Genomic DNA, 242,529 nt, shown 5'->3' with positions numbered 1-242,529 from the left:
ATGAGAAGATAAATGGCCAGGCATAGTGGCTCACGCTTGTAATCCCAGCACTTTGGGAGGCTGGGGCAGGAGGATTGCTTGAGCCTAGGGGTTTGAGATCAGCCTGGGCAACATAGTGAGACCCATCTCTACAAAAAATATAAAAATTAGCTGGGCGTGGTGGCACGTGCCTGTATTCCCAACTACTTGGGAGGCTGAGGTGGGAGGATCACTGGAGCCTGAGAGGTGGAGGCTGCAGTGAGCCATGATCATTCCACTGCACTTCAGCCTGGTCAACAGAGTGAGACCCTGTCTCAATAAAAAGAGAAGAAAATGATTGGATGGAGGGAAGGAGTGGAAAATGGAGAGAGATCAATAGATTCTGGCTTTATCATGTATAACCCTAGCAAGTTACTTAATTTCTCTCTGGATCAGTTTTCTCATCTTTAAAGTAGAGTTAATGATAAAGTACTAACGATAGTACTTATAGAGCTGGAGTGAAGATTTAAAGTGTTAATGCAACCAACAAGTAAAACACTGAAGTCTTGGTTTCCTTTCAAATCTGTCCCCTTCCCATGAGGGTTTTCCCTACCTCCTTAAATAGCACGATTACCACCCAGTAAGTTCAGCAGCAAGAAAATAGGGGAATTATTCTTTTTTTTTTTTTTTTTTTTTTTGAGATGGAGTCTCGCTCTGTCGCCAGGCTGGAGTGCAGCGGCACAATCCTGGCTCACTGCAACTTCTGCCTCCCGGGTTCAAGCGATTCTCCTGCCTCAGCCTCCCAAATACCTGGGATTACAGACGTGCACCATCATGCCCAGCTAATTTTGTATTTTTAATAGAGATGGGGTTTCACCGTGTTGGCCAGGCTGGTCTTCAACTTCTGACCTCAAGTGATCCACCTGCCTCAGCCTCCCAAAGTGCCGGGATTACAGGTGTGAGCAGCCCCCCGCTCGTCTACATTTATCTTTTGATCCAGTGATCTCACCACTATGAATCCAACTTAAAGATACATTGGCAATAAAAGGATGTAAGATGAGGCAGGAGAATAGAGTCTAGAGGCAGGAAACCTAAGGCTGATTTGCACTGACTTCCTAGAACAGAATCAAAAGGAAAATCCCAACTTTCCACACCCAAGTAACAAAAGGATCAGAAGCTACTCCCTTTGCAACCCCCAACACCGGCGGGATTCCCCTCCCCTCCCCGTGTGGCCGATGAAAGATGGAAAGTGCCTCTGATTGGTAGTCTCCCACAACCAGTCAGACTGGTCATGGGCCTAAGTCTTCATTTGCATAGGGATGTAACTCTGTAACTTCACTTCAGCCTCTGATTGGTCCCCTCCCGGGACCCATCAGATGTTTGCACAGAGTGTAACTTTGTACCTTCACTTCAGCCTCTGATTGGTTGCTTCCCGGTCTGTGGAGTGTGTCTGTTCAGCCTGCTCCCACCCTGTGGAGTGTACTTTTTATTTCAATAAATGTATGCTTTCTTTGCTTCATTCTTTTGTTGGTTGCTTCGTTGGTGCGTTTTGTCCAATTCTTTGTTCAAAACGCCCAGAACCTGGACACCTTCCACAGGTAATGAGCCCAGATTGCTCACTGCAACACTGTTTGTAAGGAAAAAAGACTGGAAACAACCAAGTCAATTTGCTGTTGGTAGACTGGCTGACTAAACGACGTTTCATCTACACAGCAGACTACTATCCAGATAAAGGAAATATAAGAAAGATCTCTATAAACTGTTCTGGGGTGATCTTCATAATATATTATGAAGTGAAAGAAGCAAGGTTAGAACAGTGTACACATGAAAAGACCCCTAAGAGTAGAGCCAAAAGGGGAATTTGGGGGTACTGGTCATGTTCTCTTTATTGACCTGAGTGGCAGTTATGTGGTTTCTTCCCTTTTTGATACTTCATAAAACCATAGTTACATGTACTTTTCTCTTAGCATGTTGTACTCCCCCCAAAAAAGATCTAAAGTAAATAAATTATAGCCTGGCATTTCTCATGCCTGTCTGTATTCCCAGTGCTTTGGGAGGCCAGGTTGCATTGCTTGAGGCCAGGAGTTCAAGACCAGCCTAGGCAACATAGTGAGACCCTGTCTCTATGTAACAAATAAATAAATTATAATCTCTGAAGACTCTTGGCTAAAAAGCTTATATGTATGTGTGCATGCAAGAGAGAGAACACACACCAAATGAAGGGACTTTGTTTTGATCCTGATTTAAACAAGCAGTAATTTTTTATTTATTTATTTATTTATTTGTGAGATGGAGTCTCACTCTGTCACCCAGGCTAGAGTGCAATGGTGTGATCTCGGCTCACTGCAAACTCTGCCTCCCAGGTTAAAGTGATTCTCATGCCCCAACCTCCAGAGTAGCTGGGACTATAGGTGTGAGCCACCACACCTGGCTAATTTTTGTATTTTTAGTAGAGATGGGGTTTCACCATGTCGGCCAGCCTGGTCTCGAACTCCTGATCTCAAGTGATCTACCTGCCTTGGCCTCCCAAAGTGCTGGGATTATAGGCATGAGAGCCACCATGCCTAGCCAGCAGTAATTTTTTAAATCACTGTTTCTTTTTTTTTTTTTTTTGAGATGGAATTTTGCTCTTTTCGCACAGGCTGGAGTGCAATGGTGCGATCTTGGCTCACTGCAACCTCTGCCTCCCAGGTTCAAGCGATTCTGCTGCCTCAGCCTCCCGAGTAGCTGGGATTACAGATGCCTGCCACGATGCCCAGCTTATTTTTGTATTTTTAGTAGAAACGGGATTTAACCACGTTGGCCCAGCTGGTCTCAAACGCCTGACCTCAGGTGATCCATTCCCCCATCAGCCTCCCAGAGTGCTGGGATTACAGGTGTAAGCCACCGTGCCCAGCCTAAATCACATACTTTAAACCATTGAGGGAATATGGATATAGACTGGCTACTAGATTATAAAAAGGACTTCTTGTTAATTTTGTTAGGTGTGATAATGGAAGAAAATGTTCTCTTCTTTTTCTTAAGAGATGCGTACTTAAGTACCTGGAAGTGAAATGGCATATTATCGAGGTTTGCTCTAAAATACTCCAGAAAAAAATAAAAAGATGGGGCAAAAGATAAAACAAGGCTGTTTTACATGTTAATAGTTGTTGAGGCCAGGTGGCGAATAAATGGGGACTTCTCATATTCTCTACTTTTTGTGAAAAGTTTAAAATTTTGTTATATACGTTAAAAAGAAAATTCATCAAGTCATCAAGGTCCTAGTCATAACGGCCTCTGCAAAGTTTTGCACACTTGGTTCTAATTTGATTTTTTGCTGACAGGTGTACTCAATGCTAGCTCTTATGACCCTGCTGTGGACATTCCTTCATTCATTCAATACATGTGTTTCTGCCAGGCACGATGGCTCACACCATAATCCCAGCACTTTGGGAGGATGAGGTGGGAGGATCGCTTGAGTCCGGGAGTTTGAGACCAGCCTGGACAACATCTCTACAAAATAAAAAATAAAATAAATCAATGAATAAATAAATGTGTTTGAGCACCTACTATTAAGCTTGAGATGTTTTGTGGTAGGTTGAAAAATGTCCCCACCCCCGCAAAGATATCAGATCCTAATCTCTCGAACCTGCAAATATTGCCTTATGTGGGTAAGTGGTCTTTGCAGGTGTGATTAAGTTAAGGCTCTTGGCCGGGCGCGGTGGCTCACGCTTGTAATCCCAGCACTTTGGGAGGCCGAGGCCGGCGGATCACGAGGTCAGGAGATCCAGACCACGGTGAAACCCCGTCTCTACTAAAAATACAAAAAATTAGCCGGGCGTGGTGGCGGGCGCCTATAGTCCCAGCTACTCGGAGAGGCTGAGGCAGGAGAATGGCGTGAACCCGGAAGGCGGAGCTTGCAGTGAGCCGAGATTGCGCCACTGCACTCCAGCCTGGGCGACAGAGCAAGACTCCGTCTCCAAAGAAAAAAAAAAAAGTTAAGGCTCTTGAGACAGGGAGATTATCCTGGATTGGATTATCTGGGTGAGCCCTAAATGTAATTACTTGTATCCTTTTTCTTTTTTTTTTTTTTTTGGAGATGGAGTTTAGCTCTTGTCACCCAGGCTGGACGGCAATGGTGCGATCACTGCAACCTCCACCTCCTGGGTTCAAACGATTCTCCTGCCTCAGCCTTCTGCGTAGCTGGGATCACTTTAGGTGATCCAACCGCCTTGGACTCCCAAAATGCTGGGATTGCAGGCGTGAGCCACTGTGTCTGGCCAATTTCGTGTATCCTTGTAAGAGGGAAGCAAGCACAGAGAAGGCGAAGTGAAGATGGAGACAGAGATTGGAGTGATGCCGCCACAAACCAAGGAATGTCAGCAGTCCCTAAGAGCTGGAAAAGGACAGAAATGGACTTTTGAAGTCCATTTCGAGCTTTTGAAGGCAGTGAGGCAGGGCCTCGCTGCCTTGACCTTGACTTTGGACTTCTTACTTCCACAACTTTGAGAGAATAAATTTCTGTTGGTTTAAGACAGCAAATTTGTGGTTTAAACTACCAAGTGCATGCAAATTACATTCATTTTTTTGTTTTGTTTTGTTTTTTTGAGATGGAGTCTTGCTCTGTCGCCTAGGCTGGAGTGCAATGGCGTGATCTTGGCTCACTGCAATCTTTGCCTCCCAGGTTCAAGCGATTCTCCCGCCTCAGCCTTCCGAGTAGCTGGGATTACAGGCACCCGTCATGGTGCCTGGCTAATTTTTGTATTTTTGTAGAGATGGGGTTTCACCATGTTGGCCAGCCTGGTCTCAAACTCCTGACCTCAGAGGATCCACCCGCCTCGGCCTCCCAAAGTGCTGGGATTACAGGCATGAGCCACCGCACCTGGCCTACATGCATTTGTTAATGCATGTCTACATCAGAGTAGAAATGTCAATTAGGCAGTTGGACATGTGAGTCTGGAGTTCAAGGAAGAAGTGTAGGCTGGAGAGATAAATGTGGGAGTTGCCAGTTTTTAATACAATGAAAAAAATGGTTGGATCATCAGAGGAGCAGTATGGATAGAAAAGAGAAGGAGGCTGAAGCATGAGCCCTGGGGCACCCTAAGGGAACAAGACCGGGAAGATGAGGGGAGCTAGTGAAGAAATAGAGAGGGTGGCTAGTGAGGTGGGAGGGCTCTAGGAAAAAGTGGGAGTCCTGAAAGCTAAGTGGAAAAAGCATATTAAGCAGGAGGCAGTGTGAAATGCCACTGATGGTCAAGGAAGATGAGGATAAGAAATTGATCACCGGCTTTAGCAATATGGAGGACCTTGGTGACCTTGAGAAAAGCTATTTTGGTGGAGCGATGGAGAAGAAAGCCTGATTGGAATGGGTCCAAGAGAAAAGATGAAGAGAAGTGAAGACAGTAAGTACAGAAAATTCTTTCAAAGAGTTTAGTTATGGAGAACCCAGAGAGGCCGGGTGCGGGGGCTCACATCTGTAATCCCAGCACTTTGGGAGGCCAAGGCAGGTGGATTACCTAAGGCCAGGAGTTCGAGACCAGCCTGGCCAACATGGTGAAACCCCGTCTCAACTAAAAATACAAAAATTAGCCGGGTGTGGTGCATGGTGGCAGGCATCTGTAATCCTAGCTACTCAGGAGGCTGAGGCAGAATTGCTTGCATCCAGGAGGTGGAGGTTGCAGTGAGCCAAGATCGTGCTACTGCACTCCAGCCTGGGTGACAGAGCAAGACTGTCTCAAAAAAAAACAAAAACAAAAAAAAAAAACAAAAGAAAAGAACCCAGAGAGATGGAGGTGATGGCTAGAGGAGAATGTGAAATCAAGAGAAGTTGTTCTTGTTGTTTTCCAGTGGATTTTAATGTATTTTTTTTTTTTTCTTGAGACAAGGTCTCATTCTGTTGTCCAGGTTGGAGTGCAGTGGTGCTATCACAGGTCACTGCAGCCTCAAACTCCTGGGCTCAAGCAATCCTCCCGCCTCGGTCACTGGTCATCCAAAGTGCTGGGATTACAGGTGGGAGTCATCATCCCTGGCCTTGAAGGTAAATTTTTATTTTTAAAATTTTTATTTATTTATATTTTTGAGACATGATCTCACTCTGTTGCCCAGTCTGGAGTGCAGTGGTGCAGTCTTGGCTCACTGCAGCCTCAACTTCCTGGGCTCAATCAATCCTCCTACCTCAGCCTCCCGAGTTGCTGGGACTACAGGTATGTGCTACAATGCCAGCTAATTTTTGTATTTTTGTAGAGACAGGGAGATTATTCCTGTCTTGATATGTTGCCCAGGCTGGTCTTGGACTCCTGGGCTTAAGCGATCCTCCTCTCCTGGCCTCCCAAAGTGCTGGGATTACAGGCATGAGCTGTCACACCTGGCCAATTTTTAAAATAAACTTTTTTAAAGAGCAACTTTGTGTTCACAACAAAAGTGAGTGGAACATATGGAGAGTTCCCCTAGATCTCCTGCCCCATACTATACACCCATGCACAGCCTCCCCGCGATCAATATCAAGCACCAGAGTGTCACCTTTGTTATCATCAATGAACCCACATTGACAGTCTTCATCACCCAAAGTCCATAGCTTACATTAGGGTTCACTCTTGGTGGTGCATATTCTGTGTCATGATATGCATGCTTTATTAGAGTGACATCTAGAATGTCTTCAATGCCCTAAAAGTTCTCTGTGTTGCACCTAATTAAATCCCTCTCCTCCCTTTTCTTTTTCTTTTTTCTTTTTTTTTTTTGAGATGGAGTCTCACTCTGTTGCCCAGGCTGGAGTGCAGTGGCACAATCTCGGCTCACTGCAACCTCCGCCTCCCGGGTTCAAGTGATTCTCTTGCCTCAGCCTCCTGAGTAGCTGGGACTACAGGCACATGCCACCACGCCCGGCTAATTTTCTGCATTTTTAGTGGAGACGGGGTTTCACCGTGTTAGCCGGGATGGTCTCAATCTCCTGACCTCATGATCCACCCGCCTCAGCCTCCCAAAGGGCTGGGATTACAGGTGTGAGCCACTATGCCCGGCCCTTTCCTCCCTTTTCAAACATGCAGAAAGTTTAAAGAAATATACAGTCAGCACTCCTGGTATGGTCTGAAAGTGTCCCTCAAAATTCACGTGTTGGAAACTTAACCCCAGTGCAACATTGTTGGGAGGTGGGGCCTAATAGGAGGTGTTTAAGTCATGAGGGCTCAGGCTGCAGCCTTATGAGTGGATTAACACTGCTGTAATCCTTGGGATTGGATTTGCTCTCTTCTGATCTTCTGCCATGAGGTGACACAGCATTCCTCCCTGCTTGCCCTTCTGCCTGCCGCCATGTAAGGACACAGCAAGAAGGGCCTCACCCAACACCAGATGCTGGTGCCTTCGTCTTAGGCTTCCCAATCTCCAGAACTGTGAGAAATAAATTTCTCTTCCTTATAAATCACCCACTCTCAGGAATTCTGTTATGGCAGCACAAAACAAATGGAGACAACCCATCTAGCCACCATGTAGAGTCTGTAATTAACATTTTGCTATACTGGTTTTATTATGTATCCATCCATTGATCCATCTCTTCCTGCAGCCTTTGATCCCTCTTTTAAAATACACATTTCATGCCAGGTGTGGTGACTCACGCCTGTAATCGCAGCACGTTGGGAGGCCGAGGCAGGCGGATCACCTGAGGCCAGGTTTTCGAGACCAGCCTGGCCAACATGGTGAAACACCATCTCTACTAAAAATACAAACATTAGCTGGGTGTGGTGGCAGGCGCCTGTAATCCTAGCTACTCAGGAGGCTGAGGCAGGAGTATTGCTTGAACCTGGGAGGCAGAGGTTGCAGTGAGCTGAGATCTCAGCATTGCACTCCTGCCTGGGCGACAAGAGTGAAACTCCACCTAAAAAAAAAAAAAAAATATATATATATATATATATATATAATATATATATGTGTATGTGTGTGTATATATTTATATATGTATATGTACATTTATACATGTATATATATTTGTATATGTATATATATTTATATATATGCACACACACACTTCAAAATAAGTTGCAGACATCATTACGCTTCCTTCTAAATACTTCAGCATGCACGGCATTAACTGGAGCTCAAGTTTGTGTACAGTTCCTTTTTGGGGGTAAAATTCACATACAGTGAAATGTACACCTCTAAAGAATAACATTTGTTGTTTTGAAATGAACCCAAAGCTCTGCCAAAATACAGAATGTTATGGCTGGGAGTGGTGGCTCATGCCTATAATGTGGCACTTCGGGAGGCTGAGGCCAGGAGTTAAAGACCAGCCTGGGCAACATAGTGAGACTCCACTGCTACAAAAACATTTTAAAAATTAGCCAGGCGTGGTGGCATGTGCCTGTGGTCCTAGCTACTCGGGAGGCTGAGGTAGGAGAATCACTTGAACCCATGAGGCGGAGGCTGCAGTGAGCCGAGATCATGCCACTGCATTCCAGCCTGGGTGACAGAGTAAGACTCCGTCTCGAAAAAAGAAAAGAAAAGAAAACCGATCTATCAGGTACTATGCCTATTGCCTGGGTGACAAAATAGTCTGTGTATCAAACCCATGACACACAATTTACCTATATAAGGGGTACGTGTGCAGATTTACCTATATAACAAACCTGCACACAGCTAGGCACTGTGATGGGTAACAGAGGGTCATCCACAGTCACACATGGGAAGCCAGCATACATGGTAACAGGTGTGGGGCGGCTGATAGGTATTGGGATAGAAGGATGTTGGTGTTCTCTTGTCATTGCTTCTATCTCCTTGGAAGCAAGGTCAACAACAAAGAGTGAGAAGGGACGAAAGTTTTAAGGTTTGAAGAAAGAGGAGAAAGTGTAAAATAATTCTTAATAAAAATGGGTCTGGGCTGGGTGCAGCGGTGCACGTCTGTAATCCCAGCACTTTGGGAGGCAGAGGCAGACAGATTGCTTGAGCTCAGGAGTTTGAGACCAGCTGGGCAACATAGTGAGACACCCGTCTCTAGAAAGAACACAAAAATTAGCCAGGCCTGGTGGCGCGCACCTGTAGTCCTAGCTACTCGGGAAGCTGAGGCAGGAGGATTGCTTGAGCCTCAGATATCAAGGCTGCAGTGAGCTATGATCATGCTGCTGCACTCCAGCCTGGATGACAGAGCAAGACCCTGTCTCAAAAAATAAAAAAAAGAAATTAAAAGAAATAAAATAGGTCCAATCACTTTGGAAAAAAGTGTTCCCATGTCTTCAAAAGGTAAACATGCTCAGCATATGACTCAGCCGTTTTACTCCTAGGGCTTGTCCCAAGAAAAATTAGAGTAAATCTGCACAAATATTTGTACGTGAATGTTCATGGCAGCATTATTCATAATAGCCCAAACTGGAAACAACTCAAAAGCCCATCAACAGGTGAACAGACCAGTGAAATTCCAGAGAATGAAATACTCAGGCATAAAAAAGAAATTTGCAACAATGTGGAACATTATGCTAATGAAAAAAAAGGCTGCATATTGTATGATTCCATTTGTATGAAATGAGGTGTTGGCAGTTTTCTGAAATTGGATTGTGGTGATGGGTGCCCAACTGTAAATTTACCAGAATTAAATGAATAATAGAATTAAAATGGGTGAATTTTTTTTTTTTTTTTTTTTTTGAGACGGAGTCTCACTCTGTCGCCAGGCTGGAGTGCAGTGGCGCGATCTTGGCTCACTGCAACCTCTGCCTCCCGGGTTCAAACGAGTCTCCTGCCTCAGCCTCTGAGTAGCTGGGACTACAGACATGCACAATCACACCCGATAATTTTTGTATTTTTAGTAGAGACGGGGTTTCACCATGTTGGCCAGGATGGTCTCAAACTGCTGACTTCGTGATCCGCCTGCCTCGGCCTCCCAAAGTGTTGGGATTACAGGCGTGAGCCACCTCACCAAGCCAAAATGGGTGAATTTTATGGTATGTAAATTATACCTTAATAAAGTTTAAAAAATTAATACATGTGTGTTTGTTTGTGTGGGCTGTCTTCAAATACCATACACTGAATGGTTCCGATAACAGAGATTTATTTCTTACAGCTCTGGAGGCTGGAAAGTCCAAGATCAATGTGCTGATTGATGTGATTCTCTGTGAGGGCCCTCTTCCTGGCTTGCATCTCTCCCTGTCTCCCTCTTAAAAAGTCACTAATCCTGGCCAGGCATGGTGGCTCACACCTATAATCCCAGCACTTTGGGAGGCCAAGGTGGGTGGATCACCTGAGGTCAGGAGTTCGAGACCAGCCTGACCAACATGGAGAAGCCATGTCTCTACTAAAAATACAAAATTAGCCAGGCATGGTGGCTCAGGCCTGCAATCCCAGCTACTCCAGAGGCTGAGGCAGGAGAATCGCTTAAACCTGGGAGGTGGAGGTTGCCGTGAGACGAGATCATGTCATTGCACTCCAGCCTGGGCAACAAGAGCAAAACTCCGTCTCAAAAATAATAATAATAATAAAGTCACTAATCCCATAATGAGGGTTCTACACTCATGACCTCCTCCAACCCTAATCCCTCCCAATGTTGTCACTTCCAAATACCATAACAATGGGGGTGAGAACTTCAACAAGTGAATGTGTGGGGAGACACGATTCAGCCCATGGCAATGTGTTATCTATACCATTAGCAGGGTGGGAAAAAATGGAGAATGAATAGACAAGGGGCAAGTGATAGGATTGCTGGCCAGCATTAAGCATTTGGGTTTGTAGTCATGAATCAAAACTGAGACCAGCCAGGGTTATTCTGTATTTTTCTCCATCCACATTCAGCTGCCAGGGGTGCAGGTACAGAATAAGTGGAGGGTTGAATTCAATTCATAGTTTGGAGGTGTGCAAAGGTGTGGTGATAATGATGGTGGGGAATCTGGCTGGGTAGTGAGAGTGGTGTGGCCATGATGGGGGGAGGGATAGCAAAAAGTCAGACAGCTTAATGGATGGTTAGGGCTGAAGGCTCACTGGTGCAATCTTTAGAAGGAGTGAGCTGGAGAGATAGGAGGTGACGGGCAGAACATGAGATGCATGGAGCTGAGATTCTGTAGGGGCTGTGGTTATGCGGCTGTTGCCATCTAGAATGGGTCTTTCTCCCCCACCAGGCTGGGACCTCTGGGACTGTCACAGTTATGTGTTGTTGTGTGTTCCCAGCACAAGGTCTAGGTGTGATCATGGGAAAGAAGGGTTGGGTGGAGGACAAGAGCAGTAGGGGAGAGGAGGTCAAAGCGCCAAGAGGCCAGAGTGGTAAAAGGATCATTTACCCGAATTTGAAAATCACCAAGAATAATGATGGGAGTGGTGTGGGTGACAGTGAGCCTGGAGCTAAATGACAAGGTGAGCAGAGGTGACTTGGGAGTCAACGGGTCTAGCAGCACAAAGGGGAGCAGGTGCTACAGTGTGACTGTGTAAGTTTCAGACCTAGGGGTTCAGGGAGCAGGCAGAGACAATGGTTTAGAAGTGCCAGTGAGGAGCAACGACGCTCTTCTCCCATCTACAGATCCAGTGGACATGAGGGCCGAGAAGGAGAAAACAGCCCTGCTTGGAAAGGGAGGTCTTCAGGGCAAAGTTCTGCTTAGAGCAAGAAGGTCACAGGAAGGTTCAGAGGGAGTTGAGGAAATGGGGAATATTGGGTAAAGCCCTCAAGGGCTTCGCTATCCCTGCCCTGCCCTGCCCTGCCTGCCAGTGTCTCCTCCATCCACCTCCCACCTTTCTGCCTGGGCCTCCCCCATCGCCCTCCTACCCCTCTGCCTGTCCCAGCCCTGACCCCTCTGGGCCTACACTGTCTGGGAACCTGTCTGTCTCTCCTATTGGACTGGCAGCTCTAGGAGGACGGGACCCGGGTCTGTTTTAGCCACCATTGTGTCCCCAGCACAAGACCAGCAGGCACCTCCACCACTAATTACTCACCGATAGAGCCAATTTCAGGTCTTCAGAGCAAGCTGGCAGGCAAAGTATCTCGGAAGCAGGAGATGGTGCCGGGATTCCAAGAAATAGGGCTGGAATCCCCTAAATCTGCACTGCACTCTGAGTACTTTTGTCCTTTAGAAAAAAAAGTATTAATTAGAAGGCAAATAGTAAAATCCATGTGAAATAGGTAACATTATCCGGAATTGGACCCACTGGAATCATTGCACATCTAGAAATCCAGAATAGACTCAACTATTTCATCTCATAGTTTTTAAAAAGGTTTTTTGTTTGTGTTTTGTTTTTGTTTTGAGACAGGGGTGTCACTCTGTGACCCAGGCTGGGGTGTAGTGGTGCAGTCATGGCTCATTTCAGCCTCGACCTACTGGGCTCAAAGGATCCTCCTGCCTCAGCCTCTTGAGTAGCTGGGACTACAGGTGCAAGCAACCATGCCCAGCTAATTTTTTATTTTTTGTAAAAATAAGGTCTCACTCTGTAGCCCAGGCTGGCCTTAAGCTCTTGGGCTCAAGCGATCCTCCTGCCTCGGCCTCCCAAAGTGCCTGGATTACAGGCGTGAGCCACTGCCCCGACCAGTTCTGAAAAGTTTAAGCAGATTTTCCATCATAATATCTAAACAATTTTTCAGGAATGTTTCTGTGCGAATTGGTGGCATTCCACAGCTGGAACACTGTACACAGAGAACTCACAACAGTATGAGGCCATCCATTCATTCAACAAACATTTACTGGGCACCCAGAGGCCTGTCGTAGGCCTAGAGTGATACAGCAGTGAATGGAACAGAGTCAACATCTAGGCTCTGGACTGGTAGGTTCTTCTGGAGTTTTTCAGTAACTTCTCATAACAGCAGTTGTCTTGCTTTGCAGAATGAATATAGGGATGGATATTGATATTATACAACTACAAAGCACAAAATTCTTAATACTTAAGCAGAATCTGTTGACCCCTGACGCCGCTCTCTGCTCCCACTCTGATCTTGTCCATCCTTGTCTTCTTCTGATTCACGGCAGCAGCCAGTCCTTGGTTTTCCTGCTTCCACCCTCACACCTGCAGTCTGCTTCCCACATGCAGCCAGAGGGACCTGCGTCAGATCACATTTCTTCTCTGCTTGGAACCCTTCCATGGTTCCATCTTACTGCCTAAGTCCTCACTATGTCCCACAAAGCTCCGCACAATATGCCCTTGTTAGCTACCCGCCCTTATCTCCTCTTACTCTCCACTTTGCTCACTTTGCCCCACCCACCCTCCTCATTGTCTCTCCAACTTCCCATATCTTTCCTTCCTCAGGGCCTCTGCATCTGCAGATCTCTTCCCTGCCTGGAACTCTCTTCCTCTAGATAGGTGCATGCCTCACTCCTCACTTCCTTCAGCTCTTTAGCTCAAGTCTCCTGATGCATTCCTTGACCACCATGCCATAAAAACAAAAATCATTTGCCCTCCAAAATCTCTATCCCCTTTCCCTGCTGTTATTTTCTCCAAAGCACTTATCGCCTTCTAACATTCAACATGTTTGGTGTCTATTTCCTCCACTAAAAAGATGAACTCCAGGAGAGTGGAGATTTTTGTCTTGTACACCGCTGTATTCCCAGCTCCTAGAACAGCGCCTGGTACACACGAGGTGAACTGTAAATGTTTTTCAGATGTATGAATGGAAGCCCAGAGTCGGTCACTGTTCTTGGGGCTGGAAATGTAACGGGGAAGCCTTTTTGGGTGTACAGGGGCCAGAGAGATTTAGCTAGGAATACAAAAGAGGGCACAGCCCGTGCGAAGGCCTCGCTATGAGCCCTGATTATTGGAATGCTCGCATTGGGGAAGAGGGAACCGGAAGCGAGTTTAGGGCGACCGCTGCACAGGCAAAGGCTGGGAAGGCAGAGAGCGAGGGCAGCGGGCGGCGTTTCGATAGGCTGGAGAATCCACGCCCATTGCGCGTGCACCGAGCTCCGGGCGGGGAAGGGGCCCGGGGGCGGGGCTACGTGGTTGCGTCACGCGGCGCACGTCGCCGCGCGCCTGCGCTCTTTTCCACGTGCGGAAGCCCCGGACTCGTGGAGTTGTGAACGCCGCGGACTCCGGAGCCGCACAAACCAGGGCTCGCCATGAAGCCAGGTCAGGCTGGGGTGAGGGTCCGGGGTCAGGGACGGAGGCCGGGCGGGAATCCGGGTGCCAGGCCAGAATCGGAGGAGTGGGGCCTTGGCCTGGGGGCAGGGGTTCCAGTCTCATGTGGGAACGGGGATTCTGATTCCAGCAGGTCTAGGGGTTTGTGACTGGCTTCAGAGGTCACGGTCGTGAGTCGAAGAAGGCCGTGGGCCTGGCATTGGGGGTCTTGACGTGGGGTTCGTCTCACTGAGGCCGTCTAATAGGGATTTTGGATATTGGGCAGGAGGCAGCACTCAAGGGTCTTGGACTAGTCTGGATCCAGGCATCTGGAGTCTTGGATCGCTGGGCGTGTTTTGGGAATCAGGCTTGGGTCGGAGATGGAGAGTTCCTGACCTTGGGTCCTGGAGCTGTGTATGGGAAGCCCCCATTTGCCTCCCCTGTCGCTGCTACCACCACCATCCCCTTATCCCGCAACCCAGCTTTTCCGAGTGGGCCGGAGTGGATGAGGACTCCCCGGTTGGCCGTGTGCGGCGCTCTACGGTTCACTTTCCCGCCTTCTGCACTTACAGGGAGGCGGATCCCCGGGGATGGAGTGGAGATTTGGGGATTAAGATTTACACCTCCTGGGCGAGATTTAACAAGCTCGGCATTAGACTGGGTTGGTGGGGCGGGTGGTTGTCACAGGAGGTAAGTAGTTTTATTCTTTCGATTTTCCACTAGATTCTGATGAACCCACTCCCTTAATGGTGGAATGATGAGGGGGTCCTCGCTTTGACAGCGGAAGGGCCTCAGTTCAGTGTTTCAGTTCTTGCCCAGCTTCTTAGCCTGCTGTGTGATCTTGGGCAAGTGGTTTTACCTCTCTGAGCCTCTGTTTTCTCATCAATAAAATGGCGCCAGTTAGGATTAAGCGACGTTAAAAAAAATAGCACAGTGCTTCACGTATAATAGTATTGGCTCTAATTGTTACCTTTATCTTTCTCAAAGAGAACAAAATTAGAATCCTTCTCGGTGGTGTCTGAGCACTTCCTCCATCTGGCCTGCCGAACCCCCACTCATCTGTGAGAACTTGCTTCATTGAGTTTGGAGAATTTCCACCATGGCCCAAAGGGTCTGTTTTCCTAGTACAGGCTTTCTTTTTCTTTTGTGTGTGTGTTTGTGTGGAGAGATGGGGGTCACCTGGCAGGAGATTTGTGGATCCGTGCCCTTCTGCCAAGTTCCCTTTCTCTTCCGTGTTTGGGGATCTCTTGATGAAGTGGGGTGGGGTATTGTAGGCCAGGTATGCTGAGATCCTGGCTTGCCTGCAGGCATTCTGGTCTGTGATTCCCTCATAAATGGAGGAAACCCCTTCTTCCAACCTTCCTCCATTGTGTGGTAGAATGTGAAGTTGTAAAAGTTGTCAGGTGTTAGCTCTTTAGTAAGGATTTTAGCCTGAGTGAGCAAAGAACCCTTTGGGAGATTCTGAGCAGGGGCGTGGTGCAGTCTGACATTTTTAAAAGGGATTCTTCTTGCTTCGATGTGTGAAAGACCTCAGGGTGGTAAAAGTGGAAGCAGGCACATTGGTGGGAAGCTTGTTGCTGTAATCTAGGAGATGGTGTGGTGGACCAGGATGGGAGCAGTGGACATGCTGACAGTTTTACATGCTTTTGAAGACAGAACCAACAGATTGTATGTGGGTGTGTGAGCGGAGTCAAGGATAACTAAGGGTTTGGGGGTGTGTAACTGGAAGGATGGAATTGCCATTTTTGAGATGGAGAAGGCTGTGGAAGGAGAGCAGATTTTAAATCAGGGGGTTTGTGGACCCCCTTCCCCCCAAAAAAAGAACTTACTGGAAAAGTTTGTGTGAACATGTGTTTTTTCTGAGGAGTGGGTACATTTTTCCCCAAAAGCTCCAGGACCTGAAATGGATTGAGATGTTTTGAGTATCTGGGATTGAAAGTTTACACTCATGCCCACTCTGCCCCAAGCACATGCCAATACTTCCTTTCTGTTAGGCCTGGGTTGAGACTTTCATAAGCCTAGCTGTGGCATCTCCCCTAAATGAAGGTCCTGGCTTTGGCAAACTGTTGGAGGGCTTGGGCAAGAAAATGATGAGATCTGAGTTGCTGCTTCAAAAACAGCACTTATTAGTTGCTGTGTGGAAAGTGGACTGTAGGGGGAGTAGAAGATAAAAAGTGAACGACTCTTAGTTATGTTCTAGAGTTTTGAAGAGGAAACTGTTCATTTTAAAAGATCAAATTAGGAGTAGCTATTAAAAGTTACATTTTCATCTTTAATAGAAAGATGAAAGAAGAACTTACTGGAAAAGTTTGTGTGAACTTGTGTTTTTTCTGAAGAGTGGGTAATTTTGGTACATTTGGTACATGAGGAGGGAAGAGGAGACGCGTTCCCCTGAGTTTGAATGATGATGTTCAAAGTAGGTGCCAGATAGTATATATGTGAAGTGCTCTGTGTGTACAAGTCATTTAGTCTTTACAACCCTATAGGATGAGCACTGCATTTTTTTTATTTTTATTTTTTTGATACAGAATCTCTCTTTGTCACCCAGGCTGGAGTGCAGTGGCACCATCTCAGCTCACTGCAACCTCCACCTCCTGTGTTCAATTGATGCTTGTGCCTCAGCCTTCGGAGTAGCTGGGATTACAGGCATGCGCCACCACGCCCAGCTAATTTTTTGTATTTTTAGTAGAGACAGGGTTTCACTATGTTGGCCAGGCTGGTCTTGAACTCCTGGCCTCAAACTGTCCGCCTGCCTGGGTCTCCCAAAGTGCTGGGATTACAGGCATGAGCCCCGGCACCTGGCCTGGCACTGTATTGGCTCCATGTCTTACAGATGAAGTTTTCAAGACCCCTATGAACCTTCCTTACTAGGGTCGAGAGTGGCAACAACATTGCCTATCTCTCCATATGGGATACTTGAGGGGAGTGACCGGCACTTCCCTGGTCACCATCTGATGGATCGTGTGCTTTCTGAACAAACAGAGGGTGCTTTCTCCTTGAGGCAGGGCCCAGGGTTTAGGAATCATCAGTTCAGTTCTCATTTAACATTTATTGAGCCCATACTTTGTGCCAGATGTTGTGCAAGGTTTTGGGGATGCGGTGGTGACCAAAACAGTTAAAAATCCCTGCCCATTTGGAGCTTGATCTTAGTGGGGGAGGCAGGCGGTAGTAATATTAAAAATGCCATGTGTGGGCCAGGCGCGGTGGCTCACGCTTGTAATCCCAGCACTTTGGGAGGCCGAGGCGGGCGGATCACGAGGTCAGGAGATCGAGACCACGGTGAAACCCCGTCTCTACTAAAAATACAAAAAATTAGCTGGACGTGGTGGCGGGCGCCTGTAGTCCCAGCTACTCGGAGAGGCTGAGGCAGGAGAATGGCGTGAACCCGGGAGGCGGAGCTTGCAGTGAGCCGAGATTGCGCCACTGCACTCCAGCCTGGGTGACAGAGCGGGACTCCGTCTCAAAAAAAAAAAAAAAAAAAAAAAAAAAAATGCCATGGGTGATCATTGATTTGAAGGGAAATAAAGCGGGGTAAGGGTACTGTGGCCAAAGTAGGCCCTTCTGGGGAACTAACATTTTATCAGAGACCAGAATGCAGTGAAGGAGCGAGTGAGCCATGCACACGTCTGCGGGAGCCAGGCAGTGGGAACAGCACGTGGTAAAGATTTAGAAGCTGGACTGTGTATGCTTGGTGGGGAAAAGCATGGGGCCCAGCGTAGAGAGAATGAAGTCAGGGAAGTCAGCACAGGCCAGATCCTTAGGATGATGATTCTCAATGTGGGCTGCACCTTGGAGTCACCTGGAGAGCTTTAGGGGAAGACCTTGCGCCCAGAACAATGAAATCAGAATTTAAAGCCTAAAGATTTTAGGCTTTGATTTCAGGCTTTGTAAGCCAGGGAAAGGAATTTTTATTTCATTTTGGATGTGGTGGAAAACCACTGGAGGGATTTAGGCAAGGGCATGATGAGATCTTACTTGCTGTTTTAAAAATAGCATGTATTAGCTGCTGTGTGAAAAGTGGACTGTAGAGGGAGTAGAAGATTAAAAGTAAACAACTTTTGGTTATGTTTGGGAGTTTTGAAAATGAAACCGTTCATTTTTAAAGATTAAATTAGGAATGGCTGTTAAAAGACACATTTTTTTTATCTTTAATACCATTAAGGTGCATGAAGGGTTTGTAGGACGAGATCATAGTGTATCTTTACAAAAAACATGAGCAAGGCCGGGCGCGCTGGCTCACGCCTGTAATCCCAGCACTTTGGGAGGCTGAGGCGGGCAGATCAAGAGGTCAGGAGATGGAGACCTTCCTGGCTAACACGGTGAAACCCCGTCTCTACTAAAAATACAAAAAAATTAGCCGGGCGTGGTGGTGGGCGCCTGTAGTCCCAGCTACTCGGGAGGCTGAGGCAGGAGAATGGTGTGAACCTGGGAGGTGGAGCTTGCAGTGAGCCGAGATGGCATCACTGCATTCCAGCCTGGGTGACAGAGTGAGACTCCATCTCAAAAAAATAAAAAATAAAGCAAGCTTATGATTGAATAGATTACATCATGTGAGAATGTGAGATAATTTTAAACCACTAGTTTTCCAACTATTTTTTTTAACTTGTGTGATTTAGTACTTCTGAGTTTTTGAAACCAAATCACAGAAAATATTGAATCTGTTAGCACCAGAGTTCTGTTTTAAACATTGTTTTGTGCTACTGGTGTTTGCTGTCCTGAACTGGTAAGAATAAAGCCTGTTTATTTCTTAAACATTTTGATCTTATTGACAAGCCACAAACTACTTGTAAAGTGCAGCCTATCCTTAAATGACACTTTGTTCTGCTTTTTCTTGTTTTTCCCCTGAGCTGAGAGGGACTTCTTTAAGCTTGGAAGCAGGGAGATGAGTTAGGGCTGACATCATCGTGTATTCCCGTCTGTTTTGGGGCTGGGGTTGAAACTTTTCTTCCAGCTCCAAGGTCAGGAGTGGGAGAGTATGAAGACGTTTGCAGAGTCTAGGGGGCCCTATTGTCACAGCATGTGCTCGTATGCAGGGCTCACTCTTCACAGTAATTAATATTGACATGGAATGAATTCTGTGAGTCTGCTATGCAACCAAGGAAACCAGGATATTAACAGTAACCTACATCTATTCATGTACTCCTCCCCTGTCCCAACCCCATATTAATATCTCCTTCCCATTCACCAATAACATGAGTTTTACATTTCTCATTCCCTTGCTCCTTTTCTTGGGCAATATGATTGTGGCTGGGTGTGGTGCCTGACACCTGTAATCCCAGTACTTCAGGAGGCCAAGGCAGGAGGATCACTTGAGCCAGGAGCTGGAGACTAGCCTGGACAACATAGTGAGACCCCCGTCTCTACACTACGGGAGTAGTGGCACACACCTGTAATCTAGCTACTTCAGAGACCAAGGCAGGAGAATTTCTTGAGCCCAGGAGTTCGAGGCTGCGGTGAGCTATAATTGTGCCATTGCTCTCCAACCTGGGCAGCACAGCGAGACCCTGTCTCAAAAAAAAAGCACTAAGCAAAAAAAATTATTATGATTTTAACATTTATTAGTCTGTTGTGTATAACTGAACGTCATTTTCGTGATCTTGATTGTGAATATCTTCTATTTTATTTGTCCATTCTATTGATGGACATTTGGGTTAGTCTTCACTTTTCTTTTCCTGTGGACATTCTTGGAAGTGTGTCCTGCTGTACACGGGCACATGTATTTCAGGTTTCTCGCCTGAGAGGTATTGCTGGGTACAAGGTGGTTTAACCTTTTAAGCTTCATTGCCCTGTTTCCTATTTTGTTTCCACCACAGGTTTCAGTCCCCGTGGGGGTGGCTTTGGCGGCCGAGGGGGCTTTGGTGACCGCGGTGGTCGCGGAGGCCGAGGGGGCTTTGGCGGGGGCCGAGGTCGAGGCGGAGGCTTTAGAGGTCGTGGACGAGGAGGAGGTGGCGGCGGCGGCGGTGGAGGAGGAGGAAGAGGTGGTGAGTAAGGGTGGCTCGGGGTTATGGAGGAGGCCTTCCTGAGGCGGGGAGTGGGGAGGGCGGAGATTTAGGATCTTTCTCTCCTGTTGTACCTCTCCTTTATAGGTGGAGGCTTCCATTCTGGTGGCAACCGGGGTCGTGGTCGGGGAGGAAAAAGAGGAAACCAGTCAGGGAAGAATGTGATGGTGGAGCCGCATCGGCATGAGGGTGAGTGAGGAAGGCAGGGAGCCGGCTGAGCTTTGGGGCAGGGAGAGGCCAGGGATCCTCATTCCTGCTCTGATCCCCTCACCCAGGTGTCTTCATTTGTCGAGGAAAGGAAGATGCACTGGTCACCAAGAACCTGGTCCCTGGGGAATCAGTTTATGGAGAGAAGAGAGTCTCGATTTCGGTGAGAACTGGGCCCCTGTCCAAGCCACCAGGGTCGCAGCTGAGGGTGTAGTCAGTAGTCTGTGTCTGCCCTCACCATGTGTCCTGCACGTGACAGCTGGAGGATTGTCATAATATGTAAACCACACTCTTTACTCCCTCATCCGCCTTCTGTGACTCCCCACTGCCTTCAGGTTAGACTCCTGAATCTTCACTGTGGCCTCCAAGACCCTGTGCATTCTAGTTCCCCCTCCCTGCCCCCGGCTTTGTCTCCTTCACTAACCCTCTGACCAAGTGTCCTCCAGCCACCCTGGCCTTGCTATTCACACTCCCAGCTCCGTGGGAGGCTGCGTCCTTATCGTCTGCTTCTCCAGGCTGCCTCACACTACTTTGCTGGTCAAGGCATCCCTCACTGCCCTCCCCTGTCCTGTTATCCTGTGTCATTTTCTTTGAGGCCAGGGCGTGCCTGCCTTGGGGACTTCCTAATCACTCTCCCTCTGGTGGGAATGTCCTTCCTCAGATAACTTGAATGGCCCCTCGCCTCCTTCAGGTCTGATTTGGAATCTGCCTTTCAGCCCCTCCCTGGCCCTTTTTCCCATTTTCACCTGCTCCTTGCCCTGCTTCCCAAACTTCGTATCTTCTCTCCTGGCTTTGTCTTCTCTCCTTAACACCTGTCACCATCTCATATGCCATGTTATATTTAGTTAGTTCGGTGAATACTTATACTTTACTGGGCAGGGATCCTTGTTTTGTATCCCCAGCGCCTAGAGCAGGGTCTGGCACACAGTAGGTGCTGGCACAGTGCATGTTTGTTGAACGAGTGCTGGTTTTACTGTTACTCTTTGTGTTTATTCTCTGTTGCTGCCCTTTGAGTCAGTCACCTCCATGAGAGGGCAGCAACGGCATGTGCATGGTCACTGCTCTTTACTCATGTTGAGTTCTTGTGCAGTGACAGGACGGCCCAGTTCCTTTCAAGGGTCCTAGGGTTAAAGGCAGTGAGGTCCTGCAGAAGAGCCTAGCACTGACTTCCGTCCCCATCTCTCATCTAGGAAGGAGATGACAAAATCGAGTACCGAGCCTGGAACCCCTTCCGCTCCAAGCTGGCAGCAGCAATCCTGGGTGGTGTGGACCAGATCCACATCAAACCGGGGGCTAAGGTTCTCTACCTCGGGGCTGCCTCAGGCACCACCGTCTCCCACGTCTCTGACATCGTTGGTCCGGTGAGTGAGTAGATGGAGAGTCAGGCAGGAGGTAAAGGCTGCCTCCCCTCTGCCAACCTGGAATATCAGGGTTTGACTGCTTTCCTGTGCTGTGTGACTTAGGGCCAGGCCCTTTTTTGTCACAGTGTCTGTGAGTAAAAGGAGTGGCTTGAGCCAGATAATGTCATTCAACGTTGCTTCTGGGTTCTTGGCCTCAAGGGAAGAGACGTGGGTTTGGGGTGACCAACCTTAGAGAGACAGCTGGGAGTACAGATACCAGATTATTCAATTTGATGGGCCTCTTTAAAATTTTATGCTGCTAAAACCTGCTCTTCTGGTTTCTTTAGAAAGAACCAGGAGATCTCATGGTTTCTGAGCCTGTGTAGGCTTCCCATTTGGAGGGTCCCTGGCACCCACATGTCCCACTCTGTTACCCTTTGTTACTTTACGTGTTTATAAGCTGTTAAGTGTAGTGCCTTAAAACCTCAGGCTTTGGCCAAACAAGGTGGCTCATGCCTTTAATCCCAACACTTTGGGAGGCCGAGGCAGGTGGATCACCTGAGGTCAGGAGTTCGAGACCAGCCTGACTAACATGGTAAAACCCCGTCTCTACTAAAAATACAAAAATTAGCTGGGTGTGGTGGCGTGTGCCTGTAGTCCCACCCACTTGGGAGACTGAGACAGGAGAATTGCTTGAACCTGGGAGGCGGACGTTGCACTAAGCTGAGATCACACAACTGCACTCCAGCCTGGGTAACAGAGCGAGACTCAAAAAAAAAAAACCAACCCTCAGGCTTTAATCAGGCAAGTTACCTAACCCATCCAAGCCTCAGTTTACCTGTCTGGAACATAGACTTGTGAAGATTAAATGAGTTAATTTCTGAAAGGTGCTTAGAGCAGTGGTTGGCCCATTGTTACATCATCTCTGTGCCTTGGCTTCCTGGTTTTAAGCCTCTGTTGGGAGCCTGGGCTCTCAGGCAGATGGGATTGGGTACTTTTCCTACTTGCTGAATAACCCTTGGCCAGTGACTTTGTCTGGACCTCAGTTTATTCATGTGAAAAATGGACATGATAACAATAGTCATTATATGGTAGGGTTTTGATTTGGGGATTGGAAGAGATGCTGTGTATAGCGTATGGGCCTAAAGTAGGCTCTCCATGCATGAGAAATAGCATCATTGTTCATTAATTTTTAATTTATTTTAGGATGGCCTAGTCTATGCAGTCGAGTTCTCCCACCGCTCTGGTCGTGACCTTATTAACTTGGCCAAGAAGAGGACCAACATCATTCCTGTGATCGAGGATGCTCGACACCCGCACAAATACCGCATGCTCATCGGTGAGGGGTCTGGGGGTGGCTCGGTGGGGTAGGACAGGCCACCGCAGGCTTCCTGGAAGAAGCCAGTGGACCTCTGATACGGATGGAGTTGGAGTGGATGAGCAGACCTCTTGAGTCTGCAGGAATAGAAAGGGGTAAGGGGAGCTAGGTGAGGTTGTGGAGGTGGCAGCTTGGCTTCAGAGTCTTGGAAGCCACCCTTGGAGGGCCAACCTCCTCTCCTTCAGTCTCCTCCCCATCTCCTAGGTCTCCTGTACTTCCTGTATTTATTACACTGCCCCTGCATAAAAAGCCTCCTTTTGGGGGTCCTTATTGTCTGGTGAGAGCATAGCCCAGAAAACTAAGCATGGCTTGACCTGGAGGGGCCCACTGTGAATACTAATTACTTTGTTTAAAAAAACATTCAAAGGTATAATATAAAAGCTGAAAAGCCTTATAAACCACCCCCAGAAGTAACTGATGAGAACAATTTGATGTCTGCTTTTCCCAGGTTTTAAATAATCAGTTTTCATTATACCACCTTTTCATTTTTGAAAAGTCACACTGCCTTAAAAATATTATTTTTCATTCTGCTCATTTTTCTTTCTGTGTTTTATTTTTCCCATGCACTCATACCATCCCCTTTGTTCAGCAACTTGTTTTCATTTCACAGTCCTGCGGACACTCTTGCCTATAAGTGCTCACTCACTCTTACTTGTCTTTTTGATGACGTGTCTGTCTCCCCACCAGACCCGGGAGCGTCTCGAGGGCAGGGTCCGGGTCTGACTCGTCTCTATGTCCCCCACGCCCGGCCCAGGGCTGGCCACAGAGTAGGTGGCAACCATGGTTTACAAGAAGAGTGGATGAATGATGTGACTGTGGGTTTTGGACTCATCTTGGGACACTGGAGGGAGGGGGACCAGTGGAGGTGGGGAGTGAAACTGGAGGCAGGGAGAATCTCCCAGGAATCTGCTGGTGATGGGCATAGGCCCCATGGGAGGATCTGGGGTGATCCCTGTGACTCCAACTTTTAACTGCTGCTCTTTCTCTTTAGCAATGGTGGATGTGATCTTTGCTGATGTGGCCCAGCCAGACCAGACCCGGATTGTGGCCCTGAATGCCCACACCTTCCTGCGTAATGGAGGACACTTTGTGATTTCCATTAAGGTGCGGGGTTTGGAAGAGTCTAAGATGGAGTGGCAGTGTTCTAGGGTGGTATCTTCTCTATCTGTATCTGTCAAATAGTCACCCAAAACAGAGGGGCTGAGTCTGCAAAACTATAGCTTTGGATTTAAAGAGGCAGAAGAGTGCAGTGGTCAAGTGCAAAATTGAGTCTGACCACCTGAGTTTAATTCCAGCCTGCTTTGTGACTGAGCAAGTTACTTAACCTATATGCCTCAGTTTCCTCACTTATGAAATAGAAATATTAGTCTAGTCTTTTTCAGGGTGGATGACAGGATCAAATTAGTCAATATATATGAAGTGTTTAGAAAAGATCCTGGCATAGAATAGATACTAGATAAAAGCTAGGTGCATCTTTCACAATGTTTTATTTGGAAATAATGGAGAACTCTCCCATACACCCTTCACAAGGTTCACCATTTGTTAGCCTTTTGCTACATTTGTTTTATTATTCTCAACTGCATTATTACTATTATTAAAGAAGAGGAACTAGAAATAAACCAAACAATTCCTGGGTATAAAATTTAAGCACTGGCTTTTAGATAAATAGGACTGTTTAAGGCCTCCTGCTTCAAATCCAAAACAAACTAAAAACTTTTTTTTTTTTTTTTTTTTTAATTTGAGACAGAGTCTCGCTTTGTCACCAAGGCTGGCGTGAAGTGGTGCAATCTCAGCTCACTGCAACCTCTGCCTCCCAGGTTCAAGCAGTTCTTATGCCTCAGCCTCCTAAGTAGCTGGGACTACAGGTGTGTGCCACCACACCTGGTTAACTTTTATATTTTTAGTGGAGACGGGGTTTCGCCATGTTGCTCAGGCTGGTCTGGAGCTCCTGAGCTCAGGCAATCTGCCTGCCTCAGCCTCCCAAAGTGCTAGGATTACAGGCACGAGCCACTGCACCCAGCCAAAAACTTCTTTAATTAAGCCTTTCATCACATTTCCTAAACCCAAGTGTCTTAGCCCATTTTATGCAGCTATCACAGAATGCTATAGACTGGGTAATTTATTTATTTTTATTTTTATTTTTATTTTTTTGAGATGGAGTCTTACTCTGTCACCAGATTGGAGTGCAGTGGTGCGATCTTGGCTCACTGCAACCTCCACTTCCTGGGTTCAAGCGATTCTCCTGCGTCAGCTTCCTGAGTAGCTGGGACTACAGGTGTGCACCACCACACCCGGCTAATTTTTGTATTTTTAGTAGAGATAGGGTTTCACTGTGTTGGCCAGGATGGTCTCCATCTCCTGATTTCGTGATTGACCCACCTCGGCCTCCCAAAGTGCTGGGATTACAGGCGTGAGCCACCATGCCCAGCCTTAGACTGGGTAATTTATAATGAATGGAAATTTATTTGGCTCCCAGTTCCAAAGGCTGGAAAGTCCAAGATTGGAGGTCTGATCTTGGCAAGGGCCTTCTTGCTGTCATCCATTGGCAGAAGGGTGAGAGCAAGATAGAAAGGAGGCATAATCATCCTTTTAATCAGGAACCCACTCTTGTGATAATAGCATTACTCTATTCAGGAAGGCAGAGCCCTCATGACCTGAATCATCTCTCAAAGGTCCCACCTCTCAACTCTGTTGCATTTAAGGGTTAAGTTTCCAACACATGAACTTTGGGGGACACATTAGAACCACAGCACTGAGTTTTACTTGAATTAATAATGAAAACATCTGGTTTAAAGAGCACACAAGAGGAAAACAGCCCAAAGCCCTGTTGTAGACATTAGTCCTTTCTCCTCTTTAGGCCAACTGCATTGACTCCACAGCCTCAGCCGAGGCCGTGTTTGCCTCCGAAGTGAAAAAGATGCAACAGGAGAATATGAAGCCGCAGGAGCAGTTGACCCTTGAGCCATACGAAAGAGACCATGCCGTGGTCGTGGGAGTGTACAGGTGAGCAGGGGCCCAGCAGTACACCAAGACAGACGTCTCTATCCCTTGCACCTCGAGTGCCATCATCCTGGGGACCCTCCTTCATAACCTATCTTCCTCTCACAGGCCACCCCCCAAGGTGAAGAACTGAAGTTCAGCGCTGTCAGGATTGCGAGAGATGTGTGTTGATACTGTTGCACGTGTGTTTTTCTATTAAAAGACTCATCCGTCTCCCATGTCTGCTGCTCATTCCTCCCCTTGACCTGCTGACACAGGGCGCACGCACCCCTTGATCAATTTTGCGGGGTTGTGGGGTAAATTCTCACTCGGTCACAGAGCGCATGCTCCGTTTCTAGCTGCCTTTTGCGCAGCGGCAGCCTGGATTTCGATTCTTGGGTGGGATTGGTAGCTCGCTGCGCATGCGTGCAGGTAAGCAGCCATCTTGCGCAGGCGGAGTGTCAGTGTGGGTCACGTGAGGGGAGCGGAGAGGGAGGGATGGGGGCGGAGTCCAGGGCATGGGGGGGCCGGTTTGTTGTGGTCGCCATTTTGCTGGTTGCATTACTGGGTAATCGGGGCCCTGGCTTGCCGCGTCCGCCGGATACCCTCAGCCAGTGGGCAGGTCTGAGCTCGGGCTTCCCGAGCAGTTTGAGTCCCCTTGCCCGCTCCTTCAGGTAACGGCGCGGGGACGGGTGGGGCGGCACGCGGTCGCAGGGAGGTGGGCAGGACGGGATCCGCCCTGTCCGCGTCGCCTTGAGACTTAGCACGAGGCCAGGGGAGGAGAGGAGGGGGGTGGCGGGCAGGTGCGGGCCCTGCTGGGCTATTCATAGTTGAATTCCTGGAATCAGCCAAGCCCGAGGGAGCAGTTGCAGGAGGGAGGCTGGGAGGGGGTAGCCGGGCCCCACTCCCGCCCTTTGTTTGGGCTCGGCTCCGCGGGCCGCTTCTTCGTCGCCTAGCAACAGCTGCCCTAGGCTGTGATTGGCTGAGCTCTTGGCACCAGCGACCAATGGCACAGTTGTTGCCATGGCAGGTGCCGATTGCCAAGCTCAGTCGGGCCCCGCCTTCTGGTCTCGGCAGGCCCAGGAGGGCCTCCTGGGTGGGGGGGCGGGACGCTGGGTCCCTAGGGGCTGGTGGCCACTCAGGGTGGGGCGTGTCGCCCCTCCCCCGTCCACCTGCTCTGCTCTTCCCCCGCGTACCCGGGCTGACCCTTGTCCCCTCCTCTCCCCGCCCCCGGTGGCAGCGGCGGCTGCTGTTGTCACCCACCGGGCCTCCTGTCCCGCTTGCCCTCCCCGCCGCGGGGCCGGCCGGGCCAGGGACAGGCGGTCGCCTTTTCAGCGCCGCCACCGCCGCCATGCTGGCCGCTCGCCCACCCCACTGGGGGCCCCACCGCGCCCCAGCCCCCCGTGGGCCCCGCGCCAGCCCTGACCCGGGTAGGGGGTGGGGGCTGGGAGAGATGGTCCTGGTGTGGGAGGGCCCCGGAGAAGAGGTGGTTTTGGGGGGAAGCTCCAAGGGTGGAGGAGTCGTGGAGTGGCAAGGCATGGAATAGGAGAAAGGGATTTGACGTGGGGGAGAGAGTGGCCCATGGGGAGAAGATTTTTGCTGTAGCTGACAACTCTGGGAGGAGAGAACCCTATGTGATACTTGGGGATTTGGCTTTGAGGCCCTCTAGGAGTCGGCACAGTTGTGGAATGAGCCTGGTATAAAGACGGGTGCCTGGAGAAAGGTCTCTGGTAGGAATATTAGGGTGTGTGTGTGTGTGTGTGTGTGTGTGTGTGTGTGTGTGTGTAGGGGGACAAGGAAGCAGTATAGGGGAGAAAAGGATGATCACTCTAAACTGTGGGAAGAGACACCTCCCCCTCCCATCAGGAGGAGTGGGCCTTGATTGGGATGGGGTATTGGAGTAATATGGGGAAGAACCCTGTTGTGGTAGGGGGAATTGGGATATGGTACAGGGAGACCACCTGGAAGGCTGGTTCCTAATATGGAGGACCTGATACAGGGAAGCGGTCTTGGCATGATATGGAGAGGGTCCCCTAGGAAAGTCGTGCCCTGGTGGATGAGAATGCTGTAGAGATAGGACTGTGTTCTGTAGAGGTTCTCAGATAACTTTGGTGTGGTTGGGAGGTCCCCAAGGACGCTAATGTGGTTTTAGGGTTGCAGAGGACTCTGCTGTGGTTTGGGAGAGGAAGACTCATGTGGTTTGGGAATCCTAGAGTTCTCTGGGTTGAGGGAATCCACTGAGAAGGATAGATCTTGAAGTAGTGGCCCTTGCTGTGCGACGGGCTGAGATCCTGATGTTCAGGGAAGACTACAGAAGGTGGGATTGTGTTAGGGGCCCTGGGGAGGGCCACGAGTAGTGAGAAAAGAATGAAGCCTACTCCTCTGCATACTGTCTGTGGTTTCTATCTTTTTTCTTTTCCTCCTCCGAATTATTGGTGTCTTCCTGTCCTCCTTTCCCTGTGATGGCTCATATCGACCCCTGCCTGGCCCCCAATCATTGTCTTTTATGTGTTCTCTTTGTGCTGCCTTAATCATTTACTTGATCATTATTTGTTGAGGGACTGCTGTTCCACCCCCCTCCCCCCCCCACCTGGCTGCCACTTCTCTGCCGCTTCTCTTCATTGCTGTTTGTTGCTCCACTGTGCCCTTTCCCTCTTCTCTCTGTGCCCTGCCTTTCTCATGCCCACCTCTTCCCCACCTGGCACTATTCACATATCCCCTTGTTCCATGTTGTTTTCCCACCTCCTGTCTACTCTCAGGTCTCAGCGGCGGTGGCAGCCGAGGTGCAGGATGCAAGAAGGCGCCCCCCGGCCGGGCTCCCGCTCCAGGCCTCGCTCCCCTGCGGCCCTCTGAGCCCACCATGGCCGTCCCACCGGGCCATGGTCCCTTCTCTGGCTTCCCAGGGCCCCAGGAGCACACGCAGGTATGCATTCAGCTGGCTCCTCACCTGCGTGGTGGTAGGGGGAGGCTAGGGATAGAAGGGTCTCCAGACCAAAAGGTAGTGTGGTTGCCGAAGACAGTCTCCTGGGCACATAATGGGTCCCATGGGATTGGAAAATAACAGAGGAGTTTTCAGGCAGAGTCAGGGTTTGGAGAGGCTGGGTTCAAATCCTGACCCAGTGGTTAAATTACGTAGGTTCTCCATACTTGAGTTTTCTATTCTGTGAAATAGGGCCAATAATGATACCTACCTCACAGGGTTGTTGTGAGGATTAAATGAGTTAATGGTATGCATGTAAAACACTTAGAATGGTGCCTGGCACATAGTAAATACCCAATAAATGCTCACTAAGAAAAGTTCAGAGTGAAAGATCTGGAGGGGGTGAAGGTGAATGGGGAGGGGTGTTGAGTCTAAAGGGTCTTGAGGCCAACAGGCATGGGTGGTGAGGGCAAAGCTCTCCAAGGCTAGAGGCAGTGAAGGCAGTGACATGCAGAGCTTGAAGCAGGATGGAGTGGGAGGGCCAGGGGCCAGATCCAGATCCAAGAGCCTTGGGGTGAAAGAACTGTGCAAAGAGTTGATGGGGGTATGGGTTGAGGCCCAAGGGATGAGGGTAAATTGAGATAGCGGTACTCAGAGGATACCCAAAATGGCTGGCTTCAAAATGAAGAATGGGGAGGAACAGAGCCCAGGTTTTCCGTATGATCTCTTCCTCTGAGGTTCAGAAAGGAGTAAAGGTGAGGGGTGAAAGGTCAGAGTTCAGTCATTCACACCACAGATCTCTAAGAGCATCCATTGTGTGACAGGCCCTGCTGTAGGCACTGGAGGTACAGTAAGAACAAGAGAAAGTCTCAGCCCTGGGGGAGTTTCTTTCCTAGAGAGGTGGAACAAATACAGACAGCAACCAAATACAGACAGCAACCAAATACATGATGTGCCAGCAGCCCTTACAGTTCTTCCTCTTGAGGTCAGAGGTGAAGGCCCGTCCTCATGCCCACCCCTCACCCTGCCCTGCAGGTATTGCCTGATGTGCGGCTACTGCCTCGGAGGCTGCCCCTGGCCTTCCGGGATGCAACCTCAGCCCCGCTGCGTAAGCTCTCTGTGGACCTCATCAAGACCTACAAGCACATCAATGAGGTGGGCAGGGGCTGGGGGATCCTGGGCTGGGTGCCGAGGGTCTTGGCTGCTGGCATGAGTCACTCACCAGTCCCCATCTCCTGGCTGGCTGGCTGGGCAGGTATACTATGCGAAGAAGAAGCGGCGGGCCCAGCAGGCGCCACCCCAGGATTCGAGCAACAAGAAGGAGAAGAAGGTCCTGAACCATGGTTATGATGACGACAACCATGACTACATCGTGCGCAGTGGCGAGCGCTGGCTGGAGCGCTACGAGATTGACTCGCTCATTGGCAAAGGCTCCTTTGGCCAGGTGTGGGACACCCCCCTCCCACCCTGATCCAGGGCCCCGCTAACATTGACCACACACCCGGTGGTTCAGTGGCTTCACGTCCCATGCTGGGCCACTCCCCCTAGCCCACTTAGTTTCCCTGTGCCTCAGTTGCCTTTTCTGTAAAATAGTTTAAATAACAAGACTCAAGGTCGTTATGTTATTTCATGTCCAGCGTTTACACCAGTGCCTGACTAATGGTGCACACTCAGCTGCGAAGTATGCATAGTGTTCTTGGTGGGTCTCCTTGCCTGGAGGGAGAAGAATGGTGCCTGGCTCTGCCCTGCTCCCACCCCTTTCTTCGTGACATGCCCTGCCCCAACAGGTGGTGAAAGCCTATGATCATCAGACCCAGGAGCTTGTGGCCATCAAGATCATCAAGAACAAAAAGGCCTTCCTGAACCAGGCCCAGATTGAGCTGCGGCTGTTGGAGCTGATGAACCAGCATGACACGGAGATGAAGTACTATATAGGTGAGGCCTGGGACTGGCAGGGCTCTGGGCACCTGGGATAGCGGGAGCTGGAGCCAGTAGGGATGGGTCACACCCGCGCCCTACCCTCAGGAGGAGGCTGATGTCCTCAGAGCAGGGTTTGGTCTGTGCTTCACTGACATCAGTGATTCTCCTGCTGCTTTTATGATTTTTGTCCTATTTACTTGGTAATGGTCAGAGGTTACTGAGTGCTCACCAAGGGCCAGGCTCTCTTGGAAGCACTTGGAAGTTAACTCACCACAGCCCATAAGGGGAAGGGCATTATTACCAACATCTTGAAGATAAGACACCCGGGCTTCCATCCTAGTTTCTTCTTCAATAAAACAAACAAAACAGGCTGGGCGCGGTGGCTCATGCCTGTAATCCCAGCACTTTGGGAGGCTGAGGTGGGCAGATCATGAAGTCAAGAGATCAAGACCATCCTGGCCAACATGGTGAAACCCTGTCTCTACTAACAATGTGAAAAAATTAGCTTGATGTGGTGGTGCGTGCCTGTAGTCCCAGCTATTCAGGAGGCTGAGGCAGGAGAATCGCTTGAACCTGGGAGGTGGAGGTTGCAGTGAGCTGGGACCACGCCACTGCACTCCAGCCTGGTGACAGAGCGAGACTCCATCTCAAAAAAAAAAAAAAAAACAAAACCCAAAACAAAAAACCAAACAACCAAATAACAACAACAACCAAAAAAAACAAAGAAGAAAGGAAAAAAGAAACCCAAGCATTCAAGTGCTGTCACTTGCATGAAGTGGCAGTTTATACTAATTGTGTTATAATTTGATGAGGTCATGGACTCCAGAGCTGTTACTCTTAGCATCTGTGCCAGTCTTTCTCCTCCCTTAAACTGACTCCTCCTCATAGACATAAACATCACAACATAATCATAAACAGCAAGTGGATTTTAAAATGGTTTCGTTTGAAAGGAAAATGTACATCCTTAAAGTAAATGGAAAACCAGTGTCCTTTGCCACAAAAATGAATACAAGGGAGATGAAAGCAGTGTTATGAAATTAAACGAGGAAGTGTAGAATGTGTTAGAGCTAGTAAACTAATGAAACTTTCTCTTTGGTTTAATTGGAGGGTTTGAGAGACTTGGAAAGAGCATTAACTTCTTGTGTGAATCTAGTTGTTTGTTAGATAAAAAGATTTTGACTAGCAGATGGTGCCCGTCGGCACAGCACAATGTGGCTAGTAATCAAAGAGCACTGTGTGACCCCAGGCCACCACCTGCCCTCTCTGAGCCGTTTCTTCTCTGGCCCATTTCTTCCCCTCCCCCGCAGTACACCTGAAGCGGCACTTCATGTTCCGGAACCACCTGTGCTTGGTGTTTGAGCTGCTGTCCTACAACCTATACGACCTCCTGCGCAACACCCACTTCCGCGGCGTCTCGCTAAACCTGACCCGGAAGCTGGCGCAGCAGCTCTGCACGGCACTGCTCTTTCTGGCCACGCCTGAGCTCAGCATCATTCACTGCGACCTCAAGCCCGAAAACATCTTGCTGTGCAACCCCAAGCGCAGCGCCATCAAGATCGTGGACTTCGGCAGCTCCTGCCAGCTTGGCCAGAGGGTAGGGGGCGGCCTGGTCCTGGGAGCAGGGCTAGTAGTTTGGGTGGGGCAGAGCCAACGGGAGGCTTAGGGGCGGGGCTTGGCTGGGATGGGATTATTAGGAGCCGTGGGAACTGAGGGATAATGCTTGGGGTGGGGGTGTGGATATACTGCCCACTAGGATGGGAAGGGTGAAGTCTGAGGGGCAGGGCCCATTTGGAAGCTGCCAGATGTGAACAGGGTGAAGTTGGGTTGGGTTTGAGCCAGGGGTGCTGCCTCGATAAGTTTTTGTATTCTCTGTTCTTAAAGCTGGGGATGGAGGTGGAAGGCTTCAACTTTGCATCTCTGTGTGAGCTGCCACTAAAAGTGACAATGGTATAGGGCTTGTGGAATGTCAGCCTCTGCCTGGTGACCCAGAAGGGCCCAGGATCAGGGTTGGGGGTGGAGATCAGGGTCTGTCTAGGCCAGCAGACTCCCCAGATTGATAAACAAGATGGCACCAGTGGCTCCCAGAAAATTGGTGCTGATAATGGCAGGATTTGGAGCCTCAGTCCCCATTTTGTCAGCAAGAAGCCTGTCCTCAGTTGGGTCCTCTTAGCTTTGAGGGTGTCAGTGGGACCAGTAGGGGAGGCTGGGACCCTTGACGATTACCCTTTTCCCAGATCTACCAGTATATCCAGAGCCGCTTCTACCGCTCACCTGAGGTGCTCCTGGGCACACCCTACGACCTGGCCATTGACATGTGGTCCCTGGGCTGCATCCTTGTGGAGATGCACACCGGAGAGCCCCTCTTCAGTGGCTCCAATGAGGTGTGCCCCCAGGAAGGGGTGTGCTGGAGGTGGAGGGGGTGGAGCCTGGCCGGCCTGATGACCCTGACCCCTGCCTGCTCACAGGTCGACCAGATGAACCGCATCGTGGAGGTGCTGGGCATCCCGCCGGCCGCCATGCTGGACCAGGCGCCCAAGGCTCGCAAGTACTTTGAACGGCTGCCTGGGGGTGGCTGGACCCTACGAAGGACAAAAGAACTCAGGAAGGTGCGGCCCCTGCCCCACGCCACTCCTCCCACCCCGTGGCCCCTCACTCACACTTGGGGCTCTCTCCCCCTGCTCCCTCTCCCTTGTGTCTTTCCCTTCCTTCCACTCCCCCTTGTCTGTCCTTTCCTTCCTCCCCTGCCCACCCCATCTCCCATCTCTCCTTCCCACCCCACAACTCTTCTTAGCTTCTCTTTCCACTTTCTCTCTTGTGCCTCTGTTTCCCCGTGTGTGTCTCCCTGCCCCTCCTGCCCACTGACGGCCACTCTCTTGCCCCCCCTCCCACCCCCTCCCTGCCAGGATTACCAGGGCCCCGGGACACGGCGGCTGCAGGAGGTGCTGGGCGTGCAGACGGGCGGGCCCGGGGGCCGGCGGGCGGGGGAGCCGGGCCACAGCCCCGCCGACTACCTCCGCTTCCAGGACCTGGTGCTGCGCATGCTGGAGTATGAGCCCGCCGCCCGCATCAGCCCCCTGGGGGCTCTGCAGCACGGCTTCTTCCGCCGCACGGCCGACGAGGCCACCAACACGGGCCCGGCAGGCAGCAGTGCCTCCACCTCGCCCGCGCCCCTCGACACCTGCCCCTCTTCCAGCACCGCCAGCTCCATCTCCAGTTCTGGTGGGTGCCCAGGTGCCCAAAGGGGGTACAATAGGGGTGGGGGCTGCTCAGGTTTGGCCTGTCCTGGGGGACCTGGTTACTGGGTCTTCACACAAGAGCTCCGAAACTGTCTGATCCTGAACTCTAAGATGACGTGTGGGATGGGAGAGCTCCAACTGGCCCTGACACAATCTCTGAAATTGGGCTTGGGCTCAGATCCCTGAAACTGGTTCTGACTCTAAAACCCAAAACTGAATTCCAACCCAAAATCTCAAAATTGGGCCTGGTTCTTCAGATGGGCTCTGATCTTGAAGCCTGAACCTGAGCCTGGGCCATGAACTTTACTCAGCCATCCCAAAACCCACTTGCTACCTTATCTCACCTTGTGCCCCTTCACCTCTCCTCCCTGGCACTTCCAGGAGGCTCCAGTGGCTCCTCCAGTGACAACCGGACCTACCGCTACAGCAACCGATATTGTGGGGGCCCTGGGCCCCCTATCACAGACTGTGAGATGAACAGCCCCCAGGTAATGGGGCTTTGGGGGCTTTGGAGGTGGGTGGTGGTGCCTGGGGCTTAAAGACTGGGGTCTCCATCACCCATGGCTCCTTTGCCTTTTTAGGTCCCACCCTCCCAGCCGCTGCGGCCCTGGGCAGGGGGTGATGTGCCCCACAAGACACATCAAGCCCCTGCCTCCGCCTCTGCCTCGTCACTGCCTGGGACCGGGGCCCAGTTACCCCCCCAGCCCCGATACCTTGGTCGTCCCCCATCACCAACCTCACCACCACCCCCGGAGCTGATGGATGTGAGCCTGGTGGGCGGCCCCGCTGACTGCTCCCCACCTCACCCAGCGCCTGCCCCCCAGCACCCGGCTGCCTCAGCCCTCCGGACTCGGATGACTGGAGGTCGTCCACCCCTCCCGCCTCCTGATGACCCTGCCACTCTGGGGCCTCACCTGGGCCTCCGTGGTGTACCCCAGAGCACGGCAGCCAGCTCATGACCCTGCCCCCTCCCTGGGGCCCCTCCTGAAGCCATACCCTCCCCCATCTGGGGGCCCTGGGCTCCCATCCTCATCTCTCTCCTTGACTGGAATTGCTGCTACCCAGCTGGGGTGGGTGAGGCCTGCACTGACTGGGGCCTGGGGCAGGGGGGTCAAGGAGAGGGGTTTGGCCGCTCCCTCCCCACTAAGGACTGGACCCTTGGGCCCCTCTCCCCCTTTTTTTCTATTTATTGTACCAAAGACAGTGGTGGTCCGGTGGAGGGAAGACCCCCCCTCACCCCAGGACCCTAGGAGGGGGTGGGGGCAGGTAGGGGGAGATGGCCTTGCTCCTCCTCGCTGTACCCCCAGTAAAGAGCTTTCTCACATGCCTGCCTGAGCGTTTGCAGGGCCTCGGCTCTCCTCACCCGACCCTCAGAGTCATGGTGGGGGAGGGGGTGCTGGAGGAGCACTGGTGTGGAGACGTCTCTTGTGGGGAAGCTGTGGCTCTTGTTGCAGGCATGGGGCTGAAAGTCTGGGGCACCAGCATTCTAGATAGATCGTGGATAGGATCCTGGCCTACATTTGCCTTTTCCTGGGTAAATAGACCCTGAAAGGGTAAAGGCTCAGCTCTGGCCTGTCTCTGGGAAACAGGTTCCCTAATAAGCCCGGGCGTCCGCAGAGTCAGCACAGGAGTGGCTGCTCATGCCAAGCAGGTGTCCAGTAGCCGCTGAGTACACTTAGCAGGCTTTGTTGGCGCCGTCTGGGGAATAGGCAGACAATAGGTACAGACTCTGCCCTCACGTGTACTGTCCAGCCCTTTGGAATCATCGCGAAACAAAGTGTTTTGAGATTCTGAGACAAAAAGATTTTCCCGGGGTTCCAGGTAAGTGGTTCTGTTTCCATGGTAATTTGGAAATGTACGTCTCACAGCCGGCCAATCAAGAGCCCAGTTCAAAGGGTACCGTCTGCAACCATTGGGGCGCGGCGCCTTCTGGGAAATGGAGTTCCACTTAGCAATAGCTTTCTGCGGTGTTCGTTGGGGAACTACAACAACCAGAGTTCTTTTCTCTCAGGCTTGGGGATGGGTTTTCAGGCGGCCAATGAGCAGTCTGAGGTAGCCGGGGGGCCTGGATGTTCATGGTGTTTAGGAGGTGGAGAAAAGGCTGTGATTGGGTGGCTTTGGCGCAGGTGTTGAGGTCTTCGAGGTGTGCAGAAGGTGGGCGCGGCGCCGTCCCGGGAGAGCGTGCGGGTTGTCGCTCACAGTTCCGGAGCGGGCAGTAGACGCCGAGGCCTGAAGGGGCCCCAGCACGCGGACGTCACTGGCCGCTGTACCTGGCCCGGCTTGCGGGAAGCCCCGCTTAGTGGGAGAGACAGGCAAGGACCCCGTTGTGGACCTATGTATGTTCACTAATGGAGGCGGCATGGAACGCGGTGGGAACCTGAGGAGACCCTGGTAGGAAAATCATCCCGGAAGACTAGGAGCTGTCTGAGCTGAAACCTGAAGACGGAAGGATGTTTTGGGGGTCGGGGGCGGTGTGGTGGAATGACTTGCGCAAAGGCAGAGAGAAACAGTCTGTTGTGTGGACATGGACTGCAGGTGATCTGGTGTTGGTGATCATACTGAGAATTCTGTATGAATGAGATGTGGAAGATTTTCTTGATCATTTAGGAAACTTGGATTTTGTCCTGAGGGCAATGAGCCATGGGAGGATTTTTAGTAGGGAAGGGGTACGGCCCAGTTTGCTGTGACGTGAGAATAGATTAACGGGAAGGTGACTGGGGTCAGGAAACCCAAGGTGGCAGATGTGACAGATTCCTAGGCAAGAGGTGTTGGGAATGGATCAGGGCAGGGGCCACCGTAGGGAGGGCAAGAGGGGATGGAGAGACGTCCAGAAGATTGACAGGCTGTGTGGGAGGGGGAGGCAGAGAGGAGTGCGGAAGGGATACCTCCAGCGCATAGAGCAGATGCTCAGTAGCTAATGTCTTGAATGAACAATCCTAGGAGGCAGGTGCTGATGTGATCTCCCATTTGTAAATGATACCTCGGACAGAAAAGGTTAGGTAACTTGACCATTATCAATAGCTAGAAAGGGGAGGGCCCAGGATGTGTGTGTGTGTGTGTGTGTGTGTGTGTACCATTAACTTACCAAGGAGACATCAGCAGGGCCAGATCACGTAGGTCTTGTGAGGAATTTGGGAGAGGCATGGAAATGTATATGTCACTTTTTTTTTTTTTTTTTTTGAGACGGAGTCTCAATCTGTTGCCAGGCTATAGTGCAGTGGCGTGATCTCGGCTCACTGCAACCTCCGCCTCCCGGGTTCAAGCGATTCTCCTGCCTCAGCCTCCCGAGTAGCTGGGACTACAGGCACACGCCACCATGCCCAGCTAATTTTTGTATTTTTAGTAGTGACTGGATTTCACCATGTTGGCCAGATTGGTCTCGATCTCTTGACCTTGTGATCTGCCTGCCTTGGCCTCCCATTATACGTCACATTTCTATGTCTATCCCAGAATCTCTCCCCTGAGCTCCAGACTGGCTGCCTACCTCATACCTGTTGGTAATCTAGAGGTATCTCCAGAGTAATTTTGATCAAATTGAGCTCCTGCTCCTTTCCCCAAAATTTATTCCCCCCCATGTTCATTTCAATAAATGCTCCCTCCATCCTCTCCAGGCCCAAACCACTGGAATTGTCCTTTACTCCTCTTTCTGTCTTATATCCATGTCTGTCAGCTAATATACCTGACCACTTCTCCCCACCTTCACTCCTGTCCACCCTTATCTCCTTCCCAGACCATTATAGCAGGCTCCTCAGTGATCTCTCTGCTCTCACCCCTGCCCCCAGAGTGTTCCTCACATGCAGCTGGAGGGATGCTGTGAGCACCTGTATCAGGTCATATCCCTCCCCTGCTCGGAACACTTCCAAGGCTCCATCTCGCTCGGGGTAAAACCCAGAGTCCTCTGCAAGGCCCTGCATTGTCTGCCCTCATCACCTCTCTGACATCATCTACTCTCCTTACTCCCTGTGCTCCAGCCACACTGGCCCGAGGGCCTTTGCGCTTGCTCTTTTCTTTGCCTAAAGAACTCATCTACCAAATAGCCCAGACTCGTTCCTTCCTCTTTAGGTCTCCCCTGAGATGTCACCGCCTTCCCGAGATCTTCCCTCACCACCCTTCTAAAATTGTACCACTTATAGTCACATCTATCTTTGCTTCTTTAACTTTATCCTTAGCATTAATCATATTACTGTGTAACACTCTATAGAATTTATCTATGTTTATGGTCTGTCTCCTCTGACCCTTACCTCTAGGAGACTGCTGACTTCGTGAGGGAAGGGGCTTTTGTCTACTTCCTCCGTTATCTGCAACACATAGAAAAGTGCTTGGCACACAGTTAGGGCTCAGTAACTACTTATCAAATAAACTATTGAAGAGCACACATCTGGATCCCAGCATGCTGGAGACTCTGCTGATCCCCTTTCTACAGAACTCGAAGGGGCTGCCTTAAAGTTTTCTGAGGGCTCAAGACATTCAACAAGTATTTCACCTTGCCTCTTCTTTCTACTCAGCATTGGGAACACAGCAGAGAACAAAATATTTCCCTACCCCCATAGAACCTACAGTAATAGGGATGGTAATTTAGACTATCAAATAATCACACGCGTGAAATTACCAAGAAAGGTAGAGAGTATTATAAGAACACTTGATAGGAAATCAAATCCGGATCCTAGGAAATGAGGTTTGAGGTGATGAAGGAGTAGGCATTAACTCCTTTAAGAGATAAGAGTTTGTGATGGTTGGAGCCTAGAGGCTGATGCAGAGCAAGAGATCAGACCTTGTGTATGCCATAAGGAGTTTGGGTGTTTACCCCACATGTAGTGGGAAGTTGTAGAATTTTCAGCTGGGGATGGGAGCGTGGTCAGGTGTGTGTGTGTGTGTGTGTGTGTGTGTGTGTGTGTGTGTGTGTGTTTCCCTCTAAAAGTCTTCATACTAAAGTGTACTTTAAAAGACTCCTCTGGCTTGTCTGTGGGGAATTGACTATAAGGCATTAAGGATTGAAGTAGGGAGACCAGTGACAAGGCTGTTACTGTGAGATTAAAATAGCTGTGATTAAAGACAGCCACACATTCTTTGCTGTTTTTCCTATCAAGAGGTGGAGTCTCCTTCCTTCTCTGTATATCTGAGCTGGCCCTGAGATTTGTTTTGACCAACAGAATACAATGAAAGCAGGCTGGGTGCGGTGGCTCATGCCTGTAATCCCAGCACTTTGGGAGGCTGAGGCAGGTGAATCACTTGAGGAAAGGAGTTCGAGACCAGCTTGACCAACATGGAGAAACCCCATCTCTACTAAAAATAAAATTAAAATAAAAAAAATTAGCCAGGTGTGGTGGTGCACTCCTGTAGTCCCAGCTACTCTGGAGGCTGAGGCAGGAAATCACTTGAACCCGGGAGGTGGAGGTTGCAGTGAACCAAGATCATACCACTGCACTCCAGCCTGGGTGACAGAGTGAGACTCTGTCTCAAAAAAAAAAAAAAAAAAAAAAAAAAAGAATACAATGAAAGTGATGTTGTACTAAATGGAGGGCTAGGCCTTAAGAGACCTGGCAGATTCTGCTTCTACTCTTGGAGCCCTGCCCTTTCTATAGATCTGCCCCCAGCCCGTGGCTGTTCCAACTTCTAGCTGATGTGCCAGGCGTGCAAGTGATGCCATCTTGGGATGGCCTCACCCCCATTCCAGTTGACACCACTTGGAGTAGGGATGAACCATCTCAAATCCCCTCACCCTTTGAGCCTTGTCCAAATTGCAGGATCATGAGCAAAGAAATGGTTGCTATTTTATGCCCCTGTGGCTTAGGATGCTTTGTTACACAGCAATAGCTAACTGAAACAAGTTAATATTTTTTTGAGATCTTACCATTTTATGTATTAGCTCATTTAATCTTCAGTCACTGTATGTGGTGCTATTACTGTTCCCATTTTACAAATGAGGAAATGAAGGCACACAGAAGCTAATAAAGTACTAGTAAGGTGCCTGGCACAAAGCACTGAATATGTGATAGCTATTATTATCAGCATCATGTTCATCAGCATTACAATTTTCACAATTGTTGAAGAAGTGGCAGTCAGATGAATAAACACATTAGTAACCCACTTCCACTTCTTTTTCCTCTTCTTTTTTTTTTTTTTAAACAGGGCCTGACTCTGTCACCCTGGCTGGAGTCACTGCAGCCTTGACCTCTTGGACTCAGGTGATCCTCCTGCCTCAGTCTCCTGAGTACTTGGGACCACAGGCATGCACCACCACACCTGGCTAATTTTTGTATTTTTTGTAGAGATGGGGTTTCACCATGTTTCCTAGAGTGCTCTCGAACTCCTGGGCTCAAGTGATCCACCTACCTTGGCCTCCCAGTGCTGAGATTACAGGTGTGAACCACTGTGTCCAGCCAACCCACTTCTTAGCGATGTGATTTTAGCCATTTTCTTGGAAGGACTAGTAGAGAGATGGAAAGACATCGAGTCTTTGGTGATGTTTTTGAAGTGCTGGATCAGGCCTCACTTGGAGTGAGTTACCTCCAGACTTTCTCATTAGGGAATTCAACATATCTCTATCGTTTATGCCAACTATATTGTTGAATTGAGTTTTCTATTACTTAGAACCAACAATATCCTAACTGATTCCAGGGTTTTCTTTACTTATTTGTTGAGTCATCAGATGCTGGCTATTTACTACATGCCAAGCATTTTTAGGTGGTGGTATTATTAACAGTAGCAAACAAGACCCCCAAAAGCCCTGTCCTCCTGAAGCCTGCATTCCAGTGGGCAAGATGAATGCTAATATTAGTGAACAGAGCTGTGGAAGTTGAGGGTTGGAGGACTAGAGAGTGGGAAGAGGTGCTATTTTAGATAGAGGGGTTAAAGAACACCTCTTTGAGAAAAACGTTAATGGACCTCACAGAAAGGGAGGACACCAGCTGGGTGTATATTCTGGGAAGAAGGACATTCCAGGTAGAAAAAAACAGCAAATTCAAAGGCCCCGAGGCATGCTTGGTGTGCTGGAGGAGCAGAAAGGAGTGAACTGGACCTGACTGGACACGGTGGGAGGGAAGGAGACCAAGGCAAGGTCAGGTGGGACCAGGAGGCCATGGGAAGGACTTGAATTTGATGCTGATGAGATGTGTGGCAGTGAGAGCATGGTGAGCTGAGGCGATGTGATCTACCATGGTAAGAGGGTTCCTCTGGCTCCCACATGGCTACTAGGGCGGAAGCAGGATGCCAGTGAGAAGGCCACTATATAGTCCAGCTGAGATGACTGTGGCTTGGCCAGGGTGCTAACGGGGAGGTGGGGAGATGTGGTCAGATTTTGCATATAATTTGAAGGGAGAATCAGGTATGTAGGGTAAGAAGAGTCAAGGACCACACTACGGCGTTTAGCCTGCACAGAGGAAGGAGGGAGTGCCATTAACTGTATGGACAAGACTGAGAGAGAGTGTGGGCATGTTTAGCCTCTGAGTGGACTCACTGGCCAAGCAAGAGCTTATACGAGACTGGCATTGAAGGGTGAGATCTGGGCTGGGAGTAGTTGGCATGTTTATGGTATTAAAGCCCAGGATGGGATCACTAAGGGAGGGTGTATAGATGGAAGTGTGGTCTGAGAATGAGAGCAGGGAGGCCCATGAGGAGGTTGCTGCAATAATCTAGGTGATATGACAGTGGCCTGTACCAGGGCAGGGGCAGGAGTGAGTAGTCATTGGAGTCTGGGTGCATTTTGAAGGCAGAACTCACTGTGATTGGTTGTGGGTAGTGATGGAAAGAAGCCAACAAGGGCTTCATGAGAAGAGAATAGAAGCAGAAGAGAGACAGTGGTTTGACATTCTTCCTTTCCACTGGGCCCTGTGGTCTCTGCTTCTCCTTGCATTGGCTGCTTCCTGTTCTCAGGCAGCTGGGTAGGCCCTGGGTGGACTCTTGCCCCAACTCTATGTGACCTTCCAGCTCAGTTATCCACAGCCGCTCAGTCTTCATTCCAAATTTCCCAGATAGGAATGGGGTTTCCAGGGTCGGGTATCCAACCCTGCTCAACTCACTGGAGCTGGAGGATTCCTATAGTGATGACTGTCTGCTCAGAAGGGCTGTGGACTGGGCAGGCCCCCCAAACATTCACAGTGACCATGTGTTTCTGACACTTGGTGTACAGGGTGGACATGTGGGTGGGTGGGTGTGGCAGGGGTTGGAGATGATTTGACCCTCTTTTGGCTGATGGGTGGGACAGACCATTTATATTGCCTCAGATGTGTCCTGGATTGGGCAAACAGGAAAGGGGATACCAGGAAGGTGGATCTGGCAGGCCTTGGGCTGTGAAGCGTTAAGGGTCATTTGGGAGGATTCAGGCGCAGCTTCTGCCTGTTCATGCGTATTCCCAGAGGAGTCAGGGAGACACCCATTACTCTGAACTCAAGAGAGACACAGCGATGGCTGAGACAGCCTCCACCTTGCCCTCGCAAAGCTCACAGTCCAGTGGGGAAGACAACCCCAATGGCAGACAGTGACCAGGGCTGGGGTGGGGAGGCAGAGGGGTTGGGGCCAGGATAGCGGAGCCACGGGGACTGTGGGAGCCAGAGGCAGCTCCTGACCCAGTCTGCGGTGTCAGGTGGGACTTCCTGGCATGGGGGGCATGTAAGATGAGATCTGAAGGATGAGTCAAACAAAGCGTGCTTTGGAACTCCGCTGAGGACCACCTCAAGCCATATTGCAGAGGACACTTAAAGTTTTGTGAACGTTTTAAAATTTAACAATTTTAGATTTACAGACAAGTTGCAAAGATGATACAGGGACTTCCCTATACCTACACCCAACTTCCCCCTAGTGTTAGCATCTTACATAATTATTGTATATTTGTCAAAACTGAGAAGTTAACATGGCTTAGTATTCTGTTAAACTCCAAACTTGAATCCTATTTCTCCTGTTTTTCCACTAATGTTCTTTTTCTGTTCCAGGATCCAATCCAGGATACCATGTTGCATTTATTGGTCATTTGTCGTTGGCCTCCTCCACACTGTGACAGTTTCTCAGTCCTTCCTTGTTTTTCATGACCTTGACAGTTTTGAGGAGTACTGGTGAGATGTTTTTGTAGAATGGCCCTCAGTCTGGGGTTGTCTGACATTTTGCTCGTGGTTAGACTGGGATTTTAGGCTTTGGGAAGAATGCTCACTGAGGTGAGGTTAACCTTGATCACTTCATGAAAGTGGTGTCTGCAGATTTCCCAATTATAATACCACTATTTTCCCTTTACTCATTTGTTAGAAGCAAGTCACTAAATCCAGCCCACACTCAGTGGAGAGCTAAGCTCTGATTCCTGGAGGGAAATAGGAAGATACTTGGAGGCTGCACAAATACCCCATTTCTCCTTCAAGTTTACCCACGCATTTTAGCATTCATCAGTGGACCTGGCCTGTAGCAGGTATTACCGTGGTATTATGATGACGACTTTCTGTTTCCCTCATTTCTTTACATTTACTATTTAGATTTCCATATGGAAGATTTGTCCCTTCTATTATACTTCACTTATTTTATTTATACGATCATTAGTTTATTTCCGTGTGGACTCATGAATATTTATTAGTTGGGCATCACCCAACATTATTGTAATCAACTTTTTTTTGCTCAAGTTGTTCTAGCCTTGGCCATCAGCGTTCATCTTTCAGATTGGCTCCTGTATTCTTTACTCTTTTTTTCTCCAATGCCTTCTTACTTTCTGGTACTGCAAGATATTCCAGGCTCATGTATTTTCCCTGCACCAGCCCTAGAATTGGCTGTTCCTCCAGAGTCACTGGTTCTTTTCATTGGAGAATGGTGTGTAAAAATAAGCATGAGTTCATACTGATACCTCTGACACTAATCTAGTACCAGAGGGTTCATTCTCACCATCCCCCCTTGCTTTCTTTATAACTCCTTCCTCTGCCAGTGAGAGGCCTGGCTCAGTGGGCTCTTTTTGTGCTCATCTTATTGGTCATCTTGGCAAAAATCGGCTGTGGTGCCCCTGCCTGCCTTTTGTGAGCACACCCTCCCCTTGGTTTCTGTGAGTCTGCTATCCCCTGACATTTCCTCTACGTTTTGCTTCCTTGCGGGCTCCTCTGTTTTCACCAGTCTTTTAAATGTGGTGGGGCTATGTTCTCTCTTCTCACCTTGGGGCCACCTTACCCTCTTTTATGGTCTGTTTCCTATCTCTGTGCAGATGACACACTCTGTCCTTAGCCCTGACCTCTACTCTGAGCCCTAGACCTGGAGGATCCGGAGGCCTCATGGACAATCCCCCAGCCCCAACTGGGCAATCCTTGGGCCCCAACACTCACCATGTCCCAGATTCCAAACCTGCTCTCTCAGCCTTTGTCTCAGGGGTGGCTCCTCCGGGCTCTAGGTTCCCAGAGAGAGCCATGGGCCTCATTCTAAATGCCTCCCTCCCATCCCTGCCCCCCGTCCAGCCCATCAGCTTCCAGGGCTTGTCCTCTGGGACTGCTGGACATCTCTCACATCTTCTCCCTTCTCCCATTTTCCACTCTGCCTTGGTCTAACCCGGTCCTCTCCTACCTTGCCTCTGCCTGGCCTCCTCCCTGGGCTCCTGGCCTCCCATCTCACCGTTTAGCCCAATTAAACCTGTTGTAGGGGGAAAAGTAAACAGGAAAATAAATCACATTGTGTGTCAGCTTAAGATGAAAACAACTTTCAGGAATCACTTTATTACTTTGAAAAGTCTACAGCAGTAGGAAGAAAACTGAGGCCCATTTCTCTTTACACTATGGTTGTCACACCAGAATGAAATTTTAGGGAGCACTTATAAGCTTCCTTTTGAGTCACATTGATTAAGATAATTTTCTGTATTAATTTTCACAATTATCCTTATAAACATGACTTACAAGGTATCTAAACAATGTCTCACAAGCATTTAGAACAACTGAATTGTATAAAAGGATTTTGTATGTGCAAGAGGGAAGTTAACTAGATTATTAATATTGGCATTGGGAGAATTCTTCCACTCTGATATCAGTGGCTGTTGGCACAGTGAGTTCAGTAAAGAGACTATTAGTGGGCTGGGCACAGTGGCTCATGCCTGTAATCCTAGCACTTTGGGAGGCCGAGGCAGGCGGATTGCCTGAGCTCAGGAGTTTGAGACCAGCCTGGGCAACATGGTGAAACCCCGTCTCTACTAAAATACAAAAGAAATTAGCCGGGCGTGGTGGCGTGTATCTGTAGTCCCAGCTACTCGGGAGGCTGAGGCAGGAGAATTGCTTAAACTCAGGAGGTGGAGGTTGCAGCGAGCCGAGATCGCGCCACTGCACTCCAGCACTCCAGCCTGGGTGACAGCGAGACTCTGTCTCTACCAAAAAAAAAAAAAAGAGAGAGAGAGAGACTATTAGTGGATGTGCTTTGGGACATTTTGCAGTTTTAAACCTGGCTAGTGTAGGCTTTCACAGTAACTGCCCACGTTTGTATGATGCCTTCTTCATGCCAGGCACTGTTCTAAACCCCGAACATGCATAAATCCAGTAATCCTCACATACCCCTTAGGAGGTAGCTACTGTTATTATCCCAGGTTTTCATTGAGGCATTTGGAGTTTAAATCAGTTACTTCAGGTTCCATAGCTAGTAAGTGCCTGCACCAGAATTTGAACCTAGGAGTCTCAGTTCTATCATGCGTGCCTTTAACCACCTTCCTCCTTGACTCTATTCTGAAAGGAGAAACTCATATTTCTGATCTTATAGTTTCTTCCTTTGGAAGAGAAGCTTAAATTACTGTCTTCTCCAGCGACTAGAAACCTTTCAACATCACCAATTATTTGTAAAGAGAAACATTTTTAAAATGCTGGGCACTATGGCTCATTCCTGGAATCCCAGCACTTTGGGAGGCCAGGGCAGAAGGATTGCTTGGGGCCGGGAGTTAAGACCGGCCTGGGCAGCATAGTGAGACCCCTTTCTCTACAATAACTAAAAAAATTGCTGGGCGTGGTGGTGCAAGCCTGTTGTCCCAGCTACTTGGGAGGCTGAGGCAGGAGGATCGCTTAAGCCCAGGAGGTCGAAGCTGCAGTGAACTAGGCAGTGATTGTGCCACTGAATTCCAGCCTGAGTGACAGAGCAAGACTCTATCTCTAAAAAGAAGAAGAAGAAAAAGTAAAACACTTTTAACTTATTTTAAGGGAAAATTTCAAACATACATAAGAGCATAGAGAAGAGGCTGATGAACTCCCACGTTCTCATCACTAGCTTCTACAGTTACCAGCATATGGCCACTGTTGCTTAATCCATACCTTGCACATCTTTTTCTGCTGCTCAGTTTTATTTATTTATTTATTTATTTATTTATTTATTTATTTATAGACAGAGTCTCACACTGTTGCCCAGGCTGGAGTGCAATGGCACGATCTCTGCTCACTGCAACCTCCGCCTCCCAGGTTCACGCAATTCTCCTGCCTCCTGAGTAGCTGGGATTACAGGCGCATACCACCACACCTGGCTAATTTTTTGTATTTTTAGTAGAGACAGAGTTTCACTATGTTGGCTAGACTAGTCTTGAACTCCTGACCTCATGATCCACCCGCCTCAGCCTCCCAAAGTGCTGGGATTATAGGCGTGAGCCACCGCGCCCAGCCTCAATTATTTTTAAAGCAAATCTAGATATGTTTTGTTAAGGGACTTTTAAATTTTCCTAAGAAAAGATAACCTGCAATTTCTTGCCCCAAGTCATTCCCTACTGACAGATTGCCCACCTTCCTGATTCTCTGATCCCCTCCTTTCTCCTCATTTTCCAAATTCAGACAAGTCTGTGCATGGGGCGATATCACCGCACCAGCTCTGTCCCTGGCTCATTTTCTGTAACCCTATACTCCAGGTGTTTCTCCACATTTCTCTGAAGCCTGAAAACGATCCTTCTTAATGACCATGAATGGGCTGGAGTAGCTTGGCAATCCTGTCGTCTGCAATAGGACATTTAATCTGCTTGTGGCCTTTCGCCATGATGGTGGCCTCTTCCCTTATTTGGATTATTTTTCTGGATCCCTTTCCACTCAAATCAGGTCAGACCTCCCCTGACACTCCTTGTACACTACAAATTCACATGAAGCATATTATGTTTCACATAGTGCAAATGAAACAGTGATTTGGCTACTCATTTATTAACTGTCTGGGAGTTCCAGCAGGGTCAGAATCAGGTCTGTCTGTACTGTCGGTGAGTCCCCAGCATCACCCAGCACAGGGCCTGGCACGCAGTAGGTGCTCAGTAACCATGCACTGAATGAATGAGTAAATGAAGGAGTGAATGAACAATTGCCAAGCTCAATAGCTGGACATTTATCATGAGGGCAGTAGGAAGCCACAGAAGTATTTTAGGCAGAACTGGACCCATTTCTCTCAAACTCTGATGTGCATCTGGAATTTTGAATGTAGATTCCGCTTCAGTGGGTTGAGGAAGGGGCCTGAGATTCTGCATTTCAAGCTCCCAAATGATGCCAAGGCTTTGAGTAGCAAAGGTGTTGGCCTACTGTTCAGTACAGGAGCCACTAGCCACATGTGGCTCCTGGGCACTTGAAATGTGGCTCGTGTGACTTGAGATATATTTTAAGAATAAAATACCCACCAGATTTAAAGACTTGGTACAAAAAAATGTTTTATATTGATCACATACTGATATGGTAATATTTTGGATATATTGAGTTAAATAAAATATATTATTAAAATTAAAATTAATTTTATGGTTTTTTTTAACTGGGCTATTAGAAAATGTTTAATTACATTTGCAGCTCACATGTATGGCTCGTGTTACTTTTCTGTTGGATCATGCTGGTCTAGAACACTCCAGAATCCCCGTCACCTGTGAGCATTTGTACATGCTTCTCCCTGTTTTTGGAGCACCCCTCTTTCTCTCACCTACCTCCCCACAACTAATTCCATATACTGTTCAGGTCTCAGTAAAGATGTCTCCTTTAGGAAGCCCCCTTGGTCCCCCAGGGTGGGTCAGGGGCCCATTCTGGGCTTCCACAGCTCCTGGGGTTTCTCCCATCCCAGCCTTGACCCATCTGTCTGCCTCTCCCCTATCCCACCTTGACCAGCTGTGATGTCAGCATCTCTGCGTCTGTCTCATCTTTGGACGATAAATCCATGAGCATGGGGGCAGAGTCTATCTTGGTTGCCACATTATCTCCAGAGCCTGGCACATAGTGAATATACTACATTAATAAATGACACGTGAGCTGTGGGTCGTGCACGTTTCGCAACTGGACTGTGAAGCCAGCCTCGGAGGCCTCATTTTGATGGTCCAGCCACCGGCGCAGCATCTCCTGCTGCTTCGACTCGTGCTGGGCATGCAGTAGCCATGCTATGGATCACGTCTGCCTTCTGTAGAATCGCTCTGCCCACCTGTCTCTGAGCCCTTTACCAATGGCGCATTTCTGAATGGGGGCTTGGTCTTTTTGTTAATTTATGTCAGTTTTGGGTACAACATAGATTGTGATAAAGAGATTTTTTTTTCTCCAGAGATTTCCCTTATTTAAATTGCATGGAAACATTGCTTTAAATAAAGTAATTTTAAAAATAGTCTGTCGGTCTTTTCCTTTGAGATTCTTGGTTGCTTCAGTAGTTTTGTAATTGACATGAAAAGATGTTCCAACTCATCACTAATCAGGGCAAGACAAAGATCAGGAAACTGAAATCCACTTCCTCTCATTCCAGCTTGCTTGTTCAAGTACCACCTCTGCTTCTAGTGCAACCTCCAGGCCACGTTCCCACACTCTCCCTGTCCATGGCCCTCCTTTTTCCATCCCACCCTGCCCACTGTCCCCTACCAATTATAGATTCATCATTACAGTCACCCTCTAAATTCCCTTCCTCCTCAATCTTTTGGTCCTACCCATCTGACTAAAAGCCAGCCCCTAATTATATGAACATCTAAAGAAAAAAGGCCACACTAAAATTCTGTTTCACACCCTCAAATTGACAAAAGTTAAGATGGCTGTAGTTGAGGATGGGGATTCACAGGACATCTCATATGTTGTTGATGGGAGTTCAAATTAGTACAACCCTCTGGGAAGTAGTTTGTTGTTATTTTGAAAAATTGAACCAAATTGAAAATCTGAATCCCATATGCTCAGCATTCCTAGGTCCTTACCCAAGAAGAGATACTTGACCACGTGCATCGATTGAGATGTTAAAGTTCATAGTATCTCTTCTAAGCCTTTGGCTAAGATCAAGTATACAAAGTTCATTTGTCTACTTTTGTATGCTTTTGTAAGGCATTTATCTGATAGCAAAAAGAAACACACCTGATGTCCATTTAAAGGAGAATTGATAAATTTTAGTATATCTCACATGGCGGACGATTACACAGCAGTGAAAATGAAGGAACAACAGATGTACAAGAAAAAGATGGATTTAAGCTGGGCATGGTGGCTCGCGCTTGTAATCCCAGCACTTTGGGAGGCTGAGACGGGAGGATTGCTTGAGGCCAGAAGTTCAAGACCAGCCTGGGGAACATGGTGAAACCCTATTTCTACAAAAAATGCAAAAATGAGCTGGGCTCAGTGGCGTGTGCCTGTAGCTCCAACTACTCGGGAGGCTGAAGTGGGAGGGTTGCTTGAGCCCAGGAGGTGGAGGATGCAGTGAGCTATGATCCTGGACACTGCACTCCAGCCTGGGCAACAGAGTGAGAGTCTGTATCAAAAAAAAAAAAAAAATTACAGAAACAAAACGTGAATAAAACAAAAGACTCCACATAGGATGATACTACTTATAAATCTCAAAGCCAAGCAAAAGGAAACATCTTAAGCATACAAAAATATGTGATAAAACTGTATCTTAAAATCACAAGGGATGAGGGAAACTTTTGGGATTTATTGCATTTTATACTTAAAGTGGGTATATTTTATTGCATGTCAATTATATCTCAATAAAGTTGAATCACAAAGAGAGAGGCTAGAGCAGACTCCCTGTTCTGTCCCTGGAAATGCTGTGTAAGGAGGTGATGCTGGGGCGGTTGCCACCATCTGGTGATGCAGGTGTCATGCTGAAGATGGCAGTGCAGAAAAGACAAAGGACCTAAGTTCTTGATAATGTCACCGAACCACCTAAGAGACTTTGCTTTCTTCTATGCTGTGTCTCCAGATCCTGGAACAGTGCCTGACAATCGGTTGGTACTCATGTATTTTTAAATAAAATTTTTACTGAAGTGGAACTAAAATGTTTGAATAGATAAATTAATGAATTTAACAACCCTGGAACCCACTTCTGCATTTCTTGCTATGTGAAACAATGCAGTTCCTTTGTTTCAACCCCTTTTGGTTTTGGTTTTGTTTTTGTTTGTTTGTTTGTTTGTTTGTTTGTTTTTGAGATGGAGTTTTGCTCTTGTTGCCCAGGCTGGAGTGCAGTGGCATGATCTCGGCTCACTGCAACCTCTGCCTCCTGGGTTCAAGCGATTCTCCTGCCTCAGCCTCCCGAGTAGCTGGGATTACAGGTGTGCAACACCATGCCTGGCTAATTTTTGTATTTTTTTTTTTTTTTTTTTTTTAGTAGGGACGGGGTTTCCTCATGTTGGCCAAGCTGGTCTTGAACTCCTGACCTCAGGTGATCCACCCACCTCGGCCTCCCAGAGTGTTGGGATTACAGGTGTGAGCCACTGCACTGCTGATTTGGGGCCATTTAGCTGCAGTCAAACATATGTTAACTAGTGATCCACATGATACACACGTTAAAATTAACATTTTAGGAGGCACCTACTATGCATCAGGACCTGCGTCGCAGGCTTTAACTGCATGAATCCTTACAGAATCCCTGTGAGGTTGGTTCCACGTCCCCCATTTTACCGAGTGGGCTCTAAAAGAGACCATAGTTTATCATGCTTGGTCTTGCCATCCATTGGAAGCTTTCTGGGCCTAGACACACTGCTGTGTCCACCCATCACTTTTAAGAGATTTCCAACATTGCAGTCACACATTTAAGATCAGGAGATAGTTTTCTATATTTACAGAAGCTGTTGGAGGCAGCCCACGGTTTAAGTTATCTACTGCTACACCAAGTTTTGCTGTTGAAAACAACTTAATTATTATCACTCATGGTTATCTAGGTTGACTAGGCTCAGCTGGGAGGTTCTCATGCCATTGCAGTTGGGTATCAGCTGGGACCACAGTCATCTAAAGGCCCCACTCTGAAGGTCAAGATGGCTCGCTCACGTGGCTGGAAGCTGATGCTGGCTGTGGCCTGGAATGCCAGACATAACTTCTCCAGGTGACTTGGGCCTCTCACAGTATGATGACTGGGTTCCGAGAGGGAGCATTTCAAGACTGAGCTTTCCAAAAAGCCCAATCAGAAGCCACACATCTTATGCTCTAGCCTCAGAAGTCCCAGAATGCCACTTCCTCTGAATTATATTGGTCAAGTAAGTCACTAAGGGCAACCTGGATTCAAGCCAAGGTATGCCAACCATCCCTTGATGGGAGGAGCAATATGTGTGCCCCACCAGGGATTTATTTATTTTTTTTGAAACAGTCACTGCAACCTCCACCTCCCAGGTTCAAGCGATTCTCATGTCTCAGCCTCCCAAGTAGCTGGGATTACAGGCGCCCGCCACCACACCCAGCTAATTTTTGTATTTTTAGTAGAGACAGGGTTTTACCACGTTGGTCAGGCTGGCCTCGAACTCCTGACCTCAGGTGATCCGCCTGCCGCAGCCTCCCAAAGTGCTGGGATTAGAGGCGTGAGCCACCGCGCCTGGCCTTCACCAAGTGTCTATTTACGTTGACCATTGACTTTTTACAGTCAGTTATGACTCATCACCAAGAACTACCTAGCACCAACCCCTTCTTTTATTGCTTCCCTTTCTCTCCACAGTGCCACCCCCTCTCCAGGGCTCTTGGCCGCAATCTTCGTCTGGCATCAAGCCTTCTGATGGGAGGGCCAGAAGTGGCTTAAGTTTCATGTTTTTTTACTATATCCTAACTTTTTCTCTGATGTCCTCTAGCTTTGAAAATTTTACCTGTTTTTTCTTAAGTAAGCTTTTAAAAATTATTATTAATTTTTCCATTTTTGTGGGTACATAGTAGGTGTACTTATTTATGGGGTCCAGGAGATATTTTGATATAGGTGTGTGTGTAATAATCACATCAGGGTACATGGGGCATCCGTCACCTCAAGCATTCATCGTTTCTTTGCGTTATGAACACTCCAATTGTACTCCCTCAGTTATTCTAAAATGTACAACAAATCAGTTCTGACTGTAGTCACCCTGCTGTGTTATCAAATACTAGATATTCATTTTGTCGAACTGTATTTTTGTACCCATTAACTATCTCCACTTCCTCTCCCCTCCACTACCTTTCCCAGCCTGTGGCAGCTATCCTTCTACTCTCTATCTCCATGAGTTCAGTTGTTACATTTTAGCTCCCACAAATGAGTGAAAATAAGTCAAGTTTGCCTTTCTGTGCCTGGCTTATGTCACTTAATACAATGTCCTCCAGTTCTATCCATGTCCTTGCAAATGACAAGATCTCATTCTTGTTTATGGCTGAATAGTACTCCATTGTGTATATGCACCACGTTTTCTTTATCCATTCATCTGTTATGGACACTTAGGTTGATTCCATATCTGGGCGCTTTTAAACAATGATGCAACAAACATGGGAGTAGAGATGTCTCTTCCATATACTGATTTTCTTTCTTGTGGATATATACCTAGCAGTGGGATTCCTGGATCATATGGTAGTTCTATTTTCAGTTTTTCTTTTTCTTTTCTTTTTTCTTTTTGAGATGGAATCTCACTCTGTTGCCCGGCTGTAGTGCAGTGGTGCGATCTCTGCTCACTGCAACTTCCATCTCCATGGTTCAAGCAATTCCCCTGCCTCAGCCTCCGGAGTAGCTGGGATTACAGGCACACACCACCACGCCCAGCTAATTTTTTTGTGTTTTTAGTAGAGACGGGGTTTCACCATGTTGGTCAGACTGGTCTTAAACTCCTGACCTCAGGCAATCCACCCGCCTCAGCCTCCCAAAGTGCTGGGATTACAGGCATGAGCCACCATGCCCAGCTATTTTCACTTTTTCTGAGGAACGTCTATACTGTTCTCCGTAGTAGTTGTACTGGTTTACATTCTCACCGTGTAAGACGGTTCCCTTTTCTCCACCTCCTCACTAGCATTTGTTATTGCTTGTCTTTTGGATGAAAGCCATTTTACTTGGGGTGAGATGATATTGTAATTTTGATTTGCATTTCTCTGATGATCAGTTATGTTGAGCACCTTTTCATGTGCCTGTTGGCCATTTGTATGTCTTCTTTTGAGAAGCCTGTTGGCCATTTGTATGTCTTCTTTTGAGAAATGTCTATTCAGATCTTTTGGCCGTTTTTAAATAAGATTATAAGTTTTTTTTTTCTTATTGAGTTGTTTGAGCTCCTTCTGTATTCTTGTTATTAATTCCTTGTGAGACGGATAGTTTGCAAATATTTTCTCCCATTCTGTAATACATGTTTGGTGTACAATTGAATACATTTTCACATCTCATTCAGTGGCTGGGATACTGAGGTGAGTAAGACAGATTGTTACCTGTCCTTGTGGAATTTGTGGTCATGGCAATAGTCTCTGAAGATGGTCCTGATTCTCTGGGGCTTTTCAAGACAAACATTTTAGGTGTAGGAAAATATTAGAAAGTCTATTTACAACCATGTTTTTTTTTTTTTTTTGATATGGAGTCTTACTCTGTTGCCCAGGCTGGAGTGCAGTGGCACCGTCTCGGCTCACTGCAACCTCCGCTTCCTGGATTCAAGAGATTCTCCTGCATCAGCCTCCTGAGTAGCTGAGAATACAGGAGCACGCCACCACACGCGGCTAATTTTTTTTGTATTTTTAGTAGAGACGGAGTTTCACCATGTTGGTCAGGCTGGTCTCAAACTCCTGACCTCGTGATCTGCCTGCCTCAGCCTCCTAAAGTGCTGGGATTACAGGCGTGAGTACAACCAATTTTGTCTCATCCTTTAAGCATTTCTGTCTTAGCGCATGTTTTATATTGTGCCTATTAATACAGTACAGTTTGTAAATTACCACTGTATCCATATATATGTATATGCACACATACATACAGTGGAGATGCAGCTCATGGATGTAGTCAAAAATCTTTGAGGACGGCCGGGCGTGGTGACTTATGCCTGTAATCCCAGCATTTTGGGAGGCCAAGGCGGGCAGATCACCTGACGTTAGGAGTTCGAGAACAGCCATGGTCAACATGGTGAAACCCCATCTCTACTAAAAATACAAAAAATTGGCCGGGTGTGGTGGCAGGCACCTGTAATCCCAGCTACTTGGGAAGGCTAAGGCAGGAGAATTGGTTGAGCCTGGGAGGTGGAGGTTGCAGTGAGCTGAGATCCGCCATTGCACTTCAGCCTGGGCAACAAGAGTGAAACTCCACCTCAAAAAAAAAAAAAAAAAATTGAGGACTTCTGGCCTAGGGTGGAGGGTAGACACATAACCTGGACAATTTAAGGTAATATTTACTATAATAGAGGTATCACTAGGCCTCATGGAGCTGAGAGAGCAGAGGTTATTGAGGGAGTGTAGGATGTCATTAGTGGTTTTGTGAAGGAGAGGACAGTAAAGGTAAGATTTGAAGGAATTAATGGAAGTCTGGAACTCTGGAAATGACATTGTGGTGTAGTTTAAAAATTAGGCAACTGGGTTGGGCACAGTGGCTCACACCTGTAATCCCAATACTTTGGGAGGCCGAGGTGGGCAGATCACTTGAGGCCAGGAATTCGAGACCAGCTTGACCAACGTGGTGAAACGCCCTCTCTACCAAAAATACAAAAGTTTGCCAGACGTGGTGGTGCACGCCTGTAGTCCCAGCTACTCGGGAGGCTGAGGCACAAGAATGGCTTGAACCTGTGAGGCGGATGTTGCAGTGAGCTGAGATTGCACCACTGCACTCCAGCCTGGGCAACAGAGCAAGACCCTGTCTCAAAAAAAAAAAAAAAAAAAAAAAAGCAACTGGCTGTGAGCAGCATGCAGATTTAAAAAACACAGCACTAATAGCCCCCCAGAATCCCCCGCATGCCTTCCTTCCAGTCATTGCCTCCCTGTGGCATATTATTTTACAAAAATGACGGTGACAATTGATGTCTCCCATTCGCCCTGCTCTTCTGATCATGTACCACTCCCATTCCCAGAGCTGGAGTCTGTAACCACTCCTCTTGATCCTAGGCATCAAGACAACCAAGAGAGTATGGTGGAAATGACACTGTCTGACTTCTGAGGCTAGGTCATAAAAAGGCAACACAGCTTCTGCCTGGTTCTCTTTCTTGGAATGCTCACCCTTGGAACCCAATTGGTATAGAAGGAAGCCCAGGCTGCATGGATAGTTCACATGAATGTATTCTGGCCAGCAGCCAGCATCAACTGCCAGACGTGAGTGAGGAAGCCTTCAAGATGACCCCAGCTCCAGTCACTATCTGACTATAGCCACGCGAGAGACCCCAAGAGAAAACCTGAAGTGCAGTGACACTATCATAGCTCACTGCAGCCTCAAATTCCTTGGCTCAAGCAATCCTCCCACCTCAGCCTCCCTAGCAGCTGGGACTACAGGCATGTGCCACCATACCCAGCTAAATTAAAAAAAAAAAATTTTTTTTTTGAGACAGAGTTTCATTCTTGTGACCCAGGCTGGAGTGCAGTAGCACAATCTCAGCTCACTGCAACCTCTGTCTCCCAGGTTCAAGCGATTCTCCCACTTCAGCCTCCTGAATAGCTGGGATTATAGGCACCTGCCACCACGCCCAGCTAATTGTTTATATTTTTAGTAGTGATGGGGTTTCACCATGCTGGCTAGGCTGGTCTCGAACTCCCGACCTCAAATGACCCACCTGCCTCAGCCTCCCAAAGTGCTGGGATTACAGGTGTGAGCCACCATGCCTGGCCTTTTTTTTTTTTTGTAGAGATGGGGTCTCACTATGTTGCCCAGGCTGGTCTTGAACTCCTGGCCTCAAGTGATCCTCCCACCTTGGGCTCCCAAAGTGCTGGGATTACAGGTGTGAGCCACAGCGCCTGGCCTGGGTTTTCCCTTTGATCATGATCTCTGTGCTTGGGCCCCTCCTTTGAGAGTTTAATGTTGAACGTGTTTTGTCCTTTGAGGATGGTGTAGTGGACATTGGTTATACTTGCCTGCTCAACATTCATTTCCTTTTTTGGCCCCAGCACCCGATTCTTCTACCCCACTCTTGACCTGTGTGCTTTTAGTGCAGCTCAGCCCACTTTCTGGCTCTTTAGAGATGAGCCCATAACCCAGGCCTAGCTAATAAGAACATTGCATTTCCTTGACCACAATGATTGTTCAGAAATGCGCCTGTGATTCACGTCTGGCCAATGACAGCCAGAGTGTGCTTCTGATGGGATAATAGGAAGGGGTACTTGTGGGTTTCCAGCTGGTGGAATCTAAGGCCAGAGTTGCTGGGGGCCATTGTGAGGGGAGAATGAAGACAACAGAATGAAGGCAGAGAGGAAAGCTGAGCTGAGAGATGGAGAGCAAAAGAGGGAATCCTAACTATTAATACCTCCTGGATCCTTAGGTCCAGCTGTGCCTAGGGGCAGATTTAGCCTGTTTCAAGTAGCCTATAGATACCATTTTTGCTTAAGACAATTAGAACAGGGTTTTCTGTCATTTGTAGCCAAAAGAGTCCCGGCAAGGGGCTCTGCACATGGATTTTCTCAAAAAGCCTCAATCGACATTTCCATTTGCTGGGCTAAATCCTCTGGTGGGGAAGGTGGTAAAACAGGGCACAGTGGTTCTCATAGCGTGAAATTGGACCAGGGCTTCTGAATCATCTGGCCTTGTGAGAAATGCAAATTCTCAGCCCCAGTTCTAGTGAATCACAGACTCTACCAAGGGGTTCCAGCAGGAGTATTTTCAGAAGCCCCCCAGGAGCTGTGTGCTAAGGTCTGAGCAACACTGCAGTAGAGCCCAGTGGTGAAGGAAGAGCGCGTGCTCTTGAGGTTCAAATTGCATCTCTCCCTCTGTCTGGCTCTCTGATTTTAGGTAAGTTACATAAATTATCCTGTCTCACAGCTCCCATCTGTAAAATGGTTCACCTTCTATTTGATAATGCCGTTATGTGGAATATTCAGTTAATAGAGGCAAACACTCAGAATAGCCCCTGGTACGTAGTCCACGCTCAATTAAAGTTAGATTTATGGCTCTCAGAATTTATCCAACATTGGAAAAGTCACCTTGGAGGGCTTGTTAAAACATGGATTACTGGTCCCTCCCTGTGCCTTAGAGTTTCTGATTCTCACCAAGGGGAGCCTGAGAACGTGCACTTCTAACCAGCTCCCTGGTCAAGCTGATGCTGCTGGTCTGGGGATCTGGCTTTGAGAACCAGAGTTAGATATTTCTGTTATTGATCTCCAACTCCTTTCTGGTGGTTCGTCAGTTACCTCAGGTGCTCTGGAATCGCTCTTTCCGCTGAGTCAGGCCTCTGTCTCCTCCTCTCCCTCCCCTCTGGCATCAGTTTTGATAGTTGGATTGCCCATGGCTGGTAATTGGAGCTCTGAGCCTGGCTTTCCGCTGAGAGTAGCCCCAGCCTCCACCTGTTCAGGGCACCTGATTGATGGTTCCTTCAGTTGCAAGTGTTCCTTTTTTGGCAGCCTTCAGAACTGTCTCCAGCTTTCTTATATAAGCAGATGTCTTTCCTCCTCAACTCTGGGAGGCTGCAGTTGCCACATCACTCCTGACATTGTGGCTGCCCATTCCAGTCCTCATGCAGCCCCCATCGCAGGCCTTTCTTTGCCTCGCTAATACAAATGGTTTTAAATGCAGGGCCAATTAAACATCCTCCAACAAACAGCTCTGTAACTTGGCACTGCTGGCTGGAGCAAAAAGGTCAGTGTGACTAGAGGTGACAGTGAGAGGGGGAGACTGGCAGGAGATCAGGTCCCAGATAGGCAGAAGATGGTTTGTACAAGGCTTTGTATATCACGGAACGAGCTAGGGCTTTTTCCTAATAGTGGTAAAAATTTTTTAATCATTTTAAAGAATTGTGAAATACAGCATATATGTGTATACTTATATACATACACACATGTGCACACTTGTACCTATAAATAGGGTCAAAAAATTTTACAGCGAACACACATGTAGCCATCACATAGCTAAGAAATGGGACATTACCAGTCAAAGACCTCTCTAGCATTTGTGGATCCTGGACAAAGAGTACAAATGGAGGAGCCCTATCTATAGCCTACACCCTTCTCTTGCCTTCCTTGTTGATGTCCTGTACCCCTAAGGAGTTATTCATGCATGTATGTGGATACCAAGCCTGCACATTGGAGCTTGGTGCATGTACCCCACATCGCCTCTTGCCTACCCCTTGGGTTTGGGGTGTGCATACCAGCATGATCTGTTCTGGGTGTTAGATAGAAGATGGACTAGGAAGAGGCCCAAACAGTTGCTGGAAGCAGGTTTGGGAACATTTGAGTAGGGAATTCTAAGGAATTGGTACTCTGAGCATGGTCTACAATTGCATTGTTCAAGAAGATAGCCACTTATCTTCTTGAAGTTGAATATGGCTATTTATGCTTAATCAAAATGAAATAAAATTTAAAATTCACTTTCTTAGTTACACTAGCCACATTGCAAGTGCTCAGTAGCCAGAGTGGCTAGTGGCTATTCCATCGGACAGTGCAGACATAAACATTTCTATCACTACAGGTGTTTTACTGGACAATGCTAGTTAGGAAAGAGAAGTGGTATGGGTTCTGGAAGAAATGAAATATTACCCTTACACTGGAAAAAAAGCGAGCAACAGAAACGCCCAGTGAAAGCGACCAGTTGTCAGATTGAGCACACAAAGCCTTCAAAGTAGCCATTATAAATCTGTTCAAATAACTAAAGGAAACCCATTTTTTTAAAAAATAAAGGAAAGGTATGGTCAAATAAAAAATATCGCTAAAAAGTTAGACATTATAAAATAGAACCAAATAGAAATCGAGAGCTAAAAGTATAATAACCGAAATGAAAAAATATACTAGAGAAGCTCAATAGTAGATTTGAATTGACAGAAGAAAGAATTAGTGAACTTGAAAGTAGAAATAAGGCTGGGTGCAGTGGCTCACGCCTGTAATCCCAGCACTTTGGGAGGCCAAGGCAGGCGGATCATGGGGTCAGGAGATCGAGGCCATCCTGGCTAACATGGTGAAACCCCGTCTCTACTAAAAATACAAAATTCAGCCAGGCATGGTGGCACACATGTGTAGTCCCAGCTACTCGGGAGGCTGAGGCAGGAGAGTCGCTTGAACCCAGGAGACGAAGGTTGCAGTGAGCTGAGATTGCACCACTGCACTCTAGCCTGGGTGACAGAGCGAGACTCCATCTCAAAAAAAAAAAAAGGAAAAAAAAAAAGAAAAAGAAAAGAAAATAGAAATAATGCAATCCAAAGAATGGGGGAAAAGGACAAAGATAAAAAAATAAATAGAGCCCTAGAGAAATGTGGAACACCATTAAGCAAAACAATAGGAGTGGCAGAAGGAGAGGAAAGAGAAAGAAGCAGAAAAATTATTCTAATAAATAGTGGCTTAAAACTTCCTAAGTTTATTGAAAAACAATAAAATACCTATCCAAGAAGCTCAATGAACTTCAAGTAGAATGAACACAGAGACACACACACACAGACACATCTTGGTAAGAATACTGAAAGCCAAGGACAAGGAAAAAAAAATTGAAAGCAGAAAAAGGAAAATGCCTTGTCACTTACAAGGGAACCCCCAGTAAGATTAACAGCTTCTTCTCGTGGTAAAATTAACACGCCTGTAATCCTGGCACTTTGGGAGGCTGAAGCAGGCAGATCACCTGAGGTCGGGAGTTTGAGACCAGCCTGACCAACATGGAGAAAACCCGTCTCTACTAAAAATACAAAATTAGCTGGGCGTGGTGGTGCATGCCTGTAATCCCAGCTACTAGGGAGGCTGAGGCAGGAGAATCGCTTGAACTTGGGAGGCAGAGGCTGCACTGAGCTGAAATCGTGCCATTGCACTCCAGCCTGGGCAACAAAAGTGAAACTCGGTCTCAAAAAAAAATTGTATAAAATAATAATTGTAACAGTGCATTCCTGGGTTTATAATGTTTAATGCAATATGTATAACATCCAACAAAAAGTGGGAAAAGGCAATAGAGCTTCATAGGAACAACGTTTCTATATCTCACTAGGATTAAGTTAGTATAAATCTGAAGCTCATTTTGGTAAGATGTATATGATAAGCCCTAGGGCAACCACTGAGGAAATAATTCAAAAATTAGTGAAAAAATCAGTAAAGAAATTAAAATGCTCTATTAGAAAACTTTCACTTAATATAAAAGAAAACATAAAGGAGGAATAGAAGAGCAAAAAAGACATAAGACATAGAAGAGAAAAAGTGAAATGGCAGATGTAAATCTAACTATATCATTAATAACATTAAAAGTGAATGGATTGAATAACTCAATCAAAAGGCAGAGACTTTCAGACTGTATTAAAAAACAATATCCAATGATATTCTGTCTACAGAAGACAAACTTTAGATTCAAAGATACAAACAGATTGAAAGTAACAGAAAGAAAAAAGATATATCATGCAAACAGCAACCACAAGGAAGCTGGAACAGCTATACTAATAATGCAAAATAGACTTTAAAAAACGTTACCAGACATAAGGAACATGTTATGATCTACAGGTCACTGTATCTGGAAGATGTAACAATTATAAACACATAGGCATCCAACAACAGAGCCCCAACATGCATTAAATAAATACTGACAAAAATGAAGAAATACACAATAAGCAATAATATTTGGAGATTTTGATACCCAACTTTTAAAAAATGTTGTAACTATATGAGATGATGAATATGTTAATTAGCTTAGTTGTGGTAATCATTTCGCAATGTATATCAAAACATCACATTGTACATCTTAAATATATACAATTTTTATTTGTCAGTTATACCTCAATTCAGGAAAAAAATAATGAATAGAACGATTGGGCAGAAAATCAATAAGGAAATAAAACACTTGAGCAACACTATAAACCAACTAGATCTAGCAGGTATCTGTAGAACAGCAGAATTTGTACTCTTCTCAAGTGCACATGGAACACTCTCCAGGATAAACCACATGCTAGGCCATAAGCCTTGATAAATTTAAAGGAGTAGAAATACAATGCATACTTTCTGATAACAACATAATGAAATTAGATATAAATAAACGAAAGAAATTTGGGGAACTCACAAGTATGTGGAAATTAAACAATGCACTCTCTTTTAAATTTTAATTTAATTTTATTTTAAGTTCTGGGATACATGTGCAGGATGTGCAGGTTTTTTACCTAGGTAAACCTGTGCCAAGGTGGTTTGCTGCACCTGTTAACCCATCACCTAGGTATTAAGCTCCGCATGCATTACATTTGCTATCCATCCTGATGCTCTCTCTTCCACACCCCCAGGCCCCAGTGTGTGTTGTTCCCCTCCCTGTGTCCATGTATTCTCATAAACAATGCACTTTTAAATAACCAATAGGTCAAAGAAGAAATTAAAAGGGACATTAGAAAATACTTTGATATAAATGAAAATGAAGACATAATATACTTTATAACTTGTGGGATACAGCAAAAACAGTGCTTAAAAGTAATTTGTTAGATGTATATGCCTATATTAAGGAAGTGATTGAAAATAACCTAAATTTTCACCTTAAGACACTGAAAAAGAAGAGCAAGCTACACATAAAGCAAGTAGAAAAAGAAAATAATAAAAGATTAGAGCAAAAATAAGTGAAATAGAGAATAGAAAAATAGAGAAAATCAACCAAACCAAGAGTTGACTCTTTTACAAACCAAAATATTGGGAAAACATTAGCTAGATATACCAGGAAAAAATAGCAGACTGAATTACTAGAATCAGAAATGAAAAAGGGACTTCGAAATATACAATAAATTATTATTTATTATAATTACCATTTTGTGCAATAGATTACTAAAGTTTATTCTTCCTGTCTAACTGAAACTGTACCTTTTGATCAACAGTTTCCCCTTCCCCATCCATCTTCCTCCCCAGCCTCTGGTAATCACCATTCTACTCTCCACTTCTGTGAGTTTGACTTTTTTAGATTCCATGTATCCCACGTATATATGGAGTCTATTTGTCTTTCTGTGCCTGGCTTATTTCACTTATCATAAATGTCATCACGAAAAATGATAAGTATGCGAGGTGACAGATTTATTAGTTTTATGTAATCATTTAACAATATAAACATAGCAAAACATCACATTGTACCCCATAAATATATACAATTATTATTTTTTCAATTAAAATAAAATTTAAATTTTTAGAAAAAGAAATGAAAGAGGAGACATTACTACCAACCTTATAGAAATAAATGCTATGAGCAACTATTTGCTAATAAACTAGATACTTGAGATGAAAAACAAATTTCTAGAAAGACACAAACTACTGAAACTGAGTCTAAGAGAAATAGGACATTTACATAAATCTATGGCAAGCAAAGAGAGTGAATGAATAATCTAAAAACTACCCACAAAGAAAACCCTAGGCCCTTCACCACTGACTCTACCAAACATTTGAAGAAGAATTAGTATCGATTCTTCACAGAGGTTTCCAATAATCTAGGGAACACTGCCCAACTCATTCCATAAGGCCAGTATTACCCTGATACCAAAACCAGGCAAAGACATCACAGGAAAACTACAGCCCAATATCTTTTTACCAATACAGATGCAAAAATCCTCAAATAAATACTAGCAAATGGAATTCAGTAATGTATAAAAAGAAGTACATACCATGAAAAACGAGATTTATCACAGGATGAATGCAAGATTGGTTTTACATCCCCAAATCAATTAATATAGTATATCTTATCAATTGAATACAAAACAAAAACCACATGATCATCTCAATAGATACAAAACAAGCATTTAGCAAAATCCTATTCATGGCAAAAGCTCTTAGGAAGTTAACAATAGAAGAGAACTTCTCCAACCTGACACTGGGGCCTCTACAGAGCACATCTAACATCATACTTAGTGAAAAAAGACTGGATGCTTTCCCCCAAAGATCAGGAACAAGGCAAAGGTATCTTCTTCCACCACTTCACCATTGTACTGGAGGTTCTAGTCAGGATAGGCAAGAAAGAAAGAAAAAAAAAGCATCCATCCAGAATGAAAGGAAGAAGTAAACTCTTTGCAGATGACATGATCTTGTATATAGAAAAATCCTAAGAAGTCCAGCAAATAACTATTAGAACTATTGAACAAGTTCAGCAAGGTTGCAGGATACCAGGTCAATATATAAAAATCAATTGTATTTCCATATGCTTGCAACAAATAATCTGAAAACGAAATCAAGAAAACAATTCCATTTACAATAGCATCAATACCAATAAAAAAAATTCGGAATAAATTTAGCAAAAGAAATGCAAAACTTATACCTAAAAATGGTGAGATTTTGTTGAAAGAAATGAAAGAGGATCTAAATAAATGGAAAAAATCTCTCTTGTATATGGATCAGAAGCCTTGCATTGTTAAAATGGCAATACTCCCTAAATTCGTCTACAGGTTCAGTGGAATCCCTGTCAGAATCTCAGCTGACTTTGTAGAAATTGGCAAGCTGAATGTACAATTCATGTGGAATTGCAAGGGACCCAGAATAACCAATATAATCTTGAAAAGGAAAAACAAAGTAGGACTGGCACTTCCCAACTTCAAAATTTACTGAAATTACTTTTGTACTAACCTAAGGCAAAAGTAATCAAGACAGTGTGGTACAGACATGAAGACAGACATATAGATCAAAAGAATAGAAGTAGAATCTAGAAATAAAACCACGTGTCTACGGGCAACTGACTTTCCACTAGGTTGCCAAGATTACTCAATGGAGAAGCAATAGTCCTGTTAACGAATGGTTCTGGGACAACTGGATGGCCACATACAAAAGAATAAAGTTGGGCTCTTATCTCAAGTTTGTGTCATTTTAAAAAACAAATTCATTGAGATACAAGTCACAGACCATAACATTTACCCATTTAGTATACAATTCAATAGTTTTTCATATATTCACAGATACAGGCAACAATCACCATGATCAATTTTAGACCAAGGAACACGTGGAGCCACCAGGCACTGGGGGAGGCAAGAAAGGATCCTCTCCTAGAGCCTTTAGAGGGGGTGCAGCCCTGCCAACACCTTGATTCCTGACTTCTACCCTCCCCTCCAGATTTGCAAGACAATAAACTTCTGTTAGTTTAAACCACCCAGCTTGTGGTCCTGTAATTGCAGCAACCCCAAGCTAACACAATCACTTTCTACCCTTAAATTAGAAATCAGCTTGTTACGCCTATTTACCACAGGGGATACAAATTCAACTCACCAGTCAGTAGTCTGTCCCAGCTAATACTAGCTCTCTAAGCTACCTGTGTGTCTGAGCTACTAACACACACACCCCTTACCATTATGGTGAGTTTTCCTGTAGCAATTCCTAGATCCTCTCATGACAGCTGACCACTCTGGTTTAATAGAAATGTTTTAGAACTTTTGTATCTCAAAATGAAGGAGTGTGGCTGTCAATCTGTTTCCTCCCAGAATACCCACATCCCTTAAGAAGATTTTCCCTTCCTGGTTCCTTAGCAATCGGGGTAAACACTTGCTTTACATGTGGGTGACTGAAGAGTTATTCTAGTGACTTTTTCAGAAGACAGAAGATCTGTTCCAAGAAGGCTAGTTATTTCCGCTATCCAGAAACAACTAGCTGGAATCCTTAACAATATCTTTCCAATAAAGTAAAACATTAAAGTGACAAGGTTTTTTTTTTTTTTTTTCTTTTTTTTGAGACGGAGCCTCGCTTTGTTGCCCAGGCTGGAGTGCAGTGATGTGATCTTGGCTCACTGCAACCTCCGCCTCCCAGGTTCAAGCAATTCTCCGGCCTCAGCCTCACAAGTAGCTGGGATTACACCATGCCCGGCTAATTTTTGTATTTTTAGTAGAGACGGGATTTCACCATGTTGACCCGGCTGCTCTCGAACTCTTGACTTCAGGTGATCTGCCCGCCTCGGCCTCCCAAATTGTTGGGATTACAGGCATGAGCCACCATGCCTGGCCTGAAAATGACAAAGTTTTTAAGTACTGAAGAATATAAAACAAAAAGCAAAACTTCCCCCAACCCTTTTTTTTAAAAAAAGAAGTCTCATCAGGAAAAAAAAAATTAATGCACAGAACCTCATGTATATCGAAAAATAATATAAATATAGCTGGCCATGGTTGTGAGTGCCTGTAATCCCAGCTACTTGGGAGGCTGAGGCAGGAGAATCACTTGAACCTGGGAGGCAGAGGTTGCAGTGAGCTGAGATTATTGCTCCACTGCACTTCAGCCTGGGTGACAGAGTGAAACTGTCTCAAAAGAAAAAAAAAAAGGAAAATAATATAAATAAAAGTATTTATACAGTGCTCTATGTGTGTCAGGCACCATTCTAAGGGCTGCATACATTTTAATTTATTTAATTATCATGACATTTTTATTTAGTTATCACGACAACTTCATGATGTAGACATTAACTGTTATTATCTCAATTTCCCAGATGAGGAAACTGAAGCTCAGAGAGGTGAATCACTTGCTCAAATTCATCCAGGTAGAAGTTGCAGAGATGGGACTCTCATTTAGGCTAACCCCACGGTCCAGGCCCTTAACCACAACTGTGTCATCTCAGGTGGAGGAAAGAGAGAAGTGAAGCGCCTAGCGGCTGGTTGCAGAGAGGAAGTGGCTAACATTACCCCAGCACCTCTTGACACTTCCACTGAGACATGAAGCAGAAAGGACCAGTTTCCAGTCACTCTTCCCGCTTCCCACTGAAGTCACCCTCCAGGTCCCCCTCGCTTTAGCCAAGAGGCTGCAAACTGTCAAAGGAGAACACATGATAAAAGTCAAGCCAGGCATGGTGGGTCACAGCTGGAATCCCAGCTACGCAGGAGGCTGAGGAGGGAGGATGGCTTGCAGCCAGGAGTTCGAGGCCAGCTTGAGAAACATAATGAGACCCTCATTTCCTGAAGAAAAAAAAAAGAGAGAGCAGGTGGGGTGGTATGATGTTCTCTGAACATCTCTTCCCTGGGACTCCTCTCTTGGCACCCTTTCCCCCGAGCTTTAGAAGAGTGCCCAATTTTTTTGTCCGTCAAGCAGTGTAATAAACCTACTCTTAAAAATTAAGACAGCTCGGCCGGGCGCAGTGACTCGTGCCTGTTAATCCCAGCACTTTGGGAGGCAAAGGCGGGTGGATCACGAGGTCAGGGGATAGAGACCATCCTGCCAACATGGTGAAACCCTGTCTCTACCAAAAATACAAAAATTAGCTGGGCGTGAGGCCGAGGTGGGAGAATCGCTTGAACCCGGGAGGTGCAGGTCGCAGTGAGCCAAGATCACGCTGTCTAAAAAAAAAAAAAAAAAAAAAAAAATTAAGACGGTTCATTAAGCAGACGTGGAGACAGCCTGGAGTATGACAGGATTTTAGGATTTTTTTTTAAAGGCAGGAGACAAAGTTGTTAATCACAATTTGCCCATTATGTAGATTCTATGTGAATACAGACATGGAGAGGGCCAGGGAAAGAAGGAGACAGTTGCTTTGGACATTGTAAGAAAACTCACGCTTCAATAGATGCTCTCTCTCTCTTTTTTTTTTTTTTTTTTTTTGAGACAGTCTCCCTCTCTCGCCTAAGCCGGAGTACAGTGGTGCGATCTCGGCTTACTGCAACCTCCGCCTCCCAGGTTCAAGCGATTCTCCCACTTCAGCCCCCTGAGTAGCTGAGCTGGTATTACAGGCGAGGGCCGCCACGCCTGGCTAATTTTTGTATTTTTAGTAGAGACAGGGTTTCACCATGTTGGCCAGACTGGTGTCGAACTCCTGACCTCAGGTGATCCGCCTGCCTTGGCCTCCCAAAGTGCTGGAATTACAGGCGTGAGCCACCACGCCCTGCCTTCAATAGATAGTCTTAAACAAAAACCTTTACAAAATAATCAGAGATATTGAGGGTTTTTAAAGAAAACTTTAGCATTTCAAAGGTTTGGACGAGGGGGATTGGATACATTTTTAAAATAGTTTTTTTTATTTTAGAATGGTTTTAGATTTACAGAAAAATTAAGGAGACAGTACAATTACGATTTGTCGGAATGTATAGCAGAATTTGCCCATAAAACCTTCTAGGACTTTCTTAGATCTTTTACTTCCTTTGCAAGTTCTTCTTTGGTTATTGGTCCATTCAGACTTCCTATTTTTTCGTAGACTAATTGTTGTCATTAAAACTTCCATGAAGAATCTCCCATTTTCATCTTCATTTAATTTTTTAGGTTTAAAAAAAAAAAGAACCCTCTGCCTCCCCAGGCCTCTGGGGATCCAACCCTCGCTCCTGATTGGGCATCAAGGATAAGGGGCGAGGCTTATGCGCTGAGTGATATATTGAAAGTCGAGCGGGGAACTTGGACAGAACCTCTTGTTAGAAAGCAAGTTGGGACTGCCGGGTCAACTCGTGTTTCTCGACCAGTTTGTGGACCTAGGAAACAGGGGTCCCTGTGCACAACAGGAGTGCTGCCCACCGGCCGGAGATGGCACAGAGGACCACAGCCTGGCTCAGTTCCCCTGCAAACATCATCCCAAGCGCCCCGCGCACTTTCATGTGATGTTCGCGGAGCGCCCTCTAGAGCTCAAAGGCTGGTGGTGACCCTGGAGTTAGGCATCTGGGCTACTTAATACATTCATTTCCCAAACTCTCAGGACATGGCTTAGTCCCACGCTTCTAGAATTGCCCCCCAGGCTCAGTTCCCACTTCCCAGTCACGTTCCACCACCACGACCCCTTGCTTTACCGCGGGGTGAGATGCAGCTCACCAATTCCTCCGAAGACAGACATCCCTGTTACATGCAGGGAACAGGTTTTATTGTTGTTTTTCAAAAAAGCTCCCACCACGCCTGCCACCACCAATTCTCAATGTTTTATTTTTCTTAAATGTTCATGCAAACAGAATAACAAAGTAAACAACCGTGTACTCACTATTTCACCGCTTAATACAGTCGTTTATTAAATTTCACAAGTAAAAAAATGCCTAAACATTACGGAAGTCAAAAGCAAAACTCCAGGCTGTGGTCTTATCCTCCAGCTCATAGGTCCCTTCTAGAGAACGTGGTTGTGTTTGCAAATCTGCACTCAGGGGATGGGTGAGTTTCAAGAGAGCACTCTATACCAGGGGTCCCCAACACCCCCGCTCCCCACCCCCACAGACCGGTACCCATGGTGGCCTGTTAGGAACCAGACCGCCACAGCAGGAGGTAAGCAGCGGGCCAGCCAGCAAAACTTCATCTATATTTGCAGCCACTCCCCATCGCTGGCATTGCAGCCTGAGCTCCGCCTCCTGTCAGGTGAGCTGGGGCACTAGATTCTCACAGGAGCGCAAACTTTATTGTGAACTGCGCATTCGAGGGATCTAGGTTGCATGCTCCTTATGAGAATTGAATGCCTGATGATCTGTCACCGTCTCCCATCACCCCCAGATGGGACCGTCTAGTTGCAGGAAAACAAGTTCAGGGCTCCCATTAGATTTGACATTACGGTGAGTTGTATAATTATTTGATGATATATTATAATGTAATAATAATAGAAATAAAGTGCACAATAAATGTATTATGCTTCAATTATCCCCAAACAAATCCCCACCCCAACCCACCCACTCCACTGCTGCAGTCTGTGGAAAAATTTTCTTCCACGAAACCGGTTCCTGGTGCCAAAAACGTTGGGGACCGCTGCACCTCACAGTTCCGCAGCTGCTACCATCCTGGTTTATCAATACATCTTGCGGCCTCCAGGTCAGCCCCTGCAGCTTTACCTTCTTCTTGTTTATAGCTGCATAGACTTAGATGTTCAGAGAATAGTCCAGTCTCTGTTCCATCCAGCTTTAGAGCCTCAGCGTTTCTTCACATCAGTCACTTACTTATTAATTATTTAAAGGTTCTTGCTTCTTCTTCCTGAAACTAAAGGAGAGGTCCCTGATCAAGTTGAATTTTGCAAAGGTGAGTAGTGACTTTTACAGCTAACTCCTGGGATTGGCTGGTGGAACTCAAGGCCTCCAGCCCTCCCTAAGTTCTCTTAGGGAATCATTCATTCCTTTAAAATCAAGCTAGACATTTTTTTTTTTTTTTTTGAGACAGAGTCTCGCTCTGCCACCCAGGCTGTAGTGCAGTGGCATGATCTTGGCTCACTGCAACCTCTGCCTCCTGGGTTCAAGTGGTTCTTCTGCCTCAGCCTCCCGAGTAGCTGGGACTACAGGCGCATGCCACTACAGCTGGCTAGTTTTTTTTTTTTTTTTTTTTTTTTTTGAGTAGAGACAGGGTTTCATCATGTTGGTCAGGCTGGTCTTGAACTCCTGACCTTGTGATCTGCCCATCTCGGCCTCCCAAAGTGCTGGGATTACAGGCGTGAGCCACCGCGCCTGGCCTGCTAAGACATTTTCTTAGTTGCCTGGTGTGTAGGAGTCTCTCAACTCACTTCTGACTTTCTTCCAGAGAGAACTGATCCAGGCATAGATGTTTATTCAGTGCATCAGAGTCAGGAACCTCCTATGTCACTGTGTTCCTGGCGTCACTTCTCTGAATGCGCTCTTTAATGCTGAAATTTGGGAGAGGAGGCACTCAAATGGAGTTCAGAAAATGCAGGCAATGATGAAAGGTAGGGGAGTTCCTTTATTGTTTTTTCTACAGAAAAAGATAAATTCCCAGCCCCTGATCTACTTGGACTGGGGTCAAACCATTAAAGATGTTTGGAAATATGTCTCAGTGGGTCAGATCCAAACCTCCCCTAGAAGCGGTGTGTAAGAAGTTACACTGAAGATTGAAGCTGGTCATACTCAAGGCATACTGGAAAAAGATATTGATTTAGGCTGCTGGTGTCATCTTCCCCTGGCAAGTCATAGATCTTTACAAATTCATCTATTTCATAGAGAGTGGAGGCCCAAGGAGGATTTGAAGCCCCCAGACATAGCTGTTCAATGTCATATGACTGAGAATCCCAGGATGAATCCCTCAGAGAGGCGCCGGCTCCTCCAGGATTCTTGATACCAGAAGGCTCATATAGATCACGGTCATTTGCATCAGAGATTCCAGGACTTATTGGATGAATGTTTGCGGTAGTTATGGCTGAGGGAGTCTCCTCCTTCTTCACTGAAATGGTCTGGTTTGCTGGTCCTAGTGGTGGCCATGGCTTCACTTGCTGTCGCCGCTGCCTGTTCCATTTGGCACGCTGGTTCTTGAACCAAGTCTAGGGAGGGAGGAGGGGGGAGGTTAATAATGGAGGTTGAGTATAAAGGGGCATCCTCTTGTTCCTCAGGAATTCGGTTTTTTGGTGTGAGAGAGAGTCTCACATTTGTTGGAACAAGGGAAGCTCCTTCTAGCTGCTGCTGTCCTGGGTTTCAAGGGAAAAGTGGGTGTAGGATTGTACTAGCAATGGGTGGAATATGACCTAGATCATGATGTATTAAATAGAAGGGTGTTTGTATTAGTGGTGTATTTTTTTTTTTTTTTTTGAGACAAGGTACCACTCTGTCACCCAGCCTGCAGTGCGGTGGTGCAATCATAGCTCACTGCAGTCTTGAACTCCTGGGCTTAAGCAATCCTCCTATCTCAGTCTCCCAAGTAGCTGGGACTACAGCCATGTGCCTCCTTGTCTGGTTAATTTTAAATTTTTTTTTATAGAGACATGGTCTTGCTATGTTGCCCAGGCTGGTCTTAAACTGGGCTCAAGCGATCCTCCTGCCTCCGCCTCCCAAAGTGCTGGGATTACAAGTGTGAGCCACCATGCCTGGTGCCCAGAGAAAGTATTTTAAAGTCAGAGTATGGGGTGAGAGTTTATCTTGGGTTGTCTTTAGGGTTCATCCAGGTGTTCTCCCATGAATACTTTGTGGGAACTTAGTGACAGGCATCTGGATGACTGTGATCGTCCTGATTAAGCAGAACCCATCCTGAATACACAGGAACAGACCCAAATGGGAGTATCTGAGATCCAGCCTCAAAGAGTCCTGTGTAGCATGGTGGGTCTGGAGTTGGAAAGGTCTAGGTTCAAATTCCAACTCTTGTGTTTATAATGCTTGGAAGACAGCTCTTCTATGTGAGCTTTAGTGTTCCTCAATAAAGTGGGTGCTCATGACAATAAAAATATAAAGTGCTTAACATTTGTCTTTACACATAGCAATTGCCAATAAATAGGAACTGTTATAACAATGATCAAAAGTGTGTGTGAAGCTCTGGGTTAGGCGTGCTACCTACAGACACACTTGGGAACAGACCTTTACTACGCATAGATCAAGTTGTAGCTTTGAAGCCAGTTTCCCCATTGTAGCCAAACTCGGGTGCATGGTCTTTTCAAGCAATTCTCTCAATGCTGCGAGTTGTTTGGAGAGAAATCTTGTGCGTGGCCGACGACCACGCCTTGGCCCTTCTGCAGAGGGAAGAGATAAAAGGCTTTCATTAAAAAAAATTCAGAGGAAAATGAGGAGAGTACTACATCAAGGGAACACCTGTGGGACAAAAGAATCTGAACAACAGCCTTGAGCCCTAGACCTTCCCTCTGACAGAGCCTACACAAATGAGAATGAACCAGAAAACCAAATCTGGTAATACGACAACACAAGGTTCTTTAACATCCCCCAAAAATCACATTAGTTCATCAGCAATGGATCCAAACCAAGAAGAAATCCGTGATATACCTGAAAAAGAATTCTGAAGGTCAGTTATTAAGCTAATCAAGGAGGCACCAGAGAAAAGTGAAGCCCAATTTAAGGAAATTTAAAAAAAATGATATAAGAAATGAAGGGAGAAATCTTCAGTGAAATAGAGAGCATAAATAAAAAATAATCAAAACTTTAGGAGACAATGGACGCTCTTTTATCTACTAGACCTAAGAAATGAGATAGACAGCAACACAATGACCAAGAACCCAAAAGCAAATGCAATAAAAACAAAGATAAGTAGCTAGGATTTAATTAAAAGAGATTTTGCATGGCAAAAGGAACAGAGTAGCGGAGTAGACAGAGTCAGCAGAGTAGACAGACAACCCACAGTCTAGAAGAAAATCTTCACAATCTATACATTTGACAAAGGACTAATATCCAGAATCTGCAACGAACTCAAACAAATTAGCAAGAAAAAACCAAACAATTCCATCAAAAAGTGGGCTAAGGACATGAATAGATAATTCTCAAAAGATATACAAATGGCCAACAAACATATGAAAAAATGCTCAACATCGCAAATGATTAGGGAAATGCAAATCAAAACCACAAGAATGGCCATAATAAAAAAATTTAAAAACATAGATGTTGGCGTGGATGCAGTGAACAGGCAACACTTCTACACTGCTGGTAGGAATGTAAACTAGTACAGCCACTGTGGAAAACAGTGTAAAGATTCCTTCAAGAACTATAAGTAGAACTACCATTTGATCCAGCAATCCAACTACTGGCTATCTACCCAGAGGGAAAATAAGTCATTATACAAAAAAGATACTTGCACATGTATGTTTATAGCAGCACAATTCGAATTGTAAAAATGTGGAACCAACCCAAATGTCCATTGAGTGGATAAACTGTGGTGTGTGTGTGTGTGTGTGCGTATATATATATAATTCATGTATAATATATATAAATTATATTGTATATAATTACACATAATTATATACAATATATAATTATATATAATACAAATATTATAATTTATATATATTATATATGTAAATTATATGATGGAATGCTACTCAGCCATAAAAATGAATTCATGATATTTGTAATAACCTGGATTAGATTGGAGACCATTATTCTAAGTGAAGTAACTCAGGAATGGAAAACCAAATATCATATGTTCTCACTCATAAGCGGGAGCTAAGCTATGAGGATGCAAGGGCATAAGAATGACACAATGGACTTTGGGGACTCGGGGGAAAGGGGTGATGGATAAAAGACTACAAATATGGTGCAGTGTATACTGCTCGATTGATGGGTGCACCAAAATCTCACAAATCACCACTAAAGAACTTACTCATGTAACCAAACACCACTTGTTCCCCAATAGCCTATGAAAATACAAAAAAATTTAAAAATGTTTTATTAGAATGCAAATATACATATTCCAAAGGTAAGCTTCTTTCCTGAGCTTGACCTATGAATCAAGAGCTTAGGCTAAACATTTGACTCACAAGACCCACTCCTCACCCTCTTGCTGGGAATGTTCTGCATTCCTAGAAAATCAGTGCCAACTTCCACTGAGCAGGACACGTTTTTTTAGCCACAGATGGGATAAGCTTATTTCTGTGGCCTCATCCTACAGCCCCCTGGAGGAGGAACATCAACCTCTTCATGACGTTGGGCACCAATATGTTTTCCTAGCAACTTGGGGACGTCTTTCTCTTTCTCATGCTGCTAATAAAGACATACCTGAAACTGGGTAATTTATAAAGGAAAGAAGTTTAATGGACTCACAGTTCCATATGGCTGGGGAGGCCTCACAATCATGGTGGAAGGCAAGGAGGAGCAAAGCCACATCTTACATGGTGGCAAGCAAGAGAGGGAATGAGAGCTAAGCAAAAGGGGAAACCTCTTATAAAACCATCAGATCTTATGAGACTTATTCATTACCATGAGCACAGTATGGAGGAAACCGCCCCATGATTCAGTTATCTCCCACCGGGTCCCTCCCACAACGCATGGGAATTATGGGAGCTACAATTCAAGATGAGATTTGGGTGAGTCCTTATTGAGATAGAATAGAATGGTGGCATGATATTGATACCAGGTTTATATGAGTCTATAAGATTCAGAGTATTTGAGGCCCTATTATCCTAACTGGTCATAGACTCAGTGGCACTGCTGTCTGTGTTGGTTGGCTTTTGAGACCCTGAAGCTATTGGTTTGGCCATTTATTAATTGGGTCAGTAGGGAAGCAGATATGAAGCTTAGTGACCTGAGAACGAATGTCGATTCTCTCATTTACTAGCTCTGTGACTTTGGCAGCCTCAGTACACTTCTACTGTTTGCCTCCGTATCTTTAACAGTAACATGGTCCCAGAAAGTTCACTCCTTTAGGGAAGATGTGAGTAACCAAAGAAGCCAGTCTGTTAATTACAGGCTTGGTGCATGTGTTAGTCCATTTTGCATTTATAAAGGAATACCTAAAACTGGGTAAATTAGAAAAGAGGAATTAATTGGCTCACAGCTCTGCAGGCTATACACAAAGCATAGTGCTGGCATCTGCTTCTGGTGAGGGCCTTAGGAAGCTTCCACCCATGACAGAAGGCGAAGGGGAGCCAAGGTGTTACATGGTGAGAGTGGGAGCAAGAGACAGCAGGGGAAAGTCCCAGACTCTTTCAAACAACCAGATCTCAGGTGAACTTAGAGGTAGAGAACTCACTCATTACCATGAGGATGGCACTAAGCCATTAAGAAGGATCTACTCTCATGATCCAAACCCCTCCCACCAGGCCCACCTCCAACATTGGGGATCACATTTCAACATGAGATTTGGAGGGGACAAATATGCAAACTGTATTAGTGCAGAATGGGAGTTTTTACTATGGTTTAGAATATAAATAAGACCTCATCATCTAGCAAAATCTGATTCTCATGGTCATCTATTTTATAGGAAAGTTTATATTTTCAGGATGCTCTTATTCCTTGTGCAAATACATGGGAAAAAAAAGCCAACATGCTGCCCAGTCATCGCACAGTGAAGATAAGTGATCAAGCACACGGATTTTTCTTAGCTTCTCAGCATTTGTTTAGACACAAAGGCAGAACAAAAATTTACAGGACATTGAAGAAAAATTCTCAAACAGAAAGGGGACAGCAAGAAAGGGAGGGAGGGAGAGACAGAGACAAAGAGAGAAAAAAGAAAGGGAAGGTGGAAGAGAAAAAGAAAGAAGAGGAGGAAGAGGAGGAAAGCAGCAAATAAACACATTTTTTCTTAAGAAAAGAAATAAGGCTGGGCATGGTGGCTCATGCCTGTAATCCTAGCACTTTGGGAGGCCAGGGAGGGTGAATCACTTGAGATCAGGAGTTCAAAAGCAGCCCGGCCAACATGGTGAAACCCCATCTCTACTAAAAATATTAAAAAATTAGAAAAAAATTACCAAAAAAAAGAATATCTATAAATATTAAAATTAATATTCTCAGATAAAAGATATTGCACTCATACATCAAGAAAGTCTTGAAAAGAAAGGAAAGTCTGATAAGACAAATGTTCTTTGAAATCAATAGCTAGAAAGAAACCCTTAGGCAATAATAGAAGAGTTGGAAGACAAAGCTATTCCAGGAAGTAGAAAAAATATACAAAAGTGGACAAAAAGAGTGAAAAGATCAGAAAAAAATAAGGTCTCAGCTCAGGATGTCCAGCACTAGCAATATTTATGTGACTAAAAATATCTCTGACTAAAAAATGTTTCAGAGAGTATCATGAAAATATTTATTTAAAAAAATCAAGATTTAAGAGATGAGGCACAGGGGTTTCCAGATTGAAGCCGTTCCACGATGAGCACAATAAATGAACAACAGGATCATTGTTGCAAAAATATCAGAATACCAGGAATACATAGAAATTTCCAGAAGCTTCTAAAGGGAAGTAGAATTTCCCTTCAAAGGAATGGTAATTAGAATTCTACTGGTCTTTAGAAAAGCAACACTGCACATTGATAAGTTATAGGAGGTAAAATCGAGGAAGGATGTGGCTTTGAGTTTAAAATCGTCTACCAAGCTGAGAGGTCAATATGTAAAATCAACTAATTAGTATTTTTGTATGTTTAGTATTAAACAACAGGAAAACGTATTAGAAGAGCCAGGTACAAGTTTTGATAAGTCAGCTTGTTGATGCATAATTTTTCTATTAGAATCAAATCATTTTAAGAAGTTAAAATAAAATATAACTAAAATTACATTTATGTCCCCAGCCAGGAAATACACTTCTTTTTTTTTGAGACAGAGTCTTACTCTGTTGCCCAAGCTGGAGTGAAGTGGTACAATCTCAGATTACTGCAACCTCTGCCTCCCAGGTTCAAGCAATTCTTGTGTCTCAGCCTCCCAAGTAGCTGGGAACAAAGGCACATGCCACCATGCCTGGCTAATTTTTGTATTTTTAGTAGTGACAGGGTTTTGCCATGTTGTCCAGGCTGGTCTCGAACTCCTGGCCTCAAGCGATCCGCCCGCCTTGGCAGGCATGAGCCACCACGCCCAGCCAGTAATACACTTCTAAACTACGTCTTACAAGTACAATTATAAAAGGAAAATGTTGATAAATTTCACAACAACAACTTTTAGAATATTTGTACAACAGTACTCATAAGTATATTGAAAAACACAAGCCAGGCTGGGAGAATATATTTGCAACACATATAAGAGATAAATTATTAGTGTCTAGAAGACAACAAAAATATTCTACTAAGCCTCAAGAAAAAAAAGCATACTAAAAACTGGGAAATGATAGAAATATAAAAATTAGCATAAGGGAAAAACAGAATGGCCTTTAAAATAGAGTGAACAGATTCAATCACACCGGTTAGTAAAGAAATGGGAATTAAAGATCACATACTATTTTATACCCATCAACGGACTGACATTTAAAAAGTATGAAAGTTACCAGGCATTAAAAAGGATGTGAGTTCAAGAAGAGCTTAGGCAACAGAGTGAGATCCTGTCTACAAAAAATTTAAAAATTAGCTGGACATGGTGGCACACACTTATAAGTCCCAGCTACTCCTGAGGGTGAGGTGGGAGGATCATTAGGGCCTAGGAGCTTGAGGCCAGCCTGGGCAACATACCAAGACCCCTTGAAAAAGAGATGTGGAGAAACAAACTCCTAAGTTACTACAATCCCTTGCAAATTGTTTTTCAAACAATCCTTGTTGGTATAACCCGGTGGTTTCTAAATTTACCCAGTGGTTTCTAAACCCAGTGGTTTCTACCTAGGGTTGACAAAGCCCAGAAGCCACCACAAGGTCCCACACCTCTCACTTGATTTGTCTGCAACCCAATCACTGAAACCCCAGCCTCTTGCCTTCGCCCAACTCACCCAACATGGTGTCTTCTAGAAATGAGTGGGTTCGATCAGCTGTGTGCCGCAGAGCTACTGAGCTGACTCTGTGTGACTGCTGGGCTAAAAGACCCGCTTATTTAAGCAGAATTTTAATGTAATCATGTCCCCACCCTGTCCTACCCTAATATCACGCCCTCCAATAATCCATTCAGTATCTGTTTATTGAGAACCTATTCTATGCCTGATGCTGTGTAGGCCACTGGGAATAAAACGATGATTTAAGACTAATCCTTGACTCCAGAGAGTGGAAGAAAACAAAGGAAAGTGGAGTGAACAGAAAATGGATAAAATGTTCAAAAATGTCACTTGGGATCAATGAGTAAATAAACAAGGTGCTGAGAGAAAAATAAGTTGGTAAGATGACTCAAACTTGGAAGGTGAAGGAGGTGCCCTGTGTGTGGACGGCTTCCAGTGAGACCCAGAGTGCAGCAGGAGGCATCCTGCTAGGAGTTTGGGATGATGGGAGGTTAAGCCCTTCACCCACCCATCTCGGTCCAACCTCTTCCAGTCGAGACAGCAATGGATGACGGTGAAGAACTTGGCAGAGCCTAAACCATAGGGGATCCTGTATCTTCTTTTGAGTATGGATTTGGGGGCAGCTGGGGAGCCCATAATGAGTTTTCAGCAAGGAAACTTAAAATATAAATTGCATTAAAAAAATCATGCTTCTTTCTTTCCTCTGAGCATCCCTCTCTCTGTCCCTCTGTTACTCATTTACTCCACCTTTCAGGCACCCTATTAACTCGTTTATTTATTCCTCCCCCTAATGTTCTTCTCCATGATGGGTCTTATTTGTGGGGTGAGTGTAATTTGGTGGATGAGACAGATCTAGTCTCTATCCATGAGATATGGCCTCCCCACACTCAATGTGGACCCAAGCTTTCTGAAGCACAGATGGGACGCTGGTCTTGGCCCATCTTATACTACCCCCCAACTCTGTCCTCTCCCGCAACCTCCACACCCCCACCAGGTTGGTTTGGAGAAGTCTTGGACAAGCGAAAGAACCCTGGCTCTGGGAACATTGCAGGTAGACTGAAGGCCAAATGATTGAAGGACCCATCTGTGTCTTTTTACGTTCTGTTTTAGGGTCTCACTCTGTTGCCCAGACTAGAGTGCAGTGGTGCCGTCATAGCTCACTGCAGCCTTCAACTCCTGGGCTCAAGAGATTGTCCAGCCTTGGCCTGCCAAAGTGCTAGCGAGCCATTGCACCTGGCCCCATCTATGTCTTTTGCAGGAATAAAATTCAGGAAACTTCTAACACGGTCAAGGGTAGAAACTCCCAAATCCTATTGGAAAGGATAAAGTGGGCCTCAAATTTTCCTTATAAATTTTAGAATGAGTCCCTGGAGTTTCCCTGTGGCACTGATGAGGATGGAAAGAGAGTGATATAGTCAAAGGGTATGACTTCCCCAATAGCAGGGAATTTTGCAGAACTTAACGTTAAAACACCTCTGACACTTCTTCATTTGCTTGCTTAATTATTTGAATGCCTGCTCTGCTAAGATTTGTTCCAGTGAATAGGAAATTGGGATTTACAAAAATAGAACTCACCACCGCCTTCCCAAATGCTGGCATTCTAGGGAGGGAAGCAGGAAATAAAAAAGGAAACAAGACAATAGACAGTTCTGATTATGATACTACTGGTGTTACGAATGCCACCAACAGCACTGATTCAGAGGATGTGCAGTAGTTTTAAGGTAAGGTAAGATATCTCTGAGGAAGTATCATTTTCACTGAAGGAGAGGGAAGAGTGTTCTCAGCAAAGGGAACATCAAATGCAAAGGCCCAGAGACATGAAAAACCTTTTCATGTCTGAGGTGCAGATAAGAGGCCACTGTAGTTGAGGCGTATTGTAGGAGAGGAATATAGGGAAAAGCTCAAACTGAAAAGGCCAACCGAGGTCAGAGCAAGGCGAAGAAGTTTGAATTTTATTCCAAGTGAAGGACAAAGCCATTCAAGGGGACTTGGGAGACCCAGAACACTCAGTTCACTTTTCTTTCCCTTTTTTTTTTCTTTTTTTGAGATGGGGTCTCGCTCTATCACCCAGGCAGTGGTGCAATCTCGGCTCAGTGCAACCTCCACCTCCCAGGCTCAAGCAATCCTCCCTCCTCAGCCTCCCAAGCAGCTGGGACTACAGGAATGAGCCACTGCACCCAGCCTCAGTTCACTTTTCTTACCACAAGCTACTTGAGAAATGAAAGAAAAAAATAGCCTCACCTTGAGAAAGTTGCTTGAGATTCCAGGTGCCCACCTGACAGGCAGGTTCCATGGAGGCATGAGGCTGAGAAGAGTTTGCAGTTACAGTTTCTCAAGATTTTCTCTTGCTGTTGTATTTGTTTTGAGCACACCCTCCCCTTACTTTTGGGGGACTCATTCCCTACTTTCTCATCAAAGGCTTCTCTGATCCCCCCAGGCCAGGTCAGAACTTCTGTGTGGTGCTGCAACGCTCCCTGAACTTCACCATACTTTGCTATGATTATTTGCGTGGGTTTTCTGGGAATGTTGGTCTCCATGAGGGAGGATGTGGATCTTTCCCTGTGATCCTCAGAGCCCTGCACAGGACCTGGCCCATGGTAGTTGCTCATTATAAGAGTTTAGGAGACATGAATAAAATATTGGACTCTCCCTGGGGGAAAGTGGCTGTAGTTGACCTTGCTACTGTGAGATTTCGAATGCAGATCAAATGTTTGCCTATTTTGGCATGCACTGAAGTATTAGGAACATGTTTCTACATCACTTAGGATGGGACGGGGTGGTAGAGGATGCTGTCCACTAGCCTTCTCCAGGCATGCCTAGCATGTGAACCGCAATTCCATTTTCTTATTCTAAGTTGCACATACCTGCAGAAAAGTTGACGAGTGATTAGTTTAACATCTGCGATTTTAAACCCCCCATGTAGCCAGCACCCAGATCCAGAAACAGAATATTTCCAGCATCCCACAAGCTTCTTTCCATCTCTGCGTATGCAATGGTACCAACTTCCCTGACTATGTCATCACAGATCAGTAATGCCAGCTTTTGAACTTCATATACATGGATTATACAGTGAAGACTCTTTTTTCTCTTTGATTTTTAATTGACATGGAATAATTGTACAAATTATCTTTATAGAATACAGAGTGTTTTTATTTTTTTGAGACAGGGTCTCACTCTGTCGCCCATGCTGGAGTGCAGTGGCACCATCTCAGCTCACTGCAGCTTTGACCTCCTGGGCTCAAGCAAACCTCCCACCTCAGCCCCTGAGTCTCTAGGCATGGTGACAAAAGAGACTAAAGAAGCATAGCAATGAAAGGCATGAAATCTGATTGGATGATGGATTTTAAAACAGCTATAAAGGACATGCTTTTGGACAACTGGGGAAATTTAAATAGTACTGTGAATTAGATGCTAACTTTTAAGTGATGGCAGAGTAGAACCTCTATCAGTCTTGTGGAGCTGAATGTACAAAAATGGTAGGTTGGTGCCTGCCAAGTGGGAGAGGGAATGTCAGGCTTTTATCTATTATTATTACTTTGAATTTTTGTTTTAAAACAATTCTTCATCTTTTCTGTTGTATTCTTCTCAGACTGCTTTCAGGAGCTACCAGAAAATAACACGCAAAGTTTGAGACTCTGGAAGATTTTGCTTTACCTAAGTCACACTGATGTATTAAATTTATCATTTTAGCATTCCCTGTAGATCTTGTCATTCCTTACAAATGATACCCTTTGTCTTGGAGAAGAATACTAAGTTAGAGCTGGTGGGTTTCTAGTTTAGGAGAGTAGCTCGAAAATATAATCTTTAACAAATTGAAAAATAAAAGATGAAATAAGAGGGTGCTTTCTCTTTTTGTGCTCACCTATATTAAGCAATTTCCTTTCATAGATAGCTCCCTTAAAGGGAAATCCTTTTAATTTTATTTTATTTTTGGATGATGATTATTCAAAGTCTATGTATGTATTTATTCAATTAATTAAAATTTTTTTGAGGTGGAGTTTCGCTCTTTCACCCAGGCTGGAGTAAAGTGGCATGATCTTGGCTCACTGCAACCTCCACCTTCTGGGTTCAAGAGATTTTCCTGCCTCAGCCCCCCAAGTAGCTAGGATTACAGGTGTCTGCCATGACACCCAGCTAGTTTTTTGTGTTTTTAGTAGAGATGGGGTTTCGCCATGTTGGCCAGGCTGGTAGTGAACTCCTGACCTCAGGTGATCCACCCACCTCAGCCTCCCAAAGTGCTGTGATTACAGGTGTGAGCCACCGTGCCTGGCCTATTCATTTATTTTTAAATATTTGTTTCAATAGGTTTTTGGGGAGCAGGTGTTTTTTTGTTACATGAATAAGTTCTTTAGTGGTGATTTCTGAGATTTTGGTGCACCCATCGCTGCAGCAGTGTACACCGTACCCAATGTGTAGTCTTTTAACCCTCATCCTCCTCCTGCCTTTTCCTCCAAGTCCCCAAAGTCCATTGTATCATCCTTATCCTTTTGCATCTTCATAGCTTAGCTCCTGTGTTACACTTTTAGTTGGAGTGCTGAAAGGACTGTACCCTACATGAACAGGTGTACCAATCAGTACTTAAATCAACTAAACTCTGAATCTAATCAACTTAATCCCTATTTAAACTAATAGACCCCCATTCTCACTGCCTGAAATGTTAACCCACTCTAGAAGCAGATAATGTCTTGTACTTTGCATATATTATGCACCATTAAACATGCAGACACAATGACTGTCTTCAATAAAATTTAGCAGGCATTCCAGATTTATTTCACAAGTCTACTTGTACGGATTGGATTTGTAAAATCTAATTGCATTCAACGGCCTCAAAACTCTGAAACCATCATTCTATGATTATTTTATCTAGTTGAGGAGATAACACACACTCTTCTATAATGAGAGTTAATATTTACTGGGCACAGTTCTAAGGCTAAGGTGCTTTTCACATATTATTTCTTTTGATCTTCACAGAAATCCTGTGATGCAAGTCCTAATATTATCTCTAGTTTACAGATGAAAACTTTAAAGCACAGAGAATTTAAGCATCTTGTTACTATTCATGGGCTAACAAGTGGCAAAATCAGGCTTTGAATCCAGCCAGCCTGATGCCAAAGTTTGCAGTCTTTTTTTTTTTTTTTTTTTTTTTTTTTTTTTTGAGACAGAGTGTCAGTCTGTTGCCCAGGCTGGAGTGCAATGGTGTGATCTCAACTCACTGTAGCCTCCGCCTCCCAGGTTCAAGAGATTCTTCTGCCTCAATCTAACAAGTAGCTGGGACTACAGGCGCCCGCCACCACGCCTGGCTAATTTTTGTATTTTCAGTAGAGACAGGGTTTCACCATATTAGCCAGGATGGTCTCGAACTCCTGACCTCATGATCTGCCCGCCTCGGCCTCCCAAAGTGCTGTGATTACAGGCGTGAGCCACCGCACCCGGCTACAGTTTGCAGTCTTTAACTGTAGTGGTGTAATTGTCATCAGCCTCTCCTCTGAGCTTAAGACTTGTACATCTCATATGCCTTAAATTACTATAGGTTTATAAAGTCATGGCATCCTGTTAAGCCAGGTTGTCGTTCTATCTTGTTCTTATTGATGTATGTCATGGTCCTTCCATTTAGACTTGCCGGTTACCTCTGCACTCATAATTCACATTCCTATTAATGCCACTTACAGAAAGTGGCAATATGTTTGTCATGGGTGGGGTAGAGAAGAATTGATGAGTAGGAGGCTTCTTAGAAAAATGTTGCCTGGTGTCCAGATGTGTGCTACATGCATCAACATGTATTTAAAAAGTAAACTAGTTTTCCCTTCTTGTTATGCTTTGAATATGTTCTCCAAAGTTGATGTGTTGAAAAGTTAATCCCTAATGCAACGGTGTTGGGAGATGGGGCCTAATCAAAGGTGATTAGGTTAGGAGAGCTCGGCTTGCCTGACTGGATTAATGGATTGATGTCATTATCTCAGGATCTCGGGGGTGAGTTTGTTAGAACATCGAGTGTCTCTCTCTCTCTCTCTTTCTCTCTCTCCTTCCTTCCCTTCCTTCTGCCTTCTATCATGGGCTGATGCAGCAAGAAGGCCCTCCCTATATGTGAGCCCCTTGACCTTGTACTTCCCAGCCTCCATAGCTATAAGCAGTAAGTTTCTTTTCACTATAAATTGTCCAGTCTGTGGTATTCATTATACTTTAGGATAAGATACTTTAGGATAAGATATGATAAGAAGTTGTATGTGGATGAAAATAAGTGTGAGGAGTATCAATTTAAGGCAAATAATGTTGAAAGACAAAATTATAGCACCTTTAGATAAAGATCTAATTGGCTTTTATTCGTAATTCATGAATCCTTTTATTCATCCTTCATTCTACGAAATAGAATGAGAGCTGCCACTGGCCAGTGGCAGAACAGTTAATTTTGTAAGCTGGGAAAAAGGAAACAGAAAAATAGGAAAAAAAGCTGATTGGTTCACGTCAGATTACTTCCGGTTACTTTTAAAAGAAGGGTTAAAGCAGAGGGGACGTCCTTCTTACCCTGACTGAGGTAAAGTGGGATCTCCCATTGTCAGGAAAAACTGATCTGTTTGGGGATTTTTCTGCCATGGTAAAATTTCAGTTGGATAATGTGGCATTTAGCATGAGTGACTCTATTTTGGTTTGGTCTGGTCTGTTGGGTCCAGTATAGGAACTCAGTCCAAAACAATGGCCTTCTACAACTTTTGCTTGACATTATCAAATGATCTGTATGAGTTTCTTCCCTGTGAACCTTCATATACAGAATATTGAAGAAAGATACATCTGATTTAGCATTGAAATTCAAAAGCAATGCCCTGAGTGAGAGACTGAAGGGATTTGCAACAGAGGTGGCCTGGAATACCTCCGAAGTGAAGTGACTTCTGTTTGACCAAGGACAACTCTCCAGAGTGGGGGGAGCCAGCTTCTCGTGACAGCATCTGAGGGATGAGTGCCCTGATGGGTAAGAAGATCTGGGAGGAAAGTTAATAGCATGCACTACAGATGCAGGACACAGAGCTCAAGAAGGCATGAGAAACAGTAAGGAGGACTTTCCTCCTTCTTCCCTTTAACGGAGTCCCAAGGACATGAAATATAAGGGATTTCTGGACAAAACAGGGTAATTTGGGAGAAAGTCTCATGTGCAGGCCCCCAAATTCAGATTAAAAATAGAATTTCTGTAAAATTCTCTGGAACGTTTGGGCTTGGGGAAGTCAAAAGGAATGCAGCACACTGTATTTAGAAAATACCAGAACATAGGGAGTCGCTTAAATTTCCTGTGGATCTGAGAGTAAGTTTGAGGGGGTTATTATATCCATCATCGGCCCACAAAGAATAGCTTCGAGCTTCTTTTTTTTTTTTTTTTGAGATGTAGTCTCACCCAAGCTGGAGTACCATGGCCCAATCTCGCCTCACTGCAAGCTCCGCCTCCCGGGTTCACGCCATTCTCCTGCCTCAGCCTCCTGAGTAGCTGGGACTACAGGTGCCCGCCACCATGCCTTGTATTTTTAGTAGAGACAGGGTTTCACCATGTTAGCCAGGATGGTCTCGATCTCCTGACCTCGTGATCCGCCTGCCTCGGCGTCCCAAAGTGAGCTTTTATGCATTCTCAAAACGCGACCCTCTAGGAGTGAGGTCACATGCATTGGAGACATTTTCAGGCTCTAGCCATCAAGGGCAAGAGGATGGGTAAATTTCTATTGGATCTTCCTTTCCTGGAAACGGAATGAGAAACGGTGCCATCTTCCAGAGCAAAGGCATCAGCTAAGACAATCTACCAAGAGGCCATCAGCAGCTGAGGTTAGAGCAGTCCCACCCTTTTTCTGCATTTCCTGGAGCTGTAGTTATATCCGTTGTATAGGTTGTAAAATTCAGCATTATGGAGAGAAGAGGGTGGATAAAGCTCAGATATGAAATTCTAATCTGGACAAGAAAACAATTAATGACATTCAATTTATTTTATTAACGAAAGACATGTACATGGTCTTTTTTGAAGAATAAAAAATCAACTTATGTAATTTCATAACATAACTAAGAGGTAGTTGGTATTATCCCCATTTTACAGATGAGGAATTAGCATGAATATGTTAAGAAATAACTTGCCGAGGGCACATTTCAGAAGATGACATGGAATTGCACCCAGGCAGTGTGTCTCCAGAGCCTGGGCTGTTAACCAGAAGACTATATTGCCTGTTGTGACCAAACCAAAAATAAAGACTTGGTCTTTGTCCAGGTTCCTGGCACACAGCTCCAAACTCCTTGGATTCTCCGGAGTAAGGAGTGTCTTTTGCATGCGAATGAGATGGCTGGCGGCTGGGGGCCCCTAGGTAGCTTCAGGATGAGGGCTGGTCATTGGAAAGATCAAGACATGATTAGAGGGTTGGAATTTTTAGCTCCACCCCGACCTCCAGGGACTGCAGATTGTCTGCAAAAAAAAAAAAAAAAAGACTAAAAGACTACATTATTGGGTACAGCGTACACTGCTCGGGTGATGGGAGCACTAAAGAGGGACTGTAGATTGAGTTAATCACCCATGACCAGTGATTTAATCAATTATGCCTAAGGAATAAAACCTGTCAGTGAGTTTCCAGGTGGGCTAACACTTTAAGGTGCTGGGAGCATGGCACACTCAGGGCCTGAGAGTTCTGCACCATCCACCCAGCCCCCATTTCTTCCTCTATACATCTCTTTCATTTGGCTGTCCTAAGCCGTATCCTTTATGATAATTCAACAAATCTAAGTAAAGTGTTTTCTGAGTTCTGCAACCATTTTAGCAAATTATTCAACCTTTGGAGAGGGTCATGGGAACTCCCCAACTTATAGCCAGTTGGTCAGAAGTGCAGGTGGCGGTTGAGACCTTGTGACTGCCACCTGAAGTGGCAGCAATTATGTGAGTCTGAGCCCTTTAACTTGTGGAGCCTGATGCTGCTATTGTTGTTGGCTGGCCAGTTCAGGTTCTTGACTTCACCGCACAAAAGAATTTGAGAGCCAAGTGCAGAGTAAAAGTCAGCAAAGGAGTTTATTGCAGAGTGAAAGTGCACTCTGAAAGCTGGGTCGGAGGCGGCAGCTTGAGAATGAGACACACCAGACTCGCACTGGGAAACTCCCTTTATGGGAGTCTTCCATTATTCATGAGGGCGTGGAAAGGTGTATTATTGTTAAGCATGCTGCGGGTGGTCTCCTGGATGCGCGTGTGCTATTGCTGTACATACGAGTACATACATCACATGTCTTAACTGGTATTTTATTTTATTCATTTTTATAATGTTTTCTAAATTTCAATAGTTTTGGGGGTACACGTGGTTTTTGGTTACATAGATGAGTTCTTTAGTGGTGAATTCTGAGATTTTAGTGCTCCCATCACCCGAGCAGTGTACGCTGTACCCAATAATGTAGTCTTTTAGTCTTTTTTTTTTTTTTTTTTTTTTTTTTTGAGACAGAGTCTAACTCTGTTGCCCAGGCTGGAGTGCAGTGGTGCGATCTCAGCTTACTGCGATCTCTGCCTCCCGGGTTCAAGTGATTCTCCCGCCTCAGTCTCCTGAGTAGCTGGGACTACAGGCGCCCACCACCACGCCTGGCTAATTTTTGTATTTTTTTTAAGTAGAGATGGGGTTTCACATGTTAGCCAGGCTGGCCTCAAACTGCTGACCTCAGGTGACCTGCCTCGGCTTCCCAGTGCTGGGATTGCAGGCGTGAGCCACCATCCCCAGCCCAATATGTAGTCTTTTATCCCTCACCCCTCTCCCAAGTCCCCCACCCCCTGAGACCCCAAAGTCCATTATATCACTATATACGCCTTTGTGTACCCATAGCTTAGCTCCTACTTATAAGCGAGTACATGCAATATTTGGTTTTCCGTTCCTGAGTTACTTCACTTAGAATAATGGCCTCCAGCTCTATCCAAGTTGCTGCAAAACAACATGATTTCATTCCTTTTTATGGCTGCGTAGTATTCGATGGTGCATATATACCACATTATCTTTACTCACTCGTTGGTCAATGGAGGCATAGGTTGGTTCCGTATCTTTGCAATTTCAAATTCTGCTGTTGTAAACATGCATTCCACGTCCTTTTTTTTTTTATTTTATTTTAAGGGGAGTCTCACTCTGTCCCGCAGGCTGGAGTGCAGAGTGGCGTGATCGCCGCTTACCGCAAATTTCCGCCTCTAGGTTCAAGCGACTCTCCTACCTCAGCCTCCTGAATGGCTGGGATTACAGGTGCACACCAACACGCTCAGCTAATTTTTGCATTTTTTTTTTCTTTTTTTGAGACGGAGCCTCTGTCACCCAGGCTGGAGTGCAGTGGCGCGATCTCGGCTCACTGCAAGCTCCGCCTCCCGGGTTCACGCCATTCTCCTGTCTCAGCCTCCGGAGCAGCTGGGACTACAGACGCCCGCCACCGCGCCCGGCTAATTTTTTGTATTTTTAGTAGGGACGGGGTTTCACCGTGGTCTCGATCTCCTGACCTCGTGATCCACCCGCCTCAGCCTCCCAAAGTGCTAGGATTACAGGCGTGAGCCACCGCGCCCGGACTAATTTTTGCATTTTTGATAGAGAAAAGGTTTCGCCCTGTTGGCCAGGCTGGTCAAAATATCGCTGATGCATCCTCTTCCACCGCTAGAGGGCAGCATTTTGGGAATTCGTTTCCAAAGGGCTGGAATTGAGTTTTTAGAGGTCACAGACCCTTTTGGTAAACAAATAAATGCTATGGACTCCTAATTTTTAGGGCATTTTCTCATGTTTACGGGTTCTTCTATATTCAGAATTTTTAAATATCATCCTCATCAGAAATTGGAACTTACTGAGAAAGAAGGGAGTGAAAGAATTTCTGAGCCAGTGGGAAGCCTGGCCATGTAGTGCAGTGGAATGAAAACTAGGACTCCAGGGGGCAAATGAGGGTAAGCGCTGCTCTTGAAGGGGGGCGTAATTAAGAGAGGACGATCACTACCTTAGGTGGAAGGTTGGTGAATTTAGCCCATGAGATAATATGTGTGCTTCTCTTTTGCGGTTAGGAGTTGAGCCGCAAAATGCTTCAAACTTCAATTTAAGAAGAAAAAGGTGAGAACACGTGGGACATTATTTTCCTTGGTAGCTAATTCTGTTTTCCTAGCCCAAATTTGATTTTTTTGGTTACGTAGTGTTTGGCTTCCCCTAGTGGCTTCTGAAGACATATTGAGCCAATTTTCACTAGATTCCCACTGTGACATTATGTTGTCCATGTAATAGTTCAACAATCAGACTCAGATTTGCTAAACATGAAACCTCATTGTTGCATCTGACATTAAATTCTGATTCTTCTCAAATATAACCTGCCTTCTTCTCAAGATAGCGTATACGTGGCCCCTTCTGGAAAAGAAAATGTTCTTTCCAGAGAATTCTTGATTTAAAAAAAATCCGTAAGAGACTGGGCGCGGTGGTTCATGCCTGTAATCCCAGCACTTTGGGAGGCTGAGACCCCAAAAGAGAAGCACATATATTATCTCATGGGCTAAACTCACCAACCTTTCACCTGAGGCAGTGATTGACCTCTTTTAATTGATCCCCGCTTTAGGAACAGCATTTACCCTCATTTGCCCCCTGGAGTCCCAGTTTTCATTACACTGCAGTGCATGGCCAGGCTTCCCACGGACTCAGAAATTCTTTCACTCCCTTCTTTTTCAGTAAGTTTCGATTCTTGGTGAGAATGATATTTTAAAATTCTGAATATAGAAGAACCTGTAAACATGACAATATACTCTAAAAATTAGGAGTCCACAGCATTTATTTGTTTACCAAAAGGGTCTCTGACCTCTAAAAACTCAATTCCAGTCCTTTGGAAACGGATTCTTAGGATGCTGCCCTCTAGCGGTGGGAGAGGATGCATCAGAGACATTTTCAGGCTCCATCCATTTCCAGCCTTGGAAAAGAAACTGTGTCCTAATACTTAGTAAGACAGACTGTCTGTCCAGTGATGCCTCTCCAAGACATAAAGTTGTCTTATAACTATTTCTTACTTAGACTATGTCTTTGTCAATTCAGGTTGTTACAACATCATACCACAGACTCAGTGTCTTATAAACAACAGGAATTTATTTCTCACAGTTCTGGAGGCTGGAGGTCTGAGATCTGGGTGCCAGCATGGCTGGCTTCTGCTGAAAGGCCTCTTCCAGGTTGCAGGCTGCTGATTCCTTGTTGTATCCTCACATGGTAGAGAGAGGGCGAGAGAGCTCTGTGGAGTACTTTTCAGAAGGGCACTAATCTCATTCATGAGGATCCCACCCTCATGAGCTAATCACCACCCTAAGACCCTACCTCTTAGTGCGATGACATTGGGTGGGGGGTTATAATTTCAATATAAATTTGGGGGGACACTAGCATTCTGTTTATTGCAGACCATTGCCATACCTTAGATATTCATCTTATGAGCTGAGACATTAAATGAGGGAGTGAATGAGCCTGAGCTTTTATTACAATAATTAAATGGGGACCTGGGAAATCCAATCAAGCTGTAAGTACCCACTTCTTTTACCTGAAAAGCTAGTCCTGATTTCCTAATTTAACTCTGCTCAGATGACCAAGAGCTACATGGGTCTTTATTGACCCCAAGGCATCTAGCACAATCGGCGTGTCTGTAGAAACAAGGAGAAAACTTTTTCCAAATACTTCCTGGATGTCTTCTGATGTCCACATCCTAGTCCCATAAATACTATTTGCTTGAGGAAATCCATGTGATAATCTTAAGGCAAGACAGGTAGTCAAGGAAGTGGCCATGTTCTTGGGATGCAGCAACCTTGGTGGCCATGCAATCAACACAGTAAGCCTCAGCGTTCACATTGTAATAGAGCTCATTCAAGCAAAGCTCTCTTCAGTAGAGGATTTCCTTTCTAGAGAGAAGGTGCATTTTTATTTTATCTGTCCTCAAGCAGACCTGTTGCTCATTATAACAGTAAAAAACACATCTCTGGGAGGAGATTTAAGATGCTAATGAGACATATGATGCATGAACAAGCATGTACAGCTACTGTGCACGTGCACCCAGAGGACCACCCAGAACATGCTTATTAGTAACACCTTTTCCCACCTTATGAATAATCATGTAAGTCTGCCAGAAATGAGGTTTCTCCAGCAAAACACAACGCTGTCTCATCCTCATGAGCCACCCACCCCGACCTCTCTCTCTTAGGGTGTACTGTCTCTTCTGCACTTAACTTTCAAAGTATTCTTTTGCAATAGATTACTCTGTGCTGCATATCTTTCGCTGTGTGTCTCTTGTTTAAATTCTTTTTTCTTAAATCAACTTTTATTTTAAGTTCCGGGGTGCATGTGCAGGAATTGCAGTTTTGCTACATAGGTAAATGTGTGCCATGGTGGTTTGCTGCATGGATAATCCCATTGCCCAAGCATTAAGCCCAGCATTCGTTAGCTATTCTTCCTGATGCTCTCCTTTCCCCTGCCCCCCTGACAGGTTCCAGTGTGTGCTGTTCCCTCCCCTGTGTCCATATGTTCTCATCATTTGCCTCCCACTTATAACTGAGAACATGCAGTGTTTTGTTTTCTGTTCCTGCATTAGTTTGCTGAGGATAACGGCTTCCACCTCCATGCATGTCCCTGCAAAGGACATGATCTCGTTCCTTTTTATGGTGGCATAGTATCCTATGGTGTATATGTACCACATTTTCTTTATCCAGTCTATCACTGATGGGCATTTGGGTTGATTCCATGTCTTTGCTATTGTGAATAGTGCCACAGTGAACATACATGTGCATGTATTTTTATAATAAGAACAATTTATATTCTTTTGGGTATATACCCAGCAATGGCATTGCTGGGTCAAATGGTATTTCTGGTTCCAAGTCTTTGAGGAATCGCCACACTGTCTTCCACAATGGTTGAACTAATTTACATTCCCACCAACAGCACAAAAGCATTCCTTTTTTTCTGCATCTTGTTTAAATTCTTTTAAACTAAGAAGACAAGAACTGAGTTATCACAACAGCCGTCAACAATCTCTGTGTGTAGACAATCAACAATTTGTTGTTCTTCAACTCCTCTGGAGCCGGAAGTTGTCAGATGAACCCTCATGGGTCAGCTGTAAGGTGAGGCAGAGCCTGGGCCAGTGCTTTGAGCCTGTATGTATAGTGTGGTGGGTTGTGCCCTATATAAAGTGCCTCACTGGGAAGGGACACAGACTTATCATCAGTAACATAACATTGCATACTTTTGAAACATGCTAATTGGCTGGGCCCATTGGCTCACACCCGTCATCCCATCACTTAGTGCTGGGATGACGGGCGTGAGCCATCGTGCCCAGCCTATGACAATTTTCTATCAGACGAGAATAAGTTTTCTTGAGGAATAGTTATTTTTTCAGTTGCTACACTGATGTTTAATTTAAAAGATATTGCTCTTTCTCCTCTTTTCTGCTGGTGCTCAGCAATTCTGTGCCATCCCATTTCTTTGTCTCAATCTTAACAGTTGCCTTGAGGGTGGGGTTTTTACCTTCTAAGGGTATATATTTTTTGGGTTCTGCTTTGCAAGGCCCTTTCTGTATTCCTAGATGTTCCCTGCTGTAAATATCATTGCATCCTTGTCATGCTGCTGTCTGCCGTAAGTCCCAACACTGATTCTGCGGGTTCCAAGTATGGTTGTTATTTGATGTTGTGGTGGGGCAGGGGGTGGGGGAGGGAATTTCTCATTCCTAGAGCCTTATTCTATTCAATTCTTAAGGATCAGCCTTTCGAAGGGCTCGGTCTTGGGTTCCCCATGTTTCCACATCTGTGTTAGTCTCCTTTAGGCCATATCAAGTCTGCACATATTTAAGATATGTGCTGAATATGCGAAGTTTATCTCTACCATAGACCTCAACCTTTTCTACTGGAGCCCCAGACATATTAACATGTAATTTCTGCCTTAACATCATCACTCACATTTCTTCTGGACACCTGTCACTATTATTCCAAATCAGGTTCTCCTCCATTTTTCCCTGTACCAATTTATGGAAACCCTCTCCACTTAGTTGTTCATGAATGGGAGTAATCTTTGACATTCTCTCCCTCACATTGAATAAATATAAATCCTGGTCTCTCTCTTTCTTGCTCTCTCTTTTTTACCATGTGAATGTTTTAAAAATCTGGTCTACTGGCTGGGTGTAGTGGTTCACACCTGTAATCCCAGGATTTCGGGAGGCAGAGGCAGGTGGATCACTTGAGGTCAGGAGTTCAAGATCAGTTCGACCAACATGGTGAAAACTTCTCTCTACTAAAAATACAAAAATTAGTCAGGTGTGGTGGCACATGATTGTAGTCCCAGATACTTGGGAGGCTGAGACAGGAGAATCGCTTGAACCTGGGAGGCAGAGGTTACAGCGAGCCGAGATTGTGCCACTGCACCCCAGCCTGGGCAACAGAATGAGACTCCACCTCAAAATAAATTAATTAATTAATTAATTAAAGAAAGAAAGAAAAATCTGGTCTATTTCTATCTCCTTTGAAACTGGTATTGACTCCTTGGATGTACAATTTAATGTGGATGTTCTCTCAAATTGATTTAAGAATGGTTCATAAAAGTAGGTGACTGACACTACCAGTGAGAAAAGATGGATGTGTCTATCAAAGCCAGTATGCCAGGACTAATAGAATAGCACATGCTTTTTTTTGCATTGTTTTTAATTTTTAATTTTATTTATATGGGAACATTGTAGGTGTATATATTTATGAGGTTCATCAGATGTTTTGATCCAGGCATGCAATGCATAATAATTGCATCATAGAAATTTGGGTTTCCATCCCCTCAAACATTTATGCTTTCTGTTATGAACAATCCAATTATACTCTTTTAGTTTAGGTTTTTTTTTTTTTTGACAAAGTCTTGCTATGTTGCCCAGGCTGGAGTGCAGTGGCACAATCTTGGCTCACTGCAACCTCTGCCTCCCAGATCCAAGGGATTCTTGTACCTCAGCCTCTCTGGGTAGCTGGGACTACAGACATGTGCCACCACACCCGGTGAAATTTTTGTATTTTTTGGTAGATACAGGGTTTCACCATGCTGGCCAGGTTAGTCTCCAACTCCTGGCCTCAAGTGATCCACCCACCTTGGCCTTCCAAAATACTGGGATTACAGACGTAAGCCACCGTGCCTGGCCTCTTTTAGTTATTTTTAAATGTATAGTTATTGATTGTAGCCACCTTGTGTTATCAAACACTAGGCATTATTCATTCATTCTAACTATTTTTTGTCCCCATTAACCATCTGCATCTCTCATCCCCAGCCCTCTACTATCCTTCCCAGCCTCTGGTGACCATCCTTGTACTCACTGTTTTCATGAGTTCAATTGTTTTTGATTTTTACATCTCACAAACAAGTGACAACATGTGATGGTTGTCTTTCCGTGCCTGGCTTATTTCACTTAGCATAATGACCTTTTGCTATTTCCATTTATGTTGTTACAAATTGCGGGATCTCATTCTTTTTTATGGCTGAGTAGTACTCCCTTGTGTATAAGTACCACATTTTCTTTATCCGTCCATCTGTTGCTGGACACTGAGGTTGCTTCCAAATCTTGGCTGATGTGAACAGTGCTGCAATAGACATGGGAGTGCAGATATCTCTTCAACATACTGATTTCCTTTCTTTTGGATATAGACCCAGCAGTGGGATTGCTGGATTTCCATCTTTAGTTTTTTGAGGAATCACCAAACTGTTCTCCATAGTGTTTGTACTAATTTGCATGTATTCTTTAATAAAATTTTACTTTACCGTGGTAAAAATGCTTTACATGACATCTACCCTCTTAACACATTTTTATGTTTGCAGTATGGTGTTGTTAACTATTGGCACAGTGTTGTACAGACAATTTCTAGAACTTAGTCATCTTGTGTAAGTGAAACTTTATGTCCGCTGGTTAGCAATATCCCATTTACCCCTCCTCCCCACCCCCGGTAACCACCATTTTACTCTCTGCTTCTCTAATTTTGACTATTTCAATCACCTCATGTAAATGGAATCCTGTAGTATTTGTCCTGTGACTGGCTTATTTGCTTAGCAAACATTAGTCTTTAAGGTTCACCCATGTGGTTGCATATTGCAGGATACCCTTCTTTCTAAAGGCTGAATAATTTTCCATTGTGTGTATACACCACATTTTCTTTGTTGAATCATCTGTCTATAGTCATTTAGGTTGTTTCCATATCTTGGCTATTGTGAATAGTGCTGCAATGAACAATGGGATGCTAATATCTTTTTTAAAATCCCGATTTCAACTTCTTTGCCTTATACCCTGGAGTGGGATTCCTGGGTCATATGGTAGTTATATTTGTAATTCTTTGCAGAAGTTCCATACTGTTTTCTACAGTGGCTGCACCATTTCGCATTCCTACCCACAGTGCACAAGGCCTCCAATTTCTTCACATCATTGCCCACACTTGTTATCTTTTGTTCTTCTGAAAAAAGCCATGCTAACAGATGTGAGGTAATATCCCACTGTGGTTTTGATTTACATTTCCTTGGTGATTCAGCATCTTTTAAAAAAATGTATTGATTCACTTGATGCTCACAACAACTTTATGAGGTAGATAAAACTGTCCTCATTTTTCAAAAAAGGAAACTGAGGTATAGAGAGTTTAAGAAACTTGCACAAGGTCACAGAGCTAAGAATTAAGAGAGCAGAGGTTTGAACCAGGCTTGCTCCAGAACCTGAACTATTTTTGTTTGTTTTGATTCAGCATCTTTTCCTGGTTATTATTGTGGTAATAGATAGACACATAAGGAATGTCAAAACTTCTTGGGGAGCCAGACATAGCGGCTCACTCCTGTAATACCAGCACTTTCAAGGGCTGAGGTAGGAGGATTGCTTGAGTCCAGAAGGTTGAGTCTGCAGTGAGGTATGATCCTGCCAGCGCATTCCAGCCTGGGCAACACAGCAAGACTCTGTCTCTACAAAGATAAAAAAAATTAGCTGGGCATGGTGACATGTGCCTGTAGTACCTGCTATTAAGGAGGTTGAGGCAGGAGGATCACTTTAGCCCTGGGGTTCGAGGCTTCAGTGAGCTGTGATCACACTGCTGCAAGTCAGCCTGGGTGACAGAGAAAGAGCTTGTCTCTAAAACACAAAACAAACAAACAATAACCAAAAACACAAAAAAAATAAACAAAACTTTCTGAGGAAAATCATGGAAGAACACTCTGAGGGCCCAAAGATGACAAAAGCAGCCATTCTTTTTACATGAAGTGTCTGGGAGTTTGTGGAAACTCAGGGACCACAGAAACTTGGAGGATAATTAGGTCTACAGGTTTTGGTTTTTCTGTATGTCTCCAGAGGACCTCAGGCTAGAGAGGTCTGGAAGGGTCTGAGCCCAGTCTCCTGGATCACTCTTTGTGACCCCTGAAAGCTTTTGGGTGTGCCCTGAGTGGTCCTGAGTGGAGGGAGGGGAGATAGACCTCCAGAAAGCCATGCATCAGGGTTCAGGGCATGTCTGCCTGACCGTCTGACACTTAACTCCTGAGTTCAGGAGCCCCTCTAGGAACAACTTCATCCCTAACTCATCAATATCAAGTTCCTTTTGCCAATAGTATCATTTCCTGGTCCTGTCAGCTTCTTACACCAGTCATATGGGAATGTCTGGCATACATAGAGGTATGTGACAGTAAGGGGCCAATAAATATGTGTTGAATGAACAAACAACTCAAAAGAGACTCACATGCCCAAAGCCATATTTCTTCCTTCCATAGCCCAACACCCTTCCATCTTCTGCATAATAGCCTAAGATGCTTTGACTCTGTCTCTATTTCAGGGGCAACCATTGACATTTTAACCACCTGCACCTTTCCCAAGCCAGACTCTGTACACCCTACCCAGAATGTATTTCCACATGTGCCAAATCTTCCCTTGGGATCTTTCCTATTAGCAACAGCCAAGTCCTGGTTAATACTAGGAAGATTTTACTATCATTAGCTTAAGTGTGGGGATTGGAAGACACCCTGGCACCTTCTGGGAGATGCTGTGATCATGCACATTATAAAAGAGTGTAATGAGGTGGATCTTTTTATTGCGAGATTCTCTGCCCCAAACAACATATCCACTAAAGTCAGGAAAGTATCTCCCTTCACCTGCACCATTTTCACAGACTGTGGTGAAAAGGAGTGGGCAAACATATAGGTGGACTTCCCATTCACAAACACCTGGGGAAAGAGATGTACTGTTTGTGAGCTCAGAATATTCAGACCTCCACCTTCCCTTTCCTCAAATGCCTTTCCTCTCATTGCCTGTAAAATTTCTATTCTCCCTCAAAACAAAACAGCTCAAATATCTCCTTCTCCAGGAAACCTGGCCAAGCCTTGGTTGCAGTAAATCATCCTCCATTGTCCCACTTCTTTGCTTCCAGAGCTGCTCATCCCTGGTCTACCCTGATGACAGTGAGCTTGTAATTTTCCCTCAACATTCCTGACTGTCCTTGAGGACGGGAGATGTGTTGGATTCACCTCTGAATCTCTGCTTGCACAGCACACACTGTAGTGCTTAAAAAGTTGTGTTCAATATTTTCCTCAGGGTCAAGACCTCTGCCACGCACAGGAGACATGTCCTCCACCCTCAGGGATGAAGGACTGCAGTGGGGAATGTGTCTGTGATCTGTGTTTTCTCAATGAGAAAGAGACAGTGACAAATAAGGTTCAGAGTTTTGATGTTTCAGCTCCGTCTGCAAGAATGAGCATGTTTTATGGAGAAGACAAGGAGAGCACCAGAACCAGAGGTCAGCTTTTGTGGCTGGGGCTTGTGTGCAGCAAAGGGCATGGTAGGATATGGAATCCAATTTTTCTACTGAGATCAGATCACAGTTGGACTTAGTTCCTCCACAGCAGCCCCACCCCAGCCACTGAAGTCCACGGCCCTTACCCCTTCGGGCCCACTTACCTGGTACTGATCGTCCAGCACCAAAACTCACAGCTCAAATGACTTCCCTGTCACAAAGGAGCCAGAGAAAGCAATGTTTTTCTTATTCCATGACCCTTTCTGGATGCTGTTCATCACTACCACATTGTTCGTGTACACTGGGAAGTGGAATGTGATGGTGGCGTCTTCCTTGGGATATTCATAGAAATCCACCTGGAATTCTGGATTCTTTCTGCAGAGACAGGAAAACGACTTTCTCCATAAAGCCATTACTACAGGAGATGTAACCTCCTGAGAGCAAACACAGTCCTGCTTGCTCTCTCTGTCTCAAACATCTACCTACCTTTCTTAGTGTGCTCCCACCCCAACACACACAGGCACACACATGTGGAAAGGAAATCCTGCCTGGAGCGTATCTCAGGCTCTTACATCAGCCACCTCCGCTCCTTTTGGTGACTGGAGAAGTCTGAATTGTCTCTAATATGGGTCCCCGAAACGTGCTAATACTTCCCCCTTTCCCTTCACCCTCCATTACACACAAACTGTGGTCTACTCCCTTAGAGGGGGACATAGGATTTGTCATGGTCTTCATCATATGACCCACAGTCAGGGAAACAGTCAGTCAGTAGGGGTTGAGATGTGGGAGAGATGGATGCATCAGTAGGTGAAAGCCAAGGCTTTGTTTCCTGCATCGATGCCGGGGTAGAATCAGGACACAGAGCGTGGTTTCCTCTTGCAGCTAAGAGACACAGGCATGCCCCTGACAAGGAGATATTAATCTGAATCCAGACACACACACTCAGGGGCACAGACACACATTGTATACACAACTAATTCCAAACTTAGATAAAAATACATAAAAACAGAAAATTATGCAAATCCAGCCATTCTCATTGACAAACATATACACATTCTCTTTTGCACTATAGGCCAGTATGTGGTAACCAAATCCAGGTTCAGTTGCATGCCACTCAAAAGCCAAACTCAAAAGACCAGAGTTGGTGGGAGGAGAAGCAGGTCTATTGGGAACCAGCAACCCAAGGAGGTGGCAGGCTCGGGTTGCAAAGACCATCTCAAGTTTCTTAGGCTGGCTGGAGGGTTCTTATGGGAGGGCGATATGAGGAAACTACGCTCAGGGGTTGGGATCAAGAGGCGACTGAGGACTGCAGACATCTGGATACCGGCGAGGCTCTGAGAAGATTGGGAACTTCTTTGTCCTTGGTCAAGTCACAATGCTCCTATAAATCTTTAGGAAAACACAGTTAGTTGTTTCCATATCTCCCCTTTAATTGCACCATTCATTTAAAAAACTACATGGTTGCTTTTGTGTTTTATCTCAGTGCTTTACAGTTATCTTAACTTACGTGCATGAGTGGGTAAAAGCCTCTTCAAAAAAAGTGGAGTTTGTTTTGGTAGTTCCTTTGCTGTTTCACTGTTACATGTGTTCAATGATTTGTGCCCGGGTGACCTCCTCACTCAGAGGGAGATGTAGGATTTGCCTTGAACTTTATCAAATGACTCAGGGAAACAGTCAGTGAACCTTGGAGAAAAAGGTTCCAGACAGAGATATTAGCTACTGACAAGGACCATTATGAGGAAGTGTCAATAGAAGTTTTAAGGGGCAGCAAGGAGGCCACTGTGTCTGGAGTAGAGGGGGAAAGAGGTAGGAGATGAAATTGAAGAGAATATGGAAAAATAGATCACAGAGAAACTTTTGGACCATTGTTAAGGACTTTGGCTCTGAGTGAAAGATGGGAGGCATGGACAGAGGGCAGATATGATCATGCTTATATGTTAAAAGGATCCCCCTTGCTGCTGTGTACAGAATGGACTATGGATAGGCATGGACAGAAGAAGAAAGAGTATTTGTAAGGCTACGACAGTAATCCTCCAGTGACAATGGTAACTCAGATCAGATTTGTGGAAGTAGAGCTGGTAGAATTGGTCAGAATATTTATATGTTTTACAGGAAGAGCAAACTGTATTTCCTGGTGAATTAGATGTGGGATGTGATAAAAACAGAAGAATCGGGAATGACTATCGGGATTTTGGCCCAAGACACTGGGCGGGTGAGGAAGTCATAAATTAAGATTGGCAAAGCTGTGGATGGAGCATGTTTAAGGGGGAAGAATATCAGGAGCTCAGCTTTGGGAATCTTGAGTTTGAGATGCCTGTTGTATGTCCAAGTGCAGGGAGTTGAATACATGAGTTTAGAGTTTGGTACAGAGGTCTGGATTGGGGATATAAATTTGGAGTTTGTAATAGATAGATACTATTTAAAACGTGAGAGACTGAGATCACCAAAGGAGTAAGTACAGCTGAAAAAGAGAAGGGAAACAGCATTGGGTTAACCCAAGATAAAGAAGTCAAGAGAAAAGGAGGAAGCAGTAAAGGACATTGAGATGGAGCAAACAGCGAGATAAGAAGAAACCAAGAGAGTTCAGTGTCCTGGTGGCTAAGTGAAGAAAGTTTATCAAGCAGGAAGAAATAATCAACTGGCAGGTTAAGTAAGATGAGACCTGATAACTGACCATTGTGTTTAGCAATACGTAGGCCATTAATGACTTTAACAGAATCATTTCTATGAGGTGGAAGGAGAGAAGGCCACTTCAGACTCAGTTTAAGGAGAACTGAGTGAACAAATTAGAAGAAAGTATGACTATGCAGTTTATTTTCTTCATATTAAGTAATCAATATAATTTTTTCATCTATTATATGAAAACTTGCATGGCTGTTCTTTATTTTATCCTTTAAATCCTTTACAAAGATGCTCAAGATTCTGTTTTTCAAAAATTTTAGATTCGGGGGTACCTGTGCATGTTTGTTACATGGGGGTATTGCACAATGGTAGGGATTGGGCTTCTAGTGTACCCGTCACTCAAAAGCTGAACACTGTGTTCAATAGGTAATCTTTCAATCCTCACTCCCTCCTCTCTCTGCCCTTTTTTGGAGTCTCCAGTGTTTATTATTTCCACTTTTTATGTCCATGTGTACCCATCGTTTACCTCTCATTTTAAGTGAGAACATGCAGAATTTGATTTTTTTGCTTCTGAGTTAGTTCTCTTAGGATAATAGTCTTCAGCTTCATCCACATTGCTGTAAAGGATATGATTTTATTCTTTCTATGGCTACCTAGTATTCCACAGTGTATATGTAGCATATTTTCTTTTCTTTTCTTTTTCTTTTCTTTCTTTTGAGATGGAGTTTCACTCTGTTGCCCAGGCTGGAGTACAGTGGCATGATCTTGGCTCACTGCAACCTCCGCCTCTTGGGTTCAAGTGGTTCTCCTGCCTCAGCCTCCCGAGAAGCTGGGATTTCAGGTGCGTGCCACCACACCCGGCTAATTTTTGTACTTTTTGTAGAGTCGGGGTTTCACCATGTTGGCAAGGCTGGTCTCGAACTCTTGACCTCAAGTGATCCACCCGGCTCGTGATCCTCCCAAAGTCCTGGGATTACAGGTGTGAGCCCCTGTGCCTGGCCATATGTAGTATATTTTCTTTATACAATCAACTGTTAATGTACACTTAGATTGGTTCCATGAATTTTCTATTGTGAATAGTGCTGGAATAAACATAGGAGTGCAGGCCTGGAGTTGTGGCTCACACCTGTAATCCTAGTACTTTGGGAGGCTTAGACAGGTGGATCATCTGAGGTCAAGAGTTCAAGACCGGTTGGGCCAACAAGGCAAAACGCTGTCTCTACTAAAAATAGAAAAATTAGCTGGATGTGGTGGCATGCACCGGTAATCCTAGCTACTCTACTCGGGAGGCTGAGGCAGGAGAATTGCTTGAACCCGGGAAGCAGAGGTTGCAGTGAACCAAGATCACGCCATTACACTCCAGCCTGGGCAACAAGAACAAAATTCCATCTCAAAAAAAAAAAAAGTAAATAAAAATAAACATAGGAGTGCTGGTGTTTCTTTTCCTTTGGGTAGGTACCCAGTAGCGGGATTGTTGGGTCGAAGGGGAGCTCTATGTTTAATCCCTTGAGATATCTACATACTGATTTTCATAGAAGTAGAACCAATCTACCTTCCCATGAGCAGTGTACAAGCATTCCCTTTTCTCTGCATCCATGCCAACATCTGCTGTTTTTTTGGCATTTTATTAATAACACCCAAGAGGAAGCAAAGAAGTGGAGCCACAGCTAGCAGAAGAATGAGATGAAAAGATAGACTTCTCTCTATTGTCTGGATTGAAAGTTTTAATTGATGGAGAAGTTGCAGTTTTATTGAAGCAACTGTACAAATGGAAAGGCTTTTATTTTTTGTTCACTATTTGAAGAAAATTTTTTCACCATTTTTTGAGAAGCAGTCTTAAGATTGTTGGCCTCACTAAATTTTTACTTGCTAATATCCTTAAATCAACTTTCTGCTTCAGACAAGCATTGAAAAAAGTGGTTTATAGACCTTGAATCTGGAAACATGTCAGTGGAGAAGTTTAAATGTCTTTCTTTTTAATTATTTCAATTTCTTTGTTAAATACATTTGAAAGCATTCTGAATTCCATCTTTGTGTTATCTTGAATTTCTATGAGTTTCCTCAACACAGCTATTTTTCTCTGCCTGAAAGGTCACATCCCTCTGTTTCTCCAAGATTGGTCCCTGGTGCCTTATTTAGTTCATCTGGTGAGGTCATGTCTTCCCGGATGGTGTTGATGCTAATAGATGTTCTTCAGTGTCTAGGCACTGGAGGATTAGGTATTTGTTGTAGTCTTCACTGTCTGGGCTTATTTGTAGCCATTCTTCTTGGGAAGGCTTTCTGGATATTTGAAAGAACTTGGGTGTGGTGATCTAAGCTGTATCTGCTTCAGAGGATACCCCAAGTCCAGTAACATGATGCTTCTTGCAGACTCTTAGAGGTACTGCATTGATGGTCTTGGACAAGATCCAGGAGAATTCTCTGAGTTATGAGGCAGAGACTCTTGTTCTTGTCCCTTAATTTCTACCAAACACACAGAGTCTCTCTGTGCTGGGCTGCCTGGGGCTGTGGAAAAGGTGACACAAACACCATTGTGGCCACCACAACTATGACTGCTCTGGGTCAGACCTGAAGCCAGCACAGTACTGGGTCTCCCCAAAGGCTTTCTGTAACCACTGCCTGGCTTGCTCAAGAACCTGGGGCTCAATATCAGCAGATGGCAAAGTCTCCCAGGCCCTAGGTGGGTCCAGAAGTGCCATCCAGGAGTCAGGGACTGGAGTCAAAGACCTTAGAAGCCTACCTGGTGTTCTATTGTATTGTGGCTGAGCTGGCACTCAGACCACAAGACATAGTCCTTCCCACTCTTCCCTGCTCTTTCCAAAGGCAGTGGTCACCCCATAGCCACTGCCACTCCAGGCCACAAGGAATACTGCCAGACTCCCTCTGATATTCTCTTAGGGCTCAACAGCTCCTAGGTCAGCTTGTAGTGAATGCTGCCTGGCCTGAGGCTCACCCTCCAGGACAGTGGGCTCTCCTCTGGCACAGGGCTGGTTCAGAATTGCAGTTCAAGAGTCAAGTCCTAGAGTCAATGACTCTAAGACCCCGATTGGTGCTCTACTCCCTGTGGCCATGCTGGTACCTAAGGTGCAAGACCAAGTCCCCTTTATTTTTCCCTCTGCTTTACTCAAGCAGGAGCCTTGCCCCGTAACAACCACAGATGGGAATGTGCTGAGTCTCAGCTGAAGCCGCAGGTCTCAGAGGCTCACCCAAGGCCCTCGACGTAGTACCTGGGTATCGCTGCCAGTTATTCGGGGTCCAAGGTGATAAATAAATATTCAGTTAGCAGGTGATGAATGCCTCCAGGAATGGGTCCTTTCCTTGAAGACAGCAAGTTTCCTTCTGGCGCAGGGTGTGTCTAGAAATGCCATCTGGGAGCTAGGGCCTGGAACGGGGGCCTCATGACTCCAAGTGCCCTATCCTGCTGTGGCTGAGCTGATATCCTAGATGCAAGGCAAAGCCTTCCCCACTCTTCCCTCTCCTTTCCTCAAGTGAAAGAAAGGGGTCTGTTTTGGAGCTGTGAGCTGTGTGCAGCTTGGAGTTAGGGAAGGAGATGCCAGTACTCCCTTGGCTGCCCAAGCTGGTGTTTTCTTTTTTTTTTTTTTTTTTTTTGTTTTTTTTTTTTGAGACGGAGTCTCGCTCTGTCACCCAGGCTGGAGTGCAGTGGCGCGATCTCGGCTCACTGCAAGCTCCGCCTCCCGGGTTCACGCCATTCTCCTGCCTCAGCCTCTCCGAGTAGCTGGGACTACAGGCGCCCGCCACCACGCCCGGCTAATTTTTTGTATTTTTAGTAGAGACGGGGTTTCACTGTGGTCTCGATCTCCTGACCTCGTGATCCGCCCGCCTCGGCCTCCCAAAGTGCTGGGATTACAAGCGTGAGCCACCGCGCCCGGCAAGCTGGTGTTTTCGTGTGCACCCCAAGTCCCCTATTTCTGGCCCTAGTTCAGCACTAGGACTAGCCTAAGAGTTGCAGTCCTTACAGCCTAGACTGCCTTTCCAGGTTACTTGGAGACACAGAATGCTGTAGCTCTCAGTGGTGAGATTCACAGGCACTCAAGTTCACTCAAGTTCAAGATCACTGGGATCTGTGATTCCTTTCTGGCTAGCGCTAGTTTAAACGCTTCCTCCATGAGCAGGCGTCAGCTGAATTTGGTCCAGTTTTCCTTTCTGCTCTAACAGGACAGCACTGAGTTCAGTGCTTCACAATTGCTGTGTTCTTCCTCTCCCAGCGTACCACTCTGCTGCTGCCAGAAAGTGTGGGGGGAGGTGGCACCTGAGATTCAGGGCTGTTTTTTTCTCTCTTCAGTGCCTCTTTCAGCAATATAAAGTTAAAACCAGGGACTATGAGTGCTCACCTGATTTTTGGTTCTTATGAAGGTTTTTTTTTTTTTTTCTGGTTAGATACTTGTTAACTTGGCATCTTTGCAGGGGGGATGATCAGTGGAGCCTTCTATTCCACTATCTTGCTCCTCTGCCTTTGTAATTGGCTTTCAAACTAATAAAACCATCTTTACATCTTCACCTGTGTCTCAGGTTTACTTATGCACACACTGATTGCATTATGTTCCCTGGAGTGGAGAACAATAGAAGGGTCCTTATGGCAGCCACCAGGAAAGAAATACTGGCTCCCAGAAAATACATCAGTGGCATTCCTTTTTCAATGGGTCCTGACAAACAAACAACTCTCTCGGAAAATAACCATTCGATGTATTTAATCCTGATTTTTTGGCATCATAGAAGTGTATCTGGTAGAATTGGTCAGAATATTGATATGTTTTTTAAAAAGTGCAAACTGTATTTCCTGGTGAATTGGATGTGGGATGTGATAAAAGGGGAAGAATCGAGAGCAACTAGCAGGATTTGGCCCAAGGCACTGCACTGTTGAAGAAGCCATCAACTGAGATTGGCAAAGCTGTGGATGGAACACGTTTAAGGGGGAAGGGTATCAGAAGCTCAGCTTTGGGAATCTCGGACTTGAGATGCTTTTGTATGTCCAAGTGCAGAGACTTGAATATATGGGTTTAGAGTTTAGCAGAGAGGTTTGGATTAGGGATATAAATTGGAGGCTTGTAACAGATAGATAACATTTCAAATTTGAGAGATTACCATCACCAATGGCGTAAGTACAGCTAAAAAAAAGGAAGAGAAACAGCATTGGGTCAATCCAAGATAAAGAAGTCAGGAGAAAAAGAGGAAGCAGTAAGGGACGCTGAGATGGAGCAAACAGTGAGATAAGAAGAAACCAAGAGAGTTCAGTGTCCTGGTAGCTAAGTGAAGAAAGTTTATCAAGGAGGAAGGAATAATCACCTGGCAGGTTAAGTAAGATGAGGCCTGACGGCTGACCATTGTGTTTAGCAATATGCAGGCCATTAATGACTGTAACAGAATCATTTCTATGAGATGGAAGGATAGAAGGCCATTCAGACTCAGTTTGAGGGGAGATGAATGAAGAAATTAGAAGAAAGTAAGACTATGCAGTTCTTTTTTACTTTTGAGTAATCAATATATATATATTCATCTATTATTATATGAAAGCTGGTATAGTTATACTTTATTTTATCCTTTAAACCCTCCAAAAAGAGGGTTAAACTTCTTTTTAATTTTAGATTTGGGGGCACATGTGCATGTTTTTTTCGTGAGTGTATTGCATAATGGTAGGGATTGGGCTTCTAGTGTACCCATCACTCAAATACTGAACATTGTGTTCAATAGGTAATCTTTCAACCCTCACTTCCTTCTCTCTCTGCCCTAGTTTGGAGCCCCCAGTGTCTATTATTTCTATTTTTATGTCCATATGTACCCATCGTTTACCTCCCACTTGTAAGTGAGAACATGCAGTATTTGATTTTCTGCTTTTGAGTTAGTTCACATAGGATAAGAGTCTCCAGCTCCATCCATGTCACTGCAAAGGACAGAATTTCATTCTTTTTATGGCTACTTAGTATTCCCTGGTGTATATGTAGCACATTTTCTTTATTCAATCAACTGTTGATGGACGCTTACTTTGATTCTGTGACTTTCCTATTGCGAATAGCGCTGCAATAAACATAAGGGTTTAGGTGTCTTTTAATATAATGATTTCTTTTTTGGGGTGCATATACCCAGTATTGGGATTACTGAGTGTAATGGCAGGTCTTTTTTTAATTCGTAGAGATATCGCCCTACTGTTTTCCATAGAGCTAGAATCAATTATGTTCCCACCAACAGTGTACTAGCATTCCCTTTTCTTTGCATCCATGCCAACATCTGTTGTTTTTTTTGATATTTTATTCGTAATAATACTTAAGGAATAGGCACTTCTTTCAAGGAGATTTGTGGCAAGAGAAAGTGAAGAAATGGAGTCACAGCTAACACAATAATAAGATGAAAAGGTGGACTTTCCTTCATTGCCTGTATTTACAGTTTTAATTGATGGTGAATTTGCAGTTTTCTTGAAGCAACTATGCAAATGGAAGGGCTTTTTTGGTTCACTATTTAAAGAAAATTCTTTTGCAGTATTCAGAAGCTTTCTTAATATCGTTGGCCTTGGTTGGTCCTGGCAGTCAAACTACTCCCTTTAAAAAAAACCATTAGATTCATTTGATCCTGTTTGGTTGGCATCGTGGAAGTAGAGCTGGTAGAATAGGTCAGAATATTGATAAGTTTTAAAGGAAGAGCACATTGTGTATCCTGGATTGAAGATTTAACATGATTGGAAGAGAAGAAGAAAGAATGACTACCAAGATTCTCTTGTTATAGTTTTATTAACTGTCTGTCCATTCTTTATTTAGTTATTTGAAATTATTAATGGATTTTTTTCCCAGAAAAGGAAGATTTTATAAGGTCAATCCAGCTTGTAGCGTTTTGCTGTTGCAATAATAAACATGTATGTATATTTTCAGTGGCTGATAGAACAATGAATTTAAACTATAGCTTGGACTTACCAGATATTTGAACATTCAACCCAGAGCTGCAGAATATACATTCTATTGGTCAGCAGATGAAACATTCTCCAAGATAGACCATATGATAGGCCACAAAACAAGTCTCAATAAATTTAAGAAAATTGAAATTCTATCAACTACTCTTTCAGAACACAGTGGAGTAAAATTGAAAATCAACGCAAAAAGGAGCCCTCAAACCCATGCAAATACATGGAAATTAAATAACCTGCTCCTGAATGATTGTTGGGACAAGAATGAAATCAAGATGGAAATTTAAAAATTATTTGAATGGAATGATAATAGTGACACAACATATCAAAAACATATAAAAACCTCTGGGATACAGCAAAGGCAGTGCTAAGAGGAAAGTTCATAGCCTTAAATGCCTGCATCAAAGAGTCTGAAGGAGCACAAATAGACAATCTAAGGTCACACCTCAAGGAACTAGAGAAACAAGAACAAACCAAAGCCGAACACAGCAGAAGAAAAGAAATAACCAAGATCAGAGCAGAACAAAATGAAATTGAAACAAAAATATTACAAAAGATAAATGAGACCAAAAGCTGATTCTTTGAAAAGATAAATAAAATTGATGGACCATTAGTGACATTAACCAAAAAAGAAGACAGAAGATCCAAATAAGCTCAATTAGAAATAAAATGGGAGATATTATGAACACTACCACAGAAATACAAAAAGATCACTCAAGGCTGCCACGAACACCTTTCTGTGGGTAAACTAGAAAACCTAGAGGAGATGGATAAATTCCTGGAAATATACAACCCTCCTAGATTAAACCAGGAAGAATTAGAAACCCTGAAAAGACCAATAACAAGCAGCAAGATTGAAATCCTAATAAAAAAAATTGCCAACAAAAAAAGTCCAGGACCAGATGGATTCACAGCTGAATTCTATCAGACATTCAAAGAAGAATCAGTACCAATCCTGTTGACACTATTCCACAAGATAAAGAGGAAATCCTCCCTAAATCATTCTATGTAGCCAATATCACCCCAATACCAAAACCAAGAAAGGACACAACAAAAAAAGAAAAGTACAGACCAATATCACTGATGAATATACATGCAAAAGTTCTTAACAAAATACTAGCTAACCAAATCCAACAGCTTATCAGAAAGATAATCCACCATGATCAGATGAAACCCACTGCATCCCTGCATGCCCAAAAATGCAATCATGGTTTAACATACACAAATCAATAAATGTGATACACCACATAAACAGAATTAAAAACAAAAATCACATTATCATCTCAATAGATGCAGAAAAAGCATTTGACAAAATCCAGCACCGCTTTATGATTACAACCCTCAGCATAATAGTCATAGAAGGGACATACCTTAAAGTAATAAAAGCCGTCAATGACAAACCCACAGCCAATATAACACTGAACGGGAAAAAGTTGAAAGCATTCCCTCTGAAAACTGGAACAAGACAATGATGCCCACTCTCACCACTTCTATTCAACACAGAACTGGAAGCCCTAGCCAGAGCAATCAGACAAGAGAAAGAAATAAAGGGCATCCAAATCAGTAAAGACGAAGTCAAACTGTTGCTGTTTGCTGATGATAAGATTGTATACCTAGAAAACTTTAAAGACTCCTCCAAAAAGCTCCTAGAACTGAAAAATAAATTCAGCAAAATTTCAGGAGACAAAATTAATGTTCACAAACTAGTAGTTCTGCTATACATCAACAGCAACTAAGCTGAGAAACAAATCAAGAACTCAACCCCTTTTACAATCGCTGCAAAAAGTAAATAAATAAATAAAATACATAGGAATATACCTAACCAAGGAGGTGAAAGACCTCTACAAGGAAAACTACAAAACACTGCTGAAAGAAATCACTGATGACACAAACAAATGGAAACACATCCCATGCTCTAGCATCCCATGTGAAAATTTCAACATTGTGAAAATGACCATACTCCCAAAAGCAATCTACAAATTCAGTGCTATTCCCATCAAAATACTACCATCATTCTTCACAGAACTAGGAAAAACAATCCTAAAATTCATATGGAACCAAAAAAGAGCCCACATACCAAAGCAAGACTCAGCAAAAAGAACAATCTGGAGGCATCGCATTGCCTGACTTCAAGCTATACTGTTAATATAAGGTCATAGTCACCAAAACAACATGGTACTGGTACAAAAATAGGCACATAGACCAATAGAACAGAATAGAAAACCCATAAAAAAAGTCAAATAGTTACTGCCAGCTGATCTTTGACAAAGTAAACAAAAATATAAAGTTGGGGAAAGGATGCCCTATTCAACAAATGGTGCTGGGATAATTGGCAAGCCACATGTAGAAGAACGAAACTGGATCCTCATCTCTCGCCTTATAGAAAAATCAGCTCAAGATGGATGAAGGACTTACATTTAAGACCTGAAACTATAACAATTCTAGAAGATAACATCAGAAAAACCTTTCTGGACATTGGCTTAGGCAAAGACCTCATGACCAATAACTCTAAAACAAATGCAACAAAAGCAAAAAGATAAATAGATGGGACTTAATTAAACTAAAAAGCTTCTGCACAGCAGAAGAAACAATCAGGATAGTAAACACACAACCCACAGAGTGGCAGAAAATCTTTGCAACCTGTACATCCAACAAAGGACTAATATCCAGAATCTACAAGGAACTCAAACAAATGATCATGAATAAACCAAACAGTCCTATCAAAAAGTGGGCCAAGGACCTGAATAGTAAATTCTCAAAAGAAGATAAACAAATGGCCAACAAACACATGAAAAAATGCTCAACATCACTAATGACCAGGGAACTGCAAATCAAAACCACAATGCAATACCACCTTACTCCTGCAAGAATGGCCAAAATAAAAAAATAAAAAAAAAAAAGAAAAAAGTAGATGTTGGTGGGGATGCATTGAAAAGGGAACACTTTTACACTGCTGGTGGGAATGTAAACTAGTACAACCACTATGGAAAACAGTGTGGAAAGTCCTTCAAGAACTAAAAGTAGAACTACCATTTGATCCAGCAATCCCGCTACTGGGTATCTACCCAGAGGAAAATAAGCCATTATTTTAAAAAGATACTTTCACACACACATTTATGGCAGCACAATTTGCAGTTGCAAAAATATAAAACCAGCTCAAATGCCCATCAATCAACGAGTGGATAAAGAAATTGTGTTGTATATATATATACCATGGAATACTACTCAGCCATAAAAAGGAAAACTATTGGCATTCGCAGCAACCTGGATAAAATTGGAGACCATTATTCTAAGTGAAGTAACTCAGGAATGGAAAACCAAACATTGTATGTTATCATTCATAAGTGGGAGCTAAGCTATGAGGATGCAAAGGCATAAGAATGATACAACAGACTTATGCAAAGGCATAAGAATGATAAGAATGATACGATGGGTTTTTTTGTATGTCAAAGATATAATTAATATTTGGATTGTGAATTACAAGATTTTCATCAGAACAAAGGTCAGCCCAGCTGGTAAACACTATCACATTCATGACAGCCTGCCCACACTCTGCATCTTTTCCCCAGAATGTTCCCTCACTTGTTCTACTGACTGAACTTTTCAACAGAGCTGAAAATCCATTTTTGTTTCATTTTCTCTTCTAGCCATAAAACTATTAATAGATTCAAATGAAATGCATAGTCCAGACATATCTCACCACTCAATCAACTGATAATTCCTGAGAAATACTCTCTGGTTTGAATTGCAGGAAGAAGTTACAGGAAGAGATATTTATTTCTCAGAAATGGAGTTATCGAGCATCTGCTCTGAGCCAGACCCTTAGTAGCAAACACAAAGCTGCTGTCAGTGAACTGGCAGACGATGAGAAGTGGCCATGCCGTGCCTGTTCTATGAGAGTAGAGGCATGGGATTGTCCCGTCAGTCATGTGAAGAGTGTGATGGAAAGAGAAAGGCCAGGAATCACACTGATGTTTCTGTATAAAAGAAAGGAAGGGAGGGAGGGAAGGAGAGAGGGAATAAATGTGGATCTCCTTAAAAGAAAACACCGGGTTATCAGTACATGGCATAAAACCATGGCACTGAAAGTTATGTATTCAATGAACATTTATTGAGCACTTACCTTGTGACAGGCAATTTATGAGGTGCAGGGATGTTCCAGGATAGAGAGGAGACCGAGCAAACCCACCTTGCTGTATAGAGTGTTAGAACCTCGCTGGAGGAACAAGAAAAACAGAATATAAAATAGTCAGAAAGAGCTCTCTGTAACAAGGAGCATGGTTGCTGGGTTCCAAACTGTGATTAAATTTTTTAAAAAATTTTTACTGTATTATGACCTTTATTTTTTAAATGTTTATACAAGTCATTTAAGTAATATAATACCTTCTTGTGTGTAAAATTCAAACATTACAGATTTATACCTTGACCTCATTTCTTCTAAACCCAGGGTCCCCCTACAAGGAATGCCTTCTTTTGACGTCTTCTAGTGCATTTATGAATGTTTCTGTGTACCTATGAGATCAATTTTATTTTTTTGTCTTTAAAATAATTGGTCTCATATTATGCATGTTTTCTTCATGCCTTTTCATACTATAGCATTTCTTGAAGATATAGCCATACCAGTACGGATAATTTTGTTTTTCTTTTATATATAGTCTATATATACTGGCTACTTAATTAAAAACTGTATTGTAAAAAATTTCAAATGTTTGCAAAAGTAGAGAACTGTCATCCCCAGATTATTTTAAAGCAAATCCCAGATATGATATAATTTCATACACAAAACCTAAAGTTCTTCAGGGGAACAGTGTGTGCTGGGAAAGACGTAGTTGAAAAGAAAGACTGGAAACATACATTTTCATTTCTCTTAAGTAAATAACTAGAAGTAGAAGAGCTAGGTCACAGGGTATTTATGTAAAACCATTGTCAGACTGATTTCCCATTCAACACTTCCATTTACTCTGTATCGTTATTAACATTTGCTGTTGTCCTTTAATTGTACTGATGGGCATATAGTGGTATCTCATTATGGTTTTAATTTGCATTTCCGTTTCCCTCATAAGCAATTTTTCATATATCTCAGTAAGAAGGGCCTGTTCCGAGTATTTTGCCCATTTTTAATGGGGTTTTTGTATTTTTATTATTGACTTGTAGCAGTTCTTTTTAGTCTTAAAACGAATCCTTTTCAGATAAGTATTTTGAATATTTTCTTCCCGTCTGTGACTTGTCCGTTAACTTTTAATGGTATTATTTGATGAACAGGTACTTTTCATTTTGATGAGGTCCAATTTATCATTTTATATTTTTATAACTATTGCTTTCTGGACCCTATCAAAGAAATTTGTCTACCTAAAGGTTGTGCAGATACTGCTCTGTCAAATTCTACAAGCTTTTAGTTTTAGCTTTTCCATTTAGTTCTGTGATCATTCTTAAATAATTTTTGTGTGTAGTGTGAGGTAGGCCTTGAGATCCACTCTCTCCTTCATGTAGCTTTCTCATTGTTCTGGATTCATATATTAAAAAGCCTTTTCTTTCATTGATTTTCTAAAATTGATATATTTTTAACAGTAGTTGTAGGTTTACAGGAACCTTTTATATATCTGAAAATATATGTTTTCAATAGCTTTGTTCATAAAAGCCCCAGCCTGGAATCAATCCACCAATGAAGACAAATAATTATATTGTGATATAGTCATATAATTGAATACCATGGGCAATAAAAAGGAACAAAGTACCAATACACACAATAGCATGGATGAAACTCAAAAACATGCTGATCAAAAGAAGGCAGATTTTAAGAGTGTATAATGAATAATTACATTAATATGGAATCATGGAATAAGCAAAACTAACATGATAAACAAAATCAGAAGAGTAATTATATCTGCAATAAAGAGAGGGAACCGGGCAAGGAAAGGTCATGAAGGCCCTTTCTAAGGAGGTGAAATGGTATACGGACCTGACAAAATTCACTGAACTGAACAATATGGTCTTTGCATTTTATTATATGTAAATTTTATCTCACCAAATATTAATAATAAAAATTGAAGAAAAAGTGGGTGGTCAAAAGTATTTGAGGACTGGATCTTGTAGTAGGTAGAATAAAAGGGACATTTTTCATTTAAAAAAATGAAAAGAAAGACTGAAAGCAAGTCATAGGGCATAATGGATTTCTGAAGAAATAGTTGTAACCAGCAGAAGTATGGGCTATTGTGCAGAGGATATGGAAGTTAAAGAAGATCAATCTCTCTGGATCACTGACAGGATTGCTGGAATGCCTGAGAAGGAAATAACATCAACATCTTTAACCACAGCTTACTAGGTGGCCAGACGCTCTGAACTGATATTTCTTCCCCAGTTCAGACGAATAACTGGGATATTACTCAAAATTCTATTGCATATCTGTTGCAAGGAAAAGCAGTTCCTCTTTCCCTTCTGTGGTAATTTCTTACAAGCTACAGTGGTGGGCAGGGTGTGAGGGGGGTTGCCCAGAATGGGGTTTCCAAAGCTCCTTAATTGTGGCCTCTGACCCTTTTCATTGCTTCCATGTCCATACCCGGAGTCAAAACCCAAGGAATGCAGTGGGATGACATTACAAATTAATCTGAAGGAAATACCTTATATACCAAAAGAACTGTGTGATTGTGCTGATTTATATGAGCAGAAACTTGGAGTGCATGCTTGGAAATGAATTGTCAAGGTTTTAGATTAGGGAAAGTGGAATTTATTGTTGAGTCAAGCACAACTAATAGTAATGCTAATGCATCCTCATCGCTTAGCTCCCACTTATGAGTCAGAAATCTCACCTTTCTCTAAGAATCTGCAGGAGAACGAGAGCCTCAGATTTTGATTCACATGAAAAGAAATAGAGAAATAAGAGGGCATACCCAAAGCCCAGGTGTCGAGAGACAGAGTGGGGGTGGCTCTCACCTGGCAGAGCCAAGGGGTCTGAGGGTGGGTAAAGAAGACACAAGTGTTTTCTCTACTTCTGTCCCCAGGTCCTATGAATGATCAAGATCTATGCTATCCCAGAACCACTAGAGAAGAAGGAGGAGGATTTTCTTTCAAGGCCAAATGCCTTGCCCCCAGGATCTCCAGCTTTTTACCATTGCACAGGTTAGGAAAATGCACACCTTCCTGGTAGATTCTGCACAGTGGAGAAAAGGCTTCATGAGAAGCATGGAGGCTGGAATTCACACCCCTCCTCCTCACTCCATCATCTTTGTCTGTGCATTTCCCTGGTGACCCCTTCCTCCCCCAGTACCTCCCTCCCTGTCTTTTCTGCTGCATCAGAGGCACAGGCCTCCAAACAGGTGTGGTTGTGACTGAGTCTGTTACTGACACCCCACCCCTTCTCACTGTGTGGAGAAACCTTCCTGGGAGGGGCTTGGAATCAGGAATAAAGCCAGAGGGCAGAGCTGACAGGGGCCATTTAAATTCTGCAACTCAGAGATTCACACAGAAGCCTGGACACCATTCAGAAGAGCCACCCAGAGGGAGACAGCAATGTCACTGCTATCCGTGAGTTAAAAAGGCACAGCCTTCAATAACCTCAGGTCACACAAAAAAGGGAAGAGGGAGATTTTATGGGATGAAAATATGAAAATTTCTGCTGTGAATGCTTTACTGAGAGTTGGGGGTGTGGAAGAGAGACCCTAGGGCTATGGTATCTGAGATGCTTGTGGGGTATGGCACGTGGATGCTGGACCATTGTAACCCTCTGTGAGCATGTGATGGTGTCTGATGAGAGTAAACTCTGCTAAAAATGATGTGACTTTACATGGAATGTGTATGGCCCACCAGGATATGGGTGGGTGTGTAAGTGATTGTAATCAGGTGACTGTGCTTTGTCTTCATGACTGTGATGTGAGTGTGTGTGTGAGCACAGCCGGACTAGTGCATGAGCATCTTTATATGCACAGTGAGCAGGTGTGTGTGACTCAGTGAGTGGCATGACTGTGTGTGACTGTGAGCGTGTGTGCTGGGATGTGACTGGGTGTTGAACTGGGAACATGCATGTGGCCTTCTGTGCATGTGAACGTTCCTTCCCACATAGCAGTACCTCTGACTAAGCAGGTGTGTAACTTCCCTTGTGCATCACTGTGGATCCCCGGTGGCAGAACTTGTGGGATCTTGGGGCCCTTGAGTTACCGAGGACTTATCTCTGAGCATTTATGAGAGCAGAATGCGTGAGTCCTCAGGTGCCTTTTCCCAAGCAGAATGGGGGTGAGAAACAGACTATGGGGCTGATGGTTCCTTAGGTGGAATCTGCACATAGTGACCACCGGCTCCTGCCTCCAGCCGCAGGTCTCTCCCTGTCTCCCATCCTAGCCTGGCCTTCCCATTGAGTGCCAGGATGCTAGAGAAGGACATTGAGGGACTTGATTTAAGAGACTGAATCACCGCAAACCAGGAAGGTACAAATTTAGCCTCTGTTTGGGCAGAGCTTACAGTGGATATTCATCAAGATGTTTGCTGAGGCCTGTAATCCCAGCACTTTGGGTGGCCGAATTGAAAGGATCATGTCAGGCCAGGACTGGTGGACCAGCCTGGGAAACATAGCAAGATTTCATCTTTCCAAAAATTTAAAAATTTATTGAATGTGGTGTTGCATACCTGTAGTTCCAGCTGCTGGGGGGGCAGACGAAAGAGGTTCAACTGAAGCCCAGGCCTTCAAACCTGCAGTAATTTTTTTTTTTTTTTTTTTTTTGAGACGGAGTCTCGCTCTGTTTCCCAGGCTGGAGTGCAGTGGTGCAGTCTTGGCTCACTGCAACCTCCGCCTCCCGGGTTCGAGTGATTCTTATACCTCAGCTTCCCAAGTAGCTGGGATTACAGGCATGTGCCACCACTTCTGGCTAAGTTTTGTATTTTCAGTAGAGATGGGGTTTCTCCATGTTGGCCAGGCTGGTCTCAAACTCCTGACCTCAAGTGATGCGCCCGCCTTGGCCTCCCAAAGTGCTGAGATTACAGGCATGAGCCACCATGCCCGGCCTGCAGTGAGTTTTGATGGTGCCACTGTATTCCAGCCTGGGTGACAGTGTGACCCTGTTTCAAAAAAGAAAAATATCATCCACTTACAGATTCTAGCCAATAACTTCCCTGACCCACAATCTTCATTTGTGCAAGTACTGCAGTTGTGCTCTCAGCAATGCGTGCCCCTTCTGGGAAGGACGTCCATTTCCCGTGATGATTGTGATGCATGTGCCTCACACACACAGGGGTTTCCTGTTCTTTCCTGTTCATTTCCCTCTCTCTTTCAACAAGTGTTGTTTCTTTCTTTTTTTTTTTAGTGGTTAAAATGATAATAAAAAATAAAACTCACAATCTCAAGTTAGAAAAGACGCAGAGTACCTGAAACACTCAAACAATGCTAGGAGGGATGTAAAATGATACAGCTACAGTGGAAAACGCTTTGGTATTCCCATAAAATTAAACATAAAAATCACCAAACAAACAGAAACACTTTACTCACCAGATTTTAGCCAAGTAAACACTTTAGTTTATGGAAAATCCTATACAGAAATGTTTATAGTGTCATTATTTGTAGCTGTTCTCAAATTGAAACTAACCCAAAGTTGTTGTTTCTTACTGGAGTGAATCCCTCTACTGTTACATCCTCACATCCTGTTTTCACAGTTTCAGAGTTGAAGATGATCACAGGTCAGTGTTCCACAAAGACCCTCCTTGTTTGGATAGAGGACCCCCAACAGGCCCTATACATGCCAGGGATTAGGCTAAAGTGTTTACATATATTAACTACTGTATAACTGAAAACATGATACAAAGTAGGTATTTTGGATTATCATCTTTGTATTGGGGAAACTGAGGCAAGGAGCGTTTAAGCAATAGATCTAAGGTCCCATTGCTGGTTGGTCAAAGTGGCTCACCCCTGTAATCTAGGAGTTTGGGAGGCTGAGACAAGAGGATCCCTTGAGACTAGATGCTTCAGACCAGCCTGGGCAACATCGTGAAACCCCAACTCTCCAAATACATATGAAATTAGCTGGGTGTGGACTGGTAGTCTCAGCTACTGAAGAAACTGAAGTGAGAGGATGGCTTGAGCCTGGGAGGTTGAGGTTGCAGTGGGCTGTGATTGTGCTAGTGCACTACAGCCTGAGTGATTCAATTAGACCCTGTCAAAAAAAAGGTTCAAAACATGTTAACATCTCACTGCTAGTAGTCAGCATAGTAAAGGATCTAATTGAGGCAGCTCAGTTCCTGAAGCTCTGCTCTTAACCATGGGCTCATTGTCTTAAAAAATACGGGGTCCTGACTGAGGTAGGGTGGGAGCAGGGAGGCCTGAGTCTACTGTTTGATCTCTAACTGGCTGCACCATGGGAATCTGTAACAGGAGGGGAGGCCACACCTGGCCCTGCCTCTCTCACCCACTCTCAATCCCCTGGCAGGTGCCACACACACAGGGTGTGTCTTTGTCTGTTGGTTCTGCTGTGACAATCAAGGGGAGACCGCTTGTCTGTTTCTTGTGAGTACTCCATGGTGCAAGGATGGGAGGTGGAGAAGAGGAAGAATATTTTCTAAGGGGGTGACCTCATGTGTGAGTCATGTGGAAAGTCTAGTTGGCAGGATGGAAGTACCATGAATGTGCAGGTCCTGGAGACCCTCCAGCATCAGGAACAAAACCTACAGTGGCTGCACTGGGGGCTAGTCTAGGAGAAAAGGACACTCAAGGCTTGGGGCTGTGATACTTTATCTATTAAAGGGCATATAATATTCAGAAAATGGGCAATTCATATGACCAATTCAGTGACTATGGTTCAGTTTCCATCTGTGGATGAGGGCTGGAGTATCTCTTTCCACCCATGGAGAACACAAGGAGCTGAAGCAGCCCCACAATGACAAGCCCTAGAATACCAACAAGTCTTTGCTCGACCATGGAAGGGGCAAAGAGACTTGTGTGTGTGTCTTGTGTGTGCCCCACAAGAAAGGGACCTGCTCAACACTGTGTGCTCTGCCCTCAGCAATGAACCACATCTGCAGGTGGATTTCCACACTGAGATGAACGAGGAATCAGACATTGCCTTCCATTTCCAAGTGCGCTTTGGTAGTTGTGTGGTCATGAACAGCCGTGAGTATAGGGCCTGGAAGCAGGAGGTGCAATCCAAGCATATGCCCTTTCAGGATGGCCAAGAATTTCAACTGAACATCTCAGTGCTGCAAGATAAGTACCAGGTGAGCACCCCAGGAGCTCCCCGCACCCAGCTTCCATGGGCTCTCAGAGCAGGAGGCTTCATGCCCTAACTCCAGATAACTCCCTCTGTCCCCGGCTTTTCATCACCCACAACTCCCCTTATCCCAGGCTTTTCATCACCCATAACTCCCCCTGTCCCAGGCTTTTTATCCCACATACAGGGCTTCCCTTTACTTTTATCATTTCCCTCTCTCATTCAACAAGTGTTGTTGCTTGCTCTGCCATCACCTCTCCTTGCACTGCCACCCTCAGCTCTTTTCCCATACCTGACCAGGGTCAATGTTGGTTCACTTGCCATTTTCCCCAAATGGAGAATATCCTCTATCTTCCCCTTATGATGTTATTTAAATTTTCGTGTAGCTAAATGGATAAGATATACACATGAATAAAATTGTTTTAGTCAGTCCAATATGAAGACTTCTTCTCACTCCTCAATCCCAATCCTCAGAACAATATTACTAGCTTCTCTACTCTTCTTCCATAGATAGTCTATCCTTATAGAAGCATATACATACACCCATATATACACTTTCATTTCTTTTTAAACAAATGCTGGTATCAATGTCTCTACACATTACACTTTAGGAATGACAGTTGAATTGTACTCAAAGAGTATGTATTGGAGAAATAATCTATCCATGGTGCTGCCTCATTTTTTAAGGATTACATAGTATCCCCCTAGAAGGATTTCCCCAACTTGCTGTACTCGACCCTTTACAAGAGCACTGAGTTGGTTTCCAATGTTTTGCTCTCACAAATGTTACTGTATTAAGCTTTCTAATCAACCCTTTTGTCATTGCCAACTTTTCCCTATTTATATTGGAACATGATTATAAAGAAATGGAATAACTGGTTCAAAGTTGTATGGATTTTAAATTTGAGAATGAAACCTAAAATATGACTCCCTGTATAGCCTCAGTAATAAAGAATGTGATCAAACTTTCTGGCATTTCAAATGGGTAGGCCAAAGCATTCACATTTTATTCAGATTAAAGTCAGAGGTGTTTCTCTATGTTTATAGGCTGTTAAAGATAATATCCTATGTTTTGCAACATTAATCCAGCCCCACCTCTCTAGGAACACTTGAGTTTCATTCCTTGCTGCCACTAGCTCAAATATGAGCAATTCCAGAGAGAAACTGGGTCATCAGCAGCAAGCAGCAGTCATAATTTATGTAACTGAAATGTATGTATTCAGTGGACATTGTTGAGCACTTACCCTGTGGCTGGCCCTGTGCAAGATGCAGGGATTCAAGTTTATGAAACACAGTCCCTGGCCTTGGAGATCTTCCAGGATAGAGGTGAGGCTGAGCAAATAAGGCCCATGTGACACAGAGTGATGGAGCCTCACTGGAGAAATGAGAGGAAACACTGAAAATACAGTGAGCAACTGTCTCAGATAGTTACAAAAGGTAGTCTGTAAAAAAGAAGTGTGTCTACTGGGTTCAGATATATAATGAGACATTTTCTGGTTGGATGTTTCAGGTACTAGGACACCATAGAGAGCAGGCTGAAAGCTTGTTTGGTGGAATACTGTTTTTCTGATGTATTTTCTTCCTTCTGTAGGTAATGGTCAATGGCCAACCCTGTTACAGCTTTGACCATAGAATCCCACCTGGGGCTGTGAAGATGGTGCAAGTGTGGAGAGATATCTCCCTGACCAAATTTGAGGTCAGCAATTGAAAGAGATAACCAGACTTCATATTGCCAAGGAATTCCTGTCTCTACGTGAGCATGGGATTCCCAAAGCCAGCTAACAGCTTGATCTTTTCTCACTTCAATCCTTACTCTTGCTCATTAAAACTTAATCAAACTTCACAGAATTTGGTTCTTGCTTTCATGGGGAGAAAGATAAAGTGGTCATCATCAAGAGGGCTTGGGGGATTTTATAGATGGTGTGAACAAGTCGAGGAGGATAAATCTTCCTGAGACACAAAAAGTAAGTGAAAAGGCCACTGAAATGTTTGAGAAGGCATTAGCAACCACATCCTTCTATAGCATCGACTATATGTCAGACACTCTGAACCAACCCTACCCAATTTCATATGAGTCACTGAGTTGTAAGCAATGGGACTGGGGACTTGAATAACTGATCCATGATAGGGTGGGTGGGGCTGGGTCTGAGCTGAGCAGAACTGATTAGGAACCACAGTCTTTACACTGAAAACAGAGGAGTAGGAACACTTGGGGGCTCCCATTACCCTACCCGAACTCCAAATTTCATATGTCCCTTCACTTTACTAGGAAAAATGCCAAGAAGAAAATCTCCAGAGAAAGAAACTCATGTGCTCGTCCCCTCAGTTCAGGAACAAGGGGTATACAACACCATTTCTCGAAAGGTAGAGCCCAGGTGCAGAAATCTGATTTGTTCATTTAAAGAGTGCTCATGGGTGACCATGCCCTTCTCCCATCCTCTCTGCAAACTGAGAAAGGAAAAAGTCACTCACAGAGAAGAAGCTGTAGGCTCAAACAGTGAAAAGGGGAGATACTACTTTACAGAGTGTAAATCTTGGTCATAGATGGATAGAAGGCAAACCCTTTGATCAGGGCACACAATGACAGCTCTCACTGATGGTCTCTCCCATAGGCCTCATTCATCTCCACCCACAGACACAAGGTTAGGACACCTCCATTTCCACTGCCTCCCCTCACCCAGTAAATCCTAACCATTGATCTCAGAAAACCCCTCCGGATGTCCCAGCCTTATCAAGAGTAAATGTTCTCCTTGGAGTGTCCCATTTGGGGAGAATTCTGGGCCAGCCCCCTCCATCTGAAAGGCTTTAAAGACTTTAATCCTCAGAGTTTCTTGATCCCTGTCTTCCCAGTAGGTCTCTGTGCTTATTTTGGACAATTTATTTCTATTCACCAGTCAGAAAGGCAGACACCTTCTTGACATTTCAGGGATTCAATTGGCTTTTTGGCCACTCTCCTTGAAATAAGAAATTATCAGCATGAGGAGATCAGGAGAATTTCACAGAGAAGGCAATGTTTCAATAGCCTCAAGCTGGAAGTCAAGCAATATTATCAAGAGTAAACTGCTGAGTATGTCTTGGCCAATTTATAAAACTCCAGAGTGGAGATAAGTGAAAAGAAAGGATCTATAGCTCCACACGGCAACATAGCTGAATCCTAAAAACAGAAATGTTTTAGAAAAGATGCATGACCCAATTAAAAAAAATCCAAGATAAACACCTACAGGCAAAATTAAACAAAGTGATAAAACTAAAGCAAAGCAAAAAAGAAAGGCACGAGCATGGTTGCCAGTAGGGGCAAGAAGGTCACGTGGTAGGGAAGGCACACATAGGAGTCCATGTGTGTTAGCAACAAGCCACGACTACAATTGTGGTGGCTACATGAGTGCCAGTTTAATCATGAATTTATCAAAATATACATTTTTTTGTTAATTTGGATCAAGTTTTCAAAAATAGTTTAAATTCACAGTCAATAAAACCGAACAGTAAAATAAAAAGAGAGGAGGGAGGGAGAGGGATTTGAATTCATTTCTTCTGTAAATTCCTATACAGATTTTAAGGATGTTTTCTGTTATAACAAAAACAGAACTTGAGGAGGGGTCCTGAGTCCTCCACCCCAAGTGAAGACTGCGTTGTAGCTGAAGTCTGATCACCTGCACCTGTCCCTGTTTTCATGCAGGTTTTGAGCTAAGTAGCACACACATCAAGGGTTAGACTTAGAATCTCACCTTTCTCTCAGAATCTGAGTATCTGAGATTTTATTGCACATGGACACCCACAGAAAAATGAGAGAGTGTAGATGGAGCCCAGGTGTGTGAGAGATGGAGTGTGAATGGCCCTCACCTGGCAAAGGCAAGGGGCCTGGATGGGGTCAGGATGACACAGAGACTCTCTCTACCTCTCCCCAGGTCCTGTTGAGGATCAAGGTCTATGGTCTCCCAGAACCTCTGGAAGAGAAAGACAGCATTTTTTTCCAGGGCTGGGTGTTCTGCCTTGAGAATTCCCATTTTTAAAATATCGTACAAGTGAGAAAAATGCATGCGTTCCAGGTGAATTCTGCACAGTGGAGAAAAGGCTTCACAATAGGCATGGAGGCTGGTCTTCACAACCCCTCACCCTAACTCCATCATCCTGATCTGTGCATTACCCTGGTGACCCCTTCCTTCCCCTGGCACCCCCCTCACTGTCATTTCTGCTGCATCACAGACACAGGGTTGCAAACGTGTGGTCGTGACTGAGTCTGTTTCTGACACTCTACCCCTTCTCACTCTGCAGGGAAACCTTGCTGGACGGTGCTTGGAATCAGGAAAGAAGCCAAAGGGCAGGGCTGACAGGGATCATTTAAATGCTTCAACTCCAAGAGATTCACACAGAATACTGGACACCATTCAGAAGAGTCACTTAGAGGGAGACAACAATATCACTGTTACCCATGAGTTGAAAAGGCACAGCCTTCAATAATCTCAGGTCACCCTAAAAAAGGAAAGAGGGAGATTTTATGAGATGAAAATATGAACATTTCCATTGTGAATGATTTACTGAGAATGGTGGGGGTGTGGAAGAGAGATCCTGGGGTAATGGTATCTGAGATGCTTGTGGGGTGTGGTGTGTGAACCCTGGATCAGTGGGCATGTGATGATGTTTGAGGAGAGGAAACTCTGCTGAGATGATGTGACTTTAGGTGGGACATGATTAGCCCACCAGGATGGGGGACCGTGTGAGTGAATGTAAGGGGGTGACTGTGCTTTGTCTTCATGACTGTGATGTGAGTGTGTGTGTGAGCACAGCCGGACCAGTGCATGAGCATCTTTATATGCACAGTGAGCAGGCCTGTGTGACTCAGTGATTGGCATGGCTCTGTGTGACTGTGAGTGTGTGTGCTGCGATGTGACTGGGTGTTGAGCTGTGAACATGCATGTGGCCTTCAGTACATGGGAAGCTTCCTCCTCACACAGCAGTGCCTCTGATGAAGCAGCTGTGCATCTTCCCATGTGTGTCAATGTGGATCCCCGGTGGCAGAACTAGTGGGGATCTTGGGGATCATGAGTTACTAAGGACTCGTCTCTGAGCATTCATGACAGCAGAACTCATGAAGCCTGAGGTGCCTCTTCCCAAGCGGAGTGGGAAAGAGGGACACAGTCTATTGGGGCTGTTTCTTCAGGTGGGATCTGCACAGAGGGACCACCAGCTTCTGCCTCCAGCCTCAGGTCTGTCTGTGTCTCCCAGCCCAAGCTGTCTGTCCCATTCTGGGAGAAGAGTGTGAGCAGATTCTGGTTTACTAGGGAAGTACATTGGGGGACATGGTTTTAGAGACAGAATCATCCAAAACAGAGAAATAACCAGTTTAGCTTTAGCTCAGGAAGAGCTTACAGTGGATACTACTCAACAACTTGCCAGAGACTGTGGCTCATAGCTGTAATCCGAGCACTTTGGGAGGCCGAGGTGGGAGGATCGTATGGGGTCAGGAGTTCCATACCAGCCTGCATAAAGTAGTGGGACCTTGTATGTACCAAAAAATTAAAAGCTAGCCAAACCTGTTTGTGTGCATTTTTATTTGTAGCTACTCAGGAGATTGAGGTAAGAAGATCACCTGAGTCCAGGAGTTTGAGGCTGCAGTGAGCTCTGATCATGCCACTGCACTCCAGCCTGGGTGACAGAGTAAGGCCCTGTATCCACAAAAAGAAAGAAAAAAAGAAAAGCAAACCAGACAACAACATTAAAAAAATTGTAATTTGCATATTCATTCAACACACAAGGGTTCTCTGTTCTTTTATTATTTCCCCATTTTTATAAAAGCATTCTCACTGGGTGAATTTCTCTGTTTTTACATCCTCAGGTCTTGTTTTCAGCACTTCAGAGTTGAAAATGAACGCAGGTTAGTGTCCCACAAGGACGGTCCCCATTCTGTGGTGTAACCCCTAACCGGCCCTGTACATACCAGGGATTAGGGCAAAGGTTTCACACATATTAACTCCTCTGCTACTGGGAAAACCCTACAAAGTAGGAACTCCTTATACTCCTCCTTGTTCTGGAGAAACGTAGGTGGGGAGACTTCAAGTTATGGATCTGAGATTGCACTGCAAGTAAGAGGCAGAATCAGAACTGGAATCCAGGCAGCTTGGCTCCAGAACCCTTGCTCTTACCTACAGGCCCCCAATTTCTTAAAAAATATGAAACCTTGACTGTGGTAGTGTAGGGGGAGCAGTCCTCAGAATTTGCCCTTTGATCTCGAACCTCTTGCACCATGGGAATCCGTTACAGGAGGGGAGCCCACACCTGGTCCTTCCCTTCTCACCCACTCTCAATTCTCAAAAGAAGATATCTAAATGGCCAACAAACACATGAAAACATGCTCCACATCACTAATTATTAGGGAAATGCAAATCGAAACAATAATGCAATACCACCTCATTCCTGCAAGAATGGCCATAATAAAAAATAATAAATAAATAAAGATTTCGGCATGGATGAGGTGATCAGGAAACACTTCTATACTGCTGTTGGGAATGTAAACTAGTATGACTGCTATGGAAAACAGTGTGGAGATTTTTAAAAGAACTAAAAATAAAACTACAATTTGATCCAGCAATCCCACTACTGGGTATCTACCCAGAGGACAAGAAGTTAATATTTGAAAAGAATACTTGTACATGCATGTTTCTAGTGGCACAATTCACAATAGCAAAATTGTGGAGCCAACACAAATGTCCATCAATCAAAGAATGGATTTAAAAAAACATATATATATATGTATATCCATTGTGTGTGTGTGTATGTATGTATGTATATATACATACATACACACACAATGGAATACTATGCAACCACAAAAAGAAATGAATTATCAGCATTTCAGTAACCTGGATGAGATTGGAGACTATTATTTTAAGTGAAGAAACTCAGGAATGGAAAACAAACATCATATGTTCTCAATGATATGTGGGAGCTAACCCATGAGGACACAAAGGCATAAAAATAATATGACGGGCTTTGGGGACTTAGGGGGAAGAGTGGGAGGGGGATGAGGGATAAAAGACCACAAATATGATGCAGTTTGAGTGATGGGTGCACCAAAATCTCACAAATCACAAATAAAGGACTTACTCATGTAACCAAATACAATCTGTATCACAATAACTTATGGGAAAAAATGAACTAAATTAATGAGTTAAAAAAACATAAAAATAAAATAAAATTTCAGTACAAAGACAAAAAATATGTAAAAACTGCCAATAAACATACGAAAAAACTGTTCAACATCACTAATCATCAGGGAAATGCAAATTAAAACCATAATACCAAAGACATGGAATCAACATAAATGTCCATCAATTACAGATTGAATACAGAAAATGTGTTACATATACATCATGGAATATTATGCAGCCATAAAAAAGAACAAGGTCATGTCTTTTGAGGGAACATAGATGGAGCCAGAGGCCATTATCATTAGCAAATTAATGCAGGACCAGAAGAAAAATACTTCATGTTCTCACTTATAAGTGGAAGCTAAACGATGAGAACTCATAAACACAAAGAAATAAATGACAAACACTGGGGCCTATTTGAGAGTGGAGGGTGAGAAGAGGGAGAAGAGCAGAAAAAATAACTATTGGTACTTTGCTCAGTACCTGGGTGGTGAAATAATCTGTACAACAAACACCTGTGACAAGGGGGTTTGCCTATATAACAAACCTGCACATGCACACTTGAACTTAAAAGAAAAATTAAAGAATGGTAAAAATAAATAAATCGGGGAAATTTTTTTTAATTTCTTTTTTATTCCATCTTCTTGGTCCATCACTTGCAAATAGAGGCCCACATATACCAATGTTTAGCAGCATCATGGATGGCATCCCAGAGGAATCGCAACACTGAGAGAGTTAGGCATCAAGGACATTATTATCACAGAGTATGTTTATTCTTTGGGGGCTTCTGTTATAACTGGAAAGACCAAAAGACTTTTGAGATGAGGAAGCTTTAGAGTTCATTAAAGAGTTTCTGCTTTTTGAGCAATCCCCTTTTTGCTGGGAGAAGACAATGAATTTTGATTGAGCAGGAGGAGGAAAGATGAGTAGATTTTCAGAGGCAATTCAAAAATTATTAGTTGAACATTCACCCTGGACTCTCTGTAATCTCTTTGTATCTGAGATGTAATTCCTGACCACCATGAGCACAGAGTAGCAGCTGAATAAAGATGAATGTAACGAATAACCTTTAGGAAGTGCACTGAGCTGGTGAATATCATTCAAGAAAGGACAATCACTGTGTGTTTGCCTAGCAGGGCCGGCATGTAAAATTATGCCGGTTATTCAAATAAAATGACTGCCAGGCAAGCGGCAAGTCGATGTGAAATCCAAGTCGTTTTCTGCTCAGGAAGCCAGTGGTTTCAGGATAGTTTTCATCCACTCAGAGCACCAATTACATAATTCCCCCAAAAAATGAATTCCATGCTGGTGATAGGGCCTATAATTCATTATCAAAATAGAGAAGTGATCAAGACTGTGACAGGGAAAGTGTAAGGAGGACAGTGTATCTAATCAGAACACAAGAGTTTCCAGTGAGAGGGGAGGGAATTTCATTCCATGTTGAAAAGAAACAAGGAAGAGAGGCATGAAGAGGGCCATTCACTGTGCGTTGGCACCTCAAGGTATCTGGATGTTAGGTTAAAGGAGGGGTAAGCAGAGAGGCATACCCATGAGTGAGGGTGGAGTTGCAGAAACTGTTGCAGTGACCATGGGGAGAGAAAATGAGAATGATTAAAATGACACCTGAGATGGTCCTTGCAAACAAAGAGGCTATTTGGTAGGACTCTCTTCATCCTGCCTTCATTGATTTTTAGATAATATTTTGTTTCTCTTCTCCTAAGTGGTTCTCCATACATGCTATGAAGCAGATAATCACAGCTCTTACAGTAGGAAAAGGGCTGCCATTCTGCCGTTTTGGTAAGAACTCCAAGAAACTGAGAATGGAGGGTGAGGACAAGTGCTACAGAGAAACATTCCCAGAGAAAATGAAAATAGGTGTCTGGTTGGTTTCACCAGTGATATGGATTAGTGACTGCTGTCTATTTCATTTTGCCTCTCTAAAATAGTTGTGTTCATTGCCTTTTCCTATCTCTTTTTGTCTTTTTTGTTTGATTTGTATAAAGCAGATACTATGTGCCTTTTGTGCATATGTTGAGAGAGATTGCAAGTGACAATTTGTAGTCACCTTATAGACACCATATCCTGATTAGAGAAGATACGGCACTTCACTCTGAGCCTTTTCCTGTTATAGTAATGTCTTCAGAGATTCCTTACAGGGTTAGTGTTGTTGGTATGTGGGAAGTTATATAAGCCAGTTACGACTGAGTGGAACTAGTTGCCAAAGATGGCTCCTCGTGACTACAGCCACAGTAACCACAGCTTATGGAGTCCTCTCCTTTTGATTAGGGCTCTCTGTGTGACTCAACTTGCTCAATGCAAAGTCATAGAAGTGACACTGTCTGCCATTCAAAGGTAGGTCCTATGATGCCGTGCACTGTCTCCATGAGGCTTTTGGAAGGCTTTCTTTGCTGAAAGCCAATCACCATTCTTTAAGTCCAAGAACCATGAGACTCTCCTGATTTGAACATATTCAAGGCAGGAATGGAAAGGTGTGGTAGTGAAAGAGATAACCCACCAGTTTCTAGGTGTTCATCCAGCCCTAGTGTTGAGTTGGACAGGAGGGAAGCATCCTCTGAAATCACAGCCTAAAAGATTTATCTGTAAACGTGACTCCCGTCACATGACCTACCACTCACATGAGTTCAATAAACCTGTAAAGCTGGGAGAGATCAAAATCAATGATTGATTTTAGTCAATATGTGTTGGGAGGTTTGCTATGCTGCAATTTGTCACTGGAACAGCAGCAAAGCAGGGTCTGCTCACTGTGTCCAAGTACATGGACTGTGTCTATTCCAATAATAATCTACATGTTCTCTGATCTAAAACCATGACCATTTATTTCCAAAGAGAAACCCCTGAATTCTGCACACATAAAATGGAAAAATCTTTGAATATTTGGAAATAAGAATAATTGAGATTCTTTAAGGAAAACACTGGGCTCCAATATTTCCCTACTACTTAGATTGAAAACTTCACAATGTGCCTACACAATAAGCATCCTGAGAACAATGAAAATAATTAAGGAATTCCACATGATTTCCCTCAAGTTACAGGTTCTGCCCAAAGCCACTAGGTATACCTGTGTGGCTGTAAACAGCTACCTAACATTTCAGTGTGGTGAGTCATCTGACATTGGGTAAGGATTTTGGTTCAGACTGTCTGACATCAACTACGTACTATAGAAGAATGTTGTTTCTAATGTCTTCTCAGACATTCCAGGGACCTTGTCACTCACTCCCTTTGTCACAGGAAGGTTCATCCCCTTTGATTTCCTGATGCCTCCCATAGAATGTCCTGGACCCTCTTGGGGATGACCACTTCCTCCTTCCTCTTTTCCCCTCTTAAAGCAAGAACCAATCATGTGAGGTTTGGTGCTGTTTTAATGATCAAGTGTAGGGGAAGGGGTGAGGAGGGATTATTCTGTTAGCAGGCTCTGGGAATCCCATGGTCAGGTAGAAAGAGGGATTCCTCAACAATGAGGAGTCTGATCATCTCCCTCAATCGCTGATAAGTGCTCTGGTCAGGGAGATATCTCTCAACACTTGCAGCATCTTCACAGATGCTGGCGGGAATCGATGGGCAAAGTTGTAAATGTGTTGGCCATTTACCATTACCTACAAGAGGAAAAATGCGTCAGAAAGACAGTATGCCACCAAACAGGTTTTCAGCCCTTTCTCCTCTCTGCCCAATTACAAATAACCTTCTCCATGAAAACTCCTAGTTACACAAGTGAGCCTGCCTGCCTGCCTGCCTGCCTGCCTTCCTTCCCTCCCTCCCTCCCTCCCTCCCTCTCTCTCTCTCTCTCTTTCTTTCTTTCCTTTCCCTCTGTGGCCCAGGCTGCAATCTACTCAGCTCGCTGCTGCCCGCACCACGGACGGCCTGGGACTGCCGCCGCGCGCCACCGCTGCCTGCTTTTTCTCGTTTGGCTGCAGGCGCGCGGTCGCCATGTTGGCCACGCTGCTCACCAGCTCCTGACGCCGAGTGCTCTGCCCGCCTCAGCCTCCCGAGCCCCCGCCCGGCCACCGCCCCGTCTGGGAGGTGGGGAGCGCCTCTGCCCGGCCGCCCCGTCCAGGAAGAAGTGAGGAGCGCCTCTGCCCGGCCACCCCATCCGGGAGGAAGTGAGGAGCGCCTCTGCCCGGCCGCCCCGTCCGGGAAGAAGTGAGGAGCGCCTCTGCCCGGCCGCCCCGTCCGGGAAGAAGTGAGGAGCGCCTCTGCCCGGCCGCCCCGTCTGGGAAGTGAGGAGCGCCTCTGCCCGGCCACCCCGTCTGGGAAGAAGTGAGGAGCGCCTCTGCCCAGCCGCCCTGTCTGGGAAGAAGTGAGGAGCGCCTCTGCCCGGCTGCCCCATCTGGGAAGTGAGGAGCGCCTCTGCCCGGGCGCCCCGTCCGGGAAGAAGTGAGGAGCACCTCTGCCCGGCCGCCCCGTCCGGGAAGAAGTGAGGAGCGCCTCTGCCCGGCCGCCCCGTCCGGGAAGAGGTGAGGGGTACCTCTGCCCGGCCACCCACCGTCTGGGAAGTGAGGAGCGCCTCTGCCCGGCCACCCACCGTCTGGGAAGTGAGGAGCGCCTCTGCCCGGCCACCCACCGTCTGGGAAGTGAGGAGCGCCTCTGCCCGGCCACCCCGTCTGGGAAGTGAGGAACGCCTCTGCCCAGCCGCCCTGTCTGGGAAGTGAGGAGCGCCTCTGCCCGGCCGCCCCATCTAGGAAGTGAGGAGAGCCTCTGCCCGGCCACCCATTGTCTGGGAAGTGAGGAGCGCCTCTGCCCGGCCACCCATCGTCTGGGAAGTGAGGAGCGCCTCTGCCCGGCCACCCATCGTCTGGGAAGTGAGGAGCGCCTCTGCCCGGCCGCCCTGTCTGGGAAGTGAGGAGCGCCTCTGCCCGGCCACCCACCGTCTGGGAAGTGAGGAGCACCTCTGCCCGGCCACCCACCGTCTGGGAAGTGAGGAGCGCCTCTGCCCGGCCGCCCCGTCAGGGAAGTGAGGAGCGCCTCTGCCAGGCTGCCCCATCTGTGAAATGAGGAGCGCCTCTGCCCGGCCACCTATCGTCTGGGAGGTGAGGAGCGCCTCTGCCCGGCCGCCCCGTCCGGGAAGAAGTGAGGAGCGCCTCTGCCCGGCCGCCCCGTCCGGGAAGAAGTGAGGAGCGCCTCTGCCCGGCCGCCCCGTCCGGGAAGAAGTGAGGAGCGCCTCTGCTCGGCCGCCCCGTCTGGGAAGTGAGGAGCGCCTCTGCCCGGCCGCCCCGCCCGGGAAGAAGTGAGGAGCGCCTCTGCCCGGCCGCCCTGTCCGGGAAGAAGTGAGGAGCGCCTCTGCCCGGCCGCCCCGTCTGGGAAGTGAGGAGCGCCTCGGCCCGGCCGCCCCGTCTGGGAAGTGAGGAGCGCCTCGGCCCGGCCGCCCCGTCTGGGAAGTGAGGAGCGCCTCTGCCCGGCCGCCCCGTCTGGGAAGTGAGGAGCACCTCTGCCCGGCCACCCATCGTCTGGGAAGTGAGGAGCGCCTCTGCCCGGCCACCCATTGTCTGGGAAGTGAGGGGCGCCTCTGCCCGGCCACCTATCGTCTGGGAAGAAGTGAGGAGCGTCTCTGCCTGGCCGCTCCGTCTGGGAAGTGAGGAGCGCCTCTGCCCGGCCGCCCCGTGTCTGGGAAGAAGTGAGGAGCGCCTCTGCCCGGCCGCTCCGTCTGGGAGGTCTACCATGGAGGCCAGAAGCAATGTGGGGGCTGGACATGGTGGCTCACACCTGTGGTCCCGGCACTCTGGGGGGCGAGGCGGGTTGATCACTTCGGGCTAGGAGTTCGAGACCAGTCTGGCCAACTTGGCGAAACATGAAAAATACAACAGACAAACCAACCAACCAATTCAGTGACAACAAAACAGGTCTACCCTGGAGTCATACTCTAATTTTTTCTATTTTCCTCCCTTTCTGATCCTTTATCCCACTTTCTTTTTCTTCCTCTTCCTTCTCCCTCTTCTTTGTCAAATAGAGGATTGAGTTATTATCACTGATCCACATAAAGTCCCTCTCTACCTTATTTTAACTCCCACCCCCCATTTCTATTCCCCGACTTCCCATGTGTAACCTTCCTAATATGTTTGATACGCATCTTTTTGTTTGTATGTATTTTTAGAAAATATTTATTGTTTTTGTGTGCAAAAAAAAATTAATAAAAAAAAAGAAGTTAAAAACTTTGAAAAAAAATTAGACGAATGGATAACTAGAATAATCAATGCAGAGAAGTCCTTAAAGGACCTGATGGAGCTGAAAACCACGGCACAAGAACTACGTGACGAATGCACAAGCCTCAGTAACCGATGCAATCAACTGGAAGAAAGGGTACCAGCGATGGAAGATGAAATGAATGAAATGAAGCATGAAGAGAAATTTAGAGAAAAAAGAATAAAAAGAAATGAACAAAGCCTCCAAGAAATATGGGACTATGTGAAAAGACCAAATCTACGTCTGATTGGTGTACCTGAAAGTGACGGGGAGAGTGGAACCAAGTTGGAAAATACTCTGCAGGATATTATCCACAAGAACTTCCCCAATCTAGCAAGGCAGGCCAACATTCAAATTCAGGAAATACAGAGAATGCCACAAAGATACTCCTCGAGAACAGCAACTCCAAGACACATAATTGTCAGATTCACCAAAGTTGAAATGAAGGAAAAAATGTTAAGGGCAGCCAGAGAGAAAGGTCGGGTTACCCACAAAGGGAAGCCCATCAGACTAATAGCTGATCTCTCGGCAGAAACTCTTCAAGCCAGAAGAGAGTGGGGGTCAATATTCAACATTCTTAAAGAAAAGAAATTTTCAACCCAGAATTTCATATCCAGCCAAACTAAGCTTCATAAGTGAAGGAGAAATAAAATCCTTTACAGACAAGCAAATGCTGAGAGATTTTGTCACCACCAGGGCTGCCCTAAAAGAGCTCCTGAAGGAAGCACTAAACATGGAAAGGAACAACCCGTACCAGCCACTGCAAAAACATGCCAAATTGTAAAGACCATCAAGGCTAGGAAAAAACTGCATCAACTAAGGAGCAAAATAACCAGCTAACGTCATAATGACAGGATCAAATTCACACATAACAATACTAACCTTAAATGTAAATGGGCTAAATGCTCCAATTAAAAGACACAGACTGGCAAATTGGATAAAGAGTCAAGACCCATCAGTGTGCTGTATTCACAAAACCCATCTCACGTGCGGAGACATAATAGGCTCAAAATAAAGGGATGGAGGAAGATCTACCAAGCAAATGGAAAACAAAAAAAGGCAGGGGTTGCAATCCTAGTCTCAGATAAAACAGACTTTAAACCAACAAAGATCAAAAGAGACAAAGAAGGTCATTACATAATGGTAAAGGGATCAATTCAACAAGAACTAACTATGCTAAATATATATGCACCCAATACAGGAGCACCCAGATTCATAAAGCAAGTCCTTAGTGACCTACAAAGAGACTTAGACTCCCACACAATAATAATGGGAGACTTTAACACCCCACTGTCAACATTAGACAGATCAACGAGACAGAAAGTTAACAAGGATACCCAGGAATTGAACTCAGCTCTGCACCAAGTGGACCTAATAGACATCTACAGAACTCTCCACCCCAAATCAACAGAATATACATTCTTTTCAGCACCACACCACACCTATTCCAAAATTGACCACATAGTTGGAAGTAAAGCACTCCTCAGCAAATGTAAAAGAACAGAAATTATAACAAACTGTCTCTCAGACCACAGTGCAATCAAACTAGAACTCAGGATTAAGAAACTCACTCAAAACCGCTCACCTACACGGAAACTGAACAACCTGCTCTTGAATGACTACTGGGTACATAACAAAATGAAGGCAGAAATAAAGATGTTCTTTGAAACCAATGAGAACAAAGACACAACATACCAGAATATCTGGGACACATTCAAAGCAGTGTGTAGAGGGAAATTTATAGCACTAAATGCCCACAAGAGAAAGCAGGAAAGATCTAAAATTGACACCCTAACATCACACTTAAAAGAACTAGAGAAGCAAGAGCAAACACATTCAAAAGCTAGCAGAAGGCAAGAAATAACTAAGATCAGAGCAGAACTGAAGGAAATAGAGACACAAAACACCCTTCAAAAAATCAATGAATCCAGGAGCTGGTTTTTTGAAAAGATCAACAAAATTGATAGACCGCTAACAAGACTAATAAAGAAGAAAAGAGAGAAGAAGCAAATACATGCAATAAAAAATGATAAAGGGGATATCACCACCAATCCCACAGAAATACAAACTACCATCAGGGAATACTACAAACACCTCTCTGCAAATAAACTAGAAAATCTAGAAGAAATGGATAAATTCCTCGACACATACACTCTCCCAAGACTAAACAAGGAAGAAGTTGAATCTCTGAATAGACCAATAACAGGCTCTGAAATTGAGGCTTAATAATCTGAAATTGAGGCTTACCAACCAAAAAAAGTCCAGGAGCAGATGGATTCACAGCCGAATTCTACCAGAGGTACGAGGAGGAGCTGGTGCCATTCCTTCTGAAACTATTCCAATCAATAGAAAAAGAGGGAATCCTCCCTAACTCATTTTATGAGGCCAGCATCATCCTGATACCAAAGCCTGGCAGAGACACAACAAAAAAAGAGAATTTTAGACCAATATCCTTGATGAACATTGATGCAAAAATCCTCAATAAAATACTGGCAAACCGAATCCACAGCACATCAAAAAGCTTATCACCATGATCAAGTGGGCTTCATCCCTGGGATGCAAGGCTGCTTCAACATATGAAAATCAATAAACTTAAACCAGCATATAAACAGAACCAAAGACAAAAACCACATGATTATCTCAATAGATGCAGAAAAGGCCTTTGACAAAATTCAACACCCCTTCATGCTAAAAACTCTCAATAAATTAGGTATTGATGGGACGTATCTCAAAATAATAAGAGCTATCTATGACAAACCCACAGCCAATATCATACTGAATGGACAAAAACTGGAAGCATTCCCTTTGAAAACTGGTATAAGACAGGGATGCCCTCTCTCACCACTCCTATTCAGCATAGTGTTGGAAGTGCCGGCCAGGGCAATCAGGCAGGAGAAGGCAGTAAAGGGCATTCAATTAGGAAAAGAGGAAGTCAAGTTGTCCCTGTTTGCAGATGACATGATTGTATATCTAGAAAACCCCATCGTCTCAGCCCAAAATCTCCTTAAGCTGATAAGCAACTTCAGCAAAGTCTCAGGATACAAAATCAATGTGCAAAAATCACAAGCATTCTTATACACCAATAACAGACAGAGAGCCAAATCATGAGTGAACTCCCATTCACAATTGCTTCAAAGAGAATAAAATACCTAGGAATCCAACTTACAAAGGATGTGAAGGACCTCTTCAAGGAGGACTACAAACCACTGCTCAATGAAATAAAAGAGGATACAAACAAATGGAAGAACATTCCATGCTCATGGGTAGGAAGAATCAGTATCATGAAAATGGCCATACTGCCCAAGGTAATTTATAGATTCAATGCCATCCCCATCAAGCTACCAATGACTTTCTTCACAGAATTGGAAAAAACTACTTTAAAGTTCATATGAAACCAAAAAAGAGCCTGCATTGCCAAGTCAATCCTAAGCCAAAAGAACAAAACTGGAGGCATCACGCTACCTGACTTCAAACTATACTACAAGGCTACAGTAACCAAAACAGCATGGTACTGGTACCAAAACAGAGATATAGACCAATGGAACAAAACAGAGCCCTCAGAAATAATGCCACATATCTATAACTATCTGATCTTTGACAAACCTGACAAAAAGAATAAATGGGGAAAGGATTCCCTATTTAATAAATGGTGCTGGGAAAACTGGTTAGTCATATGTAGAAAGCTGAAACTGGATCCCTTCCTTACACCTTATACAAAAATTAATTCAAGATGGATTAAAGACTTAAATGTTAGACCTAAAACCATAAAAACCCTAGAAGAAACCTAGGCAATACCATTCAGCACATAGGCGTGGGCAAGGACTTCATGTCTAAAACACCAAAAGCAATGGCAACAAAAGCCAAAATTGACAAATGGGATCTAATTAAACTAAAGAGCTTCTGCACCGCAAAAGAAACTACCATCAGAGTGAACAGGCAACCTACAGAGTGGGAGAAAAATTTTGCAATCTACTCATCTGACAAAGGGCTAATGTCCAGAATCTACAAAGAACTCAAACAAATTTACAAGAAAAAAAGCAAACAACCCCATCAACAAGAGGGCAAAGGATATAAACAGACACTTCTCAAAAGAAGACATTTATGCAGCCAAAAACACATGAAAAAATGCTCATCATCACTGGCCATCAGAGAAATACAAATCAAAACCACAATGAGATACCATCTCACACTAGTTAGAATGGCAATCATTAAAAAGTCAGGAAGCAACAGGTGCTGGAGAGGAAGTGGAGAAATAGGAACACTTCTACACTGTTGGTGGGAATGTAAACTAGTTCAACCATTGTGGAAGACAGAGTGGCAATTCCCCAGGGATCTAGAACTAGAAATACCATTTGACCCAGCCATCCCGTTACTGGGTATATACCCAAAGGATTATAAAGCATGCTGCTATAAAGACACATGCACACATATGTTTACTGCGGCACTACTCACAATAGCAAAGACTTGGAACCAAGCCAAATGTCCAAAAATGATAGACTGGATTAAGAAAATGTGGCACATATATACCATAGAATACTATGCAGCCATAAAAAATGATGAGTTCATGTCCTTTGTAGGGACATGGATGAAGCTGGAAACCATCATTCTCAGAAAACTATCACAAGGACAAAAAATCAAACACCACATGTTCTCACTCATAGGTGGGAATTTAACAATGAGAACACATGGACACAGGAAGGGGAACATCACACACGGGGGCCTGTTGTGGGGTGGGGGGAGGGGGGAGGGATAGCATTAGGAGATATACCTAATGTAAATGACAAGTTAATGGGTGCAGCACACCAACAAGGTACATGTATACATATGTAACAAACCTGCACGTTGTGCACATGTACCCTAGAACTTAAAGTATAATAAAATATACATATATATATGTATATATATGTATATATACATATATATGTGTATATATAAGTATATATACATATATATATATGTATATATACTTTTATATATATAAAGAAAAATTAAGTCCTTGTTTCACTCCTGGACCCAATCTTACTCCTGAGAGCATTACCAGTGCTCTGCTCTCCTTCCACAGGAAATCTTTGCTTATGGAAGCATAGAGATCTATAATTTCATTTGTTTTTAAGAAAATCCTAGTATACATTGCTCTACACATTACACCTTAAAAACTGAGTTGATTTGTTGTCAATGAGTATACCTTGAAGATACCATCTAACGGTGCTTCCTTAGTTTTTAAAGACTGCATAATATTGCATTAGAAGGATTACCCAAAATTGCTGAACTTGACTGTTTTGATGGGCCTTGAGGTTATTTCCAATATTTTGCTCTCACAAATGGTGCTGTATTAAGGCTTCTAGTAATTTCTTTTGTCATTATCCACCTCCCTTACTTATATTGAAAGGTAATCATAAAGAAAAAAATAACTGGTTCAAAAATGTGTGCATTTTAAATTTAACAAATTGACACCTAGAAGGTTACTTTATAGCCTCAGTAATAAAGAATATGTCCCAATGTTCTGGCCCTTTCTAATGGGTAGGCCAAAAGATTCACATTTTATTCAGATTCAAGTAAGGGATCTCTTTCCATGCTTAGAAGCTGTTCAAAATAACAGCCTGTGTTTTGCAACACTTGTCCGGTTGGGCCTCTCCAACAACACTTGAGTTTTATTCTTGGCCACCATCAGCCCAGATCTAGGCAACTCCAAAGATAAACTAAGCCATCAGCAGTGAATGGCAGTCATAGTTCATGGAACTGAAAGATATGCTTTCAGTGAACATGGTATAGCGTTAACCCTGTGTGAACCCCTGTACAAGATGCAGGATTCAAGTTCATGAAACAGTCACTAGCCATGGGGATTTTCCAAGCTAGAGAGGAGGCTGAGCAAACTTAGACCATGTGACACAGAGTGGTAGAGTCTTGCTGGAAGAATGATATTAAACATTAGAAAGAAAGTAAGCAACTGTATAAAATAGGCACAAAAGTTAATATGTAAATAGAAGTGTGTGTCTTGGGTTCAGTTATATAACTAATAGTTTTCTCAGGGGATGTTGTAGGTACTAGGACAGAGTGGAGAGGAGGCTGAAAGCTTGTTTGGTGGCATACTGTCCTTCTGATGCATTTTTCTTCTTGTAGGTAATAATAAATGGCCAACACTGTTACATCTTTGCCCATCCACTTCCACCATGTTCTGCAAAGATGGTGCAAGTGTGGAGAGATGTCTCCCTGACCTCAATGTCTGTCTGCAATTGAGGGAGATGACCACACCCTTCACTGTTGAGGAATCCCTCTTTCTATGTGACCACAGGATCCCCAGAGCCTGCTAACAGCATGGTCTCTCCTCACCCTTTCCCCTGCACTTGGTCATTAAAACATCACCAAACTTCCCAGATTTTGGTTCTTGCTTTAAGGGGGAAAGAGGAAGTCATCATCCCCAAGAAGGCCCAAGGAACTTTATGGGAGGCATCCAGAAATCAAAGTGGATAAGCCTTCTCGTGACTCCGGGAGTGAGTGACAAGGTCCTTAGAATGTCTTAGAAGTCATTATGTACGGCATCTTTCTATAGCACGTTGTTGACATCAGAGACTCTGAGACAAATACGTTACCCAAGTTTAAATGACTCACTGCACTGAAATGTTAGGTAGCTGTTTAAAACCACACAGATGTACCTTGAGGCTTTGGGGAGAAATTTTGTAACTTGAGGACAATCTAGTGGAATTTCCTAATTTTTCCATTGTTCTCAGGATATTTATTGTGTAATCACAGTGCCTGGCTCTGTACAGGCTACCGTGCAAAAACTTTAGAAATAGACACATTTCCCACGTGAAAACTTCAATCCAAGCAATAATTAGAGAATCACAAGAGTCCCAAGATTTCTCTTAAAGAACCCCAATTGTTGATGTTTAAAAATAATTCTGAGATTTTTCCAATGTAAATGGCAGAATCCTTGGATTCCTATTTAAAAACAAATGGTTATGGTTTTAGATCAGAAAATATGTAGTTTATGGTTGGGATGGACACAATTCATACACATGGACACAGTGAGCAGACCTTGCTTTGCTGCTGTTTCACTAGGCTTTGCAGCGCAGCAAACCTCCCAACACATGTTGGCTTAGAGCAATCATTTGTTTCTGATCTTGCTCAGTTAACTGGACTCATGTGGGTGGTAGATCATGTGGTGAGACTGATGTTTTCTGAAGGATATTTTAGGCTGTGATTCCAGAGGATGCTTCACTCATGTCTGACTCAACACTAGGGCTGGGTGAACACCTGGGGCTGGCTGGTTATTTCCTTTCCTGCCTCACCTCCAAATTCATGCCTTGAATTCCCTCAAATCATGAGAGTCTCATGGTTCTTGGATTGAATGAATGATGATAGGCTTCCACCAAAGAAAGCCTCCCAAAAGGCTCAGGAAGGAGGTGCAAGGTATCATAGGACCTGGCTTTGAAAGGCAGACAATGTCACTCCTATGACATTATATTGATCAAAGTGAGCCATACACACAGCCCAAATCAAAGGGAGGGGACTTCATAAGCTGTGGTTATTTTGACATGTGGTCATGAAGGGGCATCCTTGGCAATTATTTCCACTCAGTCTTCACTGGCTTACAAGCTTCTCATATATCAAAAACACCAATCCTGTAAGGAACCACTGAAGGCAACACACTTACAGGAACAGGCTCAGATTGAAGTCTAGCATCTTATCCTCCAGTCAGCATCTGGTGTCCATGAGGTGACTACAAATTAGCAGGTGCACTTTCAACATATGCACTAAAGAAATACATTATCTGCCCTAAAAAATTAGACATACAAGACTAAAACAGATATAGGAAAATGCAGTGAACACACTTATTTTAGAGGGTCAAAAGATAATAAACAACAACCTGAAAGCAAGATGGGTCACCAATAGCTCTACTAGAGCCACCTGCAAAAATTCAGCCAGGGTTCTCACTCTTGTTGCATCTGCTCAAACCAGCATGACCTTATCCGAAAATATCGTCTCGATATGTGCCGCTTCTGTTTCCATAAGTACTTAAAGGATATAGGTTTCATTAGGCTAGAATAAGTGATCTTCCTTCAATTTATAAGCAAGACATCCACTCAATGAAAGAAACCGTGCTAGCTCTTTGTACATGAAAAAAATTAAAACAAAGAAACTAATTTAAAAAAAAAGGAAAAAAAGGCAGCCATCACTGGTCCATATCATTGCTGAAACCAACAAGACCCCTATTTTCATCTTCTCTGAAAATGTTTCTCTGCCACAGTTGGCTCCACCTTCTACTGTCAGTGTCTTAGAGCTCCCACAAAGATGGCACAATGAAAACCCTTTTCCCGCTACAAGAGCTGTTGCCACCTATTTCATGACACAAATAGAGAACCATTTAGGAAAAGATAAACAGCATATTACCTAAAGCCAAGCAATGCAGATTGAAGAGGGTCTCAACAAATAGCCTCTTTGTCTTCAGGGCCCATCTAAGGCATCATTTTGATCATCCTCATTCTCTCTTCCCATGTTCCTTGCCACAGTCTGTTCAACTCCAACCTAACTCATGGGTATGCCTCCCGTTTTGCCCTCCTTTAACCTAACATACAGATACCTTGTGGTGTCATGCACAGTAAATGGCACCTTCACGCCTCTCTTTCTTGTCGCTTTCCTGTATGAACTGAAATTCCCTCCGCTCTCACTGGAAAGTCTCAGGTTCTTGTTAGGTACACTTTTCCCCTTACATCATCCCTCTCACAGTTTTGGTCACCACTTTATTTTGATGGTGGATCATAGGCTCCCTCATCAGCATGGAAATCATTTCTTGGGGAATTAGACAATTCTTGCTCTGAGTGGATAAAGACAATCTTGGAACCCATGACTTTCTGATCAGAACATGAGTTTGATTTCATATCTACATGTCCCTGGATGATGCCTGTTGTATATGAATAACCTACAGGGTCCTACATGCTGTCCCTGCTAGACAAACACACAGTGACTGCCTTTTCTTGACTAATATTCACCAGCTCAGTTCAGTTCATATAGGCCATTTGTTACACTTATCTTTATACCAGCTGCTACCCTGTGCTCATGGTGGCCAAGAGAGACGTCTGAGATGAAAAGAGAAGGCATAGAGTCCAGGAACCAATACTTAACAAACGATTTTTTATTTGCCTCTGGGGACCTACTCAACATATTTTTTATACACGTAAACCCAAATTCATGGTCTTCTAGCAAACACAGCATTGCTCAGAACACAGTATTTCTGGACTCTAAAGCCTTGCCTTCTGAAAGGTCTATAGGGCTTTTCAGTTTTTGATGAAAGCCCTCAAAGAATAAATCTACTCCGATAATGCTGTCCTTGATGCCCAAGTCCCCTAAAGCTGTTTCCTCTATGGTGCTGTCCGTGGACTGAGCACTGGTGCTTCCAGGCCTGTATTTGCAAGTGGGGGGCCAATAAGACAGAATTAACAGAGAAATTTTTTGTTTTGTTTTGTTTTGTATTTGATAAATCACAGCTCAAAATATGTATAATGAATGGAGCAGGAATTGAATTTGGATTTTCAGACCCCAATTTCTGCAGTGCCCTCTCTCACCCCTCCTATTCAACATAGTTTTGGAAGTCCTGGCCAGAGCAATCAGGCAAGAGAAAGAAAGGGCATCCAAACAGGAAGAGAGGTCAAACCATCCCTGTTTGCAGACATGATTCTTTATCTAGAAAATCTCATAGTCTCCACCCAAATGATCCTTAAGCTGGTAAACAACTTTAGCAAAGTTTCAGGATACATAATCAAAGTGCAAAAATCACTAGAACTCCTATATGCCAACAACACCTAAGCATATGGCCAAATCAGAAATGCAATTCCATTCACAATTGCCATAAAAAGAATAAAATACCTAGGAATACAGCTAACCAGTGGGTGAAAGATCGTTACAAGGAGAATTACAAAACACTGCCTAAAAAAAATAGATGACCCAAACAAATGGAAAAACATTCCATGCTCATGAATAGCAAAAATCATTATCATTAAAACAGCCATACTGCCCAAAGAAATATACATATTCAACGCTATTCCTATTGAACTAACAATGACATTTCTCACAGAATTAGAAAAAAAACTATTTTAAAATGCACATGGAACTAAGAATGAGTTGATTAAAAAAGACAATTCTAAACAAAAAGAACAAAGCTAGAAGCATCACTTTACCCAACTTAAAAGTATACTACAGGGCCACAGTAACTGAACAGTATGGTACTGGTACAAAAACACACATAGACAAGTGGGACAGAATAGAAAGCCCAGAAATAAGGTTACACACCTACAACCATCTGATCTTTAACAAAGCTGACCAAACAAGCACTGGAAAATGGACTTCCTATTCAAGAAATGATTTTGGAATAACTGGTAGCCATATGCAGATGACTGAAACTGAATCCCTTCCTTGCATTATGTAGAAAAAAAATCAATTCAAGAGGGGTTTGAAGACTTAAATGTAAAACCCAAAACTATAAAAACTCTGGAAACTACCTAGGCAATATCATTCTAAATGTAGGAATGGGAAAAGTTTCATAACAAAGATGCCAAAAGCAATCACAAGAAAAGCAAAAATTGACAAATGGATCTATTTAAACTAAAGGGCTTCTGCACAGCAACGGAAACTATCAACGGAGTCAACAGACAACATACAGAATGGGAGAAAATATTTGCAAATTATGTATCTGAAAAAGGTCTTATATCTACCATCTATAAGGAATTGTAATTACTTTACAAGAAAAGAACAAACAACCCCATAAAAAAGTGGGCAAAGGGGTTGGGCGTGGTGGCTCACGCCTGTAATCCCAGCGCTTTATGAGGTGGAGGAGAGCGGATCACAAGGTCAGGAGATTGAGACCATTCTGGCTAACACAGGGAAACCCTTCTCTACTAAAAATACAAAAAATTGGCCGGGTGTGGTGGCACGCACCTGTAGTCCCAGCTACTCGAGAGGCTGAGGAAGGAGAATCGCTTGGGAAGTGAGCTGAGATCGCGCCACTGCACTCCAGCCTGGGCGACAGAGCGAGACTCCATCTCAAAATAAAAGTGGACAAAGGGCTGAACGCAATGCCTCATGCCTGTAATTTCAGCACTTTAAGTGGCTGAGGCAGGTGCATCGCTTGAGCCCAGGAAAGACCAGCCTGGACAACATGGTGAAACCTTATCTCTACAAAATTAGAAAAATTAGCCGAGTGTTATCGCGCGCACCTGTAATCCCAGCTACTCAGGAGGCTGAGCTGGGAGAATAGCCTGAGCCCAGGCACAAATTGCAGTGAGCCGAGACTGCACAGCTGTACTTCAGCCTGGGTGTCAGAGTGAGACCCTATCTCAAAGAAGACAAAGGACAGGAACAGACACTTCTCAAAAGAAGACATACATGTGGCCAAAAAGCGTATGAAAAGAAGCTCAACATTCCTGAATGTTAGAAAAATGCAAATCAAAACCACAATGAAATACCATCTCTCACCAATCAGAATGGCTAGTATTCAAAAGTCAAAAAATAACAGATGCTAGCAAGCTTGTAAAGAAAAGGGAACACTTACACATTGTTGGTGGCGTTAGTTTAACCATGGTGGAAAGCAATGTGATGATTCTTCAAACAGCTAAAATAGAACTACCATTTAACCCAGGTATCCCATCACTGGGTATATACCCAGAAGAATATAAGTCATTCTACCATAAAAACATGTGCATGTGAATGTTTATTACAACAGTATTCACAATAGCAAAAGCATGGAATCAACCTCACTGCCCATGAAGGACAGACTGGTTAGAGAAAATGTGGTCCACATACACCATAGTATTCTATGCAGCCTCAAAAAAGAATCAGATTGTGTCTTTTGCAGAAACATGGATGGAGCTGTAGGCCATTTTCCTTAGCAAACAAATGTGGAAACAAAAAATGAAATGCCGCATGTTCTCACTTAGAAGTGTGAGCTAAATGAGGAGGCTCATGGACACCAAGAGGGGAACAACACGCTCTGGGGCCTACTTGAGGGTGGAGGGTGAAAGATGGGACAGGAGCTGAAAAAATGACTATTGGGTTCTAGGCTTAGCAACTGGATTATTAAATGATCTGTACCACAAACCCCCATGACACGAGTTTTCCTGCACATGTACCCCTGAATGTAAAATAAAAGTTTAAAAAACAAAGAAAAAAATAATCTCACCTTTCTTCTGGAATCTGCAGGACAAACAGTATCTCTGAAGCTTTGATTTACATGGACACCAAGAGAAAGGAGAGGGTATAGCTAGAGCCCAGATGTGTGACAGACAGATGAGAGCAGCCCTCACCTGGTAGAGCCAATGGGCCTAGGGTGGGGCAGGTTCATGCCAGGACTTACTCTACCTCTCTCTCAAATCATCCTGAGGATCAAGATCAGTGCTGTCCCAGAATGTTTAAAGGCAGAAAGAATGATTACCTTCTAGAGCCAACGACTTTACCAAGAATCCTCACCTTAAAAAAATTATTTTTGTACAAATTGGGAAAATGTATATCTTCCGGGGAGATTCTCTCCAGTGTAGAAAAGGTTTGAGGGGCACAAAGGCTGTGCTTTAAAGTCATTCTTCCTTACTCCCTCATCATTATCTATGCATTTCCCTGGTAACCCAATCCACAGCCTGGTACCTCTCTCAGTATAATTTCACTGCATTACAGACACAGGCCTGCAAACAGCTATAGTTTTAACTGAGTTTCTTCCTGACACCTGAGACTTTCTCACCCTGGAAGGGAAGCTTGCTGAGAGGAAATTGGAATCAGGAATGAAAGCAGAGGGCATGGTTGACAGGGACCATTTAAATGCTACAACTCAAAGATTCACACAGAAGCCCGGACACAATTCTGAAGTTGCCCAGAGGAAGCAAAAATGTCAGAGCTACAGGTAAGTTGAATACACTTTATTTCTTTCTCCTGCCTGATTGCCCTGGCCAGAACTTCCAACACTATGTTGAATAGGAGTGGTGAGAGAGGCATCCCTGTCTTGTGCCAGTTTTCAAAGTGAATGCTTCCAGTTTTTGCCCATTCGGTATGATATTGGCTGTGGATTTGTCATAAATAGCTCTTATTATTTTGCGATATGTCCCATCAATACCTAATTTATTGAGTTTTTAGTATGAAGTGCTGTTGAATTTTGTCGAAAGCCTTTTCTGCATCTATTGAGATAATCATGTGGTTTTCGTCTTTGGTTCTGTTTACATGCTGGATTACATTTATTGATTTTCGTATGTTGAACCAGCCTTGCATCCCAGGGATGAAGCCCACTTCATCATGGTGGACAAGCTTTTTGACGTGTTTCTGGATTCAGTTTGCCAGTATTTTATTGAGGATTTTTGCTCGATGTTCATCAGGGATATTGGTCTAAAATTCTCTTTCTTTGTTGTGTCTCTGCCAGGCTTTGTTATCAGGATGATGCTGGCCTCATAAAATGTGTTAGGGAGGATTCCCTCTTTTTCTATTGATTGGAATAGTTTCAGAAGGAATGGTACCAGTTCCTCCTTGTACTTCTGGTAGAATTTGGCTGTGAATCCATCTGGTCCTGGACTTTTTTTTGGTTGGTAAGCTATTAATTCTTGCCTCAATTTCAGAGCCTGTTATTGGTCTATACAGAGATTCAACTTCTTCCTGGTTTAGTCTTGGGTGGTTGTATGTGTTGAGGAATTTATCCATTTCTTCAGATTTTCTAGTGTATTTGCATAGAGGTGTTTATAGTATTCTCTGATGGTAGTTTGTATTTCTGTGGGATTGGTGGTGATATCCCCTTTATCATTTTTTATTGCGTCTATTTGATTCTTCTCTTTTTCTTCTTTATTAGTCTTGCTAGCAGTCTATCAATTTTGTTGATCTTTTCAAAAAAACAGCTCCTGGTAATGGAGTAATGGATCTTTTCATATGCTTAGAAGTTGTTAAAGATAATATCCTGTGTTTTATAATACCTGTCCTGTTTTACCTTTGTAAGAATGCTTGGGTTTCATTTTCTGCCACCATTAGCCCAAATTTGGGCTACTACTCAGCAGTGAATGGCAGTCATGGTTCATGGAGCTGAAATGAATGCATTCAATGAACATTGTCGAGCACTAACCCTGTGAGTGGCCATGTGCAAGATGCAGGAATTCAAGTTCATGGGCACAGTCCCTTGCCATGGAACTCTTCTAGGCTAGAGGGGAGGCTGAGCAAACAGGGACCTTATGACATGGAGTGGTAGAGCCTCAACAGAAGCTTGTCTACTGGGTTCAGTTGTCTAACTAAGAGTTTTCTCAGGGGAAGTTGTAGTACTAGGACAGAGTGGAGAGGAGGCTGAAAGTTTGTTTGGTGGTGTACTCTCTTTCTGATGCATTTTTTCCTCTTGTAGGTAATGGTAAATGGCCAACACTGTTACATATTTGCCCATCGACTCCTGTCAGCATCTGTGAATATGCCGTGGATGTGGAGAGGTCTCCATGACCTCAATGTCTATCTGCAGTTGAAAGAGATGACCACAATCCTTGTTGTTGAGGAATCCCTCCTTCTACAAGACCATGGGATTCCCAGAACCTGTTAACAGAATAATCCCTCCTCAATCCTTTCTATACACTTGGTCATTAAAAGTTCACCAAACTTTCCAGGATTTGGTAGTCATCTCGAGAGGGGCTGAAAGATTACATGTGAAGCATTAAGACTTCAAAGAGTAAAAACATTCCTATGACTCAAGGAGTGAGTGACACGGTCCCTGGAATGTCTGAGAAATTAAAAATGGCATCCTTCTATAGCACATAGTTGACATCAAGCACTCAACTAAAACCCTTACTCAATCTCAGATGACTCACTGCAAATGTTGGGTAGCTGTTTACAGCCACATAGGTATAACTGGTGGTTTTAAGAAGAAACTGTAGCATTAGGACAATCAGGTGGAATATCATAATTCTACCCATTGTTCCAAGGATGCTTACTGTATATGAACACTGTGCCTCACTCTGTGCAGACTGCCATGAGGGAACTTTAGAAACAGATGACAAATTCCTGGCCAGGCATGGTGGCTTATGCCTGTAATTCCATCAGTTTTGGAGGCCACAGTGGGCAGATCACTTGAGGTGAGGAGTGTGAGACCAGACTGCCCAACATGGTGATGCCGTCTTTACTAATAATACAAAAATTGGCTGGGCATGGCAGCAAGCGCCTGTAATTCCAGCTAGTTGGAAGGGTGAGGCATGAGAGTCACTTGAACCCAGCAGGCAGAGGTTGCAGTGAGCTGAGTACACGCCACTGCACTCCAACCTGGGTGACAGAGTGAGACTCTGTCTCAAAAAAAAAAAAAAGGCAAATTTCCCACATCAAAATTTTGCTCCAAGCAATAGTTAGAGAACCACAGTTTAATGATTTCTTTCAATGATCCTGATTATTCTTGTTTCTAAATACTTGAAAGATTTTTCCAATTTATGTGGACAGAATTTTGGGATTTCTCTTTGGAAACAAGTGGTCATGGTTTTCAAATCAGAAAATATGTAGTTTATTGTTGTAATAGACACAATTCATACACACAGGCACAGTGAGGAGACTCTGCTTTGCTGCTATTACATTTAGGCATTGCAGCACAGCAAGCCTTCCAACACATATTGGCTGAAAGCAACCATTTATTCTGATCCCTTCCAGCTTTGCAGGTTTACTGGACTCATGAGGTTGGTAGATCATGTGGTGGGAGTCACGTTTTCCAAAGAATCTGTAGTCTGGGATTCCAGGGGATGCTTCACTCATGTCTGACTCAACACTAGGGCTGAGTAAACACCTGGGGTTGGCTGGTTATCTCTTTCTTTGTCTAAACTCTCCATTAGTGCCTTGAATTTCCTCAAATCATGAGAGTCTCACAGTTCTTGGACTTAATGGATGGTGATTGGCTTCCACCAACTAAAGCCTTCCAAAAGGCTCAAGGAGAAGATGTAGGGCATTATAGTACCTAGCTTTGAAAGGCAGACATTGTCACTTATATGACATTATATTGATCAAGTTGAGTCATGCAGGCAGCCGAAATCAAAGAGGAATCCACAAGCTGTGGTTATTTTGACTTGTAGATCCTGAGAGGTCATCCTTGGCAACTATTTCCACTCAGTTCCACGCTTATACGTGTAAGTGTGTATATGGGCTTACACACTTCCCACATACTAAAAACTCTAACCCTGTAAGGAACCACTGAAAGCAATATAATTACAGGAGGCAGCTCAGATTGAAGTCCAGCATCTTACCATCCAGTTACTCTCAGGTGTCCATGAGGTGGCTACAAACTATCAGGTGCACTTTCTCTCAACATATGCACTAAAGGGATACACTTTTACCCTATACAAATCAATCACACAAGACTGAAACAGACAAAGGAAAATGCAGTTAACATACCTATTTTAGCGGGGCAAAAAATAATAAATGGCACCTTTTGCCGCATAGCACTCTGAGAAGCAAGAGGGCTCACCAGCAGCTCTACTAGAGCCACTTGTGAAAATTCAGCCTGGGTTCTCACTCTTGTCGCATCTGCTCAAACCAGCATAGTCTATTCCGGAAATACTACCTCAATATGTGCCCCCAGTGTTTCCATAAGTACTTAAAGAATATACACTTCATTAAGTTGGACTAAGAGGTCTTCCTTGAATGGATAACCAAGGCATCCACACAATGAAAGAAACTATGTTAGCTCTTTGTACATAAATTTAAAACTCAAACAAACAAACAAACAAGTACAGAAAAGAAAATAGACCACAGTCATGGTCCATATCACTGAGGAAACCAACAAGATCTCTTTCTTCATTTTCTCTGGGAATGGTTCCCTGCAGCAATTGGCTTCATCCTCTATTCTTAGCTTCTTGGAGCTCCTACCAAGATGGCAGAATGACAATCCCTTTTCCACTACAAGAGTTTTGATTATCTACTCCATAGTGTATATACAGAACCATTTAGGAGAAGATAAACAACATATTTCTTAAAAGTCAACGAAGAAAGATTGAAGAGGGTCTCATCAAATAGCCTTTTTTTCTGCTGGGCCCATCTCAGGCATCATTTTGATCATCCTCATCCTGTCTCCCCAGGTTCATTGCCACAGCTCATTCAACTCCAACCTTACTCATGGGTATGCCTTTCTCTGTACTGCTTCTTTAACCTAACATCCAGATACCTTGAGGTATCAATGCACAGTGAATTACACTCTTCATGCCTTTCTTCCTTGTTTCTTTCCAGTATGAAATGAAATTTCCTCCCCTCTCATTGGAAACTCTCAGGTTCTGATTAGGTACACTCTCCTCCTTCCACCATCCCTGTCACAGTCCTGGTCAATTCTGTATTTTGATAGTGGATTATAGGCTCCATCACCAGCATGGAATTCATTTGTTGGGGATTTAGGCAATTCTTTTTCTGAGAGGATGAAGACTATCCTGGAATCTATGACTTCCTGAGCAGAACATGAGTTTGATTTCACATCTGCTTGCCTCTGGATGACACCCATTTTATCTGAATAGCCTACAGAGTCCTACATACTGGCCTTGCAACACACAGTGACTCCCATTTCTTGACTGATATTCACCAGCTCATTTCTGTTCACATGGGCCATTTGTCACACTCATTTTTATCTCAGATAATACCTTTTGCTCATGGTGGCCAGGATGACATCTCAGACACAAAGAGATGACATAGAATTCAGGAGCTAATGTTCAACAAAGAATTTTTGAATTGCCTCTGGGGACCCACTCAACATCATTTTCATACTTCTCAACCAAAATTCCCTATCTTCTCCCAGCAAATACGGCATTGCTCAAAACACAGAAAGTCATACTTGGACTCTAAAGCTTTCATTCTCAAAGATATTTAGGATTTTTAGTTTTTGTTGAAGCCTCCCACAGAATAAATCTACTTGGTGATAATATTGTCCTTGTCCCTCAAAGCTGGTTCCCCTGTGGTGCTGTCCGTCGTGCTGAGCATTGGTACATTAGGCCCTGTATTTGAAAGTGAGGGGCCAATAAGACAGAGTAAGAGCGGAATTTTGTTTTGTTTTCTTTTGTATTTGATAGACCATAGACAAAATCTCCATGATGAATAAAACAGAAATTCAACTTGGATTTTCAAACCACAATTTCTTCAGTGCCCTCTCTCCTCACTTCTATTTAACATAATATTGGAAGGCCTGACCAGAGCAATCACGCAAGAGAAAGGAAGAAAGGGTATCTAAATACAAAGAGAGGTCAAACCATCCCTGTTTGCAGATGTCACAATTCTATATCTAGAAAACTCCATAGTCTTCACCCAAAAGATCCTTAAGCTGGTAAACCACTTTAGCAAAGTTTCAGGATACAAAGTCAATATGCAAAAATCACTAGAATTCGTATATGCCAACAACAGCAACAGGGACAAATCAAGAATGCAATTCCATTCAAATTTGCCATAAAAAGAATAAAACACCTAAAACTACAGCTAGTCAAGAGGTAAAAGATCGTTACAATGAGAATTACAAAACAGTACTCAAGGAAACCAGAGATGACACAGAGAAATAGAAAAACATTGCATGCTCATAGATAAGAAAAATCAATTATCATTAAAACAGCCATACTGCCCAAAGAAATTTAGATGCAAGGCTATTTGTATCAAACTATGAATGACATTCTTCACAGAATTAGAAGAAATACTATTTTAAAATTCACATGGAACCAAAAAAAAAAAGCCAAATAACTGAGGCAATTCTAAGTGAAAAGAACAAAACTGGAGGCATCAAATTACCCAACTTCAAAATATACTACAAGGCTACAGCAACCAAAACAGCATGGTATCGGTATGAAAACAGACACACAGACCAATGGAACAGAATGGAAAGCCCGAAATAAGGCCACAAACCTACAAACATCTGATCTTCGACAAAGCTGACCAAACAAGCAATGGAAAAAGGACTCCCTATTCAAGAAATGGTGCTGGGAGAACTGGGTGGCCATATGCAGAAGATTGAAACTGGACCCCTTCTTTACACCATATACAAAAGATAGATTAAAGACTTAAAAGATTAAACCCAAAACTATAAACACCTTGGAAAAGAACCTAGAAAACACTATGCAGGACCTAGGCATGAGCAAAAATTTCATGATGAAGATGTCAAAGGCAACTAGGAGAAAACCAAAAATTGACAAACAGAATCTAATTAAACTAAAGAGCTTCTGCACAGCGAAGGAAACTATCAAGAGAGTAAACAGACAGCCTAAGGAATGGGAGAAAATGTTTTCAAACTATGTATCTGAAGAAGGTCTAGTATCCGAGCATCTATAAGAAATTTCAACAAATTTACGAGAAAGAAACAAACAAACCCATAAAAAAGTGGGTAAAGAGCTTGACACAGTGGCTTGGGCAACCAAGGCTGGTGGATCACTTGAGCCCAGGAATTTGAGAACAGGCTGGGTAACATGGCAAAAACCCATCTCTACTAAAAATAGAAAAAAAAAATAGCCTAGCATGGAGACATGCACCTGTAGTCCCAGCTACTCAGGAGACTGAGCTGAGAAAAATCACCTGAGCCCCGGAGCCAGAGGTTACAGTGAGCCAAGATGGTGCCACATCACTCCAGCCTGAGTTTCAGAGTGAGACCTGTTTTAAAACAACAACAAAATGATGAGCAAAGGACAAGAACAGACATTTTTCAAAAGTAAGCATACAGGTGGCCAAAAAGCATATAAAAAAGCTCAATATCGCTGAACATTAGAGAAATACAAATCTAAACCACAATGAGATACCATCTCACACCAGTCAGAATGGCTGTTATTAAAAAGTCAAAAAAGGACAGATGCTGCAAGGTTGTGGAGAAAAGGGAGCACTCACACATTGTTGGTGACAGTGTAAATTAGTTCACCCATTGGGAAAGCAGTGTGGTGATTCCTCAAAGAGCTAACAATAGATCTACCATTCAACCCAGTAATCCCATCTCTGGGTGTATACCCAGAAGAATAGAAATCATTCTGGCATAAAGACATATGCACATGAATGTTCACTGCAACACTATGCACAATAGCAAAGACACGGAATGAACCCAAATGCCAATCAATGACAGATTGGATACAGAAAATGTGGTACATGTACACAATGGAACACTATGCAGTCCTAAAAAAGAATGATATTATGTCTTTTGCAGGAACATGGATGGAGCTGGAGGCCATTATTCTTAGCAAACTAATGCAGGAACAGAAAACCAAATACTGCATGTTCTCACTTACCTGTGTGAACTAAATGATGAGACTCATGGACACCAAGAGGGGAACAACACACACTGGGGCCTCCTTGAGGGTGGGGGGTGAAAGGTGGAAGAGGAGAAAAAAAAAACTCTTGAGTACTACGCTGAGTAACCAGGTGAAGAAATCATATATACCACAAACCCCATGACACGACTTTATCTGCATATGTACCCCGAACCTAAAATAAAATGAAAGAAAAATCAAATAAAAACAACAATCTCACCTTCCTCCCAGAATCTGCAGGAGAAACAGTGTCTCTGAAACTTTTATTTACATGGACACAAAGAGAAAGGAGAGAGTGTAGCTAGAGCCCAGGTGTGTGACAGTCAGGTGAGAGTGGCCCTCACTTGGCAGAGCCAAGCAGCCTAGTGTGGAATAGGTTCATGCAAGAACTTTCTCTAATTCTCTCCACAGATCCTCCTGAGGATCAAGGTCAGTGCTCTTCCAGAACGTTTAGAAGCAGAGAATCATTACCTCCTAGGACTAATGTATTTCCCCAAAATCTCCAACTTTTTTTTTTTAGCCATTGTACAAATTGGGAAAATGTACACCTTCTGGGTATATTCTGCATAGATGAGAAAAGGCCTGAGAGGCATAAAGGCTGGGCTTTACAACCACTACTGCTCACTCCATCATCTTTATCTATGCATTTCCCTGGTAACCCAATCCACAGCCTGGTACCTCCCCCACTGTCATTTCTGCTGCATTACAGACACAGACTTGCAAATAGCTATGGTTGTGGCTGAGTTTCTTCCTGACACCTAAACCTTTCTAAAGCTACAAGGAAATCTTGCTGGGAGGAGCATAGAATCTGGAATGAAGCCAGAGGGCAAGGCTGAAGTGGGTCATTTAAATGCTGCAACTCAGAGATTCACTCAGAAGACTGGACACAATTCCGAAGGAAGCCAAGAAGGAGAGAACAATGTCCTCTTTACCCGTGAGTTGAAAAGACACAGCCTTCAAAAATTTCGTGTCACACAAACCAAGAAAGAAATGGGAGATTTTATGAGATGAAAATATGAGCATTTTACTGTGAATGCTTTACTTAGCGCTATTGACGTGTGGAATAGAAACCCTGAGGCTACGGTATCTGAGATGCTTGTGGGCACTGGGGTACGGACCCTGGACCAGTGTAACCTTCTGTGAGTGTGAGGTGGTGTCTGATGAGCATAAACTCTGCTGAGATAATGTGACTTTAAGTGGGAGGTGGATGACCCACCAGGACGAGCAGGTGTGTGAACGGAGAGTAAAGGGATGAGTGGGCTTTGTTTCCTGTCTATGATGTGAGTATGTGTGCACAGCCAGACCAGTGCATGAGCATCGTTATGTGCACAGTGAGCAGGTGTGTGTGACGCAGTGAGTGGCGTGGCTCTGTGTGACCGTGCGTGTGTCTGCTGGGATGTGACTGTGTGTTGAAGTGGGATCATGCATGTGGCTTTCTGCACATGTGAATGTTTCTCCCCACACAGCAGCACCTCTGATGTGAATCCCAGGTGGCTTAACTGGTGGGGGTCTTGGGGATTGTGAGTTACCAAGGACTTGTTTCCAATCACTTGTGAGAGCAGAATGTATGATCAGTAGGTGTCTCTTCCCAGTAAGAGTGGGGAAGAGGAATGCAGACTATGGGGGCGATGGTTCCTCAGGTGGGGTCTGCACAGAGTGACCACTGTCTCTTGCTTCCCAGGCTCAGCTTGCCTGTGCCTAGCCCATCCAGTTCTTCCCACTGTGTGACAGGAGGGTGTGCAGAAACTGGTTTGTTAGGGAAGGACATTAGAGGCCGTGGTTTCAGAGACTGAATCAAACAAAATATCCACTGTAAGCTCTGTCTGAACTGAGACTAAACTCGTTCTCCACCCATGAAAGAACAAGTTAAGTCTCAGTTCAGAAGGAGCTTACAGTGGATATTAATCAACCAAGCAGCTGGGTTCACTGGCTCATGGCTATAATCCCGCCAATTTTGGAGGCGAAGATAAGAGGATAACTTGAGGCCAGAAGTCTGAGACCGGTCTGGGCATCATAGTGAGATGCTTTCTTTAAAAAAAACTTTAAATATTTGACTGGCAGAGAGGCAGGCACCTGTCTTCCCAGCTATTCAAGAGGGGGCAGATGTGTGAGGTTCACTGCAGCCCAGGAGTTTGAGGTTTCAGTGAACCATGATTGCATCCCTGCATGTCAGCCTGGGTGGCAGAGCAAGAACCTATCTCAAAAGTACAGAAAAATCATCTCAACTACTTGTAGTCATCATAGAAATCAATCATTCCCTCCAGTTATGTCCCTGACCCACAGGCTTCATTTGTGCAAGTCCTGGGGCTGTGCTCTCAGTAGTGTGTGCCCCTTCTTGGAAGGACGTCCATTGCCGTTGATGATAGTGATGCATGTGCATTCCACACACAGGGGTTTCCTGTTCTTTCATCATTTCCCTCTCCCTTTCAACAAGTGTTGTTTCTCACTGGAGTGAATGTTTAAATTCTTACATTCACAAGTCTTGTTTTAATTTTCAGAGTTGAAAATGAAGGAAGGTCAGTCTTTCCAGAGGACTCTCCTGTTCTATTAGGTCACCCCTAAGAGGCCCTACGCATGACAGGGATTAGGGTAACACTTTTACATGTATTAACTCCCTATTATGGAGAACATCCTACAAAGTAGAAATTCCTGATAATCCTCCTTTTCCTAGGGAAAATGAGGAAGGGAGAGTTCAAGTAACACATCTAAGACTGCACTGCTAGTAAAAGGCAGAATGAGGACTGGAATCCAGGCATCCTGGCTCCTGAAACCTTGCTCTTACCTATGGGTCCACCATATCTTCAGGAATATGGGGCCCTGACTGTGGTAGAGTGAAAGGGGAAGAGTCCACAGAGTCTGCCCTTTCATCTCTAACCTCCTGCGCCATGGGAATATGTTACAGTAAGGGAGACTGCACCTGACCCTGCACCTCTCACTTACTCTCAATACCCTGGCAGGTGCCATACAAACTGCCTGTGTCTTTGTCTGTTGGTTCCTGTGTGATAATCAAAGGGACACCGATTGACTCTTTTATGTGAGTACTCCATGGTCCAATGGAGGGGTTGGAGAAGAAGGGAGAATATTTGCTAAAGATTTGTCCTTACGTGTGGGTGATGTGGAAATGTCTAGTTGGCAGGATGGAGGCCCCACGCAGGTGCAGGTCCTGGAGAACCTCCAGCACCAGGCATGAGACCTGCAGCAACTGCATGTGGGCCAGCCATGGGGCCAATGGGAGGAGGACACTCACTGGGTTGGGGCTGTGGTTCTTTATCAGGGGGCATAGAATTGTCAGGGAATGAACAAGTCATAGGCCGAGGTCAGTGACTGTGGCTCGGTTTTCATCTGGGGATGACGAGCACAGAATCTCCCTGCCTGGGGGCACGAGGAGCTGAAGCATCCCCACAGGGACCTGGCCATCAGTATTATCAGGGAGACTTTTTCCCTAGGTAAATGGGGGAAGGGACTTGTGTGTGTGTCAAGCTTGTGTCTGCGCAAGGGAGGGGCCTGCCCAACATTCTGCGTGCTTCGCCCTCAGCAATGACCCACAGCTGCAGGTGGATTTCTACACTGACATGGATGAGGATTCAGATATTGCCTTCCGTTTCCGAGTGCACTTTGGCAATCATGTGGTCATGAACAGGCGTGAGTTTGGGATATGGATGTTGGAGGAGACAACAGACTACGTGCCCTTTGAGGATGGCAAACAATTTGAGCTGTGCATCTACGTACATTACAATGAGTATGAGGTGAGCACCCCAGGAGCTCCCAGCACCCAGGCTCTGTGGGCTCCCAAAACAGGAGGCAGCTCTCATTGACCTGGCCTCAGTAGTCTGTCGGGGTCCATCTCCCATAACTACTCCTGCCCCTGGTTTTCATCACAGGGCACCCCCTGCTTGCACTGCCATCCTCAACTCTTTCCCAAATCTGACCAATATCAAGGTCAGCTCACCTGACATTTCCCCCAAAGTAGAGAATCTCCTCTGTCTTTTCACATAGTGCTCATTTCTATTTATGCCATTATTTAAATTTTCATTTAGCTGAGTGAATACAATATACTTCAGGAAAAAAAAGTTTAAAAAAAAAAGCTTGTTTTAATCAGTCACAAATTAAGTCTTCGTCTCATTTTGGGGCCCGAATTCTACTCATAGGAAAAACATTATCAGAGCTCTGCTTTCATTCAAAGAGGTTTTGTTTGTTTGTTTGTTTTCTTGAGACAGAGTCTCATTTTTCATCCAGGTTGGAGTGCAGTGGCATGATCTCAGCTCACTGCAACCTCCACCTCCTGGATTCCAACAATTTTCTCGCCTCAGCCTCCCAAGTAGCTGGGACTACAGATGTGTGCCAGCACACCTGGCTAATTTTTGTATTTTTAGGGGAGATGGGGGTTCACCACTTTGGCCAGGCTGGTTCTGAACTTCCAACCTCAAGTTATCTGCCCAACTTGGCCTCTCAATATACTGGGATTACAGGCTTAAGCCACCGTGCTCAGCCCTTCAGAGGAAATTTTTGCTTATGGAAGCATATAGATATGTCTATGATTTCATTTGTTTTTAAGCAAATCCTGGTATAAGTTGCTCTACACATTACACTTCAAGAACTAAGTTGATTTGTTGCCAAATAATATATATTGAAGACATTATCAATCTATGATGCTGCTTCAGTTTTTAAAGATTGCATTAAGTTTACCCAAAGTTGTTGAACTTGGCCCTTTTGGGGGCATTAAATTTCCTTCCAGTATTTTGCTCTCACAAATGATGCTGTATTAAGTTTTCTAATCAATCCTTTTGTCATTACCAACCTCCCAATACTTGTACTAAAAGATAATTACAAAAAAAATGGAAAAACTGGCTCAAAAATGTGTGCATTTTAAATTTGAAAAATTAATACTAATAAGGTGACTTTCTCTGTAGCCTCAATATAAAGAATATATCCATACTTTCTGGCTTTCTCTAACGAGTAGGCCAAAACATTCACATCTTATTCAGATTCAAGCGAGGGATCTTTTCCTATGCTTAGAAGTTGTTGAAGGTAATATCCTGTTTTATAAGAACTGTTCTCCTTTCATTCTATAAGAACCCTGGGTTTCCTTCTTTGCCACTAACACCTCAGATGTAGGTTACTCCAAAGCGAAACTGTGCCATCAGTAGTGAAAAACAATCACAGTTCATGGAACTGAAAAGTATGCATTCAATGAACATGGTCTAGCACTAACCCTGTGGCAGGTCCTGTGCGAGATGCAGGGTCTCAAGTTCCTGAGGCACAGTCCCTGGTGATGGGGATCTTCCAGGTTAGAAAGGAGGCTGAGTAAGCAAGGACTTTGCGACACAGAGTATAGAACTTCACTAAAGGAATGAGTGGAAACATTAGAAATAAAGTCGGCTACTGTCTCAAATAGGCACAAAACGTCATCTGTAAACAGAAGTGTATCTAATACGTTAACTTGTATAACTAGGCATTTTCTTGGGGAATGTTATTGGTACTAGGACAGAGTGGAGAGGAGGCTGAAAACTTGTTTGGTGGCATGCTTTCTTGCTGATGCATTTTTCCTCTTGTAGATAAAGGTCAATGGCATACGCATTTACGGCTTTGTCCATCGAATCCCGCCATCATTTGTGAAGATGGTGCAAGTGTCGAGAGATGTCTCCCTGACCTCAGTGTGTGTCTGCAATTGAGGGAGATGATCACACTCCTCATTGTTGAGGAATCCCTCTTTCTACCTGACCATGGGATTCCCAGAGCCTGCTAACAGAATAATCCCTCCTCACATTTTCCCCTACACTTTGTCATTAAAACAGCACGAAAACTCACATGATTTGCTTCTTGCTTTCAGAGGGGAAAAGAGGAAGTTGTCATCCCCAAGGGGGATGGCATCAGGAAATCAAAGGGGATAAACCTTCCCTGTGACAAAGGGAGTGAGTGACAAGGTCCGTGGAATGTCTGAGAAGACATTAGAAACAGCATCCTTCTATAGCATGTAGTTGACGTCAGACAGTCTGAACTAAAATACTTACCCGATATCAAATGATTCGTGGCACTTAAATGTTAGGTAGCTGTTTACAGGCACGCAAGTGTACATGGTGGCTTTGGGGGAATATCTGTAACTTGAGGAAAATTATGTGGAATTTCTTATTTTTTTTCCATTGTTCTCAAGATGCTTACTGTGCATGAACACTGTGCCTGGCTTTGTGCGGGCTGCTGTGAAGGAACTGAAGAAAAAGATAACAAGTTTGCATGTGAAGTTTTCAATCCAAGTAATAGTTTAGAGAATCACTGGAGCCCAGTGATTTCCCTTAAAGAATCCCAATTATTCTTATTTTCAAATGTTTGAAAATTGCTTCATTTTATGTGGGGAGAATCCAGGGGTTTCTCTTTGGAAATAAATGGTCATGATTTGAGATCAGAGAACATATAGATTATTATTGGAATAGATACAAGTCATGTACATTGACACAGTGAGCAGACCCTTATTTGTTGCTTTTCCAGTGATGAATTGCAGCACAGCAAACCTCACAACACATATTGGCTAAAAGCAATCATTTATTTTGATTTCTCCCCACTTTACAGGTTTGCTGAACTTGAGTGGTAGATCATGTGATGGGAGTCGCGTTTTCTGAGAGATCTTTTAGGCTGGGATTTCAGAGGATGCTCTACTCATGTCCAACTCAACAGCAGGACTGGGTGAACACCTAGAAACTGGGAAGCCATCTCCTTCAATACCTCACCTTCCCATTCATAACATTAATTTCCTAAAATCATGAGAGTCTCATGGTTCTGGGACTTAATAAATGGTGATTGGCTCACTAAAGAAAGCCTTTCAAAAGTATCATGGAGAAGGTGCACGGCATCATAGGACCTACCTTTGAATGGCAGACAGTGTTACTTCTATGGCTTTACATTGATCAAGGTGAGTCACAAAGACAGCCCTAATCAAAAGGCGAGGACTCCACAAGCTGTGGTTATTGTGACTGTAGTCACGAGGGGCCATCCTTGGCAACTAGTTCCACTCACAACTAGTTCCCACATACCAAAAGCACTAACCATGTAACGAGACTCTGAAGGCATTACAATTACAAAAATAGGCTGTCTGTTAACTCTATGATAGAGTTAACAGGCATTCTGTAGGTTGCCTGTTAACTCTATGACAGTTTCTTTTGCTGTGCAGAAGTTACATCCCATTTGTCAATTTTGGCTTTTGTTGCTATTGCTTTTTGTGTTTTAGTCATAAAGTCTTCGCCCATGCCTATGTCCTAAATTGTATTGCCTAGGTTTTCTTCTAGAATTTTTATGGTTTTAGGTCTTACGTTTAAGTCTTTAATCCATCTTGAGTTAATTTTTGTATAAAGTGTAAGGGAGGGGTCCAATTTCAGTTTTCTGCATATGGCTAGCCAGCTTTCCCAACACCACTTGTTAAATAAGGAAAACTTGGGTACCAGTACCATGCTGTTTTTTGTTTGTTTGTTTGTTTACTGTAGCCTTGGAATATAGTTTGAAGTCAGGTAGCTTGATGCCTTCAGCTTTGTTCATTTTGCTTAGGATTGGCTTGGCTATTCAGGCTCTTTTTTGGTTCCATATAAAGTTTAAAGTAGTTTTTTCCAATTCTGTGAAGAAAGTCAATGGTAGCTTGATGGGGATAGCATTGAATCTATTAAATTACTTTGGGCAGTATGGCCATTTTCACAATATTGATTCTTCCTATTCATGAACATGGAATGTTTTTCGATTTGTTTGTGTCCTCTCTTATTTCCTTGAGCAGTGGTATGTAGTTCTCCTTAAAGAGGTCCTTCACATTCCTTGTAAGTTGTATTCCTCAGTATTTTATTCTCTTGACAGCAATTGTGAACAGGACTTCACTCATGATTTGGCTCTCTGTTTGTCTGTTATTGGTGTATAAGAATGCTTGTGATTTTTGCACATTGATTTTGTATCCTGATACTTTGCTGAAGTTGCTTATCGGCTTAAGGAGATTTTGGGCTGAGACAGTGGGGTTTTTAAATATACAATCATGTCATCTGCAAACAGAGACAATTTGACTTCCTCTTTTTCTATTTGAATATCCTTTATTTCTTTCTCTTGCCTGATTACCCTGGCCAGAACTTCCAATGCCCCCATCCCCAGTTGTTAAAAAGTCATCCTGTTGGCATTAAGTCTCCCACAACTTTCGTTTGCAAATGCATGGGTGCTGAGAGGATTTCTGCAAGGGTCCTATCCTACCATCTCAAAGGAGCCCAGTGCTGGAAAGAGGAAGGTACCGGAAAGATAGATACTAAGGAAAGGCACTGTCAGTGTGCACCTGCATGAAGCTAGTGAAAAACTGTCTAGACCTGGTCAACTTAGAAATGGCTGGATGAAGAGGTGGGGCTGAAAGGATATCATGTGGTACAGGAAAAGCCTAATATACTGACCTTCCTTTAATTTCTCATACACACCAAGCTCATTTTCATTTTTGGGGCATCGTATATGACAAATTCAAAAAGCATCAAAAATGTCATAACAAGGGAGGGAGAATGTTCTAGTTTAAAAGAGACTAAAAAAGCATAGCAACAAAGTGCATGAAACCTGATTGAGTGATGGATTTTATTTTTTTTTTCCTTAGTATTTATTGATCATTCTTGGGTGTTTCTCGAACAGGGGAATGTGGCAGGGTCATAGGATAATAGTGGAGAGAAGGTCAGCAGATAAACACGTGAACAGAGGTCTCTGGCTTTCCTAGGCAGAGGTCCCTGCGGCCTTCCGCAGTGTTTGTGTCCCTGGGTACTTCAGATTAGGGAGTGGTGATGACTCTTAACGAGCATGCTGCCTTCAAGCATCTGTTTAACAAAGCACATCTTGCACAGCCCTTAATCCATTTAACCCTGAGTTGACACAGCACATGTTTCAGAGAGCACGGGGTTGGGGGTAAGGTTATAGATTAACAGCATCCCAAGGCAGAAGAATTTTTCTTAGTACAGAACAAAATGGAGTCTCCTATGTCTACTTCTTTCTACACAGACACAGTAACAATCTGATCTCTCTTTCTTTTCCCCACATTTCCCCCTTTTCTTTTCGACAAAACTGCCATCGTCATCATGGCCCGTTCTCGATGGTCGCTGTCTCTTCGGAGCTGTTGGGTACACCTCCCAGACGGGGCGGCCGGGCAGAGGCGCTCCTCACCTCCCAGACGGGGTGGCCGGGCAGAGGCGCTCCTCACTTCCCAGACGATGGGTGGCCGGGCAGAGGCGCTCCTCACTACTTCCCAGACGATGGGTGGCCGGGCAGAGGCGCTCCTCACTTCCCAGACGATGGGTGGCCGGGCAGAGGCGCTCCTCACTTCCCAGACGGGGCAGCGGGGCAGAGATGCTGCTCACATCCCAGACGGGGTGGCGGCCGGGCAGAGGCTGTAATCTTAGCACTTTGGGAGGCCAAGGCAGGCGGTTGGGAGGTGGAGGTTGTAGCGAGCCGAGATCACGCCACTGCATTCCAGCCAGCATATTTTGTAGTGTTAGAGTCATCCATGGACCAAAAGCAATAATCAAAGGCAAATACCTTGGGAGGTTTCCTTTCTCCCTGTTTGGTGTTAGAAGGAGGAGGATGCAGGACCGTTTGATTCCCTTCCATCTCCACCACGCACTTGGTGTTCAGTTCCAGTTCTCGTCGGTTCATGGGCCGGACCCGGACGGCAACTTTTACCTTGGTATCCGACACGTTGGCTGCGCTTGCCCGGCCACTCGTCGCGCCCGCTCGGCCTTAGGCGGCCCCTCATGCGCTGCGCCGCCGCCGCTGCAGCCGCGCGCCCCTCGAGCGCCGCTCCGCCGTGAGCTCCGAGAGGCAGCGCCGAGGTGCGCGGGCCATCCCGGGGGAGCGCGACCGAATGATGGATTTTAAAACAGCTATAAAGGACATGCTTTTGTACAATTGGGGAAATTAAAATAGTACTGTAAGTTAGATGTTGATTCTTAGGTGGTGGCAGAGTAGAACTTCTATCAGTCTTGTGGATCTGAAGATACAGAAATTGCATGTTGGTGCCTGCCAAGTGGGACAGAGAGTTAGGCTTTTAGCTGGAACCCTGAAAGGGATATACCCCAGAAAGAGGGTCCCCAACTCGCAAGCCACAGACCAATAACCATCTATGACCCGATAGGAATGGAGCCACACAGCAGGAGGTGAGCATCAGATAAGCATTACCCCATGAGTGGCCTTCTGACAGATCAGCCAGGCATTAGATTCTCATAGCAGCACGAATTAGAATTTTACAACCAGAATTCCACATTATGGGTGCCACAATGTATAGTTTTATTGCAAATAGTAGCATGACTATAACAATTGCCACAAGAGTGGTGTAGCAAAAAAAATTATTTAAAATTTTACTTGCCCAAGGTAAAACATTTCCCTTTGGGGATTTACAGAGTTACAATAGCAGTTTTATGTATAATTAAAATTTCCTGCAAATATGAACTAAAAATAAGTTTTATTATTTGGTGGCAAATTTTGAGAGTAAAGTGTGGAAATGACAAATATTATCTGTTGAAGTAAATGTGGGACTGAGTAAGATGAGTAGCCCTTAGTTAATTTTTGTGATTTTTAGCTTATGATTTTTTATTTTTCCACAAATGATATTCTGGACAATTCTCTGGGCTGTTAGGGGTTGCTCCCTCAGCTTTTTAGGCTTTGACTTGAGTGTGATGTATTTAGGGGTTGATTCCTGTAACTTTTGCTTCTAAGACGGTTGAAATAAGAACAATGTAGGGCCCTTCCCAGCTTGGCTTAAGGAAGAAGAGAGAAAGACTAAATTTCCTGGGTTAAATAGAGGTGGTTTTATTTCTTTGGACTTTTGCTAGTTGTGTTAATGGCTTGAGGCTTCCTTGCCTCTGGCTTAGCTGGCTGATCTGCTGATTTATTTCCTTTGGCTACCTTATTTATTCTCTTTTGATGTTCTCTACAATGCATCCCTGCTATTTCATGTGTAAGAAAAAGTAAGGATAATAACCTGTTAATTTCCTGGTGATATTTTATGGGAGATTCATTAGTGGTAAGAAAATGCCTTTCCTTTTAAATGGCAGCATGAGCATGGACAATTAGGAAAACGTACTTGGAGTTAGTAGAAATGTTAGCTACCATTTCCTTGCTTAACTTAAGTGCTCTTGTAAGAGCTATTAGCTCAGCTAATTGAGCGCTTGTGTTTGGGGAGAGTGACTACTGCTTATCCTACCTTATGTACTTCTTGCTTTACCGGCTGTTTACTAGCTAAGAGCTCCCCCTAGAGGACAGTGATTCTGCCACATTATGTGGGCTATAAACAGTTGAATTATTTCCTAGGGTTAACTTGGAGGCTTTTCTGACTAGTAGAGCTATTATGACAATGACTTGGAAGCACGTGTAAATAGGTCTTTCTAACTACAGGTAAGGTTGAGAAAACTATTGGATTCAAGTTTTTCCTGAGATGCCCTTTACTGTTATGCTATCTTAAAGAGGAGGTCTGGATTAGAGAGAAGAAAAGAGAGAGATGGGCTCTAGTGTTTAGGAGGAGGTTTACTTTCCTACCTTTAATTTCCAGAATTATCCAGGGCTCCTGTGCTATAATGGCAATTTGAGCCCCTAGAGCTAAGTTTTAAGCCCTGGGACCCATCAGTCCTGCTGAACCATCTGTGAGACTGATTTTGAACCCAGTGACCTCTGCCTCTGGGGGCAGTTCTGTTTCCGGTGGTTTTTGCCACAGCCTGGACAGGGTTGAGGTTGCTTCATCTTGCTGCCTGGGCATTTCTTTTAAAAATGCCCTGGCCTGCCATGTCAATAGCAACTAGCAGATGCACTTTGGGGATTCTGGACTTTACAAGCTTGTAAAGCTGCTGCTGAAGACTCTGTTGTTCTCCTGAAATTTTCCTCTTTTGGGGGGACACTTCCTGGTACCTATTATAAAAGAAAAAAGTCGCCACCTTCAGGAGGTTCTCTTAGGTGCTACTTGGTCCTATAGCTTGCTTTTGTAGTTTTCTTTTAATATTGGGAACTACCTGTGTAATAAACTTCTTTTTCAGAATGAGCTGCTCCTCCACTGAATTAGGGGATACGAAGGTGTACTCTATTAGTGCCTCTCTTGGCCTTTCCATAAAGGCTACAGAATTCTTATCTGGCTTTTGGTTCATTATGGAGAGATTAGAGTAACTGAGAGGTTTGGCCCTGGTTTTTCATAGGTCTCTTTAAATGCATTTAAAAATTGGTTTCTTTTTCATTCATTTCCTGAGCTAGTTGGGTTTTAGTTAGGGTTGTTTACCAGAACTGCTTTCCTGCCTATTGGGAATGGTGGGGTTTTTTTGTTTGTTTGTTTGTTTTGTTTTGTTTTGTTTTAAGTTATAAAAATATTTTATTTAAATGGTACAGAAGAAATTATGTGTACTTAAAAATGATTAAAAATTCATGTTAGGAAATGCTAAAAACCCAATAATTTACACAATGATAAAATCTAAAGTAATGAGAAAACATAAAATACTTTCATTTGGTTCTCTGACCTAACAAAACTATTATAAATACGAGATTATAGTAATTACTGAAGTTGGGTTAAAAGCACAAGACAACATAATTCCTTTATACACATCCAGCCATTTTATACAAGAAACTGTTATACCTTAAATGGAAGAGTGAACAATTCGTTTAAAATATTGAGTGCATTATGCACCTATAATGAAACCACTTTCTCCAAAGATTCAAACAGATTAACATTGCAAAATGGTATTTCTATGTAACACTGACTTCTGAAAAATTTAATAATTCATTTAAGAATATGCAAGTGAAATGTAGTTTATTCTGATTTCAACAACGGATATTCAAAGTCACAATTTTTTCCGAGAAATCATTCACTTTATACTTTCAAAAACACATTGTAGTTTTTCTGTTACCAGTCAGCCATATTTTCAACTAGCTGCATGTTTAATCATTCACTTCAAATTTACATGTCCAGCCCAGCACGGTGGCGTGGGCCTGTAGTCCCAACTACTTCAGAGGCTGAGGCAGGAGGATCGCTTGATCCCAGGAGTTCAAAGCCAGCCCAGTCAACATAGCAAGACCCTGTGTCTTCAGAAATCACCCAAGGAGTGAGATAAACATGACAACCCACATATACTGGGTAAACAACAAGGGAGTGAAAAATGACCTCACATGCCCTAAAGCAATGTTGACGCAAACTCCTGATGCAATAAAGGCAGCAATTGTAATGGGTACCTGGAATGGTATCGTGGAATTGGAGAACTTATTTTTGTAATGAAAGGAAAGCTAGCTTGAAAGAAATGTTTTTGAGGTTTTCTCTTGTTTTTCTCCTTTTTGTTTGGTTCAGGTTTGAAGTTTAGATTGGCTTGGGTTAAATTTGGGTAGGCAAAAAAATATTATCTTTAGGGGAATTAATATTTATCAAATATTCTCTTTTTTCATGTAAACCCCAATGAATGATATGAAATTTGAAGAAATAGGAGACAGCAAGAACCATAGAATGAAGTCAGAAAAACCCTGCTCTTCTTTAAAATAGAGAGACTAATTTTAAAATATTGAGTTTAGGACCTGGAATGCGAAACATCTCAAATTAGCACTTCGAACGCTTTCTCCTCCCAAGCCCATCGCATTCCTTTCTCTATCTTCATGTTAAGGCTGGGTGGAAGGTTCATCAATTCCTGGATATGATCCAAAATAGACTTAGATTTGTACCTATGAGAACCAATGATCTTAGCAGTACGTGACTTATATCCAATTCTCAGAACTTAATGCTTACCATTGTAACATTATGATAATAAAACACTGGCAGATATAAAGACATGTCATTTATTTTAGTCATACTGAATCACTTAGAATAAATTATTTATTTTTTAGAAAATATCTTTGAGAGTAAAATTTACATAAATCAAAGGTATTCCTGTTATAATTCTAAATGAACATCCATCTACCCCCAATGCTTTAAGTATTAGAGAGTAGACTTGATGTCCATCTAAGACTCCTTCCAGCTTTACATAGGGTCTCATTACTATGCTGCTTTGGATCCTATTGTTCTCTGTTTTCTTCACGAAATCATGCTCACAGAGGTTAGGTAAATTGGCCAAGGTAACACAGTAATGGCTGCACTACATTTAAACTGCAGCTTTTTAAATCCATGTTTAATACTTTTTCTCAACACCTCCCAATTGCCTCACATTATTTCAGATTCTTCTTTGGGACTCCTTGAATTCACCCTACATAGCATCTCCCTTGGCAAAACAAAAAACAAAAAAAAAGTTAAAATGTGCCTTCTTAATAGGCAAAAGGGAGATGTATATTTTTTCGAATAACTGAAAAAGGGGAGTCCATATTTATTAAGTGAAAAGAACAAGTGCAATCACATTAGCTTGAAAGGGAAATAAGTGATTACATGATATACTTGGACTGCTGGACAGGAACAGACAGGGGACTTTTCCGTGAGCTATTTATTTTGGTCTTTTATTTAAAGCAGCCCTAATTTTTAGATTGTTTGAATAACAGACAAATTAGAAGCTCAGCAAATTTCTTAGTGGACAGTTTTAACTTTCCAAAAAATATCCTTGCATTTCCTCTACCTTCTTTAAAAATGAAACCTATCTCTCTTCAGGACACTGGTCCCAAGACAGATCATCTAGAAGTACCCAAATACCTCCAAACAGATCAGGACCAATTCAACTATTTCCAGAAAAAAAACAAAGTCTGTGCTTCATATTGGATGCCCACAATGTGTTCTCCCTGCTCTTCTAGATTACTTATTTCCTTTTTTTTATTATTATTATACTTTAAGTTCTAGGGTACATGTGCACAATGTGCAGGTTTGTTACATAGGCATACATGTGCCATGTTGGTTGCCTGTACCCATTAACTCATCATTTATATTAGGTGTTTCTCCTAATGCTATCCCTCCCCCATCCCTCCACCCCATGACAGGCCCCGGTGTGTGATGTTCCCCGGCCTGTGTCCAAGTGTTCTCATTGTTCAATTAGCACCTATGAGTGCGAACATGCAGTGTCTGGCTTTCTTTCCTTGTGATAGTTTGCTCAGAATGATGGTTTCCAGCTTCATCCATCTCCTTACAAAGGACATAAGCTCATGATTTTTTAGGGCTGCATAGCATTCCATGATGTATATGTTCCACATTTTCTTAATCCAGTCTATCATTGATGGACATATGGGCTGGTTCCAAGTCTTTGCTATTGTGAATAGTGCCACAATAAACATAAGTGTGCATGTGTCTTTATAGTAGCATGATTAATAATCCTTTCCATATATACCCACTAATAGGATCGCTGGGTCAAATGGTATTTCTAGTTCTAGATCCTTGAGGAATCGCCACACTGTCTTCCACAATTGTTGAACTAGTTTCCACTCCCACCAACAGTGTAAAAGTGTTTCTATTTCTCCACATTGTCTCCAGCATCTGTTGTTTCCTGACTTTTTAATGATTGCCATTCTAACTGGTGTGATATGGTATTTCACTGTGGTTTTGATTTGCATTCCTCTGATGACCAGTGATGATGAGCATTTTTTCATGTGTCTGTTGGCTGCATAAATGTCTTTTCTGAGAATTGTCTGTTCATATCCTTTGCCCACTTTTTGATGGGGTTGTTTGATTTTTTCTTGTAAATTTGTTAAAGTTATTTGTAGATTCTGGATATTAGCCCTGTGTCACAAGGGTAGATTGCAAAAATTTTCTCATTCTGTAGGTTGCCTGTTCACTCTGATGGTAGTTTCTTTTGCTATTCAGAATCTCTTTAGTTTAATTAGATCCCATTTGTCAATTGTGGCTTATGTTGCCATTGTTTTTGGTGTTTTAGTCATGAAGTCCTTGCCCGTGCCTATATCGTAAAAGGTATTGCCTAGGTTTTCCTCTAGGTTTTTATGGTTTTTGATCTAACATTTAAGTCTTTAATCCATCTTGAATTAAGTTTTGTATAAGGTGTAAGGAAGGGATCAGTTTCAGCTTTCTACATATGACTAGTCACTTTTCCCAGCACCATTTATTAAATAGGGAATCCTTTCCCCATTTCTTGTTTTTGTCAGGTTTATCAAAGATCACATGGTTGTAGATGTGTGGTGTTATCTCTGAGGCCTCTGTTCTGTTCCATTGGTCTATCTCTCTGTTTTGGTACCAGTACCATGCTGTTTTGGCTACTGTAGCCTTGTAGTATACTTTGAAGTCAGGTAGCATGATGCCTCCAGCTTTGTTCTTTTGGCTTAGGATTGACTTGGCAATGCAGGCTCTTTTTTGGTTCCATATGAATTTTAAAGTAGTTTTTTCCAATTCTGTGAAGAAAGTCATTGGTAGCTTGTTGGGGATGGCATTGAATCTATAAATTACCTTGGCCAGTATGACCATTTTCATGATATTTATTCTTCCTATCCATGAGCATGGAAAGTTCTTCCATTTGTTTATGTCCTCTTTTATTTCATTGAGCAGTGGTTTGCAGTACTCAGTAAGTTGGATTCCTAGGTATTTTATTCTCTTTGTAGCAATTATGAATGGGAGTTCACACATGGCTTGGATCTCTGTTTTTCTGTTATTGGTGTATGGGAATGCTTATGATTTTTGCACATTGATTTTGTATCCTGAAAATTTGCTGAAGTTGCTTATCAGCTTAAGGAGATTTTGGGCTGAGTCAATGGGGATTTCTAAATAAACAATCATGTCATCTGCAAACAGGGACAATTTGACTTCCTCTTTTCCTAACTCAATACCCTTTATTTCTTTCTCTTGCCTGACTGCCCTGGCCAGAACTTCCAATACTATGTTGAATAGGAGTGGTGAGAGAGGGCCTCTCTGTCTTGTGCCAGTTTTCAAAGGGAATGCTTCCAGTTTTTGCCCATTCAGTATGATATTGGCTGTGGGTTTGTCATAAATAGCTCTTATTATTTTGAGATACGTTCCATCAATACCTAGTTTATTGAGAGTTTTTAGCATGAAGCGCTGTGGAATTCTGTCGAAGGCCTTTTCTGCATCTATTGAGATAATCATGTGGTTTTTGTCACTGGTTCTGTTTATGTGATGGATTACGTTTATTGATTTTCGTATGTTGAACCAGCCTTGCATCCCAGGGATGAAGCCCACTTGATCATGGTGGATAAGCTTCTTGATGTGCTGCTGGATTCAGTTTGCCAGTATTTTATTGAGGATTTTTGCATCGATGTTCATCAGGGATATTGGTCTAAAATTCTCTTTTTTTGTTGTATGTCTGCCAGGCTTTGGTATCAGGATGAATGAGTTAGGGAGGATTCCCTCTTTTTCTATTGATTGGAATAGTTTCAGAAGGAATGGTATCAGCTCTTCTTTGTACCGCTGGTAGAATTTGGCTGTGAATCCATCTGGTCCTGGACTTGTTTTGGTTGGTAGGCTATTAATTATTGCTTCAATTTCAGAGACTATTATTTGTCTATACAGAGATTCAAATTCTTTCTGGTTTAGGCTTGGAGGGGTGTAAGTATCCAGGAATTTATCCATTTCTTCTAGATTTTCTAGTTTCTTTGCATAGAGGTATTTATAGTATTCTCTGATGGTAGTTTGCATTTCTGTGGGATCGGTGGTGATATCCCCTTTATCATTTTTTATTGCATCTATTTGGTTCTTCTCCCTTTTATTCTTTATTAGTCCTGCTAGCGGTCTATCAATTTTGTTGATCTTTTCAAAAAACCAGCTCCTGGATTCATTGATTTTTTGAAGGGTTTTTTGTGTCTCTATCTCCTTCAGTTCTGCTCTGATCTTAGTTACTTCTTGCCTTCTGCTAGCTTTTGAATGTGCTTGCTCTTGCTTCTTTAGTTCTTTTAATTGTGATGTTAGCATGCCGATTTTAGATCTTTCCTGCTTTCTCTTGTGGGCATTTAGTGCTATAAATTTCCCTCTACACACTGCTTTAAATGTGTCCTAGAGATTCTGGTATGTTGTGTCTTTGATTTCACTGGCCACAAAGAACATCTTTATTTCTGCCTTCATTTTGTTATGTACCCAGTAGTCATTCAGGAGCAGGTTGTTCAGTTTCCATGTAGTTGAGAGGTTTTGAGTGAGTTTCTTAATCCTGAGTTCCAGTTTGATTGCACTGTGGTCTGAGAGACAAGTTTGTTATAATTTCTGTTCTTTTACATTTGCTGAGGAGTGCTGTGTTTTGTCTTCCTGTCTGTGATGTGAGTGTGTGTGTGAGCGCACCCAGACCAATGCATGAGCATCTTTATATGGAGAGTGAGCAGGCATGTGTGACTCAGTGAGTGGTGTAGCTCTGTGTGACTGTGGTTGTCTGTGTGCTGGGATGTGACTGGGTGTTGAACTGGGAACATGCACGTGGCCTTCTGTCCATGTGAAGTTTCCTCCTCACACAGCAGGGCCTCTGATGAAGCAGCTGTGCATCTTCTAGTATGTGTCAATGTGGATCCTGGGTGGCAGAACTGGTGGGGATCTTGGGGACTGGGAGTTACCAATGACTCATTTGTGAGCATTAATGAGAGCAGAATGTATGATCTGTAGATGTCTCTTCCCAGGCAGAGTGGAAAAGAGGAATCCAGACTATGGGAACAATGGTTCCTCAGGTGGGGTCTGCACACAGTGACCATCATCTCCTGCCTCTCATCCTCAGGTCTTTTCCTGTCTCCCACCCAAGGCTGCCATTCCCATTGTAGGTCAGGAGGGTGTGCAAGTCCTGGCTCTCTGAGGAAGAACATTGGAGACTGTGGTTTCAGAGACTGAATCAACTCAAACCAGAAAGGAACAAGGGTAGCCTCAGTTCAGATAGAGTTTATAGTGGATATTAATCATCAAAGTAGCTGGGTTTGCTGGCTCATGCCTATAATCTTACCATTTTGGTAGGCAAAAATGGGAAAATAACTTGAGGCCAGGAGTATGAGAGCAGCCTGGGCAAAATAGTGAGACACTGTCTTTACAAAAACTTTAAGTGTCAGACAGGCAACTTGGTGGGCATTTTTTTTTTTTTTTTTGAGACGGAGTCACTCTGTCGCCTAGGCTGGAGTGCAGTGGTGCAATCTCGGCTCACTGCAACCTCCGCCTCCCGAGTTTAAGTGGTTCTCCTGCCTCAGCCTCCTAAGTAGCTGGGATTACAGGTGCACACCACCACGCTTGGCTAATTTTTGTATTTTTAGTAGAGACAGGATTTCACCATGTTGGTCAGGCTGGTCTTGAACTCCTAACCTCAAGATCCACCTGCCTCAGCCTCCCAAAGTGCTGGGATTACAGGCTTGAGCCACCGCACCCAGCCTTGGCGGGCATCTTTCACCACAGCTACTCAGGAGGCCAAGGTGTGAGAACCCCTGCAGCACAGGAGTTCGAGGCTTCAGTGAGCTATGGGTACACCACTACACATCAGCCTGGGTGACAGAGTGAGACCATGTCTCAAAAAGGAAGAAAAATTATCCACTTGTAGATTATCTCTAATTACTTCCCTGACCCACACTCTTCATTAGTCCAAGTGCTGCAGCTGTGCTGTCAACCACCTTTACAGCTTCTGGGAAAGATGCTCATGGCTCTTGATGACTGTCATGCCTGTGCATCCCACACACAGGCGTTTCCAGTTCTTTTGTTATTTCCCTCTCTCTTTCAACAAGTGTTGCTTCTTACTGGATTGAATTTCTCCACTGATAGATCCTCAAGTCTTGTTTTCACAGATATTAATTTCTCTATCACTAAGATCACCCATTAGTAAGAATTACTAATAAAGACAAAAAATAAAAAGTAAAGAAAGTACAGGAAAAAATAATTTTAAATAATCCTCCTTGTACCTGGGAAACTAAGTTAGGCAGAGTTCAAGTATGGATCTAAGATGGCACTGCCAGTAAGAGGCAGAATCAGGACTGGAGTCCAGGCAGCCTGGCTCCTGAATCCTAGCTCCTAACTATAAGACCCTCATGTCTTTAGGAATATGGAGTTCTGACTGTGATAGGGTGAAAGAGGGAAGTCCTCACGGTTTGCCTGTTGATCTCTAATTTTCTACATCATGGGAATCTGTCACAAAAGGGGAGGCCACACTTGGCCCAGCCCCTTTCACCCACTCTCAATCCCCTAGCAGGTGCCACACAGAAGGCCTGTGTCCTTGTCCATTGGTTCTTGCATGACAATCAGAGGGACACCGATCCTCCCTTTCATGTGAGTACTGCATGGCACAGGGGTGGAAAAGAAGGGAGAATATTTACTCAGGAGATGGTCTTATGTGAGTGATGTGGAAATTTCTAGTTGGCAGGATGGAGGAACCATGCAGGCGCAGGTCCTGGAGACCCTCCAGCACCAAGCATGAAACCTACAGTGGCTGAACTGTGGGCCAGTCATGAGGCCTAAGGGAGGAGAACACTCAGGGGTTAGGGCTCTGGCTCTTTATCAAGGGTCACAGAATTTTCAGGGAATGGACAAGGCATAGACCCAGGTAGGTGACTGTGGCTCACTTTCTGTCTTGTGAGGGGCAGAGAATCTCCCCACCTGGGGGATATACAAGGAGCTAAAACAGCCCCACAGGGACCAGGCCTGCAGTATCACCAGAGAGACCAGGGAGGCTTCTTTCTGCCTTGGGGAAAAGAAGGAAGGGATTTGTGTGTGTGTCGAGTGTGTGTCCCACAAGGGAGGGGCCTGCCCAACACTCTGTGTGCTTTGCCCTCAGCAATGACCCAGAGCTGCAGGTGGAATTCTACACTGGGATGAATGAGAACTCAGACATCGCCTTCCATTTCTGAGTGCACTTTGGTCATTGTTTGGTCATTGACAGCCACATGTGTGGGGCCTGGAAGTGTGAGGGGAGATGCCGCAATGTGTTCTTCAAGGATGGCAAACAATTTGATCTGAGCATCTTGGTGCTTGGACAATGAATACCAGGTGAGCGCGCCAGGAGCTCCCGGTATCCAGCCTCTATGGGTTCTCAGAGCAGGAGGCAGCTCTCCCTGGCCTGACCCCAGTAGATTTTCAGGACCCATTTCTCATAACTACTCTTACCCCAGGCTTTTTACCACAGAGCACCCTCTGCTTGCATTCTATCCTCAGCTGTTTTCCAAAATCTGACCGTGATCAGCATCAGCTCATCTGGCATTTCCCCCAAGGTGAAGAATCTCCTCTGTCTTTTCTCACTGTACTCATTTCTACTTATGCTGCTATTTAAATTTGCACTTTGCTGAATGAATACAATATTCATAAGAATAAAATTGTTTTAGTCAATGAAAAATTAAGTCTTTGTCTCACTCCTGGACCCAATCTTATTCCTGAGAGCATTACCAGTGCTCTGCTCTCCTTCCACAGGAAATCTTTGCTTATAGAAGCATATAGATCTATAATTTCATTTGTTTTTAAGAAAATCCTAGTATACATTGCTCTACACTTTACACCTTAAAAACTGAGTTGATTTGTTGTCAAAGAACATATCTTGAAGATACCGTCTATTAATGGTGCTTCCTCAGTTTTTAAAGAATGCATAATATTGCATTATAAGGATTACCCAAAATTATTGATCTTGACTCTTTTTAAGGGCCTTGAAGTTATTTCCAATATTTTGCTCTCACTAATGGTGCTGTATTAAGACTTCTAGTCAATTCTTTTGTTTTATCCACCTCCCTTATATTGAAAGATAATCACAAAGAAGTGAAATAACTGGTTCAAAAATGTGTGCATCTTAAATTTAACAAATTGACACTTAGAAGGTTACTTTATAGCCTCGGTAATGAAGAATATATCCAAATGTTCTGGCCCTTTCTTATGAGTAGGGCAAAAGATTCACATTTTATTCAGATTCAAGTGAGGGATCTCTTTCTATGCTTAGAAACTGTTCAAAATGATAGCCTATGTTTTGCAACACTTGTCCACTTCTACCTCTCCAACAACACTTGAGTTTTATTCTTGGCCACCATCAGCCCAGATCTAGGCAACTCCAAAGAGAAACTGGGCCATCAGTAGGGAATGGCAGTCAGAGTTCATGGAACAGATATATATGCATTCAATGAACATAATCTAGTGTTAATCCTGTTTGAACCCCTGTACAAGATGCAGGGATTCAAGTTCATGAAACACAGTCACTAGCCATGGGGATTTTCCAAGCTAGACGGGAGGCTGAGCAAACATAGACAATGTGACACAGAGTGGTACAGCCTTGCTGGAGGAAACAGAGGAAACACTAGAAATAATGTGAGCACTCTCTCAAATAGTTAATCTTTAACAGAATTGTGAGTCTTAGGTTCAGTTATATAACTAGCAGTTTTCTCAGGGGATGTTGTAGGTACTAGGAGAGAGTAGAGAGAAGGCTGAAAGTTTGTTTGGTGGCATACTGTCTTTCTGAGGCACTTTTCCTCTTGTAGGAAATAATAAATGGCCAACATCATACATCTTTGCCCATCCACTCCCACCATGTTCTGTGAAGACTGTGCAAGTGTGGGAAGATGTCTCCCTGACCTCAATGTCTGTCTGCAATTAAGGGAAATGACCACACACCTTATTGTTGAGGAATCCCTCTTTCCATGTGACCATAGGATCCCCAGAGCCTGCTAACAGCATGATCTCTCCTCACCCTTTTCCCTGCACTTGGTCATTAAAATATCACCAAACTTTCCAGAATTTCGTTCTTGCTTTAAGAGGGAAAAAGGAAATGGTCATCCCCAAGAGGCCCCGAGGAAGTTTATGGGAGGCATCCAGAAATCAAATAGGATAAACCTTCTTGTGACTCCAGGACTGAGTGACAAGGTCCCTGGAATGTCTTAGAAGATATTAGGTACAGCATCCTTTGACAGCATATTGTTGACATCAGAGACTCTGAGACAAAATCTTTACCCTATCTTAGATGACTCACTGCACTGAAATGTTAGGTAGCTGTTTACAGCCACACAGATGTACCTCGTGGCTTTGGGGAGAAATTTTGTAACTTAAGAACAATCTAGTGGAATTTCCTAATACTTTCCATTATTTTCAGGATATTTATTGTGTGTGAACATGGTGCCTGGCTCTGTGCAGGCTGCCATACAGGAGCTTTACAAAAAGACATATTTCTCACTTGAAAATTTCAATCCAAGCAATAGTTAGAGAATCACAGGAGTCCAAAGATTTCTCTTAAAGAACCCCAATTGTGGAAGATAGTGTGGCAATTCCTCACGGATCTAGAACTAGAAATACCATTTCACCCAGCAATCCCATTACTGGGCATATACCCAAAGGATTATAAATCATTCTATGATAAAGACATAAGCACACATGTGTTTATTACAGCACTATTCACAATAGCAAAGACTTGGAACCAACCCAAAAGTCCACGATAAGAGACTAGATTATGAAAATGTGGCACATACACACCATGGAATACTATGCAGCCATAAAAAGGATGAGTTTATGTCCTTTGCAGGGACATGGATGAAGCTGGAAACCGTCATTCTCAGCAAACTATCAGAAGATCAGAAAACCAAACACCACATCTTCTCACTCCTAAGTGGGAGTTGAACAACGAGAACACATGGACACAGGGAGAGGGACATCACACACCGGGGCCTGTTTGGGGGTAGGGGGCTAGGGAAGGGATAACATTAGGAGAAATACCTAATGTAGGTGACAGGTTGATGGGTGCAGCAAACCACCATGGCACGTGTATATCTATGTAACAAAACTGCACGTTCTGCACATGTAGCCCAGAACTAAAGTATAATTTTTCTTAAAACTAAAAAAAAAAAAAAATTGTGAGATTTTTTCCAAAGTATGTGGCAGAATCCTGGGATTTCTACTTAAAAACAAGTGGTCATGGTTTTAGATCAGAAAATATGTAGTTTATTTTTGGGATGGACACAATTCATACACATGGACACAGTGAGATGACCTTGCTTTGCTGCTCTTTCATTAGGCATTGCAGCACAGCAAATCTCCCAACACATGTTGGCTTACAGAAATCATTTATCCTGATCTTTCTTGTTTAACTGGACTCATGTGGGTAGTAGATCATGTGGTGAGAGTCATGTTTTCTGAAGTGTCTTTTAGTTTGGGATTCCAGAGGATGCTTCACTCATGTCTGACTCAACACGAGGGCTGGGTGAGCACCTACGGGCTGGCTGATTATCTCCTTCCCTACGTCACTTCCCTATTCATGCCTTGAATTCCCTCAAATCATAAGAGTCTCATGGTTCTTGGACTTAAGGAATGATGATGGGCTGCCACCAAAGAAGCTGTCCAAAAGGCTCAGGAAGAAGATGAAAGGCATCATAGGGCCTGGCTTTGAAAAGCAGACAGTGTCACTTCTATGACATTGTATTGATCAAAGTGAGCCATACACAAGCCCAAATCAAAGGGAGGGGGGTTTCATAAGATGTGGTTATTTTGGCACGCAGTCATGAGGGAGCATCCTTGGCAACTATTTCCACTCAGTCCTCACTGGCTTACATTTTTCCCACACTAATCCTGTAAGGAACCACTGAAGGCAATACACTTATAGGAACAGGCTCAGATTGAAGTCCAGAATGTTATCATCCAATCAGGATCTGGTGTCCATGAAGTGACTAGAAATTATCAGGTGCACTTTCTTTCAACATATGCACTAAAGAAATACATTATCTCCCCTATACAAATTAAACATACAAGACTAAAACAGATATAGGAAAATGCAGTGAACACACTTATTTTAGAGGGGCAAAAGATAATAAACAGCACCCTGAAAGCAAGATGGGTCACCAACAGCTCTACTGGAGCCACCCACAAAAAAATCAGCCAGGGTTCTCACCCTTGTTGCATCTGCTCAAACCAGCATCTCCTTTATCTGAAAATATTGTCATGATATGTGCCACTTCTGTTTCCACAAGTACTTAAAGGATATAGGTCTCATTAAGTTGGACTAAGTGATGCTCCTTGAATTAATAAGCAAGACATCCACTCAGTGAAAGAAACCGTGCTAACTCTTTGTACATGAATAAAAATTAAAACAAAGAAACCAATACAAACAAGAACAAAAAAAAATAGGCATCCATCACTAGTCCACATCTTGCTGAAACCAACAAGACCCCTATTTTCATCTTCTCTGAAAAAGTTTCTCTGCAACAGTTGGCTCCACCTTCTACTGTCAGCTTCTTAGAGCTCCTACCAAGTAGGCACAATGACAGCCCTTTTCCCTCTATAAGAGCTGTTGTCATCTGGTTCATAGCACAAATAGAGAACCATTTAGGAGAAGATAAACAACATATTACCTAAAAGCCAAACAATGCAGACTGAAGAGGGTCTCATCAAATAGCCTCTTTGTCTGCAGGGCCTATCACAGGTGTCAATTTGATCATCTTCATCCTCTCTTTCCATGTTCATTGCCACAACTTGTTCAGCTCCAACCTTACTCATGGGTATGCCTCTCTCCTTGCCCTCCTTTAACCTAATATCCAGAAACCTTGAGGTGTCAATGCACAGTAAATGACACCTTCATGCCTCTCTTTCTTGTTGCTTTCCTGTATGAACTGAAATTCCCTCCGCTCTCACTGGAAAGTCTCAGGTTCTTGTTAGGTACACTTTCCCCCTTATATCATCCCTCTCACAGTTTTGGTCATCACTCTGTTTTGATGATGGATCATAGGCCCCCTCATCAGCATAGAAATCATTTCTTGGGGAATTAGACAATTCTTGCTCTGAGTGGATAAAAACTATCTTGGACCCCATGAGTTTCTGAGAAGAACATGAGTTTGATTTCATATCTACATGTCGCTGGATGATGCCCATTGTATTTGCATAACCTACAGTGTCCTACATGCTGCCCCTGCTATACAAACACACAGTGACTGCCTTTTCTTGACTGATATTCACCAGTTCAGTTCAGCTCATATAGGCCATTTGTTACACTCATCTTTATACCAGCTACTACCCTATGCTCATGGTGGCCAGGAGTGATGTCTCAGATAAAAAGAGAAGACATAGAGCCAAGGAACCAATGTTGAACAAACGTTTTTTATTTGCCTCTGGAGACTTACTCAACATTTCTTTCATGCTTGTCAACCCAAATTCATGGCCTTCTCCCAGCAAATACATCATTGCTCAAAACACAATAGGTTATTTCTGCAATCTAAAGCCTTATCTTCTGAAAGGTCTGTAGGGCTTTCCAGTTTTTGCTGAAAGCCCCCGAAGAATAAATCTACTCTTTGCTAATGTTGTCCTTGATGTCCAAGTCTCCCAAAGCTGTGTTTCTTCTGTAGTGCTGTCCGTGGTGCTGAGCTCTGGTGCATCTGGGCTTGTATTTGCAAGTGAGGGGCCAATAAGACACAATTAACAGAGAAATTTTTTGTTTCGTTTTGTTTTCTATTTGATAAATCACAGCTCAAAATATGTATGATGAATGGAGCAAGAATTGAATTTGGATTTTCAGACCACAATTTCTGCAGTGCCCTCTCTCACCCTCCTATTCAACATAGTGTTGGAAGTCCTGGCCAGAGCAATCAGGCAAGAGAAAGAAAGAAAGGGCATCCAAACAAAAAGAGAGGTCAAACCATTCCTGTTTGCAGATGTCATGATTCTATATCTAGAAAACATCATAGTCTCTGCCCAAATGATTCTTAAGCTGGTAAACAACTTTAGCAAAGTTTCAGGATACAAAATCAATGTACAAAAATCACTAGAACTCCTATATACCAACAACAGCAAAGCATAGGGCCAAATCAGGACTGCAATTCCATTCACAATTGCCATAAAAAGAATAAAATACCTAGGAATACAGCTAACCAGGAGGTGTAAGATTTTTACCATGAGAATTACAAAACACTGCTTAAAAATTCAGAGATGATCCAAACAAATGGAAAAACATCCCATGCTCATAGATAGCAAGAGTCATTATCATTAAAACAGCCATACTGCCCAAAGAAATGTACAGATTCAATGCTATTTCTGTTGAACTACCTATGACATCCTTCACAGATTTAGAAAAAAACTATTTTAAAATACACATGGAACCAAGAATGAGTTGAATAACCAAGACAGTTCTTAGCAAAAAGAACCAAGCTGGAAATATCATATTACCCAACATCAAGCTGTGCTACAGGGCCACAGTTACCAGACAGTATGGTACTGGTACAAAAACAGACACAGAGACCAGTGGGACAGAAGAGAGAGCCCAGAAATAAGGTCGCACACCTACAACCATCGTCAGACCCTTCAACTAAGCTGACCAAACAAGCAATGTAAAAAGGATTTCTTATTCGAGAAATGGTTCTGGGTAACTGGCTAGCCATATGCAGATGATTGAAACTGAACCCCTTCATCACATTATATAGAAAAATCAACTCAAGATGGGTTAAAGACTTAAATGTAAATACAAAACTATAAAAACCCTGGAAGACTACATAGGCAATACCATTCTGAATGTAGAAATGGACAAAACTTTTATGACAAAGGTGCCAAAAGCAATCACATGAAAAGCAAAAATTGACAGTGGATTTATTTAAGCTAAAGAGCTTCTGCACAGCAACAGAAACTATCAACAGAGTCAACAGACAATCTACAGAATGGGAGAAAATATTTGAAAATTATGTATCTGAAAAAGGTCTTATATCTAGCATCTATAAGGAACTTCAGTAACTTTGCGAGAAAAGAACAAACAACTCCACTAAAAAGTGGACAAAGGGGCAGGGCGCAGTGGCTCACGCCATAATCCCAGCTCTTTGGGAGGCTGAGGTGGGCCGATCATGAGGTCAGAAGATAACCTGGGACCAGCCTGCCCAACATGGTGGTCTCAGACACCTAGACCAATGGAACAGAATGGAGAACCCAGAAATAAGGCCACACACCTACAACCATCTGATCTTCAACAAAGCTGACCAAACGAGCAATGGAAAAAAGACTCCCTATTCAAGAAATTGTGCTAGGAGAACTGGCTAGCCATATGCAGAAGATTGAAACTGAACCCCTTCTTTAAACCATATACAAAAATCAATTCAAGATGGATTAAAGACTTAAATGTAAAATCCAAAACTACAAACACCCTGGAAGACAACCTAGGCAAACCCATGCAGGACATAGGCATGAGCAAAGATTTCATGATGAAGATTTCAAAGGCAATCACAACAAAAGCAAAAATTGTCAAACTGAATCTAATTAAACTAAAGTGCTTCTGCACAGCAAAGGAAATTATCAACATAGGAAACAGACAGCCTATAGAATGGGAGAATATATTTTCAAACTATGTATCTGAAGAAGATCTAATGTCTGAGTATCTATAAGAAACTTTAACAACTTTACAAGAAAGAAAAAACAAACCCATAAAAAAAAGTAGGTAAATGGCTTGGCACAGTGGCTTATGCCTGTAATTCCAGCACGTTGGGCAGCCAAGGCTAGTGGATGGCTTGAGCCCAGGAATTTGAGAACAGGCTGGGTAACATGGCAAAAACCCATCTCTACTAAAATTAGAAAAAAATAGCCTGGCATGGTGACATGAGCCTGTAGTCCCAACTACTCAGGAGGCTGAGCTGGAAGGATCACCTGAGCCCAGAAGCCAGAGGTTTCAGTGAACTGAGATGGTGCTACACCACTCCAGCCTGTGTGTCAGAGTGAGACCTGTTTTAAAACAACAAAAAAAGGTGAGCATAGGACAGGAACAGACACTTTTCAAAAGTAGATATACAGGTGGCCAACAAGCATATAATAAAAGCTTAACATCACTGAACATTAGAGAAAAGCAAACCAAAACCAAAATGAGATACCATCTCACACCAGTCAGAATGGCTCTTATTAAAAAGTCAAAAAAGGACAGATGCTGACAAGGTTATCAAGATAAGGGAGCACTTACACATTGTTGGTGGAAGTGTAAATTAGTTCACCCATTGTGGAAAGCAGTGTGGTGATTCGTCAAACAGCTAACAACAGAACTACCCTTCAACCCAGCAATCCCATCACTGGGTGTATACCCAGAAGAATAGAAATCTGCCATAAAGACATATGCACATGAATGTTCATTGCAAAACTATGCACAATAGCAAAGACATGGAATGAACCCAAATGCCCATCAAGGACAGATTAAACACAGAAAATGTGGTACATGTACACAATGGAATACTATGCAGTCCTACAAAACAGTGAGATTATGTCTTTTGCTGTAACATGGACGGAGCTAGAAGCCATTATTCTCAGCAAACTAATGCAGGAACAGAAAACCAAATACTGCATGTTCTCACTTATAAGTGTGAACTAAATGATGAGACTCATGGACACCAAGAGGGGAACAACACACACTGGGGTCTACTTGAGGGTGGAGGGTGAAAGGTGCAACAGGAGCAAAAAAATAATTATTGGGTACTATGCTTAGAACCCAGATGAAGAAATCATATTTACCACAAAACCCATGACACAACTTTATCTGCATATGTACCACTGAACCTAAAATAAAAGGAAAAATAAATCAAAGAAAAAAACAAATCTCAATTCTGTTCCAAGATGGCTGAATAAGAACAGCTCTGGTCTGCAGCTCCCAGTGTGATCAATGCATTTCCAACTGAGGTACCTGGTTCATCTCACTGGGACTGGTTGGACAGTGGGTGCAAGCCAAGGAGGGTGAGCTGAAGCAGGGCAGGGCATCGCCTCACCCAGGAAGTGCAAGGGGTTAGGGGATTACCCTTTCCTAGCAAAGGGAAACCATGACAGACTGTACCTGGAAAATCAGGAAACAACCAACCAAATACTGTGCTTTTCCAGTGGTCTTAGCAAACGGCACACCAGGAGATTATGTCTCACACCTGGCTTGGTGGGTCCCATGCCCACGGAGCCTTGCTCACTGCTACCACAGCTGTCTGAGATTGACCTGGGAGGCAGGAGCCTGGCAGGGGAGGGGTGTCCGCCATTGCTGAGGCTTGAGTAGGTAAACAAAGTGGCCAGAGAAGCTCAAACTGGGCGGAGCCCACCACAGCTCTGCAAGGCCTGCTGCCTCTGTAGACTCCACCTCTGGGGGCAGGGCATAGCTGAACATAAGGCAGCAGAAACTTCTGCAGACTTAAACGTCCCTGTCTGACAGCTGTGAAGAGAGCAGTGGCTTCGCAACATGGTGTTTGAGGTCTGAGAAAGGACAGACTGCCTCCTCAAGTGGGTCCCTGACCCCCGTTTAGCCCTACACCTCCCAGTAGGGGCCAACTGACACCTCATACAGATGGGTGCCCCTCTGGGACAAAGCTTCCAAAGGAAGGATCAGGCAGCAATATTTGCTGTTCTGCAGCCTCCACTGGTGATACCCAGGCAAATAGGGTCTGGAGTGGACCTCCAGCAAACTCAAACAGATCTGCAGCTGAGGGACCTGACTGTTAGAAGGAAAACTAACAAACAGATAGGAATAGCATCAACATCAACAAAAAGGACATCCTCACCAAAATCCCATCTGTAGGTCACCAGCATCAAAGACCAAAGGTAGATAAAACCAGAAAGATGGGGAGAAACCAGAGCAGAAAAGCTGAAAATTCTAAAAACCAGAGTGCATCTTCTCCTCCAAAGGATCACAGCTCCTTGCCAGCACCGGAACAAAGCTAGATGGAGAATGACTTTGATGAGCTGACAGAAGTAGGCTTCAGAAGGTCGGTAATAACAAAATTCTCCGAGCTAAAAGAGGATATTTGAACCCATTGAAAGGAAGCTAAAAATCTTGAAAAAAGATTAGACAAATGGCTAACTAGAATAAACAGTGTAGAGAAGACCTTAAATGACCTGACGGAGCTGAAAGCCATGGCACGAGAAATACGTGATGCATGCACAAGCTTCAATAGCCGATTCGACCAAGTGGAAGAAAGGGTATCAGTGATCGAAGATCAAATTAATGAAATAAAGCAAGAAGTGAAGTTTAGAGAAAAAAAGAGTAAAAAGAAATGAACAAAGCCTCCAAGAAATATGGGACTATGTGAAAAGACCAAATCTACGTTTGATTGGTGTACCTGAAAGTGACAGAGAGAATGGAACCAAGTTGGAAAACACTCTGCAGGATATTAACCAAGAGAACTTCCCCAACCTAGCAAGGCAAGCCAACATTCAAATTCGGGAAATACAGAGAACACCACAAAGATACTCCTCGAGAAGAGTAACCCCAAGACACATAATTGTCAGATTCGCCAAGGTTGAAATGAAGGAAAAAATGTTCAGGGCAGCCAGAGAGGAAGGTCAGGTTACCCACAAAGGGAAGCCCATCAGACTAACAGCGGATCTCTTGGCAGAAACCCTACAAGCTAGAAGAGAGTGGGGGCCAATATTCAACATTCTTAAAGAAAAGAATTTTCAACCCAGAATTTCATATCCAGCCAAACTAAGCTTCATAAGTGAAGAAGAAATAAAATCCTTTACAGACAAGCAAATGCTGAGAGATTTTGTCATACCAGGCCTGCCTTACAAGAGCTCCTGAAGGAAGCACTAAACATGGAAAGAAACAACTGGTAACAGCCACTGCAAAAATATGCCAAATTGTAAAGACCATCGAGGCTAGGAAGAAACTGCATCAACTAACAGGCAAAATAATCAGCTAACATCATAATGACAGGATCAAATTCACACACAACAATATTAACCTTAAATGTAAATGAGTTAAATGCTCCAATTAAAAGACACAGACTGGCAAATTGCATAAAAAGTCAAGACCCATCAGTGTGCTGTATTCAGGCGACCCATCTCATGTTCAGAGACACACAAAGGCTCAAAATAAAGGGATGGAGGAAGATCTACCAAGCAAATGGAACACAGAAAAAAAAGCAAGTGTGGAAATCCTAGTATCTGATAAAACAGACTTTAAACCAACAAATATGAAAAGAGACAAAGAAGGCCATTACATACTGGTAAAGGGATCAATTCAATAAGAAGAGCTAACTATCCTAAATATATCTGCACCCAATACAGGAGCACCCAGATTCATAAAGCAAGTCCTTAGAGACCTACAAAGAGACTTAGACTCCCACACAATAATAATGGAAGACTTTAACACCCCACTGTCAATATTAGACAAGTCACTGAGACAGAAGGTTAACAAGGATATCCAGGACTTGAACTCAGCTCTGGACCAAGCAGACTTAATAGACATCTACAGAACTCTCCACCCCAAATCAACAGAATATACATTTTTCTCAGCACCACATCACACTTATTCCAAAATTGACCACATAGTTGGAAGTAAAGCACTCCTCAGCAAATGTAAAAGAACAGAAATCACAACAAACTGTCTCTCAAACCACAGTGCAATCAAATTAGAACTCAGGATTAAGAAACTCACTCAAAACTGCACAACTACATGGAAACTGAACAACCTGCTCCTGAATAACTACTGGGTACATAACGAAATGAAGGCAGAAATAAAGATGTTCTTTGAAACCAATGAGAACAAAGACACAACATACCAGAATCTCTGGGACACATTTAAAGCAGTGTGTAAAGGGAAATTTATACCACTAAATGCCCACGAGAGAAAGCAGGAAAGGTCTAAAATCGACATCCTAACATCACAATTAAAAGAACTAGAGAAGCAAGAGCAAACAAATTCGAAAGCTAGCAGAAGACAAGAAATAACTAAGATCAGGGCAGAACTGAAGGAGATACAGACACATAAAAAACCATCAAAAAGTCAATGAATCCAGGAGCTGGTTTTTTGAAAAGATCAGCAAAATTGATAGACCGCTAGCCAGACTAATAAAGAAGAAAAGAGAGAAGAATCAAATAGACGCAATAAAAAATGATAAAGAGGATATCACCACCGATCCCACAGAAATACAAACTACCATCAGAGAATACTATAAACACCTCTACGCAAATAAACTAGAAAATCTAGAAGAAATGGATAAATTCCTGGATCCATACACCCTCCCAAGACTAAACCAGGAAGAAGTTGAACCTCTGAATAGATGAGTAACAGGCTCTGAAATTGAGGCAATAATTAATAGCCTAGCAACCAAAACAAGTCCAGGACCAGATGGATTCAGAGCTGAATTCTACCAGAGGTACAAAGAGGAGCTGGTACCATTCCTTCTGAAACTATCCCAATCAATAGAAAAAGAGGGAATCCTCCCTAACTCGTTTTATGAGGCCAGCATCATCCTAATACCAAAGCCTGGCAGAGACACAACAAAAAAATAGAATTTTGGACCAATATCCCTGATGAACATCAATGCAAAAATCCTCAATAAAATATTGGCAAACCGAATCTGGCAGCACATCAAAAATCTTATCCACCACGATCAAGTCAGCTTCATACATGGGATGAAAGGCTGGTTCAACATACTCAAATCAATAAACGAAATCCATCACATAAACAGAACCAGTGACAAAAACCACATGATTATCTCAATAGATGCAGAAAAGGCCTTTGACAAAATTCAACAACACTTCATGCTAAAAACTCTCAATAAACGAGGTATTGATGGAATGTATCTCAAAATAATAAGAGCTATTTATGACAAACCCACAGCCAATATCATACTGAATGGGCAAAAGCTGAAAGCATTCCCTCTGAAAACTGACACAAGACAGGGATGCCCTCTCTCATCACTCCTATTCAACATAGTGTTGGAAGTTCTGGCCAGGGCAATCAGGCAAGAGAAAGCAATAAAGGGTATTCAATTAGGAAAAGAGGAAGTCAAATTGTCCCTGTTTGCAGATGACATGATTGTATATCTAGAAAACCCCATCATCTCAGCCCAAAATCTCCTTAAGCTGATAAGTGACTTCAGCAAAGTCTCAGGATACAAAATCAATGTGCAAAAATCACAAGCATTCCCATACACAAATAACAGACAGAGAGCCAAATCATGAGTGAACTCCCATTCACAATTGCTTCAAAGAGAATAAAATACCTAGGAATCCAACTTACAAGGTATGTGAAGGACCTTTTCAAGGAGAACTACAAACCACTGCTCAGTGAAATAAAAGAGGATACAAACAAATGGAAGAACATTCCATGATCATGGATAGGAAGAATCCATATCGTGAAAATGCCCATACTTCCCAAGGTAATTTATAGATTCAATGCCATCCCCAACAAGCTACCAATGACTTTCTTCACAGAATTGGAAAAAACTACTTTAAAGTTCTTATGGGACCAAAAAAGAGCCCGCATTGCCAAGACAACCCTAAGCAAAAAGAACAAAGCTCGAGGCATCATGCTACCTGACTTCAAAGTACACTACAAGGCTACAGTAACCAAAACAGCATGATACTGGTACCAAAACAGAGAGATAGACCAATGGAACAGAACAGAGCCCTCAGAAATACACCACACATCTATAACCATCTGATCTTTGACAAACCTGACAAAAACAAGAAATGGGGAAAGGATTCCCTATTTAATAAATAGTGCTGGGAAAACTGGCTAGCCATATGTAGAAAGCTGAAATTGGACCCCTTCCTTACACCTTATACAAAACTTACTTCAAGATGGATTAAAGACTTAAATGTTAGACCTAAAACCATGAAAACCCTAGAAGAAAACCTAGGCAATATCATTTAGGAAATAGGCATGGGCAAGGACTTCATGACTAAAACACCAAAAGCAATGGCAACAAAAGCCAAAATAGACAAATGGGATCTAATCAAACTAAAGAGCTTCTGCACGGCAAAAGAAACTACCATCAGAGTGAATAGGCAACCTACAAAATGGGAGAAAATTGTTTCAATCTACCCATTTGACAAAAGGCTAATATCCAGAACCTACAAAGAACTTAAACAAATTTACAAGAAAAAAACAAACAACCCCATCATAAAGTGGGCAAAGGATATGAACAGACACTTCTCAAAAGAAGACATTTATGCAGCCAACAAACACAGGAAAAAATGTTTATCATCACTGGTCATTAGAGAAATGCAAATCAAAACCACAATGAGATACCATCTCACATCAGTTAGAATGGCGATCATTAAAAAGTCAGGAAACAACCGATGCTGGAAAGGATGTGGATAAATAGGAACGCTTTTACACTGTTGGTGGGAGTGTAAACGAGCTCAACCATTATGGAAGACAGTGTGGCCATTCCTCCAGGATCTAGAACTAGAAATACCATTTGACCTGGCGATCCCATTACTGGGTATATACCCAAAGGATTATAAATCATGCTACTATAAAGACACATGCACACGTATGTTTATTGCAGCACTGTTCACAATAGCAAAGACTTGGGACCAAACAAAATGTCCATCAATGATAGACTGCATTAAGAAAATGTGGCACATATACACCATGGAATTCTATGCAGCCATAAAAAAGGATGAGTTCATGTCCTTTGTAGGGAGATGGATGAAGCTGGAAACCATCATTCTGAACAAACTATCACTAGTACAGAAAACCAAATACCGCATGTTCTCACTCATAGGTGGGAATTGTACAATGAGAACACTTGGACACAGGGCAGGGAACATCACACATGGGGGACTGTCATGGGGTGGGGGGGGCAGGGGAATGGATAGCATTAGGATAAATACCTAATGTAAATGACGAGTTAATGGGTGCAGGAAACCAACATGGCACATGTATACCTATGTAACAAACCTGCACGTTGTGCACATGTACCCTGGAACTTAAAGCATAACAATAATTTTTTTTTAAATCTCACCTTTCTCCCAGAATCTGCAGAAGAAACAGTGTCCCTCAAACTTTGATTTACATGGACACCAACAGAGGGTGTAACTAGAGCCCAAGTGTGTGACAGTCAGATGAAAGTGGCCCTTACCTAGCAAAGCCAAGTGGCTTAGTGTGGGGCAAGTTCATGCAAGAACTTTCTCTACTTCTCTCCCAGATCCTCCTCAGGATCAAGGTCAGTGCTCTCCCAGAACATTTAAAGGCAGAGAGAAGAATTACCTTTTAGGGCTAACTTGTTTCCCCCAAAATCTCAAACTTTTTTTTTCTTGTTTAGCCATTGTACAAAATTGGGAAAATGTACACCTTCTGGGTAGATTCTGCATAGTGGAGAAAAGGCTTGAGAGGTACAAAGACTGGACTTTACAATCACTACCCCTCACTCCATCATCCTTATCTATTCATTTCCCTGGTAACCCAATCCACAGCCTGGTACCTTCCCCACTGTCATTTCTGCTGCATTACAGACACAGACTTGCAAATAGCTATGGTTGTGACTGAGTTTCTTCGTGACACCTGACCCTTTCTCATGCTGCAAGGAAAGCTTGCTGGGAGGAGCATGGAATCTGGAATGAAGCCAGAGGGCAAAGCTGAAAGGGGTCATTTAAGTGCTGCTACTCAGAGATTCACTCAGAAGACTGGACACAATTCCGAAGGTCACCCAGAAGGAGAGGACAATGTCATTTCTAACCGTGAGTTGAAAAGGCACAGCCTTCAATAATCTCAAGTCACATAAACCAAGAAAGATGTGGGGTATTTTATGAGATGAAAATATGACCATTCCCACTGTGAATGCTTTACTGAGAGTTGTGGGTGTATGGAAGAGAAACACTGAGGCTAGGTACCTTGAGATGCTTGTAGCATGTGGGTTGTGGATCCTGGACCAATGTAACCCTCTGTGAGCATGAGGTGGTATCTGATGAGAGTGAACTCTGCTTAGATGATGTGACTTTAGGTGGGAGGTGGATGACCCACCAAGTCAAGCAGGTGTTTGTGTGAGTGTAAGGGGGTGATTGTACTTTGTCTTCCTCTTTGTGATGTGAGTGTGTGTGCACAGCCAGACCAGTGCATGAGCATCCTTATGTGCACAGTGAACAGGTGTGTGTGACTCAGTGAGTGGCATGGCTCTTTGCGACCATGGGTGTGTGTGCTGGGATGTGACTGGGTATTGAAGGGAAAACATGCACGTGGCCTTCTGTGCATGTGAAGGTTCCTCCCCACATGACAGCACCTCTGATGAAGGAACTGTGTGGTTTTTCATGTGTGGCAATGTGGATCCCAGGTGGCTTAACTGGTAGGGATCTTGGAGATTGTGAGTTACCAAGGACTTGTTTCAGATCACTTATGACAGCGGAATGTATGATCAGCAGATGTCTCTTCCCAGTAAGAGTGGGGAAGAGGAATGGAGATTATGGGGGTGATGGTTCCTCAGGTGGGGTCTGCACAGAGTGACCACTGGCTCTTGCCTCCCAGGCTCAGCTTCCCTGTCCCCAGCTTATCCTGTCCTTTTCATTGTGGGACAGGAGGTTTGCTAGAGAAGGATATTAGAGGCCGTGGTTTCAGAGACTGAATCACGTAAAATATGTACTGTAAGCTCTGTCTCAACTGAGTCTAAACTTGTTCCTCCACCCATGAAGGAACAAGTCTAGTCTCAGTTCAGACAGAGCTTACAGTGGATATTAATCAACAAAGCAGCTGGGTTCACTGGCTCATGGCTATAATCCTACCAATTTGAGAGACAAAGATGAGAGGATAACTTGAGGCCGGAAGTTTGAGGCCAGTCTGGGTATCATAGTGAGACCCTTTCTTTAAAAAACTTTAAATATCAGACTGCCAGAGTGGCAGGCACCTTTCGCCCCAGCTACACAAGTGGGGGCAGATGTGTGAGGATCACTGCAGCCAGGAGTTCAACGTTTCAGTGAGCTATGATCGCACCACTGCACATCAGCCTGGGCAACAGAGCAAGACCCTATCTCAAAAACACAGAAAAATCATCAACCAGTTGTATTCGTCGTAGAAATCAATTATTCCCTCCAGTTATGTCCCTGACCCACAGGCTTCACTTGTGTAAGTACTGGGGCTGTGCTGTCAGTAATTTGTGCCCCTTCTTGGAAGGACGTCCATTGCCCTTGATGATTGTGAGAGTTGAAAATAAGGCAGTTCAGTGTTTCAGGAGGACTCTCCTGTTCTGTTAGGTCACCCCTAACAGGCCCTACACATGCCAGGGATTAGGGTAAAAGTTTTACATGTATTAACTGCTTTATTATGGAGAACTTCCTACAAAGTAGGAATTCATGATAATCCTCCTTGTTTTAGGGAAACTGAGGAAGTCAAGTAACCGATCTAAGATTGCACTGCTAGTAAGAGGCAGAATGAGGACTGGAATCCAGGCTTCTTGGCTCCTGAACCCTTGCTCTTACCTATGGGTCCACCATATCTTCAGGAATATGGGGCCCTGACTGTGGTAGAGTGAAAGGGGAAGAGTCCACAGAGTCTGCCCTGTGATCTCTAACCTCCTGCGCCATGGGAATATGTTACAGTAGGGGAGACTGCACCTGACCCTGCACCTCTCACTTACTCTCAATACCCTGGCAGGTGCCATACAAACTGCCTGTGTCTTTGTCTGTTGGTTCCTGTGTGATAATCAAAGGGACACCGATTGACTCTTCTATGTGAGTACTCCACGGTCCAATGGAGGGGGTGGAGGAGAAAGGAGAATATTTTCTAAGAGTTTGACCTTATGTGTGGGTGATGTGGAAATGTCTAATTGGCAGGAAGGAAGCCCCATGCAGGTGCAGGTCCTGGAGACCCTCCAGCACCAGGCATGAGACCTGCGGCAACTGCATGTGGGCCAGCCATGGGGCTTAGGGGAGAACACTCAGTGGGTTGGGGCTGTGGCTCTTTATCAAGGGGCATAGAATTGTCAGGGAATGAACAAGTCATAGGCCCAAGTCAGTGACTGTGGCTCAGTTTTCATCTGGGGATGAGGAGCACAGAATCTCCCTGCCTGGGGGCAGGAGGAGCTGAAGCATCCCCACAGGGACCAGGCCTGCAGTATCATCAGAGAGACTTTTTCCCTGGGTAAATGGGCGAAGGGATTTGTGTGTGTGTCAAGTGTGTGTCTACGCAATGAAGGAACCTGTCCAACATGCTGTGTGCTTTGCCCTCAGCAATGAACCACAGCTGCAGGTGGATTTCTACACTGAGATGAATGAGGACTCAGAAATTGCCTTCCATTTGCGAGTGCACTTAGGCCGTCGTGTGGTCATGAACAGTCGTGAGTTTGGGATATGGATGTTGGAGGAGAATTTACACTATGTGCCCTTTGAGGATGGCAAACCATTTGACTTGCGCATCTACGTGTGTCACAATGAGTATGAGGTGAGCACCCCAGGAGCTCCCAGTACCCAGGCTTTTTGGGATCCCAGAGCAGGAGTCAGCTCTCATTGACCTGGCCTCACCAGTCCCTAGGGGCCCATGTCCCATAACTACCCCTGCCCCAGGTTTTCATCACAGAGCACCCTCTGCTTGCACTGCCATCCTCAGCTCTTTCCCAAATCTGACCAATGTCAAGGTCGGCTCACCATCCATTTCCCCCAAAGTGGAGAATCTCCTCTGTCTTTTCACATAGTGCTCATTTCTACTTATGCCATTATTTAACTTTTCATGTAGCTGAATGAATACAATATACTTAAGAAAAAAGTTTTTTCTATCAATCAAAAATCATGTCTTCGTCTCACTTTTGGGCCCCAATTCTACTCATACGAACAACATTACCAGATCTCTGCTCTCCTTCAGAGAGAATCCTCTTTTTTTTTTTTTTTTTTGAGACAGAGACTCACTTTGTCATCCAGGTTGGAGGGCAGTGATGTGATCTCAGCTCACTGCAACCTCCACCTCCCAGATTCAAGCAATTCTCTTGCCTTAGCCTCCCAAGTAGATGGGATTACAGGTTCATGCCACCACACCTGGCTAATTTTTTTATTTTTAGTAGAGACGGGGTTTCACCATGTTGGCCAGGGTGGTCTTGAACTCCCAGCCTCAAGCTATCAGCCCAACTCAGCCTCCCAATATAGTGGGATTACAGGCACATGCCACCATGCCAACCCCTTCAGAGGAAATCTTTGCCTATGGAAGCATATAGATATGTCTATGATTTCATTTGTTTTTAAGTAAATCCTCGTATAAGTTGCTCTACACATTACGCTTTAGGAACTAAGTTGGTTTTTCATCAAAGAATATATCTTGAAGACATTATCAGTCCATGTTTCTGCTTCAATTGTTTATTTGGGCATTGAGGTTGTTTCCAGTATTTTGCTCTCACAAACGATGCTGTATTAAGCTTTCAAATAAATCCTTTTGTCATTACCAACCTCCCAATACTTACATTGGGATATAATTACAACAAATGAAAAAACTGGTTGAAAAACATGTGCATTTTAAATTTGAAAAATTAATACTAATAAGATGACTTTCTCTATAGCCTCAATATAAGGAATACATCCATACTTTCTTACTTTCTCTAAAAAGTAGGCCAAAAGATTCACATCTTATTTGGATTCAAGTGAGGGATCTTTTCCTATGCTTAGAAGTTGTCAAAGATAATATCCTATGTTATACAAGACCTGTCCTCCTTTAACTCTCTAAGAACACTGGGTTTCATTCTTTGCCACTAACACCTCAGATGTAGGCTACTCCAAAGAGGAACTGTGCCATCAGTAGTGAAAGACAGTCACAGTTCGTGGAACTGAAAAGTATGCATTTCAGTGAACATGGTCTAGCACTAACCCTGTGGCAGGTCTTGTGCGAGATGCAGGGTCTCAAGTTCCTGAGACACAGTTGCTGGTAATGGGGTTGTCCAGGTTAGAAGGGAGGCTGAATAAACAGGGACTGTGTGACACAGAGTGTAGAACTTCACTAGATGAGAGGAAACATTAGAAATAAGGTCAGCAACTGTCTCAAATAGGCACAAAACGTAATCTGTAAACAGAAGTGTATCTACAACATTCGCTTGTATGACTAGGAGTTTTCTTGGGGAATGTTATTGGTACTAGGGCAGAGTAGAGAAGAGGCTGAAAACTTGTTGGGTGGCATACTGTCTTTCTGATGCATTTTTCCTCTTAAAGGTAAAGGTAAATGGTGAATACATTTACGCCTTTGTCCATCGAATCCCGCCATCATATGTGAAGATGATTCAAGTGTGGAGAGATGTCTCCCTGGACTCAGTGCTTGTCAACAATGGACGGAGATGATCACACTCCTCATTGTTGAGGAAACCCTCTTTCTACCTGACCATGGGATTCCTAGAGGCTGCTAACAGAATAATCCCTCCTCAACCCCTTCCCCTACACTTGGTCATTAAAACAGCACCAAACCACACATGATTTGGTTCTTGCTTTAAGAGGGGGAAAGAGGACGTGATCATCCCCAAAAGGGGCCAGGGCATTCTACGGGAGGCATCAAGAAATCAAAGGGGATAAACCTTCCTGTGACAAAGGGAGTGAGTGACAAGGTCCGTGGAATGATAAGACATTAGGAAGAGCATCCTTCTATAGTATGTAGTTGACGTCAGACAGTCTGAACCAAAATACTTACCCAATCTCAGATGACTCACGGCACTTAAATGTTAGCTATTTACAGCCACACAGGTGTACCTAGTAGCTTTGGGGAAAACCTATAACTTTAGGAAAATTATGTGGAATTTCTTAATTTTTTCATTGTTCTCAGGATGCTTATTGTGTATGAACACTGTGCCTGGCTTTGTGCGGGCTGCTGTGAAGGAAGTGAAGAAAAAGATGACAAGTTTTGCATGTAAAGTTTTCAATCCAAGCAATAGAGAATCACTGGAACCCAGCGATTCCCCTTAAAGAATCCCAATTATTCTTATTTGCAAATATTTGAAAAGTTTTTCATTTTATGTGGGGAGAATCCAGGGGTTTCTCTTTGGAAATAAATGGTCATGGTTTTAGATCAGAGAACATGTAGATTATTATTGGAATAGACACAATTCATGTACATGGACACAGTGAGCAGACCCTGCTTTGCTGCTATTCCTGTGATAAACTGTGGCATAGAAAACCACCCAACACATATTGGCTAAAAGCAATCATTTATTTTGATCTCTCCCAGCTTTACAGATTTACTGAATTCACGTGAGTGGTAGATCATGTGATGGGAGTCACGTTACTTGAGAGATCTTTTAGGCTGGGATTTCAAGGGAGGCTTTACTCTTGTCCAATTCAACACTAGGGCTGAGTGAACACCTGGAAACTGGCTGATTATTTCCTTCACTACCTCACCTTCCCATTCACACCTTTAATTTCCTCAAATAGACTCTCACAGTTCTTAGACTTAATGAATAGTGACTGGCTTTCACCAAAGTAAGCCTTCAAAAAGGCTCATGGAGAAGGTGCACAGCATCACAGGACCTACCTTTGAACGGCAGACAGTGTCACTTCTATGACTTTACATTGATCGAGTCACACAGACAGCCCTAACCAAAAGGAGAGGATTCCACAAGCTGTGGTTATTGTGACTGTAGTCATGAGGGGCCATCCTTGGCAACTAGTTCCACTCAGAACTACTTCCCATATACCAAAAACACACCCTGTAAGGAATCTCTGAAGGCATACAATTATAGGAACAGGCCTCAGAGTAAAGTGCAGTGTCTTATCTAATCAGGATATGGTGTCTACGATGTGACTACAACTTATCACTTGCAATCTCTCTCAACATGTGCATCAAAGGAACACATTACCTGCTTTATACAAATCAAGCAAAGAAGACTGAAGGAGACAGGAAAAAGGCAATGAACACACCTATTTTAGAGGGGCAAAATAAAATAGACAGCAGTCACTAATCTGTATCATTGGTGAAACCAATCAGACACCTATTTTCATTTTCTCTGGGAATGTTTCTCGGTAGCACTTGCCCTCACCCTCCATTCTCAGCTTCTTGGAGTTCCTACCAAGATGGCAGAATGACAGCCCTTTCCCTATACCTCGCTAATTTTGTATTTTTAGTAGAGACAGGGTTTCACCATGTTGGTCAGGCTAGTCTTGAACTCCTGACCTCAGGTGATCTGCCCGCCTTGGCCCCTCTCAAGTGCTGGGATTACAGGCATGATTCACCTTGCCTGGCCTCTAAATTCATGTTATGGAGACTCATTTTCATGGTTAAAATGTCCTGAATTGACTGTGGCCTGTTGGGAGGTGGGATGGAGGAAGCTACTTATGGAAAATGAAGAAGAAAGGGAAGCACACCAGAAGTAAGAAAGTATCATCAATTTTTACATCAAAGACTCCATGACAAAGAGAAAGTACAAGTAGACTGTTTTCATAGCTGACCATTGAACTGCAGACTGCACCTGCATCTACCAGGTTCTTCTGAATAATCCCAGTTTTAAATTTTTGACCTGATATTCATGAACGAAGTGCTACTGGTCAGACCTTTGTCCAGGTTTAAGCTTCAGAAAATAAGGTCTTCATGCAGTAGGAGGCCTGGTTAGGGTTATGATTCTGCCCTGGGGCATCTGCCACTTCTGACCTGGAGGTAACCTTGGCATCTACTATTTACCTCCACATTTGAACGGCCAATGATGGGCTGAGCACAGTGGCTCACATCTATAACTCCAGTACTTTGGGAGGCCAAGGCAGGAGGATCACTTGAGGCCAGGAGGATCACTTGAGGCCAGGAGTTCAAGACCAGACTGTGCAATATAGTGAGACCTTGTCTCTGTAAAAACAAACAAACAAACAAGCAAACAAAACCGAGGATGGGTGGGTGGCAGGAAGCGGATCAACCTGGGAAACCATTAATCTGAAAGCTGGAAGGAACCTTAGACCAGTCCCCCATTAACAGATGAGACTCTGCCCTGGGATTATAGCCTAAGGTAATACATTGAGCTTTTCTAGAGATTTGAAAATAATCAATCCTAAAACTCCCAAGCATACTGCTACTGTTTGCTATTTAATAATATTTTCTTGTCCGGGTGCGGTGGCTCACACCTGTAATCCCAGCACTTTGGGAGGTTGAGGTGAGCGGATCACCTGAGGTCAGGAGTTTGAGACCAGCCTGGCCAACATGGTGAAACCCCATCTCTACTAAAAATACAAAAAATTAGCTGGTCATGGTGGTGCATGCCTGTAATCCCAGCTGCTTGGGAGGCTGAGGCAGGAGAATCCTTTGAACCCGGAAGGCAGAAGTTGCAGTGAGCTGAGATCATGCCATTACACTCCAGCCTGGGCTACAAGAGTCAAATTCTATCTCAAAAATAGTAATGATACTAATATGTTTTCTACAAGTAAGGGGTTACTTTGTATTACGAACTGGTGTGAAGGGATCCACCATGTGTAAGCTTTTGGATTGATGACAGTTATTTCTAGATCATGGAGGTGGGAGTGGTTGTTGATCATCTTCTTTGTTCTTTGTTATATTGATTGATTTTTTTAAAAACTAGAATGTTTATAACAATAAAGTCATAAAAATAAGTAACTAAAATAAAGTAAAATAATCTAAAAAGCCTGGGCGTGATGGCTCACGCCTGTAATCCCAGAACTTTGGGAGGCCGAAGTGGGTGGATCACCTGAGGTCAGGAGATCGAGACCAGCCTGGCCAACATGGTGAAACCACATCTCTACTAAAAATACAAAAATTAGCTGGGCATGGTGGCAGGCACCTGTAATCCCAGCTACTCAGGAGGTTGAGGCAGGAGAATCACTTGAACTCAGGAGAAGGTGCTTTCAGTGAGCTAAGATCATGCCATTGCACTCCAGCCTGGGTGACAAGAGCTAAACTCCATCTCAAAACAAAACAAAAAGAAATCTAAATATAATTGAGTTGAATATTTGAACTTTTTATTGACATTTCAAATTAGATTCTAATTCAATTTAAAAGAGCATCTCATAGAAGCAGATGTACTCAATTATGTTAACTCTGTGGTTTCATTTAGGCAATTTGTTTTGTGAAGGGACACAAATCCAACCAGATTTTAACAGTGTATAAATGTGTATGTGTTAATTTAATTACAATGACAATACTCTCAACTCCCCATTTGAATAAAGGAGAGCATCTGATCTCTGTTCTGGGGCATCGTGCACTGTATGTGTGTGGAAATACCGATGCCTTCAGCTGTGGGGCAGGCTCAGTGGGACCTGGAGTGCTGGAGCCCCTGGGCCATTCACCTCTGGCCACAAAAGTCATTGTCTATTTACCCCCAACTGCTATAGAAATATTATTTTCAGTGGTTGTCATGATGCAAAAGAAAAGAAGCATGGAGATTTATTAAACCTTTACATATAAGTTATGTTAGTAAATAAAGTGAACTTTCTTCTGGCTTAACTAAAAAATCTATACTAGTATTTATGCCTTTTGGAACATAGAGATGCCAATTTAAATATTATGAAGCAAAGCAACTGATTATTAGGTAAGACAATCAATTACAACTGCAGAATTTTAGAAGTTATGGGTTAAATGTATAAGAATATTTCATAGCAATAATCTTTTAAGACTATGTGAAGAGACTCCACAGTGAAGCAGAAATAGAACAGAATTAATAATACTGTGTATGCTCTCAGTTCACCAATTTATCAGAACTAGCTTTATGATTCAGGAGGGCGTCTGCTCTTTTGCAATTGGAAGAAAAGAAAGAATATTTTATTTTTTGACTCTTTAGATTTTCTTCACTAACAGTATTTCCACGGCTAAGTAAGGGAGTTGCAAGTAGCACCAAGAGAAAAAAGCAGGCTTCAGCAGCTTTTAAAATATGGTCTTAAAGGCCGGGCGCGGTGGCTCACGCCTGTAATCCCAGCACTCTGGGAGGCCGAGGCGGGCGGATCACGAGGTCAGGAGATCGAGACCATCCTGGCTAACACAGTGAAACCCCGTCTCTACTAAAAATACAAAAAAATTAGCCGGGCGACGTGGCGAGCGCCTGTAGTCCCAGCTACTCCGGAGGCTGAGGCAGGAGAATGGCGGGAACCCCCGGGGGGCGGAGCCTGCAGTGAGCCGAGACCGCGCCACTGCACTCCAGCCTGGGAGACAGCGAGACTCTGTCTCAAAAAAAAAAAAAAAAAAAAAAAAAAAAAAAAAAAAAAAAATATGGTCTTAAAATATGGAAAATGGAGACATGTGTGGTGGCTCACGCTTGTAATCCCAGCACTTTGGGAGCCTGAGGTGGGAGGATTGCTTGAAGCCAAAAGTTTGGGACCAGCCTAGGCAGCATAGCAAGATCCCCATCATTACAAAAAAAATAATAATTTTTTAAAAAATTAGCTGGATGTGGTGATGCATACTTTAGAGTCCTAGTTACTTGAGAGGCTGAGGTAGGAGGAGCTCTTGAGCCCAAGAGTTCAAGTCTGCAGTGTGCTACAATTGCACCACTGTACTCTAGCCTGGGAAACAAAGTGAGACCCTCTCTCTCGCTCTCTCTCTCTCTCTCGCTATATATATATATCTATATTCCATATATCTATATTCCATATATCTATATTCCATATATCTATATTCCATATCTATATTCCATATCTATATTCCATATCTATATTCCATATATCTATATTCCATATCTATATTCCATATATCTATATTCCATATATCTATATTCCATATCTATATTCCATATATCTATATTCCATATCTATATTCCATATATCTATATTCCATATATATATGGAAAAGAGAAGGGGCCAAGAATATCGAAGACATTATTGAAGAAAAGGAAAGATTTCTCCTGCCAAATATCAGAAGTTTTATAAAGCTACAGCAATTAAAATAATGTGGTCTTCACTGATAAACTGACCAATGAAACAGAATAGAGAGCTCCCAAACAAACCTCCACAAATTTAATCTTTGATATGTGATGCAGGTGACATGGCAGATTAGCAAACAAAGAAAGGACTTTTCAATAAATAGAAAAGAAAAATAATGATTACTGATACAGGAAACAAAATGAAATTATATTCCTTCTTCGCTCTATATACGAACATTAAATTCCAGATGGGCCAAAGACTTACATGTCAGAAACAAAACTTTAAAACTTTTAGTAGAAAATGTAAGTGAATGAGACACAAAAAGCCATTTAACCATTAAAAAAGATTAGATGTTTTGACTATCACAAAATTAAGAACTTTTTACATCAAAAAGTGAAAAGATAGGCTGGGCATGGTGTCTCAAGCCTGTAATCCCAACAGCAGATCACCTGAGGTCAGAAGTTTGACACCAGGCTGGCCAACATGGTGAAACCCCATCTCCACTAAAAATACAAAAGATTAGCCAGGCATTGGTGGCAGACACCAGTAATTCCAGCTACTCGGGAAGCTGATGCACGAGAATCATCTGAACTTGGGAGGCAGAGGTTGCAGTGAGCCACCGTACTCCAGCCTGAATGGCAGAGTGAGACTCTGTCTCAAAAAAAATGTAAAAATTAAAAAATAAAAGTAAAAAAGTGAAAAGATAAACTATAAACTAGAAGAAGATATTTGCAGTACCTAAAACCTATGAAAGATTAATATCATATCAACAAAGTAAAAGGAGCTCCTATGAATTAATTTTAAAAATAGCAACCCAAAATAAAATTGGGAAAAGACATGAACAGGGATTTCACAAAAGCAAATGCCCCCAAAACATAAAAATTTTCTCACCCTCATTAGTAATCAAGAAAATGCACAAGATACTACATATCTATTCTCTCCACAAATATTAAGAAGTTTGACAATACCAAATGTATTAGTCCACATTCACACTGCTGATAAAGACATAACAGACTGGGAAGAAAAAGAGGCTTAATGGATTTATGGTTCCACATGGCCGAGGAGGCCTCAGAGTCATAGCAGTGGATGAAAGGCACTTCTTACATGGCAGTGGCAAGAGAATATGAGAAGGAAGCAAAAGAAGCAAAAGACAAAACCCCTGATAAACCCATCAGATCCTGTGAGACTTATTCACTATAACAAGAATAGCATAGGAAATTCCAGCCCAAGGGATTCAACTACCTCCCCCTGGGTTCCTTCCTCAACACACAGGAATTCTGAGAGATACAATTCAAGTTGAAATGTTGGTAGGTACATAGCCAAACCATATTAATCTGCTCCTAGCCCCTCCAAATCTAATGTCCTCACATTTCAAAACCTATCATGCCTTCCCAACAGTCCCCCAAAGTCTTAACTCATTTCAGCACTAACCCAAATGTCCGCTGTCCAAAGTCTCATCTGAGATAAGGCAAGTCTCTTCTGCCTATGAGCCTATAAAATCCAAAGCAAGCTAGTTACTTCCTAGATACAATGAGGGTACAGGTAATTGAGGAAATACAGCTATTCCAAATGGGAGAAATTGGCCAAAACAAAGGGGTTACAGGCCCCATGCAAGTCAAAAATCCAGCCAGGTAGTCAAATTTTAAAGATCCAAAATGATCTCCTTTGACTCCATGTTTCACATCAAGGTCATGCTGATGCAAGAGGTGGGCTCCCATGGCCTTGTGTGGTTCTGCCCCTGTGGCTTTGCAGGGTATAGACCACCTCCTGGCTGTTTTCATGGGCTGATGTTGAGTGTCTGAAGATTTTCCAGGCTCACAGTGCAAGCTATCACCATTCTGGGGTCTGGAGGACAGTGGCCCTCTTCTCACAGCTCCACTAGGAAGTGCTCCAGTAGGGACTCTGTGTAGGGGCTCCAACCCCACATTTCCCTTCCACACGGCCCTAGCAGAGGTTCTCCATGAGAGCCCCACCCCTGTAGCAAACTTCTGCTTGGACATCTAGGCGTTTTCATACATCCTCTGAAATCTAGCTGGAGGTTTCCAAATCTCAATTCTTGACTTCTGTGCACGTGCAGGCTCAACACCAGGTGGAAGCTGCCAGGGCTTGGTGCTTGCACTCTCAAAGCCATGGCCTGAGTTCTATGTTGGCCCCTTTCAGCCATGGCTGGAATGGCTGAAACACAGAGCACCAAGGCCCTAGGTTACACACAGCACAGTGATCCTGGGCCCGGCCCAAAACCATTTTTTCCTTGTAGGCCTCTGGGCCTGTGATGGGAGGGGCTGCTGTGATGACCTCTGACATGCCCTGTAGACATTTTCCCCATTGTCTTCAGGATTAACATTCAGCTTCTTGTTACTTATGCAAATTTGTACAGCCAGCTTGTATTTATCCTCAGAAAATGGCATTTTCTTTTCTATCACATTGTCAGGCTGCAAATTTTCCAAACTTGTATGCTCTGCTTCCTTTATAAAACTGAATGTCTTTAACATCACCTGAGTCTCCTCTTGAATACTTTACTGCTTAGAAATTTCTTCCACCAGATACCCTGAATCATCTCTCTCAAGTTCAGAGTTCCACAAATCTCTAGGGCAGGGGCAAAATGCTGCCAGTCTTTTTGCTAAAACATAATGAGAGTCACCTTTGCTCCATTTCCCAACAAGTTCCTCATCTCTGTCTGAGACCACCTCAGCCTGGACCTTATTGTTCATAACACTATCAGCGTTTTTGTCAAAGCCATTCCACAAGTCTCTATGAGGTTCCAAATTTTCCCACATTTTCCAATCTTCTTCTGAGTCCTCCCAACTGTTCCAACCTCTGCCTGTTACCAAGTTTCAAAGTCGCTTCCACATTTTTGGGTATCTTTTCAGCAGCACCCCACTTCACTGGTACCAATTTACTGTATTAGTCCATTTTCACACTGCTGATAAAGACAAACTCAAGTCTGAGAAGAAAAATGGGTTTAATTGGATTTACAGTTCCACATGGCGGGGGAGGCTTCAGAGTCATGACAGGAGGCAAAAAGCACTTCTTACATGGCAGCAGCAAGAGAAAATGAGGAGGAAGCCAAAGCAGAAACCCCTGATAAACCCATCAGATCTCATGAGACTTATTCACTATCATGAGAATAGCGAAGGAAAGACTGGCCCCCATGATTCAATGACCTCACCCTGGGTCCCTCCCACAACATGTGGGAATTCTGGGAGATAGAATTCAAGCTGAGATTGGTTGGGGACACAGTCAAACCATATCACCAAATATGGAGAGACTGTGGATCAACAAGATCATCTCAAATTAATACAGGAGGTGAGAGTTTAAATTAGAACAACCACTTTGGAAAATAATTTGGATTAGCTTATAAAAATAAGCATTCTTATATTTTATTGCACAGTAATTCCTCTACCATAGGCCCTGGAGAATCTCTTGCCCGTATGTACCAGAAGCAGTAAAAAAAAGATAATAAATGCTCCTGTAATGCCATTCATAATAGCAAAAATCTGTAAATAAGCCAAATGTTCATTAACAGGAGAATGGGTAAATTAATAGGAGAATGGGTAAATAAATTATACCCTTAAAAAATTAAATAATGGCCAGGCGCGGTGGCTTATGCCTGTAATCCCATCACTTTGGGAGGCTGAGGCGGGTGGATCACGAGGTCAGGAGATTGAGACCATCCTGGCTAACACGGTGAAACCCCGTCTCTACTAAAAATACGAAAAATTAGCCGGGTGTGGAAGCGGGTGCCTGTGGTCCCAGCTACTTGGGAGGCTGAGGCAGAAGAATGGCGTGAACCCGGGAGGCGGAGCTTGCAGTGAGCCGAGATCGCGCCACTGTACTCCAGCCTGGGCGACAAACCGAGACTCCGTCTCAAAAAAAAAAAAAACTAAATAATATGTCATTTAGGGCAATCATATATATGCAATCAAACAATTTTTTTTTTTTTTGAGACGGGAGTCTCGCTCTGTCGCCCAGGCTGGAGTGCAGTGGCGCGATCTTGGCTCACTGCAAGCTCTGCCTCCCGGGTTCACGCCACTCTCCTGCCTCAGCCTCCGGAGTAGCTGGGACTACAGGCGCCCGCCACCGCGCCCGGCTAATTTTTTGTATTTTTAGTAGAGACGGGGTTTCACCGTGGTCTTGATCTCCTGACCTCGTGATCCACCCGCCTCGGCCTCCAAGTGCTAGGATTACAGGCGTGAGCCACCGCGCCCGGCCGAAACAATTTTTTTAAAGGAAGGGAATGCTAAACATAAATTCAGGGCAGTAGTTACCCCTGGGGCTGAAGGGTGTAAATCAGGAAAAGGGACAGAGGAGGAGCAGATGTTAGGATCAGAACCCTAGTTCTTGGGTTGTGTTGTGGGTTCACAAGTGATTACCATATTATTCAAATACATTTACATAGAGGCCCTGGCACAGACAAGGATGAAATAGGAGTCAAGGTATGCTATGAGCCAAAGATTATGATTAATCCAATTTTGTGCACTTAAAGCCATTTGAAAAACAGAAAAGTGAAACAACAAAATAATTTTTAAGAAATTGAATATAGGGTGCTGTATTCTGAATGTGTCACCCTAAAATTACTCACCAATGTCACAGGATTAGGAAGTAGGGCCTTTAGGAAGTGATTCAGTCATGAAGGGAGAGTCTTCACGAATGGGTTTAGGGTTCTTACACAAAGACTGGAGGGAGTAGCCTTCCCCTGTTTTGCCCTTGCACCCTCTGCCATGTGAGAACACAGCACATCCTCTCCTGAAGACACAGTGCACAAGGCGCCATCTTGGATGCGGATACCAGGCCCTCACCAGACACCAATCCTGCTGGCACCTTGATCTTGGACTTCCAGCCTACGGAACTGTGAGAAATACATTTCTGTTCTTCAGAAATTACCCAGTCTAGTGTATTTTGTTACATAGTAGCACAAACCCAGTAACGCATAGTGCCTCTTGTCATTTTCTTCTACAGTTTTCTTTGTTGCCTCTTTAGCAGTGCGTCATTTTATATTTGATCCTTCATAATATCTTACTTTTGGTGTTTCACATTTCTGTTCCAAGAGTATTCTTAGATACATATTTTTCACTATTTGTTAGTGTCCAGGTCAGAAAGTCAAGAATACATTCTTGTAAGGGTTCAGTTTCTGCAGCAACATAAGTATTAATGCCTCCTGTAAACTAGGTATTTCCTTTCCAATTGTAACTGTCATCTGGAAGCAAAGTGGAATTATAGCCTATGAGTGTGGGGTTGATTTTTAATGTATCTAGGGTATGGTTAAATGCCGGTTTTTAATCACACAGATACATCAATGGCTTGGCACACTAGGGTATCAGTTGCTAGTTGTCTCTGTATTTATCCATGCTGTTAGAGAGGGAAAGTACAGACCCTGAAGTTGGACCAGCTGTCAAACCCACAACATTTGGGAAGCTTTTATTTTTTTTAACCTTTAGCTGTCACACGTAGCAGCTCAGGTGAAAGGCACTTTTATTGTAGGGACTTTCCCTTAGTGCTCTGTGGCGCAAAAGAGCAGACCTATGTAGAAGCATATAAGTATTTTGTGCATCAACAGGACAATTAAAGGAACCAATTCTTATTGTATCTTTTAGTCCCTGAAGACAAAACCAAAGTGACAGTAACTAGGTCAAGGCATTGTATTCAGAGAGGGTCAGCCTTGGTCTTTGAGAGTGAGTCTCCTTTACTTCACTGTCAAGACTCACTGAGCAGATGGGAAATTTCAGGTGGAACATGCAGTGAATAGCAAACACAGTGGGGGGCACTCACTGTCATGCGCTGCCATGCCTGACGTGGTCAACAGACCTGTCTTCTACCTGACAACAGGCAGGTTGATAAACATTTTCCTGGAGAGTTTCTTGATTCCTCCCAGTTGTGGCAGGATGGACTGACTTAGAGGAGCTCAGGAAGGTTGTTAAACAACACAGAAACACAAGATGAATTGTACTCCTCAGCAGGCCTAGGTTAGAGCAGCAGGTCCTTGAAGCCTCGGCCACTGCTGGGACACAGCATAATGCCTCTAATAAGTTGAAATTTGGTGGAGAGTGGGTTGCTAATCTCTTTGTCCAGGGACAAAAAGAGACATAAACAGCAAAAAGTTATAAAATAAGTGGGACTAACATCTGCTTATTGTGAGAGGTATGGATTTAAGATATAAGAATTTAGCTGCACGTGGAAGCTCACACCTGTAATCTCAGCACTTGGGGAGGCCAACGCAGGAAGACGGCTTGATTCCATGAGTTTGACATGAGCCAGGCAACATAGTAAGTCCCCATTCGTACAAAAATGTTTTTGAAGAAAAGTAGTTGAGTGTGGGGGAACATGCCTGTAGTCCCAGGTACATGGGAGGCTGAGGCAAGAAAATCGCTTAAGCCTGGGAGATTGAGGCTGCAGTGAGTTATGATCACACCAATGCACTCCAGCCTGTGAGTCCGGAGACCCCAGCTGGCGCCCTAAAACTCCCCTCCACCGGTAGAAGTCGGCTCAAGGAGGTCCTGAGGACAGGACTCCCGGGGATCCGGCCCTGGGAAGCCCGAAGCCCCCACTCCCACAACGCTTCCTACTACATCCCCGCTCCAGCCACCACCGCGACTGCCACAGAAGCCCCCCACGCGCGTCACCTAACCTGTTTAAAGGGGCCGCAGCCGGACTTCCAAGAGCAAAGCAGGAGTCTGCCTGGGCAATGCGCATGCGCAAGGCGCGAGCCCATTCTCCTGTCACAGTGACTCCAACGGTTGGCTGAAGACCACTCCCTGAGCCTTGACAAAGCAGGAGCCCTCCGTGGCAGGGCGTCGGTGCCGAGGCTCCAGCCTGACCAATCCAGGGGGTCGACAAAACTGTTTCGGGACACCACAATAAACGGAGGGCCGACCAGGATGCAGAAACAGCAGACGGAGTCCAAAGAAAGCAGCGCGGCATCCCAGCCTCAGGCCTGCCCGTAAGGTGTTCGGGTGAGTCCCCCCAAAAGTCGTGCTGCCCCCCGTGATCTCGAGGACAGGTCTGCCTGTGTGCCCGTGGGCTGCTCTCTCACCCAAGAGTCGTTGTCCCGAAGAGCAGAACCCCACAGCCTCAGGGATTGCCTGGAGGTGTGTATTTCTGTGCCACTGCTGTATGTTTGTGTGCGTGTGTATCACATTCTTTCTTCTCTCTCTGTCTCTCAATCTGTCTGTCTCTCTCGCTTTCTCTGTCTCTCTGTCTGTGCGCCTGTGTGCGTGTGAGTGTTGGGGCAAATGTGCCCTATGCGCCACAAACCAATTTCTGGCATGTCGGCCTGTCTTTAGTGAGCCTCTTTCTGCGTCTCTGGCTGGGTCATGTGGCCGGTTGTCAATCTTTTTCGCGGCGGTTCCACTTTGGGTTTGTGAAGGCTTCGACAACGTGTGGAGATGCATCGGTCCCAGAGAAATTGAAATCTCATTCCTATCCTGAGCGGCCTCTTTTGTAGGATCAAGATGACCACACTCCAGCCAAGGACAAAAGCCTCACAGGAGTTCATTGTCCTGCAGGAGGGGAGCAAACCGAAGTCAAAGAAGATGGTTCTATCTCCTCGCGGCTTTTCTCTGAGAAATGAAGCCACATCACGACCCAATCTTAAAAAGAAGCGGGGAAGGTGACATGGCAAGAATCCCTGTACTGGGACGCTGGACTCTTTGGACAACTCACCAGTTTGGCACTCCTTTCCTTATGCCAGTGGCGGTGAAACTGTGCCTGTATCCTGCCTGGCGGTGGCACTGTGCGTTATCTTGCCTGGGCTCTGGCCTCTGCTCTGTCGTCCCTCTTGCTCTGTCTGCCCTGTTTTGAGGGGTCTAGGTGCTTCTTGGTCTGGATCAATGCTTACAACAAAGAACACTTCTCAGTCCCTCAGGGAGAAACTTCATGGAGATCCGCGTCATCAATGTTTCTCTCTCCAAACCAGTTTCTGGTTGATTAGGCAGTTTTGACGATCCTGGAGCTCTGAACTTCCATACCTGTCTCAGACAGAGAATCTCCCTTGGTCTCCATGTTTCACCTGATGGCTGGGTAGTTTGCCTAGAATGAGCGGTAGGTGATAGTGACTGGCCTTGGCTTCTAGGAAAGGCGGTGTCGCATTCCACTGCACTTCTTCCTGTCTCATTCTAAGGGAACATCCTCTCCTCTGTTCCTGGGTGGACTGCGTCCCACAACCGAATATTTTGGCTATCACGAATGTCAGGGAACCAAAAGGACAGGGCTGGGGCTGGGTGCAGGTGAGGTTGCGTCAGGGCTACCTAGGCGGTGGAGGGGTGGTGGTGGGGTGAACTTTGCAGAAACCTCTCCGCTCCGGTGCAGGCATCCCAAAATGTGGCCTGGTCTCATTCACACGCTCTCTCCTGGTTCCCAGCTGTGCTTTGCTTTTCCTTGGTGTTAACGGGGAGGTCACCTGGGCCTTTCTTCCACCGCGCACACGCCTGAACACCATTGTCTTTCTCGCCATCGCCCCATATGGCCTCAGTGACACACACTTACCCCATCTGCTCTGAGAGACGCCAGTGCCACGTGTGGTCGCATTGGCTCCACATCGGACTCTCCCTGAAGCTCCCCCTCCAACCGTGGAAGACTACTCAAAAAGGTCCTGAAGACAGGACTCCTGGGGGTTTGGCCCTGGGACACCCGCGACCCCCTCTCCCACGCCGCCCCCTACTGGACCCCGGATTCGCTGCAAACCGTGGCTGCAGCGGAAGCCCCCAGGCCGCCGCGCAGCCGCCATAGTTTAAAGGGTCCGCAGCCTGACGTCAGGAGTGGAGCGCCAGTCGCCACAGCCAATGCGCATGCGCGAGGTGCGAGCTCATTCTGCCGTCACAGTGATTCTCACGGTTGTCTTAGAAACCTGTCCCTGGGCCGGGCGCGGTGGCTCGCGCTTGTAATCCCAGCACTTTGGGAGGCCGAGGCGGGCGGATCACGAGGTCAGGAGATCGAGACCACGGTGAAACCCCATCTCTACTAAAAATACAAAAAAATTAGCCGGGCGTGGTGGCGGGCGCCTGTAGTCCCAGCTACTCGGAGAGGCTGAGGCAGGAGAATGGCGTGAACCCAGGAGGCGGAGCTTGCAGTGAGCCGAGATCGCGCCACTGCACTCCAGCCTGGGCGACACAGCGAGACTCCGTCTCAAAAAAACAAAAAATAAATAAAAAATAAAAGCTAGTTCTGGCCAGGCGCAGTGGCTCATGCCTGTAATCCCAACACTTTGGGAGGCCGAGGCAGGCAGATCGCTTGAGGTCAAGAGTTCAAGACCTGCCTGGCCAACATGATGAAACCTTGTCTCTCCTAAAAATACAAAAATTAGCCGGGCATGGTGGTGCACACCTTTAATCCCAGTGACTCGGGAGGCTGAGTCTGGAGAATCTCTTGGAGGTTGCAGTGAGCCAAGATCACGCCATTGCACTCCAGCCTGGGTGACAGAGTGAGACTCCAACTCAAAAAAAAAAAAAAAAAAAAAAAACCTAGTCCTGCACCTGAGATGGGACATCTTCACATGACCGAGCTGGTGGAGCCCTGGAAATTTCATTCAGTTGGAAAGCCCCTGAATTTTTATGGAATGTGTTTCCCACACCCTGACACACACAAATGTCTTACCAGTATGTATAACACTGTGGCCACCTCCTGATCACCAGATCTCATCAGCATAATATCAATGGAAAGGAACAGTGTGATGTCTTCTGGAAGAAAGAAGTGACAAAGGCCTGTGTGGAGTAAATTGACGCAGGGTCGAGGAGCTGATATGCTGTGAGGTAGGATAGCAAAGGTGGCTGCCTCTTTCATTTGGAAGCCAATTGCTTCCGGTGGCCTTTACTAATAGGTTACAAGAAAAACACACATTTTCTCAGTGGATAGATGCACACCATGCACAAGAGGCTGTGTTAATTTGCTCAGGCAATGAAACCACATCTAGTACAACAGCTGCACTTGGAGTTCCCATCTGGCGAAGCTGATGAGAATCCGCTGTCATTCTACGAGAGCCAGTTGTTTTCTACACAGGCCAAATAGGTGAGTGAATGGGGATCTACAAATATATAAGAACAAACCAAACAACCCCATAAAAATGCCACCCTTGTATCTTAAAGTCCCTCATGACTGTACTAATCTGTGCAAAACCTCCAAGAATGTGGTGTTGCTTTTGCTTTCCTATTTTTGTAGGTGGAAGCAGCTCTAATGGCTTCCATTGGCCTTTCCTACTATCACATTCCTCCCTGCACAGGTCAGACAACCAATGTGGGATTCTGCCATTTGCTGAGTGTGTCCATTCCACTTCTGCAACCTGACACTGAGCAAATAAGCAGAGGATGGATGTGGGGCCAGCTGGGCAGTGCCAGGTGCTTCCAGTACTTTCGCTTTCATATAATTCTGGCTGAACTTGGAACTGACCTAAAAACAGGATTTGATTCCCCTTTCACTTCTACTTATGAAGACATAAATAGATTTCCAGGAAATCCCACATGGAGGGGAAATTGATTTTGTAATTCACTGCTTGATTCTGATGCACACTGTCTAGTTATTATTTCAGACACAAATCACAGGAACAATATTTGTTTATTAAGGAAACAGCTATCAAGACACTGAGAGTAGGTACAGAGTGTCTTGCCTGCCCTAGGTGAACTGGCAGGAAATAAGAATCTCTGTGTCCCTGGTTGCTTTAGGAAAGTAGAAACCTACACAGAGTAGGAGAACTTTCTATAGGTGTGAAAAAGTGTGTGAGGAAAAGAGGAGGAGAGTGGACAGCATAGAGGTTTCTGGACTGAGACAGGGGATTTCGGGCGTGAATAATGGAGTGAGTAGCAGGGTGGAAGGGGCTGTGTCTGAGCTGAGCAGGGCTGAGTGGGAACTGCGCTCTCTACACTGAAACAGAGGAGGGGCTCATGGGGGCTCCCTTCCCCTATCTGGACTCCAAAGTGCACAGCACCCTTTGTGAGAGCAAAATAGTAAAAACCATGCAGTAACCATCAAAAGGATCAAGTTCAATAATTTTGGATCATCCTTCTACTGGCATATTATGCAATCTTTAAAAAATGAAGCAGCAGGCCAAGCACGGTGGCTCATGCCTGTAATGCCAGCACTTTGGGAGGCCAAGGTGGGCAGATTACCTGAGGTCAGGAGTTCGAGACCAGCCAGACCAACATGGAGAAACCTCATCTATACTAAAAATACAAAAAATTAACCAGGCGTGGTGGCGCATGTCTTTAATCCCAGCTACTTGGGAGGCTGAGGCAGGAGAATCACTTGGACCTGCGAGGTGGAGGTTGCGGTGAGCTGAGATCACACCATTGCACTCCAGCCTGAGCAACAAGAGTGAAACTCCATCTCAAAAAAAAAAAAGAAAAATGAAGCAGCACCATAGATGGATGAATTCTCCAAGATATGTTCTTTGACTATAAATCAACTCGTTTCTAAAGTGTAATGTATAAAGACATTTATACCAGCATTTTTTAAAAAAGAAATGAAAGCATATATGTATATATGAATATGTGTATAGGCATATATACAAAAAGGAATGAAAGCATATTATATAAATGAGGAAGAGGAAATATATGGTTCTCTAATGGTAGATTACCTCTGGAAGGAGAGCAGAGAAGCTGGTAGTGTTGTTCTGGGGAGTAGCAGTGAGGTTTGGGAGTGAAAGGAAGAGTTAATTTTTGACTGACTAAAATAATTTGATTCATATATGTATTTTATCTATTTGGCCACATGAAAATGTAAATAACAGCATGGGCAGAAATGATAGCTATGGAAATGATTCTCCACCTTGGGGGAAATGGCAGGTGAACCAACCTTGACCTTGGTCAGATTTGGGAAAGAGCTGAGGGCGGCAGTGCAAGCAGAGGGTGCTCTGTGATGAAAAGCCTGGGGCAGGAGTAGTTACAGCAGATGGACCCCGAGGGACTGGTGGGGCCAGGGCAGGGAGAGCTGCCTCTTTCTCTGGGAGGCCACAGAGGCTGCACTCTGGGAGCTCCTGGGGTGCTCACCTGGTACTCATTGTCCAGCACAGAGACACGCAGGTCAAATGATTTGCCATCCTCAAAGGGCACATTGTCAGATTTCACCTCGCTCTTCCAGACCCCCCACTCATGGCTGTTCATGGCCACACAATGACCAAAGTGCACTCAGAAATGGAAAGCGATGTCTGAGTCCTCATCCATCCTGGTGTGGAAATCCACCTGCAGCTGTGGCTCCTTGCTGAGGGCAAAGCACACGGTGTGTTGGGCGGGTCCTTCCCTTGTGGGGCACACACTTAAACCAACACAAATTCCTTCCCCGCTCAGAACCTCAGAGAGACGGGGGCATCAGTAGATCTCATTCCCCTGTGATTTCAATGTGCAGACAGGATTGAAAACCAGCGGGTTAGAATAATTTGTCACAGAATTGATGGTATTATGTGGCGGATACCCTTTTTCACAAGAGGTATTAGGAGGATTTGGGGAAATGCTTATATGAGTGTAGCCTAATTTTACTGGCCCAGCCCCGTGAATAAGCCCACCTTCATTTTCTTCAGTGAAATATAAAGGGGAAAAGAAAGATACTGAGAACAAAGTTTTTGTTTACTAGAAGTCAGAACCTGGGCAACATGGCAAAACCTCATCTCTACAAAATATACCAAAAACAAAAAAAATTAGCCAGGCATGGTGGCATATGCCTATAGTCCCAGCTACTCAGGAGGCGGAGGCAGGAGGATCAGTTGAGCCCAGGAGGTTGAAGCTGCAGTGAGCCATGATTGCACCAGCCTGGGTGACAGAGCAAGACCTTGTCTCAAAGGGAAAAAAAGAGAAGTCAGTATTTGTAGACTTATGGGAAACCACAGTTTCAGTTCTGGAGAGACCTCTAGAAATAGTCCATCTCCTCAAAATATACACAAAATTTCAGAGGAGACATCGACTCAACAAGTTAACAATAGAGGAAGTACTTAGTAAGTTGCTCTGACAGGGTCCCAAAAGAACACTCAAAAGGGCCAGGCACGGTGGCTCACGCCTGTAATCCCAGCACTTTGGGAGGCCAGAGGTGGGCAGATCACCTGAGGTCAGGAGTTCGAGACCAGCTTGACCAACATGGTGAAACCCCACCTCTACTGAAAATACAAAAATTAGCCGGCATGGTGGCGAGCGCCTGTAATCCCAGCTACTCGGGAGGCTGAGGCAGGAAAATCACTTGAACCTGGGAGGAGGAGGTTGCAGTGAGCCGAGATCGCACCATCGCACTCCAGCCTGGGCGACAGAGCAAGACTCCGTCTCAAAGAAAAGAATACTCATAAGAGACAAATGGTGCATGACAACTTTGATAGACAACTTCGATAGAATTTTTCACATTAGCAATCTCAGAAGGCCGGGCCTGATGGCTCACGCCTGTAATCCCAACACTTTCGGGAGCCAAGGCAGGTGGATCTCTTGAGCCCAGGAGTTCAAGACCAGCCTGGACAACATGGCGAAACCCCGTCTCTACAAAAATTAGCCGGGCATGGTGGCATGCATTTGTAATCCTAGCTATTCGTGAGGCTGAGGCAGGGGGATAGCTTGAGCCCAGGAGGCAAAGGTTGCCGTGAGCCGAGATCGTGCCACTGCACTCCAGCCTGAGCGACAGAGCCAGGCCTTATTTCAAAAAAAAAGAAGAAAAAAAAAAAAAACACGCTATCTCAGAAGAATAGCAAATCTGGGTAAGTCTTTAGAACTTGTTTCTATCAAGATTTTGACTGGGCTGCCCTCTAGTGGGCAGAAGCCTGACCCGACAGTAAGGAGAGAAAACGGTGGGCTCCACTTTCCCCAGTGCTCCTAGCTGGAGTGTGGATTCTGCACAACTGTTACCAGGATGTTCTGAGTCCTGGCCTCTTTTCTCTTTTTTGACAGGTGGACTCTCACTCTGCCACCCAGGCTGGAGTGCAGTGGCCCGATCTTGGCTCACTGCAACCTCCACCTCCCGGGTTCAAGCAATTCTCCTGCCTCAGCCTCCCAAGTAGTTGGGATTACAGGCATGTGCCACCACACCCAGCTAATTTTTTTTTTCTGCTTTTAATAGAGATAGGTTTCACCATGTTGGCCAGACTGATCTCAAACTCCTGACTTCAAGTGATCCGCCTGCCTTGGCCTCCCAAACTACTGGGATTAGAGGCATGAGCCACTGCGCCTGGCTGAGTCCTGGCCTCTACTTAGAGGTTTATGTGCAAATATTTATTTCCAGGATCTGTTCGTAGCAGTGACTTAGGGGAAAGGACAGTTTAATCATAAGGAAGCAATCAGACGCCAGGTGCCATGGCTTATGCCTGTAATCCCAACACTTTGGAAGGCTGAAGCAGGCGGATCACCTGAGGTTGCGAGTTTGAGACCAGCCTGACCAACATGGAGAAACCCCGTCTGTACTAAAAATACAAAAAATTAGCTAGGCATGGTGGCTCATGCCTGTAATCCCAGCTACTCGAAAGGCTGAGGCAGGAGAATCACTTGAAGCTGGGAGGTGCAGGTTGCAGTGAGCGAGATCATGCCATTGCACTCCAGCTTGGGCAACAAGAGTGAAATTCCGTCTCAAAAAAAAAAAGAAAAAACAATCAGACAATCCCAGAAGTATGAGATGTTATACAAAACAACTGGCCTGGACTATTCAAAAACTCAGTGTCAAGATAGCCACGAAAAAGGAGAGGAGGCCGAGCACAGTGGCTCACACTTGTAATTCTAGCACCTTAAAGGCCGAAGCAGGCAGACTGCAGACTGCGGGAGGATTGCCAAAGGCCAAGAGTTCAAGAACAGCCTGGGAAACATATCAAGATTATTTCTACTAAAAAAAAATTAATTAGCCGGGCATGGTGGCACCCACTTGTAGTCCCGGCTACTTGGTAGGCTCCGGTGGGAGGGTCGCCAGATCGAGGCTGCAGTGAGCCATGATCGTGCCTTTGCACTCCAGACCGGGAGACAGCAAGACATCATCTCGAAAACAAAACCAAAAGAAAAAAGATCTCAAGATGGGCATTGATTAGATCAGATCTCTTCCACTGTCATGATTTTCTCACTGTTATCATTCATGCAAAGGTGGTTTCAAACCTAAGCATAAAAATGAACCAGTTTTCCTGTATCTTTGGGTCTTCAATCTGAAAGTGCTTGTGTATACATGTTAAATAAATTTGTATGCCTTTTCTCCAATTAATCTGCCCTTTGCAAATTGACTTGTCAGCAACCGTGAGAGGACCCTACAAGGGATTTAATTGGCTTTTATTTTGTTTTATTTTATTTTATTTTTCTTCTGGAAGTTGGCTGCCTTTCTAATTGAAAAAAAATACTTGCCATAGGTAATTCTTTTCTTTTTTATTTTTTTTTTAAATAATAGGGACAAGGTCTTGCTATCTTGCCCAAGCCAGTCTCAGACTCCTGGGTTCAAGCAATCTGCCACCTCAGCCTCTCAAAGTGCTGGAATTACAGGTGTGAGCCACTGCACCCAGCCAGGTTATTCCTTTTATTTGTCATCCTTATATGGTAGCTGAGGCCACACAGGTGTGCACCACCATGCCTGGCTAATTTTTGTGTTTTTTTTGTAGAAACAGAGTCTGGCTATGTAGCCCAGGTGGGTCTCAAATTCCTGGCTTCAAAGAGTCTCCTGCCTCAGCCTCCCAAAGTGCCAGAATTATAGGCATGAGCCCCTGTGCCCTGCCTGTTTAACACCTTTCAAATCAACTTATTTGAGGTGGTAATTATTCCTCTTCAAATTGCAGGGAAAGGTCTTCCAGGCCAATGGACCCCTCGCTTCTAAGAGTTCCAGTGTTGGGTTCTGATCGTGGCCTCTACTTAGAGGTTTATGTGCAAACATTTGTTTCCAGGATCTGTTCGCAGCAGTGACTTAGGGGAAAGGACTTCTCTCTATACCTTATACTTCTATCATTTTCAGGCTCCTTTTGTGAACTAGGATGATTTAACTTTAGGATAAGTTCTGTTCTTGCATTTTATTTCTTTCACTAAAAGAAAAGATGAGCCAGACGCAGTGGCACATGCCTGTAATCCCAGCACTTTGAGAGACCAAGGCAGGCAGATCACCTGAGGTCAGGAGTTTGAGACCAGCCTGGCTAACATGGCGAAACCCTGCCTCTACTAAAAATACAAAAATTAGCCGGGCAAGGTGGTTGGGGCCTGTAATCCCAGCTACTTGGGAGGCTGAGGCAAGAGAATCACTTGAACCTGAGAGGCAGAGGCTGTAGTGAGCCAAGATAGTGCCACTGCACTACAGCCTGGGTGACAGAGCGAGACTCAGTGTCAAAAAAGAAAAAAAATGATGAATTGGCCTAAGTTGATTTTATCTTCAAATAAAGAAATAATAAGCAGGTAATGTTCTTTAGCATGTATAAGGCTGGCCAGGCACAGTGGCTCACACCTATACTCCCAGCACTTTGGGAGGCTGAGGCAGGTGGATCACTTGAGGTCAGGAGTTCAAGACCAGCCTGGCCAACATGGCGAAACCCCCGTCTCTGCTAAAAATACACAAATTAGCCAGGGGTGTTGGCGCATGTCTGTAGTCCCAGCTATTTAGGAGGTTGAGGCATGAGCTACTGGGGAGGCTGAGGCAGGAGAATCACTTGAACCCAGGAGGCAGAGGTTGCAGTAAGCTGAGATCATGCCCCTGTACTCCAGCCTGGGTGACAGAGTGAGACTCTGTCTCAAAAAAATAAAAAATAAAAATTTTAAAAAAAATCATGTAAATCAATGTGACCCATGGTTCAGAGACTTATTTAACTCATTTATCAGGGAGCTGGCAAGATGGTAAAACTGGCTCAAAGAAAATTTGAGAAATTGAGGATATATAAATTGAATAAAGGATGCTGTGGCTGTAGGACCAGCCCAAACTGGGCCTATTCTGTTGATAACAAAATGTCGGCCGAGCGCGTGGCTCACGCCTGTAATCCCAGCACTTTGGGAGGCTGTGACGGGCAGATCACCTGAGATTGGGAGTTCAAGACCAGCCTGACCAACATGGAGAAACCCCCCGACTCTACTAAAAATACGAAATTAGTTGGGCGTGGTGGCGCATGCCTGTAATCTCAGCTACTCGGGAGGCTGAGGCAGGAGAATCTCTGGAACCCAGGAGGTGGAGGTTGCAGTGAGCTGAGATCGCACACTGCACGCCAGCAGCCTGGGCAACAAGAGTGAAACTCCATCTCAAAAAAAAAAAAAAAAAAATCAAGTCACCTTGTAGGTATAACAGAACCAAAATTGCAAGTCATGTAGCCTGAGCATGCAAAATAGAAAACGTTTTGACCTCTAACTACACCTGGAACCAACAATTCTTCCCCTAGGAACCAATAAGACTGGGACATAAACTGAGTACAGTGGCTCATACCAGTAATCCCAGCACTTTGAGAGGCTGAGGCGGGAGATCGCTTGAGCCAGGAGTTTGAAACCAGCCTGGACAACATAGTAAGACCCTATCTCTATTAAAAAAAAAAAAAAAACTGGGACATGATCAGAACCCAACGCTGGAACTCTTTTAGAAGCGAAGGGTCCATTGGCCTGGAAGATCTGAGGCTAAAATCTGCCTCAACATGCCTTAGCATAAATGGTCAAATTCCGGGGAGGCACAGTGGTTCACACCTGTAATCCTAGCACTTTGGGAGGCCAAGGCAGGCGGATCACCTGAAGTCAGGAGTTCCAGACCAGGCTTATTTCCAAGCTTTCAATTCTTAACAGTGTCTCCAGGAGTTAGAGAGTTTATACTAAGGATTCTCAGACTCCAACATGACCTTCCGTTTTCCCCTGAGCTGAGATCCTGGGTGTCCTTCAACTGCTACCAAGCAAGGGGTAGAGAAGAAGGATGGACACAATTTCGTGTCCTTTAGAGCTTGAAGTCCATTAGAGATATGCTTCCATGTTCTGTAAAATCAATACAAAGTATATAAGAAGGGATTATAGGTGGAACAGAGATCATTAGATGAAGATTAGATGAGCTTATGTGCGTAAAGCTTTTTGACATAGAGTAGTGCTGGAATAAATGCAGCAATGATGGTGAGAGTGGCCAATAAGGTGGAAGAAAAGTAAGAGCGCATGATGTGGCCTTCCCTATGGCTTGGGCTTTTCACAGGGCCGGGTTCCTAGACGAAGCAACCCAAGAGAGAAGGTCTGAAGAGCAAGTAAGGCAGAAAAGAGCAAGGCAGAAGCTGATGCAGGGCCAGGAGCCCCAAAGTGGTGCTTAGCCCGCTGGGTTCTTGGCTTTGCCCAGGAAAGAATTCAAGGGCAAGCCAGAGATAGAAGAAAACAGCTTTATTGAAGAGGCGATGTTACAGCTTGGTGACTGCTCCTGCAAGGCAGGGCTAGAGAGTAGCTGCTCGGGGGCCGTTTGCAGTCCTACTTATACTCACTTTTAATTGCATGCAGAGTAAGGGACGGTTTATGCAGAAATTTCTAGGGAAGGAGTAGTAATCATTGAGTCATTGCTATGGAAAGGGATGGTAACGCCTGGGTGTTGCCATGGCAACAGTAACTTGACATGGTACACTGGTGGGTGTGTCTGATTAAAAGCTGCTTTGCCCAGCCCTGTTTTACCTAGTCCTCAGTCTGGTCCAGTGTCCAAGCCCCGCCTATGGAGTCAAGTCCCACCTCCTATCTCAGAGCTGCAAGAGTGCTTTTGGCCTCGTCTCTGAAGTCACACGGTGTTTCTTTCACTGCATTTTCTTCATCACAAGTGACTGCCTAAGGCCAGCCCAGATTCAAGAGGAGAGAGACTAAACTCCACCCATCAAGGGGAAGAGTGTCCAAGAATTTGCAACTATCTTCCATCAGTCATACCAACCTACTCAGAGTCAGAGTCTTCAGTGTGATCTAGAATAATCAAAACAACACAGTACTGCCATAAAAACAGACCCAGAGACCCATGGAACAGAAGAGAGAAATAAATGCACACATCTACAGTCCATTGATCTTTGACAAAGTTGCCAAGAACACACAATGGGGAAAGGACAATCTCTTTAGTAAATGGTGCCAGGAAAATGGAAAGTCCACATGCAGAAGAATGAAATTGGACCCTGATCTCACACCACATCCAAAAATCAATTCACAATGGATTAAACAATTAAATGTAAGACCTAAACCTGTAAAACTACCAGAAGAAAACATAGGATAAAAGGTATGACATTGATCTGAACTATTTTTTTTGGATATAAACCCAAAAGCACAGGCAGCAAAAGCAAAAATAGACAAGTGAGATTACATCAAACTAAAAGGCTTTTGCCCATCAAATGAATCAATCAATAGAGTGAAAAGACAACCTATGGAATGGGAGAAAAGATTTGCAAACCATACATTTGATAATAGGTTAATATCCAAAGTTTATAAGGAACTCAAACAACTCAATAGCAAGGAAACAAACAACCTGATTATTCATGTTCAGTCTGAACAACAATGCAAGACTCTGCCTCTAAAAAGAATTTAATTTTCTTTTTCTTTTTGAGGCAAAATCTCACTCTGTCGCCCAGGCTGGAGTGCAATGCTACGAACTTGGCTCACCTCATCCTCTGCCTCCCAGGTTCAAGCGATTCTCCTGTCTCAGCCTCCTGAGTAGCTGGGATTACAGATACGTGCCACCACACCCGGCTAATTTTTATACTTTTAGTAAAGACGGGGTTTCACCATGTTGGTCAGGCTGGTCTTGAACTCCTGACCTCAGGTGATCTGCCCGCCTCGGCCTCCCAAAGTGCTGGGATTATAGGCATGAGCCACCACACCCAGCCAAGAATTAAAATTTAAAAATGGGCCAGGCACAGTGGCTTACACCTATAATCACAGCACTTTGGGAGGCCAAGGCCAGTGGATTGGTTGAGCTCAGGAGTTCAAGACCAGCCTGGGCAACATGGCAAAACTCCATCTCTATTAAAAATACAAAAAAATAGCCGAGCATGGTGGCACATGCCTGTAGTCCCAGCTACTCAGCAGGCTGAGGTGGGAGGATCACTTGAGCCTGAAGAACAGAGGCTGCAGCGAGGCTGAGATTGTGCCACTACACTCCAGCCTGGGTGACAGAGAGAGACCCTGTCTCAAAAAAAAAAAAAAGTATATAATAAAAAATTTTAAAGTCTATGCTGGCAGTCCTGCCTATACAGTTCCCTTTCAAACTTTCTAAGCTTGCTATGTATCTGCTTATACTTCACTCCATCCTCCAGAAACCACATCACTATTGTTTTCAAGAAATACCCTCTCTCGGCCGGGCGCAGTGGCTCATGCCTGTAATCCCAGCACTTTGGGAGGCCGAGGTGGGCGGATCACCTGAGGTTGGGAGTTCGAGACCAGCCTGACTAACATGGAGAAACCTCATCTCTACTAAAAATACAAAATTAGCCGGGCATGGTGGTGCGTGCCTGTAATCCCAGCTTCTCGGGGGGCTGAGGCAGGAGAATCACTTGAACCCGGGAGGCGGAGGTTGTGGTGAGCCGAGATCGTGCCATTGCACTCCAGCCTGGGCAACAAGAGCAAAACTCCGTCTCAAAAAAAAAAAAAAAAAGAAAAAAGAAATACCCTCTCTCTCTCTCTCTAGACCAACTTCTTCCTGTTTTAAGATCTGGTTTCTGAGGGACCATGCCCTTAAAGCTTCCTAGAAACCCTTTTGTCTGACTGGTGGGCTTTTCACCAAGCACTGCCTTTGTATTTTCAACAGTCATAACAAAGGGTCAGAAGGCCACACCTTTAATTTGATCTATAGTCACAGGCTGTTTTTCACCTTGATAATCTTTTGTGGCTAGGCACGATGGCTCAGGCCTATAATCCCAGCACTTTGGGAGGCCAAGGCAGGAGGATCGCTTGAGCCCAGGTAAGCCTGGGTAATATGGCAAGACCCCATCTCTACAAAACATGTTTTAAAAATTAGCTGCGCATGGTGGGTGGTCCCAGCTATTTGGGAGGCTGAGGCGGGAGGATCACTTAAGCCCAGGGAGTTCGAGGCTTCAATGAGTCACGATTGCCCCACTGCACACCAGCCTGGGCAACAGAGCGAGTGAGACTCTGTCTAAAAAAAAAAAAAATTGTGGGTGGAGAGACTGGAAGTGAGAAAAAGTTTTCTTTTCCATCCTAGCAAGTCATAGTCCCCCTGTATTTCCCCTGAATTCTTCTAGAAAATCAGCCAACCCTTATAATTCACCCCACTCTTGCTATGCATTATCATACTCAGTCACATGAGCAGCCAGCATTATGTCAGGAGGTTCCCTTATCCAAATACAACAGTTCATCAGAAATACTTTCCATCTTCTAAGTAACCTCGGGCGATAGTTTAGCAATTGTTTCACTACAACATAACATAGGTCACCAGTTTTTCTGCCTCCAATAACAATTTTCTCACTATCCTGCAGCTTTGCTAACCGTTTCCTTTCTGATTTTCTACCTTTCATCCACTATGCAGTGCCAAGTCCACTGGCACATACTTCAGGATTTTGTTAGGGCAGTGCCCAACTCCTGGTACCAATTTCTGCAACCGTTAGCTAACAGTTATCTATTGCCATAATGATATTGCATAGCAAATCATATCAAACACTGTGGCATAAAACAATAAGCATTTATTGAGCCTATGCATCTAAGAGTCAGTTGGTAGGTCAGCTGGGGACTGACTGATTTTTTTTTTTTTCTTTTTTGAGATGGAGTCTCACTCTGTCACCCAGGCTGGAGTGCAGTGGCACGATCTTGGCTCACTGCAAGCTCCACCTCCCGGGTTCACGCCACTCTCTTGCCTCAGCCTCCCAAGTAGCTGGGACTACAGGCACCCGCCACCACACCCGGCTAATTTGTTGTATTTTTAGTAGAGACGGGGTTTCACTGTGTTAGCCAGGATGGTCTCGATCTCCTGACCTCGTGATCCGCCCGCCTCGGCCTCCCAAAGTGCTGGGATTACAGGCGTGAGCCACCGTGCCCAGCTTTTTTTTTTTTTTTTTTTTTTTTTTTTTGAGGCAAAGTCTTACTTTGTTGCCCAGGCCAGAGTACAGTGGTGCAATCTTGGCTCACTGCAGCCTTTGCCTCCTAGGTTCGAGAGATTCTCCTGCCTCAGCCTCCTGGGACTACAGACATGCACCATCAAGCCCAACTTATTTTTGTATTTTTTAGGAGAGACAAGGTTTCACCATGTTGGCCGGGCTGGTCTCAAACTCCTGACCTCAGGTGATCCGCCCACCTCGGCCTCTCAAAGTGCTGGGTTTACAGGCGTGAGCCACTGAGCCCAGCCAGACTGACTGATCTTGAATGCCTTGTCTGAGACCACATTCCTCCACTCTGAATGGTCTTCCACCCTCCAGAAAGCCAGTCCAGACTTGTCCTCATGGTGGAGATGAGTTAGAGTTAGAGAGAGAATGAGAAGTATGAAATTCCTCTTGAGCACTAGTCTTGAAACTGATGAGCCATCATTTCTACCACATCTTATGGGTCAAACAAGTCATAAACCAGTTCTCATTCAAAGGACGGAGAAAAAAATCTACTTCTTTTTTATTATTATTATTGACAGAGTCTTACTCTGTCATCCAAGCTGGAGTGCAGTGGCACAATCATGGCTCATTGTAGCCCTGAACTCCTGGGCTCAAATGATCCCCCTGCCTCAGCCTCCTGAGTAGCTAGCCACACACCACCATGTCTGGCTAATTTCTTTTTTTAGAGACAGGGTCTTGCTACGTTGCCCAGGCCTGGTCTCGAATTCCGGGCCTCAAGCAGTCCTCCTGTCTTGGCCTCCCATAGTGCTGAGATTACAGGCGTGAGCCACCATGCCTAGCCAAGAATCTATCTCTTTTTTTTTTTCTTTTTCTAGGCAGAGTCTCACTGTGTCGCCCAGGCCGGAGTGCAGTGGCGGGATTCTCCAGGAGAATCACTTGAACCTGGAAGGTGGAGGTTGCAGTGAACCAAGATATTGTGCCACTGTACTCTAGCCTGGATGACAGAGCCAGACTCTCTCAAAATATATATATTAATTGGATTCAAATTCTCTCTCTCTCTCTCTCACACACACACACACACACCTCTGCTGTAAAGATTTTAAGCAATATGGAGCCCCTGATCCCAGCTGCCTTAATGGTTGAGTCTGCAACATGGTTGCAATCATCCTCAAGTCATCCCGAAATACTGGCAGTGAATTACAAAGATGCTGCAGCCACGGCAGCCACAGTCTTGGGAGCAACAGCAAACCTGCACTACCTCTGAAATTTTTGTTTGTATCCCCTCACATTATCACCAAGTTTTTCTGCCTTCCTCTATTTGTAGTTTCTTATTTTAGTTCACTTCATTTTCCTAGAACCATTTTTATATCACTTCTGTCTAATAAACCATCATTTTACTTAGAGCAATTTCTATTCTTAGAAAATCAGAGGGCCTTTCAGCTTCTGCTGTAAGGTGATTCTTAGTCCAGAGAACAAGATTATATCTGCTTCTGTAGGATTACAGCAAGTTACTATGATTTCTACTTCTTCCTGTGATAATATATGTTGTCACCTAAGTCTGGAACTTCCTTTGTTAAATATTTGTGACTCTCCAGGCAGCCTGAGGGTGAGAACAATAGATCTGTCTCCAGCCTAGCCTGGGAGCTGCCTTGAAGGAGCCGCACACTTAGTGATTGCAGAGATGCTGGTGGGAAGCAGGAAGTAGACTAGCTGTTGTGTTTTATTAATTTGGTGCTTGGACCAGGAAAATTAAAATGCAGTCTTGTGCTCTGTGGATGAGACCTTACTGCCTCAGAATAGCTACTTCTGATAGGGCAGAGAACGATAAGTCACTTAAGTCATTTGTTGATGGTCATGAATCATGGCGTCATGAATCATGGCATCATGACGGGGACCACCACCAGCAAAATCAGATCAAATGATTTTGTTTGTTCACATTAATCAGAACAAAGAGAAAGTAATTGGAGAGCCAGTATATAAGATGCATGTTTTAATATTACAAGACCCATAAAAGAATGGTAGTAAGCCAGGCACGGTGGTTCACGCCTGTAATCTCAGCACTTTGGGAGGCCAAAGGCTGGCGGATCATGAGGTCAGGAGTTCAAGACCAGCCTGGCCAATATAATAAAACCCTGTCTCTACTAAAAATACAAAAATTAGCTGGGCATGGTGGCACGCACCTGTAATCCCAGCTACTCAGGAGGCTGAGGCAGGAGAATCACTGGAACCAGGAGGCAGAGTTTCAGTGAGCCAAGATCACACCACTGTACTTCAGCTTGGGTGACAGAGCGAGACTTCATAAAAAAAAAAAAAGGTAATGAATATAATAACTATCAAGAAAATAAAGTATTTATAAACCATAATGAAAATGTAGGCTGGAGGCCGAGTGCGGTGGCTCACGCTATAATCCCAGCACTTTGGGAGGCTGAGGCAGGCAGGTCGTTTGAGCCCAGGAGTTTGAGACCAGCCTGGGCAACATAAGGAGACCCTGTCTCTACAAGAAAATTAAAAATTAACTGGGTGTGGTGGTGCACACCTGTAGTCCCAGGTACTCAGGAGGCTGAAGTGGGAGGATTATTTGAGCTCGGAAGGTCGAGGCCACATTGAGCTGTGATTGTGCCACTGCACTCCAGTCTGGGTAACAGAATGAGATGAAGGAAGGAAGGAAGGAAGGAAGGAAGGAAGGAAGGAAGGAAGGAAGAGAGGGAGGGAGGGAAAATGTGAATGGGTGAATCTCATAAAAATAGTGCACAAAAAACAGATACAAGAGTATATGTGAGAAAACATTTTAAATAGTCCATTTCTGAGGCATGATAAATCTAAGTACTGGCAGCCAGCCTGCAAATGTAACAAACCGCAGGGCTCATCCACCTAGAAGGTCACAATAAGGGAACAAAATGTAGAGGCGGGGTCAGCCCACAAAAGGGAAGAAAGTGGCCGGCGCAGTGACTCACGCCTGTAATCCCAGCACTTTGGGAGGCGGAGGCAGGGGGATCACGAGGTCAATAGATCAAGACCATCCTGGCCAACGTGGTGAAACCTCGTCTCTACTAAAAATACAAAAATTACGCAGGTGAGTGTGTTTCTCACATAGATAAAGTTCAGAATACAGACCAAACTAAACTACAGCATTAGGAATGCACCCTTAGGTGGTAAAATGAAAAGAAAAACAAGAAAGTGATTACCGTAAGTATCAGCATAGTTGTTACTTCTGCGTAGAAAGGAAAGGATAGTGATAAGAAGAAGAGGAAGGGTTCTGGGACGCTGGAAATATTCCATTTCTTGGCCTGTGTGGTAGTTAAATGGATGTTCACTTTGTGATAAATCATTCAGCTGTATATTTATGTTTTGTTTACTTTTCTGCATGTTATATTGCACAAATAAGATTCGAAAAACAAATGTCCAAGGTAGTCAATGCAATGTTAAAGATAACACGAAAAGACTATAATTACAAAGCTTTAGTAGCTAGGACCATCCGTATGGCTGAAGACAGGCAAAGGAATGAATGAAAAACAATTTAAAAATCCAGAAAAGACCATGAATCTAAAATATCTTGATATATAATAGAGGTGGCACATAATCACTGGAGAACAAAGAGAAACACCCTAGGACAGAACCTTGAGAACGCCTACAAGAAGCGATCTTGTAAGCGTTCCTCACAAACATCGAACTGGTTGAAATGTCCCATACGGCCCCGCCCTTCGTCGTTGGGCTGTTTCAGATGCGTTGACGCTTCCCGGCCTCGAGGGGGCATCTGGAGAACGGCGGGCAGGAAGGTACGCATGCGCACTGCTCCCAGGGTTTGCGGTAGAATCTACGTCCTCGCGCCTGGCACAATCTCGTTACGCACACGGCATTTACAGTGCGCACAGCGGCCACGCACGCGCACTGGGGTGTCCGCCGGGCATCGCGCTGTCCAGTTAATTCCAGTTTCTCTGGGAGCAGCCGAGTTGACCCCACGGTCTGAGATGTCCAAGCTGCCCGCAGACAGCAATGTCCCCCAGACAGGCGCGGCGAATGGTGACAGAGACGTCCCGCAGGCGGAGGTAGGCCGCGGGAGGCGGGAGCCGGCCCCGGCACAGCCTGAGGAGGCCGGGGAAGGCGCGATGGCGGCGGCCAGGGGAGGCCCGGTGCCGGCGGCCAGGGAAGGTCGGATGGCGGCGGCCAGGGGAGCCCCGGCGGCGGCAGCCAGGGGAGCCCCGGTGGCAGCGGCGGCGTTGGCCAGGGCAGCCGCGGCGGGCAGGGAAAGCCCGGCGGCGGCGGCGGCCAGGGAAGCCCGGATGGCGGAGGTCGCCCGCTTGCTGGGGGAGCCAGTGGACGAAGAGGGTCCCGAGGGCAGGCCCAGGTCCAGGCACGGGAACGGAGGCCTGGCTGCGTTGCCCTATCTCCGTCTCCGCCACCCACTTAGCGTTTTAGGAATCAATTACCAGCAGTTTCTCCGCCACTATCTGGAAAATTACCCGATTGCTCCCGGCAGAATACAAGAGCTTGAAGAACGCCGCAGGCGATTCGTGGAAGCCTGTAGAGCAAGGGAAGCAGCGTTTGATGCCGAATATCAGCGAAATCCTCACAGGGTGGACCTCGATATTTTAACCTTTACGATAGCTCTGACTGCCTCTGAAGTTATCAACCCTCTGATAGAAGAACTTGGTTGCGATAAGTTTATCAATAGAGAATAGTTATGTGGTGAGACTACTTCAAGAGAACCTCTGCATTCCAGTCATACCAAATCTGCAACTTGATTTTCGGAAGTCAAGAGTATATCGCGATAAGACAGTGCACAGGTGGAGGGGAAAAAAAGGGGGAGGGGGAAGCTTATCTTGAAAACGCATCACGGAAGAAGTAGAAAAAAATGTCGAAAGCATTATAACTGTAACGTTCTTTGAGTTTGTGATTGATCCACACTTTTCCCCCTGCATTATGGAAAATGTCTCTCAGCATTACTTTATTACAAAGTAAAGGATGGTTTTATAAAATTGAGACTTGATGAAAAATCACCAATACTAGAACCCATGAGGATGAAAGAAATTATCAAATAGTGCTGAACAGAATAAGATGTTAACGCTGAGTTATTAGGACTGGAAGGCTATGAAAAGAACTTGAAATTGTCGGAATATGTGCTCTCTTCATGTATTAAATAGAAGTTTCTAGTTTAAGATTGATTTTGTGTTTTCTTAGGCATTTCAAGTGACAAGCAAAGTAAATGTATATATTATGTGATAAATCATGTTTTCAAGAACGTCAAATTTCTGGACTTTTTTCTTTCAATTTTTAATTTTTAAAGTTTTTTTGGTATAAAAAAATCCATTCACAAGCCAAAAAATATATAAAATGTACAGTGAAAATCCTTCCATTCTTGTTTTCCTCCATCCAGTACCAACCATGACCTCTAATAGCCACAGTTTCCCTTCCGTCCTTCTAGTTTCCTTACGTGTACACAGGCATATGTAAATCTGGGTTTACTTGTTTTATTTCTTCACAGAAGTCAGCATATTATATTTACTGGTTTATACATTGCTTTCTCATTAAAAACATATGTTGACCCTTCCAAACCACTGTATTTCCTCATTATTTTTTAAAGTGGCATTTTATTCCATTCTGAGGTTATGTCGAAATTTACTTAACCAGGGATATATTGACGGACATTTAGGTTGTTTCCCATCTCTTTGGGCAGAATAAAAAATTGCTAGAGTAGTTCATCTTGTATATCATGTGGCATGTGCACAAATATAGTATTGCTTCAATTCAAAATTCACTTCATATTTGAACATCTCTGAAATGTGGGTGCATCTTATATTTGATGCTGTAATAGATAATTTTTTCCTTAGGTTTTCATGAAACTAATGATTTTTTTTTTTAAGAGGGAGTCTCACTCTGTCGCCAGGCGGAAGTGCAGTGACGCAATCTCGGCTCACTGCAACCTCCGCCTCCCAGGTTCAAGTGATTCTCCTGCCTCAGCCTCCTGAGTAGCTGGGACTACAGGCGCCCACCACCACACCTGGCCAATTTTTGTATTTTTAGTAGAGACGGGGTTTCACCATGTTGGCCAAGATGGTCTTGATCTCTTGACCTTGTGATCCGCCCACCTCGGCCTCCCAAAGTGCTGGGATTACAGGTGTGAGCCACCGTGCCCAGCCCTAATGATGTGTCTCATAATCAATAGCTACCTAGATTCCTTTTTACGTGTAATATCTGTAGGCTGATGCCCCAGAAATGAGAATTCTGGGCCAAAGGTACTCCTTTGAATATTGCTATTCAGCATTCTATATGTGTCCTGCTTTGCACTCCCACCAGCAATTAATGATCATGGATGTTTCATTACAGCCTAGCCAACACACTAAACCATCAATAATATCTGGCTTTTGCGAATCTGATAGTTGAAAAATGGTATATCAGTTTTAATTTGCTTTTATTATGAGCGAAGTTAATTTTTTTTTTTTTTTTTTTTTTTGAGATGGGAGTTTCACTCTTGTTGTCGAGGCTGTAGTGCAATTGTGCGACCTTGGCTCACTGCAAACTCCACCTCCCAGGCTCAAGGGATTCTCCTGCCTCAGCCTCTCAAGAGCTGGGATTACAGGCATGCACCAACACACCTGGCTAATTTTTGTGTTTTTAGTAGAGATAGGCTTTCACTATGCTGGCCAGGCTGGTTTTGAACTCCTGACCTCAGGTGATCCACCTACCTCGGCCTCCCAAAGTGGTGAGATTATAGGCATGAGCCACCGCACCCAGCCAGCTAAATATCTTTTAAGAGTCATATATATTCCCTTTTCCATAAACTCTCTGTTCATACTCTTTTTTTTTTTTTAGACAAAGTCTCACTCTCCCGCCCAGGCTGGAGTGCAGTGGTACCATCTCAGCTCAGTGCAACTTCCGCCTACCAGGTTCAAGCAATTCTCATGCCTCGGCTTCCCAAATAACTGGGATTACAGGCACATGCCACCTCACCTGGCTCATTTTGTATTTTTAGTGGAGACGGGGTTTCACCATGTTGGCCAGTCTAGTCTCCCAACTCCTGACCTCAGATGATCCTCCCTCCTCGGCCTCCCAAAGTTCTGGGATTATAGGTGTGATCCACTGTGCCTTATTCATATTCTTTATCCACTCCCCTCCCAGATAATTTCGTCCTTTGTTCATTGAATCCAGTAGCTATTTATGATACTCATGTTAGTGATATGAGGTATGATAATAGCTTGGGATATGAGTTACGAATATTTTTTCACAATTTGTCATTACGTTTTGGCTTTTTGGAAAGCCTTTTGGCCATGGTAATTTTTGTTGCCTATTTTCCTTTAAATTTGCAGGAGGCCAGGCACAGTGGCTCACACCGGTAATCCCACACTTTGGGAGGCTGAGGCAGGCAGACCACTTGAGCTCAGGAGTTCAAGACCAGCCTGGGCAACATGGCGAAACCCTGTCTCTATGAAAAATGTGAAAAATTAGCCTGGCGTAGTGGCACATGCCTCTAATCCCATCTACTCTGGGGGCTGAGGTGGAAGGATAGTTTGAGCCCAGCAGGCTCCAGCATGGGTGACAAAGTGAGATCCTGTCTCAAAAAATAAATAAACCTGCAGTATTTTGAATCCTAAGGTAGTCTTGGGTGTGTGTGTGTGTGGTTTCATTGTCCGTATTTGAATCTTTGAACCATTTGAAATTTATTCTCAGGTACAATATAAGGATCAAATTTTTTTCAATATATTTTCCATTTTTACTGTGCATACACATATATACAATGTATTTTTCAAATGAGCTTTACAACATGTGGTTTTATCACTTGGTTTACAACTAAATACCCTGTGAACATTTTCTCTTCTACAACAGTTAAAAGAATTGCATAGCTTGGAGGAAGCATAATTTACTAAGCAATCTTGTTGGGGACATTGAGGTATAATATTTTTTCTAAAAAGACTTTTTACAATGTCTTTTTAGAAAGGCTGAGGCAGGAGAATCACTCAAACCTGGGAGACGGAGGTTTCAGTGAGCCGAGATTGCGCCACTGCACTCCAGCTTGGCGACAGAGCAAGACTCCGTCTAAAAATAAATTCTTTTTACAATGCCTTTGGGAAAAAAAGGGGAGTCCTTGTCTTATATATCTTTCTATAGATGATGGAAACTTGCCCTTCCATTTAGCCTTTTAACTTGCTTCTCTACACCCACCTAATCACCAATTAAATAACCTATTTTATGTTTTCCAACTTCTCTCTCCCATTTGCTTCCTCTTTCCTACCCAGTCTCCCTGCACACATGCAGACAGACTTCCATTCCTTCATCACTCTGGTTCCTCGCCTTAAAGAGGCTGTCTTTCCTTTTAAAGAGACAATTTTATTGATTTTGATCAACTCTACTCAAAACTGTATCCTAAGGTCCACATTAAGATTAGTCTTTAATAATCTGAAGATATAATTCAGTCATTTAAAAGAACATATTAAGAAGACCTTGGTAGAATTACATGTATCAATAAACACCAGGCCTTGAGCAGTTGCTCACGCCTGTAATCCCAGCACTTTGTGAGGCTGAAGTGGGCAGATCACAAGGTCAGGAGTTCGAGACCAGCCTCGCCAATATGGTGAAATGCGGTCTCTACTAAAAATACAAAAAAGTTAGCCGGGCATTGTGGCACATGCCTGTAATCCCAGCTACTTGGGAGGCTGAGGCAGGAGAATTGCTTGAACCCAAGAGGCAGAGGTTGCAGTGAGTTGAGATCGTGCCACTGCACTCCAGCCTGGGTGACAGCGAGACTCCATCTCAAAAAAAGAAAAAAAAAAAAAAAAAGAAACACTGGACTTGGGCACAGTGGAGATATGGCTTACTTTCTTTTGAAAAAAGAAGTAGTTTTTTGGGAGAGGGCAGGGCAAAGAAGTAAGAAGTAGTTGATACTATAAAGAAATGTTAGAGACCATTTTGGAAATATATTCATTATTTTAAGGCAACTAATGATCATCTTTCTGTAGCAGCAGCTTTTACTGGTCATGAAATTTGCATGATATCTAAAATGGTATTTCTGGAAATAGGTCAGTGTCAATTAATAGTAACTTTGTATGGAAAGGCAGATGCCAGCTAGCATAAAAGTGGTACATGGAGACGGTGGTAGTTCTGGAGTCCTGGAAGCCATGAGATGCTCATCCATCACAAGGCCATCACAGCCAGTAAAATGCCTGAGGAAAGCAGCAGAGCTGGCCATGCCAGCATTTACACAAGGAACACTTCTTGGGCAGCCAGGTGTCATGGAGCACAGACCCACAGTTCTCTTTGCACACGTCGTGCTCACAGTTCCATCCATAGAAGGACAGGGGGCAGGCACAAAAGGACCCCAATGCAGGTTCCCCCATTCAAGCAGCAGGTTCTGCTTAGCTCCTTACTGTTCTGTATCCCCATGGGCAGCACATGCTGGAAAGACTGAGGCCGAATTGCAGGCTCCTCCTGGGGCCGAATGCTGTCATTTCTGAAGGCCAGGTCTCCCTGAGATGGACACACAAGTTCCTGATGGCCCAGCCAAGCAACTAATCCCAGTTCAAAGGCTTCAAAATGGCCATGATCCAAATCACACTGGAAGAGAAGCAGGCTATCTTCCTGCTGTCCATAGCTCTGTCATTGTCCCTTTGAACATCCAGGCAGGCCAGAAGATGGGAGAGAGCAGCAAGAATCCAAATTTTTTTTAGACAACTGCCTGGTTGCTCTAACATCAGTTACTGAGTAGTCCATCTTTTCCCCACTAATTGTTTTGTTTTTGTTTTTGTTTTTTTTTAGATGTAGTCTTGCTCTGTCAACCAGGCTGGAGTGCAGTGGCGGGATCTCAGCTCACTGCAACCTCCACCTCCCGGGTTCAAGTGATTCTCCTGCCTCAGCCTCCCGAGTAGCTGGGATTACAGGCACACACCACCACGCCTGGCTAATTTTTTTTATTTTTAGTAGAGACAAGCTTTCACTGTGTTGGCCAGGTTGGTCTCAAACTCCTGACCTCAGGTGATCCACCCGCCTCAGCCTCCCAAAATGCTGGGCACCATGCCCAGCCCCACCAATTGTTTTAAGATGCCTTTTCATACAAAAACTATGTTTTAGATTTTCTAACTAGTTCTAAATCTGGTAATGCTAACGCCTTTTATTATACTTCTTTTTCAGAGTGCTTCTGGGTGTTTTAATCATTTTGTAACTACATCAACCTCAAAGTCAGCTTACCTTATTTCTTTTTTTTTTTTTTTTTTGAGACGGAGTCTTGCTCTGTCGCCAGGCTGGAGTGCAGTGGTGCGATCTTGGCTCACTGCAACCTCTACCTCCCAGGTTGAAGCGATTCTCCTGCCTTCTCCTGCCTCAGCCTCCCGAGTAGCTGGGACTTCAGGCACACACCACCACGCCCAGATAATTTTTGTATTTTTAGTAGAGACAGGGTTTCACCATATTGGCCAGGGTGGTCTTGATTTCTTGACCTCGTGATCTGCCTGCCTTGGCCTCCCAAAGTGCTGGGATTACAGGCCTGAGCCACTGTGCCCGGCCAGCTTACCTTTATTTGAAAACAAAATATTTTTATTAGAATCATATTACACTTCATTAACTCATGGGTAATTGCTGTCTTTTAAATAATGAGTCTTTGTATCTACATGATCAATTTTTCCTTTTTTTTTTTTTGAGACAGAGTCTGACTCTGTCACCCAGGCTGGAGTGCAGTGGCACGATCTCAGCTCACTGCAACCTCCGCCTCCTGGGTTCAAGCGATTCTCATGCCTCAGCCTCCCGAATAGCTGGGACTACAGTCGCCCACCACCACGCCTGGCGAATTTTTGTAATTTTAGTAGAGATGGGTTTTTGCCATGTTGGCCAGGTTGGTCTTGAACTCCTGGCCTCAGATAATCTGCTGCCTGGGCCTCCCAAGGTGCTGGGATTACAGGCATGAGCCACCACGCCTGGCAATTTTTCCATTTTTTAAAAGACTTCCTTTATATTCTTCAGGAGAGTATTAATGTTTGTCCTTCATGTTCCTAAAGTAGGTCTTTCCTAGGTCTAGTCATTTATTCCTAGATACTTGATCTTTTGTGTTTTTTCTGTAGTACATGAAGATAGTTCTATTATAGAAGCTTGCCTGCATATTTGAAAATAATTGATTTCTGCATATTTATTTGATAGCCTCCTTTAATGTACTGAATTGTCTTACTGTTTATAGTAGTTCTTCAAATGATTCTCTTAAGTTGAGGCATTAGTCATATGCAAATAGTGATGGTTTTGGTTTTGCCTCTTTTACTTTTTTTTTTTTTTAGAGATAGGGTCTTGATCTCCTAGGCTCAAGCTATCCTGCTGCCTTGGCCTCCTAAAGTTCTGGGATTAGAGGCATGAGCCACCGTGCCTGGCTTCTTTTGCAATTTTTAATAACTCTGACTTCTTTCTCTTCGTTTTTTGGCTAAAACCTTCTGTCTAATTGTAAACAATGCTGGAAGATAATGAAGCATCCTTGTCTTATTCCTGATTTCATGTAAATCTTTTTTTTTTTTTTTTTTTCCTTTCGACAGATTCTTACTCTGTTGCCCAGACTGGAATGCAGTGGCACAATCTTGGCTCACTGCAACCACCACCTCCAAGGCTCAAGTGATTCTCCCATCTCAGCATTCCAAGTAGCTGGGACTACAGGCATGCGCCACCATGCCTGGCTAATTTTTGTATGTTTTTGTAGAGATGGGCTTTTGCCATGTTGCCCAGCTGGTCTCCAACTCTTGAGCTCAAGTGATCCTCCCACCTTGGTTTCCCAAAGTGGTGGGATTACAGATGTGAGCCACCGCACCGACCAATTTCGTAGAAATCTTTACATAGCTATCTATTGCTGTGTGTGTGTGTGTGTGTGTGTGTGTGTGTGTGTGTGTGTCTGTGTGTTTTATCAAGAATGGTTGTTGAATTTGGTCAAAGACCTTTTCAGAATCTATGAAGGTAATCCTAGGGTTATTTCAATCTACCACCATGAAGACTCATATTTAGAGTTACTAGTAATACATGACCTTTGCATTCTTCAGATTTACTAATGAGATATTATTTTAATGTGCTACCGGATCTCTGCTTTTTTGTTAAAGGACGTTCACATTCATGTTCATAAGTGAGGTTGCTGTGTCACTTTCTTATACAGCATTTTTCACTCTTAAATAGTGATGTTATTACATCATAAAAATAATTTGAAAGTTTCCTTTGTTCTGGAACACTTTAAAAATCCATTGGAATTATCTTTCTAAGGTTTGGTAGAAATTCCCTTTGGGACCATCTAGGCTGGTGTTTGGGGTGGCAAGGGGCAGTAACTCTTTCACCACTTTGTTGATTTTTTTCCCCATGGTATGAGCAATAGATTTTTAGGTTCTTTGAAAACAAACATTTCCTCACTGAGTTAGAATATAGCATTTTTCCTGACTTCCTTGATTGCATGCCTTTCTACTTAATGGTCACAGAAGGGATTGTTGAACTTGGAGAAGTGTTATATAATAACTCTCCAAAATAATCTTCATGAAGCTTGCTTTTAGCCTTACCATCTCCTTCTCTGATATGATGAGTATATCAAAGTCAAAACAGTCTTCCTGGATTCCTGAAATCAGCCTGGGGTTTCTATTTATTGGGTTTCCCTGGGAGGCTGCTTTTTCTGAGGGTTCTTACAGTATTTGGCCAGAGACAGAAATCACAGGTTCCTACGCCTGATGGAAGCTGAACTCGGGTCTAGAGAAAAAGGGGTTGTTGCCAAAACAGTAAGAATGATAATAACTTGGACTTCCACAGTTCTAAACAGCTTGGTCAAATATTTTGTCACTTAATTTTTCCAGGAAAGAGCCTGGAGGCTCATAGGATTGATAGTCTTTAAAAGTTCATCTGACTGCAGATCAGGAACTCTTCCCACTAAAGGGCACTGGCCTAACAGGGTTGGACTCTCAAGAGCCAGAGGAGGAGGATTGGGGGAAAGTGTCAAGAGCATCACTTCTGGTATCAGACTGCATGTGTTCAAGTTCTGGCTTTGATTACCTGTGGGACCCTGGACATATTATTCGACATTCTGTTCCTCTTAAATTTACCCCAAACCTCCCTCCCTTTCTTCTACATCCTTTTTTTTTTTTTTTTTTTTTTTTTGAGACAGAGTCTCACTCTGTCACCCTGGCTGAAATGTGGTAGCAGGATCTCAGCTCACTGCAACCTCTGCCTCCCGGGTTCAAGTGATTCTCCTGCCTTGGCCTCCCAAGCAGCAGGGACTACAGGCATGCACCACCATGCCCAGGTAATTTTTGTATTTTTAGTAGAAATAGGGTTTCGCCATGTTGGCCAGGCTGGTCTCAAACTCCTGACCTCAAGTGATCTGCCACCCTTGGCTTCCCAAATTGCTGGGATTACAGGTGTGAGCCATCACACCCAGCCATTCTACATCCTTGTAAGTGGTGAAATCTTACAGAAGTTAAACATCCAAAGTTTTGGGATTTGTGAGGGGCAGCACATAAGAATCTAGAGTTCCTGGACCAACACACATCCTTAGAATAGCTAAATACACATTCCAACTGAATTTGAATTAAATACACATTGAAACTGAATTCAGTTTATGCAAACCTAAACATATGACCTCATATCTGAGATCCAGACTCAACTGCTTCTGGAGAAATGCCCATCTTCAGATGCTGAGTGTGGGAAGACCTTCCAATAAATGGGCATTGGACACCAGCTCAGAAGTGAGTAAGACTAGGATGGTGGGTAAGGTTCTGTTTTCTTCAGGGATTGAACAGAATACACAAAAAAGGAAAGTGGGAGGTGGTTCTGTCAGCTAACTACAATGACTAGATGCTCCTACCTCCTCCTGTCACCAAGATCTACCCATACCTATTTTTTTCTGCAAGGAAAGCAAAAAAAAAAAAAATACCTCCATTCCTCATGCAATGGATGGGTCGCAGGTTTGCTCCAAAAGGAGCAAACACCAGATGAAAATTATTCATCCTCAAAGTAGAAATAGTCTTGATGCTATAATAAGAAAGATACAGTGTTTGGTCTTCCTCCCTGGTTCCTGGCACAGAACTCCTAAAACCCTTAGAATCAACTGAGTGATAGTGTGTTAGGAACATCTCTTGCTCTAATGAGGTCACTCTTGGTGGCCCTTAGATAGCTTCAGAATGGGGGCTAGTCACTAGAAAGACCAAGGCTTCACTGGAAGCTTAGAACTCTCAGCCCCATCCCCAACCTCCTGGTAAGGGGAGAGGAGCAAGGGGCTGGAGATTGAGTCAATTACCATTGGTAAGTGATTTATCAATGATGCCTATGTAATTAAACCTCCATAAAGTCCCTAAACAGCAGGGTTTTGAGAGTTTCCAGACTGAACACATCAAGGTGCTGGGAGAGTCCCACCAAGAGAGGGCATGGAAGCTCTACGTGCCCCCTACACCCACCCTTTACCCTATACATCTCTTCTACGTAACTCTTCCTGAGTTGTATCCTTTATAATAAACTAGTACTGGCCGAGCATGGTGGCTCACACCTGTAATCCCAGCACTTTCGGAGGCCGAGAAGGGTGGGTCACTTGAGGACAGGAGTTTAAGACCAGCCTGGCCAACATAGCAAAACGCTGTCTCTATTAAAAATACACAAATTAGCCAGGCATGGTGGTAACACACCTGTAATCCCGGCTACTCGGGAGGCTGAGGCAAAGAATCACTTGAACCCAGGAGGTGCAGGTTGCAGTGAGCCAAGATGGAACCACGGCACTCCAGCCTGGGTGACAGAGTGAGACTCTGTCTCGAAATAAATTAAATAAACTAGTACTAGTAAGGCCGGGCGCGGTGGCTCACGCTTGTAATCCCAGCACTTTGGGAGGCCGAGGCGGGCGGATCACGAGGTCAGGAGATCGAGACCACAGTGAAACCCCGTCTCTACTAAAAATACAAAAAATTAGCCGGGCGTGGTGGCGGGCGCCTGTAGTCCCAGCTACTCGGAGAGGCTGAGGCAGGAGAATGGCGTGAACCCCAGAGGCGGAGCTTGCAGTGAGCCGAGATTGTGCCACTGCACTCCAGCCTGGGCGACAGAGCGAGACTCCGTCTCAAAAAAATAAAAATAAAAAATAAATAAAAAAAATACAAAAAAAAAACTAGTACTAGTAAATACAGCACTTCGCTAAGTTGTGTGAGTTCTAGCAAATTATCAAACCTGAGGTTGGGGGGTCGTGGGAACTCCTGAATTGGTACTTGGCTGGGTAGAAATGTGGGTAGCCTACATACTCCATTTGTGACTGGCATCTGAAGTGGGCATAGTCTTATGGGACCTGTGGGGTCTGCATTAACTGCAGATAGTTGGTGTCAGAATGGAATTGTGGGACACTCGGTTTGTTTTGGAGAATCGTTATGGAAAACCCCACACATATTTGGTGTCAGAAGTGTTGTCAGGAGAAAATCTCTCTCAGCCTTCAAATAAAGAATGCTATCTCTTTAAAATGTTTTTTTGTTGGTTTGGTTGGTTTTTTTGTTTGTTTTTTTGAGACAGGAGGTCATCTCTGTCACCCAGGCTGGAGTGCAGTGGTACAGTCATGGCTCACTGCAGCCTCAACCTCCCAGGCTCAGGTGATCCTCCCACCTTGGCCTCCTGAGTAGCAGGGACTACAGGCAACTACAACCATGCCTGGCTATTTTTTTGTATTTTTTGTAGAGATGGGTTTTCACCATGTTGCCCAGGCCAGTCTTGAACTCTTGGCCTCAAGCAATCCACCTGCCTCAGCCTCTCAAACTGCTAGGATTACAGACTGAGCCACCACACCTGGCTTAAAATGGTAAATTTTTATAATTCCCTGCCCTGTGGAACTTAGGCTCTATTCAAATAGAGGAAATAGGCATAATAAATTATTTTATATTACATAGAATATATTTTATGTTATTGTATACAATACATATTATTTATGTCATATATTATTACAAGTTATATGTATTCCAGGCAAATTAAACAGTCACTGTTTAAGGCAGGAGTTTTCTGAGGTATTTGAGAAGTAGTGAGGAAGTCACCTTGACTTGGAGCAGAGCAAGCAAGGGGAAAGGAATCGGGATGAAGTCAGAGAAGTAGCAAGTTGGCCTGAGCTGGTATTGGAGTGGTGGCTTATAGACCATTGTTGGGATTTTGGCTTTTATTCTGAGTAAAACGAAGTTACTGGAGGTTTTAGTCAAAGAGTAAGTTGTCTGACTTGCATTTTAAAATAATCATTGTGGGCCAGGCGCAGTGGATCACGCCTGTAATCCCAGCACTTTGAGAGGCTGAGGTGGGTGGATTACTTGAGGTCAGCAGTTCCAGACCAGCCTGGTCAACATGGCGAAATGCCGTCTCTACTAAAAATACAAAAATTAGCTAGCATGGTGGTGGGCGCCTGTAATCCCAGCTACTCGGGAGGCTGAGGCAGGAGAATCACTTGAATCCAGGAGTCAGAGGTTGCAGTGAGCCGAGATCATGCCACTGCACTCCAGCCTGGGCAACAGAGCAAGACTCCATCTCAGAAAAATAATAATAACCATTCTGGATATTTTATTAAAAATAGATTGTAGGGGGCAAAGTAGAAGCAGAGAGACCAGTAGGAGGCTATTGTAATAATCTGGGGAAGAGATGGTGGTGGCTCAGCAGGATAGGTGCAGAGGAAGTGTAAACAGTGAACAGATTCTCATTATATTGCGAAAGCTGACCAAACAAAATTTGCTGACAGATTGAATGTCATATTTCAGAATGTTGCCGGGCGTGGTGGCTCACGCCTGTAATCCCAGCACTTTGAGAGGACAAGGCAGGTGGATCATGAGGTCAAGAGTTTGAGAGCAGCCTGGCCAACATGGTGAAACCCCATCTCTACTAAAGATACAAAAAATTAGCCGGGCATGGTGGTATGTGCCTGTAGTCCAAGCTACTCGGGAGGCTGAGGCAGGGGAATTACTTGAACCCAGGAGGCAGAGGTTGCAGTGAGCCCAGATGGTGACATTGTACTCCAGCCTGGGTGACAGGGTGAGACTCCGTGCAAAAAAAAAAAAGAGAGAGAGAGAGAATGTCATATTTGAGAGAACAAATGACTCCAAGATTTTTTCATTTAGAACAACTAGAAGGATTGAATTGACTTCAGCTGAGATGGAGGGACTGTGGTTGGAATTTCTTTGGGACTAATGATCAAAAATTGTGTTTTGGCGGCCAGGCGTGGTGGCTCATGCCTGTAATCCCAGCACTTTATTTTGGTTTTTTGTTTTTGGTTTTGGTTTGGTTTTGTTTTGAGACGGAGTCTCGCTCTGTCACCCAGGCTGGAGTGCAGTGGCACGATCTCAGCTCACTGCAACCTCCGCCTCCTGGGTTCAAGCAATTTTCATGCCTCGGCCTCCCAAGTAGCTGGGGCTACAGGCGCCTGCCACCACGCCTAATTTTTTTGTATTTTTAGTAGAGACGGGGTTTCACCGTGTTAGCCAGGATGGTCTCGATCTCATGACCTCGTGATCCGCCCTCCTCAGCCTCCCAAAGTACTGGGATCACGGGCATGACTACTGCACCCAGCCTCCAGCACTTTCTTTTGAAAGCTGAGACGGGCAGATCACTTGAGGCCAGGAGTTCGAGACCAGCCTGGCCAACATGGCAAAATCCCGTCTCTACTAAAAATACAAAAATTAGCTGGGCACGGTGGTGGACACTTGTAATCCCAGCTACCCAGGAGGCTGAGGCAGGAGAATCGCTTGGGCCCAGGAAGCATAAGTTGCAGTGACCCAGGAGGTGGAGGTTGCAGTGAGCTGGGATCATGCCACTGCACTCCAGCCTGGGTGACAGAGTGAGACTCTGTCTCAAAAAAATAAAAATAAAAATAAAATAAGGTAGTTGGAGAATCAGCATTAAAACTTAGTTTAAGAATTTTTACTTGATCTTTCTATTTTTCCAGAGAGTTTCTCTGGCCTCTTTTCTTTGACTTGCAGGTACTGAGCAGTGTATTATTATAGCCATTCAAAATGGAAGCCACACTGAATTCTGGAGACTTTACGGCTAGCTCATAATTACAAATTCCCTCCAGTGACCAAGCTATCTACCTAATTTGAAGTTACCTTCCAGAGAAGTCCTTTCTTTTGTCTTCTGTGGAATATCACAAATGTGCCTTTTGAAGCATGTATGTCACATGTGGGAGAACTCACTCCATCTCTCCAAGGGAACTGTAGAAACAAAGTAAGGTACACGTGAGTCAGAATGATTTCCAACCCAATCAGCTCCCAGACACGACCTGTGATAGGTCAGAATTTTTAGATGGATCCTCCTGAAGTTCAATTGCTAGCAACTCTCATATTTGGATTCCAGTTAAATTCAAAGGATTTTTTTTTTTGAGACAGGGTCTTGCTCTGTCACACAGGGCTGGAGTGCAGCAGTGCAATCATAGCTCACTGCACAGTCGACCTACCAAGCTCAAGTCATCCTCCCACCTCAGCCTCCTGAATAGCTGAGACTACAGGTGCACATGCCACCATGCCTGCCTAATTTTTTTTCTGTAGGGACAGGGGTCTCACTATGTTGCCCAGGCTGGTCTCAAACTCATGGGCTCAAGCGATCCTCCCACCTTTGCCTCCCAACTTGCTGGGATTACAGGCATGAGCCACTACACCCAGCCACAGCTGACTGATTTTAAATGGAACATAGACTTTCACATTTTGGGTTATCATCAGGATCAGAGCTAGCCACACGGAAAGACTAACCATATCATTAGAGAGTTGGGGCTTGGAGTCATGTGATATCAGGTAGGAGGCTGGAGATTGACTTCAACAAAATGGGCAATGATTTAATCAAGCATGCCTATGTAGTAAAACCCCAGTAAAAACTCTGGACACCAAAGCCTGGGTGAGAGTCCTACGTTAGCACTATCCCTGCACTTACTGCCACATATGGACGACAAAGGGTAACACATCCCTAGGAACACAGGAACTTCACATTTGGAACCCTCCCCATCCCCGGTTGTGCCTTATACATCTCTTCTAATCTGTGTCCTTTGCCTGTAATAAGCATGATTGTGAATATAACAGATTTCAATGAGCTCTGGGAATTATCAAGCCTAAAGGTGGTTTTGGGAAACCCCCAAACTTCTAGTGTCAAAATATTACTTACAGGCCAGGCCGAGTGGCTCAGGCCGGTAAACCCAGCACTTTGGGAGGCCAAGGCAGGATGATCACTTGAGTCCAGGAGTTCGAGACCAGCCTGGGTGGGCAACATAGTGAGACCCAATTCCTACAAAAAATAAAAAATCAGCTGGGTGTGGTGGTGCGCACCTGTAGTCCCAGTTACTCCAGAGGCTGAGGCAGGAGGATGGCTTGAGGCTGGGAGGTCAAAGCAGCAGTAACCGAGATCGCACCACTGCACTCCAGCCTAGGCGACGGGGCGAGACCCAGTCTGAAAAAAAAAAAAAAAAAAAAAAAAAAGACAAGAGCTGGAAAATGACCTTATAAGGAACTTTACATTAATACTGAAGTGGTTGTAATTTAAGATACCGCACAGTCCGCAGGTCCTCAGGCGCTCAGAAGACCAGAGGCGGCTACAGACGTAATGGCTACCCAGGACCGCTAGGGAACGCTCGAGGATTGTGCACCGTGCTTACGCATGCGCACACACTGGCACGCACAACGTTTACGCGCTCACCGAGACTCGCTCATGCGCACGTCCCGCATACAGCGGTGCCGTGCCGTTATTCCAGTCTCCGTAGAAACGCTCGGACTATGGCGGAGCCGACTGGGCTGTCGGAGATGTCCGAGCTCCCCGGAGACAGCAGTGTCCCACAGGTGGGCACAGCGAGTGGCGTCAGCGACGTACTGCGGGGGGCAGTCGGCGGCGGGGTTCGGGTGCAGGAGGCCCGGGAAGGCCCAGTGGCCGAAGCTGCGCGGTCCATGGCGCGGGTGCCGGGCCCTGTGCCCGGGCCCATCCGCAGCAGCGTCCCGGGCCTAGCGTCCGCGCCAGACCCCCATCAGCAGCTCACTTTCTTAGAAATTAACCGGCAGCTGTTGTTCCGCGAGTATCTGGATGGTAGCTCCATGATTCCGGTCAGATTACTACGGGATTTCGAGGAACGCCGCAGGCTGTTTGTGGAAGCCTGCAAGGCGAGGGAAGCAGCCTTTGACGCGGATCCCCCGCAGATGGACTTCGCTGCTGTCGCGTTTACGGTAGCGCTGACTGCCTCCGAGGCCCTCAGTCCTCTGGCCGACTGAGTTGGCTGTGATGATGAGATTGGTGGCAAGGAATAGCCAAGTGACCCTTTTCGGATCAAAAGAACAGGCAGGCTGTGCCAGTTTAGTTCACTCAGTCATTAGGGGGAATGCAAACTGGAAGGGAATACGGCAATGTCCAAATGAAGGAGGAAGCACACTCCGAAATGGAAACAGACAAGACTGTTGAATCTTGTTTTCTTTCTTCTCTTTTAGTATTATTTAAATAGAGAAGGGAGTCTCGCATCCCTAGGCTGGTCCCGAACGCTTGGACCCGAGCGATCCTCCCGCTTCGGCCTCCCAAAGTGCTGGGATTACTTTACAGGCGTGAGCCACCGCTCCCGGCCGAATCTTGTTTTCAAACAGGTCCCAAGACACTTCTGACTTAACACTTTGTTAGCAATGCATTTTCCTGCATTTGTGAAGAATTCTTCATGACTTTCACCATAAAGGATGGTTTTGCAAAGATCTGAGAAAAAAAAAATGCCAATAATAGAACCCATAGAAATGAACCTAAGTGATGAAAGAAAACAAAGAAATAGAGTTGTCAGGAATCCAGGTGTACCTGAGTTACTAGGATTGGAAGGCTATTGAGAGGACTTTGAAATTTCACAATTTGTGGTCATGTCAACAAATCCTAGTGTAAGATTCATATTTGTGTTTTCTGAGGTACTTTAGATTAACAGTAAATATTCAATAGAAACAGCCACGTATTCTATGATCAACGTTTTCAAGTCTGTGAAATTGGGTAGGTGCGGAATAAACTTGTTCTTTGTTAATTTTAAGCTTTTTATTTGATTCTAGAATATGTATTCTATTCACAAGACACAAAAATATAATAAAGTATCGGCCGGGCGCACTGGCTCACGCCTGTAATCCCAGCACTTTGGGAGGCCAAGGCGGGCGGATCACCTGAGGTCAGGAATTCAAGACCACCCTGGCCAACATGGTGAAACCTCATCTCTACTAAAAAAATTAGCTGGGTGTGGTGGCACGCGCCTATAGTCCCAGCTCCTCGGGAGGCTGAGGCAGGATAATCACTTGAACCTGGGAGGCGGAGGTTGCAGTGAGCCCAGATCACGCCACTGCACTCCAGCCTGGTCAACAGAGTGGGACTCCGTCTCAAAAAAAAGAAAAAAAGTATCAAAAGATGCTGTGAGAAATCTCTCTTGTTGCTGTCCTTTGCCAAACTCAGAACTATTCCATGCAGGTGTCATTGCTTGTGGCTTGGAGTTTTGTTGTTGTTTTCTTGGTTTTGCTTGTTTTTTGCTTTGTCACTGTATGCCTTTCAAGTTTTCTAATGCATATGCAAATAAACATCAATCTAAATATTGTGCCTTTTCCCTTTTAATATCAAGGTAGTTAACTTGCATCACGAGGTATAAAATTTTAAAAATATAAAATCAAGGTAGCATATTGTATACTTCTATCAGCATCTTGGGTTTTTTCAGTTATATATGGAGAGATTTATATATCAGGGTATTTTTTTCTTTTTTTATATATATAGAAACAGAGATGGGGCCTCATTATGTTGTCTAGGCTTGTCTCCAACTCCTAGCTTCAACTGTTCCTCCTGCCTCGGCGTCCCAAAGTACTAAGTGCTGGGCGTCAGCTACTCCACTGGGTTTTGTTTTTTTTTTTTATACAACTACAATGTAAAGCCGTATCTTAGTATAATGAACTAGACACCTTTTGGACATCTGGGTTGTTTGCAAAATGTTCTAACATTTTCTATGCATTTATACGTGTTTACTTGTTTTCCATAGTACACTTTTTTTTTCTTCTTTTTGAGACGGAGTCTTGCCCTGTCACCCAGGCTGGAGTGCAGTGGTGTAATCTTGGCTCACTGCAATCTCTGCCTCCTGGGTTCAAGTGATTCTCCTGCCTCAGCCTCTGGAGTACCTGGGACTACAGGCACATGCCACCAGGCCCGGCTAATTTTTTGTATTTTTAGTAGAGAAAGGGTTTCACCGTGTTAGCCAGGATGGTCTCAATCTCCTGACCTCGTGATCTGCCTGCCTCAGCCTCCCAAAGTGTTGGGATTATAGGCGTAAGCCACCGCACCCAGCCACCTGGTTTTTTGTTTGTTTTTGTTTGTTTTTTTCTGAGACAGAGTCTCACTCTGTCACCCAGACTGGAGTGCAGTGGCACCGTCTCAGCTGACTGCAACCTCCACTTCCTGGGTTCAAGCTATATTCTGCCTCAGCCTCCGAGCAGCTGGGACTACAGGTGCACCACTGTGCCCAGCTAATTTTTGTATTTTTTTAGATAAAGGGTTTCACCATGTTGGCCAGGCTGGTCTCGAACTCCTGACCTCGTGATCTGCCCGCCTCGGCCTCCCAAAGTGCTGAGATTACAGGTGTGAGCCATCACGCCCGGGCCCACCTTGGTATTTTTAATGTGTCACCAGAGTGTTCTCCTTGAGGCTCAACCAGTTTACCTTCTATTCAGCCAGGAATAGTTGTGCCTCTTTCTCCACAGCCTGGCTAATCTGATAGCTTTGGGAGCATCTGACAGTAAAAGATGGTTTCTCACTATGGTTTTAATTTGAATTTCTTAATTATGAGTGAGGATGCATGTTTTCAAATGCTTAAGAGTCATTTGTTTTCACTTCTCAGTGAACTACCTGTCCATATTCTTATTTTTTATTGGCTTGTAAGTTATGTGTCAGTCACTAAAGAAGTTAGCCCTTTGTAATGACATGGAATATAGTTCACAGCAGTTCAGACTGCTGTGATCCTTTTGCCATGCAGAAAAATGTTGAGTGGGCGTGGTGGCTCACGCCTGTAATCCCAGCACTTTGGGAGGCAGAGGCGGGAGGATCACAAGGTCAGGAGATTGAGACCATCCTGCCTAATACGGTGAAACCCCGTCTCTACTAAAAATACAAAAATTAGCTGGGCATGGTGGCGGGCGCCTGTAGTCCCAGCTACGCAGGAGGCTGAAGCAGGAGAATGGCGTGAACCCGGGAGGCGGAGCTTGCAGTGAGCCGAGATTGCGCCACTGCACTACTCCAGCCTGGGCGACAGAGCCAGACACCATCTCAAAAAAAAAAAAAAAAAAAAAAAAAAAGAAAAAAAAGAAAAATGTTTAATGTAGCTGTGTATATTCAGTTTATTTCTTTTGTGGTTTCTAGACTTTGAGTCATGGGGCCGGGTGTGGCTCATGCCTGTAATCCCAGCACTTTGGGAGCCCGAGGTGGGCGGATCACAAGGTCAAGAGATTGAGACCATCCTGGCCAACATGGTGAAACTCGTCTCTACTAAAAATACAAAAATTAGCCGAGCATGGTGGCGCGCGCCTGCAATCCCAGCTACTTG

General features: G+C 44.2%; 9 protein-coding genes, 1 long non-coding RNA gene and 2 pseudogenes across 14 annotated transcripts; 8 read left to right on the top strand and 4 right to left on the bottom strand.

Annotated features, from left to right (window-relative positions):
• The first annotated feature begins 13,823 nt into the window (after window positions 1-13,823).
• Window positions 13,824-26,073, top strand: FBL (fibrillarin). Its single transcript, XM_012496892.2, has 9 exons — window positions 13,824-13,947; window positions 19,749-19,916; window positions 20,022-20,123; window positions 20,210-20,304; window positions 21,332-21,502; window positions 22,688-22,820; window positions 23,851-23,963; window positions 25,717-25,862; window positions 25,968-26,073. The coding sequence occupies exons 1-9, from the start codon at window positions 13,938-13,940 to the stop codon at window positions 25,990-25,992; spliced, it is 963 nt and encodes a 320-aa protein (XP_012352346.2). The 5' UTR covers window positions 13,824-13,937; the 3' UTR covers window positions 25,993-26,073.
• Window positions 26,074-26,292: 219 nt separating this feature from the next.
• DYRK1B (dual specificity tyrosine phosphorylation regulated kinase 1B) lies at window positions 26,293-35,238 on the top strand. 4 transcript variants are annotated; one of them, XM_030795795.1, is made up of 11 exons: window positions 26,293-26,512; window positions 28,598-28,761; window positions 29,794-29,913; window positions 30,014-30,202; window positions 30,546-30,693; window positions 31,986-32,272; window positions 32,913-33,059; window positions 33,144-33,284; window positions 33,702-33,897; window positions 34,296-34,402; window positions 34,496-35,238. In XM_030795795.1, the coding sequence occupies exons 2-11, from the start codon at window positions 28,699-28,701 to the stop codon at window positions 34,871-34,873; spliced, it is 1,776 nt and encodes a 591-aa protein (XP_030651655.1). In that variant the 5' UTR covers window positions 26,293-26,512; window positions 28,598-28,698; the 3' UTR covers window positions 34,874-35,238. The 4 variants fall into 4 exon arrangements, with proteins under 4 accessions (XP_030651655.1, XP_030651654.1, XP_030651652.1 ...); XM_030795794.1 differs by having other exon boundaries at window positions 33,582-33,897; XM_030795792.1 differs by lacking the exon at window positions 26,293-26,512 and adding an exon at window positions 26,906-27,268.
• A 34,505-nt stretch (window positions 35,239-69,743) lies between these two features.
• On the bottom strand, window positions 69,744-79,286 carry LEUTX (leucine twenty homeobox). Its single transcript, XM_003270526.2, has 3 exons — window positions 79,211-79,286; window positions 71,206-71,357; window positions 69,744-70,181 (listed from the first exon to the last, which is right to left on the bottom strand). Exons 1-3 carry the CDS (start codon window positions 79,260-79,262, stop codon window positions 69,744-69,746), a joined length of 642 nt encoding a protein of 213 aa, XP_003270574.2. The 5' UTR covers window positions 79,263-79,286.
• A 34,371-nt stretch (window positions 79,287-113,657) lies between these two features.
• Window positions 113,658-119,249, top strand: LOC100591329 (galectin-10). Its single transcript, XM_003270367.4, has 4 exons — window positions 113,658-113,742; window positions 116,628-116,704; window positions 117,201-117,411; window positions 118,996-119,249. The coding sequence occupies exons 1-4, from the start codon at window positions 113,728-113,730 to the stop codon at window positions 119,110-119,112; spliced, it is 420 nt and encodes a 139-aa protein (XP_003270415.1). The 5' UTR covers window positions 113,658-113,727; the 3' UTR covers window positions 119,113-119,249.
• An 8,665-nt stretch (window positions 119,250-127,914) lies between these two features.
• Window positions 127,915-209,377, bottom strand: LOC100589518 (placental protein 13-like). Its single transcript, XM_004090987.3, has 2 exons — window positions 209,167-209,377; window positions 127,915-128,163 (listed from the first exon to the last, which is right to left on the bottom strand). The coding sequence occupies exons 1-2, from the start codon at window positions 209,278-209,280 to the stop codon at window positions 128,047-128,049; spliced, it is 231 nt and encodes a 76-aa protein (XP_004091035.1). The 5' UTR covers window positions 209,281-209,377; the 3' UTR covers window positions 127,915-128,046.
• LOC100606110 (galactoside-binding soluble lectin 13) lies at window positions 151,844-156,772 on the top strand. 2 transcript variants are annotated; one of them, XM_003282297.4, is made up of 4 exons: window positions 151,844-151,897; window positions 153,921-153,997; window positions 154,499-154,709; window positions 156,519-156,772. In XM_003282297.4, the coding sequence occupies exons 1-4, from the start codon at window positions 151,883-151,885 to the stop codon at window positions 156,633-156,635; spliced, it is 420 nt and encodes a 139-aa protein (XP_003282345.2). In that variant the 5' UTR covers window positions 151,844-151,882; the 3' UTR covers window positions 156,636-156,772. The 2 variants fall into 2 exon arrangements, with proteins under 2 accessions (XP_003282345.2, XP_003282346.2); XM_003282298.2 differs by lacking the exon at window positions 151,844-151,897 and adding an exon at window positions 153,230-153,337 and having other exon boundaries at window positions 156,519-156,635.
• Window positions 160,405-160,791, bottom strand: LOC105739168 (annotated as a pseudogene).
• Window positions 169,757-173,484, top strand: LOC115830878. Its single transcript, XR_004026390.1, has 4 exons — window positions 169,757-171,052; window positions 171,558-171,769; window positions 171,906-171,990; window positions 173,236-173,484. It is a non-coding gene; the product is annotated as an uncharacterized LOC115830878 (long non-coding RNA).
• LOC100606657 (galectin-16) lies at window positions 187,062-191,822 on the top strand. Its single transcript, XM_030796059.1, has 4 exons — window positions 187,062-187,138; window positions 189,042-189,118; window positions 189,617-189,827; window positions 191,573-191,822. Exons 1-4 carry the CDS (start codon window positions 187,124-187,126, stop codon window positions 191,696-191,698), a joined length of 429 nt encoding a protein of 142 aa, XP_030651919.1. The 5' UTR covers window positions 187,062-187,123; the 3' UTR covers window positions 191,699-191,822.
• Window positions 209,378-222,766: 13,389 nt separating the features above from the next.
• On the top strand, window positions 222,767-224,398 carry EID2 (EP300 interacting inhibitor of differentiation 2). The gene has a single exon (XM_003270527.3). The coding sequence runs from the start codon at window positions 222,836-222,838 to the stop codon at window positions 223,730-223,732; it is 897 nt and encodes a 298-aa protein (XP_003270575.3). The 5' UTR covers window positions 222,767-222,835; the 3' UTR covers window positions 223,733-224,398.
• Window positions 224,399-228,075: 3,677 nt separating this feature from the next.
• Window positions 228,076-228,634, bottom strand: LOC100592002 (annotated as a pseudogene).
• Window positions 228,635-238,640: 10,006 nt separating this feature from the next.
• On the top strand, window positions 238,641-240,538 carry EID2B (EP300 interacting inhibitor of differentiation 2B). Its single transcript, XM_003270368.4, has one exon. It carries the CDS (start codon window positions 238,727-238,729, stop codon window positions 239,210-239,212), a length of 486 nt encoding a protein of 161 aa, XP_003270416.1. The 5' UTR covers window positions 238,641-238,726; the 3' UTR covers window positions 239,213-240,538.
• The last annotated feature ends 1,991 nt before the right edge of the window (window positions 240,539-242,529 follow it).

Source organism: Nomascus leucogenys, chromosome 17 (genome assembly GCF_006542625.1).
Source record: "Nomascus leucogenys isolate Asia chromosome 17, Asia_NLE_v1, whole genome shotgun sequence".
NCBI lineage: Eukaryota > Metazoa > Chordata > Mammalia > Primates > Hylobatidae > Nomascus > Nomascus leucogenys.
This window is presented reverse-complemented; position numbering and strand designations above follow the sequence as displayed.

What these genes read in the sequence shown, in the direction of transcription:
- LOC100606110 (XM_003282298.2), top strand. Translation starts at nt 153,230, where the DNA reads ATGTCCCTGACCCACAGGCTTCATTTGTGCAAGTCCTGGGGCTGTGCT. An exon ending in CGTTGATGATAGTGATGCAT is followed by an intron (nt 153,338 to 153,920) that starts GTGCATTCCACA and finishes ATACCCTGGCAG; the next exon opens with GTGCCATACAAACTGCCTGT. An exon ending in TACATTACAATGAGTATGAG is followed by an intron (nt 154,710 to 156,518) that starts GTGAGCACCCCA and finishes TTCCTCTTGTAG; the next exon opens with ATAAAGGTCAATGGCATACG.
- LOC100606657 (XM_030796059.1), top strand. An exon ending in ACACCGATTGACTCTTCTAT is followed by an intron (nt 189,119 to 189,616) that starts GTGAGTACTCCA and finishes CTTTGCCCTCAG; the next exon opens with CAATGAACCACAGCTGCAGG. An exon ending in TGTGTCACAATGAGTATGAG is followed by an intron (nt 189,828 to 191,572) that starts GTGAGCACCCCA and finishes TTCCTCTTAAAG; the next exon opens with GTAAAGGTAAATGGTGAATA.
- EID2 (XM_003270527.3), top strand. Translation starts at nt 222,836, where the DNA reads ATGCGCACTGCTCCCAGGGTTTGCGGTAGAATCTACGTCCTCGCGCCT.
- LEUTX (XM_003270526.2), bottom strand. Translation starts at nt 79,262, where the DNA reads ATGGAACCTGCCTGTCAGGTGGGCACCTGGAATCTCAAGCAACTTTCT. An exon ending in TCTCAAGCAACTTTCTCAAG is followed by an intron (nt 71,358 to 79,210) that starts GTGAGGCTATTT and finishes TTCCCTCTGCAG; the next exon opens with AAGGGCCAAGGCGTGGTCGT. An exon ending in TTGATCTATGCGTAGTAAAG is followed by an intron (nt 70,182 to 71,205) that starts GTCTGTTCCCAA and finishes CTCCCTCCCTAG; the next exon opens with ACTTGGTTCAAGAACCAGCG.
- LOC100589518 (XM_004090987.3), bottom strand. Translation starts at nt 209,280, where the DNA reads ATGAACAGCCATGAGTGGGGGGTCTGGAAGAGCGAGGTGAAATCTGAC. An exon ending in TGCTGGACAATGAGTACCAG is followed by an intron (nt 128,164 to 209,166) that starts GTGAGCACCCCA and finishes TTCCTCTTGTAG; the next exon opens with GTAATGGTAAATGGCCAACA.
- EID2B (XM_003270368.4), top strand. Translation starts at nt 238,727, where the DNA reads ATGGCGGAGCCGACTGGGCTGTCGGAGATGTCCGAGCTCCCCGGAGAC.
- LOC100591329 (XM_003270367.4), top strand. An exon ending in AGACCGCTTGTCTGTTTCTT is followed by an intron (nt 116,705 to 117,200) that starts GTGAGTACTCCA and finishes CTCTGCCCTCAG; the next exon opens with CAATGAACCACATCTGCAGG. An exon ending in TGCTGCAAGATAAGTACCAG is followed by an intron (nt 117,412 to 118,995) that starts GTGAGCACCCCA and finishes TTCCTTCTGTAG; the next exon opens with GTAATGGTCAATGGCCAACC.
- DYRK1B (XM_030795791.1), top strand. Translation starts at nt 27,190, where the DNA reads ATGCTGGCCGCTCGCCCACCCCACTGGGGGCCCCACCGCGCCCCAGCC. An exon ending in GGACAAAAGAACTCAGGAAG is followed by an intron (nt 33,285 to 33,581) that starts GTGCGGCCCCTG and finishes CCTCCCTGCCAG; the next exon opens with GATTACCAGGGCCCCGGGAC. An exon ending in GTGAGATGAACAGCCCCCAG is followed by an intron (nt 34,403 to 34,495) that starts GTAATGGGGCTT and finishes TTGCCTTTTTAG; the next exon opens with GTCCCACCCTCCCAGCCGCT.
- FBL (XM_012496892.2), top strand. An exon ending in GGAGCCGCATCGGCATGAGG is followed by an intron (nt 20,124 to 20,209) that starts GTGAGTGAGGAA and finishes CCCCTCACCCAG; the next exon opens with GTGTCTTCATTTGTCGAGGA. An exon ending in ACTTTGTGATTTCCATTAAG is followed by an intron (nt 23,964 to 25,716) that starts GTGCGGGGTTTG and finishes TCTCCTCTTTAG; the next exon opens with GCCAACTGCATTGACTCCAC.